The 288,358-nt window shown below is 35.3% G+C and overlaps 7 protein-coding genes across 7 annotated transcripts; 4 read left to right on the top strand and 3 right to left on the bottom strand.

Moving 5' to 3' along the window:
• The first annotated feature begins 24,027 nt into the window (after nt 1-24,027).
• Nucleotides 24,028-25,272, top strand: LOC140433788 (uncharacterized). Its single transcript, XM_072521763.1, has one exon. The coding sequence runs from the start codon at nt 24,028-24,030 to the stop codon at nt 25,270-25,272; it is 1,245 nt and encodes a 414-aa protein (XP_072377864.1).
• A 2,415-nt stretch (nt 25,273-27,687) lies between these two features.
• On the bottom strand, nt 27,688-29,217 carry LOC140433787 (uncharacterized). Its single transcript, XM_072521762.1, has one exon. The coding sequence runs from the start codon at nt 29,215-29,217 to the stop codon at nt 27,688-27,690; it is 1,530 nt and encodes a 509-aa protein (XP_072377863.1).
• Nucleotides 29,218-29,299: 82 nt separating this feature from the next.
• LOC140433786 (uncharacterized) lies at nt 29,300-30,799 on the bottom strand. The gene has a single exon (XM_072521761.1). The coding sequence runs from the start codon at nt 30,797-30,799 to the stop codon at nt 29,300-29,302; it is 1,500 nt and encodes a 499-aa protein (XP_072377862.1).
• A 16,288-nt stretch (nt 30,800-47,087) lies between these two features.
• LOC140434726 (E3 ubiquitin-protein ligase MARCHF6) lies at nt 47,088-185,952 on the top strand. The gene is made up of 2 exons (XM_072523205.1): nt 47,088-47,276; nt 184,770-185,952. Exons 1-2 carry the CDS (start codon nt 47,129-47,131, stop codon nt 185,666-185,668), a joined length of 1,047 nt encoding a protein of 348 aa, XP_072379306.1. The 5' UTR covers nt 47,088-47,128; the 3' UTR covers nt 185,669-185,952.
• Nucleotides 185,953-229,119: 43,167 nt separating this feature from the next.
• On the top strand, nt 229,120-229,842 carry LOC140433784 (uncharacterized). The gene has a single exon (XM_072521760.1). The coding sequence runs from the start codon at nt 229,120-229,122 to the stop codon at nt 229,840-229,842; it is 723 nt and encodes a 240-aa protein (XP_072377861.1).
• Nucleotides 229,843-282,764: 52,922 nt separating this feature from the next.
• Nucleotides 282,765-283,781, top strand: LOC140433783 (uncharacterized). The gene has a single exon (XM_072521759.1). The coding sequence runs from the start codon at nt 282,765-282,767 to the stop codon at nt 283,779-283,781; it is 1,017 nt and encodes a 338-aa protein (XP_072377860.1).
• A 2,851-nt stretch (nt 283,782-286,632) lies between these two features.
• LOC140433782 (uncharacterized) lies at nt 286,633-287,931 on the bottom strand. Its single transcript, XM_072521758.1, has one exon. It carries the CDS (start codon nt 287,929-287,931, stop codon nt 286,633-286,635), a length of 1,299 nt encoding a protein of 432 aa, XP_072377859.1.
• Nucleotides 287,932-288,358: the final 427 nt, after the last annotated feature.

Below are 288,358 nucleotides of genomic sequence, written 5' to 3'. Positions count from 1 at the left end.
AAAATTAAATGTTACAATGATTGTAACTTCATGTCTTGGGCTGTTACGTCGCATTATGGGCTATATGGGCTGTATTTTCTCGTTCTTGTTCGTATTTCTCTTCGATTTGCATTTTCGATGACACTTTCCAATATTTTAGCAAATTCAAAGTCCATGAAAAATACTTAGAAAGCAAACAAAAGTACTTATAAGAGTATACGACCATTTGATAACACTCACTGTGAAAATTTTTGCAAGTGAAGATGTTTAAGACAACAGGCACATTATTGCCGAACGCAAAGTGCACATAACTTTCTCCTTTATTTTTTGGTATCTGACTTCTTACAACTGTGTGTATTTTTCTTTCCTCTGCCCATACTTCTCGTACGTCACTGAATCTGGTTTGATGTGGTATTATATAATAATAGATGCACAATCAAAACGAACCAGATTCTTTTACATTAAAAAGAGATAAAATATTATGTCCATATACTATGAAAAGCAATAATTAAAAAAGAGTCGTATTTTAACACATATTTGTTTTTCTTTAACCGTTTGTTAATAAATAAGATATCAAAATTTATTCGACATAATGTATGTTTTATTTTAAGGCTGTAACATAAAAATAAGAATTACCTGTTATGAAGGCACTACATAGGTAATTATTATCTGTACCTAACAAAAACCAATTTTATCAAAATCAACCTAGTTTGAAATATATGGAGTCTCGATTATATCTCATGGTTGTGTTTGCCCTACGTAGAAAAAAATAAAATAAAATTACTGAAATCTCTTGGGAATTGAAGTACTCAAGAATTGAAAAGATGTTGAAATTACTGTAACTTTGAAGAAGTTGAAAATCAAATGTTTAAAGGTACACTTCTTTTAAACAAAATTCAGAATCAGTATTTTATCTCTTAACTTCATTAGAAGTGAATAATAAAGAAGTTATATACATACAAAAGGTTTTTGTAAGAAACACAGTTGCAAACATATAATTTACAAAATTTCTTGGTCTCTCTTTTTAAAATGGCGATACATAGCTTTCAACGTAAACAAAGTTTTAGGAGTAGTGTCCACTTAATAGCTTCTAATGGTAATAGTGGGTTAGGGACAATTAAAACCTAGTTAATGTTTAAAATTTGCCAATGTTTTTACTTTATTTTAAGTCTTTATCAAGGCTATACATGGCACATACCTATAATGGTACATAAAATGATCCATTGTGATTTATATACAGTGAGGTCCTAAGGTAACGGATAAATTCAATATTTTTGTAACTAAAAATCTTTTGACGAAATCCTCATGTAGGTCGGTTTTTATTTTTTGTTGTGCATTTTTTTCAATAGAATCTTTTTATACAGGGCGTGTCGTGTAACAGTGGCCAATACCAACTTTCTTATTTTAGATACAACACCCTGTGTATTATTATATTTTTGAATTTCTTAGAATATTAGGTAAAATTTATATTTAATCTTCTATTCTTATCTTTAACCGTTTTTAAGTAATCGAGGTTGGAAAAGTGACATTTCGTGTATTTTTCCTCACAAAATCTAAACAGTTCGACCTAGAGTAAAATGGTTTTTACATTATTACTTACACATTACTTTTTAATATGCTATCTAGTGGTATCAAACCCAGAGATGATAGGATTATATTCAAAATGACAAATTTTGAAATTTAGGGCCGACCACGACAATTTTCGTTTATTTTTATTTAATACCACTAGATAGCATATTAAAAACTAAGATAGTAATATAAAAACTAATTAAAATGGACCAAATCCAATAGTTGGCTGTATACCCTGAATCAATATAAAGACAAAAGCTTTTTGTAAATACAAAAAGCTTTTGTCTTAATATAAAAACCATTTTACTCTAGATCGAACTGTTTAGATTTTGTGAGCAATTGTCACTTTTCCAACCTCGATTACTCAAAAACAGTTAAAGATAGGAATAGAAGATTGAATATAAATTTTATCTAGAATATTCTTAGAAATCAAAAGATATAATAATATACAGGGTGTTGTATTTAAAATAAGAAAGTTGGTATTGGCCACTCTTACACGACACGCCCTGTATAAAAAGATTATATTGAAAAAATGCACAACAAAAAACAAAAATCGACCTGTACGAGGATTTCGTCAAAATATTTTTAGTTACAAAAATATTGAATTTATCCGTTACTTTAGGACTCACATGTCGTATGGAAATAATCAACATTGACCACACCGGGTTTATTTAAAAAAAATAGCCTCGATAAAAACGTAAAATAGGTAAAGTCTATACGTTAGCAATTGTACAAAACCCACTATTAGCATTAGAAACATAGACTAGTTAGAAACTTTATTTTAAAACTAGAACAGCTAAGAAAAAATGAATGTTTGTCCAACCTCAAATTCTATCTACAACATTTCATTGGATTAACAAAATCCAAGAGAAAATATTAATATGACGACGTTTTAAAACGTTAATAAAATTAGGTTTAATTCAATAAGAAAGTAATGAAGGATACATTAAAACTATAGGATTGTAATAGAATATTTTATTGAAACTCGTAATCACTTGAATGAATTATTGTGATTTATATTTATTTTGTACAAATACTTTTATTGTGTCCCATTTCCTGTTTTTAAAAACATTTGGATACTTTTCTACCAAATTTAAAACTTCCATTTTTTTTGGCGGAATTTTCTTCTTAATATGACGTGCAAAGAATTTTTGCGTAAGTTCTTTTTCCTCTTTTGTCCATGGAACTAAAATACGTTTACCTTTCTCCTGTATTCTATTTTGTGACGGGATGTTTACTTCATTTTGTTGAAGAATAGGTTGATTAGTATTTTCTTCGTCACTATCAGCTTCTTCTGCGTCTTCCAATATCTCGTTATCGACTTCAATCTCATTTAAATTTCGATTTTTATATTGGTCAATATTAGTGTTTTGAGCGAGCAATAATATTTTGGAAACTTTTGCGGTTTGGTAAATGTCTGACGGGAGACGATACCACTCATCATGAGTTTTTGAGGTATGCCCCATAAATTTTGCTAGTTGTTCTAGTTCACCCTTTTCCATTTTTAAAATTTGTATTATTGTTGCTAAGTGTTTTCTAAGGCGAGTTGACGTGAGGGTAGTGATTTTGTTTGCATCATTCAACACCTTAGAAGCATGCTTTCTGAGAACATGATATCCACTGATGCAGTTAATAGTATTCGGTATGCCAAATAGGTATTCGTTGTAAGAGGTAAAAAAATTATTCCTATATTTAATTAAAGTGTCAACTCCACTTTTGGTCAATTTGTCAAACAGAACAGGTACGCCTCTACCTCTCTTACCTCTTATTACTATGCGTTTTAAAGAGTGAACTAAAATTTTCTCGGTTTCTGTTAGGACTTTCTCAAACTCTTTAGAAGATTGAGAATCATGATGTTTTAAATAAATATCTAAAGGTAATCTCTGCAGCTCCCCTACTCGTCTCTTATTAAAAAGTAGTATGCTGCAATATGTACCTTCGAGCAGACATTTGTACGCTTGTGTGTTATTCACATTTTCATCCAGGTGAGTTATTGAAGATGTTATAAGCTCATCCAGATAAGTCTTCATTTTCTGAAAAAAATATGAAATGGATATTGATAAGAGTGGATTGCATTCTCATTTACATTTGAGATTCAGAGGACCTTGTCCCCCTAAGCAGAACGGACAACTTTCCAATGGAGAAGCCAAGCGTCACTGATGAGGTCTGGCGGACCGAAACTGCTGTTTGGCGTTTCACACTTGATGGGTTGTGTTGATCTGCGACCATTGGATCAATAGTATAATTCAATGCCAGTAGGTGTATTACCCCTCGGAGTAGTGGTTTTTGTTGATCCAAACATAATTGGTTGGGTTTCGGTGACCTAAACCGATCAGCAAAAGGCTCTTGTTGTTCCAGGTTGTACATGGGTGACCTGGCAGCATTGCATACGGAACACCGGTGATGACATATTAAATGTTGATCAGTTAAGAATGGATTGCATTCTCATTTACATTTGAGATGCAGAGGACCTTGTCCCCTTAAGCAGAACGGACAACTTTCCAATGGAGAAGCCAAGCGTCACTGATGAGGTCTGGCGGACCGCAACAACTGTTTGGCGTTTCACACTTGATGGGTTGTGTTGTGCTGCGACCATTGGATCAATAGTATAATTCAATGCCGGTAGGGGTATTAACCCTCGGAGTAGTTGTTTCTGTTGATCTAAACATAATTAATTGGGTTTCGGCGGCCTAAACCGATCAGCAAATGGCTCTTGTTGTTCCAAGCTGTACATGGGTGACCTGGCAGCATTGCACACGGAACACCTGTGATGACATATTAAATGTTGATCAGTTAAGAGTGCATTGCATTCTCATTTACATTTGAGATTCAGAGGACCTTGTCCCCTTAAGCAGAACGGACAACTTTCCAATGGAGAAGCCAAGCGTCACTGATAAGGTCTGGCGGACCGAAACAGCTGTTTGGCGTTTCACACTTGATGGGTTGTGTTGTTCTGCGACCATTGGATCAATAGTATAATTCAATGCCGGTAGGGGTATTAGCCCACGGAGTAGTTGTTTCTGTTGATCCAATCATAATTGGTTGGGTTTCGGTGACCTAAACCGATCAGCAAATGGCTCTTGTTGTTCCAAGCTGTACATGGGTGACCTGGCAGCATTGCACACGGAACACCTGTGATGACATATTAAATGTTGATCAGTTAAGAGTGGATTGCATTCTCATTTACATATAAAATACTAGCTTTTATCCTCGATTCGATTGTGATGGCGTCTTCTGCCGAGAAGTATCCCTTGAAAATACAACTTTTTTTAATAAAATGTATCATCTGTGCTTATTTGTGTCCCTGTCAAAATTGCAAAAATAATCAATATGATCGGTTAAAAAGTTAAACAGGGAATGCGAAAAAAAACAAGCCGACAAACACCTTACACTCACATTTATAATATTAGTTAATATTTTCACAGAAAAAGAGACAAAGCATAACCAGAGATAGATAAAAACTAAGCATCTTAACGAAAGAATCTTATTAACACAGCGCCAAACCACATTTTCAAAATTCACAACATTTTTAATGCATTTACAACCCCTAACATTAAATGCTTTTTAATACACAACGTTTTAGCAATGTGCTTCAAAAAATTATACACATGGCGCTGAGAAATAAGGTTATAAAACCTTTCAAAAAGAATAAAAGACTGCAGATAACAAGAAAGTAAGATAAAACCAATAATATATTGTAAATCCAAAAACTAAACAAAAAATATCCATTCTAAGAATTAAACTCAAACGCGAATCGACCAGATGTTACTCGAACCTTTATAAACCTGGAATCTAAGACAATCTAAGTGACTAACTGGCTTCCAAAATCGTATCACATCCTGTAGATGCCAATTGAACCGCTAAGCTGTAACGACATGAATATCGCTTCAACTCAATATACACAAATCGATGGTGGCGCTGCTTATTTTTTGCCTCGAACTACGATTTATTTACGAATCAAAAAACGGTCCAATTGGATTCCGGGTTCATATCGCGTAAAGAGCCTTATAATATCATCCACTATGCGTTTCTGATATTATTTTGAAGAGGTCAATTGGCATCCGAATACCGGATGCCAATTGACCAGCGGAAGCCAATTGAACCTACAACTTTACATGTGGGAAGTCAATTGTTACCGTAAATAAATATATATATATATATATATATATATATATATATATATATATATATATATATATTGGGCAAATATTTTCGCAAGTGGCGACTTGCACCAAAATGCATCCAAAACAGAAGTTAGTTGCTTTTACCTGAACAATAAACTTGCTGGAAGGAACTCAACATACGGTTTGAAAATACCACACTTACCCACAACAAAACACCGAAGTACCTGTGCGTAACACTAGACAGAACGCTATCATTTAAAGAGCATTTAACAAAAACTGCCCAAAAGTTGAGTACAAGAAATAACACTATACAGAAGCTCTGCGGTACCACCTGGGGAGCATCGGCTTCCACTCTCCTCTCTACTGCCTTAGCCCTTATTTTCTCGACCGCTGAATATTGTGCTCCAGTCTGGCTACACAGTCCACACGTAAAAAAGGTCGACAATCAGCTGCACAGCACTATGAGGATGATAGCTGGTACAATTAAATCAACTCCCACCCAATGGCTTCCAGTATTAAGTCACATCCTTCTCCCACATTTACGACGAGTCGACGCACTTACACGTGAATACAAAAAGATCATGAACAATATAAACCTGCCGATCCACCAAGATATCGAGGATGCACGAAATACCCGTCTTAGTTCTAGAAAACCACCAATGAAAACGGCAAGAATGATACATGAGGAGTTCAACATCACGAATGCATGGTCCCAAGAATGGAACGAATGGCAAAATAACATGCCCTGCATTACCCACAAGCCACCAGCGAAACATGGTCCACTCTAAATAGGATCTGAACCAGACATGGCAGCTGTGCATAAATGCTACATAAATGGGGAAAGAACCCGTCTCCTCAATGTGACTGTAAGGAGAACCAAGAGTGTCCCTCAAGATCCTACAATGGTAGCCTTGAAGACTTCCTGTTTGCAACTTTAGAGTCAATTGATTATATAAATACACTTGATGTTTGTAACTATTTAAAGTTTGTCAAATACCTATTTTACTAGTGTTTGTGTATTTGTCTAAATGTGTTGTAATTGCCATACGATAAATAAATCTGCAAAAGGTTCGAGAACGGTTCTATTGGGTGAACTGTAAAGATGATGTAAGAAGATGGTGCCAGAAATGTGAACTGTGTGCAACCAGTAATGGTCCAGTTGGTAAAAAGAGGGCACCAATGAGACAGTACAATGTTGGTAGTCCTATGGAAAGAGTAGCAATCGACATTGCAGATCCACTTCCAGAGACGAATGATGGAAATAAATATATCCTGGTAGCCATGGATTATATAGGACTGAGACCTATGCGATACCAAATCAAGAAGCTGCTACCGTTACAGAGGTACTTGTTAAATAATTCTTTAGCCGATTTGGTGTTCCTTTGGAGATCCACTCCGACCAAGGGCGAAACTTCGAGTCAACCCTTTTCCAAAACGTTTGTAAATTGATTGGTGTCAATAAGACCAGAACGACACCCCTGCATCCTCAATCAGATGGAATAGTCGAGAGAATGAACCGAACAATGGGTAAACACCTGTCGTCCAAAGTTGTATCAGAACATCAAAGAGATTGGGACTAGCACATTCATTTATTCCTAATGGCTTACCGCTCTGCCGTGAATGAGACTACAGGCCAGACTCCAACCTGCCTGATGTTAGGTCGTGAAGTTCGTTTGCCCTGCGACCTAGAGTTTGGCTGCAGACCTTCCGAAGAACATGTTGCAAGCGAAGATTATGTCGACCACTTGAAGTTAAGAATGAACAACATTCATGAACTTGCCCGACAACACATCCAGTTAGCCAGTGACAGAATGAAAGATCAATATGATTCTCGATGCAAGAATGAAAGCTATGAAGTAGGTGATCTTGTTTGGCTTTATAATCCACAACGTCGTCGTGGCTTGTCTCCTAAACTGCAAAGACAATGGGAGGGTCCGTATGAAATTAAAAAGAGAATAAATAACGTAATATACCGAATTAAGAAGTTGCGGAAAGGTAAACCAAAAGTAGTTCACATAAATCGTCTTGCACCTTATGCTGGCTCGGATGAAACAGAAGAAGCCCGAACCCTTCAATATGAGATCAAAGATGACCGGCGACCAAGCTTTAATGAATGTATGTCAAATTACGCAGAGAGAAAGAGTGCTAGATTCGGCGTGACCACAGAAGTTCAGCAGGATCTTTTTAGTGTTCCGCATAACCTCTCTCTAGCCCACTGTGTTGCCCAAGATCTTGAGATGACTAAAGGAATCTCATCCGTATTTTATAAGAAATTCGGTCGTTTAGACGAGTTGAAAAATCAGCAGCCGAAAGATGGAAGAGTACTGAGATTAGAAGATGGCCCTCGATCTTTGCTGTATATGGTGACCAGGAAGTCGTATACAGACAGGGCAAGCTACGAGGATATATGTCGTGCTCTAACTAATTTGAAGAAAATCGTCTGCAATTATGACATCAAGAATTTGGCCTTACCCAAGATAGGGCATGCACTAGATAATCTGGATTGGAATATTGTCAGAAGCATGCTTGAAGTGATCTTCCGAGAAACCGGCATAAGAATTACTGTGTGTTGCATTAACCCGATGAGATCGTGCCCTTCAAAGTCAGTAGACTGTTATTTCTTTCTGAGAGGTTCGTGCAGAGCTGGAGAGTCCTGTAGATTTCGCCATCCTGGGCCTACGTATAGAGTTGCTGACCGGGATGCTCAGATCTAAGAGGGGGGCAGTGTTACGAACCTGCATATAACGGTTGCAGGCCGGGACGAGAATGCTCTGTCCTGTCCTTCCAGATGCGACGGGAACTGTCGACCGCTAGAAACTAGAAAGTTCGACCCGAAAAGCGATGAAACGAATTAGAGGTGGGACTACCCCAGAAGATTAGAGAATAATACTTTTTGGTATATATATGTAACGATGTTATGAGTGAGTTAGTTGATAAGAGAGTACCGAACTGTAAACTTATAAATAAACATATTTATATAAATTCGAACCGCTCGTTTTATTTAAAAACGCTACAATAGTCAGAAAATAAGGTAAAATAAAAATGCAGAAACTAGGTGGATGACTAAGCACCGTACCTAGAGTCTTCAAATACGAGAGGAAGCTCGAATTGGCCGATGATAAAAAATCCACCTTTTTTTATACACGAAAATCCTTTGTTCATTTGGATTATGACGTGAGCAGTGATAAATCAGATGATATCTATATCAAGTAAGATACGTTTTATGATGTAGACATACTACCATACCTCTTTGTAAAGAGTAGGTGTATGATTGGAGGGAGATCATGTATAGTAGTGATCAATCATAGGAGTTTAGTGAAACTCGTTCATTTAACACTTTTATCGTTAAAATCGAACAACTATCACAGAAGATGTAATATAGTGTCGTATTAGCATTGTCTTTTTAGCTGTTTTTATCTTAACATATTCGTTACCTCCTTCCCTTTCAATTAACGTGTTAATGTAGAAATCTGACCAATAGAAATGGAAATATGTTATAATGCCGTTTCGGCACTGTCTTTGTGTCTGTTTTTTATCTTGACGTATTCATTATCCTCTTACCTTTCGTTTAACGCCTCATACGTTGCAATCGGATCAATAGCAACGAAGATACGATATAGTGTCGTTTCGGCATTGTCTTTGCGTTTGTTTTTTACCTTAACATATTCGTTACCACCTCCCCTTTCCATCGATACGTTGCACGTTGTTGTACGTTGAGCCGTTTAGACGTTACAAGCTTAGTGTCCTTTTGGCTATACGCCACCATCTTTGTTTTGTGTGTTAACGTATTGGTTACTCCCTCACCTTTTCGACGATACCTCTCACGTCACGATCGAAGCGATAACAACGGAGAAATGCTGTAGTGCCATTTTGGCAATGTCGCCATCGTTGTTTTTTGTGTTAACGTACTCGTTGCCCCCTCCCCTTTCCGACGTCAACTCACACGTCACTATCTGACGTGCCGTTGAGCCTCCGCCACAAAACGAGACAAAAATGACCATAATGGACCTTAGCGATTTCTTATGGGATTTAACATGGGCAATGATTCCGTTCTCTTGGGTATTTACATTAATGTCAGCATTGTCTGCAACGTATTGAATGAATGTGCCTGCTTCTGGTGGTAAAATATGAGGTGGACGACTGAAAACTGCTACTGATTCATATTTCATTGTTTCACTGTAAGATGCGCATAAACCAAAAGACGAGAAAATTTGTATGAGACGTTTCGAACCAATTCGCCGATGATAAAAAACTAAAAGACCCAGCCATAGTTTAGATTTAAGGGTTCTAGGTGGAACAGCAGTCATGATGCAGTGGCTAATGTTCGTACAAACTAACTTTAAATGATCCAAATTATGAAGCATGTTTTTTAAAGTGACTTGTTCCAAAAAATATGACAATGATTCTGGAATATCGGTATTTATATTCTCGAACATTCTACCTGGTGGAGTGTACATAGTATTATCGAAAACGCAAGATTAAATATCCTCACAAACAATTGCTGTCGCAGCTAAGTTTTCAACCGTTTGTCTTTTTCATCCAAGTGTTTTTTATCAGACCAGACTGGACTTAAAATATCTTGGTAATTGTCAATAAAACAAATAAATGTTAATTTTCCAGGCTTCTCTGTAATAATAATTCTATTGCCATACTTCAATTTTAATCGTAGTTTCTATGAATTGAAAAATTTTCTCCATCGCAGAGATTACAGTTTCATCTTGTGGACCACAAATTTTACCACCAGTATTAGGTTTTAAGAAAGATTTGTAACAACTGTTCTGGTATTTTTTACCTTCTTCTTCTTAAAGTGCCCTCTCCTCAATGGAGGTTGGCTACTACAATTTTAAAATCTTCTCTATCTTCAGCTGTTCTTATTAGCTGTTTAAAATTTAGCCCTGTCCATTGTCGGATGTTTCTGAGCCACGATAGTCTTTTCCTTCCTAGGCCTCTCTTTCCCTCGATTTTTCCTTTCACTATAAGTTGGGCATATTGGTACTTATTATTTCTCAGTATGTGGCCTAGGTATGATGTTTTTCTAACTTTTACTGTGTTAAAAAGTTCTCTTTCCTTGCCTATTCTATGCAGCACTTCTTCGTTTGAGGTATGCGATGTCCATGAAATTTTAAGCATTCTCCGGTAGATCCACATTTCAAAGGCCTCCAATTTATTTACGGTTGATGTTTTTAGAGTCCACGTCTCAACTGCATATAGAAGAGTCGACCAGACGTAGCATTTTGATAAACGTAGTCGAATTTCGAGTTTTATTCGAGAATCACAAAGCAGTTTTTTTATTTTTTCGAAAGATTTTCTGGCCTGTTCTATTCTCGATCTTATTTCTAGATCAGGATTTAGGCTGCTATCGATCCAACATCCCAGGTACTTAAATCTATTGACCTGTTCTAAAATGTGCCCATTTATTGTGCAAGGTTGAGGTACGTTTTGATTTTTTCGGATTGACATCACTTTGGTTTTTTTAATGTTTATTTTCATACCAAATTGCTCACAGGTCGAGTTGGTCTTGTCGATGAGTCGTTGTAGACCTACGTCGGAATCCGCAATTAACACTGTATCATCGGCGTATCTGATACTGTTGATATTTACGCCATTCACCTTGACTCCATCCTTGGAATCCTCCAATGCTTCTTTAAATAGAAACTCGGAGTAAAGATTAAAGATTTTTTACCAGCAGCGACTAAATCATACTCAAAATTAATACGTTCTACAACAGCCTTTGAAACATTATCAGAACGATCTTTAGCTAATTTCAACAGGGATTCTTAGTGTAGTTACGTTACATTTTTTTTTCGAAGATGCTGTGCTTTCTTTTTCTGTTTCTTTGGCTTTATTGCTACAAAATAAACAGTATTTTTTAAAACAAAAATTTGATTCACTTATTCGCGTTCTAGTACGAGGTGGACTTATTTTTGAAGTAATAGCTTGTTCCTCCTCACATTGTCTTTTCACGTGTGTCTTTTCCATTCCCGGAAAACTTCAATCGCTTGCAGCGTTTTCCGGGTGTATGATTTTTCTGCAATTCCTGTGTATTTTAACAGGTTTTTGAGTTCCTTAATACTCAGTAAAATCACCTCTCACGACACGCTCGATTAAATTTGGCATTCCACGATCAACCACAACTGTTTTATCTTCGCTTAAAAGTTTATTGCAAATAAAGTAAAACTGAAACATTTTTTAGAGCTATAAAATAGCACAAATAACCTAAATGGTAGAAACTTGTAATAAGTAAAGATAGTTCAAACACTCCTGACCATGGAGCTGCGCGAAGGCGGAGTCAAATTCACGTAAAGGCAGGAAGGTTCTATTGTATGTGGAATTATACAGTGCATAGTACAATGCGTTTCGCATGGAAGTGGGGACTAAACCAAATTTCGTCTACTGCGCCGTGGTCAGGAGTGCTTGCACGATCTCTACCTATATTCACTTAAACTGAACCTTTAGTACTAAAAGAAACAGTTATATGACAGAGAACAACGGACAATAGAATAACCCGTGGGTATTCAAGGCCACGTGGGTAGAGGGAATTCAGTTAGGGACTGACTATCTTTTGAATAAATGTAAAATACATATAAAATACATATAAAAGAGACATAAATAGGTATTTATACTTATCTTAAATACCTGATATGTATATATCGTGGCTTATATGTGCATATCATGTATAATGTGACTCTTAGAATCGCGATATCTTAGGAATGGTAAGTCTTAGGAATGAATATTTTTGTAGAGAATTTTAAGATCTACAACTTTGGTTTGAGGTTTTGGTGACCTTTGACCTCGAATAACTTTTGTAGCACACATACGATCGATGGGATTTTTAAAACTTTATTTGTAATGGTAAACCCCAGCTCTTCACCAATATTTAGCTTTCCAGGAATTTTTGTTATTTGACTACTATTTTTATGTCTAAGTTGACCGGATTATAACTAAAAATGCATATCAATAAACGGCGAAAAAGGAGCAAAAACCGTTTTTTCAATTTTTAACTGCCTTGTACTACCTTAAAAATTCTGGAATATAGTTTTGGTGATCGTACATTATTATCTACATTTTGCTATTGGAACAGTCACACTGGTACAAGTACGCATACGCACAGCGTTGCCTACTGTGTATTAGCAACGAATATGAACGCTTAGGCCATTTCATCACATTTTTTGTGCGCACGTTAGGGTAGGTTAGTAATTTAAATAGAACTAAACTACCTTTGAACACATAATTAAGCTAAAAAACATACTAAAGAAAGTATACTTATTGAAAAAAATAAATACGAAAATAAAGAAAAAAAGTGCCTCAATTAGCAAATATATTTTTTAAATCGATTATTATTATATCTGCACGACAAAAAACATCGAAGCAGTGTCGTTATGGAGTACCTACATATGTAAGAGTGATATGCACTATAAATCATTTAACGACAATGCATATTGTATAAATTTTCCAAACCCTTTATTTCTTTATAATCAATCTTATGCTATTCCTACAATATTTTCTTTGTATTAAATAGTATTCAGTGCATACATTTATCATTTTTACCTTTAAAATATTAAATGATCTATTCTATTGATTATAGAGTATATTATTTTTGCCAGTTAATATATTTTGACAAGTAATGAAAATGGATTGACATTATTAATTAGAATAAAAAATTATTGATTCGTCTCAAATCTCTAAAATCGTTCTCAAACCTCCAAAAGTCAAATTGTCAAAACGGAAATCGAAACTTCAAATTTTTGTAGGAAATGTAATTATCATTACAATAAATTGTGAGGAGTATACCTACTGGTCAATTTAATGTTTCCACTTTCTTTTTGCATTTTGTTTTGTTTTTTAATTTGTATATGTTTGCATATGTATATAACATAGGTAGGTACTTATATTTAATATTGTAGCAAACAGTATTTAGTATCTTCTGTGGCTAAATGGATAAAGCAATTTAAAACCAATAAAAAAATACATTCAGAATGTATATATATATATATATATATATATATATATATATATATATATATATATATATATATATATATATATATATATATATTAAACTTAGAGCTAAGATTAATACTATTATAAAAATTAGTATTAAACTCACCAGTCTTCCGGGTTGAACCGCGTCGATATCCATTTTGCCGAGCTTTCGACATCCTCTTTGATGTCTTCTTCAGGGCTTCCGAGGTCTCAGTCTCCCGAGCCCCCAGACACTACTACACTCACTAGTCACTTCTAGTTCACTCACTAGTTCACTACTCACGAAAAATTAGCTTGTAAGTAATAAATGGCGACAGTGTGCCTCGCATCCCGGACTAAAGTATTTTTGTAGATCACAAAATATTTTCTTTAATTAAGAGAAAGTAGGGAGGAAATAGCGTAGGAGCAGAGGAGCACGGAGCACCTGCATACAGCTGTCCCTAATTTGCATACACCTGCCCTAATTTGCATACAGCTGTCCCTAATTTGCATACACCTGTCCCTAATTTGCATACACCTGCCCTAATTTGAATGTGCTCCCTAATTTGCATATAACTGTCCCTAATTTGAATGTACTCCCTAATTATCATACACCTGCCTTAATTTGCATACACCTGTCCCTAATTTGAATGTGTTCCCTAATTTGCATACACCTGTCCATAATTTGCACACAGGTGCTGCTAATTTGCATACAGCTTTGCATGTGCTCGCTAATTTGCGTACACCTCCCACCCTAGATATGTGAACACATGTAAAGGGGTATAAGAAGTCTTGTATTGTGTGTGTTATTTAGTTTTTAACAATGAGTGGTAAAGTGCAGATGTCTAACGTATTTTTAAGTGAACGTCGGTTTTACTTAAACCCATCAAATACCAAATATGTGTCCATCTGTTTAGCCCACGAATTTAACTTTGAACCAAGTGTTATTATCAGTGGATACAAACATGATTGTGTCTTATTCAGTCAAACCGATTATATCAAATTTTTATCCCATAAAAATGTGATCGATAATTTTATGGCGGGAAATCACCAACAACCAATTAAAGATGGAGATTTTCTGCTAGAATTCATGCAGCTTCCATGCATGTTAGTTGTAAAAATTATCAAAGGTGATTCACAGATCATGTTGGGTGCTAATTCAATAACATCAATATGAAAAATACTACCGCTTCTTAATTACCATTTAGAAACCCTAAAGAAGGAAGAATTTACCAACTCCTTAGAAATATTAAAGCTGGGGGTGGATTCCAACAACCCGATTGAATCCGGGCTTAAGATTATGGAGCCCATTAAGAATATAAATAAGACGACTTATGGTATAGCTTTAGAGTTACTCTATAGATACCCTGGACTATTCAATGGTCAAATTTAACGAAAGTGTTCGTATTCACTATGTTGAAGCCAATTGTCCATGCAGAACCAGATACTGGGAATTCATGATTGGTGACAGAATGAGATTCCGACGTAGGATAGATGAAACTGCTAAAATTATTAATCCTGTACTAGATATAAGACATAGAAATAAAATAAAATCATAAAAAGTTTTTTTATTTGTTTCACTAATATTAGGACAAATTTTGATAAGGAACTTTGTAATATATAGAACAAAAATAAAAAACATTTTTAAAAAATATATTTTAATTTATTACATTGTTTTAATTTATTACATTATTTTTGTTAATCCATGAATTATGAGAACTATTCATTCCCATCCATTTTACATATACCTTGTTGCCTTTCCTCCTCAACACCTTCTCCACTAAATAAATATCAGGAAACCGGGTTTTTTGTAATTCTTCACTGTAAAAAGCACCTTGAATTTCTTATTTTCGTGAATCTTCCAACAAATAAGTTACTGGATTGGTTTGCTTAACTTTTCTTATTCTAAAAATCTCATTTGTCCAGTTGGGCAAATAACCCTTAGTAAACAAACTCCTATGTTTTGAAATTCGGACGTAATCACCAACTTTTAATTTATGTTTCCTGGGATCAATGGTTTTAAGGTAATTATAGGCAGTTATATTCCTTGCATTTTTTCATTGACTTGGCTAGGTGCGAAACCTGTAGTTAAATGTTTAGTATTATTGTATTTTTTTACAATATCAGAAAGATTGGTTACCCATTTATAAGACCCTTGTAAACTAAATTGTTTCCACAACATTGATTTTATGGTTCTTATTACTCTTTCCGCGATACTTGCCTTTAGATTGGAAAATGTACTATAGTGGTTAATATTGTGTGATTTCATAAGAGAGTTAAAATTGGAATTGTAAAATTCAGTTCCCAAATCTGTTTGAAGGTTTTTTGGAAATGTTTTCATTTGATTCAAAATTTTTTCCATTGCTTTTGTTATCTCAATTCCCGTTTTTCGTTTAACAGGTTCTTCCCACACAAATTTGCTAAATGCATTTATAACAACAAGAATATATTGGTATCCCTTATTCACTTTGGCATAAGGAATCATTACGGCTAAATCTGCTTGAACCAAATCATTTAACCCTTTTATGATTACATGTCTTCTTCTATAATTTTTTCTCGCTGGTCTATGTATCTCTTCAATTACTTGACTTTTAGACATTTTTTTCTAAAGGACATTGGATAGTTATATGCACCAATACGTTGGGATGAGTGCCTAATTTAAATGAAATCTTATCACCTTTCTGAAAAGTTTTACCTATTAATTCATGGTATTTATACTGTACAGAATTTAATATTACTGGGGCGTCAAATGCATAATGTTGTATGCTCTCTATTTTTCCATTTACGGAGAAGACATAAGCTGTTCCACCATTTTCAAGAACGTAGTATTCTTTATTCATTTTTTTTTCTCCTCTTAGTGTTAAAACGAATTTACTGTAAAATGTAGAAGCGTCGCAAACAAAATATAGTTTACTCGGTCTTGATAAATTTTTACATGATTTTAAAAAATGGTTACCAAATTTACTTACAGGCATTTTGATAATTTCCTATATCTACACTTTCGTGTTTATATATCTTTTTCTAAAGGACACTGGAGAATAAAGTCTACAATTATTAAAGGTAAATTAGTTAACTTGAATTGAATTGTATCTCCCTTTTTTATTTGAACCCCAACCAATTCATTCAATTTATACGTTTTAGAATTAATTTTAACAAATCCATCGAAATAAAGTACTTTCAAAACGGATTCAATTTTACAACTAAACGGAAATGGAAAAGTGGTCTCCATGTTTTCCAAAATATAATAATTTTTATTAATTTTTAAATTTTCATGTCCTCTTATACGATAAAAACATTTGCTAAAAAAAGTTTCTGGATTAGCTGTAAAATATAAGGGTACCGAAATGTCATCACTACAAGTTTTTGACTCGGATAAAAAGTGAGTTCCGAAACGATTTATTGGCATTATTGTATTATTCCACCTTCTCGAAGTTCTTCAATTATAGATATAATTTCATTCACGTGTCCGTCGTTTCCCGCAGCTTGTGATGCGATTAATAACCTTTATCTATTATTTCATTAAAATCATTAAAGTATTTATACTCTAATGGCTTCCCACTATATTTTCTGAAAAGTGCACCACCCCTTTTTTTATAATGTTTAGCTAAATTTCGGGTAACAGGTCCCTGCGCTAAATTTCCAGGAAGTGAACTTAAACGAACTCTAGATGGTTGTGGTCTCGTTTCCAAAGCTGGTTTAATAATAAAATTATATTTATCCTTTATTTTTGACGGAATACTTTTTATAGGTAAGTCAGGATTATTGTTTCTATATATCGCATTTGTTCTACGTAAAATATCAACATATTCATTAACATCTGTTTTTTTAAACGATACTGGATTCGTTTTAAATAAAAGCTCGTAGAGCCCTGGAGTTCCCTTGTATCTTATATTATTGATAATAAGATCTGCGCCATCAAAATCAATTAGGGAATTTCCAATAGAAAATTTTTCAGTTTCCAAATCATGGTAAACTCCTAAATCATGGTCAAAATTACCTTTTGTGTCTTCAATGTTAGCTTTAATATATTTCTTTGGTAAAGGTGATGTATAATTCTCATAAAATTGATTCATTATATCTGGATTTGTAATCATTTGATTAAATTCTCTAAGCGTATCCTCAAAATACCGATTAATATCCTCATCCGTGGTTTTAGTTTGTCCTTCTGACTCAAAAGTTTCTTCTGGTTGTCTTTCCCTTGTAATAATAGATTCATCACCAAAGTTGGTAGGTGTTTTTGATCCCCCAGGAAGTACACTCGTATTTGGAGAAGAAAATGCTAAGCGATAATTGGATTTTCGCATTTTGTAGTCTTTTGGTGTACTCAACTTGATTGGTTTATCAAACGAATATTGTGGTTCTTGTTTAATAGACGGAACAGTTTCCAGTTTATGTAAAAGTTCATTAAGTGGTTGTGTAATAGGTTTATAATTTTTTTCTAAAGCAGACTGAGATTGAGCTATGTCATGTTTTAAACTACGATACTTCTTCTTCAACGCTTGTCGTGATAAAAGCAGTTTTCGCGTAACTTTAGGATCCATTGTGTACTAGGAATGTTAATTCAAAGCCTTATATACTTATCAAACCCATACCGATATCGACCCATTGATTTGGGAGAGTCTTTATCAATGACAAGAAATCCATATCTGTCTTTCCAACAGAATGAGCACAAATCTTTAAATTGTTGGAAAGTCATGTCTATATTAACGTGATCGTCAAAAATATGTTTTAAATTTGTAAAGTCTTGTTGAAAAACTACAAGTAAATTAGAATTATCTCTAATTAATTGTTTTGGAATAGCACTGTATGTTTGACATAAATAAAAGCAATCTATATTTTTATGTCTCCCATAACAAAAATACCTTTGTACAATTTTTTGATCACACGATGGAATATCATCAAAAATAACTATTGAATTTTCTTTAATATCATCAGGAGATGGTACATTATTGGGATCATTATATCCTTCAAAGCCAATTTCTTTTATTGGCTCAACCAAGTTTCGCAAATATACATACTTTGGTTGATACAACGACTTGGAATATAAATATATATTCTCAAATCTTAGACCACTTGGATGCTCAATTAAAGACAATAATACATTCGTCTTGCCACAACCACTTGGTCCAACAACTAAAAACCTTCTGTTGCCACCAAAAAGATAGCCATGTTTTACATGTTGTTCCTCTGTAACCTCATCATGGTTAGAAATAGGAAGAGAGAGTTTCTACTTTTCAATCTTCATTAATAAAATGTTTTTAAAACTTTGGGGTATATATAGACCAACTACTATATATATAAGTGAGACACCATGAAAAAAAAGATTCAAGGGCGTATAAAAAGAAAAGATCGTGGATTATTAAACAAAATTATAAATAAGCTTCCATTAGAACTCCATCTTCCAGGATATTCATAGTGTGGACCAGGAACTCGTTTACAACAAAGATTAGAGCGGGGAGATAAGGGAATTAATAAACTAGACAAGGCTTGTAAACACCACGATATTGCATACTCTACAAGTACTGATTTATCAACCAGACACAAGGCGGATCATATTTTAGAAAACAAAGCTTGGGATATTGTAAAATCTAAAGAGACACCGTTTGGACAGAAGGCAGCTGCTTGGTTTGTTACAACAGCTATGAAAGGAAAACGTAAGTTGGGAATGGGTCTTAGACGCAAAAAAGGTGGTTCTCTTCGTAAAAGAATAAATAAGAAAAAAAGGATCATTAAAACACCAAAGAAAGATGGATTCCTTCCCCTACTTCTCCCACTGATCGGTGCTTTATCTGCTGTTGGGGACCTTGGTACTACTATTTACAAGACCATTGGAGATGCGAAAGCTAATCGAATTAGTCTTGAAGAACAAAAACGCCATAATCTAGCCATGGAACAGAAAGGCAAAGGATTATATCTAAGACCTTATAAGGGCTATGGATTATACTTGAAGCCTTATTCAAAAAACTAAATCTTCCTCATCATGCTTTAACAAGTACTGATATAATAAAGCATGGTAAAGCTCTTCCTTTGTTTAGAGGTGTGTATATGAGAAATAATATGCCAAAAAAAATTCATAAAAACGAGTGTGGTGTTATAAATTTAGATTCTAATCGTGGAGTCGGAACCCACTGGGTAGCTTACGCAAAATCTAAGTCTAACGTAATTTACTTTGATTCTTATGGAGACTTACCCCCTCCAAAAAGCGTAATAAAGTATTTTTTAAGTAATGGCGATGTAAAAATATATTACAATTATGATAAAATCCAAAACAACTCATACAGGTGTGGTCATTCTTCTTCTTCTTCTTCAGCCTTCATTCATCCATTGTTGGACATAGGCCTCCTCCAATTGTTTCCACGCTTCCCTATCTTTTGCAATTCTCATCCACTGCTTTCCAGCTACAGCTGTTATATCGTCTATCCATCTCTTTTTGGGTCTTCCCACGCTTCTTTTTGTTTCTCGAGGTCTCCAGAATGTCACTTTATGAGACCATCTGTTGGTGTCTTGTCTTGCTACATGTGCTACCCATTGCCATCTCAGTGTCGCTATTTTTTCCATGATGTCGGTTACTTTAGTTCTTCGACGTATTTCGGTGTTAGGAATTTTGTCTCTGAGGCTTATATTTAACATGGCCCTCTCCATGGCCCGTTGAGTTACTCTTAATTGTTCAGCCATTTTTCTTGTTATTGCCATAGTTTCCAATCCATAAGTTGCAACTGGTAGTATACAAGTGTCATAGGTTTTTCGTTTTAAGTGTATTGGGATATTTCTGTCTTTTAAAATGAAGCTCAACTTCCCAAAAGCAGCCCATGATAATTGTGTCCTTCTTTTAATTTCTAGGGTTTGATTTTCCTTTTCGTTTTTAATTGCATGTCCTAGATATATATATTGTTCTACCTTTTCTACATTGATGTTATCTATCGTGATGTTTTCTAGGCTGTTGCTTAATATCTTTGTTTTGTCGAGATTCATTTTTAATCCTATTTAAATAAGGTTGCATGAAACGCAAATGGTTAAGATATACATTACTTAAGAAATGGTTAATATATCTATTTTTAATCCTTTTTCGACCCAATTTAGTTTTTTGAAGACATTTTCTAATGCCAAAGTAAATAACTTGGGTGAGATGGTGTCACCCTGTCTCACGCCTTTGCCAAGGTCTATTTTCATAGTTTCCAGATCATCATCTATTTTTACGTGAAAAGTAGCATCATCGTATATATTCTTAAGGAGGGCAGCATAACTTGAATCTACTCTGGCGTCGTCCAATGCTGTTAAGAAAGCCCATTTCTCGATACTGTCGAATGCTTTGTGATAATCGACAAATGCCAGATGTAGTGGTATGTTGTACTCTATTGTTTTTTCAATAATTGTCCGGATTGTTTGCAAGTGATCGATAGTGCTAAAACCCTTACGAAAGCCTGCTTGCTCCACCGGTTGGTATGCATCTAGCTTAGCTGTCAATCTATTTGTTATTATTCGGGTTAGTAGTTTGTAAAGGTGTGACAACAAGCTTATTGGTCGGTAGTTTTCTATATTTGCGGCGTCTCCTTTTTTATGGAGTATAATGACTTCCGCATTTTTCCATGCTTTTGGTATTTGTCCTTCCAATAGGCATTTATTCAGTAATGCTCTCATTGCCTCTTCTAATGCAGTGCCTCCCATTTTTAGCATCTCTGAAGTAATTTTATCTTCTCCTGGTGTTTTCCTATTTTTCATTTGTTTTAGGGCGGCTCTAATTTCTGATGTTATTATTTCAGGGAGATCCTCTGAGCCCACATTTAAGATATGTTTTGTTGGTATACCGGGGTTCGGAATAGTAGAAGTATACAGCTTCTCGTAAAATTTTCGGATTTCTCTAACGATCTCTTCCTTATGCGAGCACAATGTTCCACGGTCGTCTTTTATCTTTATGATTTTATTCCTGCCAGCGGATTTACATGTTTTTAGTACTTTCATGTTCTTATTGTTCTCTATGGTTTCAAGAATCTGGTTTGTTCTATAAGCTCTGAGGTCTTTTCGAATATTTTTCTTAACGCTTCTGTTGAGCGCTTTATAGTCCGGGTTATCTCTGTTCGTTCTTCTTCTTTTCTCTATCTGTTCTAGAGTCTCGGGTTTTAGTTTAGCTTCTTTTTGTTTTCTTATTCTGCAACAAAGTTTCTTAGTGACTGTTTGTATGTCTTTAGTTATTTTCTCAGCTAGTTCATCTATATTCTTGTGCTCAAAGGTATTTTCTACTAGTTTCCGTGCTAATTCCTCTTGGTATTTCTCTTTATTATTGGCTAGGATGTTTGCCGTCGGTAAAGGGTTTGTTGTTAATAGTTTTCGTCTTTCTCTCTTTACGTTAATATGTATATCGGCACGAACTAGTCTATGGTCACTGCCAGTATTAAATTTGTTCAGCACCTCGATGTTTTTACATATTGATCTATCACTGGAAAGGATAAAATCTATTTCATTCTTAACATGGCCGTTCGGGCTACGCCATGTCCATTTTCTTTGTATTTGTTTTTTATAGAACGTGTTCAGACAAAACATTTTTTCGGTTCTTATGAAATTTGCTAATGTCTCTCCTCTGGTGTTTCTGTTGCCTAGACCGAAGTTTCCTATGTAGTCTGAGTCGCCTGGTATTCGCCGCCCTATTTTTGCATTAAAATCTCCGGTGATGATAACATAATGTGTTTTTTCTAGGTCTTTAGCTCGCGTTATATCTTCGTAGAGTTGTTCTATTGACTCGTCATCCGCAGTGGAAGTTGGAGCATAGCAGTGTATTATTTGTAAGCTATATCGTTTATTCAGTTTTAATACAAGATATATCACTCTTTCCGACACTGCTGAGTATTTTACAATCTGGTGTTCTATTCTTCGGTTGACCATGAAAGCCACTCCTCCTTGACCGTGGTTCTCTTCTGAATTATATTGGTATAGAGTGTGCCCAGATTTTAGGGTGGTCTTTTTCTCTCCTTGAAGTCTCGTTTCACATAAGCTTACAATATCCCATTTAATAGCCCCTAGTTCCTGCTCTAATTCCTCTAGATGGTCGTTCGTTCTCATGGTTCTAATGTTGTATGTAGCAAATTTAAATTTTTGAGAATTAATTTGTTTATTATTGTCATGTATTTTCGATCTTCTGCCTCCCCCAGAATCCGTGAGGCAGTCCATACTGGAGTGGGATTCTGAGTTATAAACTCTACCCACCTGGGGTACTTTATTTTTGAATCTCGATGTATACATGGATATATTGAAGGGAAAATGGCAATTAAAACGCCACGCTTGCCGAGCGGGTTGGCGAGTTGACAAGGATGTAGGTGAGGATGAATTGGGAAAGACAGGAAAGGGTATAAGGACCCGACTCCCTCGAATGAGATGGAGGGATGTCAGGGGCTAGCATGGGGCAGGGTCGCCAAGCCCTGTAGTAGCCTATCCTCTACCGGGATCGTAAAGGAGTGCCACCCGCTACCCCTCTAGATTTTCTATACAACTACTATAAATAGCAAACATTGATTGTTTACGTTTTAAAACAATGTCTTTCAACTTTACGCTTACTGGGAACGCTTCAAATCTGAGTTATAGTTTTAATCCTCCGATTTACCTTGAAGATGAATTCGATTACGAAATTGGGCTAACTAGTTTTTATAGTTTTAATAGTATTCCAAATATCGATGAAAACAATAACATTTTTCTCTGGAATATACACGAAATGTTACTTATACCTATAAATTACCAAAGGGATCTTATGAATTAGATGATATTACAAAACTTATAAAAGAAAACATGAAAAAGAGAGATAGTGATGCGACTATAGAAATTACTCCACAGTTATCATCCTCCAAAGTTATAATTAATAGTAATAGAGAAATTTCATTTCTTCCCGCGAATTCTATTGGGAAATTATTTGGATTTAAATCAGGGCTACTAGCAGCAAACCAGATACATATCTCAGACAATCCAGTGGAGATTTGGGGTGCAAACGCATTATGTATTGACTGTAACATAGCATCAGGATCCTATTTAAACGGAAATCCAGTTCACATTATCCATCAGTTCTTCCCAACCGTACCAACTGGGTATAAAATAGTTGCGGTACCCCAAAATATTTTGTATTATCCAGTGAGTATTAAAACAATCTCTAACCTTACAGTAAAAATTATCAACCAAGCAGGTAAACTTGTTGACTTTGGAGGGGAGGAGGTTACTATAAATCTACATCTTAGAAAACGTATATAATGGTTTTAGTTTTTTCTCGCGAACCAAAAACATATATAAAGAGATTACCTTCTAAAAAAATAACTCCATCTCTACCAAAATCATATAAAAGGAGATTACCTTTTAAACAAATAACCCCATCTAATCGTCGCTTTCTTCAATCGTTAGGATTTAAAGTCTTGGTATAATGGAAATTCTTCACGTTACTGGTCAACCTTTTAATGATAACACTATTGAAGATTATCAGTTCCACACTTATCAACCATACATTCCTGGAAAATTTAGATACAATGATGAAATCCGTATTTCAGTACAAGATTTGGATAGTTTGACGTTTCCAGCAAATAGTTTTCTCTATATTGAGGGCAAATTAGCCACACATGACAATAAAACACCAACCAAAATAAAATTTATTAATAATAGTATAGCTTACTTGTTTCGTGAACTACGTTTTGAATTAAATGGGGTAATAATTGACTCAGTACGTGATGTAGGATTAGTATCAAGTATTAAAAACTATCTTAGCCTTAACGAAAATCAAAGCTTGCTATTGGAAAATGCTGGTTGGTTTCCAAAAATGAGTAGAATGGAAAATAATAGTGAAGTCTCTAAAAACAATGTTTTGGTGGATTCAAATGGAAACTTTAATGTGTGTATACCTTTAAGATTATTATCCGGATTCTTTGAAGATTTTAGAAAAATTATTATGAACATGAAACAAGAATTGATACTAATTCGATCAAATGATGACATTGATGCAGTAGTAAGCGAAGATGAGACTGAGCGTCCAAAAATTGACATTACTAAATTATATTGGGAGGTACCACATGTAACTCCTAGTATTCGAGAACAGTTGCGACTAAACAAAATTTCACATACAAACCAAGAACTACCTATTAAATTTCGAAGTTGGCAAATGATTGAATATCCAGCCCTAAATAACTCTACACGTCACACATGGTCAGTGCGGACTAGTACCAAAATAGAAACTCCACGACACATTGTTGTTGCTTTTCAAAATAACAGAAAATCAAAATTAACAAAAGATATGAGTAAATTTGATCATTGCACTTTAAAGAATATTAAAGTGTTTTTAAATTCTGAGAGGTATCCCTATAATGATCTTCAACTAGATTTTAAGACTAATAGGTTTGCCAAACTATATGAAATGTTTGCCAATTTCCAGGAGAGTTATTATCACATGACCTTAAACCAACCCATATTTAATCCAATTGACTTTAAAACAATTGCTCCACTTATACACATTGACTGCTCTCGTCAAAAAGAAGTAATTCAATCCGGATCTGTTGTGCTTCGTATAGAATTTGAGACAGATGAACCAACAACCTCTGATATCTCAGCCTATTGTCTAATACTTCACGAGAAAGAATTCACATATAACCCTCTAACAAAAATTGTGAAACAATTGTAAAATATTTATATTATACAAAACAGGTGAATGCAAATTAGGGAGCACCTGTATGCAAATTAATGAGCACCTGAAAATTAGGGAGTTTATTTTAAATAGGGAGCAGCTGTATGCAAAGAGCAGGTACAGGTGTTGTAAAATTGTATCTAATGAGAGACTTCCCGTATGAGGACTGTATAAGGGTCAGGTGCTAATTATGGCATTATATGCGAAACTCTCTCATGCGCATGACTGAAAATTCTTTTAAAAATACAAATTATGCACTACACAAACTCAGTCTGTAATCATGTGCTTAATAGTAGATGTCCAAGGTTTTATTACCGAAAAAAATAAGTTTATCGTGAAAGAGTTTGCAAGTTATGATGGTCAAAAAATTAGTCATTTTTTTTAAACCACCATATCCGATACGATTATTGGGTTCTGAATATTATAATCAAGCTGTTTGGTTGATGAATAACCATCATGGATTGAACTGGAATCATGGATTTACACCAGTACACCAGTTCCATAATATTATCCAACATTTGACAAGAGGCGTTAATGCGGTTTATGTTAAGGGGCGAGAAAAGTCACAGTACATCAAAAAGTATAGTCTATCCCCAGTTTTGGAGTTTGATGAACAACCAGCTCTGCAGAAAATGGAGCCAAGATGTCCATATCATTCAAACAGTGGGAGTGTTTGTGCTTTAAGTAATGTATTTCAACTTTATGATACTTTTATAATGAAATAATTTTTTTTTTACATTTTGTTTTATTAATAAAAAACCTTATTAAAAAAATAGTACTTTATTCAATAACTATTACATGTTACAATTTATATTTTGAAGTGCAAGTTTACACAAATGACAACTGGATTGAGCTGGGGCGAATCCTTCTAACTCTGTTCTCCACTCAGGACGATTGAAATGAACGAAACATGGGAGACGAGTTTGAACTTCAAAATCCTGGCAAAATTTTCTGGGTAGTATAGACCATGAACGGAGAAGTTCAATTGGGTCTACAAATTTTCTTACGTAGGCTAGGCTAAAATATTCCAATTCTGTGGTCGTGAACTTGTACAACGGTTTTTTTGGATGCTCTGCCATTATGCGAGACCGGAGGCAACAATCCATCTTTAGTAAATCGGTTAATGTTCTTAAAGACCAAGTCTATCCACTTTTGCTCTTCGTATCTGGAGAGAAAAAATAGTCTTACGTCTGCTTCTGGTTTTGTTGTATAAACTTTACCACTACGCAAGCGCATCACTCAAACACAGCTTTGAAAACTGTTTAAACATAAGTTGTTTATCTTCGTATTCACTTTTTAACTGGTTAATACGATTATTTATATGATTGATATATCTCTGACTTTTGTAAAATAGAATATCACGTTTTATCCTTTTAATGCGTATACTAAACTGATTAAGCCGTTCACGAAACCTTCTTGAGTCCATACTGTTTAAATTAACGATGGTCCTTCCTTATATCCTTCCTACCCCCATTGACACCGGTTGCAGGTGTGTTGCTCATTACCCCCACTCATAATAATATATTAACACTAGAGTGTACCAAGCAAGGTGCGTAAGACTTTATCAGCTAGCGGGGACTCACTGTTGAAACTTGTTAAGCTAAATCATAAACCAGTTCGTTAGAGTCCCTCACAAAATCTAATTTGTATACTTTTAATTATGTGTTCAAGTATAATAAACGAAGGGAACATACCATATAAATATTGTGATAATCTACTTAGCTATAGGAGTGACGAATGGGAAACATTTTCGAGACTTCCTTTTTATATTGTACGACAAAAGCTTTGTCTCGTTTGTCGTAAAATGTCTGGAACTAGACTTATTCGAAGAAACTTAATATTTAAAGGATGGAAATTGGTATTTGAATTTTGTGCATTTTGTAGTGAGACTAGACCTATGGGACTATCTCATCGTTCTGTAGGTTATCGTGATGGATTATTGGAATCCCCACCACATAAATGGGACTCCCCACGTCCAAAGTTAGATTTACTATAAATAGACGTTAAATTCTAAATAGCTATTATTATGATGGTATCATTAAACTTTATTGTTTTACAAGCAATTGTGGGAAATTTGCTCTTAATTCAAGAACCAATCAATGTCAGAGAAACTTTTGTGTGTTTTGATAGTAATGGTGTACTAAATGACACGTGGCCGTGTAATGGAAAAAATCACTGATTCCGGCTGGTTAGAACTTTATAATGAAAGTCCTAAGGATGAAAAAGGTTTATCTCCAATATTTTATTATATAGCTATATGTTCAACTTTGTCAATAGTTCCTCTGGTAATGGAATTAATTAAAGTTTTAAATAAAAAAATATGTTAATATACAAGTGTTTTATTAATACAAAAAAATATACATATGCTTAATCCTCAAATATAATTACAGATAACAGATAACAAAAAACAATTTATAAGTAGGAGTCATAATAAAAAGGTGCAACTTGGAACAATTCCTCATTGGGAATATTATTTAAGTCATATAATGTAGGAGCATCTATCATTTCATTCGCAAAAAATAAAAGGTCATCTATATTACCTTCATGCTGATTAATTAATAAATGGCCCCAAGCCAAAGTAGAGGCACCACCAGGAATAACATATCTTTTATCGTCACGGGATGTTAGTGATACCTTATTTCGCAATTCGGTGTAAACAGTGTGCATTTCTGACCTAAAAAAATACATTTTTCTAAAGATGGTTTCTTTGTTTTGAATAACTCTCACATAATCATTTAAATGTAGCTGGTTTTTAACAACATGACTGGAAACACCCTTTGCTTTTTTCACAATTGTATTAGCCCCAATACAATAAGCTTTAGCTCCAGTACCATAGAATGCTTTAATGGTGGTGTTTGGAAATTCATTTTTCATATTTCCAAGTATAGACGTTGTCTTGTATACACCATGTTTATTATTTTCCGAATAATTAGATGTATCAAAGTAACGTAGAATTTTGTTCATATCATCATAAAAGTTTGGTGTTTGTACTTCTAGAATAAGCGAATCAGTATCTGTATACAGAAGATAAGCATTATTGTGGTACTTGTTTTTAATATACCCGTAGAAGAAATCATATATGAATGTCTTAGATACATCCAGAATGGAAAAACCAATATATAAAGGTTTATCGTAAATAATTTTGGTTTTATTTAAATGAATTGCAACTAAATTTTCGCTGAATATTGATAATGAGTTAAATTCTGGTTTGGCAATTAAAGATTTTGCTCCAACCCTTCCCTTGCTATTTTCCCATTGGGAAACAAGACGTATATCCTTTCTTTTATCCATTCCTTCCAGGCTTTTGCCGAATATAGCATTGACAAGAAGCTTAAAAAGATCACGCTCAAATTCATTTTTGGCGTTGTTTCGGAGAAAAGTATTCAGATCAATATATTTTTTTAACCAAAGTGATTGGGAGAATTCTAGTATTCTGTGCACTCTTTCTAACTTTAATCCGAACTGTATACATTGTTTTAAATTTCTATAATGTATGACATATTTTTTTTTATCGTATAAATTAGGAATCAGTTTTTTGTATTTACTTTTAGGTGGTACTATTGACTCGGGGCAAAATGGTAAGTCATTATGCTGATCATGCATATTGGGTGGATAATGCAAGTCTACTTCCAACACATACCCCTTTTCACCATCATCATCAATATTAAAAACATTAAATTGGTCAATTTCTTGTTTATTTAACCATCTAAAATTTCCCCAAGGAAGAGGTTGGCTCATGGCAGCGCCGTAGAGATTAGTGGCATCTAGATACATTACGTATGTTTCCGGTTTTGTTGGATCGAAATTATTTAAAAATCTGTTGTTTGCAATACCCATACGTTTCGTACAGGTAGCCACGCCTCCTCTGATCCCTTTTTTGAAAAAGTGTACCATATCAACATCCATTAAAAGCTGAAGCTCGATATCGGTATATTTTAACATAGCATCCCATGTTAGAGATGGGGCTGTAACATAATGTGCAGGATCCAATTTGTACTCTTTGAGACATACCTTTCTAAAATTTTCAAATGTCAGCTAGTAGAAGTACATCTGATTTTAAATACAGCATTCCATAATCCCCCATAGATTGGCAGTTAAAATGATCCCAGACCTCCTGTGCTCTGTTATAATCTTCTGTAGTTATATGTTCTCCCCTTAAATTATCATAAAATTTTTCTTTAGATGGTAGATGTTTCTCTTCTAATTTGATATAACTATCAATATATGTATATGGAAATACACCTTTAGGGCGCATTAAACCGAACTCTTTTTCACCTGGGAAATATTTCCTTATTTCATTGCATTGACTAGACTCTAATGTTTGGCTTAATTTATCTAAAGACTTTGCTAAAAATTTAAATGAATCTACAAACCTCAATTTTAAATAAACATTATGTTTTTTTGAATCATCACTCTTGTGTACTAAAACAGATTTTGAAAATGTAATATACTTTTCTTTAGTTTGCGCAATAGCTGATAAATACTCCCCATTAGTTGTTAATTCCTTAATAAACATGTGGCAATCGTAATTTATTAAATTATGAAATAGAATTGAAATAAAATTAGGTACCTTAAAATTTAAGTTGCAGGAATTGTGTGCTGCACCTCTGTATAATCCTGTAAGATGATCATGATCTTGAACTCTTTTGTCGAACGAGGAAAACGATTTCTGGCAAATGGAGCATTTGATGGCATTCTGAAAATTCTTGTTTTCTTCACTAGTCAAAGACACCATTGGTTTGATATGCTTTAGATGGTTCTGGTATAAATTAATAGCTAAAGCATCTAACTTTTGAACAAACACTTTAGCAGCATCCTCACCCTGATATGTTTCCAATCTTAATAAACTATCATCAAAAAAACACTTGAGGTAAAAACAAAATGAATAAGGCTGGTGTTCTGCAACTTTGATTGTGTAGGATTGTCCATCTGATGGATCACAATGATGTATTGGCTTAAGAATCGACTCAAAGTCAGCATAAATTACAAACGGGTGTTGGCTTGTCTTTTCAATATTGATAAATTTTAGAATATTGGATGGAAGAGTTTCACCACACTTGTTAACTCTCAATTCACTGGTTGGGAGTATTGTAGAGATGTGTAAACAATCATTTTCTTGGTGATTTTTCAGCTTTTCAAGGGTTGAAAAAGTTTGAAGACACCCATCACAGAAATATTGTTTTCCGTCATATTTTGTCTTTTGAGTTTTTACTAAGCGATACAAGTCTGTTATGAGACAATAATGGCTTTGATTATTGTCACTTATTATTAAAAGATTAACATGTGTAAGTTTACGTTGTTGAGTATAGTGAAGTGGTCCTACAACTTCATATTGCATCTTGTTTTCTTTAAAATATGATTGAAGACCGTAAACTTTAACTGATATATTGTTTAAAATCTCAAACTTGTTAATGTCCTTTAACTTAACCGGGAACCCGATACCATCAAAATTTAGAAGTGTGTCACAAGGAGGATATGACTCTGGTTTTGTTGGATCACCATTAGCAGGAAATATAGCAGCCATCACACAATAAGCAAAACACATGCTATCTTTGTTTTGAATATTTAAAATTGCACCTTTTCTTTTAATCTGCGATGGAAGATTAATATATGCTGATGCAGAAACAGTACTGAATTTGTTAATGTCGACATCTAGGAATAGAATTTACTGAAGTGCCCAGTTGGAATCTTTCTCCTGGAACTCTGATGCTTGTGTCATTATCGCTTCAGCAAAGTCATCATACATGTCGGATATGTGACTACTCAAAGTGAAGATTTTATTAGATGTATTCATTGACTTAATATCTGACATCTCATTCTCGGGTTTGTAAAACATCGCAAATAGTTCACAGTTAACTTTAAGAGCCGTGTGTTGAAGAAGATAGTCACTAAGAATTTTTATTACTTTTGGTTTAACCTCATTCATGAAGCCGGAATAGGAAATTTTGTTAGATTTACTCATAAATCGGTTTTACTCATAAATCGGTATGATGCTATTCTATTTTTAAATGCATGTGTTAGTTTAGTAACACCATTCTCAAGCACTTCAACAACTATTGGTCTTAGTCTCTTTCTCGGAATCGGGCAAGCGGCGTAACACGAACTAACTTCATGACGTTGTAAATTAGAACCTCGTGTGAAAGTCTTTCCACACTTGTTACAGACAAACACACGCGAGTGACTCTTATTACATACAGTCATATGTCTACGAAGGTTATAAGACCGCGAAAAAGTTTTACCGCACGTACACTGATTCATCTTATATGTTTAAACATCTAGAATGATTCACCCAAGCTTAAATACCCTTTTTTACCCCTACTCCTGCGCTATAGCATCTATGTGGGTGTACAAATGTTTTGCTTTCCTCCTTTCTTTATATAAATAACACAAATGAATGAAAAAAGCTGCGACTATGTCACCCGTATATTTGCAAATTATATTGTAAGGGCAGATATATGCAGATTGCATTCACAAATTAAAAACAGTTAAATATAAAATAGGTAGCAGTTGTTTAACAGATGTTCTGCTTTCCACCTTTCTCTATAAAAAATGAGACCAGTATGTATGTAAATTATAATGTGGTGGCAACTGTATGTAAATTACACCTGCAATTTAGTGATAGGTGAATGTAAATCAGGAAGCAGATGTTTGACAGGTAAACAACAGTTGTATGCTAACCCTTTGTGTATGGGGATAGGTTAAAAACACACGTTCCCCACTTATAATAGATATAGGAGAGGTGCTCCTTCGGCTTTATAAAATAAAATAAGACACTTATTCGGTCAGTTCAACTTTTACCATAGCAGACAGAGAAATCATGGAACAAGACGATTTAAGTAGTGAGGCATCAACAATTGATCTTGACGAAATAATTGACAGTGAATTTTTAGAAGTAGATAATTCCGAAATTGACGAAAAAATTGTTAATATTAGTAATATTGATAATAGATGGTTTTTAATTAATCAACAAAGTTACCCTATATGCGTTACAGAACACTATTACATTTTGGACAATGCTCCACTATGCATATCTTGTTTTTTTAGTGTATTGCAAGGACTACCAAGCGAAGTCCCATCTGCCCATGTGAGCCGCCATGTTAGTGGGAGATATAATGAAATATCTGGACATCATTGTGCTGTGTGTGAAACAAAACTATATTCCGTGGTGTTTATAAACCACTGTCTTCTGTGTAATGCATAGACTATACAATTAAATAGGTACTATACTTGGTTATACAAATATATAAATTTTTAAAAAAGTGTTGTTTTAATTCTTTAAGTTTTATTTAATGAAAATGTTAACAAAATGTCCCTTATCTCTGAACCCAAAGCAGTTTTTTATTTTGAAATGTATTGTTTAGTTCCGTAGAGATTTTTTAAAATACTTGCAAAAAATCCAAAAAACTTTGTTTTACTTGTTTTTTTTTTCGTATTTTTCAAAAAAAAAACCTTACCAGGAACTTGATATTATCTACCTACTAATACTGTAAAAATTTGGGCCTTTTATCTTCTAAGGATCCAGAGATATTTGATATAAAATGTTAAAAAACACTAAAAAATCCAATTTTCGGACTTTAACTATAATATAAATAAGATCCCAATAACATTTCTTTTAATTTCCAAGTTCGAAAACATTTAATTTTTATCTAAAACCATTTATTTTTAAAAATTATGACAAATTAAAAAATTTCGTCAAAATCCTGGCCTATTTTATTTGAAATAATTCATGAAGTACGGTAGGGTACTGCTGGCGCCATCTTTAATTTTAATAATGAAACTCTCCAAGATTACATTCAAACGTGAAGGAGAGGTTATGGTTTTAATTTATAGGTGGAGCTAAGCGACTGAAAAGTGTTCAAATAATAAGTAAACGTTCGTTATTCGTTTACTGTTCATGACTGCTTTAGTAATAAAAATGGCGGCTGGTTTGTTGATATATTTGAATAAAATTGGTGTTTTTCTGTTTGTTTTCGTAAAAAAATGGTGTGTGTGTGTGTGTGTCTGTTTGTGGGTGTTTGTGAAATATCTGGATTATTTAAAATTATGTCAAAAAGTAAGTAATCTACGATTATTATTTCATATTTAATAACAAGCAAAATGGATTTATAGATAGTACTTTGTAATGTAATACAAATATTGTATTTAAAATTTGCTTTAAACTATAAGTCAAAACAAAAATTATTTCATGTGTTGGTTTATTTAAAAATTAACAGTATTTTTTATACTTTATACAAAAACATGATTTCGATTGTCAAATTGGGTCAAAGAATTCATGTAAATTTCATAAAAAATCATTATTTTTCATTTTTTATCAATTTAGACCATGAAACAGCCTAAAGTTTTGTATTCTTTTGAAAACAAAGCAATATTTTACCTTTGTTGATGTACTAACAGCTATAACTTCATATAAAAGACAAAAAAACTTTTTGTCTTTTATATAAGGTTGTAACAGTTAGTACATCAAGGAAGATATGTATTTTTCATGTTTTATCAGTTGAGTCTATCAAACAGATAATTTTTAACCTAGGTACTAAGAAAATAAAAGGCAGAATATTGTGTATATTTTTATTTTTTTAGTGACAAACCCAAACAATTCAAGTTAAAAAGTTTTGTATTCTTTTGAAAACAAAATAATATTTTACCTTTGTTGATATACTAACAGCTATAACTTCATATAAAAGACAAAAATACTTTTAGGGTTACTATGTGTTTTTTATAAAAACACATAGTACCCTTAAAAGTCTTTTTGTCTTTTATATGGAATTATAACAGTTAATACATCAAGGAAGATATGTAGCTTATATTGTCATTAGATAAATATTAAACTCTATAATAATTAAATTACATTGATTTTTGATTATTGCTTACAAAATAAATCAGTTCAAGTTTAAAAAAGTTTTGTATTCTTTTGAAAACAAAGCAATATTTTATCTTTGTTGATGTACTAACAGCTATAACTTCATATAAAAGACAAAAAGACTTTTAGGGCTACTATGTGTTTTTTATAAAAACACATAGTACCCTTAAAAGCCTTTTTGTCTTTTATATGGAATTATAACAGTTAATACATCAAGGAAGATATGTAGCTTATATTGTCATTAGATAAATATTAAACTCTATAATAATTAAATTACAGTTCGAATTCGTTAGTCAAGGTGGGTGGACGTATTCGAGTTTTGTGAATTAGCTGGTGATTGTTTCTTGTAAAATATAAGAAGTGTAATTAGTTGTTAGTTTTGGTATTGATATTTACGGAGAGCATATTAGAGTTTTTTAAGGCGTAAGTGATGTCAGAAAAAACGGGCGGCGATAAGCCGCCCGATGAAAAAAACACTGGTAGTGATAATAGCAGGTATGTTCAGCAAATAGATATGAATAACAGTTATAGACCAGGAGATAATGGCCCATTTTATGTGTTTGTGGAACATAAAAATAAAAATTTAGGGAGACTTTTTCCAATTAAAATAGGGCACTTTCTACTTAAAGATGAAATTTTAAAAAAAGATGTAATAGACATTAAACCGGTAGGAGTTAATAGGGTAAAGGTTATTTTTAATACCTTAGAAATAGCCAATAGTTTAGTTAACCACGAAGTTATATTAAAAAATGAGTTAATAGCATTTATACCTAAATTCTACACTCACAAAAAAGGAGTTGTCAGGATGGTAGATACTTTCTTTTCTGAAGAATATTTATTAACGGCTATCAAATCAAACAAACAGGTATCAAGTGTCAATCGTATGAAAAGGAAAATTATAGACTCTGATGGAAACGTAGTTTTGGTAAATAGACAAATGATAATAGTAGAATTTTTAGGAAATGAAATTCCAAAATGTATACAAATAAATTTATGCAATTTTCATGTTGAACCTTACATACAACCCGTTGTACAGTGTTTCAAATGTCTGAGATATGGCCACTCAGCTAGACAATGTAAATCAAAAAATGAGAGATGCCAAAAGTGTACAGATACAAGTCATACAAAAGAGGATTGTAAAGAAAATAATTTGTGTATTTATTGTAATAATAACGACCACCCCTCAATTTCACGTATTTGTCCTGTATATGCAAAGCAAAAGGGGATAAAACAAATTATGTCAGTTGAAAACATTTCTTTTAAAGAAGCCGAAAATATATACAATAATCCATCATATGCGAAGGTGGCTACGAATAACCGTTTCTCTATTTTAAACAACGATCACAATTTTCCAACTTTACCGAATACTTCTGGCGACAGCCCTTCATCTAATAGTACTTTTAAAAAACCAAAACCAGCTTCTAAAGTGAATACTGTTAAAACAATTAAACGAACACACCTAACCTCTCCTACACCAGATACGATGCCTGTAAAAAAATCTTTTAAACCTAGTCAAAAACCTAAACCCATTATACCTAACCCCTACAGAGAAGAATTTATGGACTATAAAGAGAAAACTATAATGTTAATTACCTCCTTCATAAATAAATTTCAAAAAAATTTTCAATTACCACCAAATACTCTCATGGAATCTAATATCCGGGACTTTGTAGAAAGTGCGTTTGTTCCAAGTGATCCAAATGATGCCATGGAAACATATAGTGAATCAGATTCAAGTGAAAAACTATTTTACTGATTAAACTTTAAAAATGGCTAATAAACAAACAATTAAAAACCAATTAGTAATTTTGCAGTGGAATAGTAGATCAATAACATCTAATAAAAATAATTTGTTAAATTACCTTAATAAAAACCATGTTGATATTATCATACTTTCCGAAACTTGGCTTAGGTCTAATAGTAATTTTAATATTAAGGGATATAACTTCATTAAAAGGTGTCGTGATGACGGATATGGCGGAGTTGGTATATTTATCTTACAAACAATTAACTACCAAGAAAGTGAAATAATTCAAAATTTTTCAAGGGGCATTGAAGTATGTGCAGTATTTATTCCAGATATAAATATTTCTTTCGTTTCAGTATACAAACCTTCAGACATAGCAGCCACAAAAAAAGATTGGTTAAACTTATTGGTACAGTTTGATATCTCTCGTACAATTTTTTGCGGCGATTTTAATGTACACCATTACAGGTGGGGCCCTATTCCGGAAGATCGCGGGGGAAAGGATTTAACAGAAGCTTTAGATTTTCTGGAACTAATTACTTTAAATGATGGATCGCCCACTAGAGTTAATCCCAATGGTAATCACTCTGCAGTTGATTTAACTCTTATCTCCCCTTTTTTGGCAGATTTGGTAAATTGGTCCGTATATCAAGACACTTTAGGTTCTGATCACTACCCTATTCAGATTCAGCTTCAAATTGCTCCCATATCTATCGAAATCAATCCGGCAACCAAGTGGAATGACGGTCGTGCCGATTGGTCAGCCTTTCAAGCATTTATTGAAAATTAAATCAGTTCAAATTTATCTCTAAATGATTCAGATAACTGTCAAATAACAAAAAAATTATTTGAAGTTATATCTTCAGCAGCATCTGCATCCATGCCCGTTAAAAAACCTTTCATTCCTTCTGTCCCAAGGCCCTATTGGTGGGACAAAGAATGTTCTGATATAGCTGAAAGTCGCTCCCACGCACTTAAATTGTTCAGAAGACAAGGAAATATTACAAATTATCTGAATTACCAAAATATCGCAGCAAAGGCTAAACTCATTTTCAAGTTAAAACAAAAAAATAGTTGGATAACCTTTCTTAATCAACTCAATAGATCTACACCCCTTTCAAACATTTGGAATTGTGTAAAAGCTATAAGAAACAAATATCATAAACAAAAGAAACCTCCATTGCACGAAGATTTAATTGAGGATGTTCTGAATCAGCTGGCCCCGCCTTCGGTCTCTAATGTCAATGTAGACAATCAAAAAAATTTTCATTTTTGTTCTACTTCAGATACTATGTCTAAAACTTTTACTTATTCAGAGTTAATTTTGGCATTAAACCAAACCAGAAGCACGGCTCCCGGTTTGGATGGTTTCACATATAAAATTTTACACAATCTTCCAGTTTCAGCTAAACAAATAATTTTAAAAATTTTTAACAACTGGTGGGTAAAACAAGATTATGCTGAGGATTTAAAAAATATTGTTATATGTTTAATTAAAAAACCATCTAAAGATCCAAAATTACCCTCATCATATCGACCTATATCGTTAATGTCTTGTCTGACCAAGACTTTTGAACGCATGATTAAGTTTCGCCTAGAACATTTTATTGAAAGCAATTCTCTCCTACCCACTACACAGTATGGATTTCGGAGAGGCCGTAGTACGATAGATGCATTGACCCATATGGTTACAGATGCACAAATATGCTTATCTGATAGCAAATACATGTTATGCCTATTTGTGGATCTAAAAGGTGCATATGATGTGGTTGATTTGAGTATTTTAAAAACAAAATTGTGTAAAATGGGTATCAGCAAACAGGTATCAAATAACTTAATAAATTTGTTTCTAAACAGAAAAATTTATATTCGTGACCACAGAAATGTACTCCACGGGCCAAGAACAGTATATAACGGTTTGCCGCAGGGATCAATATTGAGTCCACTTTTATTTAATGTATACACAGCAGAGCTGCATAGTTTGATGAATGACACTATAAAAGTTATACAGTACGCGGATGATATTTGTTTCTATACTATCCATAGTTCATATGAACGATGTATTACAGATTTAGAGTATATTTTTTGCTGCATGCGTGATTGGTTACATACTATGGGTTTTAGTGTTTCACAGCAAAAGACAGCGGTTATGTGTCTTACTAGGCACAGACTTAAAACACCCGATTTGTATACCATAGGTGATTTTACTATACCCGTAGTGAAAGAATATAAATATCTTGGCATCCATATAGATAATAAACTCCTATGGACCAGCCACATAAAACACGTAAAGCAAAAATGTGAGAAAGGGCCATCGAGCAAAAAGATAAAAGAGGGAATGTAAAGATAGTGGGGGCAAAAATATTGTTAGACAGGAAGTGCCATCTTGAGAGGCCAAATTAAACAAGGAAAGAGAGTCTTTCCTTGTTTAAGAAATCAAATTTAGTTGGGTTATGTTATTATTTGTCCCAACTGCCACATGAAATCTTATTTATATTGAAGTTTGTTAACAATTGTTTCGCATTTTAGACTGTTATCGTTAATATTTAATTAAAATTTTCTCATCTAAGACACATTCTGAAAACTATTTTATAGCTACTGTTAATAAGTGTCGGAAAATTTAAATTTGGCGCATTCGCATTTCCGGATATGTCCGCCATCAGAGGCCACTTTTTTGGTCGCCTTTTCATAACGATTAGATTCCCTCTTTTGTCTTTTTGCTCGATGGAAAGGGCTCAATCTTCTGCGTGTAGTTTCTAAATATAAATGGGGTGCAGATGTTAAAATATCTCTTACTTTTTACAAGTCATACATCCGCTCAATAATAGATTATGGATGTACTATTTATGCCTCAACTAGCAAATCAAACTTATTAATCTTAGACAGAATTCAATATAAGCCAATTAAAATAAGTCTAGGAATTATGATGTCGTCACCGAATTGTGCAGTTCTCGCTGAAGCACAAGAACCGCCTTTGTGCCTTCGAAGAGAGTACTTAGCTAATAAACAGCTAATAAAGTATAGGACGTTTAGTACATTTATGGTCAAAAAAATATCAAATATAGTGGTCCAGAAACTTACAAACAAATATTGGAGAATTAAAACGTCTCCCCCTCTTGCTGATGCTTTTATTGACACTGAGAGACATAAAGAACTAATACATAGTCAAAAAAAATATCCTATTTACGAAATCAATTTTGCAGCCTTAATATTTAAACCAACCATTATAATTCCAAACTATCCAGATAATATATTTCTATCAAAATTAATGTTCAAATCTATACTCTGTAATTTAGGAGAGAATAAAATCATCATCTATACGGATGGATCAAAAAAAAGATTTAAAACAGGCTGTGCATTTTTAGTTTCTAATATTAACCATGTTGAGCAATATCAAGTCCCTTATTATTTATCGATTTTCAGTGCAGAGGCTATAGCTATTAGCAAAGCTTTAGATTGGTGCGAGATGAATTTACCTTTATCTGTGGTAATTGTAACAGACTCTCTCTCAGTTTTGAACGCCATTAAAAGCCCTCCTTTTAATCATTATAATAAAAATATTCTTCTATCTATAAAAAATAGTCTATATAAACTGCAGGAGTATGGTGTACGAGTTACACTAGTCTGGGTTAGAGGTCATTCAGGGATAACTGGGAATGAGGCAGTTGATATCGCAGCTAAAAAAGCACTTGACTCAGAATTGAAAGTAAACATGTGCAACCCATCAGATCTTATTAATTTATATAAGGCTGATGTAAGGGTTAGATGGGAAACTCAGTACAGTAAATTTTCAACTATATCAGAGAACCTCTATTTTAAACTTCAACCGGTTTTACCGACGAACATCCCTTACATCAACTCGTGGGATTATAATAGATATAAGTCATCAATTATATCACGTTTAAAACTTAATCATGGTCGCTTTCCAGCACATTTGTTTAGGATTGGTATTTTAGATTCTCCGTGTTGTCCTCACTGTCCAGAAAAACCTTTAGCCGATATAAATCACGTTTTCTTAGAGTGTCAAAAATATACTGCACATACAGATATGCTGTACCAAGAACTGAAAAAGTTTGTAAGTCTACCAACTAACATTCCTACTTTATTAGCACAACAAGAGAAAGAAATATACAACCTTTTAATCAAGTTTGTTTTAGAAGCAAAAATAGATATTTAGCTCATATATGGTTAAATATGTGTATATGTATATATGTGTATATAAATATGTGTTTACAAACATTATGTAATTAGAATCCAAACCTCTGTTTTACCCCATTTGTTAATACCTCCTGCCCGTGACCTAGTCTAGTTTGTCTTAATAAAAATGTCTTGATGGGTCCCTAGACAAGAAACGAGTGGCCATGTTTTTATCCCTATCCTATCCTTAATAATAATAATAAAAAAAAAATACAAATATTCTGTGGCAAATAGACAAGTTCTAATGCCATCCACTATCTACACACACACACAATAATTAAATTACATTGATTTTTGATTATCGCTTACAAAATAAATCAGTTCAAGTTTAAAAAAGTTTTGTATTCTTTTGAAAACAAAGCAATATTTTATCTTTGTTGATGTACTAACAGCTATAACTTCATATAAAAGACAAAAAGACTTTTAGGGCTCCTATGTGTTTTTTTATAAAAACACATAGTACCCTTAAAAGTCTTTTTGTCGTTTATATGGAATTATAACAGTTAATACATCAAGGAAGATATGTAGCTTATATTGTCATTAGATAAATATTAAACTCTATAATAAAAATTACATTGATTGATTAAATTACATTGATTTTTGATTATCACTCACAAAATAAATTTCACTATTAAATTTGAACAAGTCTTGAAATCCTAAGTATTGGTTTTACCTTTTCACTCGCACAATGAATGAATACTTGTTAATAATTTGTTGGATGTAGCAATTTTTTGGTTCAAAATTTGTAAACTTTCTGAGCCCTCTTTTTTTCCTGTCATAGCTGGATAGTTTTTTTAAAATAATATCCCTTTGGTTTTTATAGTCACTTAAAAATTTTTCATTTGCACTTACAAATTCTGTTAACACTTTTTTAAAATCATGATCGGAAGTTACTACCGTTTTATCAATACCATCGTAGTCCGTTGTCGCATTAAGCGCACTTCCTTCCTCTATTGACCCGTTTAATTCACTCATTGACACTTTTAAAACTTCTTCATCTTCGGAAGCACTATCTTCAGATATATTATCATATCTTGAATCCATTATTGATTGGCCTGGTGTGGATGAACAGGAAACCTTCTGCTGGAATTCTTTAAATCCTAACGGACAATGGTTTTCCATATCGCCTTCAACAAACTCTATGCTTGAGTTAACACTATCCTCCAAATGAGGAGATTTTTGCAAATGCGAAATGATTTTCGCCGATTTTTTTCCATTAATAGGAACACTAAACTTGGATACTTTCATTTTGGTTTTTTCACAGAAAACTAAAACTTTTTAACTTGAATTGTTTGGGTTTGTCACTAAAAAATAGTCATATAATGGAGCAAGTATTGGTTTTATAGGATCCTAATCCCTCTCACAGTCCTATACCCCTCTCTGAATTGCTGTGTAGTGGTGTAACCAATGAAAAATAAACCTTATTTCTTAGACCCAACCCACTCCCTACTTACCTCTTACTAAAGGTAATTTCTACAAACATAATCTTTAATAATTTTCTTTGTGTCTCAATACCTGCTACCCACATTAATTAAATCTTGAAGAACCTCACCTGTGTAGTGCTACCAGCAGTTTATTAACTTAATTTCAGGCCTCTTTCAAGCAGCTACATATGTACCCATATAAAACTACAAAATACTAATTGAAAGAAAAAGGGTATTTCATTTATTGCAGACTGCAAAGTTTATGCATTCAGTACCCCTATCCAACTACACAATACTAATTGAAAGAAAAGGTGTTACTTTATTTATTGCTTGTTGTACAATTTATCTATAAGTACCTCTATATACCTACTCACTTAAAGACAAGGTAGATGCTAGTTGCATCTGTGCATATATTACTACAATTAATTATCTTTGTATCCACATTCATTGGTACCAACATAAGTAGTTAATTTGCTAACTTCTTTATTTATATGTACCCATATAACATACTAATTAAAGAAAAAGGTGCCACTTTAATTATTGCAGGCTGCAAAATTTATACTACCCATATAACAAAATATTACTTAAAAGACAAGATTCATTTATTGGAAGTTGCAACTGTACCAGTACACAATATTAATTGAAAACAAATGTCCCTGCACCTTGAGACCCATCTGAACAAGTACAAAGTCTTTAAAAAATTAATATGTGTTGTTATAGCTATATAGTGACCAAATTCTTTGTTAAAATACAGTAAATATTAGTGAAAAGAATAAATTTTTTTTTATGAATGCATTTTTTATAAATTAATGATTTTTGGCTGTTTATTCTTGAAACTTTATGAAACAAATATGAGGCTTTTCGGCAATACTATATTTGTGGTCTAAAATTTATGTAATAAATTAATACAAACAGTATTAATTGTGATTAAAATTTTTTCTAAATTTCTTTGTAAAATCTCTCTCAAAATTAGTGAAAGGAGTAGTATAAATAAAAATGTTTTATGAATGTATTTTATTTTTCTGTTTTATATTTAGTACATTATTAATATTTTAGCGGTTTTTTCTATTCTAAGTCGGAAGCTTACTCGGTCCAAAGCAACAAATTCCCAGTACCTGGTTCTACATGGACAATTTTCTTCAACGTAGTGGATACGGACATTTTCGTTAAAGTTGACCATTAAATAGTCCTTGATATCTTTATAACAAAATAGCTGCATACATGGACTTTAAGGATATGAATGTTTTCCTGCTTATCTATAAATTAATTCCAGGGGCTTTGGTTATTTAAGTATTATTTTTGATGCTTTAAGTATATTGAAAAAAAATATTTCTCTGTTTTACTACTAGTAAAAATTAATAATTTTTGAGTGGGTTTCTTGAAACTATATGTCTTATATCTTTAAGGACTTTATCATTTAGTAATCCTGGATATTTATAAACTAGTGTCATTAGGGTACCATAAGTTAATTTTATTATTTTGAAACTTGATTCAATTGGAATTGTTTTACTTTGAGTTGGCTAACTTTTAACACCAGGTTATATTTAGGATGACAAGCTTATGCAAATTAGGGAGCATGACCCCTGGTATGGCAAATTAGGGATAGCTGTATGCAAATTAGGGACAGGTGTATGCAAATTAGGGAGTACATTCAAATTAGGGACAGGTGTATGCAAATTAGGGAGCACATTCAAATTAGGGCAGGTGTATGCAAATTAGGGAGCACATGCAAATTAGGGACAGGTGTATGCAAATTAGGGACAGCTGTATGCAAATTAGGGCAGGTGTATGCAAATTAGGGACAGCTGTATGCAAATTAGGGCAGGTGTATGCAAATTAGGGACAGCTGTATGCAAATTAGGGCAGGTGTATGCAAATTAGGGACAGCTGTATGCAGGTGCTCCGTGCTCCTGTGCTCCTACGCTATTTCCTCCCTACTAGAAAAATCTATTTTGTTAAAAAATTAAGCGAGTTTGGTCAAAAGACGATTTTTGACGTTTTATGGAATTTTGAGGTTATGTGTCAATATTTTGTTCTAAATTTTGGTGAATGATCATCTTTTGTGATGCCGAACAACACTCCAATATTTGGGGTTAAGTTTCCGCTGGGGAAATTTTGACATTTTTATCCGGCCTTTTGTGAACTAGTCTTTATCGAGTTATCATTATGACATCGTCTGCGTAACAGAATTTTAATTTCATTGTTCTCCACTTTGTATCCTCTTCTTTGTTGACGCTCTTTATGACTTCATCCATGATTGTATTGAATAGCATAATGCTTAGTGCATCCCCCTCTGTCTTATTTCATTACCTGTATCGATAATTCGATAAGTTGTCCATCTATTCTGACTTCATCTATGATTAGATTGAATAGCATACTGCATCTCCCTGTCTTATTCCATGGCCTGTATCTAAAGTTACATGAGTTGTCTATCTATTCTGACTTCTATTTTATTGTTTTGATAGACGTTTTCAATTGATTTTATAATATTCAGCAAAATGTCTCTATTATACAAAAGATGTATTACATACATCTTTAAGTCATCCGGTCAAATGATTTCTGTACGTAAATCATACATAGGAATGCGAGTCTATTGTATTCTAATGCTTTCTCTGTAATTTGCTTTATGACAAATATTGCATCATCCCTTTATGAAATGATTTATTTTATTTGTTACGAATTTTTCTATACAATCCAGTAATCCAAACATTCTAATAATCAAATCCGTAAACTAATTTTCGAAACCAAATTCAGAATTTCGCTTTAATCTGTGCCTTCTAAGATTTGCAAGGCAAAACAGACGTTGATAAAGATGTTATTAGAGACATGGGGAATCTAAAAATTGCATTCCACAACATATCTCCTCAACTAAGCAAAATTCTTAGCGAATTGGTGTCTAGTACTCGTACAGAGTATATCGGAATAAAAAGGAAAAGACAGTTAACATTTGATTTCACGTACAGGGCGCCTGCGCATCCGCTTATACGTATTTCGGCCTAATAGGCCTCATCAGAACGGCTTTCGCAGTCGTTCTGAACGCGAAAATAAATCTTTTCTGTCTTAGGAAGCAACTCTAACATGACTTCGTATAGACGCAAATAGCGACATCTGATAATAAAATCCGTAAACTAATTTTCGAAATCAAATTCAGAATTTCGCTTTAATCTGTGCCTTCTAAAAATTGCAAGACAAAACAGACGTTGATAAAGATATTATTAGAGACATGGAGAATCTAAAAATTGCATTCCACAACATATCTCCTCAACTAAGCAAAATTCTTAGCGAATTGGTGTCTAGTACTCGTACAGAGTATATCGGAATAAAAAGGAAAAGACAGTTAAGATTTGATTTCACGTACAGGGCGCCTGCGCATCCGCTTATACGTATTTCGGCCTAATAGGCCTCATCAGAACGGCTTTCGCAGTCGTTCTGAACGCGAAAATAAATCTTTTCTGTCTTAGGAAGCAACTCTAACATGGCTTCGTATAGACGTAAATAGCGACATCTGATAATAAAATCCGTAAACTAATTTTCGAAACCAAATTCAGAATTTCGCTTTAATCTGTGTCTTCTAAGAATTGCAAGGCAAAACAGGCGTTGATAAAGATGTTATTAGAAGGCACAGATTAAAGCGAAATTCTGAAAATTAGTTTACGGATTTTATTATCAGATGTCGCTATTTGCGTCTATACGAAGCCATGTTAGAGTTGCTTCCTAAGACAGAAAAGATTTATTTTCACGTTCAGAGCGACTGCTAAAGCCGTTCTGATGAGGCCTATTAGGCCGAAATATGTATAAGCGGATGCGCAGGCGCCCTGCACGTGAAATCAAATCTGTCTTTTCCTTTTTATTCCGATATACTCTATACGAGTACTAGAAACCAATTCGCTAAGAATTTTGCTTAGTTGAGAAGATATGTTGTGGAATGCAATTTTTAGATTCTCCATGTCTCTAATAATATCTTTATCAACGTCTGTTTTGTCTTGCAATTTTTAGAAGACACAGATTAAAGCGAAATTCTGAATTTGATTTCGAAAATTAGTTTACGGATTTTATTATCAGATGTCGCTATTTGCGTCTATACGAAGTCATGTTAGAGTTGCTTCCTAAGACAGAAAAGATTTATTTTCGCGTTCAGAACGACTGCGAAAGCCGTTCTGATGAGGCCTATTAGGCCGAAATACGTATAAGCGGATGCGCAGGCGCCCTGTACGTGAAATCAAATCTTAACTGTCTTTTTCTTTTTATTTCGATATACTCTGTACGAGTACTAGAAACCAATTCGCTAAGAATTTTGCTTAGTTGAGGAGATATGTTGTGGAATGCAATTTTTAGATTCCCCATGTCTCTAATAACATGTTTATCAACGTCTGTTTTGCCTTGCAATTCTTAGAAGGCACAGATTAATGCGAAATTCTGAATTTGGTTTCGAAAATTAGTTTACGGATTTTATTATCAGATGTCGCTATTTGCGTCTATACAAAGCCATGTTAGAGTTGCTTCCTAAGACAGAAAAGATTTATTTTCACGTTCAGAGCGACTGCTAAAGCCGTTCTGATGAGGCCTATTAGGCCGAAATACGTATAAGCGGATGCGCAGGCGCCCTGTACGTGAAATCAAATCTTAACTGTCTTTTCCTTTTTATTCCGATATACTCTGTACGAGTACTAGACACCAATTCGCTAAGAATTTTGCTTAGTTGAGGAGATATGTTGTGGAATGCAATTTTTAGATTCCCCATGTCTCTAATAACATGTTTATCAACGTCTATTTTGCCTTGCAATTCTTAGAAGGCACAGATTAAAGCGAAATTCTGAATTTGGTTTCGAAAATTAGTTTACGGATTTTATTATCAGATGTCGCTATTTGCGTCTATACGAAGCCATGTTAGAGTTGCTTCCTAAGACAGAAAAGATTTATTTTATTTATTTTCACGTTCAGAGAGACTGCGAAAGTCGTTCTGATGAGGCCTATTAGGCCCAAATACGTATAAGCGGATGCGCAGGCGCCCTGTACGTGAAATCAAATCTTAACTGTCTTTTTCTTTTTTTTTTTTCATTCTAAGAATCCTACACTCTCTAGTTTTTAATAGTGTCGGATTAGTGAGATTCTACTATACGTTAAGTATGTAGGTAGGCAATTCATTTTTTTTTATATATTTTAATTTATACATATCTGATTGGCTAGGACTAAAAGAAATGTTACAATCCTCTTTTTATCATTTTATATGGTCAATCGAGATAAAATTCTAGTTGCTTGATTTATCTCACATTTTATGTTCCAGTGTTTCATATTCTATATTTTTCATGTTTTATTTTTATTGGCCGTAACTATGTTTCGTTGTCAGTTTTACGTTACTATTGTTTTAAATTCTATTTTATTAGGGTGGGCTTTTTCTTCCTGTTTTTAAAATTGGGTTTCCTTTTTGTTTCATTTTCATTCTTCTTCGTTTATTATTTATTTCCCACACATAATTTTGACATTAGTTTCAATTTTGGTATTAGTTCTTAATTAGTTTCGTTTTACGTTTCAATTTTAGTTTATTTACTTTTCAAATTAAGTACCGGAATATTTAAATTTTTAGGTTTGGTTCGCAATTGGTGTCGTCTTATAGCGTGGATTTTGAATATGCATTCATACTTATTGGGTGACAATGATAAAAAAGAAAATCAAGAGGGGGATCAGAATGATGCCAATCAGCAGCCAAATCAACCGGAAGTTGGTGCAGGGTTAGGGGCGGTCCATCAAGCTCTTCTTATGATGGAACCTCCCACGGGTAAGTAAATAATTCTTAAATAAAAACATAAATGTCTAGGGTGTCTCTGTTAATACTATTGTTGATGATAATAAATATCTTCTCACATTAGCATGAGTTGTTCCAGTGCTGATAACCATTAATACTATTTTCGTACAATTCTTACTTCTAATACATCTTCCATTCGTGTAACCTTCAGGCTCAAGTTTTATTATTAATCATTACTTACGTAAGCCATTTTCATCCGCGGTCCATGTGGTCTTTCTAGGCTAAGATTGAGCTGTGATTTTCGAGCCTGACCTGCTGCTTTTACATGGACACGCCTTCGCACTTAAACGGTTGCCCTTGTTTCAATGCGTTCATTTGAGTTCTTAGCTGATGGACATCATTTTTCACATCTTTGAAATTATCTTCACCGTTTCAAATATTTGGCGAACAACTCTTTTCTATCAGTTATTTTAACAGATAAATGCTCTTGCCCAACACGTATGCCCATATTTATTTTGGATATTTATATATATATATATATATATATATATATATATATATATATATATATACTGATATGACATTCATCATTACTACTAATTCCTCTACGTTCGCTGATTGGTTTCTGGTTTTTGACATTACAGCTTAAATTTTTCAAATACAACTTCTTTGGAATTTTCTCGAAACTCATATATGTTATTTCCCCTAAAGTCATTTTTCAGTAAAGCTTATAGTTTATCAGTACAACTTTCACTACTACTATTTTTCACTATTTCGACTCATCCAGCGAAGGCTATATTAACTCATTTTTTAAGTTTTCGAATACAGCAAGATAAAGTCTTGATTAACGCAAAAAATCAGGGGTTCTTATTTACTAAATTGTTTTTATATTTATCTGTCGTCACTGCTTGCAGTATTTTAATATTTTTCTGATATATCAGAATGTAGAGTTCTTTAGAAGCCATGGTAAGTAGCAGGGATTTTTCCAGTATCACAAAGCCATAATAACACAGTTGACTTCTTATCTATTGGCATAAGATTTGTGTATATTTTAGATGGAAATTTATGAATACGAAATGAACGTTCCATTTTTGCTTTTGTTAGATCACACCTGTTAGAATCGGAAATTAAATCATCCTTAAAATTGTAGCATTTCTGTTTTACCGAATTAGACACCAAAAATTATTTTTAAACTTTTTGCGTCTCCGAGATTGGTAATATAAACATTTTTAGTCTGTTTATAATAATTATAATTGGTATTTCACTTATGTTTATACTATTTTTGGGTGATGAGAACACTCTTCGATGAATCGCGATAGCAGTTGGTTTTATTCTTGTAGTCATGAAGAATTTTGTAACATCGGGAATTTGTAAAGTGTAATAGTCGAAAGAATGGGAAAGCAGATTGGGTTCTGAACAGTAAAGATCCTTTTCGATGATAGTTCCAAAAAAAACGGCAGATTTTTTGTTTAATTCCATGAGTTAGAAGGAGGTGAATTTAATCTCAAAATGCTATTTGTCAGTCTTTGTAAAGTGAGATAATCACCAGTCTGTTGCTGTATTCTGAAGGGATTTAAAAAACAGCGTTTCCAAGGTTTTAAGAGGTCCACTTGGTTTTAAGTGAAAATTAAGTAGCCGAGTTTTAAAGGATATATATTGTTATCATCAGGATAACCTGAAGCCCAATTCGATATTTGACCTCCCCAAGATTTGTTCATTTTGTGTCTCCATTGGTCAATCCGGATAATTTGAAATTTGTGTGGGACAGTCTGTTTGTTTTGTATCAAATTCCAATGTAATAAACCTTCTTAATAACTTAAAATCAAATAGTTAGCCAGTGAAGCAAAATAGTTTTTGTTAAATTTTTCTAAGCAAAATAGTTAATATACTAAGATTTGCTTTCATGACTAATTAAAAAATTTTAAATAAATATAAGTTTTATGGATCAGCTAATTGTCATATTTTAGTCCTTCTTTTAAATAAAGTTAACCTTGATAATTAATTAATATTTCAGAAAAGTTTGATATTTCATTTCGACATATGACAGTATTATTCTCTTCTGTCATTTGGTACATAACAAAAATTTTAAATTCTATTTTGTTAATAGGTTAAACTCATTGTAAGGTTTGTTTATAAATTTGGATAATTTTATTTGTAATAACTGTTTATGTGATATAATAATAAATATATAATGTTTCCACAAGGAAACTAAATTCCTGTAGCTGGCTGTATAGCATGTGTCACAAAAAATTTATTTATTAAAATCCTTTATAAAAGGTATAGAATTAAAAAACCCAATCGGGCTATGTCATAAAGACAGAACGTTTTTTGAATCCATATTCCATCATCAGTGTCTAGGTATACATGTTTAAAGGCACTAAGTATCTGGGTAAAAACCCGTTAAAAGTTGTAGGTTAAAATTAGGTTTACATTATTCGATCTTATGTATTAAGATGTTAAAGTTACCAGTGGATTTGATAACATGGCAACGTACGGACTTGATGATAGCAACTCAAGTCCTCGTAAACACTTTGTCTCAGGATCAGCAACTTCATGTAGAGTCGTACGAAAGCTCGGCGCAATGGAAATCAACGCTGTTCAACCCAGAAGACTGGTGAGTTTACCCACCAATGTTACTTATAACGACGATTCCCAGGGTATCAGGTTTCAACTTCCAACTACCAGAGCCGGTAAGGATCCCTGCACATGCCGTATTAGCAAAGTCAGCGGGACCCAAGGTTTTTACACTTTCCCACTGAGTCAGCAGTTACCAATGTTATAAAACAATTTTTCTCTCTTTATTTTTGTTCAGTATATTTAAGTATTAAGTTCAATATAATTAAAATTATAGCACGTTACTTTGCATTGTATTTTCTAAATTAAATTATTTTTTAAAAAGTCTAAAAAGTGTTTCGTGATATAAAAATTGGCGCAGTCAGTAGAATCTGGAAAGAACAAGGAAGAACTTAACTGACAACGGTGGATTCCAATCCTTTATTCAGAAAAGAACCAGCAAACTCCAAAAAATAGTGGCGTCCTAACTTTGCAGAAATCTACGGAAGGAACATCAAGTGAAGCACCTGGTAGAACAACTGTCGAGACAAGACGACTTGATGTTTTTGGAACTAATGTAAGTCTAACATTGAATCATCTCGTGTATAATTTTTGTTTTATACTTTTTATTATTACATACTGTTCGATTCCAATTATTCTTTCAATTAATAAATCATGCCGAATTTAAATATTTTTTGCTAATTGCTTTAATAATTATAAACTTTTGGCGATTATTCTGTAAATCGTCAATTTTTTTTAATTCCATTTTATTAAACGATTATTTTTGTCGATTATTCCGCTAATCAGACAGTGTGTTTTCCGATATTTTGATTTATTATTTTGAGATTTATATTTTGATTAATTATTTAGTTAATCAATCCATAATCTTATATTTTTTATTTCATTTATTGATTTATTGACCACCATGAATGACAACGGCAACACTTCTCGTCCCGCATCTCGCACCAAGAATCAACCTGAAATAAAACCTTATAAATTATCTAAAATATTTTCTATCGTACCCGAATTTGAAGGCGATCAGATATTTTTACACACATTTTTAAATGCTTGTGATTATGCCTACAATGTCTACGCTTGATCAAAAACCACTATTAGTAATTCGCATAAAAAATAAATTACGCGGAAGAGCAGCGCAATATATAAGTTTAAGAAATCCATTATCATATCTAGAAATCAAGCAGCGTCTTACTTCCCATTTTGGTGACACTAAAGACCTATCTTCTTTGATACAAGATTTACAGAGAGTCAAACAGCTTCCGAATGAATCAGCTCTTACATTCCTCAATCTTGTCCAAGTCCTTAATGCAAAAATACATCCTAACATACAGAAATCTAACCTCTCTGCTGTATAGAAACAGGCCCAAATTGTATTAATCGAATCAATGGCGCTCAATGCCTTATTGATCGGCCTCGATCCAAGGATCGCCCACATCATTCGTGCTAGTAATCCAAAGACTTTCTTGAAGCTCAGGTCCGCATCAGACGAGAGTTACAATTATCCTATTTCGAAATACAGAAAATCAATCGACCCAATCCTTCAAAACCCAATCAAAACAGTCAACCCATCAGAAGACCAGTCCTTCATCCACCTAGATGCACGTTTTTTGGACGTATGGGTCACTCGAACAATGAATGTCGTTCTCCGCAAAATTCCCAACATAACTCGCAGAATTTCAACAATTCGGACAATTTTAACAATTCTCGAAATTTCAATAGCCATCAAAACTTCAATAACGCCCCAAATAATTGCTTTCAGAGACCAACTTTTAGTTCAAATAATAATTACGAAATCAATAGACCCAATTAACAACAAAGACCTCAATTCACACCAAATCAAAATAACTCACAAGTACGCCCTTCTTTAATGCATAAGAATCCTAATTTTTTAAACGATAGGCACAGAGCTCATTTCGTTAACTACGAACCTGACTATGTTAATGACTATACCCAACTCCAAATAAAAGCTACCAATACGAAGATTTCTCCGATAATAATTATTCACCTCCTGATTATTACCATTTATTCGATCAATCAACCGATTTAATTGATAGTCAAGGCTATCAGGATTTTCTCACAGTCCCGAACCAGAACCACCCACCGGACGATACCAGTTCAATGAATGAATATTTGTCTCAAATACAGAATCAGATTCAAACTTTGATTTCAACCATGAACCCATCTCTGAACTTTCCAGAACACAATTTTGTCTGAGCCCTCTTCTTGCTGTGAACTCTAAAAACCTGTATTATATAAAAGACGCATCAAATACGTTTAAATTACTTATCGATACCGGTGCTGGTATCTCTATCTTTAAAGAAAGTACCGCGAAAATTTTCAAACCACGTTTTCCCGAAAAAATTACCATACAGGGTATTACAGATCAAAAGATTTTTGTCACTGAATCAATTTTGGTCCTGTTTCATGTAGGAAACCCCATAAGGTGTTTATCCATAATTTAGATATTGATTTCGATGGAATCTTAGGCCTCGATTTTTTAGAACATTGCGAATGTACAATACACCTCAAAAACAAACAACTAATAACAAACTTTAAAACATTACCTCTCTAAAAAGTAGAAACTAATTCGCTTAACAATGAACCCCCTAATCAAATTAAAATAGTAAAATAGATCCCAAATCCGAGCAAATATTCAAGTTAACATGTCATCTGTCTAATACAGATGCAATTTTGCAAAAAAAGAAAAAGATAAAGTCCATATCTCCAACGCATTAGTACATAGAAATGAAAAAGGAGAATTTCTAACATCCGTAGTAAATGCAAACGCAATTCCCAAAATTATCAATTTTTCCGATATCGTAATTGAACCCTATTCGATCACCCTATCGAACCCCTATCACCTTCTTGAAGCTCAGGTCCGCATCAGACGAGAGTTACAATTATCCTATTTCGAAATACAGAAAATCAATCGACCCAATCCTTCAAAACCCAATCAAAACAGTCAACCCATCAGAAGACCAGTCCTTCAACCACCTAGATGCACGTTTTTTGGACGTATGGGTCACTCGAACAATGAATGTCGTTCTCCGCAAAATTCCCAACATAACTCGCAGAATTTCAACAATTCGGACAATTTTAACAATTCTCGAAATTTCAATAGCCATCAAAACTTCAATAACGCCCCAAATAATTGCTTTCAGAGACCAACCTTTAGTTCAAATAATAATTACGAAACCAATAGACCCAATTAACAACAAAGACCTCAATTCACACCAAATCAAAATAACTCACAAGTACGCCCTTCTTTAATGCATAAGAATCCTAATTTTTTAAACGATAGGCACAGAGCTCATTTCGTTAACTACGAACCTGACTATGTTAATGACTATACCCAACTCCAAATAAAAGCTACCAATACGAAGATTTCTCCGATAATAATTATTCACCTCCTGATTATTACCATTTATTCGATCAATCAACCGATTTAATTGATAGTCAAGGCTATCAGGATTTTCTCACAGTCCCGAACCAGAACCACCCACCGGACGATACCAGTTCAATGAATGAATATTTGTCTCAAATACAGAATCAGATTCAAACTTTGATTTCAACCATGAACCCATCTCTGAACTTTCCAGAACACAATTTTGTCTGAGCCCTCTTCTTGCTGTGAACTCTAAAAACCTGTATTATATAAAAGACGCATCAAATACGTTTAAATTACTTATCGATACCGGTGCTGGTATCTCTATCTTTAAAGAAAGTACCGCGAAAATTTTCAAACCACGTTTTCCCGAAAAAATTACCATACAGGGTATTACAGATCAAAAGATTTTTGTCACTGAATCAATTTTGGTCCTGTTTCATGTAGGAAACCCCATAAGGTGTTTATCCATAATTTAGATATTGATTTCGATGGAATCTTAGGCCTCGATTTTTTAGAACATTGCGAATGTACAATACACCTCAAAAACAAACAACTAATAACAAACTTTAAAACATTACCTCTCTAAAAAGTAGAAACTAATTCGCTTAACAATGAACCCCCTAATCAAATTAAAATAGTAAAATAGATCCCAAATCCGAGCAAATATTCAAGTTAACATGTCATCTGTCTAATACAGATGCAATTTTGCAAAAAAAGAAAAAGATAAAGTCCATATCTCCAACGCATTAGTACATAGAAATGAAAAAGGAGAATTTCTAACATCCGTAGTAAATGCAAACGCAATTCCCAAAATTATCAATTTTTCCGATATCGTAATTGAACCCTATTCGATCACCCTATCGAACCCCTATCACCTTCTTGAAGCTCAGGTCCGCATCAGACGAGAGTTACAATTATCCTATTTCGAAATACAGAAAATCAATCGACCCAATCCTTCAAAACCCAATCAAAACAGTCAACCCATCAGAAGACCAGTCCTTCAACCACCTAGATGCACGTTTTTTGGACGTATGGGTCACTCGAACAATGAATGTCGTTCTCCGCAAAATTCCCAACATAACTCGCAGAATTTCAACAATTCGGACAATTTTAACAATTCTCGAAATTTCAATAGCCATCAAAACTTCAATAACGCCCCAAATAATTGCTTTCAGAGACCAACTTTTAGTTCAAATAATAATTACGAAATCAATAGACCCAATTAACAACAAAGACCTCAATTCACACCAAATCAAAATAACTCACAAGTACGCCCTTCTTTAATGCATAAGAATCCTAATTTTTTAAACGATAGGCACAGAGCTCATTTCGTTAACTACGAACCTGACTATGTTAATGACTATACCCAACTCCAAATAAAAGCTACCAATACGAAGATTTCTCCGATAATAATTATTCACCTCCTGATTATTACCATTTATTCGATCAATCAACCGATTTAATTGATAGTCAAGGCTATCAGGATTTTCTCACAGTCCCGAACCAGAACCACCCACCGGACGATACCAGTTCAATGAATGAATATTTGTCTCAAATACAGAATCAGATTCAAACTTTGATTTCAACCATGAACCCATCTCTGAACTTTCCAGAACACAATTTTGTCTGAGCCCTCTTCTTGCTGTGAACTCTAAAAACCTGTATTATATAAAAGACGCATCAAATACGTTTAAATTACTTATCGATACCGGTGCTGGTATCTCTATCTTTAAAGAAAGTACCGCGAAAATTTTCAAACCACGTTTTCCCGAAAAAATTACCATACAGGGTATTACAGATCAAAAGATTTTTGTCACTGAATCAATTTTGGTCCTGTTTCATGTAGGAAACCCCATAAGGTGTTTATCCATAATTTAGATATTGATTTCGATGGAATCTTAGGCCTCGATTTTTTAAAACATTGCGAATGTACAATACACCTCAAAAACAAACAACTAATAACAAACTTTAAAACATTACCTCTCTACAAAGTAGAAACTAATTCGCTTAACAATGAACCCCCTAATCAAATTAAAATAGTAAAATAGATCCCAAATCCGAGCAAATATTCAAGTTAACATGTCATCTGTCTAATACAGATGCAATTTTGCAAAAAAAGAAAAAGATAAAGTCCATATCTCCAACGCATTAGTACATAGAAATGAAAAAGGAGAATTTCTGACATCCGTAGTAAATGCAAACGCAATTCCCAAAATTATCAATTTTTCTGATATCGTAATTGAACCCTATTCGAACTACCCTATCCGAAATTTCCAGTCAAACGATAACTTGGTAAATTATTGTTGTGATAAAATTGACCGTACCAACAAAATCAAATCTCGACTTCGAACAGAACATCTTAACGAGGAAGAACAAGAACTACTTACAATCTTTGCTTAAATTATGAAGACATATTTTAGTTAGAGGGACACAACCTCACTTTCACCAGTGAGATCAAACATCAAATTGAGACCAACAACGCCAAACCCATTTTTACGAAGTCATACAGATATCCTCAGGTCCACAAAGAAGACGTAAAATCTCAAGTGAATAAGATGGTCAACGAAGGTATCATCCCTCTACTTCTCTTTGGTCATCTCCTGTTTGGGTCGTTCCCAAAAAAATGGTTTCATCTGGAGAACAAAAATGGCCAGTAGTAATAGACTATCGCAAGCTCAATGAATGTACCATTGACGATAAATACCCTCTTTCTAATATCTCCGATCTCTTAGACCAGCTTGGAAAGTGTCGATATTTCACAACTCTTGATCTTGCCTCCGGGTTTCATCATGTCGAAATCGATCCCAAACACATTCCTAAAACAGCCTTCTCCGTAGAAAACGGACACTATGAATTTACTCGCCACATTCCACCGTGTCATGGACAATATTCTTTTAGGTATTTTGAACGAACGATGTCTTGTCTACATGGACTACATTATAGTATATTCCCCTACCATTCACGAGCACATTTCCCGCCTTACTGAAGTCTTCAAACGTCTTCGAAAGGCTAATCTTAAAATCCAGCATGATAAATATGAATTTATCAGGAAAGAGGTGGCGTATCTCGAACATATCATTACCCAAGTTAGCATCAAGCCTAACCCTTCAAAAGTCGATTGTATTCAACGATTTTCTCAACCGAAAACACCAAAAGAAATAAAATCTTTCCTAGGTCTAGCCGGTTACTATCGTCGTTGTATTAAAAATTTTGCCAAACTCTCCAAACCTCTCACTAGACCACTCCAAAAAGACGTTGCTTTTAATTTTGATCCAGATTGCAGGCAAGCTTTTAAAGATTTGAAAATCGCTTTAATTTCTGACCCGATCCTGACCTATCCAAACTTTGAGAAACTATTTGTTCTCACAACAGATGCAAGTGCATTCGTCATCGGCGTCATATTAGTCCAAGGCCCCATTGGAAAAGATCTAACTATAGTATATGCTTCACGTACCCTTTGTAATGCTGAAACACGATATTCGACCATTAAGCGAGAGCTTCCTGCCATCGTATGGGCTGTAAAACATTTCCGACCCTATCTGTTCGGAAGAAAATTCAAACTAGTAACTGATCACCGTCCACTTACCTGGTTAGTTTCTGTAAAAGACTTTGGAAGCAGACTAGCTAGATGGCACCTCAAGCTTAAGGCGTACAATTATAAAATCATTCATAAACCGGGAAAAACCAACCAAAATGCGGACGCCCTTTCTCGAATAAAAATCAATAATTTTAAAGAATGTGCGAATTTTCATAAGAAAATATCAATATTAGCTTCGAATGATACGGAATCTGACGAAGAGCTAAATGAAATCGATGAAGAAGAAGAAATCACTGAACATTTTAATAGATTTGTCGAACTGTATAAAATTAAATCACTCATTGATTATTCTAAAATTGAAATATCTAATGATCAATTACTAGACAAATCGCATAAGAACATCATTACCTTTCTTAGACAAAATAAAATGGAGGAAATACATCATAAAATATTAGACGACGTCTTCGACGAAAACGATATAGATTTTAATTTGTCAAAGATTAACATATTTTGTAAAAACTGTCAAAAATCGGAAATATTTTATCATTCCCCTTCCTTTAGATCCCAAAACAGTAGTACAACACCTATTCTATATCGTTTATGTCTCACAAAATGAATTTAACCTATCGCAAATCTATTACGTCGAAAATCAACTCAAATTACCAATTCTAGAAATATTTTCATTTATTTTGCCGATAGAGAAATAAAATTGAGAATCTGTCAAGATGTCATTAAAACTCCGGAACAGGATGAAATACCCCAAATACTAGATCATTATCACCATGGCAAAAGCAATCTCCATCGGGGTATAAATGAGACTATACGAAGAATAAAAGAAAAGTATAATTGGCATGGCATCACAGAGGATGTAGAAAATTTTATAAAAAACTGCGAAATCTGTCAAAAAGTAAAGATCTGTAGGAAAAAATTAAGTAACCCGTTAGTCATCACCGAAACACCTAAAACACCGTTCGAAAGAATTAACATAGATCCTTTCGAATACCTTACCAAAAATTACGCCCTATCAGAGACGAGCTCACTAAGTTCACACAGGCGTATCCGCTTGAAGACAAAGCAGCTAAATCAGTCGTCAATAATCTTATTGTCTTTTTCCAACACTATGGCACACCATTACGCATACACTGTGACTATGGACGTGAATTCGACAATACTTTGATGAAAGATCTTTGTGAATTGTACGACATAAAACTAACCTTCTCAAGCGTGTGCCATCCACAATCTAACGGTTCTATCAATAGATTTCACGCAACCCTAAGCGAAATGATAAGAGCTAATCAAGCTGAACATCCCGATGTACATCCGTTTTAATGTTCTACCTTATGCAGTTATTTGCTACAATAACACAAAAAAACAAAACCCACGGATTTACACGGTACGAACTCATTTTTGGACATACTTCTTTTAGATCACCCGAAATACTATACAATGAGAAAAACCTTATATCAAAGTACGTTACGGATTTAAGTAATCGTATTCAATATTTCTATAAAGTGGCACGATCCAAGACGGAACGACAAAAAGAAAAGGCTAAAGAAAGATTCGATCAACACGTGTCATCAAACTCTCCAGAATATAAAATAGGCGATAAGGTTTACGTCAAGGAATCGCAAATTAAAGATAAAGCCCAACATAATGTTACGTAAAAAATATGAGTCATATTAAAAACCTGTAAACATGTTGTTCATTCACTAATATGTTCTAGATTCTACGACCCTTCGAAATTCCAAGTAATAAAAACCGGTCCATTCGAACGTTCCGGAAATAGGCCCGTGCATTCGAGGCAACGCAGGTCAACAACCATGGGGTTCGAGAAACAGCTGTTTTCGTATAAATATGACGGAACTTTCATTGTGAAAACAGTTAATTTTGAAGATTCGCGCCGCGTTTAAATTGTAACGCACGAATTATAAATGTAAATAAATTATATAATTATTAAGTGTAAAATAAATTAGATATATATAGTACAAATAAAGACTTTAATAAATTTGTGAGTGTTATAAATAGAACCTTTAATAAATAAATAATAAATAAATTAGAATTAATAAAAACATTACAAATGGTGTCAGAAGTTAAATAGAAGATAAATTAGACTTATAATAATATAACAAGTGTTATTCCGAAGTGAATATTTTTAAATTGTGAAAATGACTACGATTTATGAGCTCACAGTGACGAATTTAAGAAGACATCTCGAGGACAGAGAATTAGCTTCTACCGGAAAAAAAGGCTGAGCTAGTCCAACTACTAAAGAACGCTTTGGAGGAAGATGGGTTTAATCCAGAAACGTATATATTTGAAGATAAACATGGTGCTGTCATCTCGTCGATTTCGAAACTAGAGAACAAAGTTTCTGGTGACATCGCATCATTAGAGAACAAAGTTTCCGGCGATATTTCGAAAGTCTCCGGCGACATCACTTCTTTAGAAGACAAAGTTTCTAACGAGATTTCTTCTCTAGAAAGCAAAGTTTCTGCTAACATCTCTTCGGAAATCTCTAAAGTCACTTCTGAGATGTCTGCCCTCGACGATAGAATATCTTCGTTAAAAGACCAAGTTGCTGCCGATATGTTGGCCTTCGAAGAAAAGATATGGAAAGAGATGGAAAGGAAGATGGAGGAAACGGGGACAGCAGAGAGAGGAAACAATCTGATTACAGTAGAGACAAAAGAAGACGAGACGAAATGTAAGTTGGAAATACGGCCGAAATTTGAAGGAAGTGGAGGTTCTGTCCATGTGAAAGTCCCAACTTTCGACGGAAAATCGTCATGGAACAACTACATGAAACAGTTCGAATCAGCTGCAAGAGCGAATGGATGGTCTGAAAAAGAAAAGGCTGTAAACCTGACTATCGCTCTTCGAGGAGATGCCTTAGATGTGCTTCAGACCATAGCCGTAGAGGAGACGGATGATTTCGAACAACTTAAAAAGAGGTTACATATGCGATATGGGCACGAACATTTGAAGCATGTATATCAGTCACAGCTTAAAAATCGAAGACAGAAGAAAGATAAGGCCCTTAAGAATATGAGGTAGATATTGCCAGATTAGTACGATATGCTTATCCAACAGCTCCCGAGGACATGATGGAAAAATTGGCCGTTCAAACGTTTATTGATGGTCTTCGTGATCATGAAATGCAGAGAACATTGCGATTAGCTCGTCACAAGACGCTGGTTGATGTCTTATCCGCCGCCCTCGAATACGAGTCAGCTACGCAGACCTCTGGCGGTTACAGTAAAGTTAGGACTGTAAAAGAGGAAGGAGATGAAGATAAACTTGACCAGCTCGTTAATATGATGAAAAGCATGACATACAAGAAAACGAAGACCATAAGATGCTGGAATTGTGGCGAAATAGGACACGTACGAAGCTCCTGTAAGCATCCTAGGTACGACGCAAATCAAGAAACTCACCATCAGGAAAACTAGAACGGGTCGGCCTTAGGGGGGCAGCTTCGACCCAGAACTTTTTCAAAGACCCTCTCATACTAATAGCTTCTTTGAAATGTCGTGAAGATAGTGTATATGTAGATGGAGAAATAAATGGTAAAAAACATACGTTATTGGTGGATACCGGAGCGACCAGAACCATTATACGCCCGACAGTTATAAACAGCCGTAAGAAACTGTTACCAACGAGGTTGCGACTTCGGACCGCTACGGGTGAAAATGCCAACATTCATGGAGAAATCCAGATACAATTAGGAATTGGAGCAGAAAAGTTCGTCCATACTGTTATAGTTGCTGACATCGAAGAGGATGTTATATTAGGAATGGACGTAATGAATACGCATGGATTCCAATTGGATTTTAAGAATAAGGTAATCAAAGTTGGTAATGAGGAGGTATTTCTCCATCCACATGATGACAACACTATGCAAGCAGCCGTTGAAGAAGATACAGTCGTGCCTGCGAGAAGCGAAACGATCATATTAGCGCGACTACAGGGAATTGTAGACGAAGGGACACCTGTTATGATGGAGCCTTGGAACCACGACGATGTGTTCGGCCGTGGAATCATAATTGGAAAGGAATTGGTGACTTCGGCTAAAGAAATTCCTGTGAGACTTATCAATGTCAACGACTACTCAGTGACCATCAAGAAAGAGACAAAAGTAGGAACTTGTGTACCTGTGACATCCATAATCCGTCAGGCGACAACATCTGATAATTCCAACGACAAATTCGACCAAATGGTTACAGTTGCAGGACAGTCTCTAAATCAGATGGTGAAAAGGAAATTAAGGGAATTTCTTCGGCAGTATCGTGATATTTTCGTACCGAAAGGAGGAAAGACGGGAAGAACTACCGTTGTTAAGCATAAAATTGATACTGGTAATGCTAAGCCAATTCGTCAAACAGCTCGACGATTAACACAGGCGAAAAGAGAGGAAGCGGAAACGATTGTTCAGGAAATGAAGAAAGACGGGGTAATAGAACCTTCTACGAGCCCATGGGTCTCGCCGGTGGTCCTGGTTAAGAAGAAAGACGGAACAACGAGGTTCTGTGTAGATTACCGTTTGCTGAACAACGTTACCAAGAAAGATAGTTATCCTCTGCCTCAGATCGATGACACATTTGGACACATTGACTGGAAGTAAATTATTTTCTACTTTGGATTTGAAGTCTGGATACTGGCAGGTAGAAATGGACCCGGTAGATAAAGAAAAGACAGCCTTCACCACAGGATCTGGATTATGGCAATTCAACGTTATGCCATTTGGACTCTGTAATGCTCCTGCGACATTTGAGAGGCTTATGGAAAATGTGTTGAGAGGGTTATCTTGGAAAACATGCCTAGTTTATCTAGATGACATAATCGTCTTGGGGAGACATTTGAAGATCATTTGAGGAATTTAGAAAACGTTTTTAATCGACTTAAAGCTGCCCAATTGTTGCTAAACCCCAAGAAGTGCCAGCTATTTCAAGGTAAAGTTAATTATCTGGGTCATATAGTCAGTAAAGAAGGAGTGGCCGTGGATAAGGGAAAAATCGATTCCATTAAGGAATGGCCAAAACCAACTGACAAACATCAAGTGAGAAGTTTTCTGGGACTATGTACTTACTACCGGAGGTTTATTAAGGAGATTGCGGATATCGCTAAGCCATTAACGCGACTCACAGAGGAAGCAAGAGATTACCGCTGAGATACAGACTGCCAAAATGCCTTTGAGACCTTAAAAAAGCATTTAATCACAGCACCAATTTTAGGGTATCCACTGCCAGAAGGAGAGTTCATTTTAGATACAGATGCAAGTAATGTGGTAATTGGGGGAGTGCTGTCTCAGATTCAAGGAGGACAGGAAAGAGTCCTTGGTTATTTTAGTAAAGTTCTTTCAAAACCTGAGCGGAATTATTGCGCCACGAGAAGAGAACTTCTAGCAGTAGTTAAATCAGTAGAGCACTTCTATCAATACCTCTATGGCATAAAGTTTCTAATCCGAACCGACCATGCCGCCCTTAAGTGGTTGATGCATTTTAAGAATCCAGAGGGTCAGATAGCCAGATGGATCGAACGACTCCAAGAATACGAGTTCAAGATTGAGCACCGGGCCGGAGTTAGCCACAGAAACGCTGATTCTCTTTCCAGAAGGCCATGTCCAGCAGAGTGTTCCCACTGCAACAAAACGCAGCGCTAACAGCAGTGCTAAGAACAACGATGGTCAACGACGACTGGACGCCTACTAAGATCATGGAAGAACAGGAAAGAGATCCAGTTATACAGAAAATTCGAAAATGGAAAGAGGAAAACCGTCGACCACCTTGGCAAGAAATATCAAACCTATGCTCAGTAGTTAAGACGTATTGGGCCCAGTGGGACTCATTTATCGTGAAAGATGGCTTGCTCAAACGAGTACTGGAAAATGATGACGGTCCAGAGAAGAGAACACAGTTGGTGATCCCAAAGAGCAGAATAGCCGAAGTACTTCGTCAGTTACACGACAGTCCATCAGGAGGGCATTTTGGTGTAAAGAAAACCCTTCAGCGAATTCGGGAACGGTTTTATTGGATGAACAGTTCCGACGACGTAAAAGACTGGTGTAAGAAATGTACTATTTGTGCTACGAGTAACGGGCCTCACCGAAAAAGGAGAGCTCCTATGAGACAATATAATGTTGGAAGCCCGTTTGAAAGAATAGCTTTGGACATCGCTGGGCCATTTCCAGAAAGTGAAAATGGAGGCAAGTACATGTTGGTAGTAATGGATTACTTCACTAAGTGGGTCGAGATTTACACACTTCCAGACCAAAAGGCCGCCACCGTTGCAGATAAGTTGATCCAAGAATATATCAGCCGATTTGGAGTGCCTTTAGAGATCCATAGTGACCAAGGCAGGAACTTCGAAAGCGATCTATTCCAAGGAATATGTGATAGACTAGGCATGAAGAAAACAAGAACTACCGCGTATCATCCACAATCGGATGGTATGGTAGAACGAATGAATAGGACAGTGGGCAAATGTTTGACAAAGATGGTGTCCGATCATCAGCGAGACTGGGACCAATATCTTCCGTTCTTCACAATGGCCTACAGATCTGCTGTTAACGAATCAACAGGTCAGACACCAGCCAAAGTCCTATTCGGACGTGAAATGCGACTACCTTGTGATCTAGAGTTTGAGTGTCGACCTGGAGAAGATGTAGCAGGTGAAGATTATGTGATCGAATTACGAAGAAGAATGGACGATGTACATGAGTTGGTCCGTTCCCATCTTCAGATCGCTAGCGACCGAATGAAGAAACGGTACGATACACAAAAGGGTTGCTTTAAGAAGAACGACAAAGTCTGGCTCTATAATCCCAAGAAGCGAAAAGGTTGTTCTCCCAAATTGCAGCAGTTTTGGGAAGGCCCATACTTAATTATGGAGAAGATCAACGATGTCATATATATAATAGTACATATACTACCGATAATACTATCGATACTAGTGATAATAGTACACCATAACCGGCTGGCGTCTTTCGAAGGTGACCACGACGTAGATGAAGAAGTGGAAGTAAACCAAGTCCAAGATATGTCTGACCTCACGTTTGAGGAATTCATGGGTGCCTATGGAGGTACCGGTAAAGCAAGACATGGTGTTACCACTGAAGAAAAGCAAGATCTACTCGCTCTCCCCGATGACTACTCGCTGGCCCTTACCATCCCGGCCAGTATCAAAGACGCACCAGGGTTGGCATCCGTCTTTCGAAGGAAGTTCGGTTGAGTTGCAGAACTTCAATGCCAAGTGCCAGCTCCTGGGAAAGCCTTGAAACTCCAAGAAGCATCACGTTACCTTTTCTACCTGGTAACAAAAGACACTGCCCGTGACCAACCTACCTACCGAGATGTATGGGAAGCCTTACTTCAATTAAGAGAGCACGTACTAGAGTCCGGCGTGCAAAAGTTAGCCATTCCAAAGTTACAGTGCCGCCAATTAGATTGGAGGGTTATCCGAAATATGGTGGAGGAGATCTTTAAAGACACCGAAGTCCAGGTGTTAGTCTGTTGCAATCCGCATAGTTACTGGTGCGGAGAGAAAACCGTCCCTTGTAATTTTTATACAACTGGAAGTTGTAAAAGAGGGTCCAGTTGCCGATACCAGCATACCGTTCCAGTTCCAGTCCCGACAAGGTTCCAGGAGGAACCATCTTTTAAGAGGGGGCAGTGTTACGTAAAAAATATGAGTCATATTAAAAACCTGTAAACATGTTGTTTATTCACTAATATGTTCTAGATTCTACGATCTTTCGAAATTCCAAGTAATAAAAACCGGTCCATTCGACCGTTCCGGAAATAGGCCCGTGCATTCGAGGCAAAGCAGGTCAACAACCATGGGGTTCGAGAAACAGCTGTTTTCGTATAAATATGACGGAACTTTCATTGTGAAAACAGTTAATTTTGAAGATTCGCGCCGCGTTTAAATTGTAACGCACGAATTATAAATGTAAATAAATTATATAATTATTAAGTGTAAAATAAATTAGATATATATAGTACAAATAAAGACTTTAACTAGAACCTTTAATAAATAAATAATAAATAAATTAGAATTAATAAAAACATTACAATAAGTTTAATGGTCCTTTCGAAATCCAAGAAATCCACGCAAATTCTGGTACTTTATTAAATACCCAAACCAATAGAACAATGAAAATAAATTTTGATAGATTAAAACCCAATCATGAGTAATTTTCTTTCAGATTTCTCGGACTGATTCCAGTCATCCACGACTAGTATACGTTAACCCCAATCAACAACACCATTAGAATCTTTTTTCATGAAGAAACCAATCTCAAAATTTCAAACGACAAATGGACCCTCCTTGTATATAAATACATGCAACCAATCAAAGACGTTAGCGACAAAAATTACAAAATCTTAGAAAATTTATTGGATATCATTGAAGAAGATGTACCTCGAATGCTGGCATTCAAATCCGAAGTCCAAACTCACATAATTCTTCTCAAACAAATCTCTAGTTCTGTTAATCTCAAATATACAGAAATAATGGCCGATACGAAACAGTACACATTCCGAGAGAAACGTGGGCTTATTAACGGAATAGGTTCGATATGGAAATCAATTACCGGAAACTTAGATTCGTCAGATGGCGAATATTTCAATGAATGTATAAATAAAATAACCCGCGATAAGTATCAAATAAAAAACCTATTGAAAAATCAAACATCGGTTACCACTTCTGTTATTAAGAATTTCAACGCCACAATCCGGAAATTACAAATAAATGAGGAAACATTCAACAATGTTATTAAAGAAATTCGAGAGTCAATAATGGATATCTCTAATCAATTAAAATTCTATCAATCTCAAATCGATATGCTAAACTTTTGTGAATTACCAATGAAAAGCTATTCATTTATCGAAGACTCGTTAAATTATATAGTAAATGCCATAACCTTTGCTCGATTAAAAAAATTACATAGCTTAATCATCACCCCGTTTGATTTAATTGAATCGCTTAGGCATATATCACAATCATTACAAAAAAATAATCTTCCATTATCAATATATACCTCGAATCTAGCTCAATATCTCCATATTATCGAATATCAACTAGATACAAGAATTGTGTTTTGTCTTAAATATTCCTTTTACTGATGCCGAAAAGTATACTTTATATCGTCTCTATCCAATACCAATACTGGATAATAGAACAGGTCTTCATTCAATATTAACAACAACACATAAATAAATTGCGCGAAACGATGATTCATTGTTATACCTTACAATAAATAGTCTTGAGTCATGCAAAATCTTGCGAGCTCTAACCAAGATCTGTTACAGCACACTTACATACCCGATCGACAGCGATGCCATATGCGAAGACCAACTTCTAAAACGACAAAAACGCCTTCCCAGAACATGCCAGACTTCCGTAGTATTCGCCAAAGATTACAACGTCCAGAAGATCAACATGAACCTGTGGCTCATAACAGTTTCTGACCTCCTGTCTATTACCATCAAATGCGAGTCCAGAGACGTCAAATCGGAGAACATCCACACTAACCATGCACTCAAACTACAACCCACGTGCGATACCTTTATTGGTAGTACAAGAGTACACTCTCAGAAATTAATCGACGTTTATGACAATGTTACTTACAGAAGTCACCCAGTCCAAGCTTAGAAAGATCAATACTGAAGACCTCGAGATAGCCCATCACAAAAATCAGTATTCTGAAGAACTCGATAAACTAATCAATAAACCATTCGTCAACAAACATCTGAATTGGTTCACGATCTTAACAATAGTGTCATTGTGACTCTTGTTGTTCTTTACGTCATATGTAAATGCAGATCCAAGAGAAGATACAAGATAAGAATTGGCAATACCAATGACAATGACCATCCGCCCTTTCCACCAAGACACCCAGAGACAGCCTTCGCCAGGAATTGGAGGAAGATCCTTCCAAGGCGAAGACCCAGTATCCACCTAAGCGACTCCATAGACGAAGAAAAGCAAATTCAACTGAATACTAACCAACAGACAGTCTAAAAGTTGTTGCCCCGCCCCAACTTTCATCTAAAAGGGGGAGCTGTTATATACATTGTACCAACCAATGTTACTTATAACGACGATTCCCAGGGTATCAGGTTTCAACTTCCAACTACCAGAGCCGATAAGGATCCCTGCACATGCCGTATCAGCAGAGTCAGCGGGACCCAAGGTTTTTACACGTTCCCACTGAGTCAGCAGTTACCAATGTTATAAAACAATTGGTCGCTCTTTATTTTTGTTCAGTATATTTAAGTTTTTAAGTTCAAAATAATTAAAATTATAGCACGTTACTTTGCATTGTATTTTCGAAATAAAATTATTTTTTAAAAAATCCAAAAAGTGTTTCGTGATATAATTCGGCCAATATCATTAAGATTGTTTTGACACTTTTGACAGATCGTATATGTTTGTTTATGTTTGTTGTTTTTCGAATATTTTTAGTTTTATAATACTTTTATAGAAACTTTAATAATATATTGTGATAGTGCATAATAATGGTTTCTTGTTCTCAACGTAGTTGTAGTAGCAGAAGCAATGTTAATAAAAACTCTTCATGAATAACGTTCTACAGGTTAGTATACAAATATGTAAACAAAGTAATGGCCCGTACTTCAGAGAATAAATTAATAGTATTTGACTGTATTAATTTATCTTTATGTATAATATATCGTGTTTTTAGTGTTTACCGCGGGATAAATAAATCATAGTTTATTAAAAATGTATTGCACTTTTATAGATTATGATTAAATCTTCTGAATAACTAGTCATATTTTTATTGTAGTTTTAATATTATTGAGTCCGGCCATGATCCCACCGCCATATTGGTATCATCGTTAGCCACGCCTACCTACGCCGTTTTTAATACACATGTTAATATGCTCATAGCTTCTCCATAGATTCTAACTCGATGATATATATATATATATATATATATATATATATATATATATATATATATATATATATATAGGTGAATAACATAGCAAAGAGATGTTTTATGAAACAAATATTCGATAATAGTTTCTTGGTGCACATACAGATTTTTATTTTTTTTTAATTTTCTTAATTCTATCCCATATTTCAGTTGTATGAATTTGTCTATTTAGATTAAGACCCAACTGGCCCAACTGTTTCTACATTTTTGTTTGAAGGTACGTTTACATTTAGCATTTAATTTTTGATATTCAACAAAATTTGCCAGACATATATTTTGTTTGTATCTTTTGCATTCAGTTTTTCTCTTATTCGATATCTCACGGTACTCCTCGTCCCACCATTTTGGTGATTTGGTGAAAATCCTGTTGGCAGATCCATCTTTAACAATCAAGTTGATTGAGTCAATGATCTAAAGCTTTCACCAACACTGCCATTATGTGAGCATGTAGACGATCCCCACATGCCGTGACGGGCGTTAAATTCGCTTCCTATTATGTATTCATGTTTTATTTGACTAAATAAATTCACTCAAAATGATTCACTCTAACATCGGAGGGTTCATATAGAGATACTATACTCAGTTTGTTGTTACCAAAAATGATATTGATTCCACAAACTTCAATTTTTGGATTAAAATTATGATTAAATTGAATGAGTTTGTATATAATTTTATGTGAAATAAAAATTGATACTTCCCCATCACCTTTATCTCTATTAACTGCATGACGCTAAAGTTATTAAACTTAATGTTATCACTAAGTTTATACCATGTTCAAAAATTATAGCGATATCAAACTTTTCCTCTATTAAAATTTGGTAAAAAGATTTTTTGTTAGCTTTAACAGATCTAACGTTCCACTGAATAATCTTAAGATTTTGTTTAAAAGACATCTTTAAGCTTGTTTTTTTTTTAGATTTTAAATATATTATCAACAATATTTTTAATTTTATTTTCAAACTCTATATCAGTAAAATTTAATCTACTATTTGATAATGGATTCTATGAAAATTGCTGAAAAAACCTTGTTGGTTGAGTAAGTGATGTTTAAGTGAAAAAATGAAAAATCATTTTGCGGCTGTTTTCCAAACTGGAAGACTGGTCCTGCACAAAAGCTAGTGTTATATTCTCGTCTAATGGGCGGGAAGTTGGGAGAAAAATCAATAGTTCTGTTAAGTCTTTTATTTATTTATAATTATTTATATTTTGTTGTGAATTCTTTAATTTATAATGTCTTCCGAAGGTCCGAAGTCGCAACCTCGTTGGTAACAGTTTCTTACGGCTGTTTATAACTGTTGGACGTATAATGGTTCTGGTCGCTCCGGTATCCACCAACGTATGCTTTTTACCATTTATGTCTCCATCAACATATACACTATCTTCACGACATTTCAAAGAAGCTATTAGTATAAGAGGGTCTTTGGAAAAGTTCCGGGTCGAAGCTGCTCCCCTAAAGCCGACTCGTTCTGGTTTTCCTGATGGTGAGTTTCTTGATTTTATGGTCTTCGTTTTCTTGCATGTAATACTTTTCATCATATTAACGAGCTGGTCAAGTTTATCTTCATCTCCTTCCTCTTTTACAGTCCTAACTTTACTGTACCCGCCAGAGGCCTGCGTAGCTGACTCGTATTCGAGGGCGGCGGATAAGACATCAACCAGCGTCTTGTGACGAGCTAATCGTAGTGTTCTCTGCATTTCATGATCACCAAGACCATCAATAAACGTTTGAACGGCCAATTTTTCCATCATGTCTTCGGGAGCTGGTGGATAAGCATATCGTACTAATCTGGCAATATCTACCTCATATTCTTGAAGAGCCTCATCTTTCTTCTGTCTACGATTTTTAAGCTGCGACTGATATACATGCTCCAAATGTTCGTGGCCATATCGCATATTTAACCTCTTCTTCAGTTGTTCGAAATCATCGGTCTCCTCTACGGCTATGGTCTGAAGCACATCTAAGGCATCTCCTCGAAGAGCGATAGTCAGGTTTACAGCCTTTTCTTTTTCAGACCATCCATTCGCTCTTGCGGCTGATTCGAACTGTTTCATGTAGTTGTTCCATGATGATTTTCCGTCGAAAGTTGGGACTTTAACATGAATAGAACCTCCACTTCCTTCAAATTTCGGCCGTGTCTCCAACTTAAATTTCGTCTCGTCTTCTTTTATCTCCACTGTAATTGGATTGTTTCCTCTCTCTGCTGTCCCTGTTTCCTCCATCTTCCTTTCCATCTCTTTAATCGTTTCTTCGAAGGCCGACATATCGGCAGCAACTTGGTTTTTTAACGAAGACATTCTATCGTCGAGGGCAGACATCTCAGAAGTTACTTTAGAGATTTCCAAAGAGATATTAGCAGAGACTTTGCTTTCCAGCGAAGAAATCTCGTTAGAAACTTTGTCTTCCAAAGAAGCGATGTCGCCGGAAACTTTGTTCTCTAATGATGCGATATCACCAGAAACTTTCGAAATATCGCCAGAAACTTTGTTCTCTAATAATGCGATGTCACCAGAAACTTTCGAAATATCGCCAGAAACTTTGTTCTCTAATGATGCGATGTCACCAGAAACTTTCGAAATATCGCCAGAAACTTTGTTCTCTAATGATGCGATGTCACCAGAAACTTTCGAAATCGACGAGAGGACAGCATCTTCAAATATATAAGTCTCTGGATCTAGTCCTTCTTCTAGCAAAGCGTTCTTTAGTCGTTGGACCAACTCAGCCTTTTTTCCGGTAGAAGCTAATTCTCTGTCTTCGAGATGTCTTCTTAAATTAGTCACTGTGAGCTCATAAATCGTCGCCATTTCCACAATTTCCACTTATTCCACTTTTCTTCTGACACCACTGTTAAGTCTTTTATTTATTTATAATTATTTATATTTTGTTGTGAATTCTTTAATTTATAATGTCTTGTTCTTATCTTAATTCATTAAAAAGCACAATAATTTATTTCAAGAATAATACATAATTTATATAGTCGAGCGTAACATTTAAACTCGCGAGCGCGTCTCTTCAGATTTAACTGTTTTCTATTCTCCAAAAAGTCCTGTTATATATTCACTACTGTTAGACTAGAAACGTCTACGGCCTTCTCGACTAGACAGAGCGGCGAATTGTTCTCAAAACCGGTATGGTTAAATCGGCTTGTCTCCAGAAGGTTCGAATTGTTGTTTTTATTACAAAGGGGGACCCATCGTGTGTCAGGTAGGCATTACCTAAAAAATACGTGAATGAATGAAAATATTAGTAACAAATATATTTACGGTTTTGGGTCAGAATTTATCGTAACAGTTCTTTTTGGCAAGGGTAAGATGGTTGAACATTTGTTGACGTAACGTTAGATTTAGAAGAAGTATTACGGACAGGATGTTGTGCTGTGGAAGTTTCTAACGGAGGAAATTCAATAATGCTATATTCAGCTTCTTTAAAAGATATATTCAGATTAGACATTGGTTTCTTGATTCTAGTTTGCTTTTTAAATTCTGGTCATTCCTTATAAGTAGAATTGTGACTGTTATTTTTGCAAATAAACACAAAAAAATCTTAGGACATCGAAAACATTGCATAACTGGGTTAATATAAGTTTCAACATGGCATCTAACTTTATTAATATAAATAAATTGGGGAATGAGTTTTCCTTCAAACGTAACAATGATCATTTGACGAGGTACCCATTCGATATTGTTATATTTTTGGATAACTCTTGTCACGCGTTTTACTTTAATATGTACACCAGAATTAATAATTTGTAGGAGAGCCTCCTCGCTATAGTAAGTATCAACTGAACGAACTAACCCACATTTTTCTGTAAGCTGGTCCGGAATATGCAAGTACATTATTGTAGCGATAATAAATAAAACGAGCGGTTCGAATTTATATAAATATATTTATTTATAAGTTTACAGTTCGGTACTCTCTTATCAACTAACTCTACTCCTAACATCGTTACATATATATACCAAAAGTATTATTCTCGAATCTTCTGGGGTAGTCCCACCTCTAATTCGTCTCATCGAAAGCGCATCGAAGACGGGCGATATTTAAATGCCAATTCTTGCGTTTTCTAGATTTATCCTTCTAAGAATTATGACGTATCGGAGATGGGCTATTTCGTTACATTTTTTTTTCAAATAATGGATCTTCAATCAATTTATTGGGAATTTAATTCGATTTTTATGCGATTACGACGTACTAAGTTCAATAATATTTTTATCGTACTCTTTAAAATTGATTAATTTTCACCCAATTTCATTTAAATGTAATCGCCCAATATTTAATTCTAAATGTTCAACAAAAACATGAAATGGTCCCAAATCCCAGACGAACGCTTGGCTATGCGTCGACGAAATGTCGAAAATTATCTCAGCTTGGGAAGGGTGTATTTTTCTTATTTTTCAAGATAATTCTTGTAGGGATATATTCACCTATAATATACGGTCTTATTGCGGCTTCAAGATCATATGACCCAAATAGACCACGTACCGCACTGCTAATTGAGAATTATTTTTGTAAAGAAGATTCAATGTCCGGATATACGAGACATCAGTGACTCGTGTCGCACTGATAAAAATCCGACAAGTATCTGCATGTCTAGAAATTATTTTTTTGTGTATTAATTTAGTTTAAGCCTAACAACAGTTGCAGTAAAAGCTTTTTCTATTTATAGAATTTCTCGTGAGAGAAAATTTGTAGAAATAGCACAAGGGATGCTTGAATTAAGTGATTGTTGAACCGGGTACTACCGAATATGCAGAAATATGTGAAACTGATGAAACCATCTTTCCAATGTTTTGCAAAAAAGAACCAGTTTATAATATTCCGGACGACGCAAAAACAACTTTAGATTTTTTTAGAATATGGGTCAGTAATGCCTTAATTGAAATCATGGTTCAAGAAACGAATCTCTGCGCAGATGTTCTACTACAAAAACATGTTAAACCAAAATCTCTATTAAAAAAGTGGCAACCGGTTACTTATGATGAAACTTCGCTTTATTATTGATTCCACAAGTGATAAAATGGGTTGGCAAAAGACCAGTTTTAATCCTAACAACATTTGAACATCATAGTTGTATCTTAGTTTAATCAGGTAAATAAAAATCATACACCAGTGCTAAAACCACAATAAAATCGATTATAACTGGGTGAAAAAGGGTGTTGATTTTAGTGATCAAATGGCTTCCTACTAAAGCCCAATACGCAAAATTCTGAAGTGGTACTGGAAAGTTGCAGTGAAATTAATATTTAATAACGCAGTAGTCAATATTGTTCTGAAGATATTTTTTTGTCGCATCCTAAAGTAATTACTTTTTTAATGGAAATAATAAGCCACAAGTAAAGTTTAAAATAAGTTTCTTGACGTTTCAATTTCCACTTCGGAAATCGTTCTCAGGATACAAACATTAATAAATTAAACAAATTTTGTTTTTTGTTACTTGTTTAAAAAATCTTCTAATAATTTAATTTTATCTGACTCATTTATATTGACAATTATTTAGACATATAATATACATTTTAAAGTAGACGATTTTAAAATGATATTGCCAATATTGCTGAGTTGAGTTCCTAGAACGACTTGATTGTAAGATAAATCGAAACGTTAAAAAAGCGACAAGGTACCTATCATTGACTTCAGACTAGAGCTTGCGAAGGCGTTAGCAAATAAAGCATTCTTGGGACCCTTACAATCAATTACACCTAAAAAATACCATCTCAGGCAAAGCGATGCAGACAATAAAAAGAGAAGAAAGTGTACAAGATGTTACAAAATTTTAAGAAGAAGCATGACTAGTAGAGAGGCCGATAGAAAAGTTAAAACATACTTTGAAGAATGCGATGGCAAAACTGCAGTATGTCTAGCGTGCTTCAATGAAGCTCATTATAAAATAATTTAACTCACAGAAGAACTATTTTCGTGAATGTTAGAGACTAGGGTCTTATACTTACAATCCGTGTTAATATTCATGAATATGTGTTCACACCAGCAACCTTTTAATTATTTGAAAACTATTTTCAAATGTTGTTGTGTTAATTTTAAAAGTTATTTATAGTGCGTTTGTATAATTAAATTCACGGTCATCTCCACCACATATGCCACCAACGCGCCTAACACAGTCTTTGTCTACCCTTTTATATTATACCATCACTCCAGAAAATGGAACAAATATGAATTAACACATAAAATAATATATAGTTTATCCAAAATAAACTTGTGGGTTTTGTTATTTGGTCCAAAACGAATTAATTCGAAAATTATGTAAGTCCAGATTTACATGGTCCTAAGTAACTTGAAAAAGAGTTTATTTCATTTTGACCGGTTATTTATCATGTGAAAAATACAAGGGGTCTACGAATTTAAAAGGCAACTGCAGTTTTTAAACGATGGTGTTATCAGATCTTGCATTAGGTGTAATAAAACGTATTAGTAATATATGTATTTATTTTAATTCTTCGCCACTTCAAAATGTACCCTAATCATCAAACACGATAAGTCAATACCACCGTTTTTAAATTCCCCGAAAGCCCATAAAGTAAAGCCTTTTATGACTGTAAATCAAAATTTTCCGGAATCATAAAACATGATATCTAAGTTAACACTACCCTCTTAAAATTAAGTCCATAAAATGTCCTAAGCAGTTTATGACTGTAAATTACACACAACCAAACTTATATTGAATCATCTGATATCTCTTATTATTTTAAGCGAATTTAAAAAAAACAACCTATGAAGTCAAAGAATATTTATTTAAAAAGCAATTTAATCACCAATACATAAAAATTAAATCAAAATGAAATTATTTGTTTTAAAGTCAATAGCATACAAAATTTCAATGTACAAGGAATGATGTTTAAATTGTTTTTATTTATTTATGTTTTTTTTTAGTAGTCGGTGTTACTAACCCTAGGCTTTATTCAAGGTCCATTTTTATTTATTTATGTTTTTTTTTTAGTAGTCGGGTGTTACTAACCCTAGGCTTTATTCAAGCTCCAATTCGCGTGGGCAATATTTTGTTGTGGTAGGTTGTTTTCTTTCTTCCAGAGCAGCTTGTACTAGATGTACGGTGTTTTGTGGATTATCCCGGCGAGGTCTAATTCGTTTTTTAAGCATATGTCACAAATGCTCTATAGGGTTAAGGATGGGTGAGCAAGCAGGCCACTACAGAATAGTGATATCTTCTGCTTCAAGGATGTCCATAGTGACTCTGCTGGTATGTGGAAGTGCATTATCATACATGAAAATTAAAATTTTTCCCGCTACACTTTTTTAGAGTCGTACTTCAGTTTCTAGAATCAAATCAACATATCTGCGAGTTATTAAAGTTGGTTGAATGAAAATTAAAGGAGTTTTTTCACCGATCATATTATTACTTCCCCAGAACATAACACTTCCTCCTTAATGCCTGTGAACAGATCTGGCTGTTCCCCTTCTTGCTTGTCTTTTTCGCACTCTAAGTGCACGAATTCATCGGTCATACGATTTTACACAAATCCTGGTTTCGTCTAAAAATAACACATTTTGCCAATTTCCATTGTTCTAGTTTTGATGTAGAAGACACCAATTACTGCCATCAATCTTATAATAAATATCAAATATCGATCAAATAATAATAAGCATGTTGGGCTAGGGCTTAGTTCAAAATTATGCAATAGAGTTAAATGGGAAAATGTCATTTTTTGTTTTGTTAGTCGAATTAAAACCAGGATAATAATAAATTATGTCCTAATGACGCATAAGGACATAGGCCAATTTTTGAATGATTTTAAAAAGCAAAATTTAAATAGTTTTATTTACATCAGACCGAGAACCCAGGAAATAAAAAAGTTGCTATATATATATATATATATATATATATAAGAAAAAAGACGTACTTGTGACTCGTTTGGAACAAATATATAACTGTTTTGGATGGGTTGGAGTCAATATTAATTATTGTCATTATTGACTCCAACCCATCCAAAACAGTATATAAAAAATATTTATGTGAGGGCATTCTTAAGGAATTAACATTATAATAAGTTTAAAAAGGGTTTAAGTTGCAATGTATTTGTTTATTTTCATAATTATGATATTGTAAATATATTTGTGTGCACTATCTTTATAGGCAAACAAGTATACACTAAAGTATATTTGACTATGGATTTAAAATAGTGTCATTTAATAATTTAAAATGTGTAATTTATATATAAATTTGTATTCTGATCTGAAAAGCCTAAATTTCCATAAAATTCTAGATAGAATTTTAGTTAGAATAGTAATCTTCTAGATAGCATAAAAAGAATTATCTAGAAAGACGTCAATAGACAGAATTTAACCTTTGTTCGCACTAGAGTTTTCGCGAACATGGTTATGTCTGTGAAATGGAAATATTCGAACATATATTTTTTCAGGAACATTCGTGAACAGAAAAAATGATATAAATATGAGGTGATTTGGATTCAAAATGGTCAGTTGGGGAGATTTTCAAGATAGTAAGAAGTCAGTATAAAGTCAGTCGGTCATATTTTCAATATAGTGAAGTCAGTTGTTCAGTAATTTTAAGAAAGTCAGTCAGTTAGTCAGATTTAAAAGATAGTCAGTCAGAAGGTCCAGATGTTCAATATAGTAAGTTCAATGAAGATTAAGAAACAGAACAAAGAGAATATTATTGAAGATTAAAAATTATGTTATGTATATTGTAATTGGAGATATATTTATTTGAGTTAATGTATGTTGGATTGGAGTTAATATATGGTGATTGGTGATTGGAAGAAAAAAAAGATTATTAGAAAGAAGAATAAATAGAAAAGAGGAAAGAACAATATTTTACTCATTTTTAAATACTATTAAGAAGAAAAATATTCTAAAATGGTGGAAGCTGATAATTAAAACATTGTGAAGTATTTGGCAAGGCAAGTTTACAAAAGAAAGATAACCGAGGCTGAGAACGAAGACATTGAGTGGTGATTAAAATCTTTATTTTGGAGAACAGTTTCATTTAGGCATTCACAGACAGAAGGTACCAAATTTTGTTAATATAATTTAATTAGTTTCATAAGAATTTCAATTTAAAGATAGTTTGTTTTAAATTTACATTGTCTATATTAGATATATATGTGTGTTTCATAATTGATATAATAAAGATAATTTCAAAAAGTGCTTACAAACTAATTCTTTGAGAACCTCGATAAAAACCCTATATATATATATATTGTTATGCTATTTAAATTGTATTATATTGCTTATTTAGAAAAATTCCTGTCTATATTTATTAAATGATCTAATCTCCAATTAATCACAATAAATCAGCATTAATTAATTACAATCTCAGGCTATTTAACTTGTACTATTTACCTTTGATCGTGGATTCAAAATATTTTCCAATTGGCATCCTAATTGGGATAGGTAATATGACCTGAATAAAATACATAGAATTTCAACTGAACTATATGTGAGATGTCCTTTATTTTAATGAAATTTTATATAACAATCAATCCTGTAATATTTGCAATATACTAACTTTAAATATATGAGAAGTTGTTTTCTATCATGGACCCAAATGTTATTTTACATTGATTTTTAATATGTGTTATAACTAAGCTCTTTTTATAATTCTTTTTTTTTTAAATGATCGCAAAATTAACTGTCTCTATCATTTATTCAATTTATTTAATTAATAAATGAAAAACCACACTCCTGCTCTAATGAAAATTGACTGACCTTTCTTTCTCTGCCGTTGCAATTCTATGGCCACGCCACAAAAAAAAAATCCTTTCTCTGCTTCTGCTCCTATTGTGGTCCAGATGACGTACACCTTTCTCCTATCCGTCCTTGTATCTGCAACCCAACAACTCGTGTTAGTCTATGCAGCCTCCTTTTGAGCCAATCTCCGCGCCTGTTTATAACTCCAAATGTTTCCGCCTTCGTCTGATATTAATATTCTTATACCCTTTGGTTTTTCTATCTCTCTGTACCCCGTTCCTCACACTGGTCAGCTTTTACACAGCAAATAAACACACCCGGTAAATTACGTCTTCGGGACTCAAACAAACACAAATCACAAAGCTCCTTCCTTCTTGGACGACGATAACTGACTAACTAACTTTTTTCCTTTCTCCTATCTCATAGCCAAAACCACCACCTCCTTGCATTCAAAAATTTACCAATAAAAATCATCCACCTCTCTCTATAAAACGTCATTCGGGTAATTCCAGAAAACAACATTCTTTAATTATTCTAACTAAATATATCTGCTTTACAAATATTTCTTACTAATAGCTACAAACGATACCTGTTTCTCAATTCAATGTCTTTTGTTAATAAACTTTTACCGATATAATCTTTCGGGGAGAAAAACCACCGCAAATCCCGGTCTATTGTTTAAACACTTTCTATATACACTTTTATTCCGGGTAAATCCATTCCACAATAACCGACTTATTTAAATTTCTTATCGATAATATTTGAAAGTCTTGTCTCTGCGGCCTAATGAACAATTCTTCGAACAACTTAAAATCCATATTTTGTCTTATACAGGATGTTTGAACATTTATATGCCCGTGTCTTTATGAAATATCAATAATTTTTATTTTTATTTAAGTAATAAAATTTGTATATCGGTTTTTTATTGCTTATGGACATTCACAAGTACAACAATATATATATATATATATATATATATATATATATATATATATATATATATATATATATATATATATAACAAATAAAACATCATTACAATATATATTACAACCGAAAATTCAAAGCCTCTTACTAGAGACTTTTAACGACGCTAGAAGTATCTTTTTACTTCAACATGCATCTACGATTCACCTTTGAAAATTACTATCTTTTTCGCTCTTTACGTAGAGAAAGACGTTTAAATGAAAGTAAAAGATTGCATTTCATTTCAATCGGAACTCCACCATTGCTCTACACGTGTTTCGAGTTATTCAACTCATCATCAGGAGCACTTGTGGAAGTTCAACTGAAATGAAATGCAGTCTAGTATTTGGTTATTATAACCAAAATAACAGCCAGGTACGCTAGCAGCGACATCTATACGAAGTAACAAGAAGTCCAGAGACCTCTCTCTGATAGTAAAATATATATATATATATATATATATATATATATATATATATATATATATATATATATATATATATATATATATATATATATATATATATATATATATATATATATATATATATATATATATATATATATATATATATAATTTAGTCAAAAGTTTAACATTCAAACAATTCTCATTGCTTCTTCTTAATCTCCTCTGAACCGTTTCTATAACCTGTCGATACTCTCTTTGTTCTGGATCTTCCCACGGTCTTATCGGCATGACGCCTTTCATGATGTATTCTGGTGTTTCTTTCGTTACTGTACTTGGCATGGAATTTAGGTACATCTCTATTTCTCCCAATTTTCTGTCCCATCGCCGATGTTGACCATCCGTTGCAATGCGAAGAAATTTCGTTACCTCTTGTATAAATCGCTCAGAAGGATTACTTTGGGGATGCCTGATGCTTACAAAGTTCGTCTCAATTCCCCGTTCTCTAAGCTGTCCCTTGAAATGATCATTTCGGAAGTACGTTGCATTGTCTAGTAAAATTTTTCTTGGGGTTCCTACCGTAGCGATGAAATTGTCTATTTTTCTCAATATTTCTTCCCCTTTTGTGGTGCGGCAACTATATAATTTCACGTATTTTGAGAACACATCCACCATCACCAGAATATGCTTGTTCCTTTGCGTGGTCACAATTAGATCGCTTAACATGTCGATGGCTATAATGTCCAGGTTGTTCCGGGATACAATGCTCTTTGCAATATTTTCGTTTTTAAAATTCCTGCTCTTGTATTTCTGGCATACTTCGCATTTCTGTGTGATCTCTTTTGCAATGCGGTAATCTTGTCGACTGATGTAGTTTTCCCTAAACACAAGCCATACCTTTCTACTGCCAATATGTCCATTTTCCTCGTGTAGTTTCTTTATGATTCTTTCTGCCAATGTCGGTGTCACTAAATATAATTCCTTTCCGTCTATTCTCTTAAAAAATATCTCTTTTTCTAGCTCTGCTCTTCTCTTTTCTCTTTCTTCTAGGCCTTCCTGGTCGGTCCTTATCTCATTTAACGAAAATATCCCTTCGTCTTGTGTCAATATATTCAATCCCACATGTAATGTAATTGTCTCCTTTTTTCCTGTATCTTCGTCCCATGTTAAAGCGTCAGCTATTAAGTTGTCTTTCCCTTTGATGTATCGAAATTGGAAATCATACTCTTGTAAGAGCAGAATGCCTCTGTGTATTCTGTTATTTACCAATCGATTCTTCATGATGTGTATCAATGCTGCATGATCCGTTTCGATGGTGAATTTAGCTCCCAATAAGTAAAACCTTAATTTGTTTACGCAAAATAGTACACTGGCGAATTCCAACTCGGTGACACTGTATTTTCTCTCATGTGTTTTAGTCACTCGAGATATAAAACATATCGGAACCTCTTGGCCGTTTTGTATTTGCGACAACACTCCTGCAAATTTCTGTATCGACGCATCCGTACGGAGTATAAACGGCAAATTGTAAATAGGGTGATATATTTTCGTTCCTTTAGCAAATTCTTGTTTCAATATTTTGAAAGCTTCCTCCTGTTCTTCTTTCCAATTCCATTTTGTCCCTTTCTTTAACAATTTTATTAAAGGAATTTCTTTTTGGCTTAAATCGGGAATTAATTTCTTGAAATAATTTATCGTACCGAGAAACCCTCGCAATGTTTTTAGATTTGTTGGTCTTGGGTATTCGTCGATGAGCTTTACTCTGTCCTCGGCTAGACTTACAGTTTCGGTGTCAAGTTTGAAACCCAAATAAATCACTTCCTTTTGAAAAAATTGACATTTTTCAATGTTTAGTTTTAATCCCGCTGTGTCCAATTCTTTCAAAATTATTTTGATATGTTCCACATGACTCTGCATATCTTGTGAAAAAATTAATAAATCGTCGATGTAATGGACGATGAACTCTTCATGGTGATTCAAAATGGTATGCAAAGCTCGTACAAGTGCTGCACAGGCGCTTTGTAATCCAAACGGAACTACCTTAAATCGGTATACTATACCATCAATTGTAGTTGCAGTGTAGTTTCTACACTTTTCAGCCAAAGGTATTAACCAAAAACTATGCTTTAGATCAATTTTTGAGAAAATATGTGATCCCGTGATTCTTCCAAAAATGGCCTCGATATTTAACGGTGATTCATATTGTGATACTGTGTGTTGGTTGATATTTCGGGCATCTAAACAGAGTCTTAACTCTCCACTGCTCTTCTTCACTATCACAATTGGGTTAATATAGGGTGAGTCACATCTCTCAATGATTTGATCTTCCAACATTTTTTTGATTTCTTGCTTTACTTCTTGCCGATACTTATAAGGAATTGGATAAGTCTTCGATCGAAAATTTCCCAAGTTTTTCACCTCAAATGAGTGCTCATATTTTGTGGCCACTCGGTTTTCCTCATTTATCAGCGTTTCATAGTCTCTTAAAATTATACGCAAATCATTTTCTTTGCCTTCTCCACATATCAATTTTTTTTTTCTCCCATTAACTTTTTCGCACATATTCACCGTGTACTCCGTGTCTTCTTCAAACACCACTGTCTCCATTGTGTCCTCTTCATTTTCCTTTGTTTTTTTTTTTGTTGGGCTCGTCTCTTCTTTTGAGGAATCCCAAGTTTTGCTTTCATTTCTTGTCAAAATCTTTCCATCTTCTTCTCCTGAGCTCGTCTCATCTTTTGAGGAATCCCAGGTTTTTTTTTCTTTGATCTTTTTCTGACCTTTTCCCCTCTTTCTTCCTTTTCCTTTCTTCGTCACCAGGTTCATTTCCACCGTTTGTTCTTTCTCTGATTCGTCCGTAATTTGTTTCTCTTGTTCCTTATCCTGTTCTTCTTCTTTTTCCTTTGTTATTTTCATCGTATTGGTTTTGAAGTCGATCACTACATGTTTTTCCGTTAATTCGTCAACGCCTACAATCATGTCATGTGACATATTCGGCATTATTACACATTGAAGTGCATACATTATTTTTTTCAATCGTACCATTACTCGTATACCTTCATTTATTGTTGTCAATGTCCGTTTATTTGCTCCCACTAAATTCACCCTAGGTATTTTATAAATTAGACTTGTTAAATTTACTTCTTCGATTAATTTTCTGTTGACCAGTGTTATTTCAGAGCCTGTGTCTATCATAATTTTAATTGTTTTCTCATTTATAAATCCATCCACAAATTTTAAATTAACTCCATTTCTCTTTTCATTGTTTCCTGCCAGTTTAATAAATTCCTTGGGATGACGAAAAATTCCTGTTTGTTTCTTCGTTTTTAGTGAGCGCCTTCTTGAAAACACGCCTGTTGTTCTTCTGTGTTTTCTCGCCCGTCATCTTCTCTCTCATATTCATTTTCTTCTCTTTGCATATTATTTATTTCTCTTCTGTTCTCTTTTGGTCTATCATTCCCGTATCGGTTACCGCGAGATTCCTGTTCATTCCGTGGGTTATTGTATCTGTTTCCTTGGTATGGGCGGTTATTTCTACTCTGATTTTCCCGATCCCTGTTTTCATTCCATCTCTGGGTTCTGGGTTCATAATTCTCTCTTCCGTTCGGTCTATTTTCGTATCCCCGTCTAGGTATGAATTCTCGTCTTGTATAATCTCTTCTAAAATTTTGACCTCTATCTCTATATTCTTGGTTTTCTCTTTGTCTATAATTTTCTTGCGGTCTTCTTTCTCTTCTTTCATGCCTACGTGATTCTCTCATTTGCAAAAATTGACATAAGCTGTCAATGTCCTTGTAATTTTGGAGATTTATGTGGTCTTCCAAGGTATCTTCAAAGTGTCGCGATATCAACTCTACCAATTGTTCTGATGAATAATTATATTGCAAATGTTTTGCATTATTATAGAGTTGTAATGCGTACATCTTTTCTGATACGCCCATCCTCTCATGGTATTTTCCATTTTGTAACTCTTTATTTACTTGTAGTTGCTGGATTTTTCCCCAGAAATAATTTAAGAATCTTCTCTCAAAATCTTGCCAATTGTCAAATTCTTCTTCCTTACTGACAAACCAAAGATTTGCCTCTTCTTTGAGATGGTTTCTGATGGTTTCCTTTGCTGTTGCAAACGATCCTATGTATTTGACTTTTTCCTTTAGGTTATTTATAAAAGGCACTGGGTGTAGTTTCCTTATATCCCCGCCAAATCGTACTTTTACGTCTTCTGTGCTATGTACGATGACTTCCTTTCTTTCTACTAGTCTTATCTCCATCTCTGCAATTTGTTTAAATCTCCTTTCCGTTTCTTTCCGGTCTTCTTGTAGCGCATTTTCAAATTTTATTTCTATCTGTTCTAATTCCCTTTCTTGCATACTCTGAATATCCTTCATTTTAGTTTCGATTTCTTCTCTCTGCAATTCTAGTTTCCTCTCTGTTTCTTCCCTACTTCTTTCTAAACAGACTTTTATTTCGTTTTCATATTTGTCCATACGCGTTTCCATTTTTTGTTCCATTTTTCTTTGGTTTTCTTCCAAATTGTCCAATTTTTGTTCCGTTCTTTGTTGTGATTCATCCATCTTCTGTGATTGGAGTTGCATCATCTGTATTAATTTTTCTATTCCCGATTCTTGTTTTTCTGTCTCCATTACTGTTGTGTCTAATACGTCTTCCTGGTCTGAATATTCTTCCTGGTCTGATTTATCTTCTTGTTTTTTGTTCTCTTTGCTCTTGTTTCTTGTGTTTGGCATTTATTATGTTTTTATCCCCGCCAAATATAAAATTCTACTGGTCTGTTGCAACAAACGGGACTTTTCTTGTTCAAATGTAATAACTCTTGAGTACGAGTATCAAATTTCAATATCCCACAAATAAATCAAATGGTAAAATATCAAATGTCAAAATCAATCAAATAAATCAAGTATGGTAAAATTATCAAATGTAAATATCACACAAATAAATCAATTATGGTAACCTATAAATTGTCAATATCACGAATAAATCAATTATGGTAAATTGTATCTTAAAAAAAATATATAAATCTTTATGTCCTCAAATTTTACATAATATTTCACTTTATCCACGGCATATAAACTTTCAAATATCTGCTCGTCTACTCCTATCCTTTTAAATTTGCCAACTAGAAATATTTTTCAAAGCTTTACACGTTGGGGGCCATTTTGTTATGCTATTTAAATTGTATTATATTGCTTATTTAGAAAAATTCCTGTCTATATTTATTAAATGATCTAATCTCCAATTAATCACAATAAATCAGCATTAATTAATTACAATCTCAGGCTATTTAACTTGTACTATTTACCTTTGATCGTGGATTCAAAATATTTTCCAATTGGCATCCTAATTGGGATAGGTAATATGACCTGAATAAAATACATAGAATTTCAACTGAACTATATGTGAGATGTCCTTTATTTTAATGAAATTTTATATAACAATCAATCCTGTAATATTTGCAATATACTAACTTTAAATATATGAGAAGTTGTTTTCTATCATGGACCCAAATGTTATTTTACATTGATTTTTAATATGTGTTATAACTAAGCTCTTTTTATAATTCTTTTTTTTTAAATGATCGCAAAATTAACTGTCTATTATTTATTCAATTTATTTAATTAATAAATGAAAAACCACACTCCTGCTCTAATGAAAATTGACTGACCTTTCTTTCTCTGCCGTTACAATTCTATGGCCACGCCACAAAAAAAAATCCTTTCTCTGCTTCTGCTCCTATTGTGGTCCAGATGACGTACACCTTTCTCCTATCCGTCCTTGTATCTGCAACCCAACAACTCGTGTTAGTCTATGCAGCCTCCTTTTGAGCCAATCTCCGCGCCTGTTTATAACTCCAAATGTTTCCGGCTTCGTCTGATATTAATATTCTTATACCCTTTGGTTTTTCTATCTCTCTGTACCCCGTTCCTCACACTGGTCAGCTTTTACACAGCAAATAAACACACCCGGTAAATTACGTCTTCGGGACTTCAAACAAACACAAATCACAAAGCTCCTTCCTTCTTGGACGACGATAACTGACTAACTAACTTTTTTCCTCTCTTCTATCTCATAGCCAAAACCACCACCTCCTTGCATTCAAAAATTTACCAATAAAAATCATCCACCTCTCTCTATAAAACGTCATTCGGGTAATTCCAGAAAACAACATTCTTTAATTATTCTAACTAAATCTATCTGCTTTACAAATATTTCTTACTAATAGCTACAAACGATACCTGTTTCTCAATTCAATGTCTTTTGTTAATAAACTTTTACCGATATAATCTTTCGGGGAGAAAAACCACCGCAAATCCCGGTCTATTGTTTAAACACTTTCTATATACACTTTTATTCCGGGTAAATCCATTCCACAATAACCGACTTATTTAAATTTCTTATCGATAATATTTGAAAGTCTTGTCTCTGCGGCCTAATGAACAATTCTTCGAACAACTTAAAATCCATATTTTGTCTTATACAGGATGTTTGAACATTTATATGCCCGTGTCTTTATGAAATATCAATAATTTTAATTTTTATTTAAGTAATAAAATTTGTATATCGGTTTTTTATTGCTTATGGACATTCACAAGTACAACAATATATATATATATATATATATATATATATATATATATATATATATATATATATATATATATATATAATTAAAAAACACTCATTGCTCATAAAATCATTCACAAATAAAACATCATTACAATATATATATATATATATATATATATATATATATATATATATATAATTTAGTCAAAAGTTTAACTTTTAAACCGTATTATGTCTGTCATAAAATGTTTTTTGAGTAACTTTTGAGTAATTACTTCTTGAAAAAGCCATGGATTTCCTGCCGAAACGTCGAAAAAATATATGAAAATGTCTTAGTATCAAATCAAAATTTTTTTATGAACCTAAGCCCAAGAAAATCCACTATATATATATATATATATATATATATATATATATATATATATATATATATATATATATATATATATATATATATATATATATATATATATGTGTGTGTGTGTAAATACTTTTTTCTTTTTGGGTGTGCTAAGGCGTACTATTTTTTCTGAATCCAAGCTTTCGGTGGTTTTTTGCCACCTTTATCAAGGTCTACAAAGAAAATTACTATGTACAATTTGAATGATGCAATAAAAAAGCTATAAAAAACTTATCCCGAATGTAAGATTCGTGGCATAAATAACAACGTTAAATAACATGATATGTACTGAAATTGCAACTAACCTTAAAAATGTTACTGTTTAAAAAGACACTTTGAAAATTAATACATACGTTAAAAAGTTAAAAAACAAAATCAAAGACGACATGTTAAAACAGTCGTCGTTGCAAACTTGATTTCAGTCACATTTCACGAGCAGAAAGAGAAAGTGGGAGGACAATTATTGTTTAATAGTTTGAAGAAAATACAAAAAACAACTTTCAAACTAATGTCTAACAAAATACTGTTTATGAATTTTGAGTACTACCAACTGTATTACCAACTTGAAATTGAGCGGGAAATTACAAATATTATTTATAACATAAACAATAAAAAGAAAATAGTATTTAGTAAATAGGATTAGAAAAAACAACCAAACAAAACAAAACTGAATTAATAACTGAAATTTGATCAAAAAATTCAATTAATAAAGAAATTTTAAAAAAGAGAAAAGAAAACTCTGAGATGCAAAATAGCTCAGTCACAAGTCAATATAAAATTGTAAATTTTGCTAAGATTCTGGATCTCAGCTCTTTTATTCAGATTGTTATTATCACTCTTACTGATATGTACCATCTCTAAGAAAGTTCTCTTAAAATTATTTTTCTCTCTGGCTAATATTTTTACATTGTTGAAATCTTAAACTAGTTTCTGATTTGGTAAAGGAGAATCAAATAGATCAATCAGTTGCTAAAACTTTGAAAATTTACAATGCAATTGCTCCTAGATTTTAAGCTCTCCCAAAAATTCATAAACCTACTCTATCTATGAGACCAATAGTATCCTCAATAGGTACACCTAATGGCCCCATAGCAAGTTTTTTAACTAATATTCTCACAGAAACGTACAGTAATAACAATGAGTTTTACATTCAGGACTCTTTCAGTTTCAGTTCTTTTATTAATAACTTAAAATTACCTATCGACTATAAGCTCGTTAGTTTTGATGTAGTGTCTTTGTTCACTAATTTACCATTACACACAATCTTGGTTAGTGTTGAGAAACACTGGGATGACATATCAATGCACACAACCCTTAACTTAGCTAATATCAAAAAACTCATTTCTTTTGTTTTTGACTCTAATGTTTTTATTTTTAATGATTGTTACTACAAACAAGTCTTTGGTACTCCAATGGGTTCGACTATTTCACCAATACTGTGCAATTATGTCTTGGACGACTTGATTAAAGACTGTTTGCAACAAATTAATTTTGAAATACCGTTCATAAAGAGATACGTAGATGACTTAATCTTGGCACTACCTGCAGACTCTATACAATCTACATTAAATGTTTTCAACCAACGAAACCCACACTTGCAATTCACGTGCGAGGAGGAGCGGGAGGGATCTTTGCCTTTCCTTGACATGAGATTGCATAGATGTGAGGACAATGTTGTGAAAACACAATGGTATAGAAAACCCATATGTAGCAATAGATTCATAAGCTACCATTCTTACCATCCTCCTAGGATGAAAACTAATTTAGTCCTAGCGATGAAAGAACGTGTCAAAAGGTTATCACATCCGGATTATCTCCAACATGATCTCAACCTCTTACGTAATATTTTTGTTGAAAATTCATATCCTCTAAGACTGATTAATAAATTAATTTTTAATGTTCCTTTTGTTAATAGAAATAACATTCTTACTGTCACAATCACTGTCCTCCCACTTTCTCTTTCTGCTCGTGAAATATGACTGAAATCAAGTTTGCAACGACCACTGTTTTAACATGTCATCTTTCATTTTGTTTTTTAACTTTTTAACGTATGTATTAATTTTCAAAGTGTCTTTTTAAACAGTAACATTTTTAAGGTTAGTTGCAATTTCAGTACATATCATGTTATTTAACGTTGTTATTTATGCCACGAATCTTACATTCGGGTAAGTTTTTTATAGCTTTTTTATTGCATCATTCAAATTGTTACAACATAGTAATTTTCTTTGTAGACCTTGATAAAGGTGGCAAAAAACCATCGAAAGCTTGGATTCAGAATAAATAGCAAATCTTGCCTTAGCAAAGCTCTATTTTTTATTGACTACCACACCCAAAAAGAAAAAAGTATTTACATATTTTTTCCAAACTAGTCAAAAAATTTTGGACTACTTTATATATATATATATATATATATATATATATATATATACATATATATATATATATATATATATATATATATATATATATATATATATATATATATACAATTTACATTACAAATAGCCTCAATGTCATAAATAGCATTTATGACATTGAGGCTATTTGTAATTGGTTGCTATTTGAACTTATTTATAAATTCAATTATTCTTATATTAAAAAAAATGTTTTCAAAATTTATAAAAATTTTTCAGAGAAACATTTATTAGATAAAAACATTTTTGTATTAAATATTTTGAACATGTAAGCAGTGATTTTTACTTACCAAACTAATTTTTATTTGGTAAGTTAACAAAAATTGTTTTTTCTTTTTAGTTCAACCTTGTAAGTATTTTGTCTTTTTTAGCTCTTGATAATAATTGTAAACACAATTGAAAGCTCGAGAATAAAAAAATAGTTAACCAATAGCCCTATTATTGACTCCAACCCATCCAAAACAGTTATATATATATATATATATATATATATATATATATATATTGTTGTGATCTGCTTTATGATGTTTTATTATTAATTAACACTAATTTAATTAATTCACTAATTTATGCAGAGTCATACAAATCAATTACTATTAAAAATTCTCAGGGTGCCTTCTTAATTTTACTTTAATCAGTTTACTTTATATATCTCTTCTAGTGGGTTCAGTATCTCCTAGTTGCTCATAATCGGAATAGAACAGGAAACGGAACTAACATTAAAACAACATAAATATGCACACAAATTATTATTTATTTTCAATAAGCAATACGTTGAATATTAATAAATAACTTTTGTGGGCAATTATCTTTCCCAACAAACTCCTATACTCTAAATTTAATTTTAATTACAAACTATCTATTGATCTGTTTTTTTTTATAATAATATCCACAAAAAAATTGACCATATAAAATATAATTTATTCACAAAAAAATAACTCTTTGAAACTTGGAATCTTAGTTCGTATGTTTATATTTGATTTTATCTTTAGAATATCTTAGAGGTTTTCTTTCATTCAAAGTATTTGACTGACCTCTATTTTTTACACCAATGATGTCTCCTCTTGATCAAACCACAGTTCCTTCCTTGATTGATTATGTCCGGCTACCATCAAATCTTTCCCGTTCTCAGCATCGATCCAAACCGCATACCAGCAAACTACTCCTCCGAAAACACAAGCCCAAGCCTCTTTTGACCGGTACTCTTTATTCACAAATTCTCCTTTCTTTCTCAATTATATCTCGTGGACTATGCAGACTCAAAAGAGGTATTAATCTTCTCGATTTTGATCTGCTCTCAGCTTCCACCTTTTTCACTAACACACGAAAACACTGGTACTCATATTGACTACACGAAAAACACGTCTCTTCTGGTCTGCCGGTATCATAATAATCTTTTCAATCTCCCCAGACAAACCTTCTCAACTCTCTCATTCCCCATCATTCCTTTTTAAACCAATCATAAGCATTCATCTTTCCCACTTATTTCCGATTTAGAAAATTTCCAACATAATATTTAAAACAAATAAACTACTTTCACTCAAATTACTTTTCAGAAACCATTAACAATTTTGCCTTTTTCAACAGAAATAAGCTTTCAAATTCTTGTTATCTCATATCTAAATCTAATTCTTATTTACTTTCGAAAAATGTCCACCGCAAAATACAATTACAAAGTTTATTCCTTAACAGAATGACGGTATTAGATTTTTGCTTTGATACAGTGCAGCAACAACCGTTGATACGTATTTCGACCTCCTTAAGTCTCTTCAGAACGGTATAGTTACTGCTCTGAACCAAAACAAAAATCTTTTCCGTCCTAGACAATAGTTATTAAAATAACTATATACAGACGTAACTACGCCATCTAAAAACAAAAAGAGAAATCAAACGATTTCTACTTAGCGAAACCGAATTCAAATCTTAACCACTGTGTTTCCTAAAATTTGCGAAACTAACAGCTGGATGAATTACTCGGCAAGGGAATCTAAAATTGCATTCCACAAGCCGTTCATCCTAGTCAAAATTCGTAGTGAATTCAGTTTCTCGTACTTCCAACGAAGTAAATAACAAAACAGAATGACGGTATTAGATTTTTGCTTTGATACAGTGCAGCAACAACCGTTGATACGTATTTCGACCTCCTTAAGTCTCTTCAGAACGGTATAGTTACTGCTCTGAACCAAAACAAAAATCTTTTCCGTCCTAGACAATAGTTATTAAAATAACTATATACAGACGTAACTACGCCATCTAAAAACAAAAAGAGAAATCAAACGATTTCTACTTAGCGAAACCGAATTCAAATCTTAACCACTGTGTTTCCTAAAATTTGCGAAACTAACAGCTGGATGAATTACTCGGCAAGGGAATCTAAAATTGCATTCCACAAGCCGTTCATCCTAGTCAAAATTCGTAGTGAATTCAGTTTCTCGTACTTCCAACGAAGTAAATAACAAAACAGAATGACGGTATTAGATTTTTGCTTTGATACAGTGCAGCAACAACCGTTGATACGTATTTCGACCTCCTTAAGTCTCTTCAGAACGGTATAGTTACTGCTCTGAACCAAAACAAAAATCTTTCCCGTCCTAGACAATAGTTATTAAAATAACTATATACAGACGTAACTACGCCATCTAAAAACAAAAAGAGAAATCAAACGATTTCTACTTAGCGAAACCGAATTCAAATCTTAACCACTGTGTTTCCTAAAATTTGCGAAACAAACAGCTGGATGAATTACTCGGCAAGGGAATCTAAAATTGCATTCCACAAGCCGTTCATCCTAGTCAAAATTCGTAGTGAATTCAGTTTCTCGTACTTCCAACGAAGTAAATAACAAAACAGAATGACGGTATTAGATTTTTGCTTTGATACAGTGCAGCAACAACCGTTGATACGTATTTCGACCTCCTTAAGTCTCTTCAGAACGGTATAGTTACTGCTCTGAACCAAAACAAAAATCTTTCCCGTCCTAGACAATAGTTATTAAAATAACTATATACAGACGTAACTACGCCATCTAAAAACAAAAAGAGAAATCAAACGATTTCTACTTAGCGAAACCGAATTCAAATCTTAACCACTGTGTTTCCTAAAATTTGCGAAACAAACAGCTGGATGAATTACTCGGCAAGGGAATCTAAAATTGCATTCCACAAGCCGTTCATCCTAGTCAAAATTCGTAGTGAATTCAGTTTCTCGTACTTCCAACGAAGTAAATAACAAAACAGAATGACGGTATTAGATTTTTGCTTTGATACAGTGCAGCAACAACCGTTGATACGTATTTCGACCTCCTTAAGTCTCTTCAGAACGGTATAGTTACTGCTCTGAACCAAAACAAAAATCTTTCCCGTCCTAGACAATAGTTATTAAAATAACTATATACAGACGTAACTACGCCATCTAAAAACAAAAAGAGAAATCAAACGATTTCTACTTAGCGAAACCGAATTCAAATCTTAACCACTGTGTTTCCTAAAATTTGCGAAACAAACAGCTGGATGAATTACTCGGCAAGGGAATCTAAAATTGCATTCCACAAGCCGTTCATCCTAGTCAAAATTCGTAGTGAATTCAGTTTCTCGTACTTCCAACGAAGTAAATAACAAAACAGAATGACGGTATTAGATTTTTGCTTTGATACAGTGCAGCAACAACCGTTGATACGTATTTCGACCTCCTTAAGTCCCTTCAGAACGGTATAGTTACTGCTCTGAACCAAATCAAAAATCTTTCCCGTCCTAGACAATAGTTATTAAAATAACTATATACAGACGTAACTACGCCATCTAAAAACAAAAAGAGAAATCAAACGATTTCTACTTAGCGAAACCGAATTCAAATCTTAACCACTGTGTTTCCTAAAATTTGCGAAACAAACAGCTGGATGAATTACTCGGCAAGGGAATCTAAAATTGCATTCCACAAGCCGTTCATCCTAGTCAAAATTCGTAGTGAATTCAGTTTCTCGTACTTCCAACGAAGTAAATAACAAAACAGAATGACGGTATTAGATTTTTGCTTTGATACAGTGCAGCAACAACCGTTGATACGTATTTCGACCTCCTTAAGTCTCTTCAGAACGGTATAGTTACTGCTCTGGACGGGAAAGATTTTTGTTTTGGTTCAGAGCAGTAACTATACCGTTCTGAAGAGACTTAAGGAGGTCGAAATACGTATCATTGGTTGTTGCTGCACTGTATCAAAGCAAAAATCTAATACCGTCATTCTGTTTTGTTATTTACTTCGTTGGAAGTACGAGAAACTGAATTCACTACGAATTTTGACTAGGATGAACGGCTTGTGGAATGCAATTTTAGATTCCCTTGCCGAGTAATTCATCCAGCTGTTTGTTTCGCAAATTTTAGGAAACACAGTGGTTAAGATTTGAATTCGGTTTCGCTAAGTAGAAATCGTTTGATTTCTCTTTTTGTTTTTAGATGGCGTAGTTACGTCTGTATATAGTTATTTTAATAACTATTGTCTAGGACGGGAAAGATTTTTGTTTTGGTTCAGAGCAGTAACTATACCGTTCTGAAGAGACTTAAGGAGGTCGAAATATGTATCAACGGTTGTTGCTGCACTGTATCAAAGCAAAAATCTAATACCGTCATTCTGTTTTGTTATTTACTTCGTTGGAAGTACGAGAAACTGAATTCACTACGAATTTTGACTAGGATGAACGGCTTGTGGAATGCAATTTTAGATTCCCTTGCCGAGTAATTCATCCAGCTGTTTGTTTCGCAAATTTTAGGAAACACAGTGGTTAAGATTTGAATTCGGTTTCGCTAAGTAGAAATCGTTTGATTTCTCTTTTTGTTTTTAGATGGCGTAGTTACGTCTGTATATAGTTATTTTAATAACTATTGTCTAGGACGGGAAAGATTTTTGTTTTGGTTCAGAGCAGTAACTATACCGTTCTGAAGAGACTTAAGGAGGTCGAAATACGTATCAACGGTTGTTGCTGCACTGTATCAAAGCAAAAATCTAATACCGTCATTCTGTTTTGTTATTTACTTCGTTGGAAGTACGAGAAACTGAATTCACTACGAATTTTGACTAGGATGAACGGCTTGTGGAATGCAATTTTAGATTCCCTTGCCGAGTAATTCATCCAGCTGTTTGTTTCGCAAATTTTAGGAAACACAGTGGTTAAGATTTGAATTCGGTTTCGCTAAGTAGAAATCGTTTGATTTCTCTTTTTGTTTTTAGATGGCGTAGTTACGTCTGTATATAGTTATTTTAATAACTATTGTCTAGGACGGGAAAGATTTTTGTTTTGGTTCAGAGCAGTAACTATACCGTTCTGAAGGGACTTAAGGAGGTCGAAATACGTATCAACGGTTGTTGCTGCACTGTATCAAAGCAAAAATCTAATACCGTCATTCTGTTTTGTTATTTACTTCGTTGGAAGTACGAGAAACTGAATTCACTACGAATTTTGACTAGGATGAACGGCTTGTGGAATGCAATTTTAGATTCCCTTGCCGAGTAATTCATCCAGCTGTTTGTTTCGCAAATTTTAGGAAACACAGTGGTTAAGATTTGAATTCGGTTTCGCTAAGTAGAAATCGTTTGATTTCTCTTTTTGTTTTTAGATGGCGTAGTTACGTCTGTATATAGTTATTTTAATAACTATTGTCTAGGACGGGAAAGATTTTTGTTTTGGTTCAGAGCAGTAACTATACCGTTCTGAAGAGACTTAAGGAGGTCGAAATACGTATCAACGGTTGTTGCTGCACTGTATCAAAGCAAAAATCTAATACCGTCATTCTGTTTTGTTATTTACTTCGTTGGAAGTACGAGAAACTGAATTCACTACGAATTTTGACTAGGATGAACGGCTTGTGGAATGCAATTTTAGATTCCCTTGCCGAGTAATTCATCCAGCTGTTTGTTTCGCAAATTTTAGGAAACACAGTGGTTAAGATTTGAATTCGGTTTCGCTAAGTAGAAATCGTTTGATTTCTCTTTTTGTTTTTAGATGGCGTAGTTACGTCTGTATATAGTTATTTTAATAACTATTGTCTAGGACGGGAAAGATTTTTGTTTTGGTTCAGAGCAGTAACTATACCGTTCTGAAGAGACTTAAGGAGGTCGAAATACGTATCAACGGTTGTTGCTGCACTGTATCAAAGCAAAAATCTAATACCGTCATTCTGTTTTGTTATTTACTTCGTTGGAAGTACGAGAAACTGAATTCACTACGAATTTTGACTAGGATGAACGGCTTGTGGAATGCAATTTTAGATTCCCTTGCCGAGTAATTCATCCAGCTGTTTGTTTCGCAAATTTTAGGAAACACAGTGGTTAAGATTTGAATTCGGTTTCGCTAAGTAGAAATCGTTTGATTTCTCTTTTTGTTTTTAGATGGCGTAGTTACGTCTGTATATAGTTATTTTAATAACTATTGTCTAGGACGGGAAAGATTTTTGTTTTGGTTCAGAGCAGTAACTATACCGTTCTGAAGGGACTTAAGGAGGTCGAAATACGTATCAACGGTTGTTGCTGCACTGTATCAAAGCAAAAATCTAATACCGTCATTCTGTTTTGTTATTTACTTCGTTGGAAGTACGAGAAACTGAATTCACTACGAATTTTGACTAGGATGAACGGCTTGTGGAATGCAATTTTAGATTCCCTTGCCGAGTAATTCATCCAGCTGTTTGTTTCGCAAATTTTAGGAAACACAGTGGTTAAGATTTGAATTCGGTTTCGCTAAGTAGAAATCGTTTGATTTCTCTTTTTGTTTTTAGATGGCGTAGTTACGTCTGTATATAGTTATTTTAATAACTATTGTCTAGGACGGGAAAGATTTTTGTTTTGGTTCAGAGCAGTAACTATACCGTTCTGAAGAGACTTAAGGAGGTCGAAATACGTATCAACGGTTGTTGCTGCACTGTATCAAAGCAAAAATCTAATACCGTCATTCTGTTTTGTTATTTACTTCGTTGGAAGTACGAGAAACTGAATTCACTACGAATTTTGACTAGGATGAACGGCTTGTGGAATGCAATTTTAGATTCCCTTGCCGAGTAATTCATCCAGCTGTTTGTTTCGCAAATTTTAGGAAACACAGTGGTTAAGATTTGAATTCGGTTTCGCTAAGTAGAAATCGTTTGATTTCTCTTTTTGTTTTTAGATGGCGTAGTTACGTCTGTATATAGTTATTTTAATAACTATTGTCTAGGACGGGAAAGATTTTTGTTTTGGTTCAGAGCAGTAACTATACCGTTCTGAAGGGACTTAAGGAGGTCGAAATACGTATCAACGGTTGTTGCTGCACTGTATCAAAGCAAAAATCTAATACCGTCATTCTGTTTTGTTATTTACTTCGTTGGAAGTACGAGAAACTGAATTCACTACGAATTTTTACTAGGATGAACGGCTTGTGGAATGCAATTTTAGATTCCCTTGCCGAGTAATTCATCCAGCTGTTTGTTTCGCAAATTTTAGGAAACACAGTGGTTAAGATTTGAATTCGGTTTCGCTAAGTAGAAATCGTTTGATTTCTCTTTTTGTTTTTAGATGGCGTAGTTACGTCTGTATATAGTTATTTTAATAACTATTGTCTAGGACGGGAAAGATTTTTGTTTTGGTTCAGAGCAGTAACTATACCGTTCTGAAGAGACTTAAGGAGGTCGAAATACGTATCAACGGTTGTTGCTGCACTGTATCAAAGCAAAAATCTAATACCGTCATTCTGTTTTGTTATTTACTTCGTTGGAAGTACGAGAAACTGAATTCACTACGAATTTTGACTAGGATGAACGGCTTGTGGAATGCAATTTTAGATTCCCTTGCCGAGTAATTCATCCAGCTGTTTGTTTCGCAAATTTTAGGAAACACAGTGGTTAAGATTTGAATTCGGTTTCGCTAAGTAGAAATCGTTTGATTTCTCTTTTTGTTTATTCCTTAAATATATAATTATACGGGTTCCATTGTCCTTTCACTATTCACTCAGTCTTTCAAGGAAAAACTGTTCCGTCACGGAAACAATGTCTTCTCTTATTCTAACTATTACAAATAAGTACAGGGTTGTATTTTAACTTATATGCCCGCGGTATATTAAAATAATAAATAAACTCTTTATTCTATTTCTGATCGATAAACTGATCCATAACAATATATATATATATATATATATATATATATATATATATATATATATATATATATATATATATATATATATATATATATATATATATAGTTATGATTCATTTTATCAGCCAAAGAGAAAAATAAAAATTAATAAATAGACCATTTAAATAAATTTCAAGACATCCTGGTAAACAAAATTTATGTATTAGATTAAGATGAGATTAGATTAACAGAAAGTTTTGCCTGTCAACAACTGATTTTTAAACACTCGCAGGTAAAATATTTTTATATAGAATTAGAAAGCAGTAGAGGGCAAATGAGAGTTCTAGCCGCACCGTTCGTATACCCCCCACCACCGACCCCCCCACCATTATTATACCCCCCTCCAATGGTAAGGTAAGGGGTGAGAGTTCTAGCCGCACCGTCCGTATACCCCCCACCATTGACCCCCACCATTTTGTATACCCCCTACCATACCTCATACCCCCCACCACTGACGAGGTCAACGACCGGTCAAGGTCAAGGGGCAACGACCGGTAAAGGGGTTAAAGACCGGTCCAGGGGGTCAATGAACGGTCAAGGGGTCAAAGACCGGTCAAGGGGTCAATAGCCGGTCAAGGGGTCAACGACCGGTCAAGGGGTCAAAGACCGGTCAAGAGGTCAAAGACCGGTCAAGGGATCAACGATCGGTCAAGAGGTGAATGAACGTTACACACGAAGGATAAAAATAACGTTATTTATTTATTAAAGGATAGACAACTTTATTTTTATAAGGTAAAATATGGAAAAAAACAAGAAGTAGGTAAATAGTGAAACAGGATAGTGAAGTACAATAGTGTTCCAAACACGGTAGCTTTATTTGGATAAATTCATTATATAAAATATGTGCTGGAAACAAGATACATTTTACACTCACACCATATTAATTAATGCTAAAAACGCAAATAAAACAATTATTATTAGTACAGAAATGCTTTTATTAAATACATTATACCGTTAATACAATAAAGTCTAAATATAAGATTATTAAGTTTATGATTTACTTGAACCATCTTCAACCATAAAATCAATGTCTTTATCAATAACTTCATTACTGGAAGTATCATCTTCGTTATTTTCTTTTTTTTTCGTATAAAACAGATGGAAGATAGTCTTTTATTCGAATTAAATAACCATCCAACTTTACAACTTTTAGTAACGATACAAATCCATATAAACATATTTGGTTTTTAAGATACAAGTCACAGATTTCAGCACCTTTTTTATATTTTTTAGCTAATTCTGTATAAAATTCTGGAGAATAAGATGATGGACGCACTGCACCATAAATGGCTTCATGAGAAGCATCAAACTCCAGATTTGAAAAAAGTTGGTGTAAGTTTTGAACACCACTTTTTAAATCCGTAACTTCAATTTCGGTAACGTAACACATCCACATTGTAAATACTAGCAGTAAAGCTGAAGAAGAACTGTAGGAATTAGCTCTACAACGTGTTATTAAACAACCACCCCACCAACAAACTCTCCCACTACGATAAAAAATCCATTTCAAAACTATCTACATAAAATTCATCCCTACCATCATTTTCTGCTTCTGGTAGAAGTAGTTTAGCTTGCTGGATTAAATAATCGAGATTTTTTTGTTGTTGGTTAGGTATAAACGTATCTATTTTGTAATGACCCCACGCTAATGTGTTAATAGTTCCGGGTATAACATATCTCTTATCATCGTGGGAAGTTAAAGCAACCTTATTTTTTAATTCAGTATACATTTCATGTAAATGTGACTTAAATGTATACATTTTACGATAAATCTTTGCATTAGTATTATCAACTACTTGTTTATAATCCGTAAATGTTAAAGATTTATTTATAACGTTTTTGGAAATTCCCTTAGCTTTTTTAAGGTTATCATTGTTACTTAATGTCACACAATAAGCTTTGGCACCAGTACCACAAAAATTTGTAATTGGTTTACCTTTAAACTCATCCTTTAATTTACCAACCACTGATGGTGTTTTTGGTATATTAAAGATATTATCGGCGGGGTAATTAGATGTATCAAATAAATGAAGGTTTTCTTTGATATCGCGGTAAACGTTTTCTGTTTGAATGTGTAAAATTAATGAATCAGTGTCGGTATACAAAAGTGTGGCATTATCTACATATTTAGCTTTAATGTAATTGTAAAAAAAATCATACATACGAATTTTGGATATTTCTAAAATTGAAAAACCGACATATACCGGTTTGTCGTAAATTATTTTTAGGATATTCATTTGAATTGCAACTAAATTATCAGAAAATATTGAAACAGAGTGAAAATTCGGCATACTAATAAACCCTTCAGCACCGACACTCCCAGGCAAGTTTTCCCAGTGGGATAAAAGTTTAATATCAACCCTCTTATCAACGTTTTCCATAGTTTTCCCGTAAATAGAGTTTGTGTAATTTTTATATGTACTTTTATCAAATTCATTATTTGAAGAATTACGTAAATTTGTGTTTAATTCAATATAAGGTTTTAACCACGGTGATTGAGAAAATTCTAGAATTCGATGAATTTTAGTTACCTTTAAACCTTGTTCAGTACACTGTTTCAAATTTCTATAATGGATAATATATTTATTTTTCGGTAACAACGTTAATACAAGCTTGGGATCTTTACTATTAGGAGGAATTAGATTTTCAGGACAAAACGGTAAGTCGTTATGGAAATCATGTAATGTTTCAGGATAAGCTAAATCAACTTCTAAGACATACCCCTTTGGAGATTCATCATCGACTGATAAACAATCAAAATTAGTGATTTCTACATCATCTAACCATCGAAAATCACCATGCGGAAGGAATTGACTCATAGCGTAACCATAAAGGTTTGTAGCATCTAAATAAAGAATATATGAAGTAGGTTTAGAACAGTCATAATTCCCACAATACTGATTATTTGCAGCAGCAAATCTAGTGCTACACTGACTTATACCTCCACGTATACCCTTTTTAAAAAAATGGAGCATGTCTATATCCGTCAATAATTCAAGCTGAACATTAGTTTTACGCAACATAGCATCCCAGCTAAGTGATGGAGCTGTTAAATATTGAGCAGGGTCTAATTTATAGTTAAATAAAGAATTATGTCGAAAGTTTTCGAACACATCAGCTAATAATAAAATATCTGATTTTAAATAAACATCTGAGTACTCTCCTAAAGTGTTACAATTAAAAACTTCCCAAACTCGCTTAGCTCGTAAGTACTTTTCATCGGAAATACCTTCACCTTTTAAAATATCGAAAAATTCTTCTTGTGTGGGTAAAGATACCTCACCAAGTTTTGAAAAGTTATCCAGGTATGAATAAGGGAAAACACCTTTTTGTCGTAACAATCCGAACTCTTCATTTGATCGACAATATTTTTGTAACTCTAGACATTGATTATCATTTAGGGTTTTACTTAAATTATCCAGTGAATGAGGTAAAAATCTGAAAGAATCTACAAACCTTAATTTTAAATATATATTTTGCTCTAAATCACCACGATCAACTAAAAGTAGTTTGGTGAATGATATATATTTTTCTTTAGTCTGTGCAATAACATCAATTTTTTCGTTATTCTGAGCTAATTTTGTTATAAACAGATGCGAATCGTAATTGGTTAAATTATGCATGAAAACAGGTATGAACTTAGGTAATTTGTAATTTAAATTACAAGCGTTATGAGCCGCGCCAGAAAACAACCCTGTTAGATGTGAATGATCTCTAACTTTAATTTCGTTAATATCGAACGGTTTATCACAAATTTGACAACACTTACTAGTAAAAAATTGTAATTCCTCTTCTGGTGTGAGTTTTTTCATAGGTTTAATATGTTTAAGATATTTATGATAAATAGTGTAAACTTTTTCTTCTAGTTTTTGAATAAACTTTTCAACCACGTTGTCACCGCGATAAATGATAAGTTGTGATAAACTATCATCAAAATAACATTTAACATAAAAACCGAATGAATATGGTGTATGCTGATAGGTTTTGACAGTAAACGAGGAATTATCAGAAGGTGTTGCATATTGTATCGGTTGCAGTATACTTTCAAAATCAGCATATATAACAAACGGAACTTGCATTTGTTTCTGAAAGTTGGAAAACTGTAAGATATTTTCTTTTTGTAGATGTCCATATTTATTGAGAATCATGTCGGTAGTTGGAAGCTTAGTATATACAAAGTTGCAATCGTTGTCTCCATGTTTGCGAAGACGTTCTAAGGATGAGAAAAATTGTAAGCAACCATTACATAGAAAAGTCTGACCATTATGGTGTGATTTTTGTTTTGATATTAACCGCGATAAATTTTTAATGTAACAATAATGACTATTCCCGTACTCATCAAAAATGAGTAATAAGTTAACATGTGTAGCTTTTTTAGATTTTGTATGATACAACGGTCCAACGATTTCCAATTGTGTGATATTATTTTTAAAACATTTACTAATCCCAAAAACGTTAATTGAAATATTATTTAGTAATTCAAATTTTGGTATATCTGAGAGTTTCATAGGGAATTCTATATTATGGAACTTTAAGAGACTAGTATAATGCGGATAAGAAGTAGTAAGATTGGATTTACCTGTCGGGTTAAAAATGGATGCGTTTACCGCCCAACCAAAACATGCTTCATCTTTATTCATTATATTAATAATTGCTTTCTTCATCTCGATTTGTCGTGGTAACTTGATATATGAAGAAGATCGTAGAGGGTTGTACTTATTAATGTTAACTTCTAATGATTGGATTTGTAAAAGACTCCATCCAGATTCCTTTTCTTGTATTTCCGAAACCTTAGGTAATAACTCCCTAATAAAATCTTGATATGCTTGTTTCAAATTAGTAGAAATAGTAATAATTTGATTTTTTGTATTAAATGATTTTAAATCATAAGTATCTTTTTCAGGTATTGTGTACATAGAGTAAAGTTCGAAATTAACTTTTAAAACTTTAAATTTATGTAAATAGTTATGTAGGAGCTTCAAAACGTTACTTTCAATTTCACTAAAAAATTCCAAGTGGTTAATGTGATGTTTGGTGCTAGTAAGACGGTAACTACCAATACGATTTTTAAAGGCACTTGATAGTTTCTCAACACCACTATCATTACTAATAACACTTTTGTGTGAATTAGTACGTAAATGTCCTGTTAGACCTCTCCCAGAAATTTTTTTATAACAATCTTGACATTCGATAACTTTGGATGTAGTGGTAACTGGATGAACAATAGATCTAATGGGAATTGCTTCTGCAGTGGTCGAATAGTAATTATTAGCAGACGTATCAGCACCTGGGTTGTGATTAAATTTCACCTTTTTCACTTTATTGTTAAATCGTTCCGGACAACTTTCCCGTTTATGTCGACTTACACTGCTTTTGTTAGAAAAAACTTTTAAACAGGAGTCACACTGCATGGTTGTTGACTGAAGCTATGTGGCTGTACGACATGAAACTGAACAACAACGAAAGAAGTGAGGGGTATAAATATAAACTTGTTTTGAATACCGGTTTTAAACTGGAAATACCGGTTTTAAACTGGAAATACCGGTTTTATGGTATTATTAGAGTAAATAATTACAAAAACTAACAATATATCCCAAATATAGATAATTACCGCATTTATAAGCGTGGTTAAAAGTAAAAGTGTAACAAAAAATAGTTTTTTTACCGCTTTTTACCGCTTTACCGCTATATGCGTGATTTTTTCTAAAAAATGATAACATATTCGTATTCCTGGCGTCAAGACCTTTCATTAGAGTGGTTGGAAGGTGGGTGTAGGACTAAAAATACGCTTTTTAGCGTTTGACCGCCTTACGCGTTAATTTTTTCTAAAAAATAATAACATATTCGTATTTCTCACGTCAAGACCTTCCATTAGAGTGGTCGAAAGGTGGGTGTAGGACTAAAAATACGCTTTTTAGCGTTTTACCGCCTTGCGCGTTAATTTTTTCTCAAAGTAATAACATATTTGTATTCCTGGCGTCAAGACCTTTCATTAGAGTGGTTGGAAGGTGGGTGTAGGACTAAAAATATGCTTTTTAGCGTTTTACCGCCTTACGCGTTAATTTTTTCTAAAAAATAATAACATATTCGTATTCCTGACGTCAAGACCTTCCATTAGAGTGGTCGAAAGGTGGGTGTAGGACTAAAAATACGCTTTTTAGCGTTTTACCGCCTTGCGCGTTAATTTTTTCTCAAAGTAATAACATATTCGTATTCCTGGCGTCAAGACCTTTCATTAGAGTGGTTGGAAGGTGGGTGTAGGACTAAAAATAAAGGAAAAAAAAAACCTCAAAAATAAAAAATAAAAAAAATAAAAAAAAAAAAAACGCGTGAAAAACCAACAATAAGCGCAAAGCTGTGCAGACATACATAAACTCAACTATAGCCGGTCAGTACCCTTTCTTTGTTGTCTACGTAGGTCATGGAGGAGTATTCACTTCATTTGCGAGAGCTTACATCGCCTTCGAGTATTCACCTTTCTTTGTTACAGCAAGTGTAGATCCTGTTTCACCCACCATTTCACGTTACTTGGCTTAGTTATTTTCAAATATAAATATAAAATACTAAAATACAATATTTATTTATAATTATATTTTAAGAACGACTTCAGATTTCTTAGTTAAATAAATAAACTTTTTTAAGTTTATTGGTGTGTTAATCCCAATAAACTATCTAAATATTAAAATGTTACATCTAGAAACATTTAGAACAATATACATACCTATTCAGTCTTTTTTCAAAAATTTTATATAAACTATAATTATTAAGGTGGAGTATAAATAGTTCAAAAACCAAAAATTTTCAAAAATTTGTTTTTAAATATCACTGTTGAAAAAATTGTAAAATACGTAGAAGAAATACAAGTTTTTAGAGTTTGGTAAATATTATAAATAAGTCGAAAAAACCTACTAAGGCATTTATTTTAAATTTTTGAATGAAACTATTAAAAAGTTTTAATAACGTTTTATTATAAGCACAGTTTTTCCGTTGAGCACTACTAAAACCAACATCATGAACCAAATTATTTATTTGTAAACATGCTAAATGTAAAGGTAAAGCGAAACCTAATTGTAATGTTTTGATTAAATTGTTTACAAATAAATCATTTGGTTCATGATTTTTGTTGAAAATGAAATGAATAAAAATATGTTGCAAGAGAGGAGTATTTAAAACTAATATAATATTATTCAATAATTATCAGTTTATTAATTAGTTCGGGTGGTACTATAGCAGGTTCGCAAAACATGTCATTTTTCGATACATCCTCAATCAGTTCGGGTGGTGCTATCACAGGTTCCAAAAACACATCATTTTCCGATACATCCTGAAATTCCACGTCACTATACAATAAACTGTCATTCTCTACATCAGACATGTCACTCTCCGACAAAGAAGATAAGTCCTCTGACAGCTCGAGTGTTGACAAACTCCATACAGATAGATTACAATTCGTAGTAGAATCGCATAGACCATCATCACTAATGATGGTATAATTATCCCAATCTGTACTAGAGTCACACACACCACTCTCTACAATGATACTTGGAGAACCAACTTCCATGGTTGAATGTGTAAGGCTTAATGTCTAACAAATATTTTTGGATAGAACTCAACCGAAAGTAGCATTTTTAAGACTGAGCTAAACAGGTTTAACAACAATGGGGTAATTGCCCCGTCAAGGTCTTGTTGGATTTTTTCTTTTTATTCTATAGTCCGACCATAGACAAGAAAAGGTGAATATGCGGTCACCAAACCGGTTCAAACAAAGATAGGTGAATAACCGGTCAAGGTTTTATTCTTTTTATCCTATGAACGTGGGTAACAAATGTGAACAAACGGTCAAGGTCTTATTGGTTTTGTATCTTGTTGTCAGTTTTTTTGTTAATATAAATTTTTTATAGCACAATTAGAGTTATTAATGTGATAATTGTTTAAAAATTTCAAGCTTATACCTCCCTCCAATATAAGTTTACATATATAGATTATTTTCCGAACTAACTTATTAGTCAAATATGTGTCTTGACGACGGTAACGATGATAGTATATCTCGTACTGGGCGGCAATTTGAAGACCGTTTACTTTCTTTTAAATATTGGAAGGGTGCAGTTGAACCCCTGTTGTTAAGCAAAGCTGGGTTTTACTATACAGGAGTTAGTGATGTAGTTCGATGTTTCTACTGCAATACTGAAATATATAAATGGGAACCTTCCGATATACCAATTGAAGAACATTTAAAGTACAGCGACTGTTTTTTTGCAAAAATGTTGGCGACAAAATATCGAAGTTCAAAAAAAAAATGTGTTCAACGAAGTTTTAACAATGTAATACCATATATTTTAATAATATGTATAATTAATTTTTTTATTTTGTTAATAAATAATTAAAATATTTTTATATATATTTTAATTAAAAATGTGTTTTGACGATGGTAACTTTGGTAGTATACATCTGTTTTAAGATCGTTTACCGTCCTTTAAATATTGAAAAGGTGCAGTTAACTCGTGTTGTTAAGCAAAGCAGGGTTCTAGCATATAGGGGATGTCGAAGTCGTTTCTACTGTAAGGTCGAAATACACAAATGGGAGCCATACGATATACCTATTGATGAGTGCATAAAGCATTCTACATGTCGGTTTGCAAGACTGATGAAATGTAATTCTATCTTTTTATATATAATTTGTAATAAATTATAAAATATTTTTGTACTACTTATTATAGAGTTGAATATATTATTGGTAACAAATAAAGGTGGGGATATTAGCGACACAAGCTTTAAAACCGGTTTCGATATGGTTTAGTGGGGGTCGATGGTATATAACTTCGTTGATGTAATTCCAAAATCAGTTTAGACTATAATCATGTTTCAAGAAAGTATTAAAATTACTATGGATAAAGTGAAATTACTTAGTGAAAAATCAACAACTAATTTAACATCTATTGAATATTATACCAACAAAAAAAAAATGAATAAAATTTGTGTATACTGTTGGGTGGAGACACTTTGTGAACTCGGTCAAAACAACATGTTTGATAATGTGTGCCTACCCATAAAATTACGTGTGTTCGTTAACGAATACCTGACGAAGCGTTATCTATTAGACACAGCTTTGGAAAGAATTTTCAAATTTTCCGACGTTTGGTTGTGGGTGGACCAATTCTTAAAAAAGACGTCAACTTTCGACACCCTTTTTCAAAAACTTGTCCAATACCAACAATTGGAATCTCTTAAACCAATAGAAGACCTGCTACCACCAAGGATTCTGAAACGGTTGCAGTTTAAGGGGTATGGGGTAAGGGGTAACACCCCTTCAAATGTGAAGGTTGTTTAGGTTCTGTAAGTAGGTTATAGACAAAACTTATTATTGTAGTTTGAATCAAAAAATAAAAAAGTAAAAAATATAATGTTTTTATTCAAATTTACTCCATTACAAAATTTTCATAAATAAAAAATACATTTGAAAGGGCGCATATACATTTCTGTTTAGAGTGGTAAAAACATTTTGCTTCCGATACTGGTAGTGGTGGAAATTCACCTACTTCAATTACAGGTGTGGAAGAATATTTTCTTATGTAATTCGCTTTTTCCATTCCTTTTACATAAACAATTTCAGCTTTGTCTGTTAATTCCTTTATAATTTTTTTTAATTCGTATAAGGGGGTATAACCTTCACTCCAAGAGATGCAGTGGTGGTGTTTGCTTAACCATGTCGCTTGCTGAATTAAATTAGGAGGTAACATTCGTAATGGGAAAGGTGGTTTAAATATATATACTACACATTTATCTCCTGAATAACACGCCAATTCTTTACAAATAAACCTATTATTCTCAATTTTAAAACCTTGGATGTCAATAACAAGTTTCATATTTGCAATTGTTTAAATTTTTGTATAACCTCTTTAAAAGCCTCGTACTGCTGAATTTGTTTTTTAAGTTTTTTTAAATTATCTATAAAGTTGTCTATTGTGTTTTCGTGTAAACGTTTCATCATGAACTAACGTTTTTAATTATTACTATTAATTAATATACAGTTATAACGCATGCGTATTAATACTGCTTTACTATTTTTGTTAATGGATTATATGTAAATTTCTTCTCATGTAAAATTAAACAATATGCTGATACATCAGGTGTTGAAGGTGTATTTGTTTCAAATTCGATACGTAGAACAATGGACCCATTTTGGATCACTTCTTTCTGCCTAGAGCAATCTATATGTATGAGTGGTGTTTTAGTTTTAAAATCTTGAGGACTAAATATCGGTTGGTTTAAACTTAAATTATAATAACTTGTCTGAAAACTTCCAAACATCTCATAAATTTGAGCGAACTTGTTGGTGTCAAAATCAATGTGTAAGTCATTATAAGGGTATCTTTCAGAATTTAAAAATACCTTTATATTTTTGAGGTCGTTATGATCAAATTTGCTCATATCTTTAGTAATTTTGGATTTTCTTCCTTTTTGGAATGCGATAATGATATGTCTTGGTGTCTCAATGTTAGTACTAGTTTTTACCGCCCACGTATGTCGTGTTGTATTATTTAATGATGGATATTCAATCATTTGCCACGAACGGAATTTAATTGGTAGCTCAATATTTTTATGAGCTATGCCATTCAATCGTAGTTGTTCACGCATGCTTGGGCTAACATGGGCAACATTCCATTGTAATTTTGTAATTTCAACTTTAGGTCGTTCGCTGTCGTCTATACTCACAACAGAGTCCACATCATCATTCGATCGTATTAAAATAAGCTCCTGCTTTACATTCATAATAATTTTTCTAAAATCTTCAAAAAATCCTGATAATAATCGTAATGGGATACACACGTTAAAGTTTCCATGGGCGTCCACTATTATTTTTTCATCTCCTGCTTTTGGAAACCATCCAGCATTTTGGAACAGAATACTTTCGTTTTCGTTAAGACTTAAATAATTTTTAATCGTTGATACCAGTCCAACCTCTCGAACAGAGTCTATAATAACTCCATTTAACTCATATCGTAGCTCTCGAAATAAAAAAGAAATAGCGTTATTTATAAATTTAAGTTTTGTTGGTTCCTTATCGTCGTGGGTGAGTAGCTTTCCTTCTATATCTAAGTATGATGTTGAAGGGAGCGTATATGTGTCAAGGTCATATATGGGAATTTTTATCTCGTCGTTATAGTTCAACTTTCCGGGAATGTATGGTGAATAGCTGTGAAATTGATATTCCTGTATAGTTGTATCGTTATAAGGTTGACCCGTTACTTGTAACACTTCCATCACACTAAAAGTTTAAAACCAAGATTTTTTAATAATAAGCGATTAGATGGTGTTAATATTCCAATCGTTTTTTTTAAACTGTTCAATTTTTGTTTCTTGGCGGTTCTTTTATAGTTTTTTATGTAATCGGGTTGTTGACGGGAAAAGTTTAGAACCATTATAATCGCTGTCGTAAATGTAAATTAATAGTTATTTCTTCTTGTCGAAAATTAAGTAGTTTACCGTTTTGATCAACAATTTTTACACTAATGTTGTTGATTGTCTTAACGCTGATGGGGTAATATAAAATATTTTGAGGTGACTCGACTATTTTATACCCACTAGGTACGGTTGGAAAAAATTGGTAGATTATATGAACCGGGTCTCCATTTAAATACGAGCCTGAAGCGATATTGCAATCAACACAGATTGCATTTGTCACTGAAATATTTACTGGCTCATCAGAAACATGAATTTTATTTGCTTCCAGTTCTCTTTTCTTAAACCCAAAAATTTTACCTATGGAGTTTTTAATACCGAAATATAGTGAACAATTACTTTTAATAGATACTTTAGATGTGTTTTTATCTGGAATAATATCTATATAAGCATCTTTATCTCTTTTTTTCATCAACCCCGTTAAAAGCTGAATTATATCTTCCAATTCATACGAGCCCAGTGGGATAACAGTTGTATAAGTAATGTTACCGCGACCAAAGAGAAATACATTATTAGATTCATCAATGTTGGGTATGGAATTAAAAGAATAAAAGTTCGTTAAACCAACTTCATATTCAAGACTTTCATCCAGGTAAATGGGAGGATTAAAATTATAACTTAAAATACACGACTTTCCGGTCAGGGTGAAATTATACGACATATTTGCTGAACGGTTCTATTGTTTAGACTGATTCACACATCCTTATTATAATGGTTATATAGAAACTGTAATGCCAATTGACCGCAATTGTAAGAATGATGTTGGAACCTTTTATAATTATAATTTATATTTACAGGGCCACCAGTTTTAAAGTATTTGATTACATTATGTGGTGGTGATAAATCACCATAAGAATCAAAATATATTATATTGTTGTTTCTTTCGTATAAGCTGTCCAGTGCGTGCCTTTACCTTTATTTAAATCCATATTTATAATACCGCTTTCATATTTTTGAATTTTACTTGGTAAGGTATCTCTCATGAATACGTCTCTAAAATATGGGATTTTTAATAATTTTGCGTATTTTCTTATATCGACATCTGTTAGTGGGTGATGAGGAAATATTAGTTTTTTGAATACGGTTTTAAATACATCCCATACCCTTTAGCAGGTTTCAAATATAACTCCTTACCTCCTTTTTCCATAGCAAGATTGTGACGTTTCTGTTCAGCTATTTGTTCACGGTTGGTTTTTGAGTCGTTAATAGCCTTCATAATTGATGCAGTACCCCCTCCAATTGCACTTAAAGCTCCGATTAACGGTAATAATAAAGGTAGAAAACCTCCTTTTTTGGGGGTTTTAATAATACGTTTTTTTAAATTTATTCTTTTTCTTTTAAGGGATCCACCTTTTTTATTTAACCGACGTCTAATCTTACGTAACCCCATCCCCAATTTACGTTTACCCTTCATCGTCGTTGTAACTAACCAAGCTGCTGCTTTTTCACCAAATGTAGCGTCCTTGGATTTTACTCGATCCCAAGCTTTGTTCTCTAATATTTTATCAGCTTCGTGCCTTTTACTAAGTTCTTTATGTAGGGAATATGCGATGTCGTGTTCTTTACAGGCTTTATCTAATAAATTTATTCCTGAATTACCAAGTGCAAGTCTTTTTTCTAGCTTAGTCCCCGGCCCACAATACGAATAACCTGGAATGTGTACCTCGACTGGTAGTGTATTGATGACGGAATTTAATAATCCGCAACCTCTTCTTTCAACTGTTCGATGTCTACTAATCCTTTTTCGCCTCATTATACTTTCTTTTATATATAATCTGATACCCTATATATACTCACATCATTCCCAAATACAATGAAGATTGAAAAACAACAACTGTCGCTACCTATTACAAACCATGATATAGTTGTACAAGATAATAAAATAAAAAAACACGGTAATTTATTTGGTGGTGATTCAAAACGGTGTCTTATTATTGGACCAAGTGGATGTGGTAAGACTAATACATTATTATCGTTGATTGAGCATCCTAATGGTTTAAGATTTCAAAACATATATGTTTATTCTAAATCACTTCACCAACCAAAATATATATACCTACGTAACTTAATTCAACCGATGTCTGAGATTGGGTATGAAGAATATGGTGATTCTGCAAACATACCTACTCCAGAAGATATTAAAAATCATTCAATAATAATCTTTGATGATGTTGCTTCGTGTGATCAAAAACTTATTCAAAGTTATTTTTGTTTTGGTAGACATAAATTTACCGACTGTTTTTACTTGTGTCAAACTTATAGCGCTATACCAAAACAGTTAGTGCGGGATAATGCCAATCTTTTAGTGATTTTTCAACAAGATATGACGAATTTAAAACACATATATGACGACCATGTCAATATTGATATGAGTTTTCAACAATTTAAAGATTTTTGTTCTTTTTGTTGGAAAGATAAATATGGATTTGTAGTGATTGATAAGGATTGTTTGTTATCTTCAGGATAATATCGCAAAGGGTTTGATATATTTGTACATATATAAAAGAAGAAGTACACCTTTTTAGTGTTAGTAAAAATGGATACTCGAATCGTTAAACAACTGTTAAAAACCCGCCAAGCATTAAAACGAAAATATCGTAGTTTAAAAAGTGATATTATCAAGTCTCAGAGTCAGTTAGAAAAAAATTATCAACCCATAACAAAACCTCTCAAGGAGTTGTTGTTAAAATTAGAACCTACAAGTAATGTAAAACAAGAACCTACCAGTAATATAAAACAAGAATCTGTCCCACTTAAACTACCTAAATCACCTAAATTAGGATCTCCCAAGTCTAATCCTCGTCGATTAAGCACACCAAATCTTAGTTTATATCAACTTGCGACTTCATCACCAAATAAACGTTCTCCTTCATCTAAAACACTTGCCAACTTTGGAGAACTTTCTTTTATCCCACCTAGCGGGATCGAAGAAACATTTGAATCACGACTTGGAGAAGATAGTGCAGAAGATACATTTACATCACAACGTGTAAGGGGTAATAATAGTGAAGATATAAATCGATATTTTGAAGAAACTGTATTAGAGTTTAACAATATGGTTAATAATCCTGACGTAATGGGTGAGTACTATGAGCAATTCACTGAACCTTTACCTCGTGTGTACGTTAAAGCTAATATAGAGGATACAAAAGGTGGATTTGATCATATATTAGGAGTGTATCATGATTTGGCCAACGAAAAATTTTCAATCGGTGATTCAAATATCGACTTTGTCGGATCAGATATGATTATAAAAGGGGTTAAGTATATAGGGACACCTGGTCTCTATGAATTAATGTTTAAGGCTAATCCCGTTAGTTTTAAACAGGGGGATGTTAACGAATACGTGGATATTTTACGACGAACCAATGCTCTTCATAGAAACAATAATCCTGAATTACCAATTAGAAAAATGGAATCTAAAATAAAAGATAAATATTATTTTATTATTAAGCCAGTATTGGAAACTAGACCCCAACCTCACAGACAAAGATTAACTTCTTTACCTTCAAGTCTTGGTGCGACAACTAGAAATCGAGCCAAACAATTTACTGGTAAAAAAGGTGGGGCTTTACTAACAAAACAATACACTACGAAACCAACTGAGTATAAATACTTTGACAATTTTAATGAGATAATAGATAGACTTCGAATACTTCTAGCATCACAATCTGCGGGAAATAACGGTCACGGTAACGAAATCATTTCCATTATCGAGGAACTTCGAGAAGGTGGTATAATTCAATAATAATGCCCATTAATAAATTTGGTAATCATTTTCTAACTGATTTAAAATCTCACGGTAATTCTACAAATCCACTATATTTTATTTGTGATCCATCTTCTTACCACACCAAATGTATAATAGCTTTAAAAGGAGAAGAAAAAACAAGTTTAAACAAGGACTTTTATGTGTTGGATCATGGAGGGACGTCGTATGTATTTTCTGTAAACGCTAAAATTGAAACAGTACAACATTACAGTTTTAATGGATTAGTTTTAATAAATTCGATAGAGTATAAATATCATGAATTACCTGGTTTACATGTAAAGAAAGGTGATAAACTTTCGTTTAAACTTGATACGAATCCTAACGTTTTTGTCCATATTACTCTTCAGTGTCCACTAGAAAAAAATGTCTAACCCCAAAGAACAAGTCGTTAATGAACTTCATAAACCCGCAAAAAAAAACTTTAAACGGAGGCATGTTATTATTAAAGGTTTGCATGATTTGTGTCAAGCAGATTTAGCTGTTATGACTCCTTTTGTTAAATACAACAGCGGATATAACTATATTCTTATTGTCATAAATGCATTTAGTAAATATGTTTGGGCGTTACCGATTAAAAGAAAAACGGGGTCTGAAGTTACCAATTGTATGAAGAAAATTTTATCTCAAATGTCTAAAATTCCTAAACATTTACAAACAGATAATGGGACTGAATTTTATAATTCCCACTTTAAAAACCTAATGTCATCTTATGGTATAAATCATTACAGCACATATTCTAATTTAAAAGCAAGTATTGCTGAACGTGTGATACGAACTCTTAAGTCAAAGTTGTGGAAACAATTTAGTTTGCAAGGTTCTTATAAATGGGTTAACATACTACCATCTATCGTTGAACAGTACAATAACACCAAACATTCAACTACGGGTGTCATTCCAAGTAAAGTAACTAATCGAAATGCAAAGCAGATAATTGCTTACAACTGGTTAAAAACCGTTGATAAACGTAAACCAAAATTTCAAAGAGGGGATTATGTTCGTATAAGTAAATATCGCCACGCATTTGCTAAAGGATATACACCATCTTGGAGTACTGAAATATTTAAGATTAAAAAAGTTCAGTTAACCAATCCAACTACCTACTTACTCGAGGATTCTAAACAAGAGGAAATTAATGGGGCATTTTACACCGAAGAACTTCAAAAAGTTAAATTTTCAGACGTCTATCTTGTGGAACGGATATTAAAACGCAAAGCTAACCAAGTTTATGTTAAATGGTTGGGATTAGATAAAAGTCACAACTCGTGGATTAGTAAAAATAATGTTGTATAAATATAGAAAATTTATCTAACAGAATTTAGTTCGCGATAAAATAATGCCTGGAGCAGGTCTACTTATTTTACATGCTGTTTTGCAGGGAGTACTTTATATTTACCAACCTTATGCTGTAAACGATATTCATATATGTTTTGATAGAAATGGAATAAAAAATGATAGTTGGCCATCGCAGTGGACTAACATGAGTCTTTATAAGCTAAATGGAGTAGATCTTAGATTCGCTTATATACCATATAACAGTACAGTATACAAACTACGATTACCTTTTCCCAATTACCTTAATGATGAAACAGAATGGCGTCAGCTCTACATCTCTTCTGGTGCTACTCAAGTTGGTGGGGAATATCTATCAAATATTTGTTTATCCTGGTATTTAGTTATTTGTGTTACTTTTTTACTTTTAAATGTAATTATAAAATATGTTAAACATTTTTTATTTAATAAATTTTTAAAATAAAAAACTTTTGTGATTTAATATTTATTTAAACCTACTATTGTATACAAACATTCTATGATTTATATTTAAAATCGGAGATAATATTTTCGAAGTTTCTTCGATTCGTTTTTTAAACCTTATTGAATCTATTACAAATATTTCCCAGTACCTTTGTCGTGCTTGACGATATGCGTGGTTCCAAACTCGTAGAACATGTGTTTTGTTAAGATGATCATTAAAAGTTACTCTTTTTCCCGTTTGTGCAGACATCTTTTAATGCTTCTGGATACACGTACACCAATTCCAAAATATTACTTATATCTTCAAAGCAAACTTGAGTGTTTGCGTTGACACTTCTTAACACGTTTTCATAAAAATCACCTTTGTTGTTTTGTAATCGTGGATATATACTCTTTAAATATTCTGAGAAATTTCCTTGTTTCAAATGGTTAATATGATGTTGTATAAGCGGTAACACCTCCCATAATTTACAGATGGTTTCATACCCTAAATAAATGTAGGAGTTACTTTGTGATATCTTTATTACTTTCGCTTCCAGTACCTTTTCAAATTCTATACTATAGCTTTTTCTTCTTATAGACTCACTGCTTTCTACCGTGTACAGATAATTAGTAATTACTCCTTGGTAGTATAAAAATTCTTTCCAATCTTCTTCCGTGAATACTACTCGTTGTCCTTGATTTCCGTATAGTGATATCACTGGTGTACACTCTGCACCGTACTTTAACCCAATAGACACAAATTTGCTTTTCGATCTGTTTAACTGAAAACTTTTTTCTCCTATTATTACATCTTTTTTATTCTCTACCCGATATTTTTGAACGGGTGTGTTATCACTAAAGTCGTATTGAGACATGTTTACTAACTCGATACACAGGTCACCCTACCTTATATCATTTATGTCTAGTAAGTGGGGGGTCTCAGTGGGTTATCAGTAAGAGGGAGGTATCTGTGAGTGGGAAGTATAACCAGTTATTCTTGCGGTAATATTTTACATGCAATCAAACAGTATTCAACATGACTTCTTACAGTAAACACTTTCCTGCTGTTCCGTTGAGTGTATTTTCTTTCGAAGAATTACGAGATTTTCCATTACAATATCTCCGGTATATGAAAGCATCAGAGTTACGAGATATTAAACATAAACTGCCAGATGAAGTGAAAAATGATTCACATATTCTAACGAAAATTACTCGCTGTTATAATCATTGGCCTTCCACCTTTGATGGAGTGATGTACCCACCTTCCGTCAGCGATTGCTATATTTGTATTCTAAATCTTATTCAACACGATCCTTTATTAGAACAAGTGATAACGGATCATTATCTTCGCCGTAAAGATTTTTGTTTATTTAACAAACAAGAGTTAGAACGATTTCCGGCGTGGTACCTTCTGGATCATGTTGATGGGTTTGATCTATTGGATAAATGGAATGAACTTCCACCACATATTCGACGTAATGAAGTCATCCAAATGAAGCTACCTTGTTTGGAGCACTATCCAATCTCGCTATTTAACACTTACCTACCATACAAATACCAATGTCATAAATGTATTACATAAAATAAATATGAAATATTTACTTCTTGTTTTTACCTTATGAAAACAAAGTTATCTATTACTAATGTTTTTAAATACCTTTCACTGGTAATGTATATTTTACTCGTTCGTGTGTAACGGCCATTGAATGTTTATTGACCGTTTATTAACCCCTTGACCGTTAACCTTGACCGTTCATTGACCCCCTGACCGTTCATTGACCCCTTGACCGGTCGTTGACCCCTTGACCGGTCTTTGACCCCTTGACCGTTCATTGACCCCCTGGACCGGTCTTTAACCCCTTTACCGGTCGTTGCCCCTTGACCTTGACCGGTCGTTGACCTCGTCAGTGGTGGGGGGTATGAGGTATGGTGGGGGGTATACAAAATGGTGGGGGTCAATGGTGGAGGGTATACGGACGGTGCGGCTAGAACTCTCACCCCTTACCTTACCATTGGAGGGGGGTATAATAATGGTGGGGGGGTCGGTGGTGGGGGGTATACGAACGGTGCGGCTAGAACTCTCATTTGCCCTCTACTGAAAGCCCATACTCATTATAATCTTTTCATTGTTTGAATATGACCTAGGATTAAGATATTGTTATTAACCTTTTGTTATAGAAATGAATTATGTATTTGTAACCAAAGGAAAAGCCAGTTAAAGCAAAAATTTTAGTTTCTCTGGAAACAGTAATGGGGTTTTTTCTTAATGATTGTAAACAAAATAAAGTTTTTTGATTGGACAGTTTTTTTTTTAATGGGAGAATTGATAGTCGATGTATGAGAGAAAATGGCAGTTGTCATTAGATCATCGAAAGGAAAGGTCGCGTCTCGATAGAGGGTGTGTTCGTGAGTTTTGGATACCGGCAATGTGAAAGGAAGTTAGCAGAGTTGTGGAAGGAGATTACAAGTCGATGAAAAGATATCCTTGGATCTAAAGTGGGCAGTTTCTGGAATACGTAGGAAATAGTTTGGCGGCACCAAGTTCACAGAAAGAGGTCCTTGTGTCATTGAGAAGTAGCTGAGTGTTTTGGAGAATTAAATTTCAAGTGTTAATTGTTGGAGAATTGAGTCAGGTGTTTCGTACAGTTGCTGCAGGAGGATTGCAGATACGAAAAGAAAGCCGAGGAAAATAGTGTCAGAACACATTACTGTGGAGCGTGGACGATTCTGGGTATGGTCCAAATACAATCTACGAATGAAAGGTCAGTGATTTTCTGTTCAGAATTGAAAATTTTGTAACTGTGAATGAAGTTTGTTGACATCATTATCGTTACCATTTTAACTCAAGAGTAGACTTCATTTGTAAGACGTTTTAAAGTTTTGTTTTTGCAATAAAGTAAATATTGAAAAATCAGAAAGATAAAAAGTTTTAAAGATATTCATTGAAATGGGCTTTAAATTGGTTTTGTCTTCAAGAAGACTTAAAATATTCTTTTCTTATTCAATAATAACTTATTGTATTCATTTACGCTGATTGATAAGATAACAGCAAAATTTGATAATTGTTTTATTCTTCTTTAAATAAAATTAAGAATACCAATTTTTTTAACATACTATTTTTATTATTATCCTTTTTTCTCTATCCCGATAAAAGACAATTAGGAAATCTTTGGACCCACACAAAATAGGTTAATATAAGGAGATTTTTCACCCTGAGAACAATTAAGTTATGTTTTTGATTTGCTCAATTAATCAAGTAAAAAAAATAATAACATAATTTTATATATATATATATATATACATATATATATATATATATATATATATATATATATATATATATATATATATATATATATATATATATATATATATATATATATATATATATATATATATAAATATAATTTATTATTATCCCGGTTTCGACTAAAAAAACAAGAAATGATATTTTGCCATTTAACTCTATTGCGTAATTTTGAACTAAGCCCTAGCCCAACATGCTTATTATTACTGAAATTTAAAATAATTTGCCTAAAATGCTTAAAATATCCTATTCTAGTTTGCACTTTTCTAACTGTTCCAATGGATATTTTATTGTTTTTAATTACTTTATTACATCTCCAAATTTGACTATTTAACTGTCTTGTACAAACTTTACGATCCCTTTTAGTGAATTTATCAAAAATTATTTCACGAAGCTTTTTAATAATGTGAAGAAGCAAATCATCAGACTGTTTAACCACTTGTTTATGTTGCATGGCTGCTCACACAAAAGAAAAATAAGAAAAAATCACCTCTCTAATCTAGCTTTCTACTATCATAAAAGAATTGGCTGGTTTTCGGTTGACTCCAACAGCTACTGCTCCTTCGAAGACTAGAGAGTATTTTTTGTCAACCAAGTACTGCAAATACGGGTTATAATCTTTATACGTTCCGGTAGAAAGACTATGTTTTCCTCCAATTCCAATATTATCGACTTTCCAAATTTGGAGTTTACCTCCCGTGCATTTATTATTTTCTTCGGTTCGATTATGGATGGTTTATTCAATTTATTGCAGGTTTTTGCTCTGCAATGAAAAAAACTGCATTTAGTTTTGTTAGATCCATCTAAAATATTAAGAAAAATTGCTAGAAAACGTGCTATACACAATATATACACATATTTAATAAATAATAAGCTAGAGAAAACAATTTCCAAAGAAGTAAGACAAAAGACAAAAAAACTATATAAATTAATAAAACTGCTATTAAAATATGATTTTTGTAAAAATAGGAAATTAAAAACAAAATTGGGAAAAGAAAAAATAATAATCCACATTAATTAAAATAAAAATTAGTATATACATAACTATTTTTTTATTTTTTTTTTTTTCAATAAATAATCTAGAAAACTAACAATACTAGTAAAAAACTAGTAAGAAAAACAGAGACAATAAAGAACAAAAAATTGATAATTTATATTGGTAAAACTGCTATTAAAATATGATTTTGTAAAAACAGGAATTTAAAAACAAAATTTGGAAAGGAAAAAAAACAGTAATCCACAACAATCAAAATAAAAAATTGCTATGCACACAACTATTTTACTATTTTTTAATCAATAATCTAGAGAACACAATTTGCAAAGACGTGTAAATACGACCAAATAGGAATAAGTTGTGAGGCCAAATTGGACAGAGAGAGAGAGAGAGAGAGAGAGAGAGAGAGAGAGAGAGAGAGAAATAGAATAGTGTAATCCTCAATAATTTATATAGAGTAGACGGGAAATTTTTGAACGTAATCATTTTTAAAAAATACATGGATAAACAGAAACACAAGTACATAATAAATACATAAAAAATATTTAAAACATGAAAAACAAAAATCGCTTACCTTGATTCAATATTTTTCACTAAAACCACTGTGAACTAACTGCAGAAAGTTTCAGATGCTGACTATGGTGTATTGTCGTTTGCTTCTATATTTATAGACGTAATCCCATGCGGCACGAACGTGATCGCATGTCAAGGTTCTGTTTTTTGCAAAGTTTCATTATACGATAACAAGGCCTTGTGGTTTTAAAATATATGATACCATTTGTACAAATAATAAAAATGGTTACGCGTTATCAGTTCCTTACATCCGGACTACTAACATGGTGGTTTTTCATATCCTTTGTATTTCCTGTTGTTGCAAAAATAACGTATTCACTCTTTTCTTATCAGTTCATTACATCCGGAATGTTAACAAACAACTTTTTATTTAAAATAGTTCTATAAAAATAATTTCAAGTCTGTGATTAATAATTTTATACATATATGATATTTTTAAGGGGGAGAATATTGGATGATGGCTCGTTTTATGATTATCTCAGCCATAAGTAATGATCGTATAGCAAGCATTAAAAGTAATATACATGAAAAGACCTTTTTACAATAATAGGTAATGTTAGTTATAAGGTATCTCTGTTTTTTCTTTGCAGGTCAAGTTAGCCGAGCGGTCTAAGGCGCTGGATTTAAGTTCTGATCCCCTAGAGGGAGCGTGGGTTAAGCCATCTGACGTATTTTTATGGATGTTCAAAAATGGACATTGTCATGTGCTTCACATGTTGACCTCTTGACTTTTCAGAATCATCAATCTTGTCGCTAACGGTGAACGTAGTGCATGCCTATCAGTAGACGTTGTCACACCCTATCACGTTCTGCGTCGAAAGTCACGTTCTGTTAGGCACTATACGGAGAAGAAGAAGAATTGACAGTTAATATTGGACGTTGACAGAAGAAGAATTGACAGTTGACTTCTGTATCGCCACCGCTTTCATTTGACACCCCATACATCAAAATCAGACCAATAGCAACGAAGATACGTTGTAGTGCCCATTTGGCAATGCCTTTGTTTTTTGCCTCAACGTATTCGTTACGTCCTCCCCCTTCCAACGAGCCCTCGTACGTCATGATCGGACCAATAGAAACATAGATACAATATAATGTCCTTTTGGCATGCTGCAATGCGCACGGCACATACTGCGTTCAATCCAATTTTTCTTCTCCTCTCCAACAATACCTCACACGTCATCTTACGTTAAGCCGTTTGGTATTTACGACCGGGGGTTGCGATTTAGGGGAGTGCACCAGGAAGAAGGTAGACTATCTACTTTCTTTGCAACAATAACAAGTTTTTTCAAAATAAATAAATAGTGGTTTGAAATACATGGTGATTCCATATAAGTTTGGTTTTGTGTAGTTTATGACCGTAAATAGTCGAAGGTCAGTTTGCATTCCTTTTTTGGAATTAGAATTAGTTTTATGACGTTTTTTTCTCTCATAATAATGCAGGCATTCATATTTTAACTGAGTATTTGAGTAACTTGTATATTCCAGTGCTTTAATCTAGCATTGGAAGTCATAAGTTGGCAGTTCCTAGTAGTACGTTTTGATTGTTAATTATCTCTGTAAAAGTGAGTTATAGTATTTGTTAAAGAATGGATGTAAATAATATGCCTTCGACATCTAAAAAGACTAGATATGAACATAAACGTAGACTGACCACTGCTGAATTACAATCATTGTTAGAAGCATTTGACTAGGACGATGTATAATTAATGAATAGTGGAAGTGACGCTGATTGGCAAGATAATAGCGATAATACTGCAACCGATGATAATGATTTGATACAAATAAAAAATTCAATTCAACTACCCTATGGAGAACAAAATTACAATAAACCGGAAATAGTGTCAAGCAACTAGATCTGCACAAACAAAAACGCCCCAAAAACGTCAAGGAACTACCTAAAAAAATTACTTTCCGGTCAGATTCAACCGGTTATCGTTCAGTTGCATTTGGATTTATATTAGCTGGCATTTTTTCCCAGAGAGTATAGGGAGATAATGTAAATAATAATTTATAGAATGTCTTTGATTCTGTAATATTTCTTATTATAAAACTTTTAAATAACTACTTAAACTAAATATATATTTATATACCTAAATCGTAAGGTCTATGGACATTCCCTATTTTAAAAATTAACTTTGTTTGCAAAATCGGTTTTAACAATTTTACGTTCAAAATATTGTAAAAAACACACACAATTGACATTTTTTTAACATCTATTGTAACACGTTCGTCTCCCATAAAATATGTTGATGTTCACAGGGTGCCGGTTAGTTTTATAGAATATATTTTAAAATTAATATTGATTTTCGGTTAGATGATGTTTGTTTATTTAGAATATAATATTTTTTTGTTTCAAATTAAATTTAAAAACCGAACACGCCTAACGCGTTGCTGTCATACGAGATCGATTATATGTGATTCGATAATCGGTTATATTGTTCTTAAGCTATTTTCTTGTGGCATTTTGAGGTAATTACTATTTTAATAAGAATAAGAAACAACCATCATTCTGGCTTCACAACCCTGCGTGGGTCCTAGATTTCTCAAGAATTTCATTTCTCTCCAGTCGTCTCTATACATCGCCTTTCTCTGCCAAGCACGTATTCCCATATTTCTGGTTACGTGCTTATTTTCATATACTTTTCAACGTTTTGTTGATATTTATTATTAAACCCATTTTCGTAGCGGATTCTTTTAGTGCTACATACGCCTGTCGTACAGCGTTTTTCTTTCTCCCAACAAAATTGATATTATTAGTAGACCAGGATTTGCACTAATTTATTATATATTGAACCAGTGGTTGTGATTTGTGACATACGTATTACTTTTTCCAGAGCCAGATCGAACAGTATACAGGAGTGAGGGTCTCCCTGGCGAAGCCCGTTATTTGTTTTAAAAGGTTCTGACAGTTCCCCCTAAATTCGTACTCTACATTCAACTTTTTAAAGAGTCAAATTTACCAACTGATTTGGTATTCCTAGCTATTTCATTGCTTTGAACATTTCTCTTCTATTCGCAGAGTCGTAGTCAGCTTTGTAGTCTATAAATATATGATGAGTATCAATGCCATATTCCAGTGTTTTTTCCAAAATTTGTTTCAGGGTTGAAACAAATTGTGAATCTGATGAATTTTCGATTTACCACCTCTGAAACCAGCTTGGTATTTTCCAATAAGCCACAATTGAAGGATAAAATAATTTTATTGAAATTTCAATCTCCACTTCGGAAATTCTTCTCAAAATTAAGAAATTAAAATCCACAAGGAAACTAAATTCCTGTAGCTGGCTGTATACCATGTATCACAAAAAAAATAGAAATCCTTTATAAAAGGTATATAATTAAAAACACAATCGGGCTATGTCTTAAAGACAGAAGTCGTACGTTGCCATGTTATCAAATCCACTGGCAACTTTAACATCTTAATACATAAGATCAAATAATGTAAACCTAATTATAACTTTTAACGGATTTTTACCCAGATATTTAGTGGTTTTAAACATGTATACCTAGATACTGATACTATGGATTCCGAAAACATTCTGTCTTTATGACAGCCCGATTGGGTTTTTTAATTATATACCTTTTATAAAGGATTTTTAATAATTTTTTTTTATTAAGAAATTAAACTAATTTTGTTTTTTGTTACTTGGTGAAAAAATTCTTTGAATAATTCAATATAAATCTCATTTATATTGATAATTTAGACCTATATTATACATTTTAAAAATTAGATTCGATAATAGACTCAATAATCGATTCGATTCGATAATCGATTTCATTGGATAATCAATCCGATTCGATAATCGATTCGATAATCAATTCGATAATCGATTCGATAATCGATTCAATAATCGATTAGATAATAGATTCGATAATCGATTAGATTTGATAATCGATTCGATAGTCGATTCGATAATCAATTCGATAATCGATTCGATAATCGATTCAATAATCGATTAGATAATCGATTCGATATTCGATTAGATTTGATAATCGATGCGATAGTCGATTCGATAATCGATTAGATAATCGATTCGATAATCGATGTGATAATTGATTCGATATTCGATTAGATTTGATAATCGATGCGATAATCGATTCGATTTCGAGAGAAAGCATAGCTTTCTTATAGTCTAAGTAAGGAGCGATGGTTTAAATAAACTTTATTTTATTTTATTCTATTCTATTCTATTTTATTTCGATTCGATCCAATAATTTCGATTCGACAATCGACTTCATTCCATATTGTGGACCTGTGATCTGTTTTTACATTTATAAAGAGAAGAAAAATTGGCATACAGACACCTATGACTCACCCAGATAGTGTTGGATTCCTAATACCCTAACGAAGTAATCGATTAGATTATCGATTCGATAGTCGATTCAATGCGATAATCGATTCCATAATCGACTTAATTCTGTAATCGATTCGATAATTGATTCAATAATTGATTTGATTCGATAATCGATTCTTTTCGATAGTTGATTCGATAATCGATTCGATAATCGATTTGATTCAATAATTAATTCGATTTTAGATTTCGATTTGATTTGATTCGACAATCGACTATATCCGATTCGATATAATTCGATAATCGATTAAGTCGATAATCGTTTCGATTAGATTCAATATTTAGTTTGATTCGATAATCGATTTGATAATCGCTTTGATTCCATTCAATAATCGATTCGATTTGATAATCGATTCAATAATGGATTCGATTTCGGGATTAAGCATAGCTTTCCTATAGTCTAAGTAAGGATCGATGGTTTTAAGCTACTTTTATTTTATTTTATTCTATTCTACTCTATTCTATTTTATTTCTATTCGATTCGATCCAATAATTTCGATTCGATAATCGACTCCATTCCATATTGTGGACCTGTGATCCTTTTTTACATCTTTAAAGAGAAGAAGAAAAATTTGCATACAGACACCTGTGACTCACCCAGGTAGTGTTGGGTTCCTAATACCCTAACGAAGTTGTGCCCAGGACGAGATGCCCGAGGGAGTTTGACACTTCGTCCCGTCACAACTCCGAGACGGACGGCGTCCAACCTCTCCTCTGTCACTCCAGACATCAGGATGGAAGGGCTGGTTAAGGCAAAATATCTCCCCTGATGCCCTGCTATAACCCGATTCCCATTCTTTCTCTCACAAATTCATCGTAAAAACCACACCCACACGAAATATTAGACTTTCAACCCCCTGCCTTAGCGAGGCTTTCATCTCTCTCGCGTCATCTGTCTCTCATTGGCTCCTATTTCGGCCTGTGACAGTCCGAAGCACACCGAGGTGCTACTCGCTCGTTTTAACTCGCTGTTGCGAGTTCTGTCTCCTCTCGTTCGTTTGAATAGAGCAGCTCCCTGATAAATGTGTGGATCCGTGTCCACCACCACTCATCCCTCATAATTTTCTATACCATTTCTCTTACGGAATCAAACACTGCATTTACACTCTCTTTCAAGCTTCTCTCTTTCATCCGCAAAACGCTCACACTCAACATCGTGTGTGTCACAGTATCCGAGAGACCACAGTAAAGGCAATGGTTGGACTGAGCCCTCCTAAACCTGAAAGGGTAGCTGCGGAAGCAGCCATGGGCTGTGAGCATTTGCGTCAGATAATAATCCAGCTGCCTATGCCCACAACCACCCAGCTTCGAAGGTTCGGGATTAGGGACTTTGTCCACTATGCCACATCACGTGTTGCCTCAAACTCTTGCTGCCACTGACCGGTTGAAACTAATCTCTCGGCCAGTCTTATCCTAGTCATCTTTTGCTCTCCAATGTTCCGCCCCCTACGACTACGAACGTCGACTTCTGTCGACGCGTACCATGAGCCTCTTGTAAGTTGTTATTTCTACCGCCTCACTCCACACGGGGGTCGCGTAAAGGACGACAGACTGCACAACACCGTGAAGCGTCCTTCTTCTTTCGGATTTGGGTCCACCGATATTGGGCATTATCCTACCCATAGCAGCCATTTTCTGAATAGCTCTGCGGGTCACTCCCCTCAAATGATTCCTCCAACTCCCACCCTGGTGGAGAGTAACTGCCAGATACTTGACGTACTTTTTGGGCGTCACTCTCACTCCCACGCACACAAATACAACACTGTGTCTCTTTCTATAACCTCTGAGTACTGCAGCCTCCGTCTTATCCTCCGCGAGAGAAAGATCATGCTCTCTCATCCAATCCTCAACGAAGACACACGCACGCTTAATCCGAAGCAAGAGTTAATTAATTAACTTAATCCTCCCTGTTGCGTGCCGCCCCACCACCATAGTAAGGTCGTCCGCGAATGTAAAGGTGGTAACACAATCCCCATATTCGCAGTTTAAGACCCCGTCATATGCCAGGTTCCACAGCGTCGGACCCAGGACGGAGCCCTACGGGACTCCAGCCGTTACATCCACCATCACACCATTCTCCACCACAATCTTCCTCTCGGAATGATAATCAGCGACCACATTCCCCAGATATCCAGAACAGTTCCTTGCTTCCAAAGAGCTCATTACGTGACCCCACTGCAATGTATTAAAAGCATTTCAGACGTCAAAGAGAATCAGAATGACCCATCGATTATCAGCAAAAATTCCCCGTGTCGCCCGAAGCACCGCATCTACTGTACTTTTACTCTGGCAGAACCCATATTGTCTCGGAGACAGGCGTCAAGACATCACTAGCACCTCCTCGATACGTGCACGTAGCACTCTCCCATACAACTTTCCCATACAAGGAAGTAGGCAAATAGGACGATATTTTCCTGCCTTAAATTTAGGTCGAGATTTTTCAGGGATTCGGAAACGACTGCGCGGCAAGAAGAGCATTCGTGTGCTCCATCAGCCACGTGGCCTCCAAACGGGCCAGACGTACAACCGCCTCAGGCGGGACACCATCTAGACTGGGAGCCCTGCTAGACTTAAGGGAACTCACCGCCACAGCCAGTTTATCGTAAAGGAAATCCCACGCTCAGCCTCGACATCTCTCCGCAAACCATGCCACCGTCCTTGTGGAAACAGTTCGGTGACTATCTCCAGCTTCTGGTCCAATGGCATGTCATACGGAGCACAGGCGTCGAAATGCTTCATGGCGATCTTATACCCTTCACTCCAGATGTCCTCGTCCAGCCTGTTACACAGTCCCCTTCATTGCCTCTTCTTCTCGGCTCGGATCCTCCTATTCAACTCCTTCTTTTTTGCACTTTCTCGCACTTGTCAAGTTCTCTCTTCTCAGTTCCTCTATCTCGACACACCATCAATGAGGCATTCTACTCGTACGCTCAGTCCCAATTTTACTCACGTACACCGCGGCTTTCATAACCTGCTCCACCGAAGGTGTAAGACGCCGACTCCATGTACCTCCCATTTAATACTCTCATCAAATACCCTCCTGATATCTCCGGCACCTCGACAGGCAAGGTTTGGGTCTACCCCCAACGTCCACCGACTTGCCAATCGAGAAGCCGATGAATTGATGTTCCATGCCGGTACACTCAGCCAGTACTGCTCAGACCTTGACACATAGAGCGGTTCCCTGAGTAGCGAGGGTGACGTCGATGTACGATCTGGAATCCCCTCTCACAAATGTTGGCTCCAAACCTGTGTTTAAAACCACTAGATCTAGTGCCCCGATCAATTCCATTAACATTTGACCACGAGTGTCAGTGATCGGTGAGCCCCATTCCGCAGAATTTGCGTTGAAGTCGCCAATCATCACGCTTTCGTTACCCTTAACTCTTCCATAATTGCATTTAAACTATTCTCGTACTCACCTACCACTATATTTGGTGAAATATAGCAGCAGACCAGATTCAGTCTCTCCATTCTTACCGATATATAGTCCATATAAGCGTCAATCCCATACACTCTTAATTTAGATTACAGATATGCACACCGACGACACCAGCGTCATCCACAAACCAGCCCCGATTCCTGACCAACGTGGGGTTCGGTTCCGCCGCCACGATCATATCTCCCTTCAGCGGCGGAAGCCAGAGCGAGATCGTGTGATTGTCTTGCCCACATTGGTCTTGAGAATCCTCAGTCCAGCACCGTAATTCGTTGATATATCGAGAGGAGGATACGCGCCTCTTTAGGCCCCACTTCCGGAGCAACGTCTGGCCTCGTCGAGTAGGTATCTGAACTTAGGGCAGTCTCTCGACCCACTCAATTGACTATTTACATTGCAGTTCATGCAACACTTTGTCTTGTGCCCTTCTTGGTTACATCCCCAGAATCCCTTGCATTCTTCTTCCTTAGTGAGAGCGCCCATCAAACTGGCATGCAAGTGGCAAGTAGCAAGTAGCACGCGTCTAGCATGTTACATAAAATGTAACCAATGCAAATGAATGATTAGAATGAATGACGTCACTGTCATTTTGGTGTGCGCTGAATCATTCGTTTTCATTGGTTACATTTTAAGTAACATGCTTGAACAATTCCCTTCGTTGGCTCAGTGAAGATGTTCGTTCTGTTGTAATGGAAACACCAAATAATAGTAGCAGAGTTTATTGTTGAGACGTACACTATGGGTGTAGACCCGGGATTACTTTGAGTAGAGACTGATGAAGTTGATCGTTGAAGACTATATGTTCGTTGAGTGAATATTGATTGAATGCTTCTCTAGTCAAGAGATATTAGTTTTATATAAATTCTATTTGGGTCAATATTTTTCGCGTACCTAGCGTGATATGTGTATTTAATTTATGTAAATTGTTTAACTTTGTCAGTACTTTTTACTGATGTCCAAATTATTATTTATAATTGACCAAATGTGTATGTAACCTAATTAACTACGTGTGTGTATTTAATAACAAATAGATTCATTCGGTCTACTGGGTGATAAAATTATACTGTCCAATTTCGGATATGAATTATGAAGATTTGATATTGGACATACTGCGGAATCGGGCAATCTGGCCCAAGTGTCAATACTCGAAGTTTACATATAAGTATTACATAACATAGTAAAATTCAAACATGATAAATTATAAATAGTTTAAGAATAATCAATAATCTTCCAACCGTACCCTAGCTATCAATGTCCGACTCTATCTCTAGATTAAAATTAGGGCAATTGGATGAAAATGTGGAAAGTGGGATGTCAACTTGGGAAGTCGACCGTACATTGTTGTGCCGATTACTAACTAATACAGGTACTTCCTGTTCGTTAGTCTGAGTTTGTGGATTCCCTGAACGACATAGTCGTGCAACAGGACGGTACTTCCATAACGTGAGTATCCCAATTATTACCATTATAGTAATGATCCCGGTGGCCACAAAATAATGCCAATTAGATTCGTGAATCGATCGCCACTGCGTATGCGTCATTTCTTGTTCCAGACTCTCCTCCTCAAGTAACACATGACGTAGCTCTCCTCCTGGTATGTCAAGGTAGGTGTTTAGAGGCGTGTTAAACTTGCGGGGTGTCCTCGCCACCAGTTGGGCCACGGGAGTGATTGGCGACTTCAGGTAACTCGTCACTGCTCTGTCCACCCCACTGCTAGTGGGGAGTAATGTAATATTTTTCGTTTGGGCGATACATTTGGGTGAAAACTTCAGGAATGTGACTCGTTCCAGTACTCTTTCGCTCCGATTTCCATCGCAAATAATGGATATGTGTATCGTGACTGGCGTGATAACTAGCCAGAGATTGGGAGTACCCATCTTACTCCATTGAGCTGTCTGTATTGTCCTGGCTACCACTGGACATGTGCTATTCTTAGATCGCTCATAAATTTCTTCTAGTATGCAGTTTGGTTGGGTATCCATGTTTCTTATAGCCGTTGGTGAGCACGCTATCTGCGCCTTTGTCAACAGTAAGCACCTTTCTCTATCTTCCGTGGTCAATTCGAAGTAGTGCAGTGTGTTATAATCTACGACCAGTAGATTCCTTGGGGCGACAAATGTGCGCAACACCGACCCCTCAACGTTAAGTGGTATGGCCGTGACTTTGAGCATGCTGTACTTATTTTTCCCTGTCACTATGAAGTAGCCGATGACTGTTATATATCTGTCGTCATGACTGACTTCTGTTTCTATAATGGGTTGTCGTCGTATTTCGACCCCTTGAGGCAGTATCTGCCCTGCTTTCCCTATTAATTTGGTTATTTCACCCGGTTTCACTATATCAATGAAGTGTCCGTGGTTATAGTGAAGGTTTAATATTCCCTCGTAAAATTGAGTATATTCGTTTATGAAGTCCATAACTTGTAATGCTATCGTTTGTATTCGTAACGTGCTATATTCGGTTTCTAGTTTTTGTGCTTTGTCTTCTACTTCGTTAAGTCCTTTAGATATTTCTTGTAGACCTGTGATTAGTGCTTTGTTAAACTTGTTCATTTGCTCGTTTATCCTGTTCTCTGTGTGATTGATTGATGTTATTGTTTCTAACATTATCTTCGCCTGGTGCTGTGATCCCTTTATTAGCTCCTTTTGGTTATTATCTAATGCTTCAATGTTACTGTAGGCTTCGTCATTGACTCCAAATACTGAGGTTAATATTGTTCCTAATATTCCTCTTCTTTCCCTTCCTTTTATTTCTACTGTCAGCCCCTCGCTTACTGACTCCGCCTTTCTTTGTCCTTCCTCTAACTTCTCTATTATATCCTTACAATTCACGATTTTTATCTCATGACACAGTTCTCGTACGCCTTGTATCATATTTCCTATTAGTTGGTGCTCTGTTCGAATTCTTCCTTTTTCGAGTAACACCTTTATTCGAAATGTTCCCCGGTCTATGACGACCTCTCCAAGGTCTTCTGTGAAAAATCCTGGTACCGGATTATATATTTTATACGGTTCTGCCTTTATGGGTTTTAACATCGTTAAAAACATTATAGCTACTAGTATTTTCTTCCATCTTAGTGCTGCTGCCTTTTTCGGCTTTTCCTGTTTCTCTTCTTCCAGTCGTATTAGCTTATGTATGGGTCTTTTAGTCAGTTTCCCGTTTGCCTTTCTCACTGTTACTACTCTGGTTAATCCCTCCGCTCCAGGGTGTGTTTCTGTTACCCTCGCTAATGGCCATCTGCCTGGAGGTGTATCCTCTTCTTTAATTATAACTATTTCTTCTTCTTTTATGTTAGGGTGCGCCTTATGCCATCTATTTCTCTGTTGTAATTGGTGCAGGTATTCCTGTTTCCAAATTTTCCAGAAGTCTCCTTTTATTTTCTCCACTAATCTCCACCTCGTCGGCATCTTCAAATAAGTCGTAAGCTCTTCTTCCCGATTTGGTGATATAATTTCTCTCCCTATAAGGAAGTGAGCTGGTGTCAGGGCTATTTTCCCTTCAGGGTCTTCTGATGACCCACATAATGGTCTCGAGTTCATACATGCTTCTATTTGTGCCAGCACCGTACTCAATTCTTCATATGTTAGAACTGTTTCCCCGATGATTCTTTTCAAGTGATATTTCATTATTCGCACCGCGCTCTCCCATAATCCTCCGAAATGTGGTGCATATGCAGGTATGACATGCCACTGGGTACCTAGTGCCCGTAATCCTTGTTTTATCTCGTCATCTATTTTTTGATTTTCTTTTTTCAACAAATTTGCTGTTCCTACGAATGTGGTTCCGTTATCGCTGTATACGTTATTGCACTGTCCTCTGCGTGCCGTAAATCTCTTGAACGCTGCGATGAAAGCATCCGTAGACATATCGCTTACTACCTCAAGGTGTACTGCCTTCGTTGACAGACACACAAATACTGAGATGTAGCCCTTATAGCTCCTCTGTCCTCTGCCTCTCGTGGTACTTATTTTTATTGGCCCGGCATAATCTATCCCTGTGTTAGTAAAGGGATGACTCGGGTTCACTCTGTCTTTCGGTAGATCTCCCATTAATTGTTGTGCTGTTTGGCTTTGATACCTCCTGCACCTTAAACATTTTGCTAGATGATCTTTCACGGTTCTTCTGCCGTTGATTATCCAGTATTTCCTTTTTATGTACTGTAGTGTTTGTTGTAATCCGCTATGTAGATTTCTTGCGTGACTATCTGTTATAAGTAACTTTGTTAATGCACTATCCTTTGGCAAAATTATCGGATGTTTTTCTCCGTACTTTAGATTCGTGTGTCTCAGTCTTCCGGTGACTCTTAGAATTCCTTGTCTATCCAGGAATGGTACCAATGACGCTAATTTATTTTTCTTGTCTAATTGCTGTTTCTTCTCCAGCTTATTTATTTCTTGTTTGAAGTAGGCGTGCTGTGTGTGCTTTATCACCTTTAATAGCGTTTCCTCTAATTCTTGGACTGTAATCTGACTTTGTCCATTGTCCTTCTTTTTTCTGCATTTGTCTGCAAATCTCCTACAATATGAAAGTACTCTTCTCATTCTTTCTAAATTTGAGAATCTCTCGCATATGTCCTCCTTTATCGTTGTCGTGTGCACCGTTATTTTCGTTTTGACTTCCTCCTCATTTGTCTCTGGTATTTCTTCTGATTCCTGAGTTAAAGTTTTGTTACTAGTCAGCCAAGTTGGTCCCTTCCACCATAGCTCTGCTTCTAATAATTCTGATGCGGTACTTCCACGTGAGAGGATGTCCGCTGGATTTTCCTTTGTATCTACCTTATGCCAATTTTTCGGTCCTATAACGCGTCTTATTTCCTCTACTCTGTAGGCGACGAACATTTTCCACCTTTTTGATGATCCCCTTATCCAAGCCAGGGTTATCGTTGAGTCCGACCATGCATATACCTCAATGTTTTCCCTGTTCAATGCTTGTAGGGTTTTCTTCATTAAATTTGCTAGTAGTACCGCGGCACACAGCTCGAGCCTCGGTAACGTCGTTTTCCCTTTCAATGGTGCGACTTTCGATTTTGCTATCATTAGATTCGTTTTAATTTCTGGGCCTAATACCCTTGAGTAGATTACCGCTCCATATCCTTTCATAGACGCATCTGCAAATCCATGCAGTTCTACTCTGTTTATCTTGCTTAAGTTGTTCCACCTGGGCAATGTTATTTTCTCCAGATTTACTAATTGCGCCTGGTATGTATTCCACCTGCTTTGTTGGTTGCTAGTTAATTCTTTATCCCAACTGGTCTTTTGCTCCCATAATTCCTGTATGAACATTTTCGCCTGAATTACTACAGGTGCTATCCATCCCAGTGGGTCGTATAGTTTTGCTACTTCTGACAGTACGTGTCTTTTCGTTATTTTCTTTGCCGTCGTTATCCCTATTTTGAATGTGATTATATCCTCTTTAGGTGACCAGTGTATTCCTAACGTTTTCCGTACTTCTTCTTGTTTGAATGCCTTCGAGTCTACGTTCCTCATATCCTCCGGTACGTTCTCCATTATTTTTTCTTCGTTGCTCAACCATTTTCTAAGAGTGAAACCTCCTTTTCTGAACAGTTGTATTAATTCCTTTTGGGCTGTTTCTGCTTCCTGCACTGTCTCAGCTCCTCCTAGTATATCGTCTACATACATGTTTTCTTTTACAATTTTCGATGCCAACGGGAACCTCGCTCCTTCGTCTTCTTGTAATTGTTGTATTGTTCTTAACGCTAAAAAGGGTGCTGCGGCCGTGCCGTATGTCACCGTCGTTAAGTTATACTCTTGTATGTGGTCCTTTGTGTCCTTTCTCCACAAAATTTTTTGATATTTTTGGTCTTCTTCTGCCATTCTGATTTGTCTAAACATTTTTTCCAGATCCGCTGAGTATGCTACCTTATTGGATCTCCATCGTAATAGTATATTTGTCAAGTCTTGTTGTTGATGATGAGGTAAGTAGTACCCATCTCCCTGGTTTTCTGCTATTACCATATGACCTTGGTTTTCATAATCTTCCATGAATTGTCTGTAATTCGCTTCTAACTGTTTGTCTTTTGCAAACTTCCTTTCTAGTTGCATCAATCTGGCGAATGCTTGCTGTTTAGATTCTCCTAACTTTGCGACGTCTTCCCTAAACGGAATTTTTACTTCGTATCTCCCTTCTTCATTCCTTTTTACAGTCTGTCGATACAGTTCTTCACATTCTTGTTCTTCCACTGAGAAACTTGTATCCTGATTTACTTCTTCTAATTCCCAGAAGTTCTTTATTTTTAGGTCCATTTCTTGTCTTGATATCATACAGCATACTTCTGCTTTTATATTCTCCCTTTCTCGTGCTATTCCCGAAACTATCCATCCTAGTTTGGTGTTTTGACTCAGGAGTCCATTACTTATTCTGTGCATCCCTTCTGTCAATATGTAACTGTATTCTTTTACTCCTAGTAGTAAGTCTATCTTCCCTACCTTGTAATATCTTGGATCTGCCAGTATTGCATTTTTCTCGTTATAGTCCGGTAGAATTATATCCTTTTCGGGTAAATTCCTTGTTATCTTCGGTAGTACTAGGGCTTCTATTTCCATCTCGAAGTCACTTTTGTAATGAGTTTCGATTAAAAGTTTCATACTCCAGTTGGCTGTTTTTTCTCCTGACGAGCCTATCCCGGATATGGTCGCCTGTATGGGCTTCCTTGTTGTTCCTAGCGTCGTCGCAGCTTGTTCCGTTATAAATGCGCATTGTGACCCTTGGTCGATTAGTGCTCTCATTATGTGTGAATCTCCTTTCGCATCTCTTATGCGTACCACAGCTGTCGCTAGTAATGCTTCACCTTCCTTATGGCTTGCACAGTTTACTGAATTCTGCCCTCTTTGCTGGTCGTTGCTATTCCTAGGCCCATTGGTATCTTGTGTATTTTCTCGCCTTCCGTTATTTTGTTCTCTGGCGTTGTATGGATTATTATTTCCTCCTCTGTACCTATCAGCTTGGTACCCGTTTCTTCTATTGTTTGAATCTCTTCCATTTCTTTCTTGTGTTTGTTCTCGTTTCGTTTCATTGGAGTTTCTTTTGTTGCTTGTGTTTCCTTTTTCATAATGCAACATATGGTGGTGGTCTCCGCCACAGTGTCTGCACCTATATTGTGAATAACATTGTTTTTCTTTTTTATGTGCTAGGCAGTTTGTACACAATCCTTTTTCTTTTATCATCCTGTTCCGGTCTCTTACATTGAGTTCCTGAAATTCTCTGCAGTTCGGTACTCCGTGATCTCTGTTGCATATCACGCAATGTGTTCTTGGTTTCCTAAGAGATCCTCCTTGCTTCTCTTGTCTTTTTTCTGACTCCAGCAGTTCCAGTGTCTGAAATCTTCGCTGTAAGAATGTTTGTGTCGATTTGTACGTCGGTATCTCTCTACTGTCTCCAATGTGGTTTTCGTACAGCCTCCTAGTTTCATTGTCCCATTTCGTTATGATAATTCGGGCTATCAATGGGCTCCACGCTTCCGTGTCTGTTCCTAACCCTCCTATGGCTTCCAGACTTTCGTGGAAGGTGTCATGTAGTGATTTCAATGCTCTAGCAGAAGATTCCTTTACTTCCTGCGCTAGTAGCATCCTGTCTATTAATTTAAACAATATCATCCTTGGGTTCTCATACCTATCTTTTAGCATGTTCCAGGCCACTTCGTAGTTGGCCTCGGATATGTTTAAGTGTTGTATCATTCTGTTGGCTTCCCCTCTTACGTGAGTTTTTAGGTATTGCATTTTTTCTGCGTTTGATAACTGGTCGTTTTCATGTATTACTTTAGTAAACAGATCGTGGAAAGTTCTCCACGTTTCATATCTGCCTTCATACACAGGGATTTTTACCTGCGGCAATGTCACACCGTCCCTCCTCTGTGTGCTTTCTGGCCGTTGCATTACTGGCCTCATTTTCTTTAAAACTTCCCTGACTTTCCTCTTTAGATGATTTATTCTCTCTACTTCTCCAATATCTGTAGCGTCCAGTTCCTCATTTACTGCTGCTTCAATCATTAGTGTATTCACCTTTTCCATGTATTCTCTTAACTCTGACTGCAATTCTTCATCCTCCTGCAAGTCTTGTTCATTTTCTGGCCGTAATAATTCCTCGATTCTTTGTTTTCTTATCTGTATCTCCTTTACTTTCGGTGCTTTTCCTCTTTTCAGCACCCTTCCATATTCTTCCAACAGGGTTTTCCCCTCAATGTATGTCTTAAATACCTGATCATAGTATTTTGTTTCAAAATATTTTTCTTTCGTTATACCCCCTTCTAGCAGCTTTTCGTGGTTATTTAAAAATTTTGCCCAATATTCTTCTAATTTTTCCTGTCTATCCCGGATGTATTGTTGATTTTTCCGAGATTGGGAATCCTTTTTTGTATTTGAAACGAGTTTCACTATTTCTGTTCCTATTTCCGCTTGCTTAACGTATATACTCTCCATGATTATTTTAAAAATTTTTACATTCAGCGGTAAATATATTAGACAATACTAAATTTACGTTATGTATTAAATAAGTATACCTGTATTATAACACTTTCTTTTCTATCGGAATGTGCAATTTAGCGAAATATGAGTTTGACCTTGCCTGCTGTGCTATTCTTTGCATTGAGGTAGGTCAAGATGTAATCCACACACTCTTATAATGATATATATACATATATATATATATATATATATATATATATATATATATATATATATATATATATATATATATATATATATATTGTTATCAAAATAAATGAAATTATTTGCTACGTAATTATTTTAATTTTTCGAAATAAAATATTTAATTGTAATTAAAAGCAGGCTATATGTATGAACGTTTCTTTTTTCAAATTGTCATACAAAATTACTGTTTAGTTAATTATAGTTGTGAATGACGTTTATTTTTGTTTTATCAATTCTCTGTATTATTTAAATGGTATGCATTCTAAAGTACATTATTATACGATTGATAGAGTGGAGATTGTTGTTCTAAATTGTTAAATTGTAATAAAAAAAAAACTTGTTAAATTGTAAGATTGTAAAAGTTGGAAGATTTTGTAATTATTCAAAAACTTACGGTTTTTTGTGTTCTTAGACGTTGAGGATCCCTCGCTTCTGGTGGGTTCTGCAATCGGTCCTGTCCTTTGGCTGCTCTGTGGCTCTAGTATGGCTCTCGGCTTTGGTACTGCTCTCGGCTCTAGTATGGCTCTCGGCTTTGGTACTGCTCTCGGCTCTAGTATGGCTCTCGGCTTTGGTACTGCTCTCGGCTCTAGTCTGGCTCTCGGCTTTGGTACTGCTCTCGGCTCTGGTACTGCTCTCGGCTCTGGTACTGCTCTCGGCTCTAGTATGGCTCTCGGCTTTGGTACTGCTCTCGGCTCTGGTACTGCTCTCGGCTCTAGTATGGCTCTTGGCTTTGGTACTGCTCTCGTTCTCCCGGGTCTAGTGGTCTCTCTCTGCTACTGAGGGTGTTGCTGGCGTGGACTGTATAGGCTCTCTCAAACTTCCTTGAAGTATTCTGTTTCTCGAAGGACCATGAACAAATTCCCCTCGTTGGCTCAGTGAAGATGTTCGTTCTGTTGTAATGGAAACACCAAATAATAGTAGCAGAGTTTATTGTTGAGACGTACACTATGGGTGTAGACCCGGGATTACTTTGAGTAGAGACTGATGAAGTTGATCGTTGAAGACTATATGTTCGTTGAGTGAATATTGATTGAATGCTTCTCTAGTCAAGAGATATTAGTTTTATATAAATTCTATTTGGGTCAATATTTTTCGCGTACCTAGCGTGATATGTGTATTTAATTTATGTAAATTGTTTAACTTTGTCAGTACTTTTTACTGATGTCCAAATTATTATTTATAATTGACCAAATGTGTATGTAACCTAATTAACTACGTGTGTGTATTTAATAACAAATAGATTCATTCGGTCTACTGGGTGATAAAATTATACTGTCCAATTTCGGATATGAATTATGAAGATTTGATATTGGACAATGCTAGACGAAGTAACATGTCCATAGGCTTGACACCTATAGTTGACTTTCGTCAGCCTCTTCCAACTCTGCTTTTAACCGGGAAATCTCCCATCCAACCTTATTGAGATTGACAGGGGAATGCTCCGGCGGTTTCGGAGACTCCGCTCTAGTCTTTCTCTTGCCCCTCACCTGGGACCAGACCGAACTATTGCCCGCGTCGTCTAAATCGACCGGCTCCGGAGAATTTTCAGACCCAGATCTCAGCCTAATCTCTCTTTTCACCCTCTCCACTCTGACCCCTACCATGCCAACGAGAGTTTTACAGGTCTCACCCGCAGCACCCCATCGCACACACGCTTGGACCGCGGGAGCATTCGACCAATCTCCTCAGATCGGGTGAACACTTCCGAGCCCTCATCCTTGTTCATATCCATATACATCCCACGAGTAGAGCCGAAATATCCATCCAGCGAGGCAGTGCGCCCTTGCCTCGCCAAGGCTACCATACAACGAGAAGATGTCATTCTCCCCGAGGGCTCGTTCGAGACCATCAGACGCTAGGTCACTCATCCCACATAGGCACGGGTCGCATAACACCTGAAGATTGCGGATTTTTTCTGAGGTTTACTCCTCTCAGCGGTAGTCGTATGCATGCAGGCCGGTAAGACTGACACGCATGGGTGCAGTTAGATCGCCGACACAACCGCTTCTCCCATGACGGTATCTGGCAGAGTAACTGGTATTGGCTGCTCTCGCCTGGAGTAGATGACCGTAGGTGGGGACGGGGCGTACCAACTCCGGTCCCCAACCACGTTTACCTCCCTTAGCAGTCCTAAGCTTGTCCCGTCGCGCCAACTTCACAAAATTTAGCAACCGTGACCGGACAAGAGAATGACCGGCTCTCCGTTTAGTCGGCTTTTACGACAAGCAGGAGGAACACTGCGGATATTCTACTTAAGAGGCTCGTACCCCACACGGAGAGGACCGGTGATCCTAGATTATATTCTCTAGCCTGACCCTTTTTAAAAGGTCTAATAGCTTCGAGACTGAACCTGCCATGTAGCTCTTTGCTGGTGACTTTTCCTCGTCTTACATGTATGTAATCTAAAGAATCTTACATTTGTCAGGCTATCGCACTGACACAAAATGTGCTCCGCTGTTTCTTCCTTTAGGTGACAGAATGTGCAAAGATCATCATTTGCCAATCTCATCAGCTTCAGTTGTCTATTCAGCTTAAGTTCTGTGTTTACACACCTATTATGCCTTTAACTGTTTTCCTGTCCTTGCTTATTACGTCTGCTGTAAATTTTGGCGAATGTTGTATAATGAACTGTTTCGCCTGTCTTTGTCCTGATGAATTCCTCCACCATTCCAGAAATTTGTGTGCTACCCACTTTCTTGTAGCCGTTCTTGTTACTGCATTTGCAACGCCGCAGAAGGGTTCCAGTCCAATAAATGACATTCATGAAACTTTTTCGGCAATTTCATCTGCTATTGCATTGCCAGCACCGGTGGTTTTAGGCCGTATAATTCTGTCTTTTTTGTGAAGTTAAAGTGTTTGTTGAGTATTAACTGTCAGTATCTCTTGTTTGCACCAATTATCAATTATATGTAGGGCTACTTCCGTTCTCTCAGATACAACCTGTTCGAATTTGACCCTGACAACGATTACAATATCGACAGCGTATCTGTTCTGTTGGAGAAGAATGTTACGAATTCCGTGGCCCGACCACAGGACAAATAATTCGATCGATCGATCATATTACAGGGATATGCAAAAGACATATGTATGATCCACAAGGAAACTAAGTTCCTGTGTTTGGCTGTATACCATATATTAAAAATTTTGAATAAAATCCTTTGTATAAAAAGGTATATAAAAAACCCAGTTGGGCTATGTTAAATTGGCAAAACGTTTTCGGAATAAGTATTCCATCATCAGTACCCTAAAAGTATTTAACCACTTAATTAAAAAGAATTGAAATAATTTAAGTTTTGACTAAGGTTAGTGTAAAATGTGGTTAATACTTACAAGTTAATACATGGATGTAGCCACTAAATATGGGGTTACAAACCCTTTAAAAATTGTTAATTGAAATTTAGTTTACATAATGTCTGTTAACTTTTATAACTTTTACTTTCCAAAATCAACCAAATTCACCCCAATATCAAGTTCACCATGGAACTAGAATCTTCCAAGTCAATTAATTTTCTTGATCTAACCATCACCAGATTAAATGACCACTTCGACTTCAGTATCTATAGGAAACCTACACAGACTGACCACGTAATTCCATTTTCATCCAACCATCCCATGTCACATAAACATGCAGCTTTTCATAGTTACATCCATCGTCTAGAAAGCATTCCACTGTCAGATTTAAACTACAAAAAAGAACTAAATATACTCAGACAAATAGCAGTCAACAACGGATACGATCACAACATCATTAACAAATTCATCCACAAAAAACGCCTTAAGACCCTGCGGGAGACTGCGTTCCCCAGAGACCTTACCACCAAACCCAACTATGTTTCACTCCCTTTCTATCATGAAAGTCTTTCTGGAGATATTCGAAATCTCATCCAACGTTCGGTTGAAAACATCCATGTTTCTTTCAAAGTACCCAACAATCTGGGACAACATATTTCTAATTCCAAAGATCCTATCAATTATATGAACCGGAGTGGAGTATATAGACTTAAATGTTCAGATTGCAATGCCACCTACATAGGTAGAACATGCAGATCTCTTTCTTCACGCTCTCTAGAGCACATAAAAAGAGAAAACACTTCCACTTTCTCCCAACATCTCAAAGAACACAACCACACCCTCAATATCCCAGAAGACGTTTCACTTATCCACAATATCTCCCAAAAAAATTTCCTCAAATTAGATTTATATGAAGATCTTGAAATTCTTAAAGAAAAACAAAAAAGCCCAAATTGCGTTAATCGCCATGTTTCGTTCAATCGAGATTTTCTCCCTCTACATCGCCAACTATTCTCCTAACCCACATTCCCAATCTACTTCTATAATTAAAAATCCATATTCATTATTAGTTTATCATCCTTCTTAGTTAATTCTAATAACTTTTCTTCCAATACACTTTACTCTCCATTTATCACACTCTTTACTTTTCAAACCAAATTTCATTTCTTAACCACTATAACCAATACTTTACATTCCTCTATTTCGTCATTTCCAAATTCAGATCAGATCACCCGTCATCCCCCACCCCTTCCCGACTATTAAATTCTTATTTTACTTCTCCACACAATTCCCTCAGGGTTTGGCTTCGGTTCTCTGGGGACCTCAGCCTTCCGTAGTCTATCCGTTTATCACAATTCTCTCAAATAACACCTTAATTTTTTATCCTCTTTACTCAAACTGAACAGAGCCACCAACAACAATTTCAGTTTACTAATATATTCAATATAGACCAATAGTTCATTCAACCTACCAACTTATAACTTAATCTTTTATTTTCCTTATGTACCTAGTGTTGCTTTATAACAGATAGGGCCTTTTCTCAAGTTATAAGTTGAGTACTTTATGACCAGCACATTATAAAACCACTTCCAACCATCAATTTTTGTCCATTTCAGATACCTGTCAACACCCAAAATATAATTACATCACTCAGTTTGTTAACACCCAATCAGATATTACATTTATGAACTTGCAACTCAAGAAATTCTACATTTTCCAGGTACCAAATGTTGTTTTTTGACATACAGGGCCTAATATAATTGAGTTATAAGTCAATTTTTACATCTGTCTTATACTACAATAGTTTTATTCCATTCATTGAATAATATTCTCACATATCAAACATATTAATTCCTATACTTTTCAAGAACCCAACTGTCCACCTGTGTCTAGTTTCCATTTTCCAGGTACCAGATGTTATTAAAACATAAAGGGCCTTATATTAGAATCTTTTCATCACACCACTTGACACTGTATAGTTGGTTGCCTAACTTTAATCACATAATTTTCTCACCATAACTTTATCTTACATACATAATTTACAACAATAACATTGATGGTTGATACTGTTATAATTTTATTTTATTTCAATTTTTCACAATTTTTAAATAACGTTGGCTTTTGTCTTAAATAGACACATATAGTTACACTGACTGCTCTGTCACAACTTCCGTCATAACCTGCCAAGATTGTCATTTTAATCAGTTGCTTTATTGAAGTCCTCGTAGACATACCGTCTCAGGACTTGCAACTTATTGCAGAGTCATATGTCGCCATGTTACCAATCCAACGGTAACTTTACCATCTAAATTGTAAAACAGACATTATGTAAACTAAATTTCAATTAACAATTTTTAAAGGGTTTGTAACCCCATATTTAGTGGCTACATCCATGTATTAACTTGTAAGTATTAACCACATTTTACACTAACCTTAGTCAAAACTTAAATTATTTCAATTCTTTTTAATTAAGTGGTTAAATACTTTTAGGGTACTGATGATGGAATACTTATTCCGAAAACGTTTTGCCAATTTAACATAGCCCAACTGGGTTTTTTATATACCTTTTTATACAAAGGATTTTATTCAAAATTTTTATTTTTATTCAAAACATATGTATGAGTTAAAAGAAATGACCAGAGATCTTTGGAGGCGAACAATAGAAGACATCACGATTACCACTACACTCCCTCCGGGGTGTCAGGATTCAAGAGAGGGATCCTAGACAGTAAAAGTCATTTGTGGACAGATTTTTGAGATCATCTACTAAGGTTGCCAAGGTAGAGGTGACAGAACTCCTCCTTTTGGACAGCCTACACCTGCTCTTGCTTTGATGGTTGCTTTACATGCTGCCCTTCTATACCTAAAAAAGTGGTCATTATCTCTATGTCCTTTATTGTCTTTGAGTTGAGCCTATCTAGATCATCCAACGCTGAGTCCGTAGATTTACCAGATTGGTATACATATATACAGAAGTCTTTTCAGCGTTTTTAATAGTAAAGACAATAGTCTATATGAGTTTGATGTTAGCTCTGATATTTTATCTATCTACCAAATGTATTGGATATATCCTATATCCTATCCTATCCTATATGTATTGGAAATAGCCTTATAGCTGAAATTTATTTATATCTCATGGCCTTTGGTCTATGTTGGTTCGCCTATCTTTTGCATTCAGAATTGTTGAGACCGGAAAATGCGTGTTTTGAAAATGAGTTTTCTAAGACTTTCCTTTTTAGTAAATTTTCCTGTAAATTTGCCATTAGCTTTATTTAGGAAACCTACTTCTTTAATGGTAGAACCATCCTTTGCCAAGACTTTACGGATTCGAGAGCACACCGGGATATCTCTAATCTTCTCGTAAAACTCTCTTCATGAATTCCTTTTGGCTTTCCGAATTTCTTTATTGTATAGCGTTAGCTTACAGCGGTAGTCATCCCAGTCTTGATTACTTTTGGTTTTGTTAAATAGGTTTTGAACTTCTGCTCTTAGCTTCTTTAAGTCGTTGCTGCATCAGATTGTATTATTGCCCGTGTTCTCCCTTGTTTTTTCCGGACAGTTTTTATGGTAAGCCGCCATAATAGCTTCGTTCACCGTTTCTGCTGCCGAATGTATAGCATCTTTGCCTTTAAACATGTTCGTTCTTTTTTCTAGATTTTTACTGAGAGATTCTCTATACCCGATCCAGTTTGTATCTCTAGGATTTTAGTATTTAATTTCCGATGGAAATGTCTGTGATTCGAACGAGAGACTTCATCAGACTCATACCAATTTGTTATAATATCACTTACTTTGCTTGTACAGACTGTTAAATCTAATACTTCTTTCTGTGCCCTAGTGACAGAAGTTGGTTTTTTTCCTATATTGGATGTAGCTAAACCTTCAGATAGGATGAAATTTAAAATTGACTCACTCCTTGCGTTAATGTTTGTTCTGTCCCATGCGGTATGATGCGTTGGCATTGTATCGGTTATATTTGCATACCACATTGGGTATACTTATAGGGGGTTGAAACTGGGGACAAAAATTACTGGGCTGGAGATAAACGAAGATAAACCGAAACGTCTGCGAATGGTCACTCTTGGTTTGGTTGAAGAGATGGGTCGTAAGTAAGTGAATAAAATAGGAACTAAAAAGAAATGAATCAAAAAAATACTTACATAGATTTCCTCGGCAACACACACAAGAAGGGTTTCTAAACTATTTGAAAAGGACGCCGTTTACAAAAATCTTTCTGCTAGATGGAAAGAAAGGCTTTTCTTTCCTAAAAAATATTAAACGGGTAAAAATCTTTTTAAAGGAAATAATTCTACACTTGGTTTAGAGAGAAACATTACATATTTATTATTACTTCACTATAAACAATTATTACAAATAAAATTAATAAGATTTAAAAACAAACTTACAATGGTGCTATTTGTAACGGTTTACAACAAACTCCAGACGTTTAGGACACTATAGAAATTTAAATTATTATTAAAATGAAAATATCTAAATTTTTCAATGGAACTTACATTGAGGTTAACCTTCAAAAGAAAACAATTCAAATTTATGGTTATGTACCAAATGTCCGAAGAGAATAATACTAACTGTCATATGTCAAAATGAAATATCAAAACTTTTTGAAATGTTAATTAAATTTTAAAATAATTTGCATTTAAAAGAAAAATAATATGACGATTAGCCAATCCATAAAACTTTTAATTTTATTTATTACAATTATTTTAACTTGTCATGAAAGCAAATTTTTTATTTTAATGAAAAATGTCTATTTTTAAAAAGTCTCTTATATCACTCTGGCTGATATATTTCCTTCAAGAAGTTTTTGGGCTTGAAACTGGATCCAAAACACTGCAAAATAACATACAACTTTGTCACTCAAGCTGCAAATTGGTCTAAAATGACCTTCTTCTCATGGCGCCGTCTCCTTTCGAAGGTTGGCGATTGTAATTTTGGAAACTGCTGCGCGAAAGATTTCTGCGGATGAGCGGTCGAACCATCTCCTCAGGTCTTTCAGCCACGAGTTCTGGCGTCTTCCTACTGATCTTTTGCCCTGTACTTTTCCTTCCAGTATAACTTGAAGTAATTCGTATCTTGCGCCTCCCAGCACATGACCCAAGTATTGCATTTTCCTCTCTTTGATTATTCTTAGTAATTCTTTTTGTTTACACATGCGACGAAGTACCTCAACATTAGTAAGTCTTTGTACCCATGGAATTCTCAGCATTCGTCTGTATATATACATCTCAAAGGCATCTATTCTTTTTTCTATTTCAGAGTCCATTGTCCAACTTTCACAGCCATACATTAAGACAGAAAAAACGTAACATCTGATCATTCGGATTCTAAGCTGCAGACTAAGGTCTGATCTTGTAAAAAATGTTTTCATGCTCATGAATGCTTTCCTTGCTTGTTCGATTCTTAATAGGATTTCTTTTTTTGGATTACACTGACTATTGATATTTGCTCCCAAATATTTTATGGAATTTACCTGTTCTATTATTTGACCCTTTGCATACACATGTACGTTTATTGATGTCTTTGAAAATACTAAAATTTTAGTTTTTGAAACGTTTAGATGTAAACTGAACATTTCGCTGTGGTGAACTACCGCATTTATTATATTTTGTAGTTCTTGTGCGTTGCTTGCTATTAAGACGGTATCATCAGCATATCTGATGTTGTCTATGCTGATTCCGTTAATCTTAATTCCGCCTTGGACCTCTAATGCTTCTCTGAACATAGAATCCGAATATAAATTTAACAGTAGCGGTGATAAGACGCAACCCTGTCTCACTCCTCGGTGGATTTGTACATCTTCGGATGTTGTGTGCTCTATTTCAATTGTTGCCAGTATAGTTCTGAGATAATTCGCAAGTCTTGTTCGTCAACTCCAGTTGTTCTCAGAATGTCGATCATCTTTTGATGGTTAACGCAGTCAAATGCTTTTCGATTGTCAATAAAACATGCATATACATCTACATTCATATCGTTGCGTTAACCATTTAAAGCAAAAAGAGCCTCTCGTGTGAATTGAGTGTCACTAATCTGGAACTCGCACTTCTTGTAAATTCGTGTATGGATAATTCGGAGAAAAGTTTTAAGGACATGACACATCAAGCTTAATATTCGATAATCATCGCACTGTGAGGAATTCGATTTTTTTGGTAATGCTACGAATGTTGATTTTAGGTAGTCTGTTGGTATTTTACCTGTGTCATATATCTTATTGAATAGTGCTGTTATTAAGTCTAGGCTTTTACTTTCATTATCTGCAATTAGTTTTAGTATTTCGACATTGATATTGTCTGGACCGATGGTTTTTCCATCTTTCTGAGATTTTACTGCGTGGATCACTTCTTCTTTGGTTATTTCTGGGCCTTTTTCATTTATTCGATTATCTGTGGATGGTGGAGAACAAGGTCTATCGTCGTCAAAAATAGTTTCTATGTATTCTTTCCATCTCTCTAGTTTGTCTTTTGTACCTATAATTATTTCGTTATTATCATTTTTTAATATTGTTGCTTGTTTCTTTTTGTGTCTACCTGTCATTTCTTTGACTTTTTTATGAATATTAAAGGTATTTTTCTTGAAGTTTGTAACGGGTAGCTCTTTCGAAGCGACAGACTCAGTAAAACACAGGTTGAAATAAAAATAAATCTATTAATTTCAACGTATATACAAAAATAAAAAATAAAATGTATTATATGTCCCCGTCTGGATGCACTCGCAATCGAAATATTCGGTTGTGCAGATCCACGGTAACGTTCAATTCACGATACCCACGGCTTCTGCTTGATTGAGGACAGAGTATAATCCTCACTACGGAAGTCTCTCTGTTCGGGTCGGCTCGCAGATTCAATACGCCAGGGAGCCTAGAGCGTTAGCCACAAGACTCCTTTAATTCCGCCAATCGCTCGCCTTAAATAGCCGCTCCAAATCACACCTCGTCGTCTCGTCGTGGAAATGGGTGCGCTATTATCGAAACTCCCACGGTTCGAACTGTTGAATGTTCAGCACATCGTTACACCCCCTTCTCTTTGGGAAAAAAAAGTAACATACTTTTTTTTTGTGTGACGTCTACAGCCTTGTGATGCCATCTATCCCTCGCGGTATCTTTAGTACGTCTTCTATGTTTGATGTGTATGAACTGAATTCTGCTTGCTAGCATTGCCACTTAAATACCGTTTGATTGTGGTGAGGATTGGATTTCTGTAGTAACATCTCCGCCCTCCCATGGTTCCCTCCCTCCGCCCGTCATTGCTTGAGTCTACTACTATCGGCCAATTTCAGTTTTACTATTACTTGGTGATATCACTGATGTTACTATGTATGGTCCTGAGTGCTTTGGCGCTAGTTTGCTGGTGAAAGCTTCACTAGCCGATGATAGATGGTGTTCCTTTTTCATGACTCGATCTCCTGGATGTGGCCGCCAGTCTCTTCGTCTTAGATCGTAATGTTTCTTTTGGTCCTCGAAAGCGTGTTCCATGTGCACTTTCGCCAATTCTCTTAACGCTTCTAACTTGTTTAAGTTCTCTGCATACCCCTGTATACCTTGGCCGTTTGTCGCCTCTGTTGTGTCTAATTCTCTTCCGAAATTAAGAAGCGCTGGTGAAAATCCTGTTGAATCGTGTCTTGACGAATTTATAGCGTAGCAGAATTCTGGTATGAATTTGTCCCAGTCTTTATGGTTATCCTCCACGTAAGTAGCTATCATCGTTTTCAGTACTTTGTTCATTCGTTCTACTGGATTGCATTGAGGTGAGTACGGCGGTGTTAGAATGTGATTTATGTTATAGGACTTTAGGAACGCCTTAAAATTGCCGCTTGTGAACTGCGCGCCGTTTTCGGAGATGATTTTCTTCGGGCTACCGAACTGCATGACTACCTTTGATCGTAGAGTGTCGATGATGGAGTTCGTAGATGCTGCCCTTATCGGCTGGGCGACGATCCATTTGGTAAACCGGTCTTGCATGACAATAAGAAAATGTTCCCTTTTGCAGATCTTGGGAATGGTCCCATTAAATCAACTGAGACAGTATGTCAAGGTTTTTCTACAGTGGACGGTTGCATTTTCCCGGCTGGTTGCATTTGAGACGGTTTATATTGGAGGCACTTCGTACAGGCTCTAACGTAGTGTCCAATTTGTTTGAACATCTTAGGCCAATAGTACTTCTGCGCTATTCGGCAAATTGTTTTTGCAATTCCTAAATGGCCTGCTGTGGTCGAGTCATGATTTTCCTCCAAAATATCTTTCCTTTTATATCTTGGTACGCATAATTTCCATGGGTTATTAAACTCTGGGTCGGGTAAATTACGGCTGCTCCTAATTTTCCGTTTGATATTTGTAAATCCGGGAAATTGTCTGGGTTCTGGAGTACATTTCTATATAAATTATCGTACCAACTGCATGATTCCAGCTCTGATGCTAATAATTCCAACTCTGGTTCTTCGTTCTGGTTTTCTTGTGGTTGTCGTGACAAAGCATCTGCTACCTTGTTGAGGACTCCCTTTCTATATATTACCTCGAAATCGTACTGTTGCAGTTCTAAACTCCACCTGGCTAACCGACCTGACGGGTTTTTAAGGTTCTTCAGCCATTTGAGGGACTAATGGTCTGATATGACCTTAAAATTGTATCCTTCTATATATGGCCTCATTTGCTTTATCCCGTACACGATGGATAGACATTCTTTTTCCGTTGTGGAATATTTTGTTTCGGCCGGTGTGAGGGTTCGACTAGCATATGCGATTACTTTATCCTGGCCGTCGTATTTCTGTGTTAATGCAACCCCAAGTCCGCAGTTCGACGCATCTGTTTGCAGGTAAAATGTTTTCGAAAAATCGGGGCATGCTAATACTGGGGCCGACGTAAGTTTTGATTTAAGCTCTTCAAACGCGTTTTTCTGATTATCGGTCCATTTCCATCTTATCTTCTTCTTCAGAAACGTGTTTAGCGGTCCTGCTATTGTCGAATAGTTCTCTATGAATCGGCGGTATCATGATGTTATTCCTAGGAACCGCCGGAGTTGAAGCACATTTCTCGGTGCTGCAAGTTCGGTTATAGCGTTGGTTTTCTCCGGGTCAGTTTTTATTCCTTCTGCACCAACCACGTGTCCTAAGTATCTCAGTTCTGACTGGCAAAACGTGCATTTCTCGAAGTTCAGTTGTAATCTGGCTTCTTTCAGTCTTCGGAAGACTTCATGTAGGTGATTTAAATGTTCTTGGAGCATCTTAGATATTACTACGATATCATCCAAGTAGGCAAACGTGAATTCCATATCGGGAGGTATTACCTTATCCAGTAGGCGTTGGAAAGTTGCTCCTGCGGAATGCAGTCCAAATGGGGTGGTTTTGAACTTAAAATGGCCTTTTCCGGGTAGGCTGAATGCTGTCACTGTCACTTCTTCTAGGGTCATTTGAAAATATCCCTGTTTCAAATCGAGGGTTGATATAAAATTTGCTTCTTTAAGTCTATCCAGAATTTCCGATATTCTGGATAATGGATATGCGTCCTTATCTGATAGTTCGTTGACTTTTCTAAAGTCAATGTAAAATCTGTACGAGTTATCCTTTTTCCTAATCGGTGAACTCCAGCCACTTGTGGAGGGTTCGATGGTTCCTTCTTTTAACATCTTGTCCACTTCTTGGTTGATGATCTGTAGCACTGCGGGATTGTGCCGCCTATACGGCTGTTTGACTGAATCGCACTTTTTCTTCAATTTTATTTCGTGTTTTATTAAGTTGGTGGGTCCTGTTATGTTCTCAAACTCCCTTAGTTCTTTTCCTAGGAATCTTTCTAACTCCGTATTTTGAGTGGAGTCTTTTAAAGTATTACATGTCTCTTTTTGATGTTGTATGTATTGTTTGGTCGTATGTTTATCGAATTTAAGTTCGATAGAATGGTTCCTGAGGAATTCCACTCCTAGTAAGCCATCTTACGTCAACCCTGGCATTACTATGAATGTTTGTCGGGTTTGTAACTTATCGATCTCGCAGTCAATTGTTAACTTCTGGTTAAGCTCCATTGACGATCCATTTGCTAGTCTTGTTCTTCCGCTGTAGCTATCTAGAGAGTCCTTGTATATCTGAGTTATTCTATCCCCGACGTAATTTTTAGTGGTTCCTGTGTCGATGAGCGCTCTGTATGCTTTGCCCTATTTTTAGTGATGCGAACAGTCGAACGTCATCGATGTGTAACGGCGAAAACGAGTGGAGTCGAATCTTGCCTTACAGACTGGGACGACTCCTTGTCTTTTCAGTCTGTAATTCGTTTCCCTGACGCCTGAAACAGCAGTAGCTGCTGTAAACACATTCTCTGCCGCAACGCGAACAAAACTTTTTCCATGGGTTTTTGCAGTTTTTACGGCTGTGACCTGGCATCTTGCATCTAAAGCATGTCGTTTTGTCATCGTACTCTGCTTGGTCCATACGTCTCCAGTTTCCACGGCAAATCTGATTTGCTCGGGTCTTTTCTTCTTCTAAATCTTCGTATTCTTGGGCTAAATCGTGTAATTCGGTTAAGTTTTCGAAATCCCGGCGGCGAGCATAAAGCTTATATTCTGGTAACAAATTTTTGTATATCCTTTCGAGTTCTTGGTTTCTGGAAAAAGATCCTTCTCATCTGATTAATGTTTGAATCTTCGTGATATATCTATCCACTGGTTCGTTTTGTCTCTGTTTCGGATTTGCTCCTCTAATTGTAGCAAATATCCTCTGGGATAGAAAGCTTTTTTAAAATCTTCGCTGAAATCTGTCCACGACTTCCAATTTTTGTTATTGTTTCGGTACCATAACAATGCGTGGTCTCCTAACAATTCTGGTAATGCTCTTAGTAGATCTTGCTCTTGTAGATCTAGAATGTTTCTTGTCGAAGTGTGTGTTCCACTTTCGTACTTGATTTAGCAATTCTGATTGTCCCATTTGTTTCGGTATTGTTAATTCCTCTAATTGTCTTCGGATGACCGAAATTTCCTGGGTCAGTGTGTCGGATTCTGCTCCCTTGGAAGTTTTTTTTTGGGATTGTTCTTGTCGCTTCTTCGCGATCTTTAAAATAGGTTCTGAGTCGTACTCTCAATTCGTCGACGGTTCCCTTGGGATCTAAGCCGCATTTTCCGGCTTCGCTCTGTAATTCCCCTTTGCAAAGGCGGTTTATCCACGATGTACCTGTTACTGAGTCTGTGTCTTTATCTGTCGGCATGTTATTAATTTTCGGTCTCTTTTAGCACTTCCTCAATTTTGCTCGGGCGCCAGTTTGTAACGGGTAGCTCTTTCGAAGCGACAGACTCAGTAAAACACAGATTGAAATAAAAATAAATCTATTAATTTCAACGTATATACAAAAATAAAAAATAAAATGTATTCTATGTCCCCGTCTGGATCCCGCGAGAGTGAATTCCCCGGCGGACGCCTGTAAAATAAAAATTATTATTACTAACAAAAAAAAAACGGAATACGCGAATTCAATCGCACGCAGACTTATACTCGCTTCCACCTCAATCCAGCGGAAGCGCCAAATGCACTCGCAATCGAAATATTCGGTTGTGCAGATCCACGGTAACGTTCAATGCACGATACCCACGGGTTCTGCTTGATTGAGGACAGATTATAATCCTCACTACGGAAGTCTCTCTGTCCGGGTCGGCTCGCAGATTCAATACGCCAGGGAGCCTAGAGCGTTAGCCACAAGACTCCTTTAATTCTGCCAATCGCTCGCCTTAAATAGCCGCTCCGAATCCCACCTCGTCGTCCCGTCGTGGAAATGGGTGCGCGATTATCGACACTCCCACGGTTCGAACTGTTGAACGTTCAGCACATCGTTACAAGTTGTTCGATTTCTAGGTATTTTGTTGACATCCAGTTTTCTTTTGCCTCCCTGCACTTTTTTCTAATAATTTTGTTGATTCGCTTGAATTCTACGATGTCTTCTTCTTGTATCTTTGTTATTTTTATTTTTATAGCAGTCCATGTTACTTCAATGTCTGTCTGTACCAAGTTTTCGATCATTTTTATTTCTTCCTCAAGCTTGATACTTATTTCTTTTTTCTGTTCAGGGTTCTTCAGTTGTGAGATGTCTATTTTTCCTGTCACTGTTTTCTTTTTGACTTTGAGAAGTCTTTTTAATCTAAAATCCATTATAACTGGATTGTGGTCGCTATGTATTTCACCTCCAGGGTATGTTTTCGTAGATTGTATGTACTTCTTAAAGGTGTTATTGAGCAAAACGAAGTCAATTTGATTTCTAACAATTCTGTCTTTTCTATCTGCAGGTGATTTCCATGTGTATAGCCTTCTAGGATGTTGTTTGAAGAAGGTATTGGCTATTAACCAATTGAAGATTGTTTTCTACGCAGAATTGTATAAGTCTATCTCCTCTATTATTCCTGGTACCTATCGACAAATTCACGAGAGGATTTCAGTACAGTGCTTATGAGAAGCGACGTTGCCGCTTAGGCCGCTAGGCACGTTCATAGTCTGCAGGTGTGATACAGGACCGCGTTGGCCCTCCTGTACGATAACATTAAATCATGCAATCCTATTAGAAGTAAATGTAACATTATTTACAACTTCAAGATTTTGCAAATTACACAAAATTTAATAAAACTATTTGCTTTGAAATCTTTTTTCCTAAATTATACAGGGTGTAACAACAGAACGGAGTCTACTAGGGAAACTGCTACAAAAAAAATTCGTTGCTCCGTAGTGACTACAAATTTAAATTGTTAATTTATATACCGATAGGATATATACCAACTTGGATCAATTATTACTATTAGCAGTCTTAACAATTATTACAAAGAAAAGTGTGTATTCACCAAAGAATAAAATTACGCTAATAAAAGAATCAAAATTTATGTAGCCTAAACGCTACCTAATGAATAAAGATAAGACTTACAATAACAGTGCCTGGTCTCTACTCCATTTCGGAAAAATCGTCCTCACTGGAACTGCCGGTGTTGGCTGTGATAATCACCGGTAGGATATCTTCTTGTAGGTTGTCAGCTATCCACATTTCTTTTTCAATTCTGATGACATGCTGTATATAATTTTGCCACTGTTCAGCAGAGACATTGGCAAACGCTTCATGGATGAGTTGTTGCACACGATCTTTTTTAAAGTCAGTGTTTCGGGCTGCAACGTAATGTTTAACTTGGCTTCAAACCATTTCTATTGGATTAAGCTCACAGTGATAGGGAGGCAATCGTAATACTTCTACGCCGTATTTCTCGACCAAAGTTTCGATGTTATACTAGTCGTATATATCTGCATAACTGTTTGGTACATCCAATAGTTCTGACTTTAAATAATCTTCTTCATAAAATATATTCTTCTCTCGTAACTATTTTTGAATTTGTTGTTTGTTCCAGGAGCTTCTTGGGAAATTTTGTTTGTATGAATGATATGGAGCATTATCCATTACTACCACATTTTTTTCTCCTTTTGGGAGGTTTGCGATTAGTTTATTTTCAAACCAGTCTTCGAAAGACTCGCCGTTCATTTCGTTATGGTAGTCGCCTGAATCTTTTTTTGCTAAAAATACACATTCTGAATTTGGTAGAAAACCTCTATTAGATCCAACATGTAATAAGACAAATCTCGGACCTCTTTGTTTTGGATCATTTAGACCAGTAGTCAAGCCTTTTAAAAACGCATCCTTATAACTGGTTATAGTTGTATCCATCCATACCTTATTTACTGTATGTCCGATATTTACCCAACTTTCATCCAAATAGAAAATATTGTATCCTTGATTTCGATAATTCTGTATTTGTCTAAGAAATTTATGCCTCCAATTTATTATGTCAGGACGTTCCATCATTACTGCTTTCTTTCCTCTTTTTTCATAAACAAACCCCATCTCTCGCAATAGTCGATATAGAGTACTTTTGGAAAATTTAGGCAAATGTTCGTGTAAATTAACGGCATCCAGGATAGCTTTGATTGTGGGAGGTATGTTCTTTAAGAAAAATTCCGTGTGAACAAGTCTTCTCAATTGGCTCCTGATATTCTCATCGTAGGTAAACTCCCGATTGGATTCTTCTTGGTCCGTTTACGTGGGTTTTTCAGAATTTTGGGTAAGTCTCCATTATGATCCAATCCTCCCTCAGGAATTTTCCAGACTGTCCTATCGCTAACACCCAGCGCTGTACTTGTTGTAGAAACAATTTGTGTTGGAGTCAGGTCGGAATTTGTTTTTGTTGTATATATCAACATATTCAAAATAATTTGTCGCGCATATAAATCTAAGATTTGTCCTTGTTTGAAACTTTTCACCTCTAAATGCTCCATATTTTTGAGTGTTTTAGGTTAAATCTTCGTATTTTGTGCTAAGGTATCTCCAGTTACTATATGGATAACTGTTAATGAAACACCCTGTATAAATAATACTAAAGTATAAATGATGTATCCTCGATATATTTTTGACTTATCTACTAATCGCGGCATTTCCTTTCTATTCATTTCAATTTATTCAAAAGGTCTCCAAACATCCATTTCCGTAAATATGACAATATGAGATGTAACAAATTTTCTATTCGTCAAATACAACAGTGCTCAACAATTGATAAGGAACGAAGTAATATTTTACTCCAGAAATAGCCAAAGTTTGTAAAAATTTAATATAATTAAAGTAATATTAATACCCCGACTTTATTATAAATTTTAAACGAAATAAACTAAATTTTGCCATTATGGCCATTTTTTACAAGGGTCAGCAAAAAGTTGAATATTAAAGTCGTCTATTTTCATTTGTTCTATACAAGTCATCATACTAGGATCTCAACAAACCTTTAAAATATTTGAAATCATAATTATGATCCTTATCAATTGTTGAGCACTATATTACGACGACGTCCGAATATTTTCTGGAACAGTCATTAGGGCAAATCAGTGAATGTTAGTGCAAAATTGCAAGTGCTCCGTGTGCAAGGGAGTGTTAAGTTCGAAGCCGGCTCTGCCACGTTGAAGCTGACGATGAACTAGCAACGCTGCAGCGTTTTCTTCCATTTGATTAACATTGTCCGTAAGAGCCAACGCTGAAATCTACTGGTGAATCCGAGTTTAGACCGTATGCTCCTATGTGGTCTCCTTCAGCACCACGACCAATTTTAGCGTTAAAATCACCCATGATCATCGTTATCGCACCTCTTTTTGTCAGTCGCATTATTTCATCTATGTTGTTATAAAATTTTTCGATTTCTTCGTCTGACTTGTCACTTGTGGTCCATGTTTTGTTTTTTGTACTCCTGGTCCAGGCCATCTTACTTCACTCATCCCCAAGATGTCTATTTTCAGTCTTACCATCTCGGCTTCAGTGTTTGCCAGTTTCCCGGACATAAATAAGCTGCGTACGTTCCAGGTGGCGATGCGTACTATTCGGTCATATATTTGTATTCTCTGTCCACTTTCTTGGGTAGTTAACGAGGGGATTCTTCGCAGCCTCTCCCCATTTACGGGGTGCCCCGGACTGAGGGCCATTTTCTTTTTCTCGTCTGCCATTTAGATTTGTGGAAAATATAATGGGGTGGTTTTCCCGTTGCCTTCCCCATCGCAGTACCACAACCATGTAAACTGCTCCAGTCATGCTTGTGGTAATCCAGTTTCAAGCCAGTCCAGGATCATTTCCTCTACGCCTTAAACTGGTACTGATGATCGCGGCTGCCCTTCACCAGGGAGGGATAGGAAGTAGGAAACTAGATTTTGGAAGGATGAAGGAATGGGACATGATTTCTCTCAGTAAGGAATTGAGAGCAAAACATGGCTCGCGTGGGCAGGGACGCTTCCCTGAAATAGACCTATTTTCCACCAGGATTGCAGAAAAGTGTCTACCCGCTACCCTGAAATGACTAGGGAACACAAATAGACGATTCTTTGGAAGTTGGACACTGGATTCGGGACTCGGATTATCCTGGATGACAAAAAACCGCAATCTTCAAAGCTCGGCCTCTCAAACGCTCCTGATTGAAACCATGTGTACCTCTAAAATTGTTGTAACGCTGCTTTACAAATCTCTCACTTAGGACACAATACAACACATCGGTGATTAAATGAACAAAACTGCCACATTGCATTTGATTAAATTCACCTCTTCCCAAAAAAGTTTGCCGGCTTTTGAAGACTACACACGCCGAATCTTTTTCCTTCAAAATCTAAATCCCAACTTTTACTTAAACTACACATTTAACTGCTACTATGACTTTACATTGTATTTCCATGACAAAAACGAATAACAACAACGAATTTGATGAAAAATCCGGACTCACAATAAAAACAAACGCTTTGACGTTCTATCGTAGAGTGACATCATTTGCCCAACCCGATATAAACAAAAACATAAATGAAAATACTCCTGTTTCTTACGGAAAAAAAAGAAGAAACACAGAATGGCCAATAGTTCCATAGGAATATCCTCCGGGATCGATCACAGCGAAAAATTTTAATACACAATCTTGGAAAATAAGAAAGAAAAGGGGTACAAAAAATTCGTAACAGTCTTCCAAAGAAAACAAAAAAGTTACGACAGTCCTCCAAAGAAACAAAAAAATCACTACATACTTCCAAAGGAACAAAAATATTATTACAGTCCGTTGTCACTAATAAACAAATTCGTGATGTTGGATGTAACACATAACAACAATACAACAGTAGAAGTTGAACAGTGAAACACTTTCAACACCTAATTAAATTCAACTTGGTATAAAAATTTCAAACTTAATGGCAACAAAAGAAGAATATATATACAAGAGACGAAAACTAATGCTTATCTTCCTTGAAAGCTCAACAAGTTACCTGGCGGGCAAATCCAATACTCATCGCCCTAGCCGTTCCTTTCATGACAACTAATAAGAACAAAGACACGGTTTGGAAACGAAATAAAAGGGCACCATTAAGAAATAGACCTCATCATTCTACGGATGATAATTGAAGACAACCTGTCTTAATACAAATCACAAATGTTCACCATTCTTCAGCAAAACTCGAACAGAGTCACAACAATATAAGACTTTCGTTCTTAGTGGGTCATTTAACGATAGTACTAGAACTACTTCAGCTGTTTAACGAACGTGGTCTCACAGTCGACATACAAAACATTTTCACAATAGGCGGCGGCAGGTACTTTCACCTCTGCATAACAAAGCGTCACAATGGACAGTGCAAGTGTTTTTACCTGTACTTCTACCATATCATGAACACCACATCACAAATACCACAACACAAAGGAAAGCTACTGGGACTTGACAGAAGTCTTACATCAACACATAGAAATACGTAACCCTTCTATTTGGTCTCATAAACTATATTAGAAGACCACAACAATGTCAACTCACGACCACAATAACGAAAGCTGCTGGAAACATCAGAAGTCTTACTTCAACAGAAATATCCAAGGATACAAAAATCCAGGTCACGTGCCTGTACTCCTACAGAATATTTAAAAAAAAACAATACTAAAACCACAAACTAATATATTCCAGTTCTATTAACATACCTCTACTACAACATCTGACGACACAAAGACACAGAACTAGCAAACAGAAGAAACATAACAATACTTTCGCTATATATTCTCAATAAATCGGCCTTAGCCAGGAATAAATGAAGTCATATCATTTCCTCCTACTTGTACAACAAAAAACAACCACGGAAAAACACGGACTTGTAATACAGGAAACATTTTCTTTTTCGGGAAATAAAATTTTTTCCCACGGTACCTGGACTATGAAATATAAATTTATTACAACTCTCGTATATCTGTCGACGAATTATATCCGTAGATTTCAGAACGATCAACAACGACACAAAACATCAATTCATTTATTAAAAAATATGCAAAATTAAAGAACTCATCTTCACATCCTCGAAAAAAATATTTCGCGTAATTATTCTGCACGAACCCAGATAAAACGATTTAAAATCAGGTCAGAACAGCCTGTACTTACGAAGATATAATTATCTCAGCTGTTTGTTGTATATACAAACTATGAATCAAGGTCAAGAAACTTGAATTCGCTTAATTGATTTTTCAGATACCAAACGCTAAATAATTTGTTTATTTATTAACGAATCGCACATAAACATTGATGAAATATTTCACTTTCAAAATACCGACCATAAAAAATTCGCAATAAAATATTTGGTTTATAAGATAAAAAATAGACGAAAATATTTCAACGTAATTTTACAGACTGAACAATAAAAATAATGAAAAATTAGTAGCATTTAAAAGCCTCATATGAAAAGCTCATACGATAACTCTCATGATTTCAGATACTTAACTTGGGTCGACTCGATTTTTCAAAAATTTGATGAAAGCAAACACACAATAAAACTGAAAAAAAAAATGGTTCGAAACAACAGACTTAATAAACTGCAAACAGGGGTAGACAAAACACTAATAATATTAAAAACTTGACTCTTTGAGTGAGCTACACAAAATAAACAGTTCTTGTTCTGACAACTAAATGAGACTGCTCCTAGGCGAAACTAAACAGCACCTCCTGATCACGAGTATTACACTTGTGGTCATTCAGATACACGAAAGGAAACACAAAAACATAACTACACACTCTTCAGCTCAAACAAAAGTCACTCGAAAAATACACACATTTGCTCAAATGACCGAACAAACAAAATTACAAAATCCGATTATTCTGTAAAGCCTGTCAAATCAATTAAAAACAAATGCAAAAAATAACGATATTAAATATTACTGTTTTAACCTTTAAATCATTTCAATATTAAACAAACTCAAATGTTATTAGATTGTCTGTCTGTCTACACACTTAAAATTCATATGTAAATATTCAATCTCAAAATATGTGCTTTTATTACCAATACAATAAATCTACATATTTGTCCATATACAAACATTTCTACAGTACATTAAATTAAAATACAATACATATTATGTTAATATACAAAAATACATATGTTAATACACAATACATATCTGTACCCGAGAGCCAACAGGAGTTAAGTCCAATATTTTTAAGATATACATTTTTGAGTTGAGCGACACAGCTTTACCAGATCTATGTAATGGTAATAGAGTTTATGTCCTTAATACTGTTAAAATCTCATTTTTAAATAGTGCCACTTAGCTCATTTTGACATTATAATTAGTGACTTAACCCCTCAGTGTCAGTCAGTGTTTTGAAATCTGTTGCATGACGTGTGTTGATATAGTAATAATTTGCAAGGCTGAACTTTATAATAACAAGATGAATAGTAGAACATTAAAAATATTGAACATGTTACCTGTGACATTGGTAGGAGAAAATGAGAAAGCTCAAGAAGAAACTTTATTTACTCCAGGTAAGATAACCTTACTTTCTGATCATGTGTTATTGTAAAATATTTAATATTATTTTATTAAAACCAAAACAGTCAATAATTTGTTTTTTATGATGGATTAACCAAATGTGTTTTCCAGATCTGTGTCCGGGAATTGACATTAATTCTGATGTTCCACAAAATACAGAATATGAACCTACTACCTTAGTTACTGAGACAGAGACTCAAATTCACGTAAACGCAGCTAATCATTCACTATCTGCAGGTAATAAAATACATTTTCCTTATGCATTTTAGTATTAATAATTTAGGAAAAATAAATCGGATATTATAAAATAATACCTACAGAAGCAGAACTCAATGGATTTTTAATGCAACAATGAGTACCTATTTCTCACAAAACAAATTTTTGATTAATCCATTCTTGTAATGATTTACTGTGTTTATGCAACTAAAGAAAGTTAAAAAATAAAGCCTAATTAGGTTTTTTTGTTTTTAAATTTATCATTTTTTATGAAAAATAATCATTGCGGTAGCAAAAATTCATTGAGTCTTTTGTGGACACCAGATATTTTAAATATCAATCTAATCTTTTTTTGTTATTTTCAGTAACACATCTCTTCTAAATAATTACCGTATTAAATCATTAACTTGTGGATCTTGTCTATTGTAATTTATCTTTTACAGAGTGCAGTTTAATGTCACTGGAGGCTGAACAGATAGGCAACATTGTATTTGAAATAAACGAGGAAGTGGTGATACCCTCAGAAAATTCCAATATCTATTTACAAAATTACAACCTTACCGTAATTGACAACTTTTGTGAAAACGGTGATGAAAATCTTCAAGATCTTTCCGTTGTCACTGGTGACGATTGTGTTTTGTTAACAAAATCAACCAATGGCATTAACCTGAAAGACAATAATAATCCAAACTGTTTCCAACCCGATAAGACACAACGTAATGATTACGTTGTCGATGTCGATGAACCAATCACTAGCAGTAACGAGAATATAGATCCAAATTTCACAGGAACCAATTCAGAGATAATAGTAATACTGCAGCTGATGACTTAACACAATTACAAGATAATCCACCAGATTCAAAGCAGAATAAAGGTACGAAACGTGTACGAAATGCAGCTCAATGGAAATGTAATATTAGGAAACGAGCAAGGGCATCGGATGAAGAGTATCTATCAAGTAGAAAGACAATTGTTCGCGCAAGGAGACTGAAGAGTCCTTATAAAACAACTTGTAAGCTAAATGCTTTGAAATATTTTCTCATGAAGATCGTGAGAGTATAATTAAGCATTTTTGGAACGACGATATAGATTATGACAGAAAGAGGCAATTTGTAGATTCAAATGTGGAGCATATTCTCATTCAGCGTTTTAGAAGTAGAAGTGGAGCACGAGAGGGAAAAAGAAAAGTTAGCCATATTTACACACTTAGCACAAAGAATGGTGCAAAGAAAAGTGTATGCAAGACATTTTTTCTTAGAACCTTGGATATTTCACAAAACTTTGTCGACATAGCTGTAAGAAAAATAGCAGCTGGTGGCATAATTAGGGGTGATTTACGAAGAGGGGAGATAACAGCTAAAAAGTATTTAGAGTCGGATTTAAATATATCTAAAATGCATCGTCTCTATGTTGAAGAATGTGAAGAAAAAATAATTCCAACAAACAAAATTGGAAAACTGTGGTTGTATCGTGACATATTTAACACGGAATTTAATATTTCCTTTACACAGCCATCTAATGATACATGTGACAGTTGTGATGAGTTTTATTATAAATCTTAAAGATGCATTGAACATTGAAGATCGTGCTAGTATACAAACTGAGTATGATAATCACTTGGAAGATGCAAAAAACAGATACCAGCTGAAAAGGATGGATAAAGAAGACTTAAAACTAGGAACCAATAAGGACACCACTTTTAAAAAACTCGCAAAGTTTTTATTCGCTTAAATTGTGGACTTTCAATTTAACGATCCATGATGCCACAATAAATAAAACACATTGTATGATGTGGGACGAAAAAATATCAGGAAGAGGAGGAAATAAAATTGCATCAACGTTAATTAAGTGGGTGCAACTGAAAGGGATATATGAAAGAGTAGAAGGGCTGATTATCTGGTCTGATAACTGTCCGTCTTAAAATCGTAATTTAATCATGATGATGTGCTACTTTTACATATTCAGCATATGTCCTACACTTAAAGTGATTAACCACAAGTTAAGTTTTTATTGAGAGAACATACCCATTTAGAAGCGGATAATGACCATGCTTTAATAGAAAGAGCTCAGAAAAAGCTACCAGCTTTTCAAATTGTAACGCCATGGGATTGGCAACAACTAGTTAGAATTACTGCACAAAAGTTTAAAGTGATAAATATGGAGCTAGAAGATTTTTTGGACATGAAATCCCTCTATTCTGATAATTCCCCGTTTGTAAAAGGCAGAAAATCTGAATCAGGAGACGTAATGCACATATCAGCTGCAGTTCACCTGCAAACACGTTCTGTCAAACCAGGAAGTTTGTTTTATAAAACAAATTTTACCCAGGAACACTTTGAAGAAGTAAACTTCAATCGTCGGGCCATAAAACAAGGTTCGTTAGAAGTAATTTCAATAAGGAAAAGTGAGAAACCAATAAGTACAAAAAAATATAAACATTTAAAAAATCTCCTACAATGGGTTCCTAAAAGGTTTCATAAGTTTTATGAAGATTTGAGTCATGTTGAACAAAAAGATAAATAATAATATAATTAGTAAGATGTTTAATGAAATATATTTTTTAAGATTTGTATTGTCAATTAATAAATAAAAATTGATTGTGAAAAGTAAACTTGGTTGTTTAAAATAATTATTAAGTCCACTACTTGAATAATTTACCCGTACGTAAGTCCAATTAAGTGCTCATATTATTAAAGTTACATAAAGTTATAAGTTATGTCACATAACTTATATAAGAACAAAAATTTACTAAAATGATAAATTGCAGTGGATTTCCACTTCTTTTTGTAGCTTAGTACATAAATAAAAAAATATAGATTTAAAGTAAGTGCAAAACTTTAAATGCCTACCCTGTCAAATTTGCATTATGTGACTTAACACCTGTTGGCTCTCGGGTACAGATATACAATCATTATTTGTGGGACACTATTCAAAAGTAAGTTTGACGTAGGTTAACACTAGGGAAAATTGAAAAAAGAAATGGCTAAAGGGAATAGGAATCTGTCTTACTTTGGTAATACTACTTGTAGGCAAAAGAAATGAGAATTGTTGCCACTTTGGCATCAGATGTAGGAATATCTTATATACTAAAACGCTAAGCCCTTTTCTTGTCCACCACTTTACTCAAAAACCATATTAGATAATTAAAATATTTTTTCGGAATATTATTAGTATTACGTATGAAATTGTCAAGATATACTTTTGGTACAAAAATTCACTTCCAGTTTTGAGATGACCGGAAGTTAAAATTTACTTTAAGTTTTAGACCCCACAATGTATATATGGATCGACTTCCATAATCACTTTTTTTTTACTTGCATTATTATTGATGAATGTTATGTATATTCTTGCTTATATTGTTTGTATTAATTTTTCTCGCAAAATAAAAATTTCATTTAAAAAACTCGATGTCGGGTTGGTCCGCTAGTTAACAATCTAAAACATGATAGCAACGTTGGGCGCTATGTTGTAACGGTTATATTTGCCTACCACGTTGGGTATCACTTATAGGGGGTTGAAACTGGGGACAGAAATTACTGATCTGAAGATATGGTAAGCAAACAAACCGAAAGTGTGCGAACGGCTACTCTAGGTTTGGTTGGAGAGCTGGGTCGTAAGTAAGTGAATAAAAGAGGGACTAGAAGGGGTAACTACAAAGAAATAAATCAAAAAATACTTACATAGATTTCCTGGGCAACACACACAAGAAGGGTTCCTAAACTATTTGAAAAGGACACCGTTTACAAAAATCTTCCTGTTGGATGGAAAGAAAGGCTTTTATTTCCTAAAAAATATTAAAATGGTGAAAATCTTTTTAAAGGAAATAATTCTACACTTGGTTTAGAGAGAAACATTACATATTTATTATTACTTCACCATAAACAGTTATAACAAATAAAATTAACAAGATTTAAAAACCAACTTGGTGCTGTTGTCTGCTGTGGTGTGCAATGGTGCTATTATTTGTAACGGTTTACAACAAACTCCAGACGTTAGGGACACTAAAGGAATTTAAATTATTATTAAAATGAAATTATCTAGATTTTTCAACGGAGCTTATATTGAGGTTAACGTTCAAAACAAAACAATTCAAATTTATGGTTATGTACCAATTATCCAAAGAGGATAATACTAACTGTCATATGCCAAAATGAAATATCAAAATTTTTTGAAATAATAATTAAATTTTAAAATTATTTGTATTTAAAAGAAGAATAATATAATAATTAGCCAATCCATAAAACTTATAATTTTATTTATTAAAATTTTTAAACTTGTCATGAAAGCAAATTTTTATTTTAATGAAAAATGTCTATTTTTACTTAGTAAAATATTTAACAAAAAGTACCTTATATCACTCTGGCTGATGTATTTCTTTCAAGAAATTTTTGGGCTTGGAACTAGATTCAAAACACTGCAAAAGAACATACAACTGTGTCTCACTCAAGCTACAAATTGGTCTGAAATGACCAGGTAACACAAATAGACGATTCTTTGGAAGTTGGACACTGGATTCGGGCCTCGGATTATCCTGGATGACAAAAAACTGCAATCTTCAAAGCTCGGCCTCTCAAACGCTCCTGATTGAAACCATGTGTACCTCTAAAATTGTTGTAACGCTGCTTTACAAATCTCCCACTTAGGACACAATACAACACATCGGCGATTAAATTAACAAAACTGCCACATTTCATTTAATTAAATTCACCTCTCCACAAAAAAAAGTGCCGGCTTTTGAAGACTACACACGCCGAATCTTTTTCCTTCAAAGTCTAAATCACAACTTTCATTTAAACTACACATTTAATTGCAACTATGACTTTACACTGTATTTCCATGACAAAAACGAAAAACGAACAACAATAACGAATTTCATGAAAAATCCGGACTCACAATAAAACCAAACGCTTTGACGTTCTATCGTAGAGTGACATCATTTGCCCAACCCGGTATAAACAAAAGCATAAACGGAAATACTCATGTTTATTTGACGCGCAAAATATCCTAAAGCGGTTTCACGATCAAAAGAATGCAATTAAAAATTATTATACACAAACCAGAAATGTTTATATTATCAATCCCGGCGATGCAAAAGGATTGAAAATATTTTTCGGTGTTTTGATACATACGAAGGGAAATCTAAATAAATCGGAATGCTACAGCATCACATCCTATAATAGTGAATAAGCCAGCAATATTCTCGCATTTTTGGATTTTCGACCTTCTGAGTCTGGTTTTGTTTCGATATGGCCTTGATTACAGCTCTTTTATCTTGTATGTAAACTTGGCCTTTTTTCGCTAGCTTACTGATTTTGGCTTTAGATTTTTGGCCATATAGCTTTGCAGCCATAATCTTTCATCTGTCATGAGTAACGTCATGTTACTCTGGCAGAATTTGTGGTTTCCTGCCTTTCACCATTTGAGTTTTCATGAGATCTTCCTAACCTTTCGGCGTTTGGATTTTCTTTAGAAGTTCCCGGTCCTTTGACTTTAGGAACCATGGTTTTCCCTTTAGATTTCTCTGATCTCTGGTTCAAAATAAAACTGGATGCTCGACTTGATGAATCGGCACCAGGTACAGTTCGTTGGCTCTTAAGCACAACGACACAATGGCAGATTTCTATAAAAATGGCTCTAGCCTATCCAAGAATGTGGAACAGACCAGTGTTGAAGTTTCTGGAAGCGAAAAGAGGGGTGCTTCCAGCTCAACAAAGGCGGGTGGCTAACAACACAGCTTAAACAAGCTTCGCTATGGTTATCCACTAGATGGATAACCAAAATAGCATTAAACAATAAGGCAGTTGACTACGACAGTCAACCACTGATTTTCCAACTACTGGTTGAAAATCAAACTAACACAAAAAAGAAGAAAACACGATGGCCAATAATTCCATGGGAATATCCTTTGGGATCGACAGCGAAAAATTTCCAAGTCAGGAAACTCCCAAAAGGACAAAAGAAGAAAATAAATCCAAAACGCTAATACACAATCTTGGAAAAGAAGAAGAAAAGTGCACATGGCATACAAGCCATAATCGATACACAATCAGTTCAGTCTCAAACTAATATTTCCAAAAGAACAAAAAAAAAATCGTAACAGTCTTCCAAAGAAAACAAAAAAGTTACGACACTTTAAAAGAAACAGAAACATCATTACAGATCTCCAAGGGGACAGAAGAATCATTATAATATTCCAAAAGGACAAAAAAATCATTACAGTCCGTCGTCACTATTCAAACTTTCAACTGGGTACACAAATCTCAAACTAAATGGCAAGAAGGGAAAAGAAGAAGAGTATATATATACACAAGGCGAAAACTAATGCTTATCTTCCTTAGAAGCTCAACAGGTCACCTGGCGGACGAATCCAAAACTCATCGCCCTAGCCGTTCCTCTCGTGACAACCAATAAGGTCAAAGACATAGTTTGGGGAGAGAATAAAGGGGCAACATCAAAAAATAAACCTCATCATTTCACGGATAATAATTGAATACAAACATCGTCATACAAATCACAAGGAAACATTCATCATTCTTCTACAAAACTCGAACAGGATCACAACATAAGACTGGGGAATTCTAAGTTGGTCATTCAACGGTAGTACTAGAAATACTTCAGATGTCTCACGAACGTGGTCTCACAGTCGACATACACAATATTTTCACGATAAGCGGCGGCCAGGTACTTTCACCTCAGCAAATCAGAGCGTCACAATGAACAATGCAAGTATTTGTACCTCCGCTTCTGCCAAATCATGAACACTACATCACAAACACTAAAAAAAGAAGGAATGCTATTGAGACTAAGCCAATAATCTTACTTCAACACATAGAAAGGCTTATCCTTTCTAATAATTCACGGAAAGGGGATGCTGCTACGCAGTCTTACACAACAACAGAAATATCCAAGGGAAACAAAAATCCAGGTCACGTGCCTGTACGTCCTACATGATATTTCAAAAACACAATACTCAAACCACAAACTAATACATTTCTGACCACTAACATACCTCCACTACAACATCTGACCACACAAAGACACGGAAAGACACAAATCTAACTGACAGAAGAAAACATAACAATACTTTTGCTATATATTCTCAACAAATCGGCCTTAGCCAGGAATACACGAAGTCGTATCATTATTTACTCCTACTTATAAGACAAAATAAAGAACTAAGGAAAACATGGGGAAACACGGGACTAAACAGACAGAAGAAAACATAACACTTCGCTCTGCCACTAACAAATCGGCCTTAGCCATGGACAAAACGAAGTCGTATCAATATTTCCTCCTACTTATACACAAAAAAGAACCAGAGAAAAACACGGGGACACACGGAACTAACATGGACTGTAAACAGCTTTCTCGGAGTTTAAAAATTTTCATCACAGCACCCGTGCTATGAAATCTTTCACGAAAATATTTTGACCTAAATTTTCGTACTACAGCTGATTTAAAAAGGCAAAAATTGTCTACACTTAAAATGAAGACGAAATAAATTACTTATAAACACTTCAAAGAAATAAACAAAATTCATTTTTCACTATGGGATGTTTACTTTAGACGGACTGGGAATAAACAAACTAATATCGTTCACATTTAAAATACCGACAATAATAAATTCGCATGTAAGCAGTGAATGATTATATAGAAATGTAATCATAACACCTAGACAAACGCAACGCAATACCAACGCCACGAGACCTCCGCCAAGACCACATAGACGGAAGCCAACAACACCATTTACCAGTTATTACCTTAAACCTTATAAATAGAGATACAAATAAAAAAGTACATTCATTCTTTAGAGTCACTTCATAGCTTAAAGTTCAACAGTAATAATTATTATTGTTAACATTTTATTTAAGTTTGTAAAATTGTATAATTTCAAAAATAAAGTTTTTTTTAACAAGTGTTCTAAGTGAGAAAATATAATTGGCGCTGCGAACAGGATCCCTACACAGAATTACAGAATTCCTGGTCAACTTCAGTTGTTTGGTAGAGGACCCACGAACCGGAAAGAATGCAGAATAAACCAGCGACACTGCTGATATTCCTGTAAGTTTTTCCTTTATTTTATTTTCTTTTTATTTTTACGTATGAGCACATTTTCTGAGTTAACTGAAACTGAATTGAATATTATCCTTAGTCAATCTCAAAGAAATCATCTTCGTGATAGAAGCCCTTTACATCGACTTCCTATTATCCAAGAAATTTCTCAGATTATAGAGGATAAAATGCCCATTTCAAATAGCGACATTTCTAGCCTGTGTGCTACTCTAGCCTGTGTGCTTCGAATACACAACAGGTCAAAACCTATCCACATTTATTAGATCAGTAGATGCTCTAATTGAATTTTTAGCAGGCCAAAACCCTACCGAAGTTCAAGCATTTGTACTAAATGCAAATATTCTTTCGCGAATTAAAGGTGAGCCGAGAGACTACCTAAATTTTTCAAATAAAACTATTTGGACAGATGTCCGACCAGCATTATTAGCTAAATACGGCGACAGGAGATCCGAGGAAATCCTAGTCACTCAACTAACTACAACCGTGCAAAAACCACACGAAACATATGACGAATATTACCAACGAATAACTACCCATTTAAACGACTTATTACAACACATTTCCCTGCATAATAATGCAGAAACGGTGCTTTTTAAATCACCCTACTTTAAAAATTTAGCATTAAAAACTTTTTCTACAGGTGTATCAATCAATCAATCAATCAATAATGTCTTTTTATTTCCCATTAAAAAAAATACAATTTTCTCTTTTAGTGACATTTGTTCTCCTTGGCACATGCCATCAGGAGGGTTGGCAAACTAATATTATTCCCTAATTAATATACAAAAAATTACAAAGGCTCATTACATCTAACAAGTTCATTAAAATTAATAAAAAATAAATTAAGTAAATATTCATATAAATGTAAGTAATAAACTAAATGTGTATATCCTACTAAGTAGCACTTCGCCCTAGACTAAACAGTAATAACAAAGTATAACATTAAGGTATATATTGCATTTAAAATTATTGAATGTGTCCCTTAGAGGGGGTGAAAGCTGTTGATATAATAATAATAATAACAAGATAGTCAAGATAGACAAGACAGATAAAAAGATAATAGCTATTCGCAAACAAATTATTAATACTAATTTTAATATTTTAATACTATTGAAATAACACCATGCTAATAGATTTAATAATTAAATAGGCTCACTAACTCATACCTATACGCCCATGCTTCCCTACAATAACCTGCTAACTCAGCCTTTCCCTGTCTCATCATTGTAACTACTTCCACTCTACTAAGTTCATGTCTACCCAACCACTTTAACCTAATATGTCTCAACACCGAACATTTTCCCAAAAAATGTATCACATCTTCCGTTTCCTTCGTATTACACATTGAGCAAAACCTTCTTTCATCATTTCTGCCAGGTCGATCATTCAAATATAGAACTCCACATCTTAATTTGAAGAGCCATCGAATGTCCCCAAAATGTTCCATTTCCAGTAGATAATGCATGTTTACTCCTTCTTCTCGCAGTTCTTTGTAGTGTCCACAAAAATTTGATTCGAGTGCCCTATTCTCAGCCTGACGCTGTATCTCCTCCTTCTTTTTTTCTATCATATTCTCAATCATACTAGGCCAGCTTTCTCTCCATTCCCATTCACACCTTACCTCAATTCCAAATTTGTCTCCCATGCTCATCCAATCTTTCCACCAGCCACACCTTGCTCTTATCATTTCTTTCAAAAGAAATTTTGGCAACCTATCACTCGAATATCCTAGTATTTTTTTAACATATTTTTGATGTAAATTCATTGTATATAGGCTGACTCTAGCAATACCTGTCTCCAAATCTAACATAAAGTTAGGACAATACCTTGGACAAGAGAACATTTTTTTTATATAAAATCTTCTGATTATTTCCACCTCATCGTACTCAAAAAGACCCCATACCTGAGACCAATAAGTCAAAATTGATCTTATCACCGACTCATACACTGTTACTTTAGCCAAAAAGGGTATATCAGCCTTAGACACTAACCTACTCCAAGCCGTGTGAATCGCTACTTTTGCCAAACTCTGGCGCTTTTTTAGATGAGCTTTAAACGACAACTTGGGTGTTAGTATCATTCCCAAATAATTATAGTTATTCACTACCTCTAATACTCGATCATTCAGCTTCCAAGATTCCCTGATCACACCACCTCCTTCTGAATACAAGAATTTTGGATTTATCTAAATTGATTTTTAGATTCCACATCCTACAGTATTTTTCCAGTTCATTAATCATCCGCTGTAGCACCTTCGGATTGATTGCCATCAAAACCAAATCATCTGCATATAATAAAAGTCTTATAATTAAACCATTTATCTCCAAACCGCCTCCCAATGCGTCATGCAGGTCATTCACAAAAAGCGCAAACAGTAATGGACTTAAAAGACATCCCTGTCTCACTCCTACATTACAGTCAAACCATTCAGATAGACCTTCCCTTGACCAGACTGCCGATTTTGTACTTGCGAACATACTTTTTAACAAATTCAGCACTTTAGTAGATAATCCTAAGCGACTCAACTTGTAAAAAAGGGCCCATCGATCAACTGTATCAAAGGCAGCACTAAAGTCCACAAAAAATGTATAAACATTTTTTACTCCCCGTGCATGTTGGATGTTTACTATACTCGTAAGATTAAAAATGTTGTCTATAGTTGAATAGCCGGTTCTATATCCTGCCTGAAACTCATTTAAAATGTTATTATTTTGTACCCACGAGGTAAGTCTGGTTAAAGTCAATGCCGCAATGAGTTTGGTTACTGCATTTAAGAAGCTGATACCTCGATAACTTTCTGCACTTTCCATATTTCCTTTCTTATAAAGAGGAAAAATTATTGCATCATAAAATCCCCGAGGAAAGTTTGGTTTGACGAAAAAATTATTAGCAAGCCCAAGTACAAGCACTTTTCCGTTTTCTGGAAGAAACTTGTAGAACTCAGCAGCAATTCTATCCACTCCTGGTGCTTTATTTGGTTTTAAAGAATCCAATGCTATTTGAAGTTCTTCCATACTAAACGGCCGGTCTAAATGTTCATTGAGGATAAACGGTTCTGCATACAACACAGGATCTGCTGTTATCTCCGTATTCAAATGTCTTGCAAAATGTTGCAGTAAACTATTTAAGTTAACACCTTCCCCAATGGCCGAACTTCCAAACTTATACAGTCCAACAGCCTTCCAAAATTCTTTTGAATTTTTAGTATTTCTTAAACCCAATGCAGCATTCTTATAAAATTCTTTCTTTTTAAAGTCACAAAGGTGTTTGTATTCCTGTTTAACATTCCTGTATATGTTTGTTGCATAAGTTGAGCTAATTTTTCTAGATACTCTGAGATATGACATTACTTGCTTCCTCTTTCTTGCGCACTCACCATCAAACCATTGCTGGCTTTGTTTACACTCCTCCTTTGCCTTAAAAAGCTTACATTCTCCCTTGTGTGCTGACTTTTTTATACATTGCTGTAGTAACTCTAAAGTTGTCTCCGGTTGATCAGTCCACTCATTCACCCTATTAATTTCACAAAACATTCTTTCTTTATATTTTTCCGAATCAGTTTGGGTCCAAGTAATTTTAGGAAGCAGTGGCAAAACTTTACTCGTTGATCCCTGACCGTCATTATCGAAGGTCAGCTCCACTATTAGAGGCATATGGTCAGAATAATATTCACAACCTATAAAAAAATTATCTACTAAATTTAACATCGGTCTTGATACACATGCAAAATCTATGACAGAACTGCCTAACGGCCATAAGAATGTGTACTCCCCCTCTATATCGCCTTTTGTTCTACCATTCAAAATAACCAAATTAAACCGTCACATAGTCCAATTATCTTTTTCCCATGATGATTAATCAACTTATCTTTAGAAACTCTCCTTTCACTCAGGCTTGTCCTTCTGTATACCCCATCTTCATCAAGCTCATCACCTAAAATCCCTTCCTCCCCCAACCTTGCATTAAAATCACCTACAACTAAACTATTTTCAACATTCTGATCTAAATTTTCTACTAAAACTCTTTCAACATTTTCAAAACACTCCGCCCAGTACTCTCCTGGCCTCAGATACACTGGAATAATGCTTACTTTTTCATCACCTACTTTTATATCTATAATCATTTGATCATCCACTTTCCTCAACTTATGTTGTATCTTATGATTAACACCACACAACCACCCTCCACTCGCTCTACCAAAATTGGAAAATCTCACAGCTGCCTGTGTATATAACTTATATCTATTATTAAAAACCTTATCAGTAAATACAGTTTCTACATGTGTCTCACATAATATAAATATTTCAAAGTTACTTACATATTTTACAAATCCTATTTGATTAAGTTTTGATTTCAAACCTGCTATGTTATACATAAGTATTTTTATTGTGTTCCAACTCTCATTACCAATAGCCATATTACCAATAGCCATTCTATGTTCCAAATTCACGACATCATCATCTTCACTCTCTATCAGATCTGGTTCACCAACCCTCTTCCTGATTCCCCCGACTGGATATTGGAGTTTTCTTGATTTATATTCTCTGAATGATCCATCACTTCTGCTTGATCACTATTAATACTTGGAGAATTAAACAAGAAGTTTAAATCGACGTTCCAGTCCATCTTCAAACGATTCATACCATTATCCTTTCCACACTTTAATCCATCCCTCAAGTCCCAACTGTACTTAAGGCTGTTTTAGCAGTTCAAGCACACTGCGATTTGAAATGGGCGTATCACTTACTTTTCTACACTGCTTACGTGAGACCATCTTTACTCAGTGCCGCCGGCCGACGGGTAGTTTAATGACAACAAATACATTATTCACCATTCAAATTAGTTTTAATACGAATTAACTGACCGTACGTTCATGAGATTTGACGTCACGAAGGCGATAACGATGAAACTAAGCGCCAATGATGAGTAACACGTTTCACTATTAGATTTCAGTATTTTTTAGCAATTTTCTTTAAAGTTGGAACACGCTTTTCTCGATTATTACTGGACACAGAAAGGTGAAACAAAAATCAACGATTACAGAAAAAAAAAACTCTTTCAAGTGATGGGCGTAAAAAGTTTGGTTATAATAGAACGTTAAACAGTATATTCCAATTTTTCAACAGAAGTTTCAAAAAAATAAAAAAAGTAAAACCATCAGTTTAAAGGGAACATAATTTCGAATAACGTGTCCAAATTTCGAGACATTCTGTCGGTAAATAACAGAGAAAACACTGTCCCTAGGTTTTGGTGCACCGATAAAACAGCCTTAACTGATTCCACCAATAACGAATCAAAGACCAGTTTCATTTTCAGCTCATTATTCTTTTCTTTTATTTTCTTCATAATTGCTCTCAGTCTCGATCTTTTCTCCCTGACTTCTTTGGTATAGTCTCTGTCAATGTAAATTTCAGTACCTCTTAATTTTTTAGTCTGTCCCAGAATCTTAGAAATATCAGTATCCCACGGCACATGAGCTATTATGGGTCCATTTGGCTTTGGTGGTCCAAGTGGGTGTGCTCGAATAATCATAACTTGATCTTCAATACCTATCTTACAAATCAATTACAAAAATCTGAAATTACTAAAGCACAAGGCTCTCTACCAGAATGACGAACACCTCTAAAAATAAGGTTATTCCTCCTTTGTCTTCCTTCTTGATCCTCTAGCATTCTTCCCCTAACTGTGTCCCTCCTTTTCAACTCTTCTAACTCGTCAGATATCCCAGATACTTAAGCCTCTAACATCTGAACTTTTAGTGTTAATTGTTGGTTCTCTACTCTCAATGACTGGATGTCCTGACTCAGCCTGTTTACATCATCCTTAGTGGATACATTTTCCAATTTTTTGTTAACCGAGTTTAATGATTTATGTAGAAGTTCTTCAATAATCGTTTTTAGTTCCTCCTTATTTATACTAATACTATCCATTTCCATATTATTTAATTGTGGTGAACTTTCACTTTTTCGTCTCTTTTGGTTAGGCTTGGGAGTAAAAAAATCTGTTATTTCCCGATTATTCATTGAGTTATCTCTAAATATAGGTGCTATGTAGTAATTACAATAACTTGTGTATAAAATATGGGCACACCATAAAGTAAATAAACAAACCGCCTGTAATTTGTGCTGCCTATATGTAAGGGGCCGAATTTCGTAGTTTTTAGTTTAAATTGATGTTTTATTGAAAGTTGGTAAACAGGTTGTCAGTAAAATCAGCTGATTCAGAATCTCAAAATATTTGTTTTCTATAATTAGTTGATCATTACCTTGAAAACATAATCCAAGCGATTCAAAATAATCACGACATTCAACTTCACCAGACAGCACTAAATCTAGTATTTAATTTTCCAAATTAGAAGTAAACTTTTATAAAACTGAGGAGCAATACAGAATTTGGTATTGACACTATCAGCTCAAGGCTCTTTTCAGAGCCTCTAAACCACAGGTGTAAACAACCCCTATTGCGAATACCTTTCGCACTTTCAACTCGATACACTAGACACAGCTTTACAAAAGTGTATAGCTTATGATAATCATCGAAATCAAGTTTCTTATATGAACTTTCTTAAAAATCAAAAAGTGAAACCAAAACCGACATATCAACCTAGACCAATACCACATAATACCAACACAAATTTCAATAGACAAATTCCTCAAAATTCTAACTCAAATTTTAATCAACCAAATTCTCAAAATACTAACGCGAATTTCAATCGAAATCCTGCCACATCTCACAACAATAATAAATTTAATTCAAGACCTTCAAACACAAATTTCCACAAAAACACGACGAATAAATACCAAAACTCAAATCTACCTCGATCAACACAAAACCCTCAATCTTACAACCCCCGACCAATGAGTGGTGTAGAAACAATTCCAACAGAAGCACGACCCATGACAACATCGACTAGATGGACCCAAAACTTCAATGTCGAATCAGAGAACTGCCCTGATTCATTCGAAAATTACCACGAAACTGATTACTATAATCCCCAAGAGTCCGAATACTATGACGACCCTGAAAATACCCAAGATCTTCCCCAGGAAGAAAATTTTCACATCTCATTGCAGGAGCAACCCCCACCTGATCTAAATAATATCAAAAATCTTCCAAGACTCCCATTTTTTATATTACCCAAAAGTAAATTAAAAATCCTTATCGATACTGGTGGATCTGACACCATAATCTCTCCCAAAGCTTCAAAATTATTCAATCCCCATCACATTTACAAAAAAGACTTCACACTTACATCAATGAAAAAAACGACCAAATATTCAAACAATATCAAAACTCCCCTATTTAAAGAATTAAATATACCCGATTTTATCGATGCACGCATCGCTGACTGGAGTAAAGACTTCGACATTTTATTAGGAAATTTTGATTTAGATTCATTTCAAGCCATTTTAAATTACACAAATAAAACATTAACACTACAACGTTACAACATAGAAATACCATTTCAAACACTTTCTTTTAAAATACCCGTTGACATAGAACAAGGCGAAATATTATTACCCGAAACAAGAATAAATAACGAAATCTTCCCAGAATCCATTCACCACGTTACTAACGGTTATATCGACAATATCACTCTCCATTATCCAATACAAATAAAACCCATACATGTAGAAAATCTAAACAACTACGAAATAACAAACGACATACCTTCCAATTTCGACCCTAGCATAATTCGCACACAACACTTAAACCCCGAAGAAAAAGAAAAAATACTAAGACTATGCCACAAATACAAAGACATATTTTACGATGAAAAAGACAAACTAACTTTCACATCAGAAATAAAACATCACATCAGGACTAAAGACGAAAACCCTATTTACTCAAGAAACTTTAGACACCCCAAAGCAATGCAAGAAGAAATTACGCGACAAATAAACAAATTACTTGAAATAATATTATTATACCTTCAATCTCCCCCTATTCAGCACCCGTCTGGATCGTCCCAAAAAAAACTAACGCATCCGGCAAGAAGAAATTTCGCATGGTAATAGATTACAGAAAATTAAACGAAAACACAATCGAAGATAAATACCCTCTCCCAAAAATAGATGAAATTCTAGATAACTTAGGTAAAGCCACATATTTCACAACCTTAGACTTAGCCCAAGGATTCCATCAAATAGAAGTCCATCCCGACTCTATAGAAAAAACCGCTTTCACTGTACCTCATGGCCATTTCGAATTTCTTAGAATGCCTTTCGGTCTAAAGTGCAGTCCAGCAACTTTCCAATGGACAATATTCTACGTCTTTCTACACAAATTTTGTTTCGTCTACATGGATGACGTAATCATATTTTCAAAATCATTACAAGAACATCTTATCCACATCTCGCAAATTTTCCAAAGATTCCAAGATACCAATTTAAAAGTCCATCTTGACAAATCCGAATTCTTAACAAAAGAAGTCACCTTCCTAGGCCACGTCGTTACCCCAGAAGGAGTCAAACCAAATCCTGCAAAACTCAAAGCGATAAGAGAATATCCACTTCCCAAGACAATAAAAGAAATAAAATCTTTCTTAGGACTAATCGGATATTACAGACGCTTCATCCCAAATTTTGTAAAAATCACTTCTCCCCTAACACGGTGTACAAGAAAAAACGCGATTATTGACCCAACAAATTCCACCTACCTAGAAGTATTCGCTAAATCCAAAGAGTTACTGTCAAACTCTCCAGTTTTACAATATCCTGATTTTTCAAAACAATTCACATTAATAACCGACGCTTCCAACATAGCACTAGGCGCTGTGTTAACCCAAGACGGTCACCCCGTTGCGTATCATTCTCGTACCCTAAATAGAGCCGAGCAAAATTACAGTAGAACAGAACGCGAATTGCTCGCGATCATCGATTATTGTAAACATTTCCGCCCTTACCTTTATGGAACTCGTTTTATAGTCGAAACCGACCATAACCCTTTGGTATGGATTTATAAAATAAAAGATCCTACATCCCGTCTAGCCAGATGGCGATTAAAATTAGAAGATTACGACTTCGAAGTTAAATATCGCCGAGGTCGCGACAATCAAGTTAGCGACGCCCTATCTAGAATACAAATTAATGCTCTTACGAAATCTTCAATCATAGCCGAACCACCTAATACTAACGACTTTGACCCAGACGAATTTTTAGAGACATTCGATAATATTCAAAATAATCTCGATGAAACTCAAACACAACACACTTCATTAGAAGACCCTATTAACGGCATACCTATATCAGAAGAACCCTTAAACTTATCAACTAACCAAATAATAATTATACCTAACAGCGAAAAATATGACGTCACTTACAAAAGAATATTTAAAAAACATAGATACTCCGTTCACGTTACTGAAAATTGGCAAGATTGTCTTGTAGACGCATTTAAAGCAATTTTAAAACCCAGCCAAAAATTCGGCATAAAAACTCCACATTGCTTCCAACCGTTCATATGTAATTTCTTTAGAACACACATAGATAATTCTGTTAAAGCAAATTTTTGTGAAAAACTCTTACAAGATATAGAAAGCGAAGAAAAACAAATAGAATGTACAGAAACTTACCACGTTATGAACCACAACGGCATAATTGAAACATATAAACATTTAAAACGAAAGTTTTACTGGCCCTCAATGCAAACCACAATAGCAAATTTTATTAACAAATATGATATTTGTTTACAAAACAAATATGAACGCCAACCATACAAACTACCTCAGTTAGGTCCGCTATTAGGACAAAAACCATTTGATATTTTGCATGTAGACATACTACAATGCAATAAATCTTATTACCTAACATTAGTCGACTCATTTTCAAAATATGCACAATGCTATAAACTTCTAGACAAAGCCTCCGTATCAATCTTAAGCAAAATTAGACATTATTTCTCACACCATAACCATCCCAAGAAAATTGTATTCGACAGCGGAAAAGAATTCAACTCCTCAGTTATCAAAGAATTCTTGAATCTACACAAAATCGAAACTCATACAACCACTGTTAATAACTCTTCATCAAACTCCCCAGTCGAAAGATTTCATTCAACCTTGTTAGAAAAAATTCGAACATTAAAGGCACAAAATCCGCAAAATTCCCTAGATGACACCTTTACACAAGCTGTCCTTGTGTACAATCAATCCATTCACAGTTCTACCGGTTATTCACCATTTTCAATACTTTACGGCCCTTATTTAAACGAAATTAATTTTGATTTTGATCTACCTATCTATGAAACTTATAATGAACAACATAAAAACGAACTACTTCCATTTATTGACCACATATACACCAAAACAAAAGAAAAAAGAGACAAAGCTCTAGAAAAAGCCAACAAAGACACAGAAGAAATACCTACAATTACACAAAAAGTTTACGCAAAGAAAAAGAAAATTCAACCCAAACTAGACCCTCTATATCAGACAATAATCCCCACTTCACAAAACAAAACAAAAATTACTGGCCTAACGGCAAAAAATAACAAAACTAGTACACACTTAAAATACGTTAGAAGACAAAGAAAACACTACAAAAAATCCTCTTTACAGGATGGCCCTTCAACATCTGCAAGCACTGGTCAAAATCCAGGAGATACCCAATAATGGTTACTATACGGAATCAATAGGAGATTCAAAAATTATAACTCATTTCCACAAACACTACAGATTAACTTAGACAAACTCCAACAAACACTATCCAACAGTAGCGACAACTTCAACAACGTCTTACCAAACATACCCACGATACAACTTCTAAAAAACCAATTTACACACCTACTAAAAGAAGCGGAAGATAACTTATATAAAATCACACGAAAAAGAATACAAAAACGAGGTCTTTTCAACTTCTTAGGTACGACTATCAAATACAATACCGGCAATCCCGACGACTCAGACTTCGAACTCCTCAAATCTCATCTCGCTGCAGTCGAGCTTAAACAAAACGAAATAATAAAAAAGTATAACAATCAAATCTCTTATGGCGAAACCTTTAATACCAGATTCGACCTACTTCTTAAAAAGTTAGATCATAACAATGCCCTATTATCAAATGAATTAGATCACGTTTCCAAACAATTAGCCATAATCAATGAAATTTTAGAAATACAAATCATAAATGAATACACCAAAAAACTAATAAGAACAATAACAATCTCTCAATCTAATATTCCGAATATCGAACTTCTTACCCTACATGAGATACTCAATCTTCAAAATACACTTCTCGCAATTTATCCTCGAGACGCTCTAATACTTAATGAAGAACACCCCTATGAACTCTTAGAAGCCTCACACTCAGTAATATGTATAACTCAGACAAGTATGCTTATAATCCTAAAAATTCCTATTCTCCACGTCCACTCTTACCCAACTTCCAAAATATATTCAATACCCAACAACGAACAAGCAATGATAATCCCACCTGCAAAGTACTACGCAAATAACACATGGTACGAAAATTGCACGCCAAAATCCAACATCATCATTTACCAAAATAGAGTTTATTCAAAATGCCAAATCCCAGACGTACAAGGATGCCTCACTGCACATGTTACAGAAAACTTCATCATAGAGACTGACCACGTCGTTCTACTAGGATTAGCAGAACCCCTCAAAATTTGCGAAATCACTGTCAACCACTCCAGCGTGATTTCCACGGATGAAACATTATACATCATGGGACAAAAGATAAACCCGCAGACCATCCAAGAACTACAAATGCCAAATATTATACAAATGAAACTTCACCCGAAACATTCGCTTATATTGGAAAAATTGGAAATTCCAAGAACCCATCACCGACTCGAGCCCATCGAAACAACGAATCTACAGCCATTGATGACAACCAGCATCAGCCTTATTCTCGCTTTAATAATCATATCTGTTTTAGCACTAATTTTATATGTAGCAATTCGTAAGAGAAGAAGAATCTACAGATTGTTATTTGGACCCAAAATGCCACAACACCAAGTAGCTTCTCGAAATTCCGAGGACGGAATTCAATCCCAAGGAAGGAGGAGAAATGTAATCATAATACCTAGACAAACGCAACGCAATACCAACGCCACGAGACCTCCGCCAAGACCACACAGACGGAAGCCAACAACACCATTTAGATTATAAGTTATTACCTTAAACCTTATAAATGGAGATACAAATAAAAAAGTACATTCATTCTTTAGAGTCACTTCATAGCTTAAAGTTCAACAGTAATAATTATTATTGTTAACATTTTATTTAAGTTTGTAAAATTGTATAATTTCAAAAATAAAGTTTTTTTTAATAAGTGTTCTAAGTAAGAAAATATAATTATATCATTCCAAATACGTATTAAGTATTTGATTCACAAAATTAAAAATACGACGAGAATATTTCTACGCAATTTAACGAAGACTAAATTAAAGGAAAATGAAAATTGTAGCAGTTATACTTGATTTAACGAAAATTGGGTAAGAGCAAATACACAATTTAACTAAAAAAAAATGGTTCAAAACAAACCGACTCAATGAATTACACATACAGGGGAATACAAAAATACTAAAACAATGTATGGATGAAAGCAAATACACAATGTTACTGAAAAAAATGGTTCAAAACATACAAACTCAATTAACTACATATACAGGGGGGTACAAAACAACAGGCTGGATAAACTGCACATACAGGGGGGGAAAATAACTAATAATATTGAAAACTTGACTTTTGAGTGAGCTACACAAAATAACACAAAATAAAACACCTTGGTCTTGTTCTGAAAACTAAATGAGACTGCTCTTAGGCGAACCTAAACAGCACCTCCGATCACGAGTATACACTTGTGGTCATTCAGATACAAGACAGGAAACACAAAAGGGGACTCAGGGGAACACAATCTTCTACTAACCCGTGGTTACAAAAACACCGACAGAGAGTATTAATTAGGAAAACAACAGGGGACTATCAATCAATCAATCAATAATGTCTTTTTATTTCCCATTAAAAAAAATACAATTTTCTCTTTTAGTGACATTTGTTCTCCTTGGCACATGCCATCAGGAGGGTTGGCAAACTAATATTATTCCCTAATTAATATACAAAAAATTACAAAGGCTCATTACATCTAAGTTCATTAAAATTAATAAAAAATAAATTAAGTAAATATTCATATAAATGTAAGTAATAAACTAAATGTGTATATCCTACTAAGTAGCACTTCGCCCTAGACTAAACAGTAATAACAAAGTATAACATTAAGGTATATATTGCATTTAAAATTATTGAATGTGTCCCTTAGAGGGGGTGAAAGCTGTTGATATAATAATAATAATAACAAGATAGTCAAGATAGACAAGACAGATAAAAAGATAATAGCTATTCGCAAACAAATTATTAATACTAATTTTAATACTATTGAAATAACACCATGCTAATAGATTTAATAATTAAATAGGCTCACTAACTCATACCTATACGCCCATGCTTCCCTACAATAACCTGCTAACTCAGCCTTTCCCTGTCTCATCATTGTAACTACTTCCACTCTACTAAGTGCATGTCTACCCAACCACTTTAACCTAATATGTCTCAACACCGAACATTTTCCCAAAAAATGTATCACATCTTCCCTTTCCTTCGTATTACACATTGAGCAAAACCTTCTTTCATCATTTCTGCCAGGTCGATCATTCAAATATAGAACTCCACATCTTAATTTGAAGAGCCATCGAATGTCCCCAAAATTTTCCATTTCCAGTAGATAATGCATGTTTACTCCTTCTTCTCGCAGTTCTTTGTAGTGTCCACAAAAATTTGATTCGAGTGCCCTATTCTCAGCCTGACGCTGTATCTCCTCCTGCTTTTTTTCTATCATATTCTCAATCATACTAGGCCAGCTTTCTCTCCATTCCCATTCATACCTTACCTCAATTCCAAATTTGTCTCCCATGCTCATCCAATCTTTCCACCAGCCACACCTTGCTCTTATCATTTCTTTCAAAAGAAATTTTGGCAACCTATCACTCGAATATCCTAGTATTTTTTTAACATATTTTTGATGTAAATTCATTGTATATAGGCTGACTCTAGCAATACCTGTCTCCAAATCTAACATAAAGTTAGGACAATACCTTGGACAAGAGAACATTTTTTTTATATAAAATCTTCTGATTATTTCCACCTCATCGTACTCAAAAAGACCCCATACCTGAGACCCATAAGTCAAAATTGATCTTATCACCGACTCATACACTGTTACTTTAGCCAAAAAGGGTATATCAGCCTTAGACACTAACCTACTCCAAGCCGTGTGAATCGCTACTTTTGCCAAACTCTGGCGCTTTTTTAGATGAGCTTTAAACGACAACTTGGGTGTTAGTATCATTCCCAAATAATTATAGTTATTCACTACCTCTAATACTCGATCATTCAGCTTCCAAGATTCCCTGATCACACCACCTCCTCTTCTAAATACAAGAATTTTGGATTTATCTAAATTGATTTTTAGATTCCACATCCTACAGTATTTTTCCAGTTCATTAATCATCCGCTGTAGCACCTTCGGATTGATTGCCATCAAAACCAAATCATCTGCATATAATAAAAGTCTTATAATTAAACCATTTATCTCCAAACCGCCTCCCAATGCGTCATGCAGGTCATTCACAAAAAGCGCAAACAGTAATGGACTTAAAAGACATCCCCGTCTCACTCCTACATTACAGTCAAACCATTCAGATAGACCTTCCCTTGACCAGACTGCCGATTTTGTACTTGCGAACATACTTTTTAACAAATTCAGCACTTTAGTAGATAATCCTAAGCGACTCAACTTGTAAAAAAGGGCCCATCGATCAACTGTATCAAAGGCAGCACTAAAGTCCACAAAAAATGTATAAACATTTTTTACTCCCCGTGCATGTTGGATGTTTACTATACTCGTAAGATTAAAAATGTTGTCTATAGTTGAATAGCCGGTTCTATATCCTGCCTGAAACTCATTTAAAATGTTATTATTTTGTACCCACGAGGTAAGTCTGGTTAAAGTCAATGCCGCAATGAGTTTGGTTACTGCATTTAAGAAGCTGATACCTCGATAACTTTCTGCACTTTCCATATTTCCTTTCTTATAAAGAGGAAAAATTATTGCATCATAAAATCCCCGAGGAAAGTTTGGTTTGACGAAAAAATTATTAGCAAGCTCAAGTACAAGCACTTTTCCGTTTACTGGAAGAAACTTGTAGAACTCAGCAGCAGTTCTATCCACTCCTGGTGCTTTATTTGGTTTTAAAGAATCCAATGCTATTTGAAGTTCTTCCATACTAAACGGCCGGTCTAAATGTTCATTGAGGATAAACGGTTCTGCATACAACACAGGATCTGCTGTTATCTCCGTATTCAAATGTCTTGCAAAATGTTGCAGTAAACTATTTAAGTTAACACCTTCCCCAATGGCCGAACTTCCAAACTTATACAGTCCAACAGCCTTCCAAAATTCTTTTGAATTTTTAGTATTTCTTAAACCCAATGCAGCATTTTTATAAAATTCTTTCTTTTTAAAGTCACAAAGGTGTTTGTATTCCTGTTTAACAACAGGGGACTAATTCTCGTTCACAATTTCCTACTTACCCGTGGCATTAACAACGCCGTCAGAGAGGGCTAATTAGGCAAACAAATGGGGACTCAGGGGAATACAGGGGACTACTTCTCTTTCACAATCTCCTATTAACCCGTGGCATAACACAAACACCGTCAGAGAGGGCTAATTAGGGAAACAAATGGGGACTCAGGGAATACAGGGGACTACTTCTCTTTCACAATCTCCTATTAACCCGTGGCATAAACATACACCGTCAAAGATGGCTAATTAGGGAAACACATGGGGACTCAGGGGAATTCTTCTCGTTCATAATCTCCTATTAACCCGTGGCATAACACAAACACCATCAAAGATGGTTAATTAGGAAAACAACAGGGGACTACTTCTCTTTTGAAATCTCCTACTAATCCGTGGCATAAACATACACCGTCAAAGTTGGTTAATTAGGAAAACAAAATGGGACACTGGGAACTACTCTTTCACAATCTCCTACTAATCCGTGGCATAAACATACACCGTCAAAGATGGCCTAGAAGGAAACAATGAAATGGCTTAGGACAAGGGGCAAAGGGCAAAACACATCTACACAGCTGGGACAAAGGGCAAAACTCAACTATACTCATCAGCTCGAACAAAAGTCACTCTAACAATACTAACATTGACTCAAAATGACCGAACAAAACAAAATTACAAAAACCGATTATTCTGTAAAGCCTGTCAAATCAATCAAAAATAAATGCAAACAATAACGGTATTATTTGTTACTGTTAATATCTTTTAAAAATCAATTCAATATTAATACTTCATTTAAAATTCATATTTAAATATTCAATCTCAAAATATTTGCTTTCATTTACCAATACACATAAAATACATATAGAAATATTTATACAGTACCTTACATAGAAAAAACAACAATACATATGTTGATACAAAATACATCTTAATACAAATACATAAACAAACTGTTTGTGAGACTCCGGGGCACTATCAGAAAGACGGGGTTTCATATACATGGCAAAAAAACTTGGGGAAGAATTGAAAAAGATATCTGGCTTGGGGGAAAAGAATCTGTCTTACTTTGTTAAGAAAACTTATGGTGCAGGGATATTCAAACGCCCCACGTTGGGCGCCATTTTTGTAACGAAATATTTTGCCTACCATAGGGTAAGATTTTGGGGGTAGAAGATTGGGGAATAGAAACTATGGGGGTGGAGATAGGGTAAGCAAAATAAACGCTACTTGTGCGAACGGCACTCAGGGTTTGTTAGGAGAGCTGGGGTCGTGGATAAGTAAAAAATATCAAGGGGTTTGGATTGGGGCAACTACAAAAATATGAAACAAACGGTCATGAATCTCTTGGGACAAAATAAAAAGAAACAGGAAACACCTCTAGTAATTTATAAAGAGCGCCACTTCAAGGTGCCTAATTATAACTATTACAACAACTAGTTGTAACTAGGGAAATAATTATTAACATAAAAAACACATCTTTTTCAAACGGAAACAAAAAAAAGGGTTAGTTAAAAAAATAATCTACAAAATGTTAAGAAAACAAAATTTAACATTTATTGTGTCTTACCACAAACAGTTACAAAATAGACAATATAAAAACACTATATTAATAGTCACAATTCAAAAAAAGTACAGAAAAAACTTACATGTCATCCGTTTACAAACTCCAGGAGTTGGAGATACTACATAAACTTATAAGTGTTACCGCATAGAGATTACCCTTTTTTTTTAAACAAACAAAAACAAATAAATATCGAAAAAAATAAAGCTGTCATATATTAACATTAAATTTAAAACAAAACTGAACAAATAAAATGAAAGCTAAAGTCAAACCATAAAATTTAGTACTTTATTAATTATTACAAATCCTTTTAAACTTTAATGAAAGCAATTATTACTTTATTAAAAAAAATGTCTGTCTTCACTTTAAAATTTGATCAAAAAGTTACCTGTATTTTTCACTAGCAAACTGCACTAAAATTTCTGGAACCAGACGCCACTGAAACCTCCGAAACCATAAAACTGGGGGTAGACCTGGGCTTCACTCTCTATGCAGCGAACACACGAACAAATCTATCTCCATACTGCCAAAAAGCCTTGGATGACAACCAGGGAGAAACAAAACGAGGATGGAAACGACGATTCTTCCAATCCTCACTCAAAACATTAACTGAACCATTAACTGCTACAAAACTACTTTTCACTGCTACATATTTCCTAAAAATGGGGCAAAAACAGAAAACCACAAATTCGACGGATGAATTTGGACATGACGCTGGAGATTACCGCTCTTCACCAAGGCTCCAACGAAAGTGACGAAATCATCTTCAAAAATTGATCGTATAAGTTGGAATAAACAAAGCACTTTGGGTATAAACAAAACACAACGGAAATTAAGACGTAAATTATTAATTTGAAAACGCAATATCGGGCGGTTTGAACAAAGAAATATCGAAGAATTTGCTCCTGTGACATAAACAAACAATAAAATGATTTATTATCGACTGGGCGACGTGAAAAGAACGAAATATTATTTGGGTCTTAAATTGAAAGATACGAACTAAGAAACATTGAAAAAATTCTTCGTTATTATAATGCATATATAAGGGGATTTCAATTTAATACATATACGAGGGGATTTCAATATATTTCAAATGCTACAGAGTTAAGGTCTAAATACGATGGTGTGCGACCTGTCACCCCAAAGGAACCGTTTGCGACACTGTCACCGTAGTGCCTTACAGCCTTTACTACGGTATCTCAAGGCTTGGCTTGGGGAATGTTTATCGAGCATCTCCAGTCTAGATCCGCTGAATTTAGTTTCAACAGGCCCATGTCGTGAAGGATGCAATCAAAGATTATATAACCCCAATAATTTTTCAAGTTATAAATTTTGGCGGATTGAAAATCTAAACAAATCTAAACAATCAATTGTGGTGTAGTCCCATATAAAACAATATTTAACTTAACATGCCACAAGAAATAGTTTCAGAAGCTAATATCAAAAAATGCTGAAAAAGAGGAGAGGCTACAAAAGCTAATAAAGTAGCATGTTGCCTGAGCCACACGCAAAGTAAAATAAAACTAAATGATAGGAAAACAAATAAAACATAAATGTGGTGTAGCAAAATATATCTGGTTAAAACATGAGTAAAAAAAAAAGAAAAATAGAATGAAATACATAAAACAAAATAGTAAGCGTATCTCGAGACAAATCATGTCGGGCAACGTATTATTGGGCAACCTAAAAAATGCTAGTATAACCGTTTGGAAAATACCGAAAATTTATATGCTGGCTACGAAAAATGAAAAAAAAAATCACCATACATTTTGTATATTTCTTATATCCACGTTTTCTATCCACATATCTAAATATTTTTAAGCTAAATTTAAGTATACCGTTACTGCTAACAAGATTTTGAAATTTACATATTAAAAAAAATCAAAGTGAGGATACAAAAAAACGAGAATTAATTTTGGTTTCCCCAATTTTGGTTTCAAAAGCGTTTATTTTGACGTTCCAATTTCCACTCATGAAATCGTTTTCAAATTTTCCGAAGTGGAAATCGAAAGGTCAAAATAATTAAAGAAAAGTACCGTTTTTTATTTATTTTCGTAAAATTTTTCATTAAACTAATTTTGCAAATGGTGATTTAATCACAACTTTTTTTTTTCAGGATTTCAACCCTACATACGTCCGTCATTTTTCATAACAAGACTTGTAGGCCTACTTATTAGCATCTCTGTATCATTAGTACTATCCAGTCTGATAGCGCTGACAGTTCCAGTCTGGCTAGGCCGAAGTGTAATGTCTCTTTGGCTCGTCGGAGCTCCTCCTCCAGCTCCCCAGATCTCCACCACTGATGCACAAACAGAAGTTAAAGTACATGAATTGTACACAGCTGCCTGCGGGTTGTATATGTGTTGGTTAACTGCAAGAGCATTAAGTTTAGTTCTTGGTTGGTTACCACAAGGTAGAGCTGCCATGGTAGAAAGACTTAAGCAGTGGTGTATTCTAGGATTAAAGACTATTTTAGCTAGTACTATTTTACTAGGGGTCATACCACTCCTATTTGGATTACTCTTAGAGCTAGTTGTTATTATACCTCTCAGGGTACCGATTTATCAGACTCCCATTTTATTTATTTGGCAAGATTGGGCATTAGGCGTATTATATACGAAAATCGCTTGTGCGATTACCATGATGGGACCAGACTGGTTTCTCCGAGCGGCCATAGAGAGGGTTTATCGCGACGGTATTCGAGAAATGAACCTAACTTTCGTTTTCAAAGAACTTGCAGCCCCAGTTATAGTTAGTTTTGGTCTTGCTCTGGCAGTGCCGTATGCTATTGCTTATTCTCTTGTTCCTATATTCATAACGAACTTACAGCTGAAAAATTTTATAGCCAGGCGGCTCTATCCCTTTTTGCTATTGGTTTCTATAATAGCTGTTGTGATCAATCTACAAGTAAGGCAGTTCAGGAAGTTGTACGAGCACATCAAAAACGATAAGTATCTAGTTGGACAGAGGTTGGTGAATTACGATCATAAAAAAAAGACTCAAAATTCTGGTTGAAATTCTAACTCAAGAAATACGTAATCAAGTTATCAAAGTATAAACTCTTAGCGATTATACTGTTTTGATTTGCTGTTTAGCTAAATTATATGTGATATAAGTAAATATTTTTTATAGTTAACAGTGTTAATCTAAAAATCTAATTGAAGCGGTTTTGTTTATATTATCTATTGATTTCCTATTTTACCTTATTTATGCTACTGGTTATATCTGAACTGGTAGATACGATTTTCGTTTTGTTTCTGTCGTATTTCATATTTATTAATAAAAATCAATAAATATTTTGTGCACATACTTTTATTACATATTGTAGACCCTTATCTAATACTAACACTGGAGCCCGCTTTATAAAAGAAAGAATGTGTGAAATTAAGTATTAACAAAACGAACTCTCAGAATGAAACGATATTTATTTATGAAAGATTTGTGGGAAACTCTCAAGAAAATTAAGAGAACTACTTAAAGTCCTATTTATTTTGTATACATTAAATTACGAATAAAATTTCACTTTCAAAAGCTTACTAATAATAACGATGAAACTTAATAGGGTAAATACTCATTTAAAGTATATGAACAAAATTGTGTACTGCGCAACAACACAACTACTAAGTTACAACAGAACTTTGCATATATACACATATTAAAATAATCAAATTAACGCTGGTGCCACATTCTGTATACAGTCTGTCCCAAACCCTTCTTTCAGTGCGGTACTAATTTTGACATAATATAGGATTTTAAGAATGTCGAGAATTATTGCATGTCATTTTAGTTAAATTTGACAGTTGCAGGATCGTAATCCCTCTTTTTCTAATTGAAAATAATTTAATAATTTTAATATTAGTCTTTGTTCTTTCTCGATATATCTCGGCATATTTAAAATATTTTTATGACAATAAATACAAAATTAAATTTTCACTGTAAAATGTCTGATAATACTAACCTGGAATGACAATTATTTTATCAGTTGACGTTGTGAAAGTACTGTCAAGATCGAGACCTTCTGCGTCAAATTATATTTATGCGCATCATTGATTGGATATCTATTTAGCGTATTCTAAACTCCAACCAATTATACATCCGTAACTAGAATTAGCTTTACGATAAATAATTTTCTAAGTTCTATGTATAATAATCACAGACTCACGTTTTTTTCTGTCACTTCTAGCTTAATGTGTTAGAGAGAATTCGATCAACTATGACGCACTGAAAGAAGGGTTTGGGACGAACTATATATGTTATATGCATTGTACCAACCAAGGTTATTTATAACCATGATTCCCAGAGTATCAGGTTTCAACTTCCAACTACCAGAGCCGATAAGGATCCCTGCTCATGCAGTATGAGCAGAGTCAGCGTGCCCAAAGTTTTTCAATCTCACTGAGTCAGCAGTCACCAATCTCATAAAACAATTTGTCGCTCTTTATTTTTGTTGCATTATAATAAGAGTTGTGACACGTTACACTTTGCTCATTGTATTTTTGAAATAAAATTATTTTTTTAAAAGTTAAAAAAGTTTTCGTGATATAAAAAGTAGCGTAGAAGTAGGATCTGGAAACGTTAACAGAACAAGAAAAAACTTAACTGACAACGGTGGATTCCAATCCTTTAATCAGAAAAAATTCGGATACGGAAGGAACACCAAGTGAAGCCCCTGGTAGAACAGCTGTCAAGAACAAGACGACTTGATGTTTTTGGAACGAATGTAAGTCTAACATTGAATCATCTCGTATATAATTTTTGTCTTATACTTTTTTATTATTATATACTGTTCGATATTCCAATATTAATTATTCTTTTATCAGTAAGTGCATGACGAATTTAAATATTGTTGCTGATTGCCTTATAAATTATAATTTTTTTGCGGTTATTCTGTAATTCGTCGCTTTTTTTTATTTTCATTTTATTAAACAATTATTTTTGTCGATTATTCCGCTAATCAGACAGTCTCTTAGAAAAATACTTTTCCGATATTTTACTTAATTATTTTGTAACGAAATATTTTGCCAACCACATAGGGTATTATTATGAGGGGTTAAAAATTGGGGACAGAAGTTATGGGGCTAGAGATAGGGCAAGCAAAACAAATCGAAACTTATGCGAACGGCACTCAGGGTTTATTTGGAGTAGCTGGGTCGTGGATAAGGGAATGAAATTATGAGATTATATAGGGGCAACTACAAAAATGATATAAAGGGGTACTTACATGAATCTCCTGGGACAAATAGACAAACAAAATAACAACAAGAAGGACCTCTAGCTATTTAAACTAAGGACGCCGATTCGAAGAATCCTTGTCTTGCTTGATGAAGGAAAAACGCTCTTCCTTCCTTGATTGCACTAAAGTTACTTTTCTTAACATTTCTGAGGTTGGGAACTGGACCTACTAAAATTTCTGGGGGTAGAACTGAGACGGCGACCAGGGATAAGAAAATGAGGGTGGAAGCTAGCACTGGCTGGAACACAAACCTTGGAAAACTCGTCTCCTTTAAAGACTGGAACAGGTACAACACAATGGCAACATGAGGTTATCTTCAAAACTGTTGTAAAACACCATTTCAAATCTCTCATATGAGATGAGCTATCAAGAAAAGACACCCAAACAGCCCCCCCCCCCATTCCCCAATAATAACGAAGATATGCCTCAACGTACACCAATGAGAACGACTGGTGGAGACGTTCCACAATATTAACGAAAAGACACCCAAACGCCCCCCCATTCCCCCAATAATAACGAAGATACGTCTCGACGAACACCAATGGCGACAGCATTTTACGAGTAATTTTTAATCAACCTCGTATATATTTTATCCACAACAATTAGCGTAATAGCAAAGACGGTGAGACTCGCAACTGCAAGGTTGACTATAGTATCACAATCTATTTTCCTGCTTCTTGGCTTAGGTCCGAGCGACTGACGTCAAACTGTCGGTAACTTGTATAACTCCCATCTCCTTCTGGAGAGAGAGAAGGCATGTTAACCGCTCTATCCGTCGCTTGGAGTGACCTAAGGGGATAAGGTTCTCTGTCGGTGGCCATAGTCACGGGCTATGGACACTTAGCTAGGGATTAAAATTGCCTTTTTAAAGAATAACACAATAAATAAAGTTTATTAAACAGTAATTATAAAGGTTAGAAAAGGTATAACAGAACTTATATTAAGAATCTGCAAGAAAGGTATAATTATCTCCTGATCCGGAAATCTGGAGGATAATTATACTAATTAGTCTTAAAATAAGAATCTGAAAAGTAACGCACGTTAGTTATTAACAATAAAACGATTTTAACCAAAATTCAAATTAATAAGTATAGGAAATGTCACTTGTCAAAATTACTTGAAGTGGGAAGGAGTTGAGCTAGAGACTCGGGATAAGGACAGGAATGTCGGTTGTTATGCCAATCGGGATAATCAACAATAAAAAGGGGAAGAACTACACTGTAAAAATAATTAGAGTCAAAATTCAATTATTTTCGTCGATTGGACTATAGAAAAATATTACAAGTTAATTTAAGTGGTGATAAATACGCATAAATAATATAAACCAATTTAAATAACTGTAAATAAAATAACAACAAATATTAAAGCCAGAAAAATAATAGTCAAATTTTTTAACAGTGTACCAGAAAATAAAATATTAAAATTCAAAGATAGAAATTATAAGTTTTAACAGTGTACCTGAAAGAGAACAGAGAAAAGAAATAGCATACAAGTTATATAAATCAAAGTATTAGATTCAAAGTTTAAATATAAGGTTTATAATTATCAAAGTATCAAAGTTAAAATTCAAATATAAAAGTTTAGCAGTGTACCTGAAGTATCAAAGATATCAAAGTAAAAATTCAAATATAAAATTTTTGCAGTGTACCTGAAAATTATAAGTATCAAAGTAAAAATTCAAATATAAAAATTTAGCAGTGTACCTGAAAATAAAAGGGAAAAATAAAACACAGTTTATACGTTTATTTTGCAAGTATGAAATATACGTTAGCAATATCCTGAAAGAGAAAATAAAACACTATGCGGGAAGTCTTTATTTAATCTCAATCTTTTAAAAAAGGATATATTCACCGTCTGATGACTAAGTCCCGTGAAGTAGGAACTTAGCTGAATCCTGTAAGAGAAATTTTCTTACACGACCTGTAAGCCTATCGAAATAATCAGATTTTGGACTAAGTCCAAAAACACAGATTAATTCGATGAAAAATGACGACGCTCTTAAGGGAATTTATTAGCAAATTCGACTAAGTCGAAAAGCACAGATAAATCCCTCAAAAATGGCCGCCGGTGGTTTGCAAACAAACCGTGGTTAAAGATGGGAACGTTAGGTTCCGGGTTTAAAGTTGAGCTGTAAAAATAAAACAAGAAACTCTAGGAACTTAATCGACCAGAGGATCTTAACATGCCTAGAAGGCTGGATCTGCGGACCAAACCTGACCAGATCTGATTTCCTGGCCGTCGTGCACTTCTTTTATGCAGAAAAAAGTAGGTCAATCGTAACGGTCGTTTTGGACCTTTTTACGATTGGACCGGCACGACGACCAATGCCCAATTTTCAGAATTATCATTGGCTGCAGCTCAGATGCCGTTCGACCAACGATAATTCAGAAAATGAGCAACAGACTTCTGAATTATGATTGGCTGCAATTACTGTTGCCATTTGACCAATCACAATTCAGCAGGCTGGGCGACATCCCCCCCGCTTCGAAGATCCTTCTGGTGATTCTGCTTTTATTGAAAAAAAACAAGATTTTTACAATAATAATAAGCAAAATGAAAGCAAACAATGTGTAAGTTATTGAAAATGCAAAAGAAAAATGTCTCTAAAAAAAAAAGAATTGTCTTTGCACCACGTTACTCGGCGTCTTCTCCGACGATGGCGTCGACACGTGGAGGTGGTGCGGGACGGATATCATCTACGTGGATCAGCCGGTCTATGTCGTTGTCTCGGTGGACTTCATAGGTATGGTTGCCGGCTGCCCTGATGATTGAGTGGGGTCCTGTCCAGGTTTCTCCGAAGTTTCCTCGTTGATGGTTCCTCACCAACACCTGTTGTCCGGGAACGTATTGAGGTGGTGGACGAGCATCAGGATTATCCGGGAACAGGTTCCTGGCGTAGACGGTGGCTTTTTGGACCGCTCGCTGGACTCGTTGTTCCCTGTTCTCCCTCTGATTCGCTTGAAAGTTGGTTTCCTGTGCTCGTCTTGGCCTGTATCCGAGGAGAAGTTCCGCAGGCGTTTGTCCGGTGGCGTCGTTGGCTCTGGTTCGTAGAGTGAAGACGACGTCTCCGACGTAGGAGTCCCATCGGGGGTCCTCTGGTGACGATACTCTCGCCCGTAGTCCCTTCTTCAGCTCCTGGACTCTACGTTCGATGGGATTGGCCCTCTGGTGGTATATGGGGGCCTTCTCGTGTTCTATGTTGTGACGACGAAGGAATCTCTCCCAGGTGGGTGTTCTAAACTGGGAGCCATTATCAGTGATGATGGTGTTCGGTCGTCCCCATCGATTGCAGATTTCGTCCTGGAGGAAGGACGTGATGTCTCTCGATTTTGCTGAGGTGGTGCATCGGTACTCAACCCAATTACTGAGGCAGTCCGTGGCCAGGAGGATATAACGGTTCCTTGTTCCTCGAACAGGAGGATAGGGACCTAAAACATCGAAGGAGATCCTCTCCCATGGGTTGACGGGGGCCCTTGGAACTATTGGAGCTCTGGGTTGTCTCTTCGATGCTTTTGTGGTGGCACACTTCAGGCAAGATCGGATGTGGTGTATGATGTCCTTGGACATGGTGGGCCAGAAGTAGAGTTCACGGATGGCTCTGGAAGTTTCTTCTTGTCCCGGATGGTTAGCTTCCTCACTGTCGTGGTAAACTTGCAGAACCTCAGTTCGGAAGCAACCAGGGACTAGCAGTCTTTTCGAGCCATCCTGGAGGTAGTAGGCGGTATCGTCCTCGACCAGAAACTCATCGAGGAGGCTTGTCTCGATGTCATCACGAGGCCCTCTGGTTTGAATGCGACGCCAACGGTTAATGAAGCGCTGCACTCCATGGTGGGTCAGGTGTGCCCTCTGGATTCGTGTTTGCAGCGGCATGTCATTAAGGTCGTCCAGGATGGGGTGGTTGGCACCATCTTCCTGGGCTTCTAGGAGGCACAGCAACGGGAAGGTGTTGTCTTCCATCATGGGTTGCTGTGGCCAGGCTAGGCGGTCGACTTCAGCATCAGGGTCGTGGATCGTCTCCTCCTCGGTGGTCGGATGGCGTGATAGGTGGTCCGGCAGCTGGTTGTCTCTACCGGCGACGTGGATCACCTTGAAGTTGAATTCTTGTAGAAGCAGAGCCCATCGTGATAACTTGGCTTTATCAGATTTGTAACGATCTAGCCACAGTAGAGCTCTGCTGTCGGTGTACAAGGTGAAGGCCTGGTCCTGTAGGAAGTGTTTGAAGCGCTTCAGCGCCCATATGACAGCAAGACATTCTTTTTCGTTTATATGGTACCTCTTCTCAGCTGGCTTCAGCTTGGTGGAACCATATGCGATGATCCTTCTGTTGTTAGGTTCACCTTGGAATAGGACGGCGCCCATGCCTATCTCAGACGCGTCCGTCTGCAGGCTGAAAGGCAGGCTGGCATCTGGCCGTTGTAATTCCAATTTATTGGCAATGGCATTTTTGATGTTATTAAATGCCCTGTCAGCTACTTCGTTCCATTGGAAACGGTGTTTTCCCGCTGTTAGGTCAGTCAGCGAGGTCACCATCTCCGCAAAGTTTGGAACGAAGTCTCGTAGCCAGCTGGCAGTGCCAATAAAAGACCTCAGTTGGCGGAGAGTCTTTGGAGTCGTGAACCCTTGGATCTTGTCTCTGTGTCTTTCCATCGGTTGTGTGTTGGTGGAAGTAATGGTATGGCCCAGGTAGTCCAGTTCTTTGGCGGCGAACTGGCATTTCTTCAATGACACCCACAGGCCGTGAGTGCGTAGGCGCTCCAGGACCAGGTGGAGGTGCTTTTGGTGTTCCTCCCAGGTGGACGAGTAGATGATTATGTCGTCCATGTACACCTTGACGAATTCGTCCACAAAGCCGGCGAAGACGGTGGTCACCAGCTTTTGGAATGCTGCAGGTCCGTTTTTCAACCCAAATGGCATCACCGTGAATTCAAACTGGGACCCATCAGGAAGGCTAAAGGCTGTTATCTGTTTGGAGTCCTCGGCCAGCGGAATTTGCCAAAATCCGCTCTTCAGGTCGAGGGTGGTGAAGATGTTAGCTGAGCCAAGTTCCTTGATACTATCGTGTATGGGTGGTAGGTTTGAAACTTCGTCCACGGTGATGGCGTTGATTTTGCGATAGTCTACGCAAAATCTAGGAGTTCCATCCTTCTTTGAGACGATTACAACTGGGCTGTTGTACGGACTTCTGCTTGGACGTATCACGCCCGCCGAGAGCATGTCCTGGACCTCGGAATACATTATCTTTTTCTTTGCCGTGGAGTATTTATACGGCCTGGTTATGATAGGTGTGGAGTCAGTCAGTTTGATGGTCATCTGCGTGGCCTTGGTGGTTGGTTGACGGACTTTGTCATCGAAAACGTCTTGGTACGTTTCGAGAAGCTGTTTTATTTCAGTCACCGCAAAACTTGGGGCCTGGTCTTCTCGTAGGAGGTGGACGTTGTTGGTGGATGTTGGCTTTGTAGACGACTCCCAGAACAAGATGTGGCGGCTGTTGGTCCCTACGTGGATGCACCTCCTGGTGAGGTCTAGCAAGGCACCCTCGGACGTCAGCCATGACATGCCTAGAATCAAGTCGTGGTGGAGATCATCTACGAGTTGACATCGGACTCTACTTGAAAATTGATCAGTAAAGTGGACGTCCACGTCTACGAAGCCTAGAGTTTGCAGTGATTGGCTTCTTTTGGGCAGCTGGACTCTGGTAGAAGTGTTCTGCACCATTGCCGTCTCGATAAGGCCCGCTCGGATGAAGTTGTGGCTTGCACCGGAGTCTATCAGGGCCATCATCCTGACTGAGTTGATTTCTACGGAAATCTCGGGTGGTGGTGAGGAAGCAGCGGCTACCTGGAGGATGTTCAGCTGGGGCACCTTGGTCTTGGGACTTAGTGTTCGACGGTGCCCCCGTCGGAGTTTCCCTGGTTTGGACGTGGTGGTTGGTTTCGTGGTGGAGGTATGGGATGACCTCCTTGTTGCTGGCTGGATTGGCCGTTTTGGTTGCGGCCATTGTTGTTGTTGCGGTTGTTGTTGTTGTTGTTGCCATTGTTGCTGTCATGGTTGCGGTTATTTCCCCTGTTGCGCCATTCGTTGAAGGTCTCTGACTGTCTAGGGCGGTTGTGACGTGGTGGATATTGTGGTGGACGGTCCTGCTGTGGCTGTGGAGGACGGTCCGGCTTAGGAGCTGGTCTCTCTTGCTTTTGATTGGCAGGTGAGGGAGTAGAGAGTCTTATATCCATTTCCAGTTCGTCCACTGTCCGCCGTAGGTCTTCTTCAGTACGTGGTGGATTACCCCTCAGGTATTTTCTAATTTCAGGGCGCAACTGGTCTATTATAATCTCACAGCGCTCCTCGTCTGTGGTGGCAGGTGCTACACAGTCAAACAGGGCCATCTTCTGGTTGATGAACTCTGCTGCTGCTTCTTGCCTCTGTTTGTGACCGTATAACTTGGCTAGCAACTTTGCAAATCTAGATGAGTGGCTGAAGTGGTCCACTAATCTCTTGAAGAACGTCGTGTGATCCAATTTGGGGTCTGTATGTGTCTTCGCCCATGTGGCTGCCTCTCCTTCAAGTCCATGCTCCAGGAGGTATGCTGTCCAGTGTCTCGTTTCGATTGCCATGTCCAGTAGGTGATGAGTAGCTGAGGCGGCGAATTCTTCGGGGCTCTCGTGCTCTGCTCCGCTGAATTTCTTTAGGGCTGGCTTCCATCGTGGTGTAGGTGCAGGTGGTGCTGGAGGTTGTTCGATCTTCACTCCTTGTCCTTGGGGTAGTGCTAGTGCTGTCACGGCTTGTGTGAGGCTGCTAACATCTGTCCTAGGTCTGCATTGCCTGACGTCGCAGGCTGTGGTGGAAGTTGAGTTGTCGTTTCCGTTGTGGAAGGTGCGAAAAGGCCTGACGTCGCAGGCGGTGAGGACTCTGTTGTCTCAGGGTGTGGTGATGTTCGATCTGTGAGTTGGGCGCCATGTCGGTAACTTGTATAACTCCCATCTCCTTCTGGAGAGAGAGAAGGCATGTTAACCGCTCTATCCGTCGCTTGGAGTGACCTAAGGGGATAAGGTTCTCTGTCGGTGGCCATAGTCACAGGCTATGGACACTTAGTTAGGGATTAAAATTGCCTTTTTAAAGAATAACACAATAAATAAAGTTTATTAAACAGTAATTATAAAGGTTAGAAAAGGTATAACAGAACTTATATTAAGAATCTGCAAGAAAGGTATAATTATCTCCTGATCCGGAAATCTGGAGGATATATATACAATAGCACTAAAGGCCTTAGAGGCCCATGGCTTAAAAAGTTTGTTCTTTCTTCATTTTCGCTTTTCTTTATGTACTGAGATCTTCTCTGGCTCGATATGTGATTTTTCTCCATTCCTTCTTGTTATTCATTTTTCTTTTCTGGCCTTGTAGTCCAATTTCTTCCATATCTTTTTCTACCTCCTGATTCCATCTATTTTTTGGCCTTCCTTTTCTCTTTTTTAAAGTTATAGTGTAGTTCATTACCCTTTTTGAAGTCCTCGTGTTCGGCATCCTTTCTAGGTGACCTCGCCATCTTAGTCTCTGTGCCTTTATGACTCCTATTATGTTAGGTTGATTATATAATTTCTTTAACTCATCATTTGATCTTCTTATCCATAAACCGTCCCTTATTATTCCTCCATATATCTTCCTCAGGATTTTCCTTTCCCATATCTCCAGTAAATTTTGTTCATTTTTTGTCATTGTCCATGTCTCACTGCAGTACGTTACTATTGGTTGTATAGTTGTTTTGTATAACTGTATTTTTGCCTTTCTTGATAAAAACTTGCTTTTCAACATTCCACTAAGAGCATGTACACTTCTATTGCCTGCCATTATTCTAGCTTGTATTTCTTCTTTAATGTTAGGTTTGCGTGATATTATTGTACCTAGGTATGTAAATCTTTCTACCATTTCGAATTCGTATGATAATCTTTCTTCTACTTCTACTTTAAACTTTTGTCCATCCCTGAACTGATCATCTGTCCACTGCATACATTTTGTTTTAGTTTCATTTATGTAAAGTCCCATTTTCTTTGCTGCTTTTACTATTCTCTGTACTATCTCCTGTAGCTCTTTTTTTCCTCTTGCCAGCAACACTATATCATCCGCAAATGCCAAAACTTGGTGTCTTTTATGATATAGGAGTCCTTCTCTATTGATTTTCGCTTCTCGCATTATTTTTTCTAGGCATAAATTGAAGAGTAATGATGACAAAGGATCGCCCTGCCTTAATCCTTCGTTTACTATAAATTTGTCCGATACATGATTGTTTACTTTGACTCTGTTTTCTGTATTCTCTAAAGTAAGATGTATCATGTTACGCAACTTTCTGCTAACTCCCAGTTCCTCAAGGGTCTCTTTTAATTCCTTCCTTTTTATTCTATCGTATGCTTGCTGGAAGTCGATGAATAGCGCTATCGTTGGTAAGTTGTGTTCATAGCTTTCTGCTTGTAATTCTCTGATTATGAATACTTGGTCCGTTGTGCTTCTCCCTCGTCTAAATCCGCATTGGTATTCGCCTATTATATTTTCAACTTCTTTTTCTAGCTTATCTTTTATGGATTTTGATAGGATTTTATATACGGTATTTAGTAACGCTACTCCTCTGTAATTACTGCATTCTGTTTTGTCTCCTTTTTTGTGTAATGGGCAAATAATGGCTTCCTTCCAATCTTCGGGTATTCGTTCTTTTATCCATATCTCCTTTATGATCTTGTATATCCAATTATTTAGCAGTTTTCCACCATATTTCATCATCTCTGCTGTTATGTTATCGCTTCCAGGGGATTTGTTGTTTTTCAGATTTTTTATGATTTCCTCGATTTGTTCTTTGCTGGGTGAATTATCTTCTATGTCTTCTAAGTGTTCGATTCTTGCTTCTGTTTCCACGTATTCTCTTTGGTTTGACTTATTATTGCCATTTAGTAATTCATCAAAATACTCTTTCCATCTTTCGGCAATTTCTGTTTCCCCGCTTATATTATTTCCTGCTTTGTTTTTGACGAATATGGGTTTTTGTTGGAAACCTTTTTTTTCATTTCTAGCACCTTGATATAGGTTTTTTATTTTTTTATTTCTGTAATTCTCTTCTATTTCTTTTAGCTTATTTTCTATGTGTTTTCTCTTCTTTTCTCTCAGCACTCTCTTTACTTTTTGTCTTTGCTCCCTATATCTATTCTTTGTCTCTGTTGTTTCTTTCGTGATCATTTCAATCCTTAATGATTTTCTTATTTCTATTTCTTTTTGGCACTCTATGTCGAACCAGTCTTTCCTCTTTTTATTCTCTTGTTTGTTACATTCTTTTGCTGCTTTGTTCATTATTTGCTTTATGTTTTCCCATTTGTTCTCAGTTTGCTCTTCTATTTGTATCTTTTTTAGTTCTCTTTCCATTGTTTCCTCGTATATGTCTTGCTCTTTCTTTGTTGCTAATCGAATTGGGTTATGTATACATTTCTTTTTTTTTATTTTGTTTTTGTTTTCTGGTATCAGTTGCTTAATTTTGATGCCCACCATGTAATGATCTGAGTCGGCGTCTGGTCCTCTGTATGTTCTTATCTTCTTTATACATTGCTGTTCTTCTTTTTCGATGAGCACGTGGTCTATTTGGTTTTTAGTCTTTCTATCTGGCGATATCCAAGTTTCCTTGTGTATTTCTTTTCGTTCGAAATATGTGCTCATTATGATCATATTTTTTTCTCTTGCGAAATCTATCAGGAATTGTCCGTTCTCATTAGTTTCATTGTGTTTACTATATTTTCCTATTGTCGGTCTAAATACTTCTTCCTTCCCTATTTTGGCATTTGCGTCGCCTAGAATAATTTTCATATCATATCTGGGTATATTTTCGATTGTTCTGTTTAATTCATTGTAGAAACATTCTTTGACATCATTATCTTTTTCTTCTGAAGGCGCGTGAATATTTATGAGGGTGATTTTTTGGTATTTTCCCTTGAACCTGATACTACATATGCGGTCTGATACTGGTTTAAACTCTACTAGTGCTTCTTTTAGCTCTTTTCTTATCATAAAACCTGTGCCTAACGTTCGATTCTTTCCCCCGCTGTTAAAAAACATTGTATCTTCTATTTCTAATATATCATTTCCCAGTTGTTTCGTCTCCTGTAAAGCTACTATGTCAAAATGGAACTTTTCGATTTCTCTCGCTAAGTGTTTAAGTTTGCCTTCTCCATATGTGCCTCTTACATTCCATGTTCCCAAAAGTAAGTGTTCTTTTCGTAATGTTTTCTTGTGTTTTGGTCCCGTTATCATTTTTTCCTCTTTTTTCCTTTTTTCGTATTATCGCTAACCTTGTTCTGTGCTTGTTTCGTCAACTTTATTCCAGTAGTACATTTAGTTGCTAGTTTTTTGATGTTTTTTTACATATTGCGCCTTCTTTGTCATTCCACTTCCATTCGCTGTTATTCACCCATATTTTTTTTACTCCAATCTTGACTTCATTTCCTTTATTTCTTTCTTCTTGAGCAATGTTTCTAATTGTTTTCTGTATTTCTCGTTCTTTTGTGGTTGCATCTTCGTTGATATATATTTTGTACTCTTTAATTTCTTTTAACTTGTGCTTTTTTTCCATTATTTTTCTTTTTTCTTCCTGGTTTTCCAATTCAATTAGGCATGTTTTTTCGCCTAACTTGTGAGCATTCCTTATTTTAACCTCTACTCCTATATGTTGTTTGATGAAATTATTGATTGTTCCTTTTAACCTTGCTTGCTCATATGTGTCTATCTTTAGGCCGTACATAACTATGTTATTTATTCGTCGGTGTTTTTCCATAACTTCCATGTTTTTTGTTATTTCTCTGAGTTCCTCCTTGATCTCTATATTTTCTTGTTTTAGTTCTGAATTTTCTTTTCTCAGCTCTCTGTTTTCCATTATGAGCTTTTCTATCGTTTCCTTGCATTCTTGTTGATTTCTTTTTATTTCCTTAATATCATCGGTGAGGTGGCTCACCATTATTAGTAATTGATCAATTTTTGTTGCCTCATTTTTTTTCTCTGGAGTTTTTGTTGGTGTTCTCGAAAACTTCTTGCTCTTTCTGAAAATGTTATCTTCTTCTTGATGTTTTTGGAACGAATGTAAGTCTAACATTGAATCATCTCGTATATAATTTTTGTCTTATACTTTTTTATTATTATATACTGTTCGATATTCCAATATTAATTATTCTTTTATCAGTAAGTGCATGACGAATTTAAATATTGTTGCTGATTGCCTTATAAATTATAATTTTTTTGCGGTTATTCTGTAATTCGTCGATTTTTTTTATTTTCATTTTATTAAACAATTATTTTTGTCGATTATTCCGCTAATCAGACAGTCTCTTAGAAAAATACTTTTCCGATATTTTACTTAATTATTTTGTAACGAAATATTTTGCCAACCACATAGGGTATTATTATGAGGGGTTAAAAATTGGGGACAGAAGTTATGGGGCTAGAGATAGGGCAAGCAAAACAAATCGAAACTTATGCGAACGGCACTCAGGGTTTATTTGGAGTAGCTGGGTCGTGGATAAGGGAATGAAATTATGGGATTATATAGGGGCAACTACAAAAATGATATAAAGGGGTACTTACATGAATCTCCTGGGACAAATAGACAAACAAAATAACAACAAGAAGGACCTCTAGCTATTTAAACTAAGGACGCCGATTCGAAGAATCCTTGTCTTGCTTGATGAAGGAAAAACGCTCTTCCTTCCTTGATTGCACTAAAGTTACTTTTCTTAACATTTCTGAGGTTGGGAACTGGACCTACTAAAATTTCTGGGGGTAGAACTGAGACGGCGACCAGGGATAAGAAAATGAGGGTGGAAGCTAGCACTGGCTGGAACACAAACCTTGGAAAACTCGTCTCCTTTAAAGACTGGAACAGGTACAACACAATGGCAACATGAGGTTATCTTTAAAACTGTTGTAAAACACCATTTCAAATCTCTCATATGAGATGAGCTATCAAGAAAAGACACCCAAACAGCCCCCCCCATTCCCCAATAATAACGAAGATATGCCTCAACGTACACCAATGAGAACGACTGGTGGAGACGTTCCACAATATTAACGAAAAGACACCCAAACGCCCCCCCATTCCCCCAATAATAACGAAGATACGTCTCGACGAACACCAATGGCGACAGCATTTTACGAGTAATTTTTAATCAACCTCGTATATATTTTATCCACAACAATTAGCGTAATAGCAAAGACGGTGAGACTCGCAACTGCAAGGTTGACTATAGTATCACAGTCTATTTTCCTGCTTCTTGGCTTAGGTCCGAGCGACTGACGTCAAACTGTCGGTAACTTGTATAACTCCCATCTCCTTCTGGAGAGAGAGAAGGCATGTTAACCGCTCTATCCGTCGCTTGGAGTGACCTAAGGGGATAAGGTTCTCTGTCGGTGGCCATAGTCACGGGCTATGGACACTTAGCTAGGGATTAAAATTGCCTTTTTAAAGAATAACACAATAAATAAAGTTTATTAAACAGTAATTATAAAGGTTAGAAAAGGTATAACAGAACTTATATTAAGAATCTGCAAGAAAGGTATAATTATCTCCTGATCCGGAAATCTGGAGGATAATTATACTAATTAGTCTTAAAATAAGAATCTGAAAAGTAACGCACGTTAGTTATTAACAATAAAACGATTTTAACCAAAATTCAAATTAATAAGTATAGGAAATGTCACTTGTCAAAATTACTTGAAGTGGGAAGGAGTTGAGCTAGAGACTCGGGATAAGGACAGGAATGTCGGTTGTTATGCCAATCGGGATAATCAACAATAAAAAGGGGAAGAACTACACTGTAAAAATAATTAGAGTCAAAATTCAATTATTTTCGTCGATTGGACTATAGAAAAATATTACAAGTTAATTTAAGTGGTGATAAATACGCATAAATAATATAAACCAATTTAAATAACTGTAAATAAAATAACAACAAATATTAAAGCCAGAAAAATAATAGTCAAATTTTTTAACAGTGTACCAGAAAATAAAATATTAAAATTCAAAGATAGAAATTATAAGTTTTAACAGTGTACCTGGAAGAGAACAGAGAAAAGAAATAGCATACAAGTTATATAAATCAAAGTATTAGATTCAAAGTTTAAATATAAGGTTTATAATTATCAAAGTATCAAAGTTAAAATTCAAATATAAAAGTTTAGCAGTGTACCTGAAGTATCAAAGATATCAAAGTAAAAATTCAAATATAAAATTTTTGCAGTGTACCTGAAAATTATAAGTATCAAAGTAAAAATTCAAATATAAAAATTTAGCAGTGTACCTGAAAATAAAAGGGAAAAATAAAACACAGTTTATACGTTTATTTTGCAAGTATGAAATATACGTTAGCAATATCCTGAAAGAGAAAATAAAACACTATGCGGGAAGTCTTTATTTAATCTCAATCTTTTAAAAAAGGATATATTCACCGTCTGATGACTAAGTCCCGTGAAGTAGGAACTTAGCTGAATCCTGTAAGAGAAATTTTCTTACACGACCTGTAAGCCTATCGAAATAATCAGATTTTGGACTAAGTCCAAAAACACAGATTAATTCGATGAAAAATGACGACGCTCTTAAGGGAATTTATTAGCAAATTCGACTAAGTCGAAAAGCACAGATAAATCCCTCAAAAATGGCCGCCGGTGGTTTGCAAACAAACCGTGGTTAAAGATGGGAACGTTAGGTTCCGGGTTTAAAGTTGAGCTGTAAAAATAAAACAAGAAAATCTAGGAACTTAATCGACCAGAGGATCTTAACATGCCTAGAAGGCTGGATCTGCGGACCAAACCTGACCAGATCTGATTTCCTGGCCGTCGTGCACTTCTTTTATGCAGAAAAAAGTAGGTCAATCGTAACGGTCGTTTTGGACCTTTTTACGATTGGACCGGCACGACGACCAATGCCCAATTTTCAGAATTATCATTGGCTGCAGCTCAGATGCCGTTCGACCAACGATAATTCAGAAAATGAGCAACAGACTTCTGAATTATGATTGGCTGCAATTACTGTTGCCATTTGACCAATCACAATTCAGCAGGCTGGGCGACATCCCCCCCGCTTCGAAGATCCTTCTGGTGATTCTGCTTTTATTGAAAAAAAACAAGATTTTTACAATAATAATAAGCAAAATGAAAGCAAACAATGTGTAAGTTATTGAAAATGCAAAAGAAATATGTCTCTAAAAAAAAGAATTGTCTTTGCACCACGTCACTCGGCGTCTTCTCCGACGATGGCGTCGACAGGTGGAGGTGGTGCGGGACGGATATCATCTACGTGGATCAGCCGGTCTATGTCGTTGTCTCGGTGGACTTCATAGGTATGGTTGCCGGCTGCCCTGATGATTGAGTGGGGTCCTGTCCAGGTTTCTCCGAAGTTTCCTCGTTGATGGTTCCTCACCAACACCTGTTGTCCGGGAACGTATTGAGGTGGTGGACGAGCATCAGGATCCTGGCGTAGACGGTGGCTTTTTGGACCGCTCGCTGGACTCGTTGTTCCCTGTTCTCCCTCTGATTCGCTTGAAAGTTGGTTTCCTGTGCTCGTCTTGGCCTGTATCCGAGGAGAAGTTCCGCAGGCGTCTGTCCGGTGGCGTCGTTGGCTCTGGTTCGTAGAGTGAAGACGACGTCTCCGACGTAGGAGTCCCATCGGGGGTCCTCTGGTGACGATACTCTCGCCCGTAGTCCCTTCTTCAGCTCCTGGACTCTACGTTCGATGGGATTGGCCCTCTGGTGGTATATGGGGGCCTTCTCGTGTTCTATGTTGTGACGACGTAGGAATCTCTCCCAGGTGGGTGTTCTAAACTGGGAGCCATTATCAGTGATGATGGTGTTCGGTCGTCCCCATCGATTGCAGATTTCGTCCTGGAGGAAGGACGTGATGTTTCTCGATTTTGCTGAGGTGGTGCATCGGTACTCAACCCAATTGCTGAGGCAGTCCGTGGCCAGGAGGATATAACGGTTCCTTGTTCCTCGAGCAGGAGGATAGGGACCTAAAACATCGAAGGAGATCCTCTCCCATGGGTTGACGGGGGCCCTTGGAACTATTGGAGCTCTGGGTTGTCTCTTCGATGCTTTTGTGGTGGCACACTTCAGGCAAGATCGGATGTGGTGTATGGTGTCCTTGGACATGGTGGGCCAGAAGTAGAGTTCACGGATGGCTCTGGAAGTTTCTTCTTGTCCCGGATGGTTAGCTTCCTCACTGTCGTGGTAAACTTGCAGAACCTCAGTTCGGAAGCAACCAGGGACTAGCAGTCTTTTCGAGCCATCCTGGAGGTAGTAGGCGGTATCGTCCTCGACCAGAAACTCATCGAGGAGGCTTGTCTCGATGTCATCACGAGGCCCTCTGGTTTGAATGCGACGCCAACGGTTAATGAAGCGCTAATTACGATACATTAACCCCGATTGTCAGCAGTATTGCAGTTCAATAGTCCAGCCGATCAGCAGTTTCGACACATATTGCAGACAAGTTGTCATCAATTAATTTCATATAAATACTGTAAATTTTCATTTTAAAGTCAGTTGTAATTATATTAAATAAAGTGCTGTTACTCTGTCAGTTGTACCTTTAAAAGGGCCTTTTTAAAAAGTACCTGCGGGAGTGACAACCCTTAAGTGGCGCAGTCAGTAGTGGGAGAGTCTCCAGAAGATCCTCGTCGTTCTCAAACGTTTACCCGCTACCGAACCCAAATCCAGGGAAAACTGCAGCTATTTAACCCACGGATTCCAGGCAAATTGGCACAGAAACATATTTATGAAGAAAGCTGAAAAGAAACTTAAAGAAGAAAAGAAACTTGTACCTAAAAGGAATGCATCCAAGCATCATCCTATTACTGTAAGCAAATTTCATCTTATTTCTCATTCTAATATCAATTCACAAGTATCATCCTTTAGAATAAGCGATTCTCTTTCAACAATTTTTGAATCTAATATAGAATCTAGTGAAAATATTAAACCAGATTTACATTTAGTTGATAATAATCATATTTTTAAAACCACAAATTTGTTTGAAATACCTTCTATAATTATTACACCAGCATCCATTTCAAATAATTCTAATATGGCACCCATTTTTGATGTTAATAAAGACCTTTCTATCGTACCAGAGTACGACGGCAATCCAAATTAACTCCACAATTTTATTGATGTTATTTCCATGCTTCTAAACCATTTCTGGGATCATACAAATCCCGAAAATTTTCAAAATCATATGCTTACCCGGGGAATTATGAACAAAATTAAAGGAAGAGCCAGAGAAATTATTTCTGTATACGGCTGTAAAGACTGGCCGTCAATAAAATCAATTCTTGTCCAAAATTTTGCAGACCAACGAAACGAAAACTCATTAACTAGAGATTTAGTTAACCTTCGGCAAGCTCCAAACGAAAACCCCCATCAATTTCATGAAAAAGTTATGAGTCTTTTAAATACCATTTCAAATCATATTGAATTACACACGGAAAACGAGGAAGTTAAAAGAAGTAAAAAAGAATTTTTCCAACAACAAGCTCTAACCACATTTTTGGCAGGCCTAAGAGAACCCCTAGGATCAACGATTCGATCCATGAGACCACCCAATCTCGCTCTTGCTATCCAATATATTCAGGAAGAAAATAACATTAGATATCTCCAAAAAACTCATAATTATTCCTTGCCATCTTCTAATAAACCATCTGCGACTTCACAAACACAGAGATCCAATTTAACTCATACACCTGCTCCTACACGATGGCAGCCTGAGGTGCCTAAGCCCCAATGGCCACAGCCATTCTTTAGACCAAATCAAATTCCTGTGCAACAACAATCATTCAATAATAGTCCAAGAGGGACATTTCAACCCCCTAGATTCCAACAAAATCATCAACTCACTCCATATGCACAAAATTCTAGGGCTAATCAACCCAATTTTCATAAACCAGTTCCATCTCAATCATATAAGCCAACACCTATGAGCGTATCTACACGCCAAACCGGCTTTAATAGACCCCAATCTCAAAGAAACTTCCGCTTTCAACAAACTGCCAGCCCCCGATTCACCGTAGAAGAACTCTTTAATATCGAACAAGAGGAAAATAATTACGATGAAGGTATAGACAATGACACATACCCAGATTACACTTATTATGAGCAAGAAAGCCAAGAATATGAGGAAGATGTAAATTTTCAAACGTTTCAAGACGAAAAAGAAGAAACGTAGTAGAATTGCATTCCTATGCCGACAAAAGAGAGCTTCCTTACATTAAAATTCAAAATCCCCCTCTTAAACTTCTTATTGATACAGGAGCCACTAAATCTTTCCTTAATCCTGATATAGCCAATAAATTCTACAAGAATAATATTAAATATGAACCATTTATCGTTACATCAATTTTTCAAAATCATTCACAGGATTATTGTGTAGAAATCCCAATTTTTCCCGAATTTAACTCCGATATTAACCTAAAATTATCTTTTCAAATTTCACAAGACATTTGACGGTCTTATCGGCCTCGATAATCTTAAACTTCTAAAAGCAAATCTCGATTTTACCCAAGCTACTCTTACTACAGAGCATTCTATTCTTCCTATTAATTACTACGTCACAAACAAAGCCCAATTCTATACAGTCCAGCTAGAGCCCCAATCAATTACCCAAGTCCGCTTACCAGTAAAGGAAACATCAGGTACAATCGTCATCCCAAGACAAAAAGTCGAAGGTGCCATCCTAAGAGAAACTCTCACCATTGCCTGTAATCAACTCGCCTGGACCGAGCTAGTCAATAACACCGATGAATACATCCAAGTAGCATTAACTGATCCCATCAAAAGTCAACCCATAAATCTCGAGGAATATCATATATATACGTCAGATATCATACCTACCGAAGACAGTAATCTAAAAGATGTCGATCCTCTCCTTAGAACCGATCATCTTAATACCGAAGAAGAATCTCACCTAAGACGACTGTGCAGGAAGTTTGCAGAGATATTTCATCATCCAGACGATCCTTTAACATTTACTAACCAAATAAAGCACCATATACGAACCAAAGACGAAGTTCCAGTTTATACCAAGTCATATCGGTATCCACACATCCATAAAGAAGAAGTACGTAAGCAGATCACTTCGATGCTTGATCAAGGAATTATCAGACCGAGTTAATCACCCTGGTCATCTCCAATCTGGGTCATTCCAAAGAAACCAGATGCCTCAGGAAAAATTAAATGGAGAATAGTTGTCGACTACCGGAAGGTGAACGAGAAAACCATCGATGACCGATATCCAATTCCAAATATAACAGACATTCTGGACAAACTAGGACGCTGCCAATACTTCTCAACCCTAGATCTAGCCAGCGGATTCCATCAAATTGAAATGGCCGAAGAAGATATCCAGAAGACTGCATTTAACGTTGAAAATGGCCACTATGAATACATGAGAATGCCGTTCGGACTCAAAAATGCACCCTCAACATTCCAGAGAGTAATGGAGAACGTACTAAAAGGACTAATAGGAGAAATATGTCTGGTCTACATGGACGACATTATTGTATTTTCAACCTCTCTTCAAGAACATATGGTAAATCTTAAGAAAATTTTTGAAAGATTAAGAGAAACAAGATTTAAGATACAAGTTGACAAATGTGAATTCCTTAAGAAAGAAGTCGATTTTCTAGGTCACGTCGTAACCTGCGAGGGAATTAAACCAAACCCGACTAAGATTAAAGCCATCATAGACTATCCTGTACCAAAAACAACAAAAGAAATTCGAGGATTTTTAGGATTACTTGGTTACTATAGAAAATTCATAAAGGGCTTTGCCAAAATTACAAAACCACTTACCATATGTCTTAAAAAGGATGCAAAAATTGAACACACCGAAGAATTCTTAAACTGTATCAAAACCTGTAAAAGCTTATTGATTAATGAACCACTTCTGCAATATCCAGACTTCACTAAACCCTTTAACCTCACGACTGATGCAAGCAACTTCGCTATAGGAGCCATACTATCACAAGGTCCAATAGGAAATGATAAACCTATCGCCTATGCATCCAGAACTTTAAATGAAACAGAACTGAAATATTCGACTATCGAAAAGGAGATGTTAGCAATTGTGTGGGCTACTAAATACTTCCGCCCATACCTTTTCGGACGAAAGTTCAAAATTTTATCTGACCATCGACCTCTACAATGGCTATTTTCACTTAAAGATCCAAACTCAAAGCTTGTCAGATGGAGATTAAAGCTGGAGGAATTTGATTACGAAGTAATATATAAAAAAGGCAAATCCAACACCAATGCAGATGCTTTATCCCGTGTCGAAATTCACACGAAAGAATTAAACAGTGTAGACGAGAATATGGAAGAAATAATGAAACTCCTCTCAAAAGATGACGATGATATCTCCATGATTAATCACCCCAGTTCCTTATCCGATCTGGAAGAATTTCTAACCGACCCAGCCGAAGAGTCTCAAAAAACTTTAAATCCGTCAACCCCTTTAGGTGACTTAGATAAAATCATCCAAAAAAATCAAACTGCAACGTTAACTCCCGAAGAAATAAAGATAATAGACGAAATCCTACATGAAGACAGCAAACAGCAAAAATCTAAAGCTCAGCCATCAAACTCCCAATACTTACAAGAAGATAACGATACAGATGTAACCAAACATTCCACGGCAGAAAATCCAATAATGGGAATTCCAATTAGCGAGAAACCACTAAATTGTTACAATAATCAAATAATTCTCAAGATAGTAAACTATAGCCCGGCGAAACCAATCATAGAGCAGTGTTTTGTAACAAAGAAGAGAATGTATGTCCAATTGGGAAAAAATGATCTTCACAACGACATTTTCCAGTTTTTCAAGAACTATATAGATCCGAAAAAGAAGTACGCCATTCTGTTCGAAAATGATGAACTCTACAAATCCCTATGCAATATTCTACGAGGAACTTTTAAAAATTCCGCATTCGATCTTGTCAAATGCAACAGCCTCCTAGAAGATATAAACAGCACAGAGAGACAGAAAGAAATTATAGAGAACTACCATCAAGGGAAGACTAACCACAGAGGAATTAACGAAACCGAAGCTCAAATAAGAAAACGCTACTACTGGCCTACGCTAAAGAAAGACATCGAAGAAGTTATCAACCTTTGTGATACGTGCCAAGCTAACAAGTATGACAGAAATCCAATTAAGCCGAAATTTATGGTAACACCAACTCCAACAAAACCGTTAGAAATCATTCATATGGACACATTCCAAGCTAACGGACAAAAATTCCTTACAATAATTGATGCATTCTCGAAATATGGCCAAGCATATCCCATAGAAGGATCCAACGCAATAAATGTCCTTAATGCCTTCATGCTATTTATAACCCACCATGGACTCCCACACATGATAATCGCAGATAGTGGAACCGAATTCAAAAACGGCCTTGTTCAGGAATTTGTCGATACACACAAAATTTCGATTCACTACACAACACCAGATAATCCACAATCGAACGGAATGATAGAACGTTTTCACTCTACAATTTTGGAACACCTAAGAATACTTAGAGAAAAAAGGAAGACTCTGGGTATTAAAGAACATATGTTGTATGCTATTTTAGGATACAACAATTCCATTCATTCATCAACTAAACAAAAGCCAATCGAAATTCTAAATGGCCATATCGATCCCCAGGATCCATTTGACATCGATATTAACAGAACTCTAATAAATAACTATACACAGAGCCACAGATTAAAGACAAAAGAAATCTACAGTGAAATAAACAAAAAGCTACAAGAAACCAAACAGAAAAATATTGAAAAAATAAATCAAAAAAGACAAACACCAATAACTTATAAACCCAGCACAAAAGTTTACACTAGAAAAACAGTAAAAAGAAATAAACTTCTTCCGAGATTTTCTTCCCGCATTGTGAAAAATAATAATCCCGTAACAATAGACACTCAAGATACGTCAATACACAAAAAGAACATCAAACACCAGCCAAAGACTAATGCTAAAACTGCTTTACAGATGTACCTTAGTAGCAGCCCAACAAGTTCAAATTCAAAACCTGAAGGACAATCCAGGAATCCTCCCAGTTAAACTTGGACAAGCGAGGATACAGACCAGCACTCATGACTTCATCCACTATTTCCATCTAGAACCCATCGCAGAAGAGATTGAATCCATAGAATCTCAGTATATCACCACCAACAGAGCAATAGAAAATGGACTTAGTCAACCATATTTTGACAGCCTACAAAACTTTGATAAAACTGTACAGTACCTCCTCCAAACAGCAAAAGAGAAACTAGACACAATATATCCAAAATCCAGAAGCAAAAGAGGACTTATAAACGGATTGGGAAGTGTAATAAAATCTATTTCTGGTAATCTAGATCAAGAAGATGCTGAAAGATACAACGCTGCCATTAAATCACTTGAAAATAACCAACAGAACATTATTACTAACATCAATAGCCAACTCAGTCTCAATAAAAGAATAATGACAAATTTTAACCAAACAATTTCATTACTTACACACAACCAAGAAATCATAGCTGAAGAGACAAGCAAAATTAGCTTAGAGATGAACCAATTCGTTTTCGATTTTAATGATTATATGCAAGTTCGAAATATCCTTGACCAGATAAATCTAAATTTACAAACAATTATACAAATACTGGATGATCTACAAACAGCAATTACATTTGCAAGAATCAAAACTTTACACAACGGTCTCATTAAACCTGAAGAAATAAAATGGACCGTGCAAAAGATGCTTGAACACCACCCTGCATCACAGATTCCCTATATTCAGGAAGAAGACTTAACCAAATACTATGAAATCATAGACATTGATGGTTACTACACGAATCACACCCTTGTTTTTATTTTACATTTTCCTATTCTTCATTCCAAGTCGTTCACATACTTCCATTTATACTCCCTTCCAACTAATAATCACACAATAATCATTCCACCTGGTCCATACCTAGTCCACAACTCAGACCTTTTTCAATATATGGATGTACCATGCAAAAGAAGCGAATCCAAATCATTCATCTGTCCTGAGAAATTTCCACAAGAGAATGACCAGACTAATGACTGCATCATCCAAATTCTCCAGTTAATCAATGATGCTGCCCAATGCCAAAGTGTTCCCGTCACTGTCACTACAACGATCATTCAAAAAGTATCCGATGCACACTACATTGCCGTTTTTCCAAAGGCTACGAAAGTATCTACCCATTGCACCACCACTGAAATAGAAGTACTCGAAGGGACCTATCTAATTGAGTTACCGCCAGGATGTGAACTACGAACCAATAATGAAGTTTACATAAATTCCAAAACAACAATTAAAGAAGAACCACTAACATTACCAAAAGTCAAGACCACCAGTATTCTGAAGAACCACCCAATAGTCAAACCCCTAAAATTGGACAGAATTCCTTTAGACGAACTACACAAGTTATCACAGGAAGAAGAAAGGTTCCAATCCATCCTTCCAACACAAATGGACCACAGCTACATATGGACACCACCGATATATATACTGGTAGCAATCCTTTTAATTTTTGGTTTTCTCAAGCTACGCAAACTGAAAAAAGAAAAAGATGAGCAGAATCCAACCACAGCAGAAGACATCCCTGACCAAAGCCCAGAGTCCTCAGAAACAGTTCACAGAGTTTTGTTCATCCCTCACAAAACTTCCCCAGGGGATGGAGAAATTACGATACATTAGCCCCGATTGTCAGCAGTATTGCAGTTCAATAGTCCAGCCGATCAGCAGTTTCTACACATATTGCAGACAAGTTGTCATCAATTAATTTCATATAAATACTGTAAATTTTCATTTTAAAGTCAGTTGTAATTATATTAAATAAAGTGCTGTTACTCTGTCAGTTGTACCTTTAAAAGGGCCTTTTTAAAAAGTACCTTCGGGAGTGACAACCCTTAAGTCGCTGCACTCCAAGTCGCAGTAATTCCAATTTATTGGCAATGGCATTTTTGATGTTATTAAATGCCCTGTCAGCTACTTCATTCCATTGGAAACGGTGTTTTCCCGCTGTTAGGTCAGTCAGCGAGGTCACCATCTCCGCAAAGTTTGGAACGAAGTCTCGTAGCCAGCTGGCAGTGCCAATAAAAGACCTCAGTTGGCGGAGAGTCTTTGGAGTCGTGAACCCTTGGATCTTGTCTCTGTGTCTTTCCATCGGTTGTGTGTTGGTGGAAGTAATGGTATGGCCCAGGTAGTCCAGTTCTTTGGCGGCGAACTGGCATTTCTTCAATGACACCCACAGGCCGTGAGTGCGTAGGCGCTCCAGGACCAGGTGGAGGTGCTTTTGGTGTTCCTCCCAGGTGGACGAGTAGATGATTATGTCGTCCATGTACACCTTGACGAATTCGTCCACAAAGCCGGCGAAGACGGTGGTCACCAGCTTTTGGAATGCTGCAGGTCCGTTTTTCAACCCAAATGGCATCACCGTGAATTCAAACTGGGACCCATCAGGAAGGCTACAAGCTGTTATCTGTTTGGAGTCCTCGGCCAGCGGAATTTGCCAAAATCCGCTCTTCAGGTCGAGGGTGGTGAAGATGTAAGCTGAGCCAAGTTCCTTGATACTATCGTGTATGGGTGGTAGGTTTGAAACTTCGTCCACGGTGATGGCGTTGATTTTGCGATAGTCTACGCAAAATCTAGGAGTTCCATCCTTCTTTGAGACGATTACAACTGGGCTGTTGTACGGACTTCTGCTTGGACGTATCACGCCCGCCGAGAGCATGTCCTGGACCTCGGAATACATTATCTTTTTCTTTGCCGTGGAGTATTTATACGGCCTGGTTATGATAGGTGTGGAGTCAGTCAGTTTGATGGTCATCTGCGTGGCCTTGGTGGTTGGTTGACGGACTTTGTCATCGAAAACGTCTTGGTACGTTTCGAGAAGCTGTTTTATTTCAGTCACTGCAAAACTTGGGGCCTGGTCTTCTCGTAGGAGGTGGACGTTGTTGGTGGATGTTGGCTTTGTAGACGACTCCCAGAACAAGATGTGGCGGCTGTTGGTCCCTACGTGGATGCACCTCCTGGTGAGGTCTATGCAGTCCAGGAGGCATATTGGCCGATAAGAGGATGCTGAATCGGGGGGTTTCCCAGGCTTTAGGAGTAGAACTAGGTTCGCTTCCTTTAAGTCCCTGGGAAACTCTTGTTTCTGCAGTAGGTCGTTACATATTCTTCTGATCAAACCTGGTTTCTCAGTTGCTACAATTTTAATTGCCTCTGGTGGCAGCCCGTCGGGGCCGGGAGCTTTCCCTGTCTTCATTTCCTGGCCAGCGGTTCGTATTTCCTCTTCTGTGAACTCCTCTACCATTGTTGGAAAGATTTTTATAAAATTTTGGATTTCTTTGGTGGGGAAGAGGAGTTCAGCTGATTCCATCCGCTGGTCCTCGTCGAGTTTATATGGGGCCATGACCTTCAACGTCTTCATGGTAATTTTATATGCGTCGCCCCATATATCCTCTTCCAATGCTTTTATCAGGGTCTGCCACTTTTCTTTTTTTCCTCTCTTATTTTTTTATTTAGGGTTCTCTTTAGATCTTTGTATATTTCTTTAAGCTCGAGGTTGCCCTGGCTTCTCGTGTAATTTCTTCGAGCTCTGAGGCATCTCTCCCGTAGACCTTCTATCTCATCCGTCCACCAGTAGGGGGATTTTTTATTTTCCTTTCTCTTCACTTAGGCCAACTTTGCAGCATTTTCTAGTGCTCTTCTCAGTTGACCAAGGTCAGAAATCTCGTCCTCATTGATATTTCTGACCTCCGATAGGTACGTGGTTTTATTAAAATAGATTTCCGTGTGACCTATCGGCCGCCTTACTCCCCCTTTTACCTTTATGTTGTATTTTATATAACGGTGGTAGGTGAATAATTGATCGTCGAGGACATCCCACCCGTGTACTCTTCTGGATAGCCCTTCACTCGCGATCGTGACATCAATGTGTGTTTGGCTGGCCCCTCTCACGAAGGTTGGTTTATCGTTGTTTAATACTTGGAGGCCAGCCTGGGCTATCCATTCGTTCCAGAGTTCCCCCTTTTTGTCGTTTATGGGGGAACCCCATAACATGGATTTCGCGTTTATGTCCCCGGCGATCAAAATTTCATTTTCATTTGTGGCGGCGCTCATTATTTCGTCTACGATGGCTTTGTACCTCAACATAGGGATGTTGGGGGATATGTAACATGCCAGGAGGCAGAAATCCCTTAACCTAATGAGGATATAGTTCCCCCCCTGGGGAGGACGATGCTCCGCACTCCCACATCCCTGTTTCTAATGAGCACCGCCACGTTTTTTCCATCATCCTGGACCCAACCACCGCCTGAAGTAATCTTCTTGTTTGGTTCTGGGACGATGAGCAGGTTTGCTTCTAGCTCGCAGGCTTTTGCGTGCACAAGGTCGTGCGCTCGGCGCGCTCTGCCCACGTTCACCTGCAATATCCGTATACCAGGTTGATCCTTGAGGTCCGTTTTGGTTCAGTTCCCTGAGATCGTTACTGCGTCGGATTCACGTCTCGTCAATAAATTAAAATACCTACGAACTATAATAAATAAATAAATAAATATAGATAAAATAGATAAATAAAATAAATAAATACAATTTATATAAGTATAAATAAAATAGTTCATTAAATAAAAAATGTAAATAAAATAAATCAAATAAATAGCGTTTGTATAAATAAAATATTTCGTTAAATAAAAATAAATGGGTAAAAATAGATTATTATAAATACAAATAAACAAAAATGGATAAAATCTATTCTTGCTCTTAGCTGTTTTAAACGAAATTCTGTCAGAGATGGTCTCCTGTTTCACTGGTGGACTGTATATGGACCCCCCCCTGGTTCTCCAGGAGACCACCTCTCGCCTCTTCGTTTTCTTTTTTCTTTTTTTTACGAATGTTTAGAGGGGCTCCCTTTCCCCTCCCCTGCCGTATACCCACGCCCTATAGGCTGGACATGCCATGCGATCCATGCGATGCCCTTCCTCTTTACATGTAAGGCAGTAAGCAGTGCCGCTACACTGCACCGCCGTGTGACCGCTGTTAAAGCAGTTGTAGCAGCATGCTACCCTGCTTTCACCCTTGCACTCATAAGTATTGTGCCCGTATAAGAGGCATTTGTAACATCTTACGGGCGTGTATTTTTCCATGATCGGGCATGACACCCAGCCTATAATGATTGAGCTATATTTCCTCAATTCTGCGGTTCTTCCCCGTACCTACTGGTCCTTAGCGTTTTATGTCCACTTCGTCTTTGGGGATACCTGTGTATGCCTTTAAGGCGCTATGTAACCTCTCCTCTGTTACACCAGGGTCCAACCCCGTTATTGTAAAATGGATTTCCTTTTTACGTATGGCCATGTTCATACCAGACATCCTCGTATCCATTTCTTTTTTCAATTTTTCCGCGGCTCCCTTCTCTTTTAATTATACGAGGATGTCTCCACCTTCGGTTTTTTTTAGTCTGTCCACTTTTATTCCTATCTTTCCGATATCTATCTTTTGATTCATTTCTTTTAACACTTCCGTATACTTTTTTCCCCCCGTTTTAATTAAAAGTGCTTCTTCTTGTTCATTTCTCACCCCTTTATCCATTTCCTTTCCTCTTACTATAATTTCCCAAGTAATATTCTCCCCCCGACCCACGAATTCGAGTGACTTCCGCACGTCGTCTTTGTTAATCTCGTTGTTGACGATTACTTTGACCGTTTCCGGTTGCTTCTCCCTTTCTTTTATCTGCTTTATGGCCTTCTCAGCCATTTCATACATCCCGTGTCTTTTTATTTTTGTAACGTATGTGTACCACTGGTTTTTTTGCCTAGCCATAGAGCTTCTCTTAGCATTCTCGATGTACTCTATGCTCCCCTCTTTGCATCCCTCTATGAGTTCAAAGACTTCTTCCCTATAAGTTCTTATTACACTTTCTATCCCCCCCTCTTTTACTTCTTTTTTCGTTATTATTAGACATTCCTTTTTTTCTACGGTTTCTTGTAGGCCCCCCTGTTCCCACTTCGTTTTTTCAAAGACCTTATTTCTTTTTATAGATTTGGCTAAAGGCGTTTGAGTCTCCTCCTTTGTTTAGGACTCCAATTATTTTTTCTGTCTCCTTCCTCTGCCTTTCCTGTTCTATCTTTAATTGACATTGCTCGCATTTTTCCTCTTCTTCCTCCTCTTGTGACACTTGGATTTGGCTGGTTTTATTTTGGATCGTGTTTATTTCCCCCAATAGCTTCTTCATTCTAATCCTTTCTTCTTCTATGGATCCATCCATGTTCAGGATATCGAGCATCTCCCTTATCTTCCTCTGGACCCTCTCTTTGTCCGTTTCTTCGGAGTATTTCTTACTCTCCTCTAATTTCTCCTTCTTAAATTTCTCGTTAATCTCCAAACTATCCCCCTTCCTTTTCTTTACTTGTTGCATTTCAATTCTTTCTTCCTCATCGAACAAGAAAGTTGCCAGGATGCTCTCTTCTATGTCCTGCCATCCTGCTTCCCCTTGCCTTTCTTTTTTTCTTTCGGATTCTGCATTCGCATTCTCTACTATTTCTGCGGAGGAACCTTCATCTCCTTTGTCTTCCTCCTCTTTTTCTTCTTCTTCCCTATTTGTTTCTCCTAGAATCTCTTCCTCTACTAGTGTCGAGTGTTTTTGGGCAACCGACCTGTTCATTTTTGGCTGCTTTCTATGCCAATTCAATAGTTCCAATTCAAATTTTCTCTGCTCTTCTTCGTCTACTTTGCTGTCTTGCGTCTGTTCTTTCCCATTCCCATTTCCCATATGAATTCCCACGAGTCGGGACGTGCTATTCGTCCAACGCGGCAGTGCGCCCTTACCGCGTTAAGGCTGGATTACTTCGGGAGGTCGCCAGGTATCCCGAAGCGATCGTTTATGATGCTCTAACCCTCACATCTCTCATATCTTTAGCACGATGCCTTCCACCGTGGTAATGGGGATCTTTTATTGAGGTTTACTCCTCTAGTCACGTCTAGTCTAGTGTTTCTTGACTTACGGAAGAAACAACTTAGAGTGAAAACAAACAAGAGAATAAAATATGGAAAAATAAGAATACAAAGATTTATACGTGTTTCTTGACTTACGGAAGAAACGACTTACAAATACGAAAAATCAAATACAGAAAAGATGTGGAAATATTGCTAAGTGTTTCTTGACTTACGGAAGAAACAACTTAGCATAAAATAGAAAATAAAAGAGACAAATGTATTAAGTATTTTCTTAACTTAAGGAAGAAAATATCTTAGATAAAATATCGGAAATAATAATGCAACAATGATTATGAAAATATTTCTAAGTGTTCTTTTGACTTACCGGAAAAGAACGGCTTAGACGCACAATTAAAATAACAAGTCAAATATTCAGAGAAATATTTCTAAGAGTTCTTTGACTTACCGGAAAGAACTACTTAGACAAAGTACAAATCAAAATATAAAATAGAAAAAGCAAGATAAATATTTCTAAGTGTTCTTAACTTACGGAAGAACAACTTAGACACAAAATACAAGAAAAATAAACAATCAAAATAATCAAATAAAATATCAAACAATCAGTACGTGAACAAATATAGATCAATGTAATATTCTAACCTGAAAAGGTCTGAATATACAATAATGCTAAAATAAAATGGTATATAGGAAATCAGAAATAAAACAATAACTTAGTAGAAACAATAATAGCACCGACTAGGTCTACAGTAGAAGAGGCAAGCTCGACTGACCGATGAGAGAAAATCTACCTGCTTTTATGTAAAACAAATCCTTTGTTTTACGTAGCAAAAGTAGAATTTCCCTGCATCGAGTCAATTAGAAATTTGGATTTGGCCAAACTTGGAATTCCCAAGTATTTTGACCAATATCCAAATTCCTTGATGCGTCCGGCACGGCTGTCAGCTCCCGATTGACACGCCTCCGGAGGACATCCCCCCCCTCTAAAAGACCTAACGGTGCTAAAAGAAAATTTATTGATAAAAAAATCGAAAATACATACAGTAAGAAGTCCTTAACGTAAAAAAATACAATATAAATACAAATACAATACAAAAGATACAATACAACTACAATTCAAACTTAAGATATATCATACTTAAAATTATAGTGGTCCAGGTGGCCTAGGTGGTCCAGGTGGTCCAGTTGGTTCGGGTATTTTTTCGACCAGGCTACCTAATTCACCCGGCTAGGGCCATACGACGTTTCAGAACACGTAGAGTTACTCGATTCGCTCTGGTGCCTGAACGTATCGTAACAGGGCCCCGTTATCCTCAGCTGTTCTGTCAGGGCTACTTAATTTACCCTGAGGAAGATCTTACGACGTCGTGAAGATATAAGGTTGCTCAGTTCACCTTGATATCTACACGTGTCGTCATAAACCTTAATCCTGCTCTGGAGGTTCGTCCCTAGGTGGAGGAGCAGCGCGGATGTCATCCACATGAATGGTCCTATTCACGTCCCGGTCGCGGTGCACCTCATAGGTATGATCGCCTAGCACCTTCAGGATCGTGTGTGGTCCCGTCCATGTCGGTTCGAAGTTCCCTCGGACGTGGTTCCTCACCATGACCTGCTCTTGAACTGGCTTGATCTGGCCTTTTGAACAGCTCTGGCAACCCTTTCGTCTCGTCTGGCTGCGGTGTTTGCCACCCGCTGTGTTTCTTCTGCGCGCCGTGGAAGATAGCCTAGCAGAAGTTCAGCGGGTGTTTCCTGGGTGGCCTCGTTCCTCCGGGTCCTTAGGCTGAACATGATGTCAGCCAGGTAGGATTCCCATCTCGGGTCATTTGCAGTTTTGCATCGGGCGCGGAGTCCCTTTTTGAGCTCCCGAGCTCGGCGTTCAACCGGGTTGGCCCTCTGGTGGAAGATAGGGCTAAATTCGGCTTTGATGTTATGCCGTCTCAGGAATCTCTCCCATGCATCCGTCCGGAATTGGGCTGCGTTGTCCGTGATAGGTTTCCCCCAGCGGCCGCAGATTTCCTACTGGAGGAACTGGATGATGTCCCGACTTTTTGTAGTTTGGACGCATCGATATTCCACCCAGTTGCTCAAGCAGTCTGTCGCCAAGAGGATGTAGCGGTTGCGTGTTCCTCTGGCTGGTGGTTCTGAGTCGTGATAGACCTTCATCACGTCGGTCCGGAGGGATGGAGGTACTACCAGCGTCCTGTGGTCTGGTCCAGCGTTGTAATAAACGGCGTTGTCGACCAGTGTGAATTTGTAGCGTTTTAAATTTGGTGGAATATTTTCGTTTTTCTGTTTGCAAATGAATTTTAAAACGATCAATATATTATGGCATTTTAAGTTGAGATTCTAAATATCAAGTTTTGGTATTCAGCTGTTTTTGTCTTTTGTCGTTAAAACGCAATAAACTGGAATATTTAAAAGTTGTTTCGAGTCCCCTAATATAATATTGCAAGTCAGGTATACGGTTTTTCTAAGACGTATTAACTGAGAATATTTTTTTGTCTTTGTTTACATTAATATTCCCCTATTCTCTGTATGTATTGTGAGGTAAAAAATTTCCAGTTAACCAATTTAAAAGTAAATACTCGAGAAGTTTTTTGTCGGTTCGTTGCTAAGAACGAGGTCAAAAAAGGGTAGATTGTTTGTTTTAAGTTTGTAGGCAAAAACTAGCTGTGAGACGTAAAGGGAAATTTATTTTGCGTTGAAATTTGTAAAATGTAAGGCATCGAGGAGTCGACATTTAAGCCCCAAGCAGAGCAGACAGAAGAGATTTTGAATCGCGAGTCGATTCAATTTTTTTTGTGTAATATCTTAAGACCGGTTAAGGTGATGATACTCTATGCAATGTGGCAGTTTAGATCAGAGCAATCACCCATAAGATTTGTGCATTACACCGGCACTGATGAAATTTGGAAAATGTTTATATAGAATGTCCCCGTCGACAGCTTGATTTCCTCCATCAAGTTTCTGTTCCAATCGTTCCTGCCTACGTATGGAAATGGTTTATTTTTATTCAAGTTGAGAGTTATGTCCTTTGCAGCTCCAGTCCCATAGATGTTAACAAGTTTTTTTTGAAAGTTAAGTGCTAAACAGTGAAATCAGGTAACAATTAACATTTTAATTTTAAAGGAAAGACAGACATTTTTTTGCTAAAACAATAATTGCTTTCATTAAAATTTAAAGGATTTGTAATAAATAATAAATTGTAAATTTTATGGTTTAACAGCTGTCATTTTAATTGTTTTTTTTATGTAATGTTAACATATGACAGCTAGCTTTGTTCTTTTCGATATTCATTTGTTTTGTTTGTTTAAAAAAAGGTTAATCTCTGTGCGATAACATTTGTAAGTTTTGTAGTATCTCCAACCCCTTTGTAAACGAAGTTTGTAAACGGACACATGTAAGTTTTTTTTTATTCTGATATGGCAACTATTTATATACTATATTTTTTATGCCACTTATATGTTTGATAACTGTTTGTTTGAAACAGAAATAAATGTTTATTCCATTTCTCTGAACTATTTTGTTTGCTTTATTTTAGAATAATCTCCTAACCCTTTTATGTGTTTTTATTTTAGGGATATTTTTCCTAAATCCGGCAAGTTTAGGATTCTTCGAAGCGGCGTCCTTTCCTTTCAAATAGCTAGAAGTTCTTTTTCTTGTTGTCCCTATTTGCCAAGTGTCCAGGAGATTTGTGTAAGGACCCCTTTATTTCATTTTTGTGTAGCTACCCCAATCTCAACCCTTTGTTATTTCACTTATCCACGACCCCAGCTCTCCAACAACCAACTGAGTGTCGTACGCACTAGTAGCGTTTATTTTGCTTGTCCTATCTTCCCCCCATCGTTTTTGTCCCCTATTTCTACCCCTATGTTCGTACCCTGAGGTAGGCAAAATATTTTCGTTACAAAAATGGCGCCCAACGTGGGGCATGTATTAGATTTGCTCCATTTGTATCTTCGTTACAAAATTGTCGCCCAATCTGTGGGGCCTTTAAATATTCCTCAATTTTTTAGATTTGATTCCCTGTTCCCGAACCCTGTTTTTCAGTTTTGCCCTAGTTTTCTGCCATTTATATGAAACCCCCTCCTTTTGAATAGTGCCCCAAAGTGTCTCACAAACAGTAGAGTATTTGTATTATACATATGTATTTGTTGTATAACATATGTATTATTGCTTTTTATGTAATGTACTGTATATCTATATATGTATTTTGTGTATTTGGTAAATGAAAGCAAATATTTGAGTTGACTATTTAAATATTATTTTGGATGATGTTTTAATATTGAAAAGAATTTTTAAAAGTTAATAACAGTAACAAATATCAGTTATTGGTTGCATTTATTCTTAATTGATTAAACAGATTTTACAGAAAAATCGGTTTTTGTAATTTTGTTTGTTGTCATTTTGAGTAAATGTCTGTATTGTTGTAAGTGACCTTTTTTTGTTTGAGCTGTGTAGTTGTGTAGTAATGTTATGCAATTTGTCTTCTAATTAACCATCTTTGACGGTGTATTAAATGCCACAGGTTAGTTAAAGTTTGTGTACGAGGAGTAGTCATTGTGAGTCGTAGAGAAGATTCGACCAAGTTTAGTCTCAATAGTAGACTGTTTATTTGTTGTGTATCCTTTCTTGTATCTGAGTGACCACAGGCTTGTAATATTTGTGATCAAGAGATGCTGTTTAGTTTTGACTAGAAGCAGTCTCATTTAGTTTTCAGAACAAGAGTTGGTTTATTTTGGTGTTATTTAATGTAGCTCACTCAAAGGTCAAGTTTTCAATATTCTTAGTATTTTGTCTTTCCCTGGATGTACGGTTTATGTTGTTTGTTAGTGTCCATGTTGTCCCATGTTGTTTGAAACCATTTTTTTTTTTAGTCCTTGTTAGTGGAAGTGTGAACTTTTAGGAGACAGGTTAGGACCTCATTTTTGTTTACCAACTGATTACTAAGTCAAGAGCAGAAGTTGCAGCAAACTGATTGAGTTTTGGATTTCAGTACGCGGGAGTGCAAGTGAGACTTACTAGGTGATAAATGGAAAAGGTTGTTTCTTAAAATTATCATATTTTCTACTAGTTGTTGAGGTTGATTTTAGTTATTTTGTTTGTTTGCTTTCATTCAATTTGTGAAAAATGAAGTCTACTCAGGTTAATCATTTGAAATCAGGAGAGTTATCTTATGAGCTTTCAGTCGAAGCGATACATTGATATCGGGTAGACGTGTTTATTGATAAAGTCATTAAGCTCCCAGTTTTTGTGACAATTAGAATATTTTAATTTCGTCGTGTTTAAAAATATTTACATATTATAGTAAAATAGTGATAAAAAAGTGAAAATATTCTCCCCTGATGGGGGAGAATACTAATAAGACGCCAATGCGCGAACTAAATACTTCTGAAGTTGTTAGTGTTAGTGAACAAGATATGGATACAGGAATTAATACCACCGTTTCTCCTGCTACAAGGGAAGTAAAACTTTTTAATATTAATTCTAGTAATTACGATTTTCAAAATTGTTGTGTATATGTTGAAAAGACCAATGATCAGAATATAGGCCGATTGCACCCTATGGTTGTGGGTGATATTTTACATCAAAAATTAAAGATCAACAATATTAAGGAAATTAAAAGTATAGGAAGAAACCGTGTTAAAGTAATCCTCAAATCTATTTTGGATGCAAATAAATTAGTCACTAATATTCATTTAAAAGACGATAATTTAAAGGCGTATATTCCCAATCACCTCTTAGAAATCAAAGGGCTGATAGGTGATGTCGATACCAAATATAACATTGAATATTTGAAAAAATATATGACCTCTAGTTCACAAATTATTGATATTAAAAGAATGCACAGGAAAATAGAAAAGGATGGAAATACAGAATATGTACCTAGACGTAATGTTATAATTACATTTGAAGGCAATTGTTTACCAAACTATGTTGTAATTAATTATGTATATTTTCAAGTTAAAAAATTGTTAGGTAAAGTTACACAATGTTATAAATGCCTCAAATTTGGACACATTTCTAGACAATGTAAAGGTACACAGGAATACTGCATACGATGTGGAGAAACTAAAACTGATACACATACATGTGATAAAAAAAAATGTATTGCATACACTGTAAAAGTGATAAGCATATATCAATCTCTAAAAACTGTCCTTTTTTCGAACATCAAAAAAAAATAAAAAATATCGTGATTGAACATAAAATTTCATATTTGGAGGCCAAAAATTTAAACGATTCTTCTTTTTCTGGTCTTATTTGTAATAACAGATTTGAAATATTGTCAAATTCAGATAGAGAATTTCCAAAATTAACTAACACATCTGAAGTTAATAAACCTGCTTATTCCAACCTATTGAGGCCTCATTTACAGAAAACCAAAAATATTAGTCAACCAAGTTGTAGTAAATCAAGCACTGATTATAGAGAAAATAAAAAAAGAAAAGTATCATCTCCAACTTCCGAATATCCTACATCTCCTCACATCCCTTTCAGATTTGGACCATCTCAACCTTTACCACCCTTAAACAAGGAAAGTTTTTCAACTGTAGACAATGAAAAAAATAAATTAGTAGATTCTTTAGTAATTCTTTTCTCAGATTTTATTCAAAATATTAATTGTTTAGAACAGGCAAAATCACTTGATATTAATATGTTAGCCAAAGGTATTAATAATGTTCTAGATAATATTTTTAAAAAATAACTAATCTAATTACTTTCAAAGCTAAACTCAAAATAATACAATGGAATGCTCGATCAGCTGTTGCTAACAAAAACAGCCTTCTCAACTTTTTAATAACCGAAGATATTGATATAGCTTTAATAAGTGAAACCTGGTTTAAACGGGATGTTGAGGTTATAATGTAATTCGCGAAGATCGGGATGACGGCTATTCCGGAGTTGCTATTTTAATTAAAACTGGTATTCCCTTTGAAAACATAAAAATTAAAAAAAATTATAATAAAGAATTGCTTGCTTGTGGTATTAAAATCAACTATAACAAAAGTCATTTAACTTTACTCTCTGTATATAGGTGTCCGAAAGCTAAAACTAACACTGAAGATTGGGATAAGTTATTTTCTCAATTAAAACACCCTTGTATCATTGGAGGAGATATGAACGCACATAATTCTCTGTGGGGCTCATCTAAAAATGATAAAACAGGCCATCAAATTGTGGAGACAATTCAGAATCTAGATTATGTGGTAATGAATAATGGACAACCAACTTGCCAAACGAGACCAGGAAACACAGATTCCATGATTGATGTCACATTTTGCTCACCTTCTCTCTTTGATAAAATTTCGTGGTCTGTAGATACTAATACTTTGGGATCAAATCACTTCGTTATAAGGGTTGTAATCGATATCTTGGGAACTGATGCGAATATCATTTATCCCAGCAGTAAGTGGAACATTAAAAAAGCCAATTGGTCATTATACTCTCAGTTTATTGAAACCTTATTAACTAACAACCCTCACGCCTACTCAGACACGCAAGAAAAATATAATTTCCTTATTGACTGTATTAATGAAGCTTCTAAACAATCAATTTGTCAATATAAATCATTTAAATGTATACGTACTCCCGCTCCGTGGTGGGATTCGGAATGTGATGAATCCGTTTCGGAAAGAAAGAAAGCATTAGTAAACTACAAAAAAATCCTTCTCTTGAAAATTTTTGTAAATGCAAAGAAGTGAATGCTCGTGTCAAAAAATTCCTGAAATTGAAGGCCAAACAAAGTTGGGTTGAATGGTGTTCAAAATTAAATAAACAAACTTCATCTAGTCTTATTTGGAACCAAGCAAGGAAAATGAACAGGAAAAAAGTTAACTTTTCACTGCCTCTAAATAACACATGGGTAGACGACTTTTTTGATAAAATAGCTCTACCTTACGTAAATAACCAGATAGATGTAATACCATCTGAAACTCTCTCATCTGATCAGAATCATTTTCTCTTAACACCTTTTTCAAGAGCTGAATTAGAGTTTGCCCTTGATAATCGCGTCAGTACCTCACCAGGATATGATGCAGTCAAATATCCTATGATACAAAATTTGCCAGATAACGCAAAAGAATTACTTTTGAATATATTTAACCAGATAATTATTGAGGGTAAAGGCATAATCGATTTTAAGCGTATTATAGTTGCCCCTATTCCCAAACCGGGAAAAAACCCTAAATTAGCTGAAGCTTACTATCACTATTATCATGTATATTGAAGACTCTTGAACGGATGATTAAAATTAGGTTAGATTGGTGGCTAAGGGATCAAAGTCCCTTACCCGCTAACCAACATGGCTTTAAGAAAGGTTATGGAACCTTAGATTCCTTAACAACACTTGTTGTAGACATTCAGAATAGTTTTTCCAGGAACAGTTATGTACCTGCTTTATTTTTAGACATCGAAGGTGCTTACGACTCGGTATCTCTTACAATTCTCCAAGAAAAAATGATTAAATTTTTTCATATTCCAGCGCAGTTTGCTTCTAACGTCGTGAACTTGTACACAAATAGGATAATTTATTTAAAAGACAATCATACTCTTATAGGACCTAGACTTAATAACAAAGGATTACCTCAGGGCTCCGTTTTGAGTCCTATTTTGTTTAACATTTACACAGCAGATCTACACAACATCACTATTACTAATATTGCATTTAATATTGTACAATATGCTGACGATTTCTGTTTGTATACACAACACAAAAAATATCAGCAATCCATTGAAAACCTGAATGAAGTGTACGGATTCCATAAAAAATGGTTTATAGAAAATGGTTTCGAATTATCCTGCAATAAATCACAAGTTTGTTTATTTACCAGACATAACTTTCCTAATGCTAGTACAATAAATTTAGGTGGGCACCAATTTTCCCTTAAAAACACAATTAAATATCTGGGAATGATACTCGACCAGAAATTGACCTGGAAGTTACATATTGATGACATGTTGAACAGATGCAATAAGGGATTAAACTTTCTTAAATCAATTAATAAAACTTGGTGGGGATCGGATGTTGAAGTAAGTTTATTATTTTACAAAGCTTACATACGATCTATTTTGGATTACGGAAGTGTTTTGTATGGATCAGCAAGTAATGTACTACTAAACAAAATCAACGTTTTACAGAACTCAGCCCTACGAATATGTTTAGGAGCCATGAGATCCACTCCAGTACAAGCTTTATATTTGGAAGCCTTAGAACCTCCTTTAAATATAAGACGAAGGTTTTTGTCCAAAAAATATTTAATGAAAGTATACTTACTGAACTCATCTCTATACGAAAAGATAGTCACTTTGAATTGCCATGACCTGACAAATAAATATTGGCAAAAAAAGAAATCTCCCTTACTTTGCGAAGCGTATAATCAAAATATAGCACTTTTAAAAAATATAGATAGAACGAACTATATATTCAAAAATTACTCTTCTTTCTTTTTACATACAGATATTATTGTACCAAATTATAGTGAAAATATATATTTAAATAAAAATATTGTTCTATCTTTAACAAGCAAATACAAAGAGGCACTAACTCTATATACAGATGCGTCTAAATCTCCAGATGGAACCGGATGCGCTTTTTTTATACCATCGGAACATATAGAAAAGAAATTCAAACTGAACCCGGAAACTTCGATTTATACAGCAGAGGCTATTGCAATATATGAAGCTTTATTATATGTAGCTGAAGTTGAGTTTGCCCATATTCTAATTCTGTCGGACTCCTTAGCAGTGTTAAAATCCATTGGTAAATGTGGACCACCTAACTTACAAGACTGCCCATACATTTATAGAATTAAACATATTATTCAAACTCTTTTAACTAAAGGAATCAATGTACATTTTCTCTGGATTAAAGCACATGCAGGATTTGAACATAATGAATATGTCGACCTATTAGCCAAAGAAAGCATTTTATCCGATACTGGTATTCTACATAAAGTAACGCTTTCTGACAGTATTGTTTCTTGCAAGTTAACATTGCTTCGAGAGTGGAGCTACCAGTGGAAGGAATACTCTTTTGTGAACCAAAATAGATACTCGATAATTCAGCCAGATATTCCCAAATTTCCTTGGTACAAGTCTTTTAGAGCTTCCAGGAGGCACATAACCTCCATTATTAGAATACGTTTCGGACACGCATGTTATCCAAAGCACTTATTTAAAATAAAGGTTTTGGATGATGACAAATGTGAGCATTGTGGAGAGGAAAGTGATTTAGATCATATATTTTTTGGTTGTTCTAAAAACAGAGTGTACTCATCCAAACTTATAAATGATTTATTAAAATATAAAATAGCAGCTCCTTGGAATATACTATATTTATTATCACTTGGCTCTGTAGATATTTACAACTCCTTAATTCAATTTTTAAAAGACAGCAAATTATCATTATAATTCTCTAAAAATTATTTAGTTAATCTTGTTACCTTTGTTTTAAACCATTTGTATAACTTCCTCCTCTCCGTGACCTAGTGTTGTTGTGTCTTATATAAATAATGCCTTGATAGGTCCCTAGGCGAGAAGAGTGTGTCCCTGTTCTCCTAATATCGATGTAATAATCTTTTATTTTGATAGGGCATTTAGGTAAATAATTATAATGATGACTGTCTTAGTCCTTTTGTGTCTGGCTGTATGACGATAAGTCTAAGCCAAAAAAAAAAAAAAAAAAAAAAAAAAAAAAAAAAAAAAAAAATCTTATGAGCTTTTCATAAGAGGTAAAAATGTCCCAAATAAGACAGTGGATGATAAGAGAAAGATGTTGAGAGCTTTGTTGGCCATGGAGGCCACTTCGTCTTCAAGTTTAGTCGATTTGGTTAGTAATGTAGTAGATCCTGAGAAAGAATTGTGTGAGATTAAGTTGATTATGGAAGATTTATGTATTAGTGCTCAATCAATAAATGTAGAATCAAATAAAGCTGATTTTGCTAGATTTGAGACAAAGTCTACCCATTTAGATACCAGATTAGAGAATTTTCCTATGAATGATGTTGAGGAAGATGTAAAAAAGTTTGTTAATGAGTGTAAAGATGATTTGTTGATGTTAAAGGGAAAGTTTTGTTTGGAAAGGGATGTTTTGGAAAAGGAGGAAATATCTGCTGAATTAGTAAAACCATCCACTAGTAGCCCAGTTTCAGTCCCTGTAGTTCCCAGTTGTACAGTCCCAGCCCCAATAATACAGGTTTCAACTCCTGTCATTATTTCTGATTTACATATTAAGTTTAATGGTGAAAGTAAAGCTCTCCCCACATTTTTAGAGAAAGTTAGAGATTCTGCTAGGTCTAGGAATATTTCCGAAGACATCCTGTTTCGTTCAGCTATTGAACTATTTGAAGGTAATGCTGCTATTTGGTATAGGAGTGTTAGAGATAAAATTAGTAGTTGGGATGAGTTAGTAGCCCTACTCAAATCTGCTTTTTTGCACCCAGATTATAATGATAATCTCTTAGATGAAATTAAAAATGGAAAGCAAAAAAGAAATGAATCCATAACCATTTATTCAGCAGTGATGGAAAACCTTTTTAAACGTTTGGAAACATACCCTAGTGAAGCCCAAAAGGTAAAAATGAGGAAAAATATTTTAGTGGACTACATTCCACTGATAGCCCTACAAGATTTTGCTTCAGTAGAAATGTTAGTAGCGACTATAAAACGTTTAGAGCAGAATGTCCTGCCCTTGTTGCAGACTACTAAAGGTCTTGCAGGTATTTCAATTGATGATTCAGAAAATCCCAAAGAACAAGTTCATGTGGTGAATAATCAAAACAAGCAAGATAAAAGTGGAGTAGTTAACAGACAGGACAGAGAAAATAATTCTTCAAGAAGACCCAATCCCAAATATATGTATGAAGATGATAGACCCAGTCCACCAGAAAATACTGAAATAAGAAATCAGTCTTTTTCATCCCCACCTCCAATGATGCAATCTTTTTCATCCCCACCTCCATTAATGCAGTGTCCCCTTTATCAAGCTCCCAGAATTCCGAAAAAGATTATTTGTTTTAGTTGTAATAGAGCAGGTCATATTTCCCGTGACTGTAGAAGCAAGTCGGTATATCCGAAAAAGATTATTTGTTTTAATTGTAATAGGCCAGGTCATATTTTCCGTGACTGTAGAAGCAAGCCAGTATCTTGTTCTCGTTGTGGTTATAAAGGTGTGACCATATCTTCTTGTCCTAAGTGTTGTATTTCGAATAGGTCTAAGACCAATAGACCTTACAGGCCATCATTAAACCCAATTTTTGAAAAGAAAGATTTTGATAGTCGTCCTCATGTTAGTATTTCCATTTTCTCTAGAAACTTTGTAGTTCTTTTAGACATTGGTTGCTCTACATCCGTTGTAGGTGCCGCTGGAGTTGAATTTTTAAATTCCCAAGAAATTAAATATAATCCCACATCTACTAAGCATGTCCGCTTAGCAGATGGTTCCAATAAATCAGTTGTTGGTACCATTGATCTTCCAGTAGAGGCTGATGGTGTTTGTCATATGGTGAAATTTTTTGTTGTACCTTCTGTCCCTTACAGTTTCATTTTGGGAAATGATTTTATGCGTTAATTCTCACTGTTAAATAGGACATGGCATTCTTCCCGAAGAAAAAATAAAATAGAAACTACCCAAGAGATTAATTATTTAGAGGTTGATGTAGATAGAATAGACCCTTGGTTTGATAATTTGAGATCAAAGATACTCCGATCCCCACTTGATTTTCCACAGAGGAAGGTGGAAAATGATTTTGTTTATAAGTTTGCCCCTACCAACAATTCTTTTAAGACTAATGCTGTAGAGTGGAAAAATCTTGTGCCCAAACCACAAAGGTTTGAAGTTATGCAGTCTTGTCATGAGCCACCTACGTGTGCTCACTTTGGATTTTCCAAAACTTTGTCCCGTATTCAAGAAAGATATTATTGGCCCCAGTTGCGTGTTGATGTGCTTAAGTTTGTCAGGTCATGTAAAGTTTGTGGTGCTCAGAAGACACCAAATTATGCTCCATTAGGTAAAATGGGTAAGCAGAGAGAGGCCAAGTTTCCTTGGCAAATAGTTGCTATAGATCTGATAGGTCCCTTTGTTCGTTCAAAGAAAGGTTTATACGTGGTTATTAGTAGTTGCTGATTGGTTTAGTAAATATACGTTAGTCCAACCTTTAAGAAAGGCCACGGCTAAGAATATTGTTGAGTTTTTGGAAAATGATGTTTTCCTAATGTTTGGTGTTCCTCAATATGTGATTTGTGATAATGCCTCAAATCTGAACAATCCTCTCTTAATTGAGCTCTGTAATAGGTATAACGTTCAGAAAGTATGGTTTAGCCCAGTGTATGCACCTCAGTGTAATTTTGTGGAGAGGAACAATAGAACCATCGGTACAGCAATACGTACATATGTGAAAAACCACGTAGATTGGGACAAGAATTTAGCAAAGATCAGACAAGCTATTAACACCGCAAAGCATGAAGTGACTGGATATACTCCAGCTTTCTTGAATTATGGCCGTCATGTTCCTTTAAGTGAAAACTATTATGGTATTGATCATAAGGATCAACAGAATCAAGATATAGAGATAATTCCAGGTGACCGTAACATGTATGCTTCAGAAGTCAAAGGTCTAGATAAAGTTTTTGAAAAGGTTAAGGCTAATCTTCGAAAAGGATATGAACGTAACGCTAGAAGTTACAACTTACGTAGAAGAGAAGTCCAATTTCAAGTGGGTGATGTTTGGAAAAGAAATAAGGTTTTGTCTTGTGCTGTCAACAAGTTTATGTCCAAACTAGCACCGAAGTATATCGAAGCAACTATCAAGGAAAAATTGTCACCAGTGGTTTATCGTTTGTCAGATTTAAATGGTTCTGATCTTGGTAAGTGGCATGTTAAAGATTTAAAGCCTTTTGTGTCAGATGAGGATAATATGTCATCCTTAAGTAATTAGTTCATCCTTTCCCCTGTCTTTGTTTTCGAGTTTGTATGTTGATTTGATTTCATCCCTGTGGAATATTACTTCACTTTTGATAATTTCCGTACAGGTAACCTATTTTGATTGGGAGACACATGTGAGAATCACATTTTGTCATATGTAGGTATATAGATTTAGGGTCTACATCCTAATTTTTTTTGTGGAACCGTTGCCGAATTCCTTGTCTCGCTAGGCGTATAGTGGAGATAGTAGACGCCTACCTGTTAAGTGTAGAGCAATTTTTTTTTGGATTTGTGCATAGCACTTGATTTAGGCAACGAGGTGTCATGGCTATGCCTGCCCGACAAATCACTTGTGTTACTGCTGTGAATGTCAGCGAGGTTCACTTCGGGGCATAAGGTTAGCTTCCCCCAAGGCATAGAAACTCATGTCACCTACAGTTCAAGTAGAGTCTAAATTTCAGTCTACTCGACTTTAAAGAGTTTGGCGATCGATGGCACGCTAGCCCATTCTTTGTAACTAACTTTGTTTTTGTTGTTTAATCCTATGCTAGCCATCATCTAAAAGATATTATTAAGAAGTTTCGACTCAGTTAAGAGGTCATCTTCTGATTTGGTTTTTGTTGTTTTGCCTTTATCAAAAACTGGATAAGAATTATCCGAGTTTTTTCTTTTAAGGAGGGGCATTGTAGCGTTTTAAATTTGGTGGAATATTTTCGTTTTTCTGTTTGCAAATGAATTTTAAAACGATCAATATATTATGGCATTTTAAGTTGAGATTCTAAATATCAAGTTTTGGTATTCAGCTGTTTTTATCTTTTGTCGTTAAAACGCAATAAACTGGAATATTTAAAAGTTGTTTCGAGTCCCCTAATATAATATTGCAAGTCAGGTATACGGTTTTTTCTAAGATGTATTACCTGAGAATATTTTTTTGTCTTTGTTTACATTAATATTCCCCTATTCTCTGTATGTATTGTAAGGTAAAAAATTTCCAGTTAACCAATTTAAAAGTAAATACTCAAGAAGTTTTTTGTCGGTTCGTTGCTAAGAACGAGGTCAAAAAAGGGTAGATTGTTTGTTTTAAGTTTGTAGGCAAAAACTAGTTGTGAGACGTAAAGGGAAATTTATTTTGCGTTGATATTTGTAAAATGTAAGGCATTGAGGAGTCGACATTTAAGCCCCAAGCAGAGCAGATAGAAGAGATTTTGAATCGCGAGTCGATTCAATTTTTTTGTGTAATATCTTAAGACCGGTTAAGGTGATGATACTCTATGCAATGTGGCAGTTTAGATCAGAGTATCACCCATAAGATTTGTGCAGTACACCGGCACTGATGAAATTTGGAAAATGTTTATATAGAATGTCCCCGTCGACAGCTTGATTTCCTCCATCAAGTTTCTGTTCCAATCGTTCCTGCCTCGTATGGAAATGGTTTATTTTTATTCAAGTTGAGAGTTATGTCCTTTGCAGCTCCAGTCCCATAGATGTTAACAAGTTTTTTTTGAAAATTAAGTGCGAAACAGTGAATCAAGGTAACAATTAACATTTTAATTTTAAAGTAAAGACAGACATTTTTTTGCTAAAACAATAATTGCTTTCATTAAAATTTAAAGGATTTGTAATAAATAATAAATTGTAAATTTTATGGTTTAACAGCTGTCATTTTAATTGTTTTTTTAATATAATGTTAACATATGACAGCTAGCTTTGTTCTTTTCGATATTCATTTATTTTGTTTGTTTAAAAAAAAGGTTAATCTCTGTGCGATAACATTTGTAAGTTTTGTAGTATCTCCAACCCCTTTGTAAACGGAGTTTGTAAACGGACACATGTAAGTTTTTTTTTATTCTGTATTTGGCAACTATTTATATAGTATATTTTTGTTGCCATTTTTATGTTTGATAACTGTTTGTATGAGACAAAAATAAACGTTTGATTTGTTTCTCTGATCCTTTGTTTATTTTAGTTTAGAAAATCTCCTAACCCTTGTATGTATTTTTGATTTTAGGGAAGAAGAAATTTTCTTTCTTTTTCCAGCAGGAAGTTTTCTTCGAAGCGGCGTCCAAATTTAAATAGCTAGAGGTAACCTTGTCTGCCATATCTTATTTCATTTTGTCCAGGAGATTTATGTAAGTACCCTTTCATTTTTTTTGTAGCTGCCCCAATCCGACCCATTTATTTCAACTTATCCACGACCCCAGCTCTCCAACAACCAACTGAGTGTCGTTCGCATACGTAACGATTGTTTTGCTTGCCCTATCTTCGCCCCCATAGTTTCTGTCCCCTATTTCTACCCCCATGTTCTTACCCTATGGTAAGCAAAATATTTTCGTTACAAATTCACGGAGAAGGTTTTCCTCGACTTCGTTCCGTGATCCATGTCCAGAGATCTTTAGATAGCGTCTCCGAAACCGCTGCATCCCGTGGTGTGTCTGGTGGCTTCTCCGGATTTTATCCTGGAGTGGTAGGTCAACCAGATCATCGAGGATGGGGTTGGTGTCCTCGTCCTCGTCGACGTCCTCCATCATACATAATAGGGGGAAGGATTCGTCTTCTTCCACGTCTGTTGTAGGCCTGCTAAGTCTCACCACTTCCTCGTCTTGGTCAGCTTCTTCTCTTTCTGTGGTTGGGTTCCTGGACAGGTGATCGGGGAGTTCGTTCACCTTCCCCGGGATATGTACCGGGTGAAGTTGAATTCCTGAAGTAACAAGGCCCAACGGGATAGTTTGGCCTTGTCTTCCTTGAACCGATGAAGCCACAGGAGAGCTTGGCTGTCGGTGTACAGCGTGAAGTGCTGATCCTGGAGGAAGTGCTTGTACTTCTTGAGTGCCCAAACTAATGCGAGGCACTCTTTCTCGTTAATGTGGTAACGAGTCTCTGCTGGCTTTAACTTCGTGGAGGCGTATGTGATGACTCTCTTGTCGTCTTGGGTTCCTTGGAACAGGACTGCGCCCATGCCGACATCGGAGGCATCCGTCTGGAGGCAGAATGGTTTGGACGCGTCTGGTCGATGGAGTAGGAGATCTCACTCGATTTCGGTCTTGAGACGTTGGAAGGCGGCATCTGCGGCGTCCGTCCAGTGTAGACGACTCTTGTTGCCCTTGGTGAGATCCGTCAAAGGCGTGATGATGTCTGCAAATCGAGGGATGAAATCTCTCAACCAGTTGGCTGTCCCAAAGAAGCTTCGCAGTTGCTTCATCGTCCGTGGAGTGTCGAAGCCTTTGATCTTCTCCACGTGCTTCTCCAGAGGTTGGGTGTTGGCGGAGGTGATTTTATGTCCCAGGTACTCCAGTTCGTCTGCTGCGAATTTACATTTTTTAAGGGATGCCCATAGTCCGTGCGTCCGAAGTCTCTCTAGAACCAGGCGGAGGTGGTTCTGGTGTTGGGTCCAGTCTTCTGAATAGATGATGATATCATCCATGTATACTTTGATGAATACATCGATGTATCCTGCAAAGACTGAAATCACGAGCTTCTGGAACACAGCTGGTCCGTTCTTGAGGCCGAAGGGTATCACGGTAAATTCATAGGAGGACCCGTCAGGCAGGCTGAAAGCTGTCTTCGGGCTGGAGTTCTTGTGCAAGGGGACTTGCCAAAATCCACTCTTCAGATCTAAGGTGGTGAAGATCTGAGCCGTGCCAATCTCTTTAATGGAGTCGTGGATTGGTGGCATGCTGGAGGCTTCGTCGATGGTCACGTTGTTAAGCTTCCTATAATCTACGCAGAAACGGGAAGTGCCATCCTTCTTGGTTACAATAACCACCGGGCTATTGTAAGGAGATTTGCTGGGGCGGATGACTCCTGCGGCTAGCATCTCTCTCACCTCCTTGGCCATTATCTGCTTCTTCTCCGTGGAATATTTATAGGGCTTAACGTTGATAGGCGTGGCGTCGGTCACTTCGATTTTCATCTCGGTGGCCTTGGTGGTCGGCTGGCGTAGACGGTCGTCGAAAACGTCATCGTACTCTTGAATCAACTTTTCAATTTGTTGAAAAGAGAAGGATGGAGCTTGATGGGGGCCGCTGTGTCTTGGATTGCCTTTTTGCTGGGTTCTTCCAGTAAACAGTGGTTCTGCAGGTGGTACCGACGTGTAGACATTTACGTGGTATGTCTACATTGGCCTCTTCCTGCTCCAACGAAGGCATCCCTAACACAACGTCGTGGTTCAAGTTCTCCATAACCACGCAGTTGACTGTTGACTCCAGAGTCTCGATGTTAATCTTGACTTCAGCAGTCCCTAGGGTGCGGGACGTGCTGCCCGTGTACGCCAGTTGAACCAATCCTGATCCTCGTTGCAGGTCTCGTCTCTGGATCAATCTCTGGTGAATGAAGTTCCCAGATGCACCGGTGTCGACCAAGATCTTCACACGTTGTTCGTTGATCCTTCCATGGAGTTGGGGGAGGCCTGTCGCCGAGGGTCGCGTCTGAATCGGGTTCAGTTGGGGCACCATCTTCACAACAGGGTTTAGTTGGCGCCCCTGTTGGCGTTTCCCTGGTTCTGAGGTAGTGGAGGTGGTGGTTGGCTCATTGGTGGCATCCTGGACTGTCTGTTGTTGGGATTCCTCCATTCCTCGATCGCTTCAGGGTGGCGTGGTGTGTTGTGACGTGGGGGACGGTACTGCTGTCGCTGTTGGGATTGCTGCTGGGGTTGCTGCTGGGGTTTATTGCTGGCGACGGTGTTCCGGCGGGTGTCTGCTTCCATTCCCTGGGCTATGGTCAGGAGGTCCTCCTCGGTCTTGGGAATGTTGACTCGTAGGCAGATCGCGATGTCGGGTCTCAGTTGGTTTACTATGGTGATACATCTCTGGTCCTCAGGGGTGTATGGTGCGAGACGTCTGTGTGTGTGTGTGTGGAAGGATAATGGCACGGAATCAAGTCCATTTGCCACAGAAAGTTGTATACAGAACTTTTCTTATAATATGAATACAAAGTTGTGGGTTATGCTGCTTTAAATTTCTATTTTTACTTCTTTAATAAAATTTACTAGAAGTTCTAAAGTGTTTCTATTGGCAGTTAATAAAATGTGTGATAGATTTAATGGAAGAAAATATTTCATTTTAATTAGTTTACGAATTAAATCATCTGATTTTTTTACATGTTTTTTGCAACCGAAGAATATATGGTTGAGATCTCCGTAAGAGTTCTGATCACAACTACAGGCCGATGACTGTATAATGCCCAGCTTAGCAAGGTGCGATGGAAATCGCCCATGATTTGTTTTAAGTCGAAAAACACTTGCCGAGAAGAATTTTGACGTGGAATAATTGAAAATATATTGGGGTGGAGATGGTAGGGTTGGATGTATTTTAAAATACGTATTTTGTGAGTTCTCTACAACGTTTTCCCACTGTCGTTCCCATTTTAACATTATTTTATTTTTAATCAAATTAGAGATGTCACGTATTGTACAAATATTACAATGAACTCCGTTTTGTACTGCCTCCTTGGCCAAACTATCAGCTTTTTCATTACCTAGTATACCTATATGGCCTTTGACCCATACAAATGTGATATTTAATTCTGCTATCAATTTTTTTAAATTGCATAATAAAGGGCATTTCATTCTTTCAAATTGTATACTTTTTATTGACTCCAAGGCTGTCTTAGAATCAGTTAGTATTACCCCCTCTCGTAAATTATTTGATATTAACCAAGTAATGCCCTTCAAAATTGCTATAAGTTCAGCAGTATATATGCTGCATATTGATGGCAATTTAAACATAAATGATTGTTTTGTATTTTGAATAAAAACTCCACAACCAACTCCGTGTTTTGTTTTAGATCCATCTGTATATATAAATATCTTATTGACTAATCCATCCAATATAGATTTTAAAAGGGTATGGTTTATATGATCATATTCTGTATAATGGGGTATTATAACTCTGTGTGGTTTTATTAGTGATCTAAAGGGTATATTATACATAAACAATTTTTTATTTTTACTAAAAGAAATGTGATAAGCATTAGTCTCAACAAAAGCTTCTGCAAGTGGGGGAGAATTTTTTAGTTTCCAATAGCGGTTTGTTAGGTCTTCTTTTGCAATATCACTTAATTTGTTGATCATGTTTGACTCAAGGGATTTTAGTTTTAAAAGATATTTTTGTGATAACCGTTGCCGACGTAAGTCCAAAGGTAACTCATTACATTCTGCCAGTATTGCTTTCACCGGTGATGATACCATCCCACCGATGCAAGTTCTAAGACATTTATATTGAACTCTGTTTATTTTGTTTAGATTTGTATTACAAGAGGATCCGTATAAACAACATCCATAGTCAATGATAGAACGCACGTAGGCTCTATAAAATAATAAAGCTATACCAGGAGCTGCACCCCAACTTCGATTTGTTACACACCTAAGTAGATTGTAGCCTTTCTCACATTTTTTTATTAAGTGACTTATGTGGCTCGACCATAGTAACTTGGTGTCAACAATAATACCTAAATACTTAAACTCTTTAACTACCGACAGGGTACGTCCACACAGAGTTAATCTCTCTGGAGCACGTAGTCTATGCCTGGTAAAAAACATGATAGAGCATTTTTCTGTTGAAAGTGTCATGCCTGTTTCTTCTGTCCATATACTTACCTTATGCATAATATTCTCAAGAGCTTCCGTGCATGCTTCATAACTATTTTGGATGGTGTATATACATATATCATCTGCATATTGTATGCAATTTACGGAGTCATGAAATAGTGAATGAATATTGGCAGAATATATATTAAATAGTATGGGGCTAAGTACTGATCCCTGTGGTAACCCATGATAAACAATCCTTGGACCATGTAACACATTTCTATGATCTCTAATATAGACATGTCTAGAAAAATATAGTTGCAATCTATTTAGGGCAGTCGTTTCACTAAGACCAATACTAATCATTTTTTGTTTAAGTATATTTATATTTACAGAGTCGTAAGCCCCTTTTATATCTAGGAATAAACAAGCTAGATACTTGTTACCAGAAAAAGTAATTTGGATGTCATTTACTAAATGAGTTACTGCGTCCAAAGTACCATATCCCCTTCTAAAACCATATTGAGTACTAGGTAAAATATTGTTATACTCTATGTACCACTCCAGTCTTGTTTTTATCATTCTTTCAAAAGTTTTAGTTATACATGACATTAAAGATATAGGGCGATAAGAAGAAGGCATATTTTTATCTTTAGTTGGTTTTAAAATTAAACAAATGGTAATTTGTTTAAGTTGCTCGATATAGTTTGCATTCACCCACCAATCATTGTATATATTTATTATAAATTCTTTAGCAACTTGGGGGAGATTTTTAATAATGTCATATGTAACAAAATCATTACCCGGAGCAGTACATCTAGAGGTCTTAATTGCAGCTTCAAATTCCGTTGTATCAAAAGATGCATCCATATAGTGGCTGACAATGTTCTCTTTCGGTCCTTCAAGCATATTTGGGACAAAACTAGGTGCTACAATATCAAAAATTTGGTTTATTAGTTCTTCAGATATAGGATGTTTTTTAAAAGTTGAGTTTTTGTTAGATATGTTTTTTATAAAACTCCAAATTTTTGATATTGGGGTATTTTTATTTAATTTATTAATAAAATTTTTCCAGCATAATTGTTGTTTTTGTTTGAAAAGTAATTTAGCTTTGGCCTGAATATGCTTGAATTTGAGATAATTTTCGTAATTCGTAGTATTTTTATATTGCAGATAAGCATCTTTCCTATTATTAACAATTAAGGTGCATTCATTATCCCACCAAATAGGATTTGGAGGTTTTTTACTTTTACCTGAACGAGATTTTATTGACTTAGAAGCTGCATCATTTATTATTTTCATGAAAAATTCAAAGGAATTATTATTGCTGTTATTGTTATAAATTTGTGTTTCAATTAGGTTTTGAAAAAGCGTCCAGTCAGCTGAGGATTCAATCCATTTTCTAGAGGGTGTTTTGTTAGTGGGGATATATTCCCGAGATATATTAATATGGATAGGGAGATGGTCATGATGGTCAGATGTATCATTTAGAGGATTCCATTCTGAGTAACTTAAAAGACTAGGTGAGATAAAAGTAAGATCTATGGCAGAAGGTCGTTCGTTGGGCCTGACTATCTTAGTAGATCGTCCGTCGTTTAAAATAATCAGGTTAGTTTCGTCTATAGCCTCTACAAGTCGATTTCCTTGTGAATTATCTATTGTAGAACCCCAAAGGCTGTGATGACAGTTAAAGTCACCGCATATAATGACATCACCCTGTAGTTGTGAAAAAAGATTACTCCAGTCAGTCTTAGTTGCTTTTATTTTGGGAGATTTATAAATAGAGGCTAAGGATATCTTAAATTCATCGATATATGCTGCGCATACTTCTATTTTGGAATTAAAGTTTTTACGGATTGAAATTTCATGATAGGATAGGGAATCTTTGATAAGTATAGCAGTGCCTCCAAATCCATCAGTTCTGTCTACATGTAATAGATTGTAAGTTGGTAAATGAAATATTTTCTTTTTAGATAACCAAGTTTCATTAAGTATAATTAAATCAAATTTAATGGAGTAATGGTTAAGAAAATTAGCAAGATTAGCTTTATTTTTAGTAATGGAATTACAATTCCATTGCAATATATTTATCATCTACTTAATAATAATTTTCATCACTATCACTATCACTATATTGTATTGTACCTAGGCTTCCCACACAGGCTTCCCTGTGTGGATTAGGAATAACAGGATCTGGTGCGCTATTTTTAAGTTTAAATGAAGGGGGTTTATTAACTGAAAGTGGCGAACTTACTTTACGCTTTTTCGGCTGTTGGAAATGAGGACGTGGTACCCAATTTTTATTACTCGTGGAAGAGGAATTGTTCGTATCAATATTACCATTCAGCTCAGGGAAATTATTTAGGTTATTTAAAATATCAAAATTATTATGTGTTACTATTTTAGCGTAAGACGGATTTCTTACAATACCTTCAGCTTCTTTAAATGATACATTTTTTTCAGACATGATCTTTTTAATTTTTAATTGTTCCTGGTATTTCGGGCAATTTTTTGATATGGACTGATGGTCATGCGTTTCACAGTATATGCAATAAGCGTTAGAAGTGCATTCGATATCGTCATTTTCATCATGGTTTTGACCACATTTTTTACATTTAGTCATAGTGCTTCTGCAGTATTTTGCTGTATGACCATATCGAAGGCACTTAAAACACTGTACGACAGGATATATGTATGGCTCAACAGCAAATCTCACTAAATCAATTTTAACATATTTTGGCAAATTATTTCCTAAAAATGTTAACACGATAATCTGTCTTGGGACAAACTGTGTCTCATTATCGGAATCAATAATCTTACGTTTCATTCTTTTTACTTCTACAACTTTTTGCTCACTTTCAATATTCTCCAATATATACTTTTCGGTCAAAAAAGTGTCAACCTCTCTAATAATTGCCTTTTTATGGTTAAAAAATATAGGTATATAAGCGATCAAATTATTATCTTTTATTAATTTATGTTCTATAATAGCATTTGCGATATTATAAGTCTTAAAAATAATTTTTACTTTATTTCTACCAATCAATTTTATATCAATAACATCTTTATTAAAAGTAGTATGTTTAAATAGATAATAACCAACTTTTACCGCTGATAATCGACTATTTTTATCTACTGGTTCTACAACAATATAGTACGGTCCAATGTCAGTCGAAACATATTTGTTGTCTAAATTATATATTTTGTTATCAACTTCCATTTCGTTTTGCCTACCGTTTCCATCTGGTGGGTCTTTTCCAGACGGGGAAGCATCCCCGTCGGAAGAGTTACTCATTATAAAATTATAAACTTGTACTTACCTTATCTATGAGTTTATGAAATAACAAACCAAAACAAACCTGCCTAAATTCGAGCAAAATGTAATTAAGCACGCTTCACGAGCCAACCTTATAGTTCGGAAGAAACACCAATACTGGCGAGACGTCTGAATAAGGCTGCTTTACCATTGATGAAATCTTCCGTGGGTTCATCCTTCCGTTGATGTTCTCCATGAAGTTTCGACGTCAAGGCTGAAATCACGGCAGGGTCGTTGTATTTCCTTAGGAGACGGTCTCGGAAGGTGTCGTATGGAAGGTCCGTGTGTGAAAACTTCTGGGCCCATTTCTTCGCATCGCCGTGGAGTGAGTTGTCGATGAGATAGTCTATCCAGTTGTCCTCGTCTACGTCATATTTGGTTAGGAAATTCTCAGCTTTGGTTAGGAAGTTGAGAGGGTTTTCAGGGTCCCGGCCTGAGAATTGAGGGGGCTTCATATATGTAATCCTGGGCTTCGGTGGCTCAGGTTGAGGCATCTGGGGTGTAGTGCCTTGAGTAGTGGATAGGGCCGTCATCGCTTGCATTAGGGCAGAAATGAAGTCAGCTGTGGAAGGCTGGCTTGAAGACGGTTCTGGGGTCGTGGATTCGGATTTTGTGGGTTGGGCGCCATGTTGCCGAAAGGGGGCATTTGGGCCTGTAGGACCCATCGCCGGCTCTGCGGACTTCTTCCTGTCCTCGGAATTAGACCGGGTGTTGACCATCTTTGCTTGTCACTGATGAAATGGTTTAATACTGCTACTGGTATAAAATAACGGTTACCGTGACAAGTATCTGTTATAGGTGACAGTTCCAAGGAGCAGTTACAAAATAACAGATCAAAAATAGAAAACAGAACAGGTAAAATAGTCTAAGTATTCCTTGACTTACGGAAGGAATAACTTAGTAAACAAGAAAAATAAAATGGTATAAAAGTACAATGCAAAGAAAATGTTTCTAAGTGTTTCTTGACTTACGGAAGAAACAACTTAGAATTAACAGTAAAATACACAAGATAAAAGAATAGAAAAGTGCAGAAATATTCCGAAGTGTTTCTTGACTTACGGAAGAAACAACTTAGGACAGAAATACAGAGAAATGAAATATGTAAATATGAAACAAGGTATGGAAATATTTCTAAGTGTTTCTTGACTTACGGAAGAAAAAACTTAGAGTGAAAACAAACAAGAGAATAAAATATGGAAAAATAAGAATACAAATATTTATACGTGTTTCTTGACTTACGGAAGAAACGACTTACAAATACGAAAAATCAAATACAGAAAAGATGTGGAAATATTGCTAAGTGTTTCTTGACTTACAGAAGAAACAACTTAGCATAAAATAGAAAATAAAAGAGACAAATGTATTAAGTATTTTCTTAACTTAAGGAAGAAAATATCTTAGATAAAATATCGGAAATAATAATGCAACAATGATTATGAAAATATTTCTAAGTGTTCTTTTGACTTACCGGAAAAGAACGGCTTAGACGCACAATTAAAATAACAAGTCAAATATTCAGAGAAATATTTCTAAGAGTTCTTTGACTTACCGGAAAGAACTACTTAGACAAAGTACAAATCAAAATATAAAATAGAAAAAGCAAGATAAATATTTCTAAGTGTTCTTAACTTACGGAAGAACAACTTAGACACAAAATACAAGAAAAATAAACAATCAAAATAATCAAATAAAATATCAAACAATCCGTACATGAACAAATATAGATCAATGTAATATTCTAACCTGAAAAGGTCTGAATATACAATAATGCTAAAATAAAATGGTATATAGGAAATCAGAAATAAAACAATAACTTAGTAGAAACAATAATAGCACCGACTAGGTCTACAGTAGAAGAGGCAAGCTCGACTGACCGATGAGAGAAAATCTACCTGCTTTTATGTAAAACAAATCCTTTGTTTTACGTAGCAAAAGTAGAATTTCCCTGCATCGAGTCAATTAGAAATTTGGATTTGGCCAAACTTGGAATTCCCAAGTATTTTGACCAATATCCAAATTCCTTGATGCGTCCGGCACGGCTGTCAGCTCCCGATTGACACGCCACCGGAGGACAGCACACGGTGTATCATCATACTTGCAAACATCGATATCGAAATTTCTCCAGTACTTTGTTAAGTCAAGCTTTGAGAGAATATGTATGGTGTTATAAAATTAAAGTTATAAATGATTTGGATAATTGTGAATAAATAAAATAGTATGTATCTAAACATGTCTTTTATTTCTATTCGTATTAAGTTCATAAAATGATTTGATAAAGTGAAAAAACAATTAAAAACATTCGTTTTTCAACGCTTATTTTAGCACAGCATATGTTTTTTTAATAAAGTTATTTTACTAGTCAACCAACTTGTCTTTTGTTATTTTACAGGAATAAAATACTTTTTAATTTAATTTAATTTTTATTTAGATATAAACATGTAATTACAGCATTCACTTTACAAGATTCTGTTGAATACATAGGTTTTCAGTTAACAGCGAAAATTGTAAAAGTTGGTTATGTTTTCATTTATTAATTTGTTTATTGTTTTACTCAATCATTGTGGTTTCATATTGACCCCAAGGTAACGTGTCATAAGCATTTTGTTGCAAGTAACGTTTATCATCGTACGGACTTAATGCAATTTTTTCTTGTGTTATTGTAAAGAGATCATGGGCGTAGGAACGTAACGTTGATTGGGAGACGCTTTTAGTTGTAAATTCGTTTAAACACTTAACATAATCATCGAAACTAATGTCATTTTTTACCGTTGAGTATTTAACCCCCTTAGATTTTTTTGTGACACCTAAATTATTATTTACAATATTCTTTCAATATTTGCATCATCCATATTATTCTTGTATTTATCCCACAATGCCTTTCGATCCTCATCCATCGTACTGATCTTGAACGAATACATTTTAGATCTAAGTCCAACGAAATGAGTCATAATGCGACCGTTTGTCTCATCTTTCATCATTCCGAGAACTTTTTTGTTGACTTGAGGTATTTTATAAATATTATTCTCAGATTAGTCTGATGTATCGAATTTAGATAAATTTGCTTTAATAACATCTCTGTAAATGTCATCACATTTTATTTCATAGATAAAACTGTCAGTGTTCCCATACATCAGCTTACAATTTTCAACTCCCATATATGGCAACATAAAGTTATAATGAAAATCGAACATACATACTTTGGATATATCTAAAATAGACATACCGATGTACAATGGTTTATTGAAAATAAGCTGTTTTGTTAAGTTCGATTGCCATTCAATGCAAAGATGCGATGCAAAGATGGCATTGCTCGCTAACTTGTACAAGTCTTTTTCAAATGCTGTAGTTGCTGCGGTTCGCAATCTGGTGTTAACATCGGTGTACGGCTTAAGCCAAGCGCTCTGTTTGAATTTCAGGTCCCGGTGAATCTTTTTTAGTATGAGTCCTGCATTCAGAGCTTGTTTTAGATTGCGATAGTGCAAAGTGTACTCTTTTTTGTGGTAAAGGGTGGTCATAAGTTTTGGAAGCTTACTTCTTGGTGGAATACGATGTTCGCAACAAAACGGTAAATCTCGATGTAAGTCATGCAAGTGTTCTGGGTATTCCAAATCCATTTGTAGTATGTACCCCATATCCGCGTCGTCAGGAATGCTAAGAACATCAATATTGGGGTCAACCCACTCGAAACCTCCATATGGTAAGAATTGAGACATTGCCCAACCATAGAAATTGTTGACATCTAAATATAGCAAATATTTACTAGGCTTTGATGGATCATAATTATGCATGTATTTGTTATTTGCCTCATAATATCGATTACTTACTTAACTTATGCCACCTCGGATAGCTTTCTCAATAAACATGATTTTATCGATATCATTCAGTAGTTCAAGTTTACATCCAGTATACTTTAGCATTGCATACCATGAAAACCCTGGCATGGTATAGTACCATGCAGAATCAAGTATGTGGCTCGACATTTTTGTCGAAAATTTAAAAAAATGCATGTCAGTAACATAATATCTGTCTTCATGTACAACATGCTATATTCCAAAATATTTTTAATACCGAACGACTGCCAAACTGTTTGTGCATGATGATACATATTTTTGGAGATGTGTTCACCTGATAATGAGCTGTAAAATTTATCAATTGATGGTAGTTGTGTTTCATTCAATTTATTGAAAGAATCAATATATTCGTATGGAAATATGCGTTTCCTTTTCAATAATTCCATTTGTTTGGTACTCGCGTTTGAAAATTCACCAGCTAAATATCTTAAATCCTCAGGTTGTAATTGTGGCAGCCAACTTGTCCAATGACGAATTTAAAAATCTCAGTGAATCAACAAATCTCAGCCATATGCTGGATTTGGAATCGTTTATTGTAAAAGAAATATACTTTTCCTTATTTATTGGTAGTAGGCTGATACTACCCTTTTTCGCTAGATCTCTAATCATTATATGTGAATCGTAACCACTGAGATTATGAAAAAAAATTGGGACAACGAAAAGTTTTTTGAAATTTAAATTGCACACTTGGTGTGTGAATCCTCGGAAATCTCCAGTAAAATGATCATGATCACGAACAATTACATCCTTATCTGAAAACGTTTTTTCGCAAATGTGGCATTAGATGCATCTTAAAACTGGGTGTAGCAATGATAGGTACAATAGCTTTAATTTTTCCTTGCACAAATGCCGCCAACTTAGACATTTCTTCAGCAAAACACTCCACGCAATCTTCACCTGAGTAACTTCGGTAAAACGACAGAGATTGATCGTAAGAACATTTTACGTAATAACCTGCACTAAAGGCCTTATGCTGCTGATATTTAGTTGTTTTGCATTTTAACCGACTGTTTTTAACTTTGTGCAACATTGACTCAAAATCAGCATAGACGACAAAAGGTGTCGTTTGTTTATACATATGATTTTTAAATTCAACATTCTGGTATGATGGAAATGAAACTTTACATTCATTGATTTTCTCACAATATTTTGTATGATCGTTTAATCTGTTAAAACTGCTAAAATAATTCAAACACCTGTCACATAAATTTTTTTTATTACGATTCTTACTCAACTGACTAGACATGAGTCGAGACATATCTTTAATCATACAATAATGATATTTAATTTCTACAGATTCATCGTGAACCATAGGTGCTTCGTAGTCATTCAATTTTGGAAAATATTTATCCTACACAATCAATAAATATACATGTTTAGTTAATTTGGTTTTGCATAGCCTTACCGGTGTTGTTACGTAAAATGTTCTCTCTTTGGCAACATTTATTTCTAACCCGTAAACGTTTACAGAAATGTTATTTAACTTTTCAAATTTTGAAATACCCTTTATAGTCATAGGTATCTCTAGCCCATCGATATTTAAGACAGTCGCATAATGTGGATATGAAGAAGTAGGATCTAAACTGCATGGATAAATCACCGAAACTATGCTCCAAAAAAAGCATGCTTCATCATCGTTTTTATTATTAATACATGCATGCTTCTTTTGGATTGGTTCTGGTAGTCTAATGAACGACGAAGCTCCATTTCCCACTTCATATTTATTTATATTGACTTCTAAAGAAACTATTTTTTTCAAAGCCCACCCTGATCCCTTTTCTTCAAATTCTGATAGCTTGGGCATTAATTTATCGACTACGTTTCTATGAAACCATAAAACTAAGTCCGTTCCTGCGTCCAGGACAGCATTTTTGGTTTTGAAATATTTAAATTGGTTAATATCACCTTGATTTGATTTTCTAATAAATTCTCCACATAATGTCATATTACATTTTATCATATTTAAATTTTTTTAAATGTTTTTAATTCGAATTTTAAATAACTTAAAATAGTCCCTGAAAAATTTCATTAAATTTTTGTGTCCTAAATTAATAATTATACCCGTTCTGACTCTACTCGAAAATACGAAATTTACATCTTCCCATTTAACTCTACGATGTTCATTATTAACTAGCGGACCAACTCGACATCGAGTTTTTTAAATGAAATTTTTATTTTGCGAGAAAAATTAAGAGATCAATACAAACAATATAAGCAAGAATATACATAACATTCATCAATAATAATGCAAGTAAAAAGTGTATTAAATATCACGAAATATTTCGTCGAAAACAATGTTTTTTGTTACAATGTTATCATTTAGCAGTTAATTTTGCATGCTGATCACGAATCCGGTGTCAGATTTGCTCTATCTTGACGTTTTATGCGCGTTTCGGGTCACTTCCAGTGTCGGATCGCAACCGGAAGTACATATTTAGATTCGTCTCGACGAGACCTTTCGATCCATATATACATTGTGGGGTCTAAAACTTAAAGTAAATTTTAACTTCCGGTCATCTCAAAACCGGAAGTGAATTTTTGTACCAAAAGTATATCTTGACAATCTCATACGTAATACTAATAATATTCCGAAAAAATATTTGAATTATCTAATATGGTTTTTGAGTAAAGTGGTGGACAAGAAAAGGGCTTAGCGTTTTAGTATATAAGATTCCGCCACCCACGCAAAGACCGAAATTTTTAATTTCCAATTTAATTGTCTTTAAATGGCCTGCGTTTGTCTGTAGTTGTCGTAATTTAGCTAATTTCAAGTCTCCACACCGAATCGCTTTAGTAAACAAAGTCAAATGTCTCTTGATGTGTTTTAACCAAACATTCGCTTCTCGCAGTGTATAATTTTGAAACAAAACATTTCGCGCCTTAACTAAATGTTTTACAATATCGCTACTGAGGTTACCAATGTCACAACTCATGATTGAATAAATAATAAAATATTAATAAATGTAAAAACTCACCAGTATTTTTATTAATGCTCAGCTGTTTTAAATGATGTCAGAGGCTGGACAGTCACCCGATGAGGCAGGAACACGACTTCAGTACCTAAATCCAATAGAACTGCTTCCCCAAATTTTGTGTTTACCACTTTTCCTGAGTGAATTGGAAAGGGTATCCCAATTGGCAAATCTACCAATTTTTTTATTACTTTGCGTTCTGCAACCAAAGATGATGCATTCATTTTTGCTAGATCCATCTGCAACAATATATATTTTCTTAATTTACCATCGAAATATTTTTTTTGCGTGCTTCTATTTTTTAATCAATATCTACTTTATTATCTGTGAAATGCAGTGTTCTACTTTAAAAACGAGAAAATTAAACATATTTACAAATAATATTGCATGTTTTAATTAATGCAGAAATAAATTAACAATATGACAAACTTAGAATGATGGTGTATAAAATCAAATACGAGCCCTCTAAAATATATAAAATAGTAATCACTTTTTAATTTTTATTTGTAGCACAAACACCAAACGAACACATTACCACTAAGCTTCTTGTAACACAAACGACCACTGTGGCTTTTGCAAATGTTGACTGCAGAATGGAAGTACAAAATGTATTCGTTCATTAAATAGACAGGCTGGTATGATGTAACTCGACCGGAAATATAACAAGCTCAATCGTGTTACACGTGCACCGGATATTCTCGACTGTGAAAACGCTGAAGTGTGAGAGAATGTTAAAAAGGAATGCAATAATATCCGGTAAAGTTCTCGTTAGCAATATTTGGCGTCATATTACGTCCGGTGTCTAATGACTAATAAGCTGATTCTTGAAAAAAATTGTTGCACGTGTTTCCTGCGACGTGTGAGAAATCTTAATAGCAAATGCACATCCGCTGGTTGGAATTTTAAATTACTCGTAAAATATATATTGAAAAATAAACGAATTTTTGCTATTACGCTAATTGTTGTGGATAAAATATATATGAGGTATATTAAAAATTACTCGTAAAATATAAATTGAGAAAATTTACGAAAGTTCTTACGCTAATCATCGTCTATAAAATATATACGAAGTTGATTAAAAATTACACACTTCTTATCTTTGTCTGTCAACGTTAATTTGTCTTCTTCTTTTCGGCTGTCAAATCGTCTTCTTTTCGGCTGTCGCCATTGGTATTCATCGAGGCGTATCTTCGTTATTATTGGGGGAATGGGGGGCGTTTGGGTGTATTTTCGTGATACGTCTCCACCAGTCGTTCTCATTGGTGTACGTTGAGGCGTATCTTCGTTATTATGGGGAATGGGGGGGCGTTTGGGTGTCTTTTCGTGATAGCCTTCACCATTGGTCGATGTACGTCGTTTTTATTGGACGTCGATGCACACTTTCCCATTGGGGGCGTTCCTATGTCACCATTGGTCGGTGAGACACGAGGATGAACTCAATTCGATGTCATGGTGCCGCTATTGGATATAGATACGTTCTGACATCACAAGTAGGGCGTTTTTGTGCCACCATTGGTCGAGGATACGTTCTAACGTCACGAGTGTTGCGTTTCTGTATCACCATTGGTCGAGGATATGGTCTAACGTCACGAGGGGACGTTTCTATGCCACCATTGGTCAGGCGTTTACTTGGGGGCGTTTCTGTGTCACCATTGGTCGAGGATATGTTCTAACGTCACGAGGGGACAATCCTATGCCACCATTGGTCGAGGATATGTTCTAACATCACGAGTGGGGACGTTCCTATGTCACCATTGGTCAGGCGTTTACTTGGAGGTGTTCCTATGACACCATTGGCCGAGGGGCGTGGCCTAGAGACACGAGAGGCGTACCTACGTCTCCATTGGCCGAGGGCGTGGTCTTGAGACACGGGGGACGTTCCTACGTCACCAGGGAGGCGTGGCCTAGAGTGGCGTCACTTCCGCTCCAGAAGTAACTCTGTTTATCTACTAACTTGGCAATACTGTCAAAACTTTTAAAACACTAGTTGCCAGATTGCAACAGATGTTCAGTAGATTTCAATTTTATGACTATTTTCTTATAATTTTGGGACGAAATGGTACCTGAATAAAAAATTAAAGTTAATTTAAATTATAATAAATTAAATTTAAATTTATTAAACTTCTTTTAAAAACTTAAAAACCAAAAAACTTAAAAAGAATGTAATTAATATATCACATGCTCTTTCGTGATTTATTTGTGATATGGCAACACTGCCAAATACAAATCTGTCCCTCATTTGTAGCTAACTTCATCGGCACTTTCTCTATACTTTTGCCTATATATATATATATATATATATATATATATATATATATATATAATATATATATATATATATATATATATATATATATATATATATATATATATATATATATATATATATATATATATATATATATATATATATATATATAAAGTAAACGTTAAATAGTGGGTTTGCAGCAATATTGCTGCAAACCCACTATTTAACGTTTACTTCCTTACGTTGTCAGCAAATACTTTTGGTTCATTATATATAATAATAATAATAGTCTCCCGTTTTATACCGCTGTCGCGGCTTTGGGAGTATAGCAGGGTAGTCTGCTATATCTAGTGCCTACAGTATACAAGGAAGGTAACATGGCCAGTGCTACGCTTCAACCGTCTATTATTACCCCTGGTTTTACCCAAGTTACTCATTTTTATTCAGGCTGAGTCGACCTGGGGCCTATAGACATTTTTAAAATGTCTAGATGTTCTTGCCGGCGGTGGGATTCGAACCCCGGACCACCGGCTTGCGAGGCAAGCATCCTACCGCTTGCGCTACGCAGGCCCCATTATATATATATATATATAAATATATATAATATAATATAATGTTTACTTCCTTACGTTGTCAGCATATACTTCTGGTTCATTATATATATATATATATATATATATATATATATATATATATATATATATATATATATATATATATATATATATATATTTCATATGATTTTGTAAGTAGTTTTATATTTTTCTAACATTTTTATAGTAATTTCCTATTTTTTACAATTTTTTTTCATTATTTTAAGGTTTTTTAGGAATTTGTTTAGTTTTATTATCTTAAATTACCTTATTACCTTAATTGTTGTGATGATTTCTATTTTATCATTGTCAATTTGAAGATTAATAGTATTTATATCAATAGTTGAGTATTTTTATTTAGTTGTTATTATCATAGCCTTCGTCTTTAAAACATTTAACTTTAGTTTGTTGATCTTTAAACATTTATTAACAGACTGCACTTCTTTGCTGAACCAACCTTATGGTTTCGTCATCTTGCCAAAACCTTTTAAAAGGGACTGTCCGTATCCTAAAATACCCCATAGGATTCCTGTTACATCTGTTGGAGCATCCCACAACAAAGCAAACGATTGACATATTTGCTACCTAAAAATTTAACACATATTCAGATTGAATTTAATTTAAAGACTATGTAAACAAACCTTTTAAACTAATTTTTCAGTTTCACAACAGAAGTTTTTTTGAAAAAGTCCTAAGCTTAAATATTTTTTAAGCCGTTTATTTCCATTTTCCAATCACTGAACTGATAATTTAACTCACAATTTATATAATTAATTGAAAACACTATTAACTTTCAATACGGCTCAATAGTTTGTTTGTCCTCCAGACACGATATCAGTAATAATATTTCATTGAGTTTAATACATTTATTTAAACATACTTTTTAACAAAGTCTGCAAGAATCAACCATATCTAAAAAACCCATGTTCTAACAATGATCTTGACAAGTAGTGACAACTGACAACGAGTCTCCATACATTCTGCCTAGAGCCCCGTGACCTTAATCATAACCTACTGATATGGCATCTTTCCCCTTAATTTGATAGTCCTTAAAACGCACTGGAGCCCTTTTGAGTCTAGCGCTAGTTCTTTTTTGAGCATTCATCTGGGAGGTTGAAGAATCACAACTCTGATTCCCAGATGAGGAGTTTAATGATCTATTATCTGCAAAATCAGTATTCTTCTTAATTTCCGCTTTAACTAGGGAAGGCCTCAAGTGATAACTGTTTCGCCTGACCACTTCCCCATTTTCTTTCTGCACTAAATAAGATCTGGGTGCCTTATCTATTTTTTTTTTCAGAATTTTACCTGGTCTCCATTCTCTACCCTCTCTGACACCTACATTCTCTCCTGGCACTATTTCTCTTCTTACCTTGGTATTTCTATCATAATAATTTTTATATTCGTTTCTTTTTGCCTCTAGTGTCTCCCACTCTTCCTTTAGATTTATGTCTTTTTCCTTTTTATTTGATGGTAGCTTCGATCTAAGAACCCTGTTAGGCCCATATTTATAGTCGATGCTCAAGTATCGGTCGATGCTTGAGGTCGACCTTGAATCAAATTTGTGTTCTATAAACCGTTCTCAAGCACGAAGTCGAGCTTGAGTACGCAGAAATGACAGCTCGTACTCAAGCGGTTCGTAGACTTACTACGGTTGTCTCTTCCGGCTAACCAATGAACATTAAGCCCGAAATTACTTCACGAGAGTACAGTAATTTGAATCGTAACATTGTTAATCGTCGTTTTTATGTCTTTGATGTGTGGAAAATAGTAAAGATAGTTATATAAAATAAGGATGTCTAGTGGATTATAATACCTAATTATGGAAATTGATACCTGTTGATATATAGGCAGTTTGGTACTTAAAATTAATCAGAACCGGTTGTTAACGTTTAACCAATGTTAATACAGGATTTACGTAAATCTAGGACTTCAATCTCCATTTTACACTGAAAATTTGTCGCGTATACTGAATTTTCATCAATACTGGATTAACTACTGAATGAATTACCGAATTACATAGCTTTTTTTTCCATTTTTTTTAATATTTTTCCTACACACTACAACCTGTGCCTGGTATTCTAAAATTTCATCAACATTATTATTACAACTACAATAAATAACGTTTCTTCGATAATTCAAAATAAGCTTTTATAGAAAACAACACCAAAATTTCAAATACAAAAATATAAAGTAAACTGAGATATTTAAGAAACGATAAATAATATAGCAAATAATAAACTGAAAGATAATTACCACGAACAAACTGTGATAATAAATGGGTTTTGTATTCTTGTGTACTCTGGTGACGTAACTCAAGCATCCCCACCCCAGTCGGAAGAGGCAACCGTAGTAAGTCTACGAACCGTGGGATCGACCCAAGGACACTAAACACAGATAGGATTGATTTTGTCCTATGCTCTAATGTAAGAAATGCGTTGTGTTGAGTGTGACGTACATTCCCCTGTCGTCGTTCGTGCAGTGGGGAGGTGCTTGCTGTCAACGAAGAGAGGAGGTGCGTGTTTGTGCCAAATAGAGCAGAATCAGGCCTATCCTTGTAAATTGAACAGGTATTTTGAGCGTTGTACTTTGCTTATTGTTATTTTGAATTTTAGTTTGATAAAAATAATTTTTTATTCATTTTTTGTGACAAAAATTTGACATTTCTGACTGATTCTTTATGAATAAGGTGGAGGGGGGGGGGTTACCCCCCTGATCCCAATGCAAATAAAAAATTTAATTTAACTGTCAATATGTATTCTGAAAAAGATGTTGGCCCGTTTTTTGTGTTTATAGAGTCAACAAATATAAATAATATTAGAGTTGGTTCTTTTAATAATATAAAAATTGCAAGAGATATTTTTAATTTAAAATTAAATAATATTAATAAAATTAGAAGCAAAGGTTCAAACAGAATTTCTGTAGAGTTTAATAATTATCAATCTGCAAATACATTCCTAAATAACAAAAATTTATTAGATCAAGGTTATAAAATTTATATACCTTTTAATTATATATCTTGTAAAGGTATTGTACGTCAAATAGATGTTGAAATAAATGAAAATGAACTTATTGAATGTTGTTCTACTAACAGCGATATTAAAATTTTGAATGCTAAAAGGCTAAATAAGAGAGTAGTCAAAGGGGATACAACTACATACGAACCTACAGGTACAGTTTTGTTCACATTCAGTGGTGTTTTAATGCCTAAAACAATAAATTTTTACGATCTACCAAAATTGGTTAATGTGTACATTCCCCCAGTAACACAATGTTACAATTGTTTAAGATTTGGACACACCAAAACAAATTGTAAAGCAAAAGAAAAATGTATGAATTGTGGTGAACTTAAACATACCGATGATTGTACTATGAAATGTTTCTTTTGCAAAGGTCCACATGTTTCAACAGCGCGTACGTGTCCGGAATATTTACGCCAAAAAAATATTAAAGAACTCATGTCTTACGAAAATTTAACTTTTTTTGAAGCTAGTGAATACATTCCCAAAAAATTACATAGAAAAAGACAAATTTATTTTCAACTCAAAAGATTTTCCGTCCCTTCCGAGTAATAGTACTAAAGTAAAACCCCTTAATAATAAAACTGTTCAACACAATACCGTTTCACCATCAGAAAGAAGAACACACAATTTCAAATCTTCGAAAAGGACATTTCAGCAGGTAGTATCAAATACAAATAATAAAAGAAGAGTAATCCAACAAAGTTATGACAGAAATGCACATGATGAATGTCTTTATGTTCCAAATGGTAGACCAGAGAATTACTCCTCTTTAACTGCCTTATCTCAATCTAAATCTCCAATATCCTCCCAATCGGAACCAAAATCTTCTAATTCATATAATGTAAATCCAAATTCAGCCTGGAATGCCAGTGCATCGCATAGTAATTATAATTTCGATACAATACCTTCACAAGATTTCCTAAAATCATGTATAAACTTTATTAACATTTCACCAGATAATTTAAATATGGTTAAAAAACTTGTTCTTTCCCATTCTAACCTTAAGTCATATATGGACTTAGAAAATTATTCAGATAGTGATTAATAGGTTAAAACTTAGAATGATCCTAAAAACAAAAATAAAAATCATTCAATGGAACATCAGAAGTATCAATTCAAATAGGGATACTCTGACTGATTTAGTCTCTAAAGAGGACCCAGATATAATAGTTATTAATGAAACTTGGCTTAAAGAAGATTTCAATTTTACTCTAAAATTTTATCACATTATTAGACAAGATAGGGATGATGGCTATGGTGGGGTAGCTACCTGTATTAAAAATTCTATTTCATTTCAGACTATTAAAAAATATAATTCAGATAAAGTCCAATTAATTATAACAAAAATTGATGACATATTCCTAGTAAATATCTATTCAAGTTCAAATAACGAAATATCAGTGCCTTTTTTAAATTCCATGTTAGAAAACCTAGATATAAAAAATTAATCATTATGGGCGATATGAATTCTCATCATGCAATTTGGGATAAATGTTTAATTAATAAAGGTGGTAAAAAAATAGTTGACTTTATATTTGATAACGAGTTGACCATCCTAAATGATGGTTCAGTAACCTTGTTTCAGCCTCCCAACAATAATATCAGTGCTGTTGATTTAACAATCGTGAGTAGTAATCTGGCTTTATGTACCAAATGGGGAATTATTAAAGACTGCGGCAATAGTAACCATTTTCCCACATACATAAAAATCAACGACATTGAACTATCAGATACAACTTTCGTTAAAAATTATAAAATAAGAAATTCTTCAAGAGCTGATTGGGACCTTTTTTATGATGAAATATTAAACAACCTAGTAAATTTCTCAATAAATAAAATAAATTACAAACAATTCATATCAGTTATCAATAAAGCAGCAGATGTTTCAATTCCTTATAAAAATTGTAGGATACAGGGTAAACCATTCAATTCTTGGTGGGATGAAGAATGTACATTATGAGTAAAGAAACGTAAGGAAGCTTTGCACATATTTGACTCATCACCATCACTAGAAAATTATTTGTATGTTAAACATATAATTGCACAAACCAAGCGTAACCTTACCTAGATTAAAAAAGAAAAATAAATTTAAACAATTTTGTGAAACATTTAATAGAGGATCCAATGTTACATACGTATGGAATAACGTAAAAAAATTTTCAAACCATAATAATTGCAAAAATTTTTATAATCCTTCAGATAACATTAAAAGAGAAATATTATATATGTCATCAATTTCTATTGATCCTGAATTCCGTTTACTTCACGCTAACCAAGAATTTGAACTTATTTCAATTTCAGAAATTGACACTGCATTGTTCAATAAAAGAAATTCTGCCCCGGGAATTGATGATATTTCTTACTCAATGATAAAACATCTCCCTCTAAAAGCCAAAAAAATCCTCCTAAATATATATAATGAATGTCTTAAAGGAGAACCCTTACCTAGCGATTGGAAAAAATTTAATATTCTTAACATCTTAAAACCCTTAAAGGACCCACTCCTTCCAACTAGTTTTAGACCAATTGTTTTATCCTCTTGCATACTAAAAACTTTAGAAATCATTTTAAAAAATAGATTAGATTGGTTTTTAGAAGATAATCTCGTTTTCAAAAATACTCGAGCAGGTTTCAGAAGAGGTAGAGGAACTGCCAACAATTTAGCCCTCCTTCATACCTTCATTTCAGAAGCCTTTGAATCTTCCCATTCAGTCCTTGCCGTCTTCATTGATATTAAATCAGCATATGATAATGTGAATATATATAAACTTTACAATAAATTACAAAATTTAAATGTCCCTTGTCTTATAATTAATATTATTTTTAAAATTTTGCAAAACAGGCTTTTATATACTAGATCCAATAACGGCGACTTTTTGGGCCCGTCTGTAGTAACTAAAGGTTTACCCCAGGGTTCACCTTTAAGCACAATTTTATTTAATATATACATATTGGATCTATTTTCCATTCTTCCTGAAGATATAAATATTAATGGGTATGCTGACGATTTGGTTTTATATGTTAAAGGATCAGTTATCCAACAAATGGTTAATAAAGTCAATATGGCATTGTACAATGTACAAGAATGGTTGTTAGAACATGATCTATCTCTTTCTATAGACAAATGTGAAGCTGTATGGTTTTCGAAGGGAAAACGCAAAAATTTTACCCCAGAAATCAAACTTAGTAACACAATTATACCATTAAAAGATCAAGTTAAATTTTTAGGCATAATTTTTCAAAATCATCTCAAGTGGGACAAACATGTTGATAATATATTAGTTAAAACGAAGAAAAATATTAATATTTTACGTGAAATTTGCAGAGTGTGGTGGGGGGCAGACCCTAGGACTCTTTTAATAGTCTTTAATGCTTTAATAAGATCTCACTTACACTATGGTTCATTCTTATTCAGACCTATATCTCAGAAATGTATTAATAAACTTAACACAATATTTTTTGAAGGGCTAAGAATTTCTTTAGGTTGTATGAAATCTACCCCTCACTTGGCTTTGCTAGCAGAATCGGCACAATATGATTTAAAACATAGAAGTTTAATATTAGCTACTAAATTTTTAAGTAAGATCGTTAACATCAAAAACCATCCTTTGATTTTGTCCCTTGTTAACTTACGGAATAAACTTAGGTAATTATTCTTAATTATGGGTAATTCGTCTTGAGAATCTAATTTCATATTCAAGGGAACATTAAGATCTCTCCCTATTTTGGCCAGTGTGTCAGCTTGTAGGTTGCCCGGAATATCGCAATGACCTGGTATCCATGAGGTAAGTATTTCAAATCCGTTTCTATTTGCAGATGTAATAAGATTTTTTGTTTTAAGGCACCAATAATCTACCGAAGCAGAAATATTGCTATTAATAATTTTAAAAATTACACTAAGAGAATCAGAAAATATAATAACTTTATTGATCTATCTATTAGTGGATAAATTAACTGCTTGGTATATAGCCATGTTTTCTGCTTTACATATGCACAGTTCATCAGGTAGTCTAGATGAAAATTTGTAATTGATACTAGGAATATAAATGCCAAAACCTACTTTGCTACAATTTTTTGAGGCATCCGTATAAATGAACGTGAAATCATTGATATATTTTTCAGTAAATATTGCAAATTTTTCTCTAATCATATATTCATTCTTTGTTATTTCGCAATTTAGTGTTTTTACTGGACTGACTAATGTATCAAAATCCATCTCATAACATGGAAAATTATTACCTTTATATATTTTGTTAAAATATGGAAAAAAGTATTCTAGTGTTAAAACTAAGTAACGATAGTTATCTTCATTATAAAAATTAGGTTTGAGTATTTGTTTACATTAGTGAGGCTCCCTAAAAATGCGAATTTTTGTTGGACTTAGCCTGAAAAATAGAAAAAAGGCAAAATTTTCATGTTTACGTCTACGGAAATATACAAAAAGTGAAAAAATGTAACAAAAATTGAAAAAAAAATCATAAAAAGTATAGGAAATCAAAAATTAACAAGAGAAAAATGTTATCAAAAGACGAAATAGCCTTAGTAGTTACATAAAATTTATAAATCAATTGTAAATACCAATCATTTTCCCCGTTAAATTATCCAAAAATATAAAATATTGTAAAATGGCCAAAATTTATTTATTTGGAAAAACAAGTCAAGCGCGTTTGCGCACAATATACAATATTCTGCGCAGGTTCAATGTTGCCATATATATATTTGTTTTTTCGGAGTAAATATATTGAATTTAAATTTTAATAAGAGACTCCATATGACTTAATATTGTTTTTTTTTGCTGAGTAAATATATTGAATTTAAGTTTTAATAATAGTATACTACATATGAGTTAATATTGTTTTTTTGCGGAGTAAATATATTAAATTTTTAAGTTTTAATAAAAGTGTACCACATATGACTTAATATTGCTTTTTGTGGAGTAAATATATTGAAATTAAGTTTTAAACACTGTTGTCAGGTTGCAGAATTAGTGTTTTTGTAAAAATCATTATTGACTATTAAATAACAAAATAAAACCTAATCTAAACTAATCCAATCACATCTAAAACTTTAAATTAAAAAAGAAGTTAATAACTAATGCATCCAACAAAATACAACATAAAACGAAATACTCGGAAATATTTTTGCAAAACTCGTTATCAGTATAGTATATTAAGTAAGTATAAGATTAAAAGATTGGGACAATTGAGATTTCCAAATATTTGAATAAAGCTTTTGAAATATTTGTTACTAATATTTTATTCCTATATTATTTGTTTGACATTACAAGTTATGTACTCCTGTCAGGTCAGCTAAATATTTAAAACTGTTGATGTTGCCAGGGTAACTTTAAAACACACGCGTTTTTGAAAGTTGAAGTTAAACACGCTACGTCGTACTTTAAATAAGCAAAATGGGGTACCAATAAAAAAAAACAAATTAAAACCTAATCTTAATTAATATAATCACATCTAACTATGTAAATTAATAAAGAAGTTAATAACTAATGCATCCAACTAAATACAACATAAAACGAAATAAACTATAATCTATATGTAATAACATAAGTGAATAACAAATGAAATACAGTTATACGAATCCCTTAGAAACAGAAAACGGAAATGATACTCATTATCATTATTTATTATTATACTTGAGAAGCTTGAGAAATAATATTTTCACAATAAACAATATATTTAAAAAGTGTGGCAACATTGGATCAAGAAGTATGTACTACGCACACGCACATCATTGACAGCAGCTGTAATGGCGGCGGCATCTTGAAATTTATGTCAAAATATCAGTTTTTTAAATGCGAAATACAGAAAAACTATAGCTCAGCGTAAAAAAATGTATAGATTGAAAAGTGAATAAAAAATAAAACATAATCCACTGTCCAAATTTCAGACAAATCCGACTATCCTCACTAATGTAAGTAATTACCGTAAATACTACAAAAAGTATTGAGCATTGTCGATTACAAATTTAATTTATTAATTAAAAGGAATTTTATCAAAATGCTGACTGATTCTTCAGTAAGTTTATTTAATATAGAATATAATATAGTAATTGGTGAATTATAATTCATGTAAATGAATTTTGTGTATAGGTCAAAACTCGGAATGACCTTATCGGGCATTCAAAAAATATATGATTTAGGTTCTCTATTAGGCCACATTCACAGTAAGGGTTGTCCACCAAATTCAGTTTGAAAAGATGTTGACTTGTTAAACAATGACCGGTCCGCATTCTTATAATAGTTGTAATGTGTCTCTTATCTTTATATGAAAAGTTTTGAAACCATGTCTTATTAGGAAAAATATTTTGTACTCTGTAATACTGATACGATTTTTTGCTAATTAAAGTTTTCCAAGTGTTTACCGTATTTACTAACATAATCTATTAATTAACTATTAATGATTTTTTTTTCCTACAAAATTATTTGGCACATGCACAAGTAAGTGACCTCGATCGAGTTGGTTTAGAGCCAGACTTTATCGGGGTCACCAGCAAATTGAGCTGGCGTATCACCATGACGTGAAAGCCATAGAAACAAAAGAAGAAGAAGAAGAGTGTGACGTTGGCGTGGGGATTCATGGTTGACATTTCTTATTGTTTTATATAGAATAGTTGTGCCCAAGGTTAGTAGATGTTAAGTAGGTTGTGTCGTAACTATGTGGGCGAAGCGAGAGGAAGGCAGAATGCTTACGTCACTCATACGACAAAGTCAAATTTGACAGTTGATGGACAGTTGTCTGCACGTCTGAGTTTAAGTTCACGTTTGTTGTTGATCATTAGTTCGTTTATTTGTTTAGTTATTCATCATCATCATCATCATTGGCTTTTACAACTCTTCGTGAGCTTTTGCCGCGTTTACTATTGCCTTCCATTGATTCCGATCCTGTGCTATTATTTCCCATGGCCTTACTTCCATCTTCTCCAGGTCTTCCCTGACTGCGTCTTTCCACCTTTTTCTAGGCCTTCCTGTCGATCTTCTACCATCTGGTCTTTCCCAAAACACATTGCTAATCAGTCTGTCGTCATCACTCCGTACCACGTGGCCTTCCCATCTTAATCTATTGGCTTTTATGTATCTTACGATGTTTCCTTTCCCGAAGAGAGTCTCTATTTCATTGTTGTATCTGCTCCTCCATTCATTTGTCACGCTGTCCCTGCAAGGACCATATATAATTCGCAGGATTTTCCGTTCCCATACTAATAGCTTATTGATTTCTTTCTTTCTCAATGTCCATGTTTCACTTCCATATGTCACTGCTGGTCGTATTATGGTTTTGTACATTTGGATTTTGGCACGCCTTGAGAGAAGCTTTGACCTCATTAGATGTTGAATGGCAAAGAATGATTTATTCCCCGCCAGTATTCGTATTTCAACCTCCCGTTCTCCTGTGTTTTCACTGGTAATTGTTGCTCCTAGGTATTTGAATTCTTTGACCACCTCAAAATTATGATCGTTTATGGTAATGTTTTGTCTTATTCGCTGTCGTTCCTTTTTTGATACGACCATGTATTTAGTTTTTTCTTCGTTTATTTTCAGGCCTACGCTTAGTGTTGCTTCTTCAAAGTTCGATACTATATCCTTAACTTCCAGTGTTGTCTGTGCTACTGCATCTACATCATCTGCAAATGCGAGAATAATCTTTGCTCCTCTGGCAGTTATGTCTGGTTTGACTCTGGTATAGATTTTTCGCATTGCATATTCCAATGCTAGGTTAAATAGTAATGGGGACAGCGGGTCTCCCTGTCTGAGTCCGGTGCTTATGCCAAAAGCCTTTGAAGTTTTGCCTCCTATTCTAATTTGTGCAAAGGAATTGTTGACACACATTCGCGCAATCATGGTCAGCTTCTTTGGTACGCCTAACTCCATCATTGCACTCCACAGTTTTAAGCGATCTATGGAATCATATGTTTGTTTGAAATCTATGAAGATCTGGTGTACTTCTTTATTATATTCCCAATACTTTTCTAGCATTTGTCTGATAGTAAATATTTGGTCGATTGTTGATCTTCCAGGCCTAAAGCCGCATTGGTAATTGCCAATAATTTCCTCTGTATATGACTGTAATCGTTTTAGTACAACTGAAGCTAATATCTTATATGTAGTACCGATTCCCCTGTAGTTGCCACATGTATCCTTTCTGCCTTTTTTATGTATTGGCACGATAATACAGCCACTCCATTCTTTTGGCATTATTTCTTGTTCCTAGGCTTATTTCATTAATTGGTGTATTTTAGTTCTAAGTTCATGCCCTCCTTTTTTAATCAGTTCTACATCAATATTGATATTGTGGTCTAATAAAATAAAGATGCATACCAAACTTCGCGTATACAGAGCAATTGTAGAACCAATTACCACATATGGTGCCGAATGTTGGACGATGACAAAGAATGAACGAGATAAAGTAGATGTTGTGGAAATGGATTATCTTAGAAGGTCATGTCGAGTATCGAAAATGGAAAGAATCAGGAATGAGGAAATACGAAACCGTACAGGAATTAGAGATACTCTTTCAGATAGAATACAAGGAAGGCAATTACAATGGTATGGTCACGTGATGAGAATGGAGGAGGAGCGGTGGCCAAAGAAAGCCTTAATGTATGTTCCGCCAGAAAGAAGGAAAAGGGGAAGACCACCAAATTCCTGGAGAAGAGAAATTACAAAAACAATGCAATCTAGAGGCTTAGAAGAGGGAGATTGGAGAGATAGGAAAAGATGGAGGCTGAAATGCGGGAAGCGGCAATCGCCGTAGGACCCCCGTTATATGATGATGATGACATCAATATTGTCTAGTCCCGGGGATTTGTCATTTTTTAGGGTTTCTATCGCCGTGATAATTTCTTCCAGGCTTGGCGGGGGTACTTCTATCTAGGCCGTTTGGTACTCACAATTTGCTTTATTTCCATCCGCGTCTACCTGGACATTTAGAAGACTTTCAAAGTATTCAGCCCATCTTTCGATTATTTTATTTTCAGCTGTAATCATTTGCTCATTTTTATCTCTCACAAAGTTCGGTGTTCTTATATACGCACCTTTCTTATGTTGTCTTACTTCTTTGTAGAATTTTTTATTTTGCTTGCTTCTGTGTTCACGTTCTACTTTTTCAATTTGTTGTTGTAAATGTTTTTTCTCCTTACTGTTCTTCTGGCTAAGACTCTCTCTCTATTGTATTGTTCACGCTTTTCATCCGTCGGGTTTGCTAGGTAGTCGATTCTTCTTTTGTTTGCTTCTTTTAAGGTATCCTCGCATTCTTCATCAAACCATTTATTTCTTTTTGCTTTTCTCTTCCGACCTATACACTTCTCTGCTGTTTCTGTAATGATCGTTTTAATGGAGTGCCATTTCTGGTCTATATTTTCTCTTTCAGTTTCTTTCGTTTCCAACACCTGGAATCTGTTTCTCAATTCTAGTTGGTATTGTCTCTTTCCCTCTTCTTCTTCCAATTTAGACACATTCCATCTTTCGATCTTCATCTGTTTGTCTGTTGTTTGTGTTGAGATTCTAGTTCTGAGCTTGGCCTTTACTAGGAAATGGTCTGTATCACTATCTGGTCCCCGTCTAGTTCTTACGTCTATTATACTACTGGAATGCCTCCCATCAATTAATACGTGATCAATTTGGTTCCTCGTTCTTCCATCATTTGATCTCCATGTTACCTTATATATGTTTTTCCTGGCAAATTGGGTGCTTTTGATAATCATGTTGCACCCTGCTGCAAACTCAATCAGCCCTGAACCATTGTCATTGGTAATGTCATGTAGACTCTGATTTCCAGCTACCGGCCTTATGTGTTCTTCTTTGCCTATTTTTGCGTTTAAGTCCCCTAATATTATTTTGATATCATGTTTTGGGGCTTCCGTGTATAATCGGGTTAGGGAGTCATAGAATTCTTCCTTCTCTTCCTCTGCTGCTTCTTCGGTTGGTGCATACACCCTCTTTCATGACGTGTTTCATGTCCAGACCATAACACTATTGACTTCTCCATTTGGATTGTCCCAGACCCAGTCCATCTGACTTCTTGGATTGCAGTCACATCGTATTGTAGTTCTTCTAGCTGTTTAATTGCTCTTGTGGAAATTCCAGGTCGATACCAACTTAGTACGTTCCATGTCCCTAATAGAGTGTCCTTTATTCGTAGCTTACGTCGTTTGTCCTGATAATCTGTCCTATTCCGAGGCAATAGTATTCGTTTCGTAGCAGTGTATTTTTCCGTGTATGGATCGCTGGTCCATAGCACAACCCCCAACCTGGAGGACCAGAATTTTCTGTCTGGGTTTATTCCAATAGCCGATATTTGTTTAGTTTTTATTTTTAAGTATAGGTATAAGAACAATATTATTTATAGACTTATTATTTAGTTATTTGTGTACATAAACACTTGTGAAGTGTGTTTTCGTAGCCGTGATATCAAGGTTTGTCTAACAATTATATGTAGTTTTGTACTTTATAATAATGATATATTTTTTAGATGAAATAAGTATATATAGCCTGAAGATTTGTGCTTGAAGGACTAATCATTTTTTGTATTTTAATCTAATAATAAATTATTTATATTACCTATTTGTTTTATTTTGCCTACCACTAGATATGATAAGAATGCTGCAAATTCCAGGAAAAACATAATAAGTAAGTTCCTACATATTTAGTATTTTTGCTTTTGAACTTTTTCTACTGTTTTTTTGGGCTTTTGTGCGAAATAAACTGTTATCTCCATTTAAAACACACAATATTATCAATATAATCAATTCTATTTTTTGTCATCAGACTATTGATTTTAAAAAAAATTGATATAATTACTAACATAAGAACCACTTAACATCCCTATACCCAAGAAAATCCCAAAATATATTGCAAAACCTAAGTTTTTGAACCTTTTATTAGCATTGAAGCTTATGGCAATTTTAAAAGTGTCGTATGGGTGACGTATTCCCGCCTTTAAAAAGCGAGCATTTGATTGGTCTATAGTTACGAGACAACCTACGAACCTACTTAACATCTACTAACCTTTACCTTCGAGGATCTGGAATTGAGGCTAGGGAGTCAGAAGATTCTTTAAAGAAACAAACGGCTCCTTTTTCAGATATATTCAATTTAAATGAAAATGTGGAAATTATAGAGGAAAATGAAGAAGTTTCCGATTCACAACTATTACTCCTACAAGATGTAAGTTACTTAACTTTTAGTGTTAATAAAAATGTTAGTATTATTCAAAAATATAATACAAATATAAACTGCATTTTAAGTGAGTTTGAAATTTTTTTTAGTCCATTACATTTACCACTGTGTACATATCATAAACATTTTTGCAAAAATCACAAGGTCCATTTATTGAGAGGAAAAACTTGGTGTCCATTATACTATTATCCTTAATTGTAATTTTTTCTATATTTATATTTGACCTTGTTTTTACATTTTTTTATTATATATGTACTCTAATATTTTCTATACAATGGGGAAAACTCAGTTAATAAATAAATATTAAACTTATTTTGCTTAAAATATTAATTTGGACTTTTGCCAAAATAACTACTACTTACCAAACACAATCAAATAACATGTAAAACTATCAGTTAAAGGGGTTGTTACATTTTAACAGAAATTTGTGCAAATGGGCATTAATGTATGTAGCCTGGTCAAAGTTGACAATGCAGCCATGTAATATGTTTAGTAGTAAATAATCTCATTTGTTAATGTATAGAATTTTAAATGCCTTCATCTGATAAAGATTTTAATCTAAATTTGCCTCAAGTATGATTGTAATAGGACCTTTTGTAATAAAATATTTATTTTGTAGAACCCACAACCTCTGCTACTGAGATGATTGTGGATGAAGAGGAACCAATGTTATGCCAGACACCTGTTTCTGGTGTTGTTTTCACACCTTGTCATACACCAAAAAGTATAAAAGGTTAGTGATTTTTAGGCTTTTTCGTCTTTTATTTCAATTTACAGTCTATTGCCCATATTTTTAGTCATGTCTTAAGACCTAGTCAAGTCTCAAGACTGACCTTGAATAAAATTTGTGTGTAAACTAAACACAAATTTTATTTAAGGTTGGTCTTGTGATTTGATGAGTTCTTGTATCATCGAATGCCATAGTCTGCGGACTAGTACGCATTTCGATGCGCATCGTCCCGCCTCGAATTTTCTCATTGGCTCTTGACCTGGAAATCCCTATTTATCACTCGAACAGCGCATATAAATATTGGCGATTTTCAGGTCAGCCAGGTCAGTTCTTCACGGGCTCTCCGAGAGCTTAGTGCTCTCGGGGCTCTGCTTCCTGCATTTATTTTCCATACTCTGTGGCTGAGAATTGTTTCAACTTAACTTAGTGTTTTTATTTCGACGAAGAAATTGTCATGTAAGAAATATCTTGCCTTTTTCAAGGCAAGACTCCGAAGATAAATATTTACAAGTCCATAACCCGAAAATGGACCTAAAGTAGAGGAGCTCTCGACGTTAATTCCGAAGCACTCTACAGAGCACCCGGGGATTTCAGAAGGTGGTTAGACCCTTAATTGTTCCCCCGAGGTGACATGGCACCCGACAACGTGGTTAAAATCCGAACCCACGACCCAGCTCGAATTCACAGAAGGCAACACACCATTGACTTCAACATAGGTTGAAGTCAATAGAAGAATGGGGAGAACCACGTAGTGTTAGAAAGCAATACTCTAACACTCCGACATCGAGGCCTTCTGCAGACCTGACGCCTTCGACGTGCAGACACCTTTGACGAGCTAGGCTTATTCGAAGTTAGAAGCCCCAGATGCCGATGGAAGTCCCGGAGTAGATTCAGTCATCGCCCCCCTACCGAAAGTGGTTGGACGACCACGTAGGCTTCGGCACACTGGTACTCTACGAAACCCCGTTTCATATGGCAGATGGGATCCGGACGACCGAGAAGAAGACGAGTCCGTTGGAGGAGTTGGCACACTGACCGAGGATGGACCTGTAGGAGCTTGAGATGCCGTTATCACCACCGATCTCTCCCTGTAAGTAGTGCAGTGTTGTGTGAATTTCTTTTTGATCATTTTACTTGTATTTTGTGCATATTTTCTTGTGTATTTTCACATTTGTATTTTTTAATCAATAAATATTTTTTCCCAGCCGCAGAGTCTCCTGAGGAGGGGGGATGTCATCGAATGCCATAGTCTGTGGACTAGTACGCATTTCGATGCGCATCGTCCCGCCTCGAATTTTCTCATTGGCTCTTGACCTGGAAATCACTATTTATCGCTCGAACAGCGCATATAAATATTGGCGATTTTCAGGTCAGCCAGGTCAGTTCTTCACGGGCTCTCCGAGAGCTTAGTGCCCTCGGGGCTCTGCTTCCTGCATTTATTTTCCATACTCTGTGGCTGAGAATTGTTTCAACTTAACTTGGTGTTTTTATTTCGACGAAGAAATTGTCATGTAAGAAATATCTTGCCTTTTTCAAGGCAAGACACCGAAGATAAATATTTACAAGTCCATAACCCGAAAATGGACTTAAAGTAGAGGAGCTCTCGACGTTAATTCCGAAGCACTCTACAGAGCACCCGGGGATTTCAGAAGGTGGTTAGACCCTTAATTGTTCCCCCGAGGTGACACTTGAGACTTAACTATGAATACAGGCATTAGTCTTTCCTATTATTTTTTTATATCTGTTTTCCTCTTTTTTATCCTGAATTCCCCTTCCTTATTGCAATTTAAAAACTTGTATTAATTTATGGTTGTTATTGTTTTAGATTTACATTCAAGATTAAGTCTGTTAAGATGCATTGGCATCAAAAAACTAGACCTAGCCCTAGATCTAAAAAACTATATAAAATAGCCCAGCGTACAAGTAATGATAAAGAAACAAATAAAGATGGCAAAAAGCCTAGCAAATTTTCCTGGTTTTCACAATGTAAATTCAACATCATATCATTTCATTCTAAGTCAATTGACATTACAAAAACTTTCACCAAAAGGAAGACGCTTTACATTAGACGATAAAATTTTTGCCTTATCGCTTTTGAAACAAAGTCCAAAAGCATATAGAGTACTGCGAAAAGTATTTGCATTACCATCTAGACGGACTCTTGTCCAGTTATTAAGAAGAATACCCTTTACCACTGGAATAAATCAAACATTTTTTGATTTATTGAAGGGGAGTGTAGATAAGATGCAGGATATTGATAAATACTGTACAATAATATTTGATGAAATGGCCAAAAGCCCAAGAAATTAATTTGAAAGTGGTGGCAACTGTGTGTGATCAAGGAGGACCGAATTGTGCTGCTATTAAAGAGCTATATAGACAGACAGAACAAAAATATGTTGCAGACAAAAAAGATAAGAAATCATTTGGATTCGAAATAAATGAACAAGAGGTGGTACCTATTTTTGATCCTCCACATATGTTGAAATGTATAAGGAACAACTTTTTTAAGTACAATGTTTCTTTCTCATGGAGATATGGTCACCAAATAGCCAGTTGGGATCATATCACAAAATTATATACAATGGAGGATCATGATAATGATTACAAAATGTGCAATAAACTCACTGAAGCGCATGTAAAAAATTAAAAAAAAAATGAAAGTTTCATTCGCAGCACAAATATTCAGTGGAAGAGTTGCTGCAGCAATGAAGATGTTAGCAACACACAGTAAGTATATACTACTAGTAAAAGCAAGTCACTTAACGAAAAAATTAGGTATTAAAAGATAATTTACAATAAAATATATCCTCCAATGTTATATTTCCAGTAACATATGGTCTGAATTATTTTTAAAAGATTATTTGAATAGCTCCCTGTGTAAGCGTCAATTTTAAAATTTTTCATTAAGCAAACAATAATCGTATTTAACAATTGTTTTTGAAAATATCAATTTTCTTTTTTTTTTTGTTTTGCACATTTTATGCATTTTCAATATTGTATTAAAAAGACACACACACACACACGCAGTGATCAACCCTGCCCCTAGGAACATGTGTATACCAATGTAAGAATGGGATCCACATGTCCGAAGATCAAACCGGTCACACCTCGCTAGTCGAAGTGGTACCTATCTGACCCCCAGGCTTTTCCACCACCCCTCCTCATCGTGTGACTTACGTGAGGAGGCTTATGATCTGAAATTTACTTAAGATGCCCTGGGTAATAGGACATCCTCGGTTTTTAGTGAATGTGGTTATGCCACCTAACTGTAGGGGTAGCCACATCTAGGCTTTTCTCCCTATTTACTTTACTGACTCAATTGATTTTACTCTAGCTTTACGTCGGAACTTGAGTCCCTAAAAAAAGAAAAAAGAGCGTGTGTTCCGACCATAGAGCCATCAGCCTGAGCTGATGACTCTATGTCCGGAAAAGAGTGTGTGCTCGGTCACTCAGCCGCCGATTTGGCAAAATAAATTTTGTTCTCCTCGCCGGCTGAGCACCCGAGAGGGGTCCGGCCACCAAGCCCATGCATGCCGCACATGACCTCAGTGCTCGGATTTCGCGAGTAGATCTTTCATTTCGATCTGCCTTAAGGGCCTAGTCCGCGGAGCGGTATATAGAATTCTATATTTGCTATATAAGGTAAATTTACGTTAAACGGTTTAATGAAAAGTATGAATGTATCAATATGAACTTACGTTATTTAATCAGAAAACACTTTTTTTTTTGTTTTTTTTTTGTTTTTTTTTTTGTTTTTTTTTTTGTGGACTTCCTTGTGGCGTCGGGACTATAAAATGCCTGGGCAACAATTCTTTCCTTTTTTCCTTAATCCTATTTGTGTGCGTGTATTGGGGTGTGCATTCCCAAGTGTATAATGCTCTCACACACCCCGGTGTATATTGGACTTATAATTACCTAAAAACCTAAAAAAGAAAAGCGTACCCTCTCGCCAGAGTTTTTTTTGGTGTGTTTTCTGATTGACTGCATTTCTTTGTTCGTTCTTCTTGCAACCATCTCATTCTTTATTTATTCGTTCGGGTTCTCCCTATATCGAGCTATCTGTTGTTTTGGTCTTCTGTGTACCGTCCTTGTGTTTTCATTGTAGTTAGTCAGCTCTCTTAACATTCTGCTGGGGTGGTTTCTTAGTCCGTTAAAAATTTCATATGCTCTCTCGTCTAGCGTGCGTAGGATTCTTGTTTGTCCTGAGTCTCTATATACATATCTCAAGGGTACGTACCTTGGTATCTTAAGGGCATCTCTGACTATTTGATTTTGAGTAGTCTGTATCTTTTTCCTGTTTGTTTTACAGGTGTGTCCCCACGCAGCGGATGCATATGTTAGGACTGGCAGGATAATACTATTCGCAACCCTGATTTTGGTTTTAAATCGTAGTTTACTTTTCCTTCCAATAAGTGTTGAGAGCTGACTTTTCAACGCTTTGGCTTTGCGTATTTGCTGATTGATGTGCTCAGTGAACGTTAGCTTCTTATCTAGATGTACCCCTAGATATTTAGCCTGGTTGGTCCAGTCTACTGGGGTGTTTTCGATTGTAATTTCGCGATTTGGTACACTTCTTCTGTGACTAAACATTACAGCCTGTGTTTTGTCTGGATTTAGGGCTATTTTCTATTTTATACACCATCTTTGGAATCTGTTTAGTGCTCTTTGCAGATGATTAGCTGCATGATCCGGGTTTCTCCAGCTAACAGCTATTGCTGTGTCGTCAGCGTAAAGACTCAACAGAGAGCCTGGCTCTTTTGGCGTGTCGGCCGTATAGATGGTGTACAGGTACGGCGACAGCACCGCTCCCTGAGGCACACCCGCCTCCAGGGTCCCGACTTCGGATAGGGTTGCCCCTATTCGAACTCTGAACCTTCTGTTGGCAAGATATGACGCAAGGAGGCATGTCATCGCCTCACTGTAACCAAATTCATTCATTTTATAGATGAGTCCATGGTGCCAGACTCTGTCGAAGGCTTTGCTGACGTCCAGAAAAGCTGTAGCTGTGTACATTTTTTCATTAAATCCTTTGGTGATGAATTCTGTAAGTCGTAGTACCTGTAATTCACAGGAGTGTTCGCTTCTGAACCCGAATTGAGCCTCTGGTATGGTTCCTAGCATTTGTGATTCTTCATTGAGTCTTTTTAGTATAACTCTTTCCGCTATCTTGCTTATAGATGATAATAAGCTGATAGGTCTGTAATTTTGCGGAAATGTGCCGTTTTTACCAGGTTTTGCAATCATTATTACGTGTGCCTCTTTCCACCTATCTGGGAAATATCGTAGTTTTAGCATGTTGTTTATTATGTTAGTGATATAAACAATAGCTTTTGTTGGTAGATTTTTCAGCGCCCTATTTGTGATGTTGTCGGGTCCTGGGGCTTTTTTGGCATTTGTCATTTTTATAAGTTCCTTTATTTCTTCGGGAGATGTATGTGTAATACCTATTCTGCCCTTTTTCCTTCTAAGTCTTCTCGCTGTTCTTTCTACCTCTTCTTCAAAGTCTATGTCATCGTCGGGGTCTTCGTTGTTTCTACACGCCCTTTCTAGTTCGTCCTTCATGACTTCGGCTTTGTCGATTTCCGTATGGACAATCCCGTTTACTCCGTGTAGGGGAGGTATGGGTTTCTTGTCCTTTCGAAGGATTTTAGATAACTTCCAGAAGGCGGATTTGTTAGGATTTAGCTCATCGATATAGGAGTCCCAGCTTTCATTTCTATGATTTTGAAGTTGTTTTTTCACTTCCCTGTCTAGCTCATTTGCAATCCTTTTGTCTTCTACCATTCTTGTGCGGTAGGCTCTTCTTCTTTTCCGGTTTTTCTCTTTGATTAGGTTTTGAAGTTCTATACTTATATCCCTGAATCTTCCTTTTTGTCTTGTGATTGTTTCGGTTTTGGAGCTGGCATCGATAGCATTGTTTATTGCTTGTTCTAGTTTTATTACACTGTCTTCTAGTTCTGTAATATTATTAATTGTTGGGATGTTACCGATGTTCTCGCTCACAATTCTTCTAAAGTTTGGCCAACTTGTTTTCTTTCTGTTGTGGGGCTGCAAATAGTTCAATTCTGTTGCGCCCAGGGTCAGGACGATTAGGTTATGTGTCGAATCGCCTTCATTTAGAGAGTGTATCTCGTATTGTTGACCCACGTTGTGTAGGATTGCAATGTCGAGATACGTAGGGAGTTCTCCGTGGAAACATGTCGGTTCTGTTGGTCCGATGACATATGTGTTCGGTCTGTTCTCGAGATGGTTGCAGAGATATCTTCCGTTTCGGTTGGTCGTCCTGTCAAACCAATTGGGAGATCTAGCATTTAGGTCTCCAATAATTATAGTTGGCTCTTCTGAGTTCAGTATTAGGCTCAAATCTTCGTTGAAAATCGGATCATGTGGTCTAACGTAAGCTGACACTATTTTTAGTGTTTCGTTGTTGGCCTTAAGTCGAATAATTGTGGCTTCCATTGTCACCAGTCCGTCTGGTGTTGGGATGTGCTCGTGTTCGAGTCCCCTTTTGACTAATATAGCTGTTCCTCCTGATAATGCTCTATGATCCGTTCTATAGATATCGTAGCCTGGAAATTTTGTTTTTTTCCTTTCCACTAGTTTGGTTTCTTGAAGTGCTACGATATCGAGCTCTAATCTGTTTATTATTTCATCCAGAAGGTTGATCTTTTTGAATATTCCGCCGGAATTCCATGACCCAATGCGTAGATCTTCGTTTTGGTTTGCTAACATTTTCGGACGGCTTCTCCAAATGCAGTCATCATTTTTGTTGCTTTGTCCATCATGGACATCATTTCCATCATTTTGTTATTATACTCTGTATGGAAGTTTGCGATGAGGGTAGCTGCGTCCTGTACCGACACTTCTTGTGGTTGTGCTGGAGATTCTGAGGTGGTTTCAGCGGATTTTTTCGCTGCCTGTGCGTAGCTGACTCCTTTGTTGATTGGAGCGCTGTTTATGGGTCTTCCTACCGGTCTTGTTGGGGCAGGTGTTTTCTTTTTGGGGGCCTTAGAGCATCCTCTATAATTTGCTGTGTGCGCTTCACCACAGTTTGCACATTTGGGGTCGGTTTCCCGGCTTTTCTCACAGTCGTTACTGATGTGGTTTTCTCCGCATTTTACACATCTGGATCCGCAATGGCAAGCCTTTGAGCTGTGATAGAACCCTTGACAGTTATAACACTGTAGGGTGTCTTTTGTGATTTTGAATTCATCCTCCACATAGATGCGCATGTAGCATATATCAGATATTTTTTTAATTTTTGCAACGTCTTCCTCTTTGAGGGTGACGATGAAATGTGGCAGTACTTTTTTATCAGCTTTTTTGGAGATCATATTGATCACCCTTGTTGCTTCTATTCCTTTATTGTATAGTTCGTCTTTAATTGCTACTGTGCTAGTAGTAGCAGATAGCCCTTTTATAATGACTCTTTTTAGTTTATCGCTATCTATGGGATATGCGATGAATTCTACTTTTGGACTGTGTTCTTCTAGGATGTGTACCATTCCTAGGTAATCTTTTCTGGTTTTTGTGTTAATAACAATCGATCTGCCTGATCGTGCAAACTTATTGACTGATATTATGCCTTGGTTGGCTGCTCTCTGCAGGATTTTTTGGTGTTCTCCTACAGTTTTTAGGATTATCGCCGGTGGTTTCGGCTCTTTTACTATAGGCTCCTCGCTTGTTTGCGGTGAGTCTTTTGGTACGTCGTTTTCTTTTTCAACTTGGCTATTTTTGCTCAAGTTATTTTGGGCAGTTTTCTTTTTCTGGCTTCTTTCATGAGCCTCTTTCGCAGCCTTGTTAAATTCGATTTCTTTCCGCTGATTTATTATCTGCGTCTGCTTTTCGGCGACGCTTATTTTTGTTTTCACACTACTGTCTGATTTCTCAGTAGTGGTGCCTGTCTTTTTTCCTTTTTTGTTTTGGACTTGTGTCCAACCTGCAGGTTCTTTGGTTGTTATGATTCTTTCCGGCTCTTTAGGCTTACCTTTGCTACCGGATGGCTTTACGGGGGGAGGTGAACCGATTCCTAGTTCCACTAGCTTTACAACGTCATTATCGAGGGAGGCTTTCCACGGGTCGATTTCCATTATTGACTCTTCTTTCTCCTTGGCTGCTGTTAATGCCATTATATGTTGTACAAGTTTTTGTATCTCCTTGTCCTTTTCTTTGTTTTCGTTTCTCAGCTCAGTCATCTGAGCGAGAAGGTCTTGGATTTGTTTATTTGCCTTTTCCTCGCGGATACGGCTTTCTTCTTTAAGGGATTTGATCTGTTCCGTCAGTACATTGACCGACCTTAAAAGCTCATTGGCCTTTTCCCTTTCCGCCATTTCTCTGGCCTTTTTCTTTACTTCTTCGTCTTCCGAAGAGTCTTCTTTGGGCCTTAGCCTTTTCATTTTCTTGCCGATTTCGGGCTCGGCTTCATTTTTGGAGACGTTGTCCACGGCGGGTTGTGTCTCTACTACAGTTGGGGGTGGGGCTTCGCACAATTCTGCAGCTGGGCTCGGCTCTTCGTCGATGGCGTCCATCGTATTGATATCGTCATCGGTGTCGATTTCGCTTTTTTCTTCCTCCGACTCGGGCAGATAGGAGTCATCGTCAGATATTACGATTTCTATGTCGTCGATCGCGGGATTAGTCGATTTAATAAATTTATTATATAGCTCGATCGAGCTGTCAACAGAGGGGTTTGATGATTCGGCTAAATCATTCTCTTCTTCTTCTTGTGTTGTCACCTGCGTGACAACACTTTCTGGGGGGGGAATATCACTCATATTGCCGTAAGGCAGTGAACAAATAGTTCATAAGATATAAGAAAATTCTACTTAGACGACTCTGTTTTTTTTCCACCGACTGACCGCTGTCAGTACGGCTTACTGGGTGCCGTCCCAGGTACCTCGCGGTAGTTCACTCCCTGTATTCACAGTGAGGGATCCTCTTCCTGTTTCTCACACCTCAGGAGCAGGGGCCGTTTCTGTCCGACCTTGTCAAATGTCAAGGCCTTACAGTGTCATCCCTGACGACACACTGAGGTGATCCCGAATTCTTCGCAAACGCGAAGCTATTATAGCCTCCGCGAGGAGCCTATAAAAACAGCTCCTCGACGGTTTAACTAGTAACAACCTCGCATCCGCTTTTCGCTAATATGTAGGACAAGTGCCTATGCCACACTCGGCGTCTTACCCACCGGGAGCTGAAAAGCTCCGTTGACAATAGGTCAGTCGCCCCCACCTAAGCACGCTTCTCTCTCACGTCCGTACTGTTCGGCTGCTCGAGTCGAACTCTGTATTAAAAAGAAAATATTTTTAGAACACTATATGTTAGTGCATTAGAATTATTTTTTATTATAAGACCACTGGTTAATAAATGGTGTTTGCAACATTCTTTTTATAAACATTAATAAAACATTCATTCTTGTTATGCTCTGTAAAAACGTGTTAATTTTGTACTTGTCTATTTTAGGTTCTGATATGCCAACTGATAATTCTGATTCACACTGCAGAGTTTATTTTATTTATGGACAAAGTTTTTGACAGTGTGAATGGAGCAAAAGTGTTACCGGAAGGGGGAAAACGACTAAGAGTAGCCGTTACTAATAGATCGGAACATGAACATTTTTGGACAGAAGAAATAAAAGTATTTGAAACATTCAAATTTATAAATAGTAATCGTCAACCTCCTTCTGTAAAGAACTGGATTCACACTATCAAAGCTCTAAAATACCTATTTGTGGAACAAATTAAATAAAGATGGATTTAAATTTTTAGCAATAAGAAATTTAAATCAAGATCCTCTAGAGAACTTCTTTGGATCCATTAGGTCTCATGGTATTAGGAATATCAATCCATCTTGCTATTCTTTTGTAAATTCTTTTAAATCATTGATAATAAATAATTATGAAGCATCACATTCGCCATCTGCAAATTGTGAAAATGATGGTTCAACTTCATTGTCAAATTTAAAAGCTTTTTTAACAAAAACTCGTAAACCAGTTAGTGATGCTAAAAATATAATAATTCTAAATCAAATAAACAATTTTCCAAATTTAAATGACATTGAAAAAGGTAAATTAACATATATAGATGGATATGTAGCAAAAAAATTATTAAAAAAAATCAAAAGATGTAAAATATGCAGGGCAGACCTAGTTGGAAAAAAAGAAGATCTGAGTATAACAGAATCTAGATTTATTGATGCAAGAGCATATTGCTGCAATGCATTATTATATCCAAACTCTTCATACAATCAGTTAGTCATTAAATCAATACAGATTTTAATGGTAATAATACCTCACATTTGTACAATTAATAGTTATTTAACCAACAAGTGCATTAATAAGGGCGATTAACAATTGAGATATTTTAACGCGTGAGCGAAGCGAGCGCGTTAATGTTTGAAATTGTTAATCGCCATTTTAATTCACGAGTTCGTTACAAAACTTTTCCGTCGACCGAACTTTTCAGAAATAAAAATATCTTAGTTTAAATTTTTATTTACTTACATACAATGACAGACAGTACTTACAGCGGCTATGTCATTTTAAATATTTTTTTAGTGGGAATATAAATAGGTACCTATATGTTTGGTTGCCTACACCACAGGTCACTGCCAATCACAGAGCGTTAAATGTGGTTAAATTAATTTATACAAGCAATGTATGTTGTGTTGCCTATAATAAAATCGTTCATTAATAGAAAATCATTCATTAATAGGGGTCATTAATCAATGATTTTGAGGGTGTTAAAATTAATCATAAATGGATGGTCGACGGAAAAGATATTAAATTTAATTTACTATATCAATTAACAACTCAATTGGAATTTTGTTATGTCTTTAATTGTACGAATCATAATATGTTGCAATTGTTTGCTGAATTTTTATGTTCTTTTCATATTTTTACTTGGTGTGCAAATATTAACAAAATATTAAAAGGAAAGACACCAAAAAGTGTTAAATAAATACTCGTGAATAAGGAATAAACCTGTATATGGTTGACAGCACGATTGATGTAAGTCAATGTCAACGTTTTCAAGATGGTATAGTAATGTAACATGGAGTTAGAATCTATGGAGAGGGCATCACGTGACTAAAAACGACCTCACTTCGGCCATATTGTTTTGACACTTTTGACAGATCGTACATGTTTATTTACGTTTGTTGTTTTTCGAATATTTTTAGTTTTATAATACTTTTATAGAAACTGTAATAATATATTGTGATAGTGCATAATAATGGTTTCTTATTTTCAACGTTGTTGCAGTGGCAGAAGCAATGTTAATAAAAAATCTTCAGGAATAACGTTCTACAGGTTAGTATACAAATATGTAAACAAAGTAATGGCCCGTACTTCAGAGAATAAATTAATAGTATTTGACTGTATTAATTTATCTTTATGTATAATATATCGTGTTTTTAGTGTTTATCGCGGGATAAATAAATCATAGTTTATTAAAAATGTATTGCACTTTTTTAGATTATGATTAAATCTTCTGAATAACTAGTCATATTTTTATAGTAGTTTTAATATTATTGAGTCCGGCCATCCATCAATATGGCCATCCCACCGCCATATTGATATCACAGTTAGCCACGCCTACCTACGCCGTTTTTAGTACATACGTTAATATGCTCATAGCTTCTCCATAGATTCTAACTCGATGTAATGTAACCACTTTTAATTATGTATTTATGTATCACGTTTATTTGAGTTATTATTACAATAAAATATCAACACATTCTTTTATTTTCTATTCATCAATATAACATTGGTTATGGGCCCAGAAGTACAAAGAGTGTGTTGATTAAGAAAAGATAAAAACGTGAAAAGAGGCTAGTAAAGGCACGTGGTTGTAAAAGTTCAAAAAATGGAGAAGTCAACTGAAAACAAATATGGCATAATACCTTTTAATGGAAACAGTTTTGAGAACTGGAAATTTAGGTTGTTTTCAGTATTGAAGGCCCTGGAATGTAGTGAAGCTTTGAAGCCGGTTCCCGCGGTTGATAGAAATGATGAATGGCATAAGAAAAACAATAAAGCATGTATGGTAATTATTCAAAGTATTGCTGACTCGCATTTGGAATACTCAAAGAAGTGGAAATAGCTCATGATATGATACAGAAACTGGAAGGAATTTTTGATAAAAAAGGTACGTGTTCTAAGTTCTATTTATTAAAAGAATTAACAACGTTAAAATACACCAGTGACATAGATATTCAGGATCATTTCTCAAGATGTGATCGACTGTTCAGAGAACTTAAAAATCTGGGAAGTAAATTTGATGAATCTGATATGTCTTGTTTCCTATTATTGTCAATGACACAAGAGTTTGAAAATGTAGTCACAGCCATAAGAACTCTATCAGAAGATGATTTAAAAGTAGAATTTGTGAAAAGTAGGTTGTTGGAATTTCATTCCAATAAAAATTCAAGAAGCACAAAAGTTTTGCTTTCATCTTTTAGTGCAACAGAAAAGCAAGTAAAATGCTTTAAGTGTGGGAAAATTGGGCATGTGAAGAGTGTATGTGGCATTAAATGTTTCAACTGTGCTAAGATGGGACACAGAGCAAGTCAATGTTTAGTCAAAAAGCAGAATGTGAATGACAAACAAAAAAATTGGAAACGGCAAATTATGCTATGAATGAATGTAATGGAGAAGAGGATAATGCTGTTGCTTTCTGTACATCTGAAAGTGTAGACGGTTTAATCTTAGAGTGGTATGCAGACTCGGGAGCTACACATCATTATATAAACAATGAAGAGGCACTGATAAACAAGAAAAGATTTGCAGAGAGAAGAGAAATACAACTGGCAGAAAAAGGAAAAAGTATGGAGGCAACATTCATAGATGATTTACAAGTGACAAGTGTGGTGGAAAATAGAAATGTGAAAATTACTTTAAAAGATGTATTTTGTGTACCAAAATTAAGAGCAAATTTGTTGTCTATACCTACCATTGAAAAGGCAGGATTTGAAGTTGTATGTAATGACGGTAAGATCTTTATAAAAAAAGATAATAATGTTTTTGTAATAGGTAAACATCTTAATAATTTATATAAAATTATATTTAAAATCAATGTTGAATCTAATATTGAATCTGCAAATTTAGCACTAAATATAGATATTTGGCACAAAAGGTATGGTCATTTGAATTATGGTTCTATTTCAAAAATTAAAAATTTAAATATAGTTAATGGTTTAGAGTTTACCAAATCAAAGGTTGATAAAATTTGTGATGTTTGTGTACAATCGAAACAAAAATGTTTTCCATATAATTCGAAAATATCCAGAAGTACTAGAGTTCTTGAATTAGTTCATACAGATGTATGTGGTCCAATCACACCAACATCACGTAATGGTTATAAGTATTTCATAACGTTTGTTGATGATTTTTCTAGGTTTGTCATGGTATATACTGTAAAAGGAAAGGACGAAGTTTACAATTGTTTTAAAGATTATACAGCGAAAGTGACATCATTATTTTGTAATAAACCTATCTCAAAATTAAAATGTGACAATGGAGGTGAGTATTGTTCTAATGCAATTTTAAAGTTTTGCTCAGAAAAGAGAATTCAAATATCATACACTCCACCGTACACTCCCCAAATGAATGGAGTTGCAGAACGTATGAATTAAACATTAATGGATAGAGCAAGATGTATGATAAAAGAGGCAGGAATAAATAAATGTTTTTTTATGAAGATGCAGTTCTCATGGCAGCATATATCAACAACAGAACGCAATCTTGCTTAATACGGAATAAAAGTCCTTTTGAATTGTGGCTTGGTAAAAAGCCAAATGTCTCTAATATGCGAATTTTTGGCTGCATAGCATATGCCAGAGTACCAGATGCTTTGAGAAAGAAACTTGACGATAAAGGAGTGATGTGCCGATTTATTGGTTATACAGAAAATGGTTACAAGTTATGGCAAGAACAAGAAAACAAGTTAATTCACAGTAGAAATGTAGTATTCGATGAAAATAATTTTATGAATAAAAAGGAAAAAGATCTGAGAAGAAACAGAGAAAAAGAAGATGAAGAAAATTATGATATACAAGAAAATAAAATCGAAGAAAGAGGAATACAAACTGAAGCTGGAGATGAAGACAGAAAGTCTGATAGTGAAGAAGACAAAGAAGAAGATAATAAAAAGGATAATGAAGGAGTGCCTTCTGGAAGTACCCAAAATGGCAGACCACGAAGAGTAAGAAAATTATCTGGAAAATATGACATTTATGAATTAGATGCAGCAAAGTGTGATGAAGAATTAGATATAAGCTGTTTGGCACTACTTAGTGATCTAACAAATGCACCGAAGTCTTACTGAGAAGCAAAAGAAAGTTCAGAATGGAGTTCATGGAAACAGGCAATTGAAGATGAGTTGGATGCACTGAAAAATAATAATACTTGGGAATTAGTTGAGAAGACATGTAATCAAAAGGTAATTAGTAATAGGTGGGTTTTTCGGTTAAAGGAAAATTATGTTGGTAAGCCTGTTTATAAAGCCCGATTAGTTGCACGAGGCTTTGAACAAAGTCATTTTAATGATTTTTCACAAATACATGCTCCTGTAGCAAAGTTGTCTACATTAAGAATAATATTGTCTATCTGTAATCATTATAATTTCCTATTGTTACAATTAGATGTGAAAAATGCTTTCCTGAATAGTTCTCTGAAAGAAAAAACCTTTATGAAAATACCTGAAGATCTTAGAGTTTCGAAAAATGATCAAAAAAGTATGTTTATTGAATAGGGCAATATATGGTCCCAAGCAATCCCCAAAGGCATGGAATGAGAAATTTAATGAATTTATGCTACTGTCAAATTTTAAACGTTCAAAAACAGACTACTGTTTATATAGTTTTATTTGATGTTACTTGTTGCTTTATGTAGATGACATTTTGATGGCTTGTAATAATGATGTATTTTTGAATTATTTGAAGACAAAATTGTGTGAATCTTTTAAAATGAATAAAATAAGCAGTCAGTTTAACTTTTTGGGAATAAGAATTGACAGAGATTTTGAAAATGGGATCATAACTCTTGACCAAATACCTGCAATTGAAAATCTTGTCAAACGATATAATGTTGAAGACAGTAAAAATTTTAAAACATCAATTGAAAAGAATTTGAATTTACTGAGAAATACTGATTGTAATCTTAGTACCAATTTACCATACAAAGAACTGTTAGGTAGTCTTATGTATATAATGATGGGTACTAGACCTGATATTTGTTTCAGCATTAGTTATTTTGGGAGATTTCAAGATAGTGCTACTAATGAACATTTTAAGCATTTGTTAAGAGAACTGAAATATTTGAAATCTACTATTAATTTTAGGTTGTATTTTTATCATTTAGAAGATACTTCTTGTTTTGATTTAGTTGGTTATACTGATGCTGATTGGGCTAATGACATAAATGATAGAGAATCCATTAGTGGATATTGTTTTAAACTTTTTAATAATCTAATCTCATGGTCTTCCAAAAAGCAAAGTTTCATAACTTTATCAAGTACACAATCTGAGTTTGTGGCAGTATGTGCAGCTTCATGTGAATTACTTTATATAAAAAACTTACTGTTGGATTTGGAAATTAAATAATTATTACCAATCACAATATTTGAAGACAATCAAAGTGCTACCAAACTGCTACAAAACTTTGAAAACAATAAAAGGAAAACATTTTGTTTTGGATCTGGTAGCACAGGGTATTATGAAGGTTGAATATATCTGTTCAAATGAGCAACTTGGAGATATATTTACAAAGTCTCTGTGCTATGAGAAATTTAATTATTTTGTAAATAAGTTAGGTTTGAGGGTTTAAATTTAGTTTTGTATACTACTAGGTTTGAGGGAGGGTGTTAAATAAATACTCGTGAATAAGAAACAAACCTGTCTATGGTTGACAGCACGATTAATTTAAGTCAATGTCAACGTTTCCAAGATGGTATAGTAATGTAACCACTTTTAATTATGTATTTATGTATCACGTTTATTTGAGTTAGGATTACAATAAAATATATTGATGGATTTGACCGTTACTTGATGGAAATTCATTTTATGTAACAATAAAACACTGAAAACCTTGTTTTCAAAACTTCCACAAAATTTATTTTAAATTCTTATCACTACAGCTGTTTCGGCTAATTGCCTTTCTCAAGTGATCTGTTTTTGGCATGGGTTTACACTTTATAGTCTCTAATGAAATAGGTTGAGGAGGGGAGAACTGTTTGTCTCAAGCTGGTCATTCAGAATTATATCTGTGTTTTTTAATTTGTTGATTTCCATAGATTCTAACAAAGATAGCTTAAGGCCTTTATTTTGAATGTGTAGAATTTTAAATTCGTCATTAAAAGAATGATTATGATCTAGAAGGTGAAGTGCGTATGTAGAATCTGTTTTTCTATTATTGAAAGCCCTTTTATGTTCTGCTATTCGTTTATTAAAATTTCTACCTGTTTGACCAATGTAAGTTTTTGGGCAGTCGCCACATTTAAGTTTGTACACACCACTGTGTAAGTGTTTTTTATGTTGGCTCTTGTTGTTTTTAATATATTTGCCTAGGTTGTTATTTGTTCTGAAAGCTGGTGTTATTCCTTTCTTTTTTATGTGTTTGGTTATTTTTGTTGATATTTTGCCTGTATATGTAATACAGACGACGTACTGGTATGTTTCACAGGAACTAACAGGCAACTCGACCAATTTTTATCGTATATTAATTCTCTTCATAGTCATATTGAATTTACAATAGAAACAGAACAAAATCAATCCATAAATTTTTTAGATTTAAAAATTACCAGACTTAAAAACAAACATGACTTCTCCATATTTCATAAACCTACTCACACCGACACGACTATTCACAATTCATCATCCCATCCCACACAACATAAACTGGCAGCCTATCATAGTATGTTACATAGATTAACAGCAATTCCTATGTCAAAATACAATTTTGAGACAGAATTTAATATCATTAAGCATATAGCAGTAAACAATGTATACAACGAACAAACAATTAATAAAATGTTAAATCAAAAACTACGCAAGAAAGCCCTGAACTTAGTATTTCCACCACCAGAGAAAAAACCCAGTACCTTCTGCTCGATTACATATACAGGCAAAATATCAACAAAAATAGCCAAACACATAAAAAAGAAAGGAATAACACCAGCTTTCAGAACAAATAACAACCTAGGCAAATATATTAAAAACAACAAGACCCAACATAAAAAACACTTACACAGTGGTGTGTACAAACTTAAATGTGGCGACTGCCCAAAAACTTACATTGGTCAAACAGGTAGAAATTTTAATAAACGAATAGCAGAACATAAAAGGGCTTTCAATAATAGAAAAACAGATTCTACATACGCACTTCACCTTCTAGATCATAATCATTCTTTTAATGACGAATTTAAAATTCTACACATTCAAAATAAAGGCCTTAAGCTATCTTTGTTAGAATCTATGGAAATCAACAAATTAAAAAACACAGATATAATTCTGAATGACCAGCTTGAGACAAACAGTTCTCCCCTCCTCAACCTATTTCATTAGAGACTATAAAGTGTAAACTCATGCCAAAAACAGATCACTTAAGAAAGGCAATTAGCCGAAACAGCTGTAGTGATAAGAATTTAAAATATATAACAAAAAGAACATATGCAGACAGTATAAAACAATTGGCGCAAAAAAAATATTTAAAGTTGATTTCATGTAATCGAATGAACTATCTTATATTAAAGTCGTCCCAGGAACGCAACTTACCAATATTGGCAATATCATTTTAAAAGTCTTCTACTCTAAAATGTATAATATGGGTCTGAATTGTCAATATGATTGAGTCAGATAAAATTAAATTATTAGAAGAATTTTTTTCACTAAGTAACAAAAACAAAATTTGTTTAATTTAATTTATTAATGTTTGTATTTTGAGAACGATTTCCGAAGTGGAAATTGAAACGTCAATAAACTTCTTTTTAACTTTATTGTGGCTTATTTCCCAACAAAATATTAATTAGTATTTCAAGTCTCACAAGATTAATTTTTCTGATAAAATAACAGTGGTTTATTTGTGAACCTAGATATATGAACTCCCTTACTCCTTCGAAGGAAGTCCAATAACCTACCCATCCTAAATTTGACCTTATTACTGAAACTTTGGTAGAAACAAACCGGACGGAACACATGTTGACGACCTTGGCATCACCGAAAACACGGACACGATTTGGTTGCTGGAATGTTAAAACTCTGTATGAGATTTCTAAACTAGCTCAAGCAGTAAAAGAGTTAAATAGGTACAAATTAAGCTTTGTCGGTCTATCGGAAGTAAGATTGTTGGGTAATGGTGAACACCATACCCAAACAGGAGAACTCCTATTATACAGTGGTAAAGAAAATGGGAGCCACGAGAGCGGAGTGGGTCTTTTACTCAGCAAACAAGCCAAAAAAGCCTTATTTCATGGAAACCCATTAATGATAGAATTATGACTGCCAGATTTTATACCAGATACCGTAAGATAACAGTGATTCAATGCTATGCTCCCACAAACAGATCTCTCCACGAAGAAAAAGACATTTTCTACGAACAACTAGAACAAACGACCCAACAAGTAAACCAAGGTGACATACTAATAGTGATGGGCGATATGAACGCTAAAGTTGGAGAAGACAATATTAACTTAGAAACCGTAATGGGCAAACATGGCCTAGGAATGATGAATGAAAACGGAGAGCGCTTTACAAATTTTTGTTCCAGTCATAGTTTAGTTATTGGTGGAACGATCTTTCCACATAAAAATATTCACAAGGTAACATGGACTGCACCTGGCCATACAAGAGAAAATCAAATAGACCACATCGCTATATCAAAAAGATGGAGATCATCTCTTTTTGATGTACGTAATAAAAGAGGAGCAGACATCGCAAGTGACCATCATCTCGTAATTGGTACCATTAAAATCAAGATGGCAAAAAACAAAACCACGCGAAACACCAAGAGACCAACATACAATCTAGATAAACTAAAAACGGTCCCAGGAAGACATATGTTTAGAGAGGAACTTCAACTAAAAACAAGAGAACGTGAAATAAACAGCTGGGAAGATTTCGCAGATGTTTTGACAGAAATAGCTGAAGACAAACTGGGTAAAAAAGAGAAAGATAGAAAGGAATGGATATCAGATGAAACATGGAATCTTATCGAGGAACGAAAACAACGAAAAAAAGATATCCTGCAAGCAAGAACTGTAGAAAGAAGAGCACACCGACAACAGGAATATCAAACAATAAATAAATCAGTTAAAAGAAAAGCAAGAAGAGACAAAAGAAGGTGGGCTGAAGAACTTGCAAAACAAGCAGAAACAGCTGCACAACACAACAGAACTAGGGAGCTTTACCAAATTACTAGACGACTAACACAAAAAGGGTTCAACTGTTCGAACATTGTAAGATCCAAAACAGGCGAATTGCTTACTACAACAGATGACCAAGCAGAGAGATGAAAAGAGCATTTTCAGGAGATGCTAGGTATTCCCAGAGATAACGCAGACGAAATAGTCGAAAACCCGCAGAATATAGACTTGCATATTTCTTGCGAGGCCCCTTCCAAAACGGAGATAATAGCAGCTATCAAATCTCTGAGAAACAACAAGTCACCGGGAATCGATAACATTGCTGCTGAAATGCTTAAAGCTGATCCGCATCTAACTGCTGAACTTTTGCTCCCCATAATCCGAGAGGTGTGGGAAACAAACACATTCCAGCGGGCTGGAAAAAAGGTAACATTATCAAGCTTCCAAAAAAAGGCAACCTCACACTGTGCAAAAATTGGAGAGGAATAACCTTGCTTACTGTCATAAATAAAATTTTTGCGACCATCATACTGAAAAGAATAACAAACAAGGTTGAGTTTCGAGCTAATCAAGCAGACTTTAGGCCAGAATCCTCCTGCATAGACCACATTAATACTGTGAGGGTAATAATGGAACAATCGGTTGAATGGAACACACCCCTATATATGGTTTTTGTTGATTTTGAACGTGCCTTTGATAGCTTGTGTCACGCTGCTCTATGGAAAATTTTAGAGCTAAGAAACATCCCGCAAAAAATAATTTCTATTATAAAGTCACTATATACTGATGCGAAATGCAGCGTGACACACAATGGGATCAACAGTGACGAATTCAACGTACTTACTGGAGTTAGACAGGGATGCGTGCTTTCTCCGTTTCTTTTTAACATAGCTATAGACTATGTTCTCTCCAAACTAGACTCCGACACAAGAGGGATACAATGGACGTTAACCACACGCCTAAGCGATCTAGAATACGCGGACGATATCTGTCTATTAGGTCAAAGGTTCCAAGATCTGGCTTACCAATTGGAAACACTTTCCACTGAAGCCAATAAAATAGGTTTGAAAATCAATATTAGTAAAACCAAGTCCATGAGAATAAATGCAAGGAACAACACGCTATTTACTATCGACAATATGCAGATTGAAAATGTGGAAAACTTTACGTATCTTGGAAGTGTCATAACAGAAAACGGAGGTACAGAAGACGATATTCGTATGAGGATACGAAAAGCTCAACAAGCTTTCAGCACGCTCAACCCTGTTTGGAGATCTGGCGAGTATACTACAAGGACAAAGATCCGAATATTCCGATCAAATGTCATGTCTGTTCTACTCTACGGATGTGAAACCTGGAAAGTGACAAACACCCTCACAGACAAACTGCAGGTCTTTGTTAACAAATGTCTACGAAGAATTGTTCGTATATTCTGGCCTAACACCATCAGAAACGACGATCTGCTACACCTGACCGAACAAAAGAGGGTACAAAATGAAATTAAGTCCAGAAAGTGGGGTTGGATCGGTCACACACTCCGAAAAAATAGTTGCAGTATCGCAAAGACTGCCCTAGAGTGGAGAATCCCCAAGGGAAAAGAAAAAGAGGTCGCCCAGTACAAACTTGGAGAAGATCCATCATGGACGAGATAAGAGGCCAAGGAAAGTCTTGGAATGAGGTGAAGGCCTTAACGCAAAATAGAACCCGATGGCGCGTTTTCACTGAAGCTCTATGCTCCACTTAGGAGTTCAAGAACCTTATATATATATATACTCCTTCGAAAGTATATTTTCCAACCATTAGATCTTCAGGTTTTTCTACTTGATTATTATTTGTGACCTTCATATACTCTGAGCGAAGATGCAGGTGTGTTTGTCCTTACACCTTGTCCTGATGCCTTTGTTTCGCACACCAGTCATAGGTCGCTGGTTTTTTCCCTTGAAGAACAAGATTTGTCCTTAGGAAAATAGGTTCACTTTATATACTTCTTTGAAGGACCACCCAGAAAACTGGGACAAATGAAAGTTTCGAAAAAAACGTTTTAACAAATCTATTTAAACTATTACAACAACGTATTTGGACGCCGATAACTTGCTTACGATAGCTGATTTATGACACTAAACTTTATGAAACTATAAAATTAGATCAATTGTCGGTGATACAATATTGACACGAACTGAGTACTGAGTAAAAACTTATTAATACACCGACTGTGCTAAACCTTCTGAAGTGCGGCTGGCGCGAGTAGAGCCTATAGCTCATCCAATGCTGGATTCGAACTGATGCAAACTGATTTTTCACTCGGCTTGTAACCGTTTCTTAACATTAAGAAATCTCCCCCTGGCCCCCTCGACGTATCTAACGGATATGTCTACATTCAATACCTTCGACTTTCATTTTATTGTTAAAATTACCTGGGAAGGGTAACCTTTGTTAATATTGGGAAATTTCAAATGACTTTAACCGATAATTTGGAATTACTAATCCTTTCATTGTTATGATTATTTGACGATTTTAGAAGCTTATATCTAGAAAGTTATTTGAATGCAAGTTATCGACGCCATACAGATTATTGGATGGTACAGAGAATTTTATATATCTTAAACTAATATACAGTGTGATATAAAATAATGTGACATAAAATAAGATAAAAATATTAAATATTGTTGTTACGCAACATAGTCCCCCCGTTGATGTGACCTACATCTAAATGAGTATGGGGTAAAGGACATACTTTAACAATAGATCTTATAAATGTTGCGTCTTTAGTTCTTAGTTTTACAGTTCTAACCCTGCCGTCTTTACCTGGTAATGTTTCGATTACTCTTGCCAGTGGCCATTTTAGAGGAGGAGCGTTGTCATCGATTAGGAGTACAAGATCATTGTCTTTAATGTTTTCTTGGGGGAGAAACCACTTGGGCTTATTTTGGAGGCGATTTAAATAATCCCTAGACCAACATTTCCAGAAATGCTGTTGAATTTTGCTGCATTTCTGCCACAGTTACAAACTATTTTCGGATCTTGTCGAGATATCTTTCTCTGGATAGGAAGTGATGCTGCTTCCGATGAGAAAATGAGTAGGTGTTAGAAACGAAAAATCATTTGGACTTTCTGACAATGGACAGAGGGGTCGTGAATTTAAAACAGCTTCTATTTGAGCCAAAATAGTGGTTAATTCCTCGAATGTAAAAATATTATTGCCCATCATCCTTACTAAATGATACTCGCAGCTTTTTATAGCTGCTTCCCAAATTCCACCCTGGTGTGGAGATCTAGGTGCAATGAATTTCCACTCAATTAATGTTGAGGCTGCGAATTCTTTTATGGTAGGTAGGACATCCGCTCCCATAAAAAAGTCGTAAAGCTCTTTTAACTGATTACGAGCTCCAAGAAAGTTGGACGCATTGTCCGAATAAATGATTTTAGGGATACCTCTACGTGAAATGAATCTTTTCAACGTTAGTAGAAATGCTTCAGTGCTAAGGCTGGACACTAGCTCTATATGGACTGCCTTAGTAACGAGGCATACAAATACTGCTATATAAGCCTTACAAATGGGTGCACGTCGCAGTCTTGAAGGTTTTATTTGAAATGGGCCCCCGTAGTCGATAGTGACATTTGTGAATGGTCGAGAGACCTGAAACCGTTCTTTGGGTAGATCGGCCATTATTTGATGAGCTGGTCTTGCGTTAAATCTGTAACAGTTCTTACATTTGTAGATGATCCTCTTGATTTCTCTCAGTCCATCAAGAGGCCAATAAGTGAGTCTAATGCTTGACAATGTATTTTGAGGGCCTGTGTGCAATAGGCGAATGTGTTCTCTTTCAAGCAACGATCTAACTACCTGGCATTTTGTAGGAAGAAGAAGTGGAAATTTTTGATTATACGAAACATTTGCGTTGCGAAGTCGTCCACCAACTCTTATTAAACCAGATGCGTCTATAAATGGATTCAATTTTAAGATAGCCTTATTTTTGACTGTTTTCTGATGCTTTAAATCTTTAAATTCTGATTGAAAGAATGTTAGTTGAATGATTTTAACTATTCTCTGCTCAGCTTCTATTAGTTCGGTAGCCGAAAGTACACCATTTCTTTTGTTTTCTTTATTTTTAAGGTTGTAAATATACCTATTGCAATATGCAATTACTCTTTGTAACCGAGTGAAAGATGAGAATTTACAAAAAGTTGTATATAGAGTAGGTTTTGAATTATTTACTGCGTGTAGAGTACCTTTTATTTCAGGAACATCTGTTAAATCAATATTTGGAACAAATTCATTAAATTTAGTGGTTGTGTTCATTAGAAAGTAGGGCCCATGCCACCATAATGTATTGTCTACCAGCAGGGACGTCGTGGTGCCGCGAGACAGAATATCTGCTGGGTTATCTTTAGACCCTACGTGATTCCATAAATAAGTTCGCGTTAACTCCTGTATTTGAGTTATACGGTTTGCTACGAAGATTGACCAACGAGAAGGGTGAGAATTTATCCACGCGAGTACAATTTGGGAGTCTGTCCACAGCCTAACCAAAGCTATGGAAGAAACCTTCGGTGAAATAATGAGAATGATATTTGAAATCAGGGTAGAAAGCAAGACAGCCCCTAATAATTCAAGCCTGGGTAGGAAAATGGTTTTTAGCGGAGCTACACGGCTCTTTGAAGTGATTAAGTTGCACGAAACGGTTCCATTTTCATGTAAAATCCGTAAATAAATACAAGCACCATAT

The sequence above is a fragment of the Diabrotica undecimpunctata genome, chromosome 2 (assembly GCF_040954645.1).
Source record: "Diabrotica undecimpunctata isolate CICGRU chromosome 2, icDiaUnde3, whole genome shotgun sequence".
Classification (NCBI taxonomy): domain Eukaryota; kingdom Metazoa; phylum Arthropoda; class Insecta; order Coleoptera; family Chrysomelidae; genus Diabrotica; species Diabrotica undecimpunctata.
Note: the sequence above shows the minus strand (reverse complement) of the source record. Positions and strands in the feature narration are given on the sequence as shown.

What these genes read in the sequence shown, in the direction of transcription:
- LOC140433788 (XM_072521763.1), top strand. Translation starts at nt 24,028, where the DNA reads ATGGAAATTCTTCACGTTACTGGTCAACCTTTTAATGATAACACTATT.
- LOC140433787 (XM_072521762.1), bottom strand. Translation starts at nt 29,217, where the DNA reads ATGTTAAAATATACCGATATCGAGCTTCAGCTTTTAATGGATGTTGAT.
- LOC140433786 (XM_072521761.1), bottom strand. Translation starts at nt 30,799, where the DNA reads ATGGCTGCTATATTTCCTGCTAATGGTGATCCAACAAAACCAGAGTCA.
- LOC140434726 (XM_072523205.1), top strand. Translation starts at nt 47,129, where the DNA reads ATGCATTCATACTTATTGGGTGACAATGATAAAAAAGAAAATCAAGAG. An exon ending in TATGATGGAACCTCCCACGG is followed by an intron (nt 47,277 to 184,769) that starts GTAAGTAAATAA and finishes TTTTTTTTTCAG; the next exon opens with GATTTCAACCCTACATACGT.
- LOC140433784 (XM_072521760.1), top strand. Translation starts at nt 229,120, where the DNA reads ATGTTTGGTGTTCCTCAATATGTGATTTGTGATAATGCCTCAAATCTG.
- LOC140433783 (XM_072521759.1), top strand. Translation starts at nt 282,765, where the DNA reads ATGACTGCCAGATTTTATACCAGATACCGTAAGATAACAGTGATTCAA.
- LOC140433782 (XM_072521758.1), bottom strand. Translation starts at nt 287,931, where the DNA reads ATGAACACAACCACTAAATTTAATGAATTTGTTCCAAATATTGATTTA.